The following is a 288,358-nucleotide window of genomic DNA, read 5'->3' on the forward strand; positions in this document are numbered from 1 at the left end:
GAGCTGCCCCATCAAAATTGGCTTTGATCCACTTCGGCTGAGGTGGAGTCCATACTGTGGGTGAGTTAAATTTCTTACTCATTTGCCTAGAATGCCAGGCCCCATGTCTTATTTTGATATTAGGCCATGCTTTTTGTATTTTCATGTCCTCTATGGTGAAAGGGTTTTTCGTTGAATCCATCTGAGAAGCTGCAGCCCACAAAGTTTCCTCCACTGCCTGATCGATTATGCTACACAACCTTCTAACATCCTCAGCCTTGTCTTGGAAAATCCTCTGATTTCTTTCCTTTCATATTTCCCATATCACAAGTGATGGGCATATGTTCCATATGCTTGAGAGAGTTGATTTCTTGTTTTGTCTTGGCCAGCTATCAAACACATCTTTGAGCGAATTTGGCAATGGGCTTTGCCATTGCAATTTACCTTTCACCAAATACCAACATTTGTGCGCTATCTTGCATTTTAACAGGAGGTGGTCAAGATTCTCTTCAACTTCCCCACACATAAAGAACCTGGTCGGTCCTACCAATCCAAGCCTTTTCCTCCTCTCACCAGTTAGAATTCTCCCTTTCAAGGCCAGCCATGCAAACGCCCCTACTTTGGGTAGACAATGCTTATGCCAAATTAAATCATTAGCTATCTTGCAGTCCCCTACCAAGCCTTCCAAAATCCTATACCCTAATTTAACCGGGTAGTTCCCATCTTTTGAACCACACCAAATTACTCTGTCCTCACCTTTTGTGAGGTAAATCTTTCTTTGATCCAAAACTTGTTTTAAAAGTATTTGTTGTTAATTCGATAGCCCTATGTCTGAGAGGTCTTTCCAGCACTAAACTTCTCCTAGGTGACTTTGTTTGCTCACTAAATAGTCACTGACCTTGTCACCCCAAATCCTGCATAAAAGAGATTTTGCTTCAGAAAAATTGGCCATGTGTTTTATAACTGGGTATGCCACCCAAGAATCATCCTAGAATTTAGTTGACTTTCTGTTACCAATATGCCACGAGATATGATCTGTGAGTACTTTCCTGCTGCTCACTATGAAGTTTCAAATTGCAGATCCTCTAGGTGGGTTTTTGATTGTGAAAATTTTGTGATTCTCCATTGTGTCTAGGTATTTGGCCCTCATAACCTTTACCCATAATTGATTTGGGTTAGTATAAATGCTCCAAGAGATTTTAGATCCCAGAGCCTCATTCATAATTTGCCAATTCCTAAGCCCAGCACCACCCTTCACTTTCGAACTGCAAACTTTTTCCCAAGCCAATAGAGGGATCTTATCTTGTTCATTAGCTCCATTCCAAAAGAAATTTCTCATTTTCTGTTTGATCACATTGATGATTTTGCTGGGAATTTTTAGACATGTCATTGAGAAGATGGGTATGGCTGAGACAATTGTTTTTAACATCAAAATTATGCTTGCCAAAGTCAACCATTTACTTTTCCATCCCTCCAATCTATTGAAGCAGCTTTCTACCAAAATTCTCCAAATTGCTGACTTATTAGCACCTCCAAATAAGGGAACACCTAAAAACTTACTTGGTAAAGTTCCCAGCTTCATGCCAAGAATGCTAATAATTTCCCTCTATTTCAAAGGTGGAGTATTGAAGAAAGAAATCTCATATTTGAGCTAGTTCACTTTTTGACCTGACATTTGTTCATATTTATCTATCACTTGTTTTACAACCCAAGCTTCCCTTGTCGAGGCCTCTCCACCTAGGAAATTGTCATCAACAAATTGCAGATGAGTCAGAGGGTCCACCCCTATAGCAATCCTTATACCCTTCCATCGGCCAGCATTACAATCTTTCGAAATCAAACGCCCCAACACTTCTGTCATGATGATGAAAAGGAAAGGGGACAGTGGGTCCCCCTGTCTTAAACCCTTGTTGGAAGAGAAGAAACCCCGAGGGCTCCCATTGATAAGGATGGAGAACCGAGGGGATTTAATACAACTTTCTATCTAGGCTATCCAAATTGGGTCAAAGCCCAATTTCACAAGAACTTTTAAGAGGAAATCTCTATTAACCTCATCATAGGCTTTCCTGATATCCACTTTTATCATAATATTCTCCTTTTTAGTTAGACGGATGGAATGAATTGCCTCATGTGCCAAAATAATACCTTCATAAATCAATCTACCAGGGGTAAAACCACTATGTTCCAGGGAGATAACCTCTTCTAAAATACATTTTAACCTGTTAGCTATCACTTTAGAGATCACTTTATAGATCGTGTTGCACAAAGAGATGGGCCCGAAGTCATGGAAGGTAGATATGTTTTCCTTTTTTGGGATCAGTGCTATGAAAGTATTGTTAAAGTCCTTAAGGATAAAACCACGTGTTCTAGACTCCTCCAATACTTCCTCCATCGACACAGCCCTGAGTAACATTTTGTTATGTTGCTCCTTCACACAAGGGGGTAAGACATCCATAACAAAATGCAACTCTTGGTCTGCCCTTGATTCTCCATTGAAATTACTCGAGAAGAAGTTCATCACCTCACTGTTGATGGAAACCTGGTTGGTTAATATCTCTCCCTCCGTATTGTGTATTGAGAAAATTTTGTTATAATTCCTCCTAACCTTTGTAGAGGTGTGGAAAAATTTGGTATTCATGTCACCTTCCTTTAGCCATGTCTCATGGGATTTTTGTCTCCAAAAGGTTTCTTCTCTTTCTAAGACTTCAGAGTACACCTTATTAAGTTGTTTCTCTCTCAAGAAGGTCGATTCATCCATGCCTTATAAAATAATTTGTTCGTGTAGTGTTTTAAAATCTTCCTCTAGACTCAATTTCTCATTGAAAATATTTTTGAAAGACTCCTTGTTCCACTTTTTGAGTTGTTCTTTTACAAATTGAAGTTTTTTGAGAAACATAAAAGCCTTATTACCTAGATTTTCGGGGGGCGAGTTCCAACATGTCTCCACCAGAGGTCTTAAATCGTTATCCCTTAGCCACATAGCTTCAAATTTGAAAGGGCATCTATCAGGGGCTCTTTCATCCTGAATTCGAATGCCAATGGGGTAGTGGTCTGATCCGGTGAATGGAAAAACATCAACACTACACGTCCATAGATGAGAGGACCAGTCACCAGCTATGAAGAATCTGTCAAGTCTTTCTACTATATTTAAAAATCCACTTCTTATGTTTGTCCAAGTGAATCCCCTAGTTTTGAAGGGGATTTCTATTTACCTGAATCGATGATGAAAGAGCCAAAATCTAAGTTACTCTGCCTCATCCAACCATTGCCACCCATTTTTTCGATGGTCGAATCAAGGCATTGAAGTCTCCACCTATAAGGAAAGGTGTTACAGTGTCCTATCTAAGGCACCCTGAGATATCATTCCACAACTATTTTTTTAAAGAGGGGCTATTTGGGCCATAGACATTGATTAAAAACAATTGCAGCTGAAGTTGCTTCGAGTAAACTCGCACCCACTGCCACCATTGTCCCTGGTTAATACTGTTGACCTCCACTAGGGACTCATTCCATAAAATGGCTAAACCACCTGAGGCTCCTTGAGCCTCAAATAAGACACATTTCCATTTTTTGAGTCTACTATAAAAGGTTTCAAAATCTTCAGACTTAATTTTGGTTTCCTGTAGGCAAATGAGATCCGGGCAAAACTGATCAAGACATCTCTTAATTAATCTAACCTTTTCAGGGGCATTGCAGCCCCTGACATTCCACAAAAGGAACCTCATTTCTTCTGGGAAGAGACCACGTCCCTTCCTGATCTAAGCTTGAGTTTGCTTTGGCCAGCAACATTACCTGCAATCTCCAATCTAACTGTATTGGATTTAGGTCCTCTTTTCTTACTCTCGCCTATCTTTACCTTAGCATTTTGAGCCAAAGTCATTTCTAGAGTTCTCCTATCCGAAACCCCTCCTATAGCAAGAAGTCCCATGTCATCCTCTCCCTCGGATTTTGATGAAATCAGGTCACCTCCACTATCTTTCACCCCTTCAAAGGATGATTCTAGGTTTTGGATGGGAGAGATTTGGATATCCTTAAAGACTGTTTCCTCCATGATTTGATCAATTGTTAGAAGTGTAGAGGGGAGCTTGTCATCATATAAGTGTGTCTTTTCTTGAGGCACCTCATTATGTTCTTTAGGCATATCCTCCATCTAAGTCTCTAGGACTAAAGTCTCTTCCTCATCTGCCATGGAATCAGCTTAAAAAATTTGTGGGGACACATTGATGTCCTCTTCAGTATGGTCAACATTTTGCTTATGATTCTTTGAAGAGGTTAAATCTAGAGCACTTAAACCAGTGATAGGGGCCCAGGTGTTTCTCACTGCATCCATCACCTTACCCTGCAATTGAGGATCACTATATTGGTTTTGAGTCGTTACTGAATATGATCTGACAGTGTTTGTTATGGTTACCAGGTGCTTTGTAGATGACTCAGATGCAAATAGATAGTTAATCGGTCCTTTTCTAAAACAGAGAGATGCTATTGCGTTCAGATCTGACCCATAACTCTTCCTAGAATGTTGTAAAACATCCCAATCCAATGTTTCCCGTTGATGTTCCTAGTCCTTTGATTCTAAAACCCTGATTATATCCTCTGCCAGTCCATCTTGGACTTTAGACTTTCCTTTGTCTTTGATTTTGCAATCCCCTTTAGCGTGGGCAAAGGAGTTGTAATATGAGCATTTTGCCATCCTTTCTTCCAGGACCACCTTCTGCGCCTAGATCCCCGAACCAAATTTGATTTCTATTATGTCTGATAAGTTATGCACTAGATCCCAATCGATGCATATCCGCAAGACCATACTGTAATCTGTGGGATCTATAAACTCGTCAGCTTTTCTAAAGAAACCTAGGTTTTCACCTATTTTTTAAAGGGTTTCTGTGTTTTTGTATTCCTGAGGCAACCCTGGAAATTTAATCCATATTGGTACCCTATTGATGGTTTCTGCATCTGGGTTGAAATTTGGCTTCCATTTGAGAATGCTAAAGCCTTTTCCATCCATAAAGAAAGGTCCATTGTCAAGAATCCAATCCCTATCCATATTAGTAGGGCATATAACCAAGAAAAAGCCATTTTCTAGTGTTTTTAGTTCTACACCCTCCCCCCAAATAGAATCACACCATGCCCTGATTTTTTACAGAGACGACCACGAGCCCCCCCCATTTCAGGAAGAGAGCGTGTGCATTAAGAAAACTGATATTATCACCCCATTAAACATTCGAGATTTCAATGTTCAGGACTCTATTATAGGTTGAGTTAGGGCATACCTCTGACACTTTCGCAGCTTCCCTCGAGGGCTTCTGCTTCCAAAATTTCTCTTGCACCGTCTTGAAATCCACCTTTTGATGGTTGCTTAGTACCTCATACTCTTTGAAACTGTCATTGTTCTTAAACCTGTCGTTACATTTAAAACCACCTGATACCGTCCTCCTTTGTTGCACATTCTTCAGACCCTTCCATGGCCAAGACTAGTCTCGTAACACTGCACGGGTATCTCTGAAATGGCCACGATACCCATTCCTATTCCTTGGCCATTTTCCATTGAAGCCTCCACTGTACCTAAAACCTTCATGGCATCTGAAGCTCTGCCAGGGTCGAACCGCCATTTTTTCCATACGTGTGTGATTCATGTATTTATTGCTTATATGTATATTTTTAATTGATCATGTTTTAATTAAATATGTATTTATTGCTTGTGTTCATATTTTAATTAAATATGTATTTATTGTTTATGTGTATACATGTAGTAATTGCTTGTGTATATTTTTTAATTGATTTTGATATGTATTTATTGCTTATGTGTATATTGCTTAATTGATTCATGTTTTAATTAAATGTTTGCTTGTATATATTTAATCTAAATGTGTATTTTAATTATGTGATTAAGTTATTTGAGAACTATGTGACTAATTTATGTACATGATCTATCTTCAGCATGTATAATTTTTTTAAATGTCTATGTCAAAATAAATATAATACATACACAACACGTATGTCCTGAAATGTACTAAACTGGATGATATACTATATATATTTAATGTCCATGAAACACACGTACTAAACAAGCATGGCACATGAAATAAACAAACTGCACAAAATAAACAAGCATGACATATTGTATATATAGGTCCTGAAATATTTTTCAAAATAAGTCCATGTGATGGAATGTTTAGTAAACTGCATGAAAGACATAACAAATCTATATATATCTAGCTCCTAAAATCAAGAGTACTCCCTAAATTCTAGGCTCATCTTCAAGACACGTGATCGAGAATGAGGAGAATCACAGAGTTGTAAGACAAAATGAAAGTTTGTGAGAACTACAATATATGTAATTATAAATTTTTATTTAACAACTTCTAAATTGTTTTAAAACATTTTACACGTTATTTAAGTAGTTGTACAACTAAAAAACTTGTCGCATATGTACATGAGTAGGCTCTTCTCCTCTTTCCACTAAGTGCTCTGCATCTCCAGGTGCTATAGGGGTTGTCAATGTCTCTACTATCTCATGTTATAGTACACATAGATCTTTGAAAAAATAGAAATTTATTAAATTTATATTTAATATTCAATTAAATATATAAATAAAAAATTTAAAGGTCCTATAAATTTTGCATGTATATCCTAAATTTAGGTGATTTTAAAATGTGTACTTGAAAGTTTATATATATATCGTGTACTTGAGGATCATATCCTGTATAATGCACATCCACGTGCTATACATCAGTATGTCCAAGTGTTGTGGGTCGAGTGGTTGTAATATCGGAAGCAAAAGTACTAGAATTAACAAGATCCTCCAAAGTAAAAGAAGAGCACATATATTTAACATGTCAATGTGCATACACTACATATGTGTATGATTTATATTTATTTAATTATAAAATTATCAAATAAAAACTCAAATTGTTCACCTGAAATGCAGTCAATGTCTGCAGAAAACTAACAAGAGGGTCACCATGATCATGTGGGTCTAAAAAAACCATCCTAATGGTCGTGTCCACCTGTAACAAAATTCAATTTTTACCTTTAATACTTAAGATCTTGATTGAATACATGTATTTTATTTAATATATCTAGATGTACACAATTAAAAATTAATTATATTAGTGTCAACACGTACAATTGATGCTGGAGGAGCACTCACCACAATCGTAGGTGGATAATCTGACGTGGAAGTTGGTGTTGTACTCCCCTTTTAAAAAGTTCATTTAAATATTTGAACGATATGTCAACAAATAAATAATATATATGTATGTATATATGCATATGTGTACACAAATTGTAACATCTAAATTAAACAATTTTAAAATTAAAATAAATTACCCCAATAGACGTGTCGAGATCAAGAGGTGTTGATAGTGCACTAAAACGATCGGAAGATCTAACTGTTGATGTGTGGGCCCCAACCATGGCCTAGAGACATACATGTTTAATGAAGATATATACATGCATTGAATATGTGTGTGTGTGTGTGTGTGTATGTGTGTGTGTGTGTTCAATTTTAACTATAATATTAATTTTTCATTTTAAAAAATAGAATAGATGATCTATATAACTTAACATTTGTACATACATACATACATACATGTTTACCACGTGAATCATGATTTGTCAGATGATCATCGACACATAGGAAATCGACATATGAACCAATATTATCATGATCAACGGATGCTCTGGGTCGTGCGGCTAAAGAGGATGGATCATGATGTGAAATGGAAGCACCTGGAGCATCACGGGGCCCATAGCATAGTCGATGACAACTGGTACAAAAATGGGGTGCTGGTGTACGCAGAATGGTTGTAATGTCAACATCATCCTCACCTCCTAAATCTCCACTAGCATCATGGCCACCTACCAAATCAGATGTCTGCTGACTAAGGCTACTAGTGAGTGTAGTCAATGCACCCAATGTCGAGATAACAAAATGCTGGTAAACATGCATAGGTATGACAGGATCTATGGGAGCCACAAGGGGCTGGTGAGGGGCAGGTTGGTTGGGGTCAGTACGTGCCCCTAACCTATGTTGTGGCATGCCACCACTAACACCCTGAAATTATCTAAAATCAAAGTAATCGGGCTTTAAACCCAAAATAAACTCTGCATACAATTTCCTCTAAAAGTATAGGGGCCACTCTAAGTTTTCATGTGGTAGTTGGTCAAATACCATTGCCATTGTTCCCAAAAATTATCAGTCATTCCCTAATGTGTACATCACCTCATTAATATGCAAGATTTGTTTGTAGGAATGGGTTCACCTGTGACAAGGTCTCAAAAATAAGGAACTAAGTGTGCTTTGGTTATTCTCAAGTCTAAAATCTCCCTATAAGAGAGGTCATTAGAATAGAACTAGCGTCTCACCTCTCTCCATGCTCGATGTGTATCAATCTCCTCATCAATGGATCTAACTACATCAAGAACGTTTGATGCAAAATGCAGCATGTGTCATGACATGAGGGGTGCTCTAAGGATCTCATTAACTCTTTCTTGTATAGATCCAACATTCTCATCAATTATGGGTCGATATCGAGCCTCATCAGAACCAAGAGGTGGAGGCTAACGTGGGCATGGAGGTGGAGATGGAGGTGGTGCACCATGAGCAGGGTCATGTGGGGGGGGTGGAGCCTCTAGTGGATTAAGCAATTCAACTATATGAAACTCATCCATGTGTACAATCTGAGCTCTGCATATATATACATTTAAATACAAACATGAATAAAAAAATTATTTTAAAAAATTAACTTTTGAAATTGAATAAATAATAAAAACATGGATACATATCCATACAAGCTAGAGACAAATTTGATCAAGAACATTCATATATGAAATCAAGAATATGTAAATGATTACATAAGAATCCAATAACACACACACACACACATATATTTCAAACATTTGATCACATGTATGCATTTTTTTTTAAACTTTCAAGCACGTGTATATATACATGTACTAAATTCAATCACTAATTTTTAATATCTAGGACTTTTAAAATTAATCCTAGGATGTACATGCCTTAAGGGGATTGGCCTAACTAGAACATGTGGCTTAAGGGGATCAAACTAAATAGGACAAGTGGCTTAAGGGGATAGGCCTAATTAGGAAATGTCGCTTAAGGGGAATAAGCTTTAAATAGTCCACACATGTGGCTCGAGGGGATCATGGATCTATTTAGGACATATGGATTAAAAGGGGATCATTTGAAATAATTAGTACATGGATTAAGGGGAAATTAACTAATTAGGATCAAACTAAATAGGTCACATGGCTTAAGGGGATGGTCATAATTAGGACATGTGGCTTAAGGGGATGGTCATAATAGTTCCTAAATTATGGCATATTAATAGGACCCAATATGTCATAATATGCCCTATTATGGCATAATAGGACCTATTATGTCATATTAGGTCCTATTAAATGCCATAATAGGACCCATTATGGCATAATAGTCCACCTAATATGACATAATAGGATCTATTATGCCATAATATGTCCTAATAGGTCCTATTATGGCATAATAAGGCCTATTATGACATATTTGGTCCACTTATGAAATTAACTAATTAGGATTAAACTAAATAAATTATTGTTTGGTATATAGGTCCTAAGGGGTATGTTGTACATGCACTAGGATGTTAAAAGGGGTCATATGTGCTCCTAAGGGGTCATGCATGTGTTAGAACACATGTGTGACCCCTTAGGACCACATATGACCTCTTGGGACACTATGTGATTCTATATGGTTGTATTGGGTACTAAGGGATTGTATGTTGTGCACACTGGGATATTAAAAGGGGTCATATGTGCTCCTAAGGGTAAATGCATGTGTTAGAACATGTGTGTGACCCCTTAGGACCACATATGACCTCTTAGGACACTATGTGATCCTATGGGGTCATATGTGCTCTTGAGGGGTCACACATGTGTTATAACACATGCATGACCCCTTAGGACCACATATGACCCCTTGGGACACAATGTGATCCTATATGGTCATATTGGTTCCTAAGGAGTATGTTGTGCACACTAGGATGTTAAAAGGGGTCATATGTGCTCTTACATGCGTGACCCCTTAGGACCACATATGACCCCTTAGGACACAATGTGATCCTATATGGTCATATTGGGTCCTAAGGGGTATGTTGTACACACTAGGATGTTAAAAAGGGTCATATATGCTCTTAAGGGGTCATGCATGTGTTAGAAAACATGTGTGACCCCTTAGGACCACATATGACCCCTTGTGACACAATGTGATCCTATATGGTCATATTGGGTCCTACTTGGGGTATGTTGTAGACACTAGGATGCTAGAAGGGGTCATATGTGCTCTTAAGGGGTCACACATGTGTTAGAACATATGTGTGACCCCTTAGGACCACATATGACCCTTTAGGACACTATGTGATCCTAAGGGGTCACGCATGTGTTAAAACACATTCATGACCCCTTTAGGACACTATGTGATCCTAAGGGGTCACACATGTGTTAAAACACATGCATGACCCCTTAGGACCACATATGACCCCTTAGGATACTGTGATGTTAAAAGGGGTCATATGGGGTCCCAAGGGGTCATGCATGTGTTTAAAACACATGTGTGACCCTCTAGGACCACGTATGACCACTTAGGACACTATGTGAACCTATTTGGTTATATTGGGTCCTAAGGGGTACATTAGGATGTTATAATAGGTCATATGTGGTCCTAAGGGGTCACACATGCGTTAGAACACATGTGTGACCCCTTAGGACCACATATGGACCCTAAGGACAAAATGTGATCCTATGTAGTCATATTGGGTCCTAAGGGGTATGTTGTGCACACTAGGATGTTAAAAGGGGCCATATGTGCTCTTAAGGCCCCTTAGGACCACATATTACCCCTTAGAACACAGTGTGATCAGATACAGTCATATTGGGTCCTATGGGGTATGTTGTGCACAAGTTAGGATGCTAAAAGGGATCATATGTTCTCTTAAGGGGTCACGCATGTGTTAGAACACATGCGTGACCCCTTAGGACCACATATGACCCCTTAGGACACAATGTGATCCTATATGGTCATATTGGGTCCTAAGGGGTGTGTTGTGCACACTAGGATGTTAAAAGGGGTCATATGTTCTCTTATGTGACCCCTTAGGACCACATATGAGCCCTTAGGACACAATGTGATCTTATATGGTCATATTGGGTCCTAAGGGGTACACTAGGATGTTATATTAGGTCATATGTGGTCCTAAGGGGTCACACATGCGTGACCTCTTAGGACCACATATGGCCCCTAAGGACAAAATGTGACCATATATGGTCATATTGGGTCCTAAGGGGTATGTTGTACACACTAGGATGTTTAAAGGGGTCACATGTGCTCCTAAGGGGTCATGCATGTGTTAGAACACATGTGTGACCCCTTAGGACACTATGTGATCCTATGGGGTCATATGTGGTCCCATGGGGTCGTACACGTGTTAGAACACATGTGTGACCCCTTAGGACCACATATGACCCCTTTGGACACTATGTGATCCTATATGGTCATATTGGGTCATATGGGTCATACGTGATACTATACTTTGGTTTTTCAACATTTTCATTTTCATTTTGAAAGGTTTTAGATTTGGTTTATCTACATTTTGGTTTTGGCTCTGGTTTTTTCACAATTATTCAGTTTCGTTTTGTTGTGGTTTTGGTTTTGGTTTTCATTTTGATTTGGTTTTGATTTTTGTTTTGGTTTTGGTTTCGTTTTTTGTTTTCATTTCAAGGTTTTCAACATTTTCATTTTCATTCATCAACCATGAAAAAATTACTTTCATTAAAACCTATATTAACATTTAAAAAAAAAACCTAATCTAATCAATTCAAAAAAATTCTTTTCATAATCAATTAAAAAAAAATCAAACTTAAAAACTAATTTAACTATGAAAAATTGAAAAAAAATACAGAAAGTAAAACTTATTAAAAAGAAATAACAGAGGGCGTACTTGGAAGGCTTGTTGGCGGCTTGCTAGACATCTCTAATTGGGATCCTGTTTGGAAAAAATGAATTGGGACCCCTTTTTTTTTTTAATTATTTTTCGAAATGGGATCTACAACATTTTGGAACGGGATCCTGGGGCCCACAGGATCCCGTTATGTTTTTTTGGCTTGGGACCCCATGCCTAGACGAGGTCTCGTTTTATCTCCTATGTACTCTGCCCGATTTTTACTTTTTTTCTAAGTGTAAAACTTCCACATTAAGTGGACACAACTTCTTGCACTTACCCCATAAGTGGGATTGTCAATCTCTTGGGGAGATTCATAAAGAGACTTGTCACTCACCATAATTTCCTTACGAGTGGGATGAGTGTTGAGAGATGTAGAGGATAATCTAATTGAGGTGAAGTCATCAACACTACTAAATGTAGCATTCACATTGAGATATGGTATTTTAGATGCTTTGGTGGGCTTTGAAGGATTATATCCAAGTCCAAATGAAGCTTCACGTATGTTATTTTCTAAAGGAATCTTAATCCCTTGTTCATTTGCGCCACAACCATTGCCATTATATCCACTCTTAGCTAAAAAGTGAAAAACCAAACCACAAAGGGATGCCATATTGGAAAGAGATGGTGGGGCCTCATAGGTCTCAATGCCATAATTAGATGAACAAGAAGAAGATTGTGAATAATTGTTTGAATTAGAAGCAACCACAAAATTGTTACTTAGTTGTTTAGACAAAGTGGGTTGCTTTTTAGATTCATCCATATCTTTCTCATTTTTAATCTTAGGTTCTCTTGGAGGGACTTTGTATTCTCCTACAAAGGTAGGTGTAAAATCTAAGGACCCCCAATCGTCCTCCAAGAGCACTTGTTCTGGTGAAAAAGTATCTTTAGGAGGAGACGGTGATTTAGTGTGAGTGGAAGAAGAATCAGGAGTGCTCAAGGAAATAGGCATACTTGAAGATGTAAAAGTATTTTTAGAAGATTTGGAAGTAATTGAACAAGAAGGTGAGGTTTGCAATGAAGCTTATAAATTGGTATCAACAAACAAAGTATACATATTATTGTTGTAGATGAACTTAAGTTGCCTATGAAAAGTAGAAGGTACAACTTGCACACAATGAAGCCAAGGTCTTCATAATAGAAGATTGTAGGTAAGCTTATCAGGCGCGACATGAATAGGTGTAGGTAAAATAACATGTGCCACCTTAATAGGCAAGGTTATAGTACATAAAGAAGACCTAGCGACATTATCAAAGCCATAAATAGTAAGATAATCTGATTTAATAAGAGATGTATCAACCTTGATCACATGTAATAGACTAACACTGCAAACATTAAGGCCAAAGCCATTATCAACAAGGGTTCTTCTTATAACATTACCATTGATAAGGACTACAATCATAAGAGGATCGTATTGATGTTGAATCTCATTGGATGCCAACTCATCTTGTGTGAATACAATTTGAGCTTTATATTCGTTCATAGGATCAATCAAAGAAGCCATGTTATTAGGTGTCACTGTTGGTGGGATATTTAAGTTCTTTATAGCATCTTGTAACATTACATGATGTGTAGATGAAGTTTGAATCAAATCCCAAAGAGATATCTTGGCAAGATTAACTTTAAGTTATTCAATGAGATCATACTCCTTGCCAAGAGTTTGCGAGATACAAGGTGTTGGTGGAAGAATAGGTTGAGAAGTAGGAAGTGAAAAAGGAATAATCGGAGGAGGATTAGGTTGCCTATTGTTCCTTGTATTATATGTGTGGGCAACTAAATTATATATCTCTCTGGTAATATGTTTAGCATACTCATAAGGACTCTTAGTGGGATATCCTCCTTACATAGAAATATCTGGTTTGTTAGGAGCGCAAAAGGCATCATCATTGTAACCACCTTGAACCACAAAGAGAGGCTTGTTAAGAGGTTGAGGATTTGGAAAAGGACTATCACCTTGAACCGTGAAGAGGGGTTTATTAGGTGTTTTATTCCCATGTATCATATTGATCGTTGATGGTTTGGGAACATGTGAGGAAGGTATAGTAGAGTTGAAACCATTAGGTGGTTCATAAAAAGGATTAACAACCTTAAACATTTCTTAATGAGTAATATTTTCTTTAGATTGAATGCGAGGGACATCCTCATAGAGGGGATTGTTAATAATAGCGAGCCCTTTTAACCTAAGAGCATTCTCTTGTTCCAAAGTATCCTTACAATGGATATAAATTTTAGGAGAAGGATCAACATCATTCGTATGATAAATACTATTAAAAGAAGTGTTGATAATATTTTCTTGCACAAAAATATTCTCATGAGTAGGATCAATGTTAGGAGAGGGATTACCACTAGTCATTAGTGTTTCATCCCTAGAAGGAAGAGTACTGAAAGAAGGTGTAGTGTTAGTAGGAAAGATAGGCATTATATCATCCTCTATCACCAAAGGATCTACATGAGAGAGGTAATCTCTAGGAGAAGGATCAATATCACTATTCAAAGCTTCATCCTTGGGAGGGAGATCTTTGAAAGAAATATTGACAGTCTTTTCTTGAACTAGGGTATCCTCACGAGTAGAGCCAAGTTGGGGAGAGGAAGATGCTTCATATTTAGAGGAAAAATGATTCAAATGAATAGAAGGTGAGGTTTAAATCATATCACCCTCTTTTATCATGATGTCATATTCTTTGACCAAGGTGCTCTCATAGGGGAGGGACAAATTAAGAGAATAATCAATACCATCGTCTATTGGTTCATCCCAAATAGGGAGATCATTGAGAGAAGTGTTAGAAATACCTCCTTGCACTATGGTGTCCTCATGGGTAGATACAATTTTGGGAGAGGGAATAACATTATTTATTAATGCTTCATCTTTAAAAGGGATAGCATTAATACACATGTTATTGAAATCATCCTCTTGCCTCAAAATGTTCCTAGTAGGATCTTTAAGAGATGGGTGGAGAGTCATGAGAAGGTCTAAGAAACTATCATGATGCAAAGACAAGTCGTCCAAAGGCTAATGTATCACCTTAGAATTTTTTTTTGGTTTAAAAATATTTGAAAATGTCCTATTTTTTAATTAAATGTAATGAAAGAAACAATGCAAGCAAATAAAGTAAACTAAATGTCTAAGCAATGAAGCAATTATGTGATTAACTAAGTGCAAACATAAAAGTGCATGAGCTATATGTTCAAGGAATGAACACACAATGCCTATAACAATATTTTGAGATTTTTATATTTTTGATAGAAAATAAACATGCAATAGCAAGATCTAATAAGAAAATGTAGATCTAAGAATGTTGGATTCATGTTGGGTTTACCAAAATGTGATGGTGAAAAATGAGATTAGATAGTTTAGGGCCTAACCCCACTTTCCTCTATACATTGGAATACGAAAGCTCCCAAGGAAGTGATTCACTTTGACTAACTCTTGTAAAAGAGAGTCAAGAAATACTCTTATGGTTTCTATTGCTTTGCTGCTATGAAAGGGAAATGAGCTAAATGTACAATGATGAAAAACTAAGCTAGAAAGATGAAGGAAATGACTAGGTAAACTGCAATAACAAAGAAATACAAAACTGAACCCGAGACACAAAGTACAAAGCTGAAGGGGAAATTTTGGTATGCACTTGATATCAAAATCTAGGGTTGATTGAGTTAGACTAGGGCGTTGGGTGGTCTGGTCCCCCTTATTGTACTGCGTTAGACTTCTAGAATCTGCTTGTTGAAGCCCTGAGATGCAAAACTGCCAAAGAATGCTAAAAAATGTAGAGGGTGAGGGTGTTGGGTGCTCTGGTTCTAGTATTCGGGGACCTCCTTTTGGATTTGGACCTGTACCTACAAATTATGGCTTTCCCGAAGATCGTAGCTCCATCGGATTTCTGTACCTGCACTTGCAACTTGAAAATTGGTGTTTGGGTGGTGATATAGGGTTTTGCCTTAGTCAAACCCCTTGTTTTGGTGTTTTCCACCTCCACAAATAGCCAATAATGTATTGAAAATGTGTGTGCTAGAATGTCATGTGTTTACAAGATCCTAAATGAGCTAGAATGCAAGAATTAGAGGTCTACCCTATGCTTTGAGTATAAACCCTAAATGAACATAATGTCAAAGGGTAAAAGTAAGGATCTATGTCACACTTGGAGCTAATTCGTACGATTAGACCAGAACCATTCCAGCCAGACCAATGTGGTAGTCACGTGGAGAATGTGTGGCAGTCACGTGGCGATCGTGTGGCAAAGGGGTTCTGACCGGAACCCCTTCGCTATATAAGTTGCAAAAAAAGCCTTTTCCCCTCATTTTGCACTGACTCGCTTAGAGTTTAGCGGTCGAGTAGAAGAAGGGGGCAAAGAATTTAGTGTTAATATATTAATGTTTTAGGTTTTTTTCCATAATTTTGTATAGTTTTTTAGTTTTTTAATGCTTGATAATATAGTAATTTTAATTTTTTTAAATGCTTAATAATATATTAGTTTTAAAATTATTTAATGGTTAAAATCTTTTAATGCTTAATTATTTATAAATGTTGTACACATATATAATTAGATGTTAAAATGTTATCATATGACCCCTTAGTACATACTAGGACCTCTCAAGACACTTATGGGAACTTAATACATCCTAAGACCTTTTAAGACATCATACACCCCCTTAGTACATCCTAGGAGCAATTAAGACATGAACGACCCCTTAATACATCCTAGGACATCTTTTGACCCCTTTTAGCATCCTAACATGTATAACATAAGACCCCATACGACATCACAAGACCCCTTAAGACCCCTTATGTCTGTAATGACCCCTTATGACCTTTAATGACTCCTTGAGACCCCTTTATGACCCCTACTGACCCCATATGATCCCATAGGATCATCTCGTGTCATAAGGGGTCATATGGTGTCATTAGGGGTCATATGGGGTCCTAAGGGGGACCCCATATGACCCCTCTCAACACCATATGACCCCATAGGATCATATAGTGTCCTAAGGGGTCATATGGGGTCCTAAGGGGCCACACGTGTTGTAGCATGTGTGACCCCTTAGGACCCCACATGACCCCTTTTAATGACATAGTAGGTGCAACACAACTCTTAGGACACCATATGACCCCATAGGGTCATATCGTGTCCTAAGGGGTCATATGGGGTCCTAAGGGGTCACACATGTGTGACCCCTTCAGACCCCATATGATGCCTTTTAAAGTACTAGTAGGTACAACATACCTCTTAGGCATAGGGTCATATAGTGTCATACGAGGTCACATGTGTGACCCCTTAGGACCCCATATGACCCCTTTTAAAGTCCTAGTAGGTACAACATACCCCTTAGGACACCATAAGGGGTCATATGAGGTCCCAAGGGGCCACACATGTGTTCTAACATATGTGTGACCCCACATGATCCCTTTTAAAGTCCTTGTAGATACAACATACCTCTTAGGACACCATATGATCTCATAGGGTCATAGAGTGTCCTAAGGGGCCATATGGGGTCGCAAGGGACCCCTTAGGATCCAATATGACCCCTTTTAAAGTACTAGTAGGTACAACATACCTCTTATGACGCCATATGACTCCATGGGGTCATATAGTGTCGTACGGGGTCATTTGGTGTCACACATGTGTTAGAACAAATGTGTGACCCCTTAGGACCCCATGTGACCCCTTTTAAATTCCTAGTAGGTACAACATACCCCTTAGGACACCATATGATCCCATAGGGTCATATAGTGTCCTAAGGGGTCATATGGGGTCCTAAAGGGCCACACATGTGTGACCCCTTAGGACCCCATACGACTCCTTTTAAAGTCCTAGTAGGTACACCATACCTCTTAGGACACCATATGACCCCATAGTGTCCTAAGGGGTCATATGGGGTCCAAAGGGGCCATAGATGTGTTTTAACACATGTGACCCCTTAGGACCCCATATGACCTCTTTTAAAGTCCTAATAGGTACAACATACCTCTTAGGACACCATATGACCCCATAGGTTCATATAGTGTCGTATGGGATCATATGGGATCCTAAGAAGTTACACATATATTAGAACTCATATATCGCCCCTTAAGACTAATCTAAGAAGGGGTGCTAATCTAAGAACAAATTTGTACCACCCATGAAAGGTGTACAATTTACAACAACTACTATTAGAGTGATTAGGATGTGCTAGACATAAGTCTTCTCCCTACAATAGAAAAGGCAAAGACATTAATTCATTTGTTTGGAGGTAAACTTTTAATTAGTGAAATTCAACGATGGGTCATTGTAACACGAACCGTAATTGCAATTGGACCCCTTCTGCTACCCTATTTTATCTGTAGTGGGTTGGAGACAAATTTGTGGGAAGTTCAAATTTGTGTTCCGGAATTTCTGAATAGTTGTGGCAATTGTCGTTAGTTGCTTACAATTTTTTGGTTTGCACTCTGGTTTCTGTATTGTCTTATGGGGTAATGAAAGTCGGACTCCACGAAATATAGGGAGGAAAAGGAATGTTGTGAACAAAGAGAGTGCGAAGAAGACAATAGCAAGTGCAAGCACCTTATTGAAAATGGCGAGGACTGGGTTGGGCACAGAGGCCGTGATAGGTCTCTTGACATCTTCAAAGAAAAAGAAAGACTACAAATTGACGAACAGGCTTCAGGAGGGCAAGCGACCTCTCTATGCCATTGCTTTTAATTTCATCGATTCCTCTTATTTCACCATTTTCGCCACAGCAGGTGGAAATCGGGTATGCCATATTTATCTTTTTATTTTTTGGTTTTTATTGACATTTGTGAGAATAGCTAGGTACAGTTACGGAAATTTGTGATAACATCTAGGTATAGCTAATTACATCTGTGATAGTAGCTAGTTAGAACATTGGAATTTACAGTTTCACGCAGCTGGAAGAAATACGCGAGCGTTTTTCAATTGGGATTGCCATATATATTGCTACCTAGAGGTTGCATTTCTAAAGACAACCTTTACCATATGACTCTATACAGATGTAAATTAATGGATTGCTTTTCTTACACCCCTTTATAATTAAGGACAATACTGTTGTTTGCAAATAGGAAAATGCCAATGTACACATTGGGGACAGATCAACTGGGTTGAAGTAAACGGCTCACATTTTGCTATTTAATTTTCTCTTCTCTTCTCACCTAAACAGCCACAACATGCACGCTGTTTAAATTCTTCTGTTCTTGTGTTTCCCATCATGTTTTCCTTATTCTGTTTCTCAAGGCGGTCCGCTGAGATTCAAAATACTTTAGATGAAAGTATATTAACGTTTTAATTCTAGTGATACTGCAAGATCCTTGGCCTACATTTTACAGAGTAGATGGCAATCGTCTCTTTCGATATCATCTTTGCTCTTTTAACTATGGTCATTTGGATGAAAAAAGACAGAGAAATCGAATTGATGTATTTTTAAGTACTCACTAACAATTCTACATCTCTCTTCACATGAGGGCTATCTTCTTCAAATGGCTAGAATAATACTATTTGTCCTGAAGATGAGTTTCATGGGGCTGACCAAAAAGTTGACGTGGATCTGATTTGAATAGTAAAAGAGATTTCATCTGCAGAAGCCTAACTTATTATCATGCCCCTAGGTTATGGACCAAATTGCCATTTCCTATTTTCCACATCTCTCCTGGTCCTATTTTGTGTGCACGTTTTTCCTCTTCTTTCCCGTAGTGTCTGTATAAGATCCCTTTGAAGCATGCTTAGTCTTCTAAGTATTTGTCAATCGTTAGAGCTTCAAAGTTCCTTGTCCAGGTGTGCTTTCTCCTACAAATTCAAACTTTCTTTTGTTTACATTGTACTTTTGGACTTTTTCATCCTCTCGTGCCTTCCATCCTTTCCCCACTCTTCCTTTGTATTTGTCAGACTTTCAGAGCTGTCTTTATCGGCTTGCTCATTGTTCGACCCCCAATATACTTGTGTTATAAGTCTTGTGATATCACCAACCCCCAAACCTCGACCTACAGAATGAGTCTTGTGATATCTCCGACCTCTGGACCCTGATATTCCCACCTTTGTTATCGTTCTCTTCACAATGCCCCAACATGTGTTATATTGTCATTAATGGTTGGTTTTTGTGCCGTAACTTTCAAAAGTGGGACTTTTTCTTGCCCATAATCGTTGTTCAAATTTGGAGTTGTGGATTTCCATTGTGTCTGATCCTTATTGTTGTGATGGATTTAAAGGAGTGAATGCGTCCATTTAGGGGGGCAACATCTACACTTAACCAAATTCCTTTTAGAATCTGTTTTGAGTACCCTTGTTTGAGCGTGTGGATCTGATGACAAGAACTTGTAGATCTATCAAAGATCAGAGGACAAAATCTCTTTCATTTCAACTGTTAGAGGATGCTACTCCTTTGGTTCGAGTAAGATCTCACTCAGAGGTTGCGTTGGAGCTTCATTTGTTTGTGAATTCAATTGTGTTCGTATTGGTGCTATTTGTTGTTTGTCATGGGTGTGCTCACGGTAGTTTATTGCTCTCATATCTGATAAAGTTACTGTCTTTTTGAATGTATTTTTAGATTCTATTGTAATAAGGAAAGGATTGGAAGTTACATCTGCTATTTGCTGGGTTATTGTTTAGAATGCAATGGTAATAATGTGATGTAAATAGTGGTAGAATTTGAGTTTGATAAGATCTGAATCAAATATTAAAACTCATATTGTTTATCCTAAATACTTAACATTTGAAAACGGTTTAAAATCAGTTCAAAGTCAGATTTGCATAACTATTTTGGAACGGGACATTACAATTATTTAGTTTGTAGTTTGCTAATCTTCACATGAAGTTGCTCTTCTCTTGGCCAGAAAGTATTGATTAGGTGTCTAATAGTCAATTTGATTTTGGTCAAGTTCTATGACCTGACAGGATGGTCTAGTATACTTTTGGCCATAGTATTTGGTTAAAAATATGTAGGGCTGGAAATTCTCAAAGATGTTTAGCTCATCACGATGTTCCCATGAATTCTTCAGTTTGATCCATGACTAGACAATGCAATTGTGTAGATTATTTTGTGAATCCAAGCAGCGGAAGGCATAATGCTTTAGAAATTACATTGTCAATGCACTTATTGTCCATACAATGTCAATCAGTACATTGAAAACAAAATATCTAATGTGACTTGCATAATGCTTTAGAATTTTTAATTGAAAAATATTCTTCTTATGTTTTACATGTAGTTTTGAAATTATGCGTTGCTCTACTGAGTGAATATTTAGTAGGATGCTATGGAAGATGTATCGGATTTAGGAAAGTTTAGTGGCATTGTATAGGGGTGGAGGTGAAGGTTTTGCATTGACTTTCAAGTAATTATGAACGCATGAAACTTTTTATAACCGAGGACACAGCTTGTGTCTGTTGTTGAGATTGACAAGAAAAGGAAAACCCATTCTTTGCAGTGCAAGGATTATGTACCCATTTCCTATGCTAGAATAATTGCAAAGGGCTACTAAGTTTTCTGAACAATACCTGCTGAGTAAATGTAGGAAGTCTTCTTTTGGAGGCCCTTGGGTGATATTTATGTTTTGCTTGTTTAAGTGTGGGTCTGTGCTCATTCTCATAGAGAAAAGCTTATACAAAAAAACATGTTGGTGCACAAAAGTGGGAAGCAACATCAAATTGCCACCCAAGCAAAAAACATAAAACCAGCCGCAACACCAACCAACTACAACACCCAAAAAGAGGAATCAACAAAAACAATAGACAAAAAACCATATTAAGAACCGAGATCAAACACAAAATTGTGGTCGACTTTAACCCTAGGCTCCAAAAATGAGTGATTTTTAGCTCTTACAATGCTACTATTGGAAAGAGAAGGGAGGGTGAAGGCACCTGAAATTTCTGGCCTCCCATCCCTTAGATTATCAACATATAAAATTAGGTCTTCACAAAATAGGGCCATATTCAAGTGCTTATTCATCAATGACTTGGAAATTTGATCGAGTTCAACATTCTCTTCAGTGTGTTGTAGGAGAACATGACTTGATTCCCCAATAGGAGGGTCTAATCCATAGGTTGACCCCAGAACGATCACCTCCTTGTTGGGGATGACCCTACTCAAAATCTAGCAGAAGGCCGCAGTGTCCAAAATGTGAGAGCTCAATTTGGATTTGAAGTCTATAACAACAGAGGCTTGAGTGTGCAGAGCTCTAGTACTCTCTTTGCGTAAAATAGTCTTTATGAAATAGAGGGTCATCACATTTGGGATGTAGAAGGCAATATGGAGGTGGAAATCAAAAACAATTTCGCTGTAAGGAGGGCTCCTACCAGAGGTGCAAGGCTGAAGCAAAAGCTTTTTTGTAAAGACCCCGAATCTGGAACTACACTTTTCTAAACATGAAATACTTATTTATGAATTTAATGAGTATCTTTCACTTCTACTGCTTGTTCCTGGTCTGATGTACTTGCTTAGTTTAATGCTGAAACACAGAAATTGCAATGATAGAATGGCAGAAATAAATATTCAGAGATAGAACCTTCTTGTTAGCAGCATTAATAACACTCCAAAATATTCATGACAGCTGAAACGATTGTTGTAAGATATTATTAATGTTCAGCTTTTGGGATTGCACTAACATCAATATATACAATATTCAGTAGTAATAGATGTTGAAGATATAGCTTCGATAGAGATTATTGGCTCCTTATTTATCTTGTCTAGCATCAGCTCCTTAGCTTCCGTTCCTTCCTTGCCTTGTTTACTGTCGGTGACTCTTCATGTTGCAACGGCTGTCGGTGAAGGTGATGTGGCTGTCGGTGGAGGTGATGAGGCTGTCGGTGAAGGTGAAGAGGCTGTCTGTGCAGAAGTAACTGTCCATGTCTCTACCTCTCCCTTCGTGTGACTCTTCATTGATATTCCGATATGTTATATTTGTCATTCTTCCTTGTCACGACTTCTTCTTCTGCAGCTTTCTTGATCGGCTTCTTCTTCCTTATGATCGTGTCTATCAGATCAGAAATATTGTGTATTTCTTTCTACATACTGGGTTTCAGATATAGGAAGGTTTTGGTTTGTATTCGAGTTGTATCAGCTGAGTTCATTTTTGATTGATTCATAGAGAATCGAACTCAGATTATTATGATTGATAGTATTCTGAGGCTATCATCAATTGTATTATTTTCTGAGATATAATAAAGTTAATTTTGAGTGGGCCGGGTTTTTCACCCTCAGGTGGAGGGTTTTCCCAGGATAAGAGGGCTTGTTTATTTGTGTTTCTTTCTCTATTTTTTGTTCTCAGATTTTCTATATTCTGGTTCAAGTTTTAACATGGTATTAGAGCGGGTCTAGAAGATCGATCCAGAACCAGAATTTTTAGTTTTTTATTTCTTTCAGTTGGTTGCTTAAGTCATTCATTATGGTGAACGGATTGAAAGTAGAAGATAGACTAGATGGTTCGTCAAATTTCTCTTCTTGGAAATTTAGAATTCTGATCACTCTAGAAGAGAATGATCTCGTTGACTATGTCTCGAAAGATGTAGAAGAACCTTCTGCTGGTGCAGAGAAAGTTCAATGGAGAAAGAACAAGACCATGGCTAAGAAAATTCTGATTGATTCTGTTAAGGATCATTTGGTGCCTATCATCTCTAAGTTGGATTTAGCTAAGGAAATGTTTCAGGCTCTAAAGGATCTTTATAAATTCTACAATACTAGTAGAGCTTTAGCCCTTAGATGTCAACTGCTGCATGTGAAAATGTCTAGAAGAGAATCTGTTACTTCTTCTTTCATGAAGATTTCTGAGTTAAAAGATCAGCTCAGTGCAATTGGAGATACTTTTGCTGATAAAGACTTGGTTATGTTAGCTATGAATGGACTTCCCATCTCCTGGGAATCCTTCATTCAAGGCATTAGTGGAAGAGATGATCTTCCTAAATTTGATAGGTTGAGGGCAGATTGCATTTAGGAAGAATGCAAACAAGAAGCAAGAGGTTATGGTCGCAAATCTCATCATGAAGATGATCATGTGCTTGCTGCCCATGCATCTAAGGGGAAAGGAAAGAAAGGTAACTTCAAAAGATTCAGAGACAAGAATGATGAGTCAGCTTCTGTTGCCAAGAAAAAGTGGAAGGACCTTTCTAGAATTCAGTGTTTTAGGTGTGACAAATTTGGTCACTTTGCCAGAGATTGTGTTTCAAAATCTAAGACTCAAGTAGCTGCTGCAACTGTTGAGAATCCTTCTCCTCACAGATAGTCAAGTGAAAATTCTGAAGGATTCTTATTTATTTCTGCACTTTCTAGTAATGTTCCTACTAACTGTGATACTTGGTTGATAGATAGTGGAGCATCTCGTCATATCACTGGTTTTCGTGAGCACCTTTCAAACTTGAAAGAAAAAGACTCTCATCTTCAAGTTATCATTGGTGATGATGCTTGCTATTTTGTGAAAGGTGCTGGTTACACTTCTTTTCAGTTGGACTCCGGTGTTCCTCTTCATTTAAGTGATGTCCTATTTGTTCCTGATATTAAGAGGAATCTGATTTCTATTTCTGCATTAGAAGACAAAGGTTATCATGTTGCTTTTGCTGATGGAAAAGTACTTGCATGGAAGAAGAACTCTAGTATTCAATCAGCTCATGTTATTGGTGTTCGTCATGATAGTCTTTACAAGCTTTCAGCTCATCCTATTTAAGTCTTAACTCATGATTCTTCAAGTTCAAGTGAGTTGTGGCATAAAAGATTTGGTCATTTAAATTTCAAAATTTTGTCTTCAATGGAGAAGGTTGTCATTGGTCTTCCTAAGCTGAATCAAAACCATGAAGGTGTTTGCAAGGGGTGTGCTCTAGGTAAGAACATTAAGAGCACCTTTCATAGTAGTGAAAGTAGAGCAAATAATGCTCTAGAATTAATTCATTTTGATTTATGTGGACCTATGTCAATTGCTTCTCTTAGTGGTTTTTGGTATTATGTCACCTTTATTGATGATTTTTCTCGTAAGTACTGGATTTACTTTCTTAAGTCTAAAGAGTCTGATGAAGTCCTGTCAAGATTTAAAGAGTTCAAAGCTCTTGTTGAAAATCTATCTAGCAAGAAAATAAAAATTCTTAGATCTGATAATGGAGGAGAATATGTTTCTGGTGTTTTTCATAACTTTTGTGTTGAAGCTGGGATTAAGAGGGAGTTTTGTGTCCCTTATAATCCTCAACAAAACGGTGTGGCTGAAAGGAAGAATAGGACAATTGTTGAAGCACCAAAGGCTATGATTCATGACCAAAGTCTTCAAACATTTCTTTGGGTCGAGGCTTGCAAAACAATAGTTCACATTCAGAATCGTAGTCCTCGTCAGATTCTAAACAACTTGACTCCAGAAGAAGCCTTTACAGGTGTCAAACCAGATGTAAGTTATTTCAAAATCTTTGGATGCCTTGTTTATATTCATGTTCCTAAAGAGAAAAGATCTAAATTAGAACCTTTAGGCAAGAAAGGCATCTTTGTTGTTTATAGTGATTCTTCAAAAACATATAGAATCTACATTCCAGGACAAAAACAGACTGAGATCAGCAGGGATGTTTCTTTTGATGAAGATGTAGCTTGCATGAAATTCAAAGAATCTAGCATAGAAGCTGATAAAGAAGATTTTGAGCACCCTCAAGATTTAGACACAACTGATCCGAATCCATTTTTAGACATTCAGAGGGAGTTTACAGATTTAGAAGATCCTGTTGATTCAGCTGATCCAATTGATCCAGTTGACTCTATAGTTACATCAGCAGGTCCCAGTAATAGTTCAGCTAACAAGAAAAGACCTTTGTGGGCTAGACATGCCATGCAAGATGCTGAAAAATATGCAGCCCCTCGTGGTACTTTCAGAGAAAGCAAAAGACCTCATAAGTATGCTGGTTATGTATCTTTTATGAGTCATATCTTGGCATCCGAGCCTTCAGATGTTGAAGAGGCTTTAAATCAGCAAGTGTGGAAGGATGACATGATAGAGGAATATCAATCTATTGTAAAAAATGATGTATGGGACATTGTTCCTAGGCCTAAAAACAAATCAGTGGTTTCTTCTAACTGGCTGTTCAAAATCAAACATGCAGTTGATGGGAGTATAGAAAAGTACAAGGCCAGATTTGTAGCCAGAGGTTTTTCCCAAAAGGAAGGTATAGATTTCGAAGAAACCTTTGCACCTGTAGCACGTTACACCTCTATCAGGACTATCATAGCTGTTGCAGCTGTTAAGGGTTGGAAACTTCATCAAATGAATGTGAAAACAGCCTTCTTGAATGGTAAAATTGAAGAGGAGGTTTACATTGAGCAGCCAGAGGGCTTTATTATTCACAATAGAAACTCTCATGTATGCAGGCTGAAAAAGGCCTTATATTGACTTAAACGAGCTCCTCGTGCTTGGTATGAAAGGATTGATCACGATCTTTTGAGCTTGGGTTTTCTAAAGAATGATGCTGATCCAAACCTATACTTCAAGGTATGTGATGATAAGGTGCTGATTTTAGTACTATATGTTGATGATTTAATCGTCATTGGTAATGATGATCTCATTGACATATGTAAGAAGGATTTAGCTTCAGAATTTGAAATGAAGGATCTTGGTTTGTTGCATTGTTTCCTTGGACTTGAGGTATGGCAGAGACCAAATGAAATTATATTGAGTCAAGGTAAATATGCAGTTGATATTTTGAAAAGATTTGACATGCTAGAGTGCAAGTCTATGGTGACTTCTATGGAAGTAAATCTGAAGAAATTACATGAGGATGCAGCTACTTCAGATTTAGTTGAGCCTGCTATGTATGGACAATTAATTGGCTCCTTAATGTACTTGGTTAACACAAGGCTATGCTATGCAGTTAATACCTTGAGTCAGTTCATGTGTGAACCAAGACATATTCACCTTGTGGCAGCCAAACATATATTGAGATATGTTTGTGGTACAATTGGACTTGGCTTAAGATTTTCTTCGTGTGTAGAGCTGAACTTGTAGGGGTTTTCTGATTCAGACTGGGCAGGCTGTGTGCATGACAAAAAAAGCACTTCAGGTTGTTGTTTTAGTCTAGGTTCAGCTATGATTTCCTGGTGCAGCAGGAAACAATCTTGTGTTGCACAGAGTACAACTGAAGCAAAATATGTTGCAACTTGTGTGGCTGCAAGAGAAGCTGTATGGCTTCGGAAATTACTTGCAGGCTTGTTTGGACAGCCTTTGGAACCTATTGTGATTATGTGTGATAATCAAAGCTATATGAAACTTTTAGTTAATCCAGTATTTCATGATAGAAGCAGACATGTGGATAGTAAATATCATTACTTGAGAGACATGGTTAAGCAAAAAGCAGTTGAACTCAAGTACATTTCTACAGAGGAGCAAACTGCAGACATTCTCATTACGCCACTTTCGAGAGTGAAGTTTTGTTACTTCCGAGAAAAGCTTGATATGATAGAGAATGATGCACTTGCTGAGAGAGTCTAAGTTTCAGTGATACATTGCCTGTGTTTAATGAGTTCTTCTCTGTGAGAGAAGTTCGAGGTGAAATCCCTTGTTTAATGAGTTCTTCTCTGTGAGAGAAGTTCGAGGTGAAATCCCTTGGTTAATGAGTTCTTCTCTACGAGAGAAGTTCGAGGTGAAATCCCTTGATTAATGAGTTCTTCTTTGCGAGAGAAGTTCGAGGTGAAATCCCTTGTTCCACCCTCTGAGAGTAGCTATGGTAGAAGTCATGTGTATGACTTTATGTTTTTTATTTTTTGGTTTTACTCATCCTCTAGGAGTAGCTATTATGAATATTGTTATACTGAGATAACAACCTTATTGAATAAAAACTGTGATGTTTTTTTTGTTGACATTTTTTGAGTTGCAGGTATGTGTACTTGTTATATGTTGATATAATGAAGATCTCTCTCTTGCTAAGAGGGAGTGCTGAAGATATAGCTTCAATAGAGATTATCGGCTCCTTATTTATCTTGTCTAGCATCAACTTCTTAGCTTCCGTTCCTTCCTTGCCTTGTTTACTGTTGGTGACTCTTCATGTTGCAACGGCTGTTGGTGAAGGTGATGAGGCTGTCGGTGGAGGTGATGAGGTTGTCGGTGAAGGTGAAGAGGCTGTCCGTGTAGAAGTAACTGTCCATGCCTCTACCTCTCCCTTCGTGTGACTCTTCATTGATATTCCGATATGTTATATTTGTCATTCTTCCTTGTCACGACTTTTTCTTCTGCAACTTTCGTGATTGGCTTCTTCTTCCTTATGATCGTGTCTGTCAGATCAGAAATATTGTGTATTTCTTTTTGCATACTGGGTTTCAGATATAGGAAGGTTTTGGTTTGTATTCGAGTTGTATCAGCTGAGTTCATTTTTGATTGATTCGTAGAGAATCGAACTCACATTATTATGATTGATAGTATTCTGAGGCTATCATCAATTGTATTCTTTTCTGAGAAATAATAAAGTTAATTCTGAGTGGCTGGGTTTTTCACCCTTAGGTGGAGGGTTTTCTCAGGATAAGAGGGCTTGTTCATTTGTGTTTCTTTCTCTATTTTCTGTTCTTAGATTTTCTATATTCTGGTTCAAGTTTTAACAATAGAGACCACTTACAAGAATGATTTAATGCCACAGACAGCTGTAGACTCCAATTCAACAATGGTAGGGCAAATACAATTTACGCACTTGTTCCTTCCATTGTCTTATTATGCTTTGTGATTTCTGTTCTTCAATTTGATTATCCAGCCCTGTGTATTTGTTGTGACGTTTTCACACATCGCCCCATTGCAAATGGGGACCCTTGCTTTTTTTTGCTTTTTAGGGTTTGTTTTTAGTTTTTTTAGGGTTTTGTCAGTTAGCCTTTGCATTTTGAGTGTCGCCAAGGGGATCACATGGATAGCAAGTCTGGCTTGAGTGAAGTCCTGATCCTGAAATTTGGCTAAGTCTGGAATGTCTTGATCCTGAAATTTGACTAAGTCTGGAAACTGAAAAACCTCCAAAAATTAGATTTTGCAATATAACTCCTGGAGGTCTGAAACCACTCTCAAACATCCTGAAAGTATATATGGAATATAACTTAAAGTATAAGTGACATTTCCTTCTTATACTTAAATGTTATATTCCATAAAAATTATCCTGATAGAGAGTTCAAAAAGTCAAAAAGCGCTCCTGTCCTTCACTGAGGATCCAGAGCGAAAAGCGCTCCTGGCCCTCTCCAAGGGACCAAGGCAAAAGCGCTCCTGTCCCTCTCCAAGGGACCAGGGCGAAAAGACTTATTTGAGCCATTCCTGGCCTTGTTTGGTCAAATTGAAACATCAAAGGCATGGTGAAGGATGAAATGAACATGATAAAGCATCCAGACTTGATCAAAAACGATGAAATGATGAAGTTTTTGCCTAGAAGGTCAAAAGTGCTCCTGTCCCTCACTGGAGGACCAGAGCGCTTTTCTTTATATGCAGAATTTTAGACCTTTCTTGGACATTAACTCTTATTCGTAGCGTGAAGTAAGATGAAATCTTCCCTTGCAAAGGAATTTCGAGGTGAAAAGTGATACAATTTGGCTTAGAGGGCAAAAAGTGCTCCTGTCCTTCACTGAAGGACCGGAGCTTGATTTTCAAATTTGCACTATTTATGCAAGATTAAGGTGATTTTACGATTTGAAGAGGTCAAGGGAAGCATGTTTTGTCCATTGAATATAATTTAAGTGGTCCACAAAGGAGTAAATCAACCCAAGTGACAAAAAGTGCTCCTGTCCCTCACTGAAGGACCATGGCACTTTTTCAAGTTTCTCCTCTTTATTTGATATTTTATGGCAAAACTTGACTTGGATGGGAAGGACGAAGGATGTTTTATGCCTTGGACGCGATTGAAGGTTTAAAAGAACAAAGAAATACACCAAGATGCAAAAAGTGCTCCTGTCCCTCTCCAAGGGACCAGAGCGATTTTCCAAGAAAGTGTAAATTTCTTGCAAAGACAAGGCAAGTTTGTGATTGAAATGAATGGAAGAGGACATGATTAGCCCATTGAAGATAATTTGGGAAGCTAGCAAAGGACGGCTAAGCTTGAAGTTGAAAAAGTGCTCCTGTCTCTCACTGAAGGACCAGAGCGCTTAACATGTTATCTAGCCTTTCTCACCAATTTTGGACAAATTGAGGCCAAGGTGCAAGTTTGAAAAAGTGTTTAAAATGCCTTGAAGTGGAATTGAGATGCGAGAGTTGCAAATTTTGACGACAACTGGCAAAAGTGCTCCCGTCCCTCACCAAGGGACCAGGGCGCAATTTCCAAATATGACCATTTACCTTGCATTTTGAAATGATATTTTTATTACCAAGGCTCAAGATGGAGTGAAATGTGATATTCTACGCCTGGAGGATAATTTGAAGTTGATATGATCAAGAATTCATGCAATGGACTCAAAAGTGCTCCTGTCCCTCACTGAAGGACCAGGGCGCTTTTTATGAAACAACAAATTCCCTCCGAGATTATGCTAAGGCAAAGTTGTGTGAGATGGGAAAGATCTTCTAAAGCATGGTGAACAAAGATTTGACTTCAAAATTTGAGAATCCTAGCCTAAAATACAAAAAGCGCTCCTGTCCTTCACTGGAGGACTAGGGCGAAAATCCTTGGAAAATCAAATTTGCCTTTCAAAAAATGAGTTGAGCATGCATGGAACACGTGAAAGAGATCATTGCTTACTACACAACGAGAATCGACAAATGAAAGATGAAGGATGGAGGACAAAAGTGAAAAAGTGCTCCTGTCCCTCACTGAGGGACCAGGGCGAAAATATCCTAAGGCACATTCCTTCTAGAGATCAAGTGAATTAAACTTAAGACTCCAATCAAAAATGTCATTTTAAAATGCCTAGATGAAGTTTTAAGCAAGGAAAAATGAGCAATGCAAGGCCTAGATTGAAAAAAGCGCTCCTGTCCCTCTCCAAGGGACGAGAGCGAAGTCATTGGCATTCATTATTTTTTGCCATATATCCTCCAAATCGCATTAGATGCCAAAACTGCCAACTTCGAAATATTTGAAATAAATTAATTAAATTGGCATTTAATAAATTAATTTTGAGCCTCAAAAAATCGAATTTCTATTATAAAGGCATTTAAAATTAATTTTTGTGAAATAAAAAATTAAAAGTTGAGCGCACAAGGCATTATTTGCCTTTATTTGACAAGTCGGCCTACTCCTTTTGGGTTTTTATTTATTATTTCACCTTTTATTTGCTAGGTCGGCCTCATGGGTAAGTGGAAGGTGAGCGCTCTATATATTGGAAGGTGTTTTTTCACAATTTAAATCATTCAATCATCCTTTCAAGTGCGAAATTGGAGAGCCATTTGAGGAGCGAAATCCAAAGGAGTGGAGCGAATTTCTACGAAGTGTGGAGAAGCTAGTGGAGGGTGGAGTTCTTTTCCAAGCTAAAGGAGGCACAATTTGTTCAAGAGAAGGCTTTGATCTACACTTTGCCTAGCGAAATTCATCTATTTTTGCATCATTTCTTAGAGTTTAATACTTAAAGGAAGGTATGAAGAATCATTTTTGAAGTTCTTACTCAAGACTTATTGTGATCCCATTGCAATTTTGAAGACCCAAATTCCATTCATGATTAATTTGAAAATGTATAATTCTTGATTTATCATGACTTTTTTCAAGTTAATATCTTAAGTTTTACCTTTGAAAGGTCTTGAATTTCATGCTTTGAGGTTTGATGCTCAAAAGACTAACTTTAATATTTTGTGTAGGCATCAAATGGAGATCCCGGAGTTGGAAAATCAAGCCAGATCAAGGACGGTGCCAGATCAAGGACAGTCTCCTCCAAGAAGATCAAGCAAGGACAAGGGCGACCTCCTCCAGTCTAGCATCGACAAGGATGGCTTTCTTCGATCAAGCAAGGATAAGGGCGACCTCTTCCAGTCCAGTATTTCAAGACGAGGCACATCATCATCCTGCACATCAAGGACACAAGAAGTCAGAGCAAGGGTTCGTTGAAGAAGCAGATAGTTTCAGAAGAGTTAATTAAAGCTAGCTTCTCAACAACATCAAATTGAATATCTACCAAGCAACCAAGTGTCAAATGAGGTGGTATCCTAGTCATCACTCCTCCAGTCAAATTGGTCCACTCAGCATGTCCGGATTCAATGTACCTAACTCATGGAAGGTGGCACAAACTTCGATGTACCTACCTCGGCTATCCATTGGTCGATTTTTCCAGAGAGGACATGTGTCCAAGCAATACAATTATTTCAATGGTCAAGCATTAAATGTTATGTAATGGTTGTAACAAACCCTAATTAGGGTTTTCTTTGTTGAATCTTGGCCATTGATCTCGAATTGATCTTAGCCATCGAATTGTATTGAGGGCACTATATAAGCCCTGGCATTTCATTTGTAAAGGCAGTTGGAAGCAGTAAATAGAGAGTAGTTAGAAGGTGATTAGAATAGCAATTAGAGTAGGGTAGAGAGAGAAGGCAAAGATTGTTGCCAAGATGTTGTTGTAAAAGACTTGTAACTTCATTGAAGAAATGGTGAAATTTATGGGTCGATTCGACAATTTGCATGGTCTTTATACTCCTCATATTTGATTTCGTGTTATTAGATGAGTGCAAGAAATGTGCTTGATTGATGGTGAAATTCGTATATCCATACTACTAGCAGTTTGTTGATTGCAAACTTGCCTTGCGTAGTCAACTGGAATCATTCAGCTTAAACTTAACTTCAATTGTCGCTTCTTCATTGATATGCATCAACCTGATGGTGTCTATGCCTGCAGTGATGATTTGAACATCATAAAGTTTTCCTTCGAAGATCGCACTAACCTTGTGGATATGGTCCTGTGATGTCAAAACAAGACTTAGTTAGAATTCCATCAAAGATCATTCATTGCTCTTACATTCTTAGTGTTAGGATTAGATCCTCTCCTCGCCCTCGTCTTTTTTCCTTTTTTCAAATCAAAGCTAGTAAGAGCCTGTGTTCCAGCAATATTCAAAGCAGATCAGACGTTCAATCATCAAATGTAAGTCCCCTTGTGATTCCAGCAAATCACATCATACCACAGAGAGCTTATCCACACGTAGAGATCCTACATACAAGAACCTTGAAGTCATCTTGATTGATCCTTTTCGCGATATCTTCAGCATTCGGAGACTTTACTCAAGAGAGGATAAGGTACCTTTAGGTATTTTATTCTGTGTTTGATAGTGTACAAAATACACGTTAACAGTATTCCACACCCGAATTTGTCTTGACCAAGGAAGGTCTGCTTCTACGCTTGAGAATTGAGACCCGTATGCAAGTACCAATCACAATAATCCTTCAAGAGGACTCATGGTAGCAAGGCTGAAGCTGTCTCTATAGCTCACGAAGGAGTAATGATACCTTGAGAAATATTATAATTCCTAATCCCTTAGCTTCGCCTAAGTTACTTCTCTCTTTCAGCAAAGCCTCTAGATAATCACCTTGATGCCGTTGATGGAATTGCCAAACATTAGCCGCCGATTTACCAAAACCACAAATCTTATTACTCCTGAAACCTTAATATTTTTCCCCTATTTTAATCGACTTCCTTTCAATAGCCGTGGCAGATATAATTCATGCAAATCGGGCCCCACAGAAAGATACAATAGCACCATCAAATATTGAATAAACCTAACTATAATGAAAATCGCAAATATTAACCACAACTCCAATAATATTTGCAAATCGGCAAAGATAAAGCATTCAACTCTTTATTGTATTGGATTCCTTTATATGTGTGACACCTCAATTTTGCGCATATCTTTATTTCTGCAAGAAATCCTTACAAATTTGTCTCCAATGGAGACTTCACAAATTTGGTCCAGCTGTGAACTTTGTCACGAATCCACTCCCAGGAAGAGTCAGGTTTTCGTCCAGCCCTTCTGACAACTCCTGAAGGTTTTTGTCTCCATAAATCATAAATGGTTTAATCAAATCAAAAGCATGCCCAAAACACCATCATGAAGCTCCTTATAAAGATCTCTAGACAATATCTAGAAGATAAGGCCGACATGAGCATTCAAAATCTTTATTTAATAAAGTGACATTATAATATTTTATTGTTTATTTAATTAAATTAATTAATATTAAGTCATCATTGGATATTTTATTTATTTTTGACAACTTAATAAAAATCAATTTAATTAATTGTCACTTTAAAAATCGGGAACATGACACTGTTGTATTCCATTGCTTGCTGCAAGTTGCAAGACACAAAGAAAATAAAAGACCAGATTGACGATAGCCAAGAACAGATTGCCAGCTAGCGTCGATGTGCTTCAAAAGGAATTCTTCATAATGCCAAGCAAGCGCTATAAGGCTAGCAATGAGATGATTCATTCCAAGTCCTAACATGGTGGTTGTTGCCACCATCTCCCCATCTATTTATGGCAAAATATGCCATTTTTTAAAAATGCCACACAGATCTAAAGATTGGTTTCAGAATAATTATGGTGGGGAGGTGGGGGAGGTAAAGTCGTCCCTCAGTAAGCTGGATATCTTTAATTCATCAAGGAAATCACTCACCTTCACTGCAAGTAAGAGTTTCTCAATGCTTTCATTAGCATGGGAGTCTGCAATTGGATTGTCTTCCTTGAAACAATATTTGAAGGAAGTGCTATTGAAGTGAAAACCAATCAAATGGGATTCCTGCAAGATATTACGTAGCTACCAATCCAGCAATGAATTGCAATTCATACCATGAATGATCAATAATGAGTCGCCTTTGAGCTTAAAATTGTTACACAATTTTATTGTTTGTTTTATTGCCCAGGAAGAAAGAACCCTCTTTGACAAATTGGTCTGAGAGGAATTGAACCACCACTCCAGCCCTCACCTGGCCTTGGTTACCCTACGACTCATCGTCAAAATTAAGTATAAGAAATCTATCCTTACATGGAATCCACAAAGCAACCTTCTGCTTAATTTTGTTCTTGTTTACCCTATTAATATGGAATCCCTTGCTTAATATTTTCATTGGAACTAAAACATTTACCTTCTAGACATTAAAGGCATGCTTGGCTTTCTTAAGGATACTACTTTACCCTTATCAATAGTTTATAGTTTCAGCTTTCTGGTATAATTGCATGCACAGTTATCATATCTGGCCAGATTATGAGTTTTTTGGATGGCTACATTGCCTGATTCTGACCAGATTTTTCAGTAACTATAGAAATTTGATGGATTGTTTTGAAAATTTCGAATTTCAATTTGTTTTGCCTTCCGAGTGAATTGAATTTTTTGTACCTGGTAACTATGGTTAAATGCAAAATTAAACATTGTTTGTCTGTAGTCTCTAGGGTAAGAATCTATAATATCATTTATAAATGTAAATGCTATGCCTGGTTGTTAAACATGAATAGGCAGGATTTGAAACGGTGAAACAATTGTATAAAGTTTTTGAACCCATGAAGCAATTTTTGCTAGAGGCAAAAATTCTGGTTCAAAATGTCTAGGAGTCTGGGCATAGAGCCTGTTATAGGGTCCTTAATAATGCTGAAAAAGAGAGTATGGCCATACCAACCTGACTCTGGAGATGCTGTTGTCTTCATGTCTATCAGTACTATTACTTCAATTGTTTTGTCAATTGAGTTGTATTACTCCCGTAATGGTTCGCCCAAGTTATGTTAGGGCTCATGGGAAATAAGGTAGCCATTGATTTTATAAGGGTGTCTATTTTAGACAGTGAGAATAATTAATTGCTTGTTGGAGCATTGCCATATCTTGTGAAAGAATTTTTTTCTAGATCTCATCCAAGCACTAAACAAATTGTATTAAAAAGAGGTGAGGGGGTCCCTCTTGCCTCATTGTGGGGGCTCTATCGTAAGCCAAATAACAAACACGAAGCTAGAAGCTTAGAAACCCTGGTTTTTTCCTATAAGTTTTCAAAAAAAGGGTTCAGGCTAAATCTCTGTTCTGGAATGTTGAATTTTTTATGTTTATGCCTAAGGATATGCAATGTATTATATGGACCATAAGTGCAAATATTAAAATCCTATGAGTAGGGAAAGGTAGGATTCAAACAATAATTAAACAATTAGTCTCATGAAATAATTTTTACTTGAGGTTTTAAAATTTGGTTTGAAATGTAGAGGATGGCTTTTGGAAAAAGCCCGTGATTGAAAAGTTAACATCTTCAGAGGAGAATAAAGAGTACAAAGTGACAAATTAAGGGGGCAAACACCCTTTGTGAGAAGTAACTTTTATAATGTTTACTGCACTAAGAGTGTCTCCAAGAATTCGATACCTAACAAAGTTGTCCTGGTCTGGGCCTGTCTGTGCTTTTTTGTTGCTTCTGGTTTCCTCCTCTGTCTAGTTGTCCTGTTCTTTTTTGTCTTTCTGTCTCACGTCTTGTGAGATTTAGTTTCGTTTGCCTCTATGGCTGTTATGTAATGGGTTTGGGCCCTTTCCTGCTTTAACTAGTCAAAACAAGCACAACGAATGATGCTTTTTTTAAAATAATGGTGAAATATATTGAGAGCTTAAGGTCTTCCTTTTTCTTTGGCATATTAATATTATTTATGAAAAGTGTCTTGGTGGGCTGTTTTTATGTTTGAAGTTAATAACAAACTTTATATGAATGTGTTTAAATTATTTGTGGCTGATAGCAAACTTAAGAGGGATATTTAAAACATTTGTACCTATTTTGTTTTCCCTGTTACCAGTTGTGCATGTCACAATTGTATTTTAATTTTACTTTGATATCTATAAGGTAAATTTCTCAACAAATATGACTTCATTCTGCAATAACGTTCCTTGGTTTATACTGAAGTCTAGGGTTTCTTTTTCAGGTTACTGTTTATAAGTGTCTTGAAGGAGGGGCCATTGCAGTTTTGGAGGCATATGTTGATGAGGATGTATGGACTAGCCTTTGACATCATAGTCTCTTATTATAATGTTAATTTGCATGAAAGATGGGGATGTAAGTTAACCATATAAAAAATTATTAGGCCTTTTCAATAAAGGTTTGTTTACTCCCGTGCTGCTGTTTTCCTGCAAACAGAAGGAAGAGTCATTTTACACTATAAGCTGGGCTTGCAATGTGAATGGTTCGCCATTATTAGTAGCAGGTGGTAGCAATGGGATAATTCGAGTTATCGATGCTGCAAATGAAAAGATTGACAAGGTATGGACTCTTTCTGAGATAAATTCTGGTCTGCTGCAACTTTTGCTTTGTTGTTTGAATCGTGCCTCTGACTGATAAGCCTTGGAGCAAATGGATGGCGCTTTCAGAGTTTTGTTGGGCATGGAGATTCTGTGAATGAAATTAGGACACAATTACTTAAACCTTCTCTTATTGCATCTGCTAGCAAAGTAAGCAAGCAATCCCGACTTATTGTGAAATTTGAAGATTTTGGTCATGGTTTAATCTTCCTGGGAAATTTACATTTAGAAAAGCTAAGAATTTAAAATCTTGCTAGGATGAATCTGTACGTCTATGGAATGTGCAAACTGGTATATGCATTTTGATATTTGCTGGAGCTGGGGGACATCGAAATGAAGTTCTGAGTGTGGTAAGTGTTAACAACTGATGTAAAGTTATAGCATTGTGACTTGTGTCTCTTTCTAATCAGAAGGTGTTGACTGAAACTTTAATTTGTAATGTCTGTTTTGTTTTATGAGGACATATGTTCTAATAATCTAATCCTATTTATTCATTAGGATTTTCATCCCTCAGATATGTACCGTATCGCAAGTTGTGGCATGGACAATACAGTCAAGATTTGGTCTATGAAAGGTTTGAATTTTTGCAAATCAAGCTTTCAAATTTGTTTCAAACTATTTCCAAGAATGACTTGCATAACATTTGCTTGTACAGTTACATTTCTTTTTCCCTCCACGAATTGTCATAATGTTAGAAGAGCAAAACAACAAATGATATCAATTTTAAGAAATTCCATTATTTCTTTTAAAGATAGATTAGAAAAATTGAAACTCTTATTGGAGATGAGTTGCTCAAGTTATAGCATCTAACTTCTTAGTTATTTTGCCTAGAATCTATTATGTTGCCCTAAACTTCTTTATTTATACATTTATTCAGTGAAATGATTTCAGTGACCTTACTTATCACTACTCAGTCTTTCATGTGTATATATGTCCACCTAGTGCATATATGTTGTATCATCTTTTATTCAGCAACATATTGACATATTTTTATTATAGTAATATAACATCTCATTCCATATTAAATGTTATTAGAGCCTGTAGCTGCCAAGATGAAAAGATATTTCTACTAAACCGTCATTAGTCTTTTGTTCTAATTTTTCTTATTAGAAAAGACATTTCAAAAGAGCTATGTTCCACAACTTTTTTGGTATGGGGTTATAGGACACATTTTTGTGATGGTAATCTAGGAGATCGTTTTTTGGAGTATCTCTATAGATATATGTATGCATAACACATTGTTGTGACCTTTTCACACATCGCTCCATTGCAAATGGGGACCCCCTCTTTCTTGTTTTCCGGTCTTGTTAGTTTAGGGTTTTGACAGTCAAGTGACAATTTTGAGCTTCAAATGTTCGAGTTTCGTCTTTGGATATGGTCATGTTCCCAAGTACCCATGATGCAAATAATGATAAAATCTTTAAGTTTTGATGCCAATAGGATCAAAATGCTGAAAAGGATGTTAAAAATGTTAAAAGTGATTTTAAGTGTCAAATCGCCTCAATCAATATGCCTTAAAATTTGAGCAAAAAATGATGAAAATATTGCTAACTAATGTGTGTGAAAATGTTAAAATCCCTATAGGAGTCGTTTTTCCACTCCTAAGAGGTGAAATGATTCCAAAAATGCACATAGTCCTGATAGACTTTTATTTTCCACCCTTGAAATCTTGAGAAAATTCACAAGGTCCCGATGAAAATAGAATTTCCACTTCATGAATTGATGAAATTGGGTGAGTTTGGACTTGAAAAGCATGAAAATCAATTAAGTCTCGATGGAAAATGTTTTTCCACCAAGCAGTTAAGTGAAAATCAACAAAGTTTCGATGGAGGATGTTTTTCCACCTCATTGTGAGCATCAAATTACCTATTTAATGTTAAGGACAAGTAAAGTTCTGATGGAGGTCGAATTTCCATGCCTGAACTTAGTTTACAAGCAAATGAAGATGTTGTGGAAAGTCTCGATGACTGAAGAATTTCCACTTGGGACTAAACAAAGGAAATTAAGAGTCCCGATGGAGGTCGTTTTTCCACTGGGCTTACAAGGTGAAAATGTACAAGGAAAGTGAAAGTCCTGATGACCCACGATTTTCCACTGGAAGGTAAAGTGACCAAAGTAAGGTGAATGAAGCAAAATCATGTGTCCTGATGAGGATTGGTTTTCCTCTTGAAGAGTAAAAGATTAAATGTTGCAAAAATATCATGGATATAGTGTCTTGATGGAGGTCGATTTTCCACTTGGGGTTGAATTACAAAGATTTGACCAAAACTAAGTTTCCCAATGAGCAGCGATTTTCCACCAAGGGGCATGAGATCAAAATTAAGTGAGGATTTTAAGGACAAATTAGTCCTGATGGAGATTGATTCTACGCCATGTCATTTGGTGGACAAAATGAAAGGAAATGTGGCTGAATTATAGTGTCCTCATGCATATTGTTTTTCCTCACCTTGCTGGTTGAACATTTTATTTGTCCCACATTCGCTTTGTGGTGAAAATAAGAGGTGAAATGCTGAATAAAACACATACCAGCAAGCAATAAAATAATCATGAAGTCACTGATTTGATGTCAAGTGAGCTGGAAGAGATGGAGATTAGAGTCGTCTAAGTCAGCAAGAAGAGAGAAAGGGGTGCGGCATTTGGCTAAGGCATCAATGGTGCCACCATTGAGCGCGTTTTGCAACACATAGAGGGAAGCGACATTACCAGCTGAAGACGCTATTTTCTCAAGGGAAAATCACATCATTTCCAGCCAATGCAAATGCAATGCAAGTCGTATCAGCCACATGAATCACACAAGGAAAGGAATGACATTTAGCTGATAGGACACGATTTTTAGATATTTTTCAGACTTTCACACTCAGAAATCAGACTTAGACAGCTAATTTGGTTGCAATATTATTCATAATTCTGAGTTGAAGGATATTTTCAGACTTGTAAATTATAAATAGACATTTCACAAGTCTGAAAATCAGGTTTCTTTAAGGCAAAATTCCCAGATTTTGATCTAATCCTTTAAATTTTCCAGAATCAGCATTGCATAGTTTCAATTTTCTGATTTTAGAAGGCTAATAACTCTGAAAATCAATTAAAATCAGATCCTAAGTTAACTCTGGAAAATTTCTCTGTTCAAGTTTGTTGACTTCTAGCTTCATACACGTACCCTGTCAAAAGCGGGGATAGCTGCAAGGAAGACCTAGTTGAAGAAAGTACTTGAGGGATACTACCTAGAATCTCAGATATCTTCCAAGTGGAAGAAGGTTTGAGACACCAACATGGAGTACCTGGATAGGAAAAGGATGAAATGATGTATGGAACGAAGAACCAGTTACCCTCTCCCTTGGCAGTCAACATAATGAAGAGTGGAATCTACCACTCAACTGGATTCCCATCAACAATACAATGCAATGAGCTCATGGTTGAGTGTGCCAGGCACTATGACCCACAATCAAGAACAATTCTAACACCTAAGGTGTTGGCACTTGCTTTCCTCACCGAGGATGCAGTAAGAGAAGCGTTTGGGATTCCCAATTACTAGGGGATGCAAACAAGAACTAAGGAGGACACCCAAGCTATGTTTGAGAAAGGACCAGATGCATGTATGACTCTCATTAACAATGAGTGGGTTCTTGAAACAAGGTGTCACAATTCCAAGCTACTGATTTCAAGGAGTTTAGTGATATGATCTTCCTACTCAACAGGATCATGGGAGCACCTCATGGAGCCTTATTTGAGACATGGATGTTTTATTTCATTGAGGAGATATCAGTGTGAACGGTAATGATAAATTGGGCAAAAGTCATAAGTGATAACTTGGATATCTAGTTGAGGAATTTGGAGAGAACGAAGTGTTTCTACATGATTTCTTACTTAGTCTACATGCTAGCAAGACACATCAAATACAAAGGACTAATATGCAAAGGTGAAGTCGGGAACAAGCAAGGACAACATAAGGTGTATGATTGCTATCCGCAACTCCACCTACATGAGAAAGGACAGTATAGAAGGGTGAATGCTACATTCACCATGTACCTCACATGGTTGCTATAGGGTGTACATAAGAGGTTGTCCAAGGAGGCAATGTCATTAGTAGAAAAATATGGTTCATACTTTATCCAATTCCCTACCTTCACATACATAAGAATCCAAGGATTCACCTTCGAACCTTACAAGCTTCCCAAGTATCCTACTGACAAGATGGTGTTGCCTGAGGTAGTGAGGCAGCTATCAGAATTTGATTGCATACAAAAAGAGAAGCATAGGTAGGGTATAAATTTTCCTATCACACTTGGGAAAATGTTGAAGATATGCCCTAGTGTGATAGCGACAGATATAGTTAACGAAGAATTATAATACTTCTATCTTGAAATATACAAGGCGAGGAACCGTTTAGATCCATTCCAGAGGATTTTAGCAGCCAAAGGAGAGAAGTTTACACACAAGGTTGACATCAAGGACTACTAGGCAAATCTTACAAATGAGTTTGGAGTTAGGAGAAAGATGTGGTCTCGAATGTCAGTGGACTTCATGAGGAAGTGTAACTTCTTCTCAATTCCTGATCAGGTAAAAGATGATGGGAAATATATTCATCCTTAATATGTGAAAGAGAAAGACAAGTCGACTCCATCACCTGATTGGTCACAACCTGAAGTAACGGACTTGAACATTTTGATGAGGGAAGTGATGATTGCTCTAGAGAATGGGTAGACAAACAAATCAACAAGCTAAGGAGGCAGAGTAGCACTTTGACCTATGAGAAAATGAAAAGTGAGGAGTCTTCTCTTAATGATGATGAGAGAACTATAAGTGATGTGAGAACAAACAATGATGAAGAGGGTCAAGCTCCTAAGAGAAGAAAGGGTATAGTTGGAGGAACACAAGCAAAGGGTAAGGAGATTGCCAGCCAAGAATCCAGACATGAAGCACAAATCCAACACTCCTCAGTCTACCATGAGTTCCTCATTCGTTAAGGCGAATGACATTTTGGAGGAAGACAATGAACTCGAACAAGGTTTCGATATGAAGATCCTACTAGACAATGATCCGGATGAGCACGCATCGGCACACTCATCACCACATGAAGATGAAGGACAACGACCAAGATCTCCAAGCATTCAGCTTGAGGTCCATTTAGGAGATGATGTGGAGGACCTCAGTAAGAGGAGAGCAGATGAGGAGATAATTTCCGCCTTGAGAGGAATTGATGATGATGATCAGCTCGAGGATGGAATGGAATTTTCTACAGTTACTGATTGATTAATGAATAGTATGGAAAAGAAGAAAGTTGTAGAAATGCAACCCATTGAAGATATAGATGACTTCTTAGCTTGGATTGGTAAGGCTAAAGAAAAGAAGGCAAAGAAGCTCTCTAAAATAACTAGAGATGATTTAGGATCCCAAATTTTGCAAGTGTCTGTCCTCGCAGTTGACAAGCCTAGAGATGATATCACTCCCATGGACTATCAAGTTACAACAATTGATCTTGGACCATCCACAAAACGACAAGAATTTCAAGAGCTGAATGATTCCGCCAAGGTTATTGAGGCACAATTAAACAGAGTTGAAGAGAAGAAGGAAATGTTAGAAATAGAGAATAGGAAACTCAAGGAATACATTGAGGGGTTGTCAAATCCCCCAAGGCATGAGGATCTTACATTTGTTCCACCCATCGCTATTGCTTAAGGGTCACTTAATGATCATGAGGCAATGAGAAATACATATCAGGAGGTTGGAAAATGGATAGAAGATATTTCGAAGCAAGCAGAGGACTTTCTAGTCCAATTTGCCCATGCCTACGATAGGACAACGTTGCTCATTTGTAGGATACAATGCTTGGAGGGAGTATGGGAAGAGTTTCAACTAGTCTAGGACAAGACTATTCCTTGCCTCAAGTTGTTGAAGTGGATTCCTACATCAACATTAATGCAGGAAGGAGTATTTTAGGAGAGAAATGTGTATGATTTCCATGGATGTTATTGTTCTTTGGCAATGAGGAAACCAATGTTTGATCATGCAAGGGATGAGTGCATGGAAATGGAAGGATCAATCTTAGGGATACAATCAAAGATCCTCACTTCAATTGAGGAATTATTGGGACAAGATGTCCACACTTCTAGCAGCTTGAATTTGGAAGGATTGAAAGAGAAAATGAAGTTTGTTTACTTTCAAGGGCTAGAGTCTATTAGGAAGAATCAGCTAGACAATTTAGTTTCCCATATGATCTCCGTCAACAAATTGCAAAAGCATACACTAGATTGGGAGAATCACTTTTATGTTGGCTTAGATGCCTCGGATGTGATTGAATTGCAGCAGGGTGGTTTGCCAAGTGTCACAATGGAAGAACTCAATTTAGTCACGTCTAGATCCGTTGAATATGCAGCCAAAGAAAGGGATAGAGGAAGGAATCTTCTAGAAGACAACTTGCTTGATGACTAGGTGGCATCTCATTGGACCTCATTCCTTGAGCTTTGTGATATGGATAAGATTCCATTTTTTGTTGGAAAATCTAATTAGGGCTGCATTGGCATGATCTTGGCCCTTTGAGACTCTATATAAACCCCTTCTCCTCTCTTTTGTAAAAGAGAGATTTTGAGAATTGTCACTTTGATCTACCAAATTGAACTTGGGTGATTTTTATGAAATCTTGGAGTATTATGTGGTTCTTTAATCCTCAATTTAGTTAAGAATTTTGCTTTAAGTAGTTTAGTTGAATGAAGAAATTGTTGAATGGATCTATATGAAATTTGTTTATCCATACCACTAGCTATTTCCTGATTGTAAATTTGCCTTGTGTGGTCAATTGGAATTTGATCTAAGCTTAACTTTTATTTTTACTTGCTCATTGATATGCATCAAATGGATTGTGTTAGTGTTGTGGGTATAAATTTGAATATTTATTGATTACCTTAGAAGATTGCAGTAAGCTTTGTAGAGTTGTTCCTTGTATGACAAAACCGAGCCTAGTTGAATTTCATAGAGTCATTCACTATCTCTTGCATTCTAGGATTAGAATAGGATTAGAATAGAATTCCTAAACCCTTTCCTTTCGTATTTTATTTCACAATCTTTCTTAGAGATAGGATCAAGTGCTTATCTTGCTAAATCATAAGTCATTTCAAAAAACCATGGCAAATACACTTCTATTCATGAAGAGTTGTTTTGATTAGAACAATTGTGTAAGTCCCTTTGTGCATACAACAAATCACTTTAGCCATTGAGTTACCCACACGTCAAGACCTGACAATACGAACCTTGGAGTCGTCTTGGTTGATCAAACATTTAGCATCCGAGGTGATTTTTATCAAGAGAGGGTAAAGTACCTTTGGTATTTTATTCTGTGTTAGAGGTGTTTGAAAAACACATCAAAACACATAAATATGCATACATACATATATATGTGTATATACATATATAGTCCTCAAAAAATGGCCTCCTAGATTACTTATATATACATATATACATCTATATATGTAATTTAGGGAACTTTTTTTTAGGACTCTATATATGTAGTCTTGGAGACGTTTTTTAGATATACACACACATACATATGTGCACACATTTATGTGCGTAATTCAAAGGAGCATTTTGTGGAGACATATATACATGTACACATTTACATTGTATATACATATAAAGTGTATATATTATAGAGGTATGCGTATACATATTTATATACATGTATATACACATATATATCTATATTATATGCTATGTTGTATGTATATATACATATAATGTAGATATATGTGTAAATATATGCATATGTATTTGTACATGTATATATATGATGTCTGGAAAAATGGTCTTTTGGACAATTGTCCCCAAAATGCATATATATATATATATGCATGCATGTATGTACATGTACATGTATATACATGCATGCATATATATGTATGCATTTTGAGGGCAATTGTCTAGGAGACTATTTTTGAGATATATACATATACATATACATATACATATATATATGTATGTATATGTGTATATATATATGTATATGTATATGCATATACATGTATGTATATGTATATGTATATATAATTATATATTACATATAAATGTATGTATATATATATGTATGTATGTATATACATATAAATATATGTATATATGTAAATATCTGCAAAGTTTTAAAACTTGGACTTGCCATGGACTCGGCAAACCAAAAAATTGGACTCCGACTCAGACTCGTGAAAGACTCGCAAAAGACTCGGCAAGGACTCAGCAAAAAAAAAACCGTAGTTTTTTAAAAAAGAAAAGAAATTAATGCATTTAGAGAAAATAAGAGCCATAATTGAAATGTTACACATCTCATATGATCTCCAAACACTCAATATTTGAAATTTTATCATTCATACTCATAGAATCATACTCATTACTCATAGTTTCAAACTCGAAAATGTATAATAGAAGCATAAGTTTATAAATGTTTACAAAATTACATATAATGATATGTCCAACTCCAAATGTGAAAAACAACAATAAACAAACTAAAGTGAAGACTACATCTTCCTCTTTGCACTTCTCCTAATATAGCTCAATTTTTCAGGCCTTGAGCTAAAATAGTCCTCCATTTCCTCCAATCTTGCTCCTTTTGCTTCTTGTGATGCTCCTCTCTCTATTTCTGCAAGTTCTTCTTCGGTAAGGAGGACATCATCACCATCATTTTGTTCATTCACGGTCCAATCACCATATGGATCAATTTCATCCAAGTCAATGGCCTCATGTGAAACACCCTCCACCTTTCTAACTTGAAGGCGAAGGTTGTATCGAACGAAGACAAGATCATTGAGCATGTGTCAATCTATTTCTCTTCTTTGTGTGAATGCTCTCAAATACACTCCAATTTCGTTCACACCCAGAAGCACTGCATGGCTGAGACAAAACACGAACGACTATCTTTTGAAGATTAGGCATGCCAACGCCATAATTCTCCCACCATAAATCTACAAAAGACATTTAGAAATATTAGAATTGAGAAAAAAATGTAACAATCAAGTTTGTAGTTTTTTTCTTGCAGTATTGAACTAAGTTAATTTTTTACTTGGTTGTTGTTTTCTTCTCCTATCAATTGCTAGTTGTGATGAGAAGAGTCTCCCCTCTGCACTCTTGTAGGTCTTGAACAATGAACATTTCCAAATTCATAAATAGATAGTCAAAGTGTCAAACTCAAACTCAATAATGAACATTTCCAAATACATAAATAAAGATAGAGCAATTGCAAATGTCAAATCTCACCTCCAACTCATCAAGAACCTTGTCTCTCAACTCAACATTAGGTGTCATCTTATCAATGCATGCAATAGCACTTGCCATGACCTCCTCATCAGCCCTAAATGAATTGGAGAAGTAGAACTTTGGGCTCAAGAAGTAGGCGAAGGCATGTATCGGTTGGTGGAGTTGGTTTGTCCACCTACGATCAATGATGCGCCAAAGGATTTCACATTTTCTTGTATTTCCACGATAGTAATGTGAAATGGCGTCTTTGGCCCTATCTATGGCCTCATAAATGAAACCTTATTGGCATGCCCTCTCCATCCACCATACGAAAAACCCTTACCAAAGGTTCTGTCACCTAAAGAAACGAAAACATATTTTAAATTAGTACAAAATTAACCCCTAAAAAATAAAATCAGCAAATAGATTATCTTGTATAAAATTTACTTTTGTGTTCGTTACTTACCGCAGTCAACTCCTCTCCACTTTTGTTGAACCCTTCATAAAAAACAATGCTTACAATCTTCTCTGCTTCAGGTTTTTTGGCATATGCAGACCCCAACCAAGCATCAGACACAAACATTTGCTTAAGATGAGGAATGGCACTAAGGATGCTCTGCAAAGTGATGAAGTGGTTAGCAAATCGTGTCACTCCAAGTCGCACAAGGTCCTTACCATTTGTGTGTTTCCTTTTCAAAGCAAGCACCCAAGTATGGTTGTAGATGAATTTGGTGACACTTCTTGCATCTTCAACCACCTTCTTCACCCATGTAATCTTCCCAACTTCCTCTAGCATCAAGTCCAAGCAATGTGCAACACAAGGCTTCCATGTAATCGTAGGATGCCTCTCCATAAGCATTCTACCTGTAGATACACCTGTAGCTGCGTTGCCCATGATAATTTGGACAACATTTTCAACTCCAACTTCTGGAACCACCCCATCCAATAGATTACACAAAGTCTCTGCATTTTTTATTTCATTTGAGCCATCAACAGACTTTAGGAATACCATTGCACCATTTGAAGCTACCAAGAAGTTGAGAAGAGTCCTATTTCGTCCATCTGTACATCCATTGGATAAAATGCTGCATCCTTTTCTCTTCCAACATCTTTTTTGATCATCAACCACAACTTGTGTATTTCTTATAGATTGCTCTAGCAATGGCCCACTGAAGTCATAACCTGTTGGGGCCTTAAACCCCTTATCCGCAACGGTCAATGCATTTACCAAACCTTCCCAATACACATTGTTTGCTGCATTGAAAGGTATTTTATTTTAAAACCAAAAGTTTGATGCTGCCATCTTTGCTTGTTCATGCTTCTCTCTATTCCATCCTGTACCTTCAAGTGAGGGTTGTGCACTTGGAACATTGTGTGGTACAAAAAAATTAGGGTCTGTTCTAATAGGAGTGGCACTAGCATCACCCTCATTGTCACCAATAGATGAAAGTGATTGACGACCACGAGTGTGACCAATGGGAGCCGAAGTGGACAATGTGAGATTCATTGCAGCTGCCATGGCTTCTTTTGTTTTTTGCCTTTCTTCCTTTTGCATATCATGCTGAGCAAGAAGGGCCTTCATCTCTCTAATAATTGCAGGAGTTGTATTGGGGCATACGTAGACACCAAATCCAGGTATTTGTGCAAGGTGGTATTTTAATCTATTGATTCCACCCGTCATCCATTTTGTACATTCGGTGCAAGTGACTTCCCCCTTTTTGCTTTCAGGAATCCCATATTTCCATGATTTATCTCTTTGTCTTCTTGGCCTTGGGGTTGCCCTTGGAGTTGAACTTGCCATTGCTGATTTAATTTGAAAAAATAAAAAAATCAGCAGGGTTTTGTGGAAAATCAACAAAAAAATTGATAATGAATCATTTGGGAAAAATAACATTCAAAAACAAGAAAAAAATAGAAGGAAAAAATTTAGGAAAAGAAATAGAAATTTTTTTGGTAGCATGTCCCCTTGTTTTCCAAGATTTTTTGGATTTTCAAAACATGGAAATGACAAAAAAAAAAGAGGAAAAATCCTTACCTAGATCTCTTTGGCTGATTTAATCTTCTTTGCTCTCCTCCTTCAAACCCTACAAACCTGATTTCACCAAGAAAGAAAGGCAAATGAATGAAAAAATGCAAAAAAAAGTCACTTTTTAACGTTGCTGGGCGTCATATCCGGGTCGCGCGAGTCCGTGTATTTGACTCACGCAAGTCCATGAGAAAGACTTGCTAGTCTCTCAAAAAGACTCGCCAGGAATTGCCTCGCGAGTCCTTGGCGAGTCGACTCGAGTCCGTGGCGAGTCCACGAGTCTTTAAACTATGAATATATATATATATATATATATATATATATATATATATATACACATACATATACATACATATATGTATATATATGTGTGTATATATATATGTGTATGTGTATATACATATATATATATATATCTATATGTGTATATATCTATATATGTATATACACATATATATTTATATATACACATACTTACATATATGTATATATATGTGTGTATATATATATGTATATATATGTGTATATATACATGTGTATGTGTATATACATACATATATACATATCTATATGTGTATATATCTATATATGTATATACACATATATTTATATATACATATACTTACATATATGTATATATATCTATATATATATATATACATACATATATGTATATATACATATATATATACATACATATACATACATATATGTATATATACACATATATATACATACATATACATACACACACATATATATGTATATATGTATGTAGATACATATTTATATGTATGTTGATACATATATACATATGTATATATGTATGTATATATATATGTATATATCTATACATATATCTATCTATATATCTATCTATACATATATCTATATCTATACATATATCTATCTATACATCTATACACACACACATATATCCAATCTCCTAGAGGTAAGTTTATTCCTGTTGACCAAGTCAACAAGTGGATGAAGTTATAGGTGGTCCAGTTCCTCTTTGGAGCAACGAAACTAGCTACTTAAGGGAGTAGGTGAATGATAATTTGTAACAGCTCCATTATATCCTTCCCGTACCATGTTTACCATCTAATAGGGTTTTCTTGAGCAAAGTAGCTCTATTTGAGCTATATTTTGGTCTGTTGAATATCAGACCTTGAGGATTGGCAAATGCAATCCATTGCTCCTAAAGTCTAGATACATCATCAATGCTATACATTTTCCCAAGGGCCTTCATAAACCTCTCCTTTATCTCATTTCCATCAAAAGGAGGAACTTTGCCAACCCTAGGTGTTGCAAATGTTGTCATTGATGTCAAAAAGGCAATTGCATCCATGTAGATTTGATGATGGAAAGATTAGAGTATGCAAGATACTCTCAAGTTAATATTCCCTATGCTGGCCAAGCATGCTTTGGTGCTTATGTTTGGCTGACATACTTTGATCTTTAAGTTAAGACACAATAAACTCATATATTAATTGCCTATGCTTTTGTAATGCCCCCTTCCTAGGTGACAGACAATTGAGTAGGGATTGGCCTATCATCGGGGTCCCGCAAGTCAATAGGGTGGTTTGGGGAACCCAACTGAGGGTTGTGGAGCTCAACAGGGAGCTTTACGAGTCTTTCAGTTTGGAGTTTTGGGGTGAAACCATGATTAAAATTGAAATATTAAAGTTGGCCTTATGTGAATAGTAAAAAGTGAATATTAACAGAGAAACATAAGAGGAATAGTGAAAAGCGCCCCCCATCCTAGTAACTTAAGTTGTTTTTTAAAAGGGGGTCAAGTTAACAATGAGAAATTAGACCCTCAAGGATGTTTTATGATTTTAAGGCCAAATAGTAACCCCAAAATAGATAAAAAGACATTTTGCCTAGCATTTGGATGCATTCTTACCTCTCCATTTTTAGATCAGCAGCTTGCATGAGGGTTTCAACAGCTTTGGGCTTCCAGGAACGCCAACTTCTGGAAGATTTGGGGGATTTGGACGAAAACCCATCTCTCCAGGTATCAGTTTCCATCAGAATACAGCTTCAGTGTGCATATGGCAGCCTTCTTTGAGGATTTATGAGCAGATCTATCAGTTTGAGGGCAGATTTTCTACAATTGGTTGCAGGGCAGACCTTCTAGAGGTCATTTCTATCTATTTCCAGGTCTATTTTAGTCAGCCGCTACATTTTGGGATGAAGGATTTCAAACCCTAGAGTCTATTTAGGGTTTTACTATTATTTGGAGCTGATTTCTATATTTTTATTGGCTGGAATTTTACATCAGACCTATGAGCACACGTTAATGGTATGTTCATTGCTCTTTTAAGGAAAAATGAAAGTTCTTGATTATCTTCCTTATGTGTTATGCATTTTGTTTTGTTAAATCAGCAATCTCTTTTACACAATATTCAAGAATCTTGCTTAAACTTCAAAACCAATCAAAACGAAAACGAAAACCAGTCAAACCCCATCCAAACATACACTGGCCAAAGACTTATCAGCGAATAAACATTGCACAAAACCTTCTAATTTGGATCAGATTGGGTGAAAATTGGATTGGGGATCTTTGAGATTTGGTGTTGAGAGTTTAAAAAAAAGGTCGTGATGAGATTTTCAATTGAGTGATCATGATAAAAGTAGCAAACTGATATTAATAACAGTGATTATGTCTTGAGAAGGGTAGGACTTGATAAGTGAATAGGTTGCAATTATAGAAGACAAAAAAAGCAGCGATCATCATTATAACTAAAGCAGTGGTCATTAATAAGGCAGCAACTATGATAAGAGAAGTGATATAGAGAACAACAATTATTGATTATGTGAAAGCTGCGATTTATTACACAAAAGGAGCAATTAGAAGATAAGGAATTATAAATTTAGAATGATTAAAGGCAGCACTTGGTACTAAAAGGGAGCGATCATACTAAAGGAGTTGTTATGTTTCAAGAAGGGTGGCCATTGGTAAAAGAAGTGATTAGTAATGAAAGGGTGCCTCCATAGAGAGCAATGCATCCTTTATGAATTGTTGCCTCTCTTCATTGAAGGGATAAGATATAAATAGTGTATGTGGATTGTGGAAAAGTGTGGAGTGGAATAGAAAGGGTTATATCATATGTACACCAGCAGCCTTGTGTGAAGAAAAGAATAAATATATAATCAAGACAGATTTGTGAGAAAGGCATATATAATCATCATCTATTGAAGGAGCAAAATACATGAAGTAGAGAAGAATATTATAAGTAGACTTGTGAAAGGAAGTATATGATTTGAAAATATTGAATTGTCCATCATCCATTGTAGAAGCAACATTTAGAAGGTGGAACTTTGTTTACGAAGTTGGTCCTTCCTAAAGGAGAGATTGGTTTCTCTCTCTAAGTTGGTTCTTAGTAGTTGGTGCCCATATCGTATGCACACCAGCAGCCTTGTGTTAAGAAAAGAATAAATATATAATCAAGACAGATTTATGAGAAAGACATATTGAAGGAGCAAAATACAAGAAGGGAGAGAAGAATATTATAAGCAGATTTGTGAAAGGTGGTATATGAGTTGAAAAGATCGAATTGTCCATCGTCTGTTGTAGAAGCAACATTCAAAAGGTGGAACTTTGTTTTGGAAGTTGATGCTTTCTGAAGGAGAGATTGGTGTCTCTCGCTAAGTTGGTTCTTGGCAGTGGAGTTGGTCCCTACAAATTGTGGGGATTGGTGTCTCCAATAGGTTGGTGCCTACAAAGCTTGTAAAGAGAATTATATAAGCAATATTTTGTCATGGTTTTCTCTCGTAAGGGTTTGCATGTAAATCTTGTGTTCTTCTTGTGTTGCATAATTGTTAGATCTTATATGAATAATATTGTGCAATCGATATTATTGTGGCTGTTATTTTGAAAATGTAAAGGATTGACTTATACTGATTTTACCCCCTCCCTCTTAGTATAATTGTGTGCGCATCATTAAGGGCATACAACTTGGGTTAAGAGCATAGACAACCATATGAAGTGGAGTGTTCATTTTGCTCCACCTTTTTGTCAAAATAGGCTTGATATGTGCTACACAGAATTCCAATTCATGATCCTTGCAATGAAATGCTTGTTTCATTTGGTCAAAGATGCTACAAATATCTCATAATCCTCTCCAAGGCCAAGAGAGTCTATATTATCGTATGCCAGATTACTCCCATAACAAGGAATATAATAGAGCAAATGTATTTGCAAGCAACATTCAAAAACACGTCAAAAAATAAAATAAAATTAATAGTGAATGTTAGATTTTTTCAAAATTATATATTAGAGATAAAATAAACATTCTAAATTTTGTACCTCATAGTGAACCACCAAGCAATGTCAAGTACCTTTTTTTCACCATATTCCCTTCTTTTGACTTTCCCTTAGCTCACTTTTTCCACTCTTCACAAGCTACCATGGATTGTAGAGCCATCTACAGTTCCAAGATCCGTTATAATAAATGAATGAAGTAGATAGCATATTGAGTCAACATTGGTTTGAGAAATTCCTTCTTTGAAAAACCCTAAAGAATGCAAGTAATGTGTGGTAGTTGTATACAAACATCTGTATGTCTCTAGCTTTGGCTATCAATATCTTCACCCAAGCTATCATCCCTATGTGTTCAAAAAAAATTATTGAATGAATGAATAAAACATGGGGTCCAAAAAATAGTTTTAAGTGCTTGCTACCATCAGACTAGTTAACTTACAAACATGACATAAATTAGTCACAATTTGCACAACACAAGGTTCGATCTCTTCAATGGCCTTCCATAAAAGATGAAAATTGATGTTTGTATCCTTGCATTTCTCGGAGCAATTAATAGTTCTAAGAAAATATGAGCCAATTGAACATGTAACAATAATAGTAACGAGTGGTTGATGTTGAAATTTAGCATGTCCATTCATGACAATGGAGCAAACTATCCTTATCCATATTTATGTTATTTTTTCCATCAACAAGTTCACCTTTGGATATTGTTTGTTGTTGAGGAAGGCACACATTTAATGATGTTCTCTAGTGGGCATATGAGAATAAAATTGTGTTTTTTTTTGAACATTTCCTTGAAATATGGAGACCATGCCACATGAAATGGGATGTCATGGTATTAAAAGAGTTTGGCTACAATTTCATTAATGTCCTCATGTGTTTGTATGTTCAACTTTGTAACTGTTTTTCATCCATGACTAGCAGCCTTCCTCTTCCATCTACTACTACGTCTTCCCTCATAACATCTCTGTTGTTTTTTTGTGTAACTAGGATAGGAAAATAAAAAGGATTCGGATTGCCTTAAGGCATCATCCGAATCCTTATAGGGCTGGGCCCTTCTTCATTAAGGAGGCGTGTAAATAGGGTTGGGCCCTATCTCCATCTAATGTACTTATGTAAAAGGGCACATAGGGCTGGGCCCTATCTATGTGCACAAATTAGGATAGGGCTGGGCCCTTTCTCTTCCACACGCTAAGCAAGGTCAAATGTGTGAGATTGTAGCATCTACCTTAGAACCTAGGATAGGGCTGAACCTAAATAAATCATGGAGTGAGATATAGGGCCGACCCTATCTTGCACATATAACGTGGGAAAAGTACAAAGAATTTAGCGCCAAAAGGTGCCTTATTGGGCTCTCCCAATAAGGCACCAATCCTCATATATAAAAGCTACATAGAATGCATCTTGATACAATTATCATATATGCGAATCAGATTTGCAATAACAGTGCGAAATATATCTGCTCTCCTTTGGCGTGAAGATACCTGATCTATGGATGCGACTCTGCTCTGATTGATGCGAACTTAAGTCTATTGTTCATGTTGAAGAAGGCACGGTTATGCTGATTACAAAAAGGTCATTTGAAGCTGAAGATATCTGCACATTTATTCAGCCTGAGATAAGTGTTGTAAGACTGCAATTTTATTCATAATGAATAATCAGATCTAAGGATCTGTTGTTGCTGGGTTTTTCCTCCAAGAGGGAGGTTTTCCCAGGGTAGACTTGTGTTGTGTGCCCTTTCTATTTGTGTGCTTTGATTCTTGTGACTGTGCATTATTATTTCCTGCTCATTATTGTTAATCTGATCACGAAAACTAACATGGTATCAGAGCCTAGGTTTGCATGTGTAGTGATCAGATTTACAGCCTGGACTTCTGTGTGACAGCTAGGGTTTTCAGATGATTACATGCACAGTCAAGGTCCTTCATCTGCATCAATGGATTCCTCATCCTCTTTAGTATCTTAGAACCTTCAAAGGTGATGAATGTCAATTTATTTCAAGGGAGATAGGTAAGTGTTGTAGGTGATTTGAAGCTACCTTAAAACTTACTTTATTTTGATACTTGTTGTCATCCTTATATATTTCTGCTATCACATACCTGCTATCACTTATATATTCGATGTTTTCATGGCTGAATAGTGATAATGTATATATATGGATGTGTATTAGGATCCGAGCATAGGTAAATGTCTTCTATCTATATGTTTGAATCTATGTGTTGAGGGTTTGTAAGGGTTGGTGTTTTGTTTTACTATATCATGTCTCTAAGGTAACCTAATGTCTACTCTTGAAGATAATGTTTTCAGATTATGTCTCTCTGAAGAAAGCATTCATGCATGACCTGAGAAGCCCTACCTCAATCAGATCTTGTAGTCGGACTAATTATGAAAGTCTACCTTTCATCTCTCTCTCTTTTAAGATGCTACGGGTCCACTTCGTAAGTAAGAATGAATCATCAGGTCTGTGAATTCTTTATTTAGATAGGGTTTTAAAGGGAGTCTTGATATCTTTTAATATCTCATTTCATTCTTGGGTTCTAATCATTATGGTTTAATAGAGGAATTGATAATTTATATCTAATGTATATTCCTTGTCTATTGCAAAATGTTTATTTATGATGATACTAACCATGATACACTGGGTGTATCATCCACCCTTTGCGGAGTGCAAGGTGGCAGTTCTCTCTCACCCTCTGCGGAGTGCAAGGTGGTAGTTCTTTCCACCCTCTGTTGAGTGCAAGGTGGCGGTTATTTCTCACCCTCTGCGGAGTGCAAGGTGAGTTCATTGTCTGTGGTGTGCAAGGTGACAGGTTGTTCTTCTCAGTGAAGAAGCTTATGTATCCTCTGCGGTTGTGCATGATTTATGTTGTATGGTTATATATATCTTTGAGTAGTAATTACTGCAGGTGTGCATATGGAAAGGTATCTGTTATCCTTTGCGGATATGCATGATGAAAGATCATGGTGTTACATACAGGTCCCCAGGAAAGTGTAAAGTAATGAAGCGTTGGCTTCATCCTCAGCAGGCATTGCAAGAGAAGATCATGTAAAGGTTCATTGTAATGTAATTGCGTGAGCAAATCACAAATTGTATATTGATTGTACTATTAGGGCTGGGCCCTAATCCTAAACCTTGTAAATGTTCATGCCATGGGTTTGTCCATGAGAATTTGGCTATCTATTTATTTTCCTCCCTAGTTAAGGAGTGTTGTTTTTTTGTGTAACTAGGATAGGAAAATAAAAAGGATTCGGATTGCCTTAAGGCATCATCCGAATCCTTATAGGACTGGGCCCTTCTTCATTAAGGAGGCGTGTAAATAGGGCTGGGCCCTATCTCCATCTAATGTACTTATGTAAAAGGGCACATGGGGCTGGGCCCTATCTATGTGCACAAATTAGGATCGGGCTGGGCCCTTTCTCTTCCACACGCCAAGCAAGGTCAAACGTGTGAGATTGTAGCATCTACCTTAGTGCCCGGGATAGGGCTGAACCTAAATAAATCATGGAGTGAGATATAGGGCCGACCCTATCTTGCACATATAACGTGGGAAAAGTACAAAGACTTTAGCGCCAAAAGGTGCCTTATTGGACCAACCCAATAAGGCACCAATCCTCATATATAAAAGCTACATAGAATGCATCTTGATACAATTATCATATACGTGAGTCAGATCTGCAATAACAGTGCGAAATATATCTGCTCTCCTTTGGTGTGAAGATACTTGATCTATGGATGCGACTCTGCTCTGATTGATGCGAACTTAAGTCTATTGTTCATGCTGAAGAAGGCACGGTTATGCTGATTACAAAAAGGTCTTTTGAAGCTGAAGATATCTGCACATGTATTCAGTTGGAGATAAGTGTTGTAAGACTGCAATTTTATTCATAATGAATAATCAGATCTGAGGATCTGTTGTTGCTGGGTTTTTCTCCAAGAGGGAGGTTTTCCCATGGTAGACTTGTGTTGTGTGCCCTTTCTATTTGTGTGCTTTGATTCACTCTGCATTATTATTTCCTGCTCATTATTGTTAATCTGATCACGAAAACTAACAATCTCTACTAGTTGTAGATAACAATTTTAAATACTTTGGCATAAATGATAGAGGTACATATCTAGCTTTTCCCCCACTCTGCCCCCAAAACATAGCCATTTTAGCCATCTCTTCTAAAATTATTTTTTCACAAATCCTAACCCCATGTCTAGAAAGGCTTAATAAATGGTGCCCAACCTTACCATAAGTCCAGTGGAAATCGATTTGAGATTTATGATAGAACTTATGTCTACTCTCCCTTGAATTTTTTAGAATTTTCTTTGTCCAAAATGGTGATGTATTTGAAATAAGGTTTTAGAGGGTTTGAATGGGTCTTTCCATATTTATTGACAATAGTTGAATGACATGTAAAAGGGGTTCCTACAACATTTTTATTCTTAGATGTTGGGATTAGGTGCCATTCACCTTGCAAATCGTAGACACACTATAATAGTTTTATTTAGTATTGTTGATAAATTATTGTTGCGTCTCCAAGGGACATGGGAAAAGTAGACTTGGACACCCCTATATGTGGTAGTTAAATTATTTATCCTTTCACATGTAATTGTAGTGGGATTTAGTCAAGAGTTACTTTTGTAGAGAAACAAAAGTGGGTAAGGATCACAATGCATAAGAAGGCGTATGAGCATTTTCTACTATTGGAGCTTATAACAGATTTGGTCAATCTTCTCATGGAACACCTAGGATTGGGATCTTGACCAATTCAATCATTATGATAGAATCTATGATGGTTATGACATAGGAAGTGGATGTAATGTGTGTAAGAAGGGTGAGTTACTATTTGGGTTATGTTGACTATTTTGGTGAGGTGTGAGATATCCCATCAAAAATTGGATGCTTAGTTTTGGGTGTGTGCTATTGGCCACTTGTTTTGGAATACCAATCATGGTATCTTATATTCATCTCTCGTGTATATTTGTGCTTTGAGATGGTAGTATCATTAGATAGTTTTGCAGGGTATTTGAGCTATGTTATGTAGTCAATGTTTAGAGGGATAAGCTGATGTATTGTAACTTTATTATTTATACAAGCTCGGGTCTCTTTGGTGTGAATTTTTTTCTTGAAAGGGTTTCCCCATGTAAATCTTTGTGTTATGGTTGGCATCTACTTTGCGGTTGATTTCCATTTCCTCTTATGATTTATCATTGTTATTGAATTTGGCTGCATTAAGAGCAACATGTCTTATTGTATAGCTACACTTTGTTTCAACATTTGGTATTCCGTATTAGAGCCACAATTGACTTGATATACAGTTTTATTATTTTAAATGGTATAGGTTTGTTTATTTATTAAAATTATAACAATAGTAACACTTATAATTGTCAATAAACAAATAATTTGTTTTTTTTTGATCGATAATGGGCCGAGGCCGTAAACTTTATTAATTTTGAAGAAAATAATTACAATATTGTACAAATTCGGTTCGGTGTGGGCACCGGTAGGAAAGAACCGAATGAAGAAAACCCCCGGTCTTGCCCAAGGAAAAATCCTGGAATAATTTACATGTCCTTGGTAGCCAGAAATCTGACTTCTTAAGGGATTACAATAATAATTTGAACAATACATCTTGCTGTCGACAATTTAAACATGACTTCTACATCAAGGATCTGAATTGTAGGTGAATCCTTCAGGTGGTAAGGAACGAGCAGAGAGACCAAGGATTTATTCGAATGCTGACCGAGCTGGGGATGAACGAGCTGGATTCTGAATTTTGCAAACCTTGAGCAATGCTTTCCTACACACTCAAAGTTAGGATAACCATATAACCACATTATACTATGGAAGGAAGGAAGTCGCTTGCATTGGCTCCATCTAATTCTCAGAGACCGGTGCCCTTAAAGTTCCTAGAATAAGGTTGTCTTGCAAAACTGCATTCTACAAAAATGAAAATATAAAACGAACCAGGGCCATTACAGCCGTGGTCAAAAAATCGATGGGGTTAAAGGTGAGCCGCTCAGGGAGAGCAAAACGAGGGGAAGGAACCCAATGTACCCCATCCACATGATCCCAGATGCATGAAGGTGAAATATTAACAGAAGTATCTACAACATCGTACCTATAGCCACTTGAATGCATATGTGTTAATATTTCTGCCTTGCATTATATGAACACACCTGCATCTATGTGTGTATACTTGTGCTGAGATAGATACTTCACTAATAAACCCTATAGCATAAAATTGCATCCTTTCTACGTCCTAAAGTCGATGATATAAATATGTGAAAGCCACTAAAAAAGGTATTGCATATCATAGGAGTTATCTTAAGCGTCTGCATATAATAGTAGTTATCTTGAACGTCTGATTACTATAAACATATAGCTTCAAAAAAGCAAGTCAGTCAATAAACAAATATTTAAATATGCCATAATTTGCAATAAAGAAATACTCATCAATTCATAATTTAGTGATTTGTCAAATTTCAATAAAAGATGGAAACTAAAATCAATATTCAATAATCTTTGTATTGCTTTGTATTGAGAACATAAAAGTCAGCATTTGGTTCAATTTCATTTAAACCACAATGCCACTTCCACTGGCCATGTCATAAATAGAAGATGCCTCATTAATAGAGACTTTGGTAAGTTGTGCAACAATAGCATCTAAGTTGGCAAACTTATGACTTAGAAGCCAATTCTTTGTCATTCCCTTTCTAAAATCAGATTTCTTATGTGACAAGAAATGCAAGTTGGAGTGCACAAAGACCAAATCCTTGTCTTGTTTTGCACCCAATCAGTTGTGTTTAATTGAGTGGATGAAGGAGTACATATTCTACTTTCACTCAGTTGAAGAAGAACTTGCAATTTGTTGAATTTGCATACATTTATAGTGATAAAAAATAAATTATAATATATAGTAGCAAAAGAAAAATGCAAAAGTTAAAAAATAAAAAGATGCATACTTGACATAAAATTTTTATTGCAATAGGTTGTAGGTAAATAGAGCCTTGGCCATGTAGGTATCACCTTTCACGAACACCTTTTTTGTACTTATCTCGAAGAGCGCAAACGTCATCATTCTTTGAAGATATGAAGTGGCCAAGCTCACTTCAAGACAATATTCTATATATCTACATCTAGTAATATTCTTTTGAATGCAGTGTTGTACCCAATAGCATCCTCTTTATCTTTATGTTGTCATCCTCCTTAGCAACGAAAGTATCTCTTTGTTATAATACTTTGGTGGCAAACCAAATGTTAGGAGATGCAACGGTGTGGTCATTTTGTTCCAATAATCAACAATAATATTTTGCACACATTTGAGAAATGCATCTATGTAGTTATCCTCTTTGGCTTTTATTATGGTCTTTATTTTTCAACCATGGAGTCCATGCAATCATAAATTTCACCTAAACATGGTTGATTTGTATCAACATATCTGATAATATTCATAATGGACTTAGTGAAACTTAAAACATATTCCACATGATTTCACCACTCATCATCTAGGATCAATAATGCTTTGACATTTTGGGCTCTCTCCATATGTGATTGTCTCCATACGCTTCAAACAATGTTGATGACCATGGCCTAAATGCTTCTCGCACATTCACAAGTCGTCTTAAAACAAATGCATGTAATGCGAATCGAGTCTCCACAACTTAACATGGTGCAAAAGGTAGAACAAATTATAAATTTGAAAGTAGATGACACATCACCAAGTTGGAGGAGGTCATGGAGATGGCTTGTGACACATGATGATTCGTCACAAACATTTGAATCTCCTCAGCCTACATTTAGATTTCTTTGACCCACTCGATCGTTGTGCCAAGATTTTGCAATATCAAGTTGAAAGAGTAGACGACACATGGTGTTTGAAAAATATGCTCATATATATCCTCCACCATTGAACTAGCTACCTTGCAAGTTTTAGCATGGTTTGTTATGACTTGGACATTGTTTTTAGGCTCTACTGTCTTAATGCATTGTATGAGGAAATTGGCAATGAAAGTTGCATCCTTCACTTACCCTTACATTCAACTGCCTTCAATAACATTGCCCATTTAGGGAACATTATGATGGCATTCACTAGTGGTTTGTTTTTGCAATCCTTCCATCCATCAGAAATGGACACTCCTATTTAGGGCCATGTATTGTTGATTGCTCTCAATAATGCGTCTACATAATCTTTTTCTTGGTCAATAAGGTGGTGGTCACCTATTCATATCTAGGGCTAATGTAATCAATAGGTGCTTTCACCATTGCTATCAACATATCTTGCCAATATGGTGATCTAACAAGGTTGAGAGGAAGCCAATGCAATTAGCAATGCTTTCATATGTGACCTTCCTTTCCTCATTCTTGAAGGCCTTTTTAATGAGAAAGAAAGGGTTTATTCTCTTATTAGGAAGATGATGGTGGCATGAAATGATGTGGGCTAGCTGGTTGTGTTAGACAACTAGGAGGTTCTTACAATCCTTTCTTGGAAAGAGGATGTACTTGTTTTTGTAATCCTTTCTTTGAAAGAGGATGTACTCTCTCCTTTGATTTGTTACTTACCACACCGATGTCCTTTTATTCTTTGATGTATCTCATCATTTGGTTTTTTGCAACTCCTGTTTATTGGACAAACTATTATTCTTGAGTCGATAATAGTGCATAGGTGAGATTTCACTCAACTATACGAATTCTTATACTCATTCCCACTAGGAGGTTTTTACGATCCTTTTTTGGAAAGAGGATGTACTTGTTTTTGCAATCCTTTCTTTGAAAGAACATGTACTCTCTCCTTTGATTTGTTACTTACCATGCCGACGTCCTTTTATTCTTTGATGTATCTCATCATTTGGTTTTGTAACTCCTTTTTATTCAGCCTTGGACAATGAGTCGATAATAGTGTATAGGTGAGATTTCACTCAACTATACGAATTCTTATACTCATTTCCACTAGGAGGTTTTTACGATCCTTTCTTGAAAAGAGGATGTACTTGTTTTTGCAATCCTTTCTTTGAAAGAGGATGTACTCTCTGCTTTGATTTGTTACTTACCATGCCGACGTCCTTTTATTCTTTGATGTATCCCATCATTTGGTTTTTTGCAACTCTTGTTTATTCAACCTTGGACAAACTTTTATTCTTGAGTCGATAATAGTGTATGGGTGAGATTTCACTCAACTATACGAATTCTTACTCTTTCCCACACTAGCAACAATGCCAACAATAAGCACCACCATCAACGAGTTACTCAATAATGGTTGCATGTCATTAAAGCTACAAATTTAAATGAGCACTTTACATGTGGCCCAACTAAACTAGAACTATTAGCTATTTTGCATGAATAACAATAAAAATTCACAAATTTAGAACTCTACATTGTGTTTGCTTAAATAAACAAAAGAAGGGCATTATGAATCCTATATTACTTATAAAAGGTTTAAAAAAATATTTAAATATTGCTTTAATTTTTTTTTTTTTTGAAATAAAATCTAAAAAATATTGAAAAAATTCTTCAAAACTTTAAAAATTACAAGATTTGTTCAACTTTAAAACTCCATAGTTGGCGCTCCCTTTATGGCTTTTAATTAATCACTTTATGAGATTAATATATTTAACTCTTTTTATCCCTTATAACCCCTTTCCTGTAAAGTTATTTAATATAATTAATAATATTAGAGTCAATGTTTGATAGGACTTTAATAAATTAAATTAAATCATTAAACTTCAATTAATGCCAATAACAATTCATGAGACTAATCTTGCCAACTTTTCAGATATAGCCATGATGCCCATTGATCATCATGTCACTTACTACAAATAGTAAGTATGATCCAAATGTCCAAGTGACTTACTAAATCTATTAAGTGTGTATCAAAGAGCCCCGAATGATCTCAAGAAGGCATACCACAAATAAATTGGGACACTGGACTGAAGAAATTGAAATAAGCACCAAAAGGTCAGCTGAAGAGCCATAGAACACCCTCAAAAGGGTCCCCTAATCACCATGTTAGCCTACGGGAACCAAGGTTAATAGGCTAATCATACAAATAGTGCTAATGCTTAAGAAGGGGACATTATAGTCTGCCCTCCTTGAAATTGCTTGTCCCCCAACAATTCACACCTGTACACCATGGTCCAATACCAAGATCCCAAATGAGCTTGTAGAATGCTCCACCATATTTCTGTTGTATCAATTGGATGAGACTGAACTCAACAACTCTGATAATCACTATCAAAATTTGTTGTTGTTTCTCTATCATCCCTATTTGGGGATTTTACAAATTTAAGATTTGTGGTTGGAAGTAGCAAGTTTAAGTTTTGTGGTTAGAGGCAATAAGACAATGATAGATGCAACTAAACTCTAGATCATTGTTGGGTGGCCAAGACCAAAGTTTTTTGAATGAAGACTAGGGTTTTTCTTGAATCACTACAAACTTACATCTTACTTGCTATAGACCATCTTACTTGTCTATTTGTATATTGTGACAAAATACAGGAGAGATATTCTTGATTGCTACAGTACTATTCTCTAGAACATCTAAGTTATTAATGAAATCCAATAAACCAAGATGGAGAAAGGATAGCATCAAATTTATCGAAGATGAGCATCCTATGACTTCCATCATTATGAGGAGTCAGGAGTTTACAATCATATCTATCTTCTGTATGCAGCCTTTTAATCTCATTTCATTCAAATAATCACTTCACTATACTGACAAGTTACCATGACCAAATATTTCAATATAAATGGTCCATTCTTTCTATTAAAAACAATAAAAGAATGTTCATCTGCAATCTAACTGAAAGCAATTGTTTTGAATATCTTATCTGACTAACTGTAAGTCTTCATTGCATTTATATTTACCTTCAGATTTTTAAAGGCTATTCTCTGATCTTTACGACTGGTAAGTTTGGAGAATACTTCCTTCCTACAAGTCACATGCTTTGTTGCTCTGGAATACAAAATTGATCAAGATGCCTCAATTTTTTTTGTGCAACTAGGAAATATATTTTATTAGTTTGTTCTATTTATTTCATTTTTTTTTTCTGTATAACTTTTTCGGTGATATCTTGCATGTACACTGTTGTTTCCTCTTTTATATCTATTACTTCTGCCTCGTTTTCTATCTCATGTTTTTGTTTCCACAAAAAGTGCATTTCAACACGTTTTTTGTAAAATGGGAATAAGAAAAGCAAACAACTACTAGACAGAAATCTGAAAATTAGTTTTACAAATCTGAAATTAAGTTCTTTCATGAAAACACATTCAACCTTAATTGGAGAACACCATAAGGAGGTTAATGAAACAAATCAGCAACATAAGAAATTAGCAAAACACAAGAACACATCATAACATAGAATTAACATGGAGAAGCCCTTGCAGGTAAATGTTCCACCAAAAACAAAGGCCAAGTATGTATTATCTTCCAAATCAAGATTACAATACAACAAATTTCCTTTCTCCTTCCTTTGTCTTCAACTTGACAACCCTCGTGAACTTGTGGAAATTCATGAATCCTTTATTCCAAGGCTCCAATTAATGGAGTTGTTAGAGGAGGGAAACCATCAGATAGTTTCCCACAACAATGGGTGCATTCAAGCCCTTTTGCATAAACCAAATACCTTATCCCTTGGATTGTTCCTTGGAAACAGAAGGTTCATCAAGCTTTGTGCCCAAAATGACTTTTCCTCCAAAACCAACAGTCACCTTCTTGAACACCAATGAACACTACTTTCCAAGTGCTCCCACTCGAGGAGTTAAATAATAGTAATCACAAACAATTAATTTTTGCTGTCAATAAACCCCTTCATCCCTTATGAATGCATTTACAAACTATAGGTGGAAAAATATTGCATCAACAGCACCCATGGTGCCTAGAGACACCTTGACAAGAATGTTGGAACAATAAATGACGTAGGAATTAATTATACGGCTGATGGCACCTTAGTCTTAATATTTTTTTAGTGTAATAGTTACAATGTTTTTTTAAGGCAAAGAGGTGAACTCCATATATTAAAATATATAAAGTAATAGTACATTACAGATCTTCATTATAGTGTCCAAGCCCATAACAAAATGTCTGAAGTTGAACAGATTTCATCCTGATGATGAACATGAATGCCCAAACCAAAAATAGGGGCATAGTCCAAAAGAACTTATACATATATGTAATCTATCTACATTATGTGCAACAGACCCATATTTAGATGATGCATTATACAAAGTGACCCATTACCAAAATATCAGCTTCTAAGTCCACAACTGGGACCAACCAAGTCAAAACTGCCATGAGCTCTCGAGAACAGCGGAGATATTTTCTGCTTGTGTCCTCATATTCATCTCCATCTTCACAAAGAGGCCAAAACATAGAACTATCATGAGCCCTATATTACCCACTCTGTTGTGCACATATGTAACTAAACGGGAAGATGATCTTCAAGCTGTTCAAAACCATATATAGCCAACTTCATACAAAAGACCTCCTTTTGTATATGGAAACAACCACAACCTTGCTGTCAATTAGAAGCAGAGCAGAACAGGGCAACCCACTCTGCCATGAACATATGTTACTGACACAGGGTACAACCTTCAGGGTCATGTCAAAATAGACAAATGATGAAATCTCTGAAAAATTTGTAGGCATTCTCACATTCTTTGCAGACTCCAAAGTGACCTGCAACTGCAATGGTTCAACACAGCCACATATCCAACCAACAATGTTCCAAAAACACATCCTGCTTTGAATAACAAAGACTTTTCACAACTTGCAATTCTTATAATGTCGTCTTCAGGAGAACCAGGCTAGCCACGTCCAGAAAAAGAAAAGAGTTTTCACACAAAGAACCTCAAAAACCAAGAGAAACAAAATAGGGGAGGATGAACCGCCAAAAACCCTATGTAGAACATCATTAGCTAGCCAAAAAGAGGGGACAAAAATATCAAAAACCCTCACTACTTCCCCAAACACATCTAATCTTCCAGAGACATGGAGGGCGAGTTACTTCCCTCCTCACTGACCATCACCTTACTTTCAATGTCACTGAAATCCTCATCACATACCAGAGTAACATTAGACTATTTTAAATCTAATTCAACAGGGGTAGGGTCGTAATACTTAAAGAGAATCTTAAGAGCTTTATACAACTCATTCGAATCGTATAGGCCCTTATCTTCAATTTCATCTTCATGAGATACGAGAGAATTTTGATAGGCCTCGAGATAGTCTGTGCCAATGCTTGAATGCAAATTATTGAAGAGACTCGTAATAGCCAGAGATGATCTGACAAGTTTAACAGGATAAATACCAGCTACCAGACTCATACCCAAGAGGGGGATGAAATTACCTAAAGCTGTTTTGAGATTTTCGACAGAAATGATCTTATCTAGGATGTATTTTTTATGGAATTCCAAGACCATTTCCTCCTATTGGAGGACATCCAAACAATTTGAAAGGAATATGAAACCAGCTTTATATACTGTCAAGTCTGCTTCCACTGACTGAATACACTTTTCACCCCAAACAATTATGAACCACTCCTCTAAAAGTTGTCAGTTGAACTTGAAGACCTCTCTGAGATTTCCCAATCTAAATTGTGTCGAAAATAACTTACCTTCTGGTTGTGGCATCCATAGCCATTTTTTTATTTCTCTCTGCCAGTTTGTGAGTAGCTTTTTCCGCTTCGTTGATCCTGACTATGGCTACATTTTGTAATGCCTTTTTTTAAATTCTTGATCATGAATATTTTATCTTTTCCCTTAACCATTGTTCTTCCTCTACAAGCAATCATATAACCTAACAAAAAGATTGTTCTTTAGTTCAAGCTATACACAGATTTGGAAAAGTTATTCACGTTATAACTTTATATAAGTGAAGTTTTCAACACAGTTATGAATAAGTCATTAGTAGATTGTGTATCAATCACCTGTAAATCACTTCTTAATTCCGTGACCTTTTGGACATATTATGTTTACCATTTCACATATATCCTCAAGTTAGTCAACTTTGTTCACAGTAAAGAATGCACATTTCAATGGATATTTTGTACACATACTTTTTCTCAGATTTGAAAAGACATTCAATGCCTCGAGCATTTGGAATAATGTTATCTTCAATTGCAAAAGTGAGAAGAATAATTACATTCTCGTTCATCTTTTTGTATTCATATATTCTATTTTAGAATTTGCAGTTGAACTTTGACCATGTCCTCAAGTTCATTGTAGGAAAAGATTAATTATATTATATGTTTCCAAGCTGAATAAATTTTCCTGTTTAGTTTATGTTATATTGGCTTCATAAATGTTTGAGGATCAAACGTTATTTAACGTCTTGTACAGAAATAAATTTAGAAAGAGGAGGTCCCTGAGACCAAATTCAAACTTAGCAGAATGTCATGACAATCAGCATGGAATGCACACTTGATGCTAGGGAGTCATAAATATCACTTGATCTTCAGAGAAATATATTTATAAAATTAAAGAATCTTATTCCAAAAATTTGTGATTAAGATGTTTCTCAAAATGATACTCAAACTAGTTTGCAACAAGAGAGAACGATGCATCGCCAAAAAAAAAATCAATTGGGTGTTAGTGTTAAAATAACTAATGTCACTTGTTCATTACATAAACCAAAAAATAGTTCATTATCGAAATTAATTGAAATGTGATGGAAAGTCAGATAGTCAAAAGGTTGGTCAACAAACAATATTAAACAAGAATTTCCGTGAGATACCCTAAGGCTTCATGCAACATACATCAAGGACATGGTATGAGATTTTGCCAAGATCAAGAACTCAATGAAAAGTACAAGAGGGACAAAATATTGATAGGAATAAACTGTATTCTATCAAGAAGAAAATACTGATCAATTGGATCATCAATCGTTACATACAATGAATATGAGCCTGCTTATATAGGTAAGGCTATATGGATATTTGAGCACACAAACATGACATATGGTTCAATAAGAAACAAGGGTAGGTAGGAAATAGGTGTGGTTGGTAGGAGAAACAATAAAATATTCCACATTAGGTGGATCACCCACCGAAGGTGGAATTATCGCTCCACAATAAGTGGATACGATAGAGTAGTAACAAGATCACACCATAAAAGGTGGAAATTCTCCTACACACACTATCCCAATGTGGCACAAACACCCAAGTGTCTCATACCCAAACTACTATGATATGCATGTACCTAAGTAAACTTAAGTAAGGTGTAATAATATTTAACATGAATAATTAATTACACCAACACCCCCCCTTAAGTGCAACTTAGGGGAGTGCACTTAAGTCTACAATGCAACTAAGCAATGCAAGATGGGTCCCGGCTACAAGGCCATGTTAGGTACTGTTGTGCGTATTGCACACACACCCCGTCAGTTGACAGGGGACCCCCCCTAAATTTTGTTTGCCTGTGCAGGAGAAATAAGACCAAGTCTTGTAAAATTCGCCAGTAATGGGTAATTTGCAAAGTTTTTTTTTAAAGGTTTGCAAATTGGCTAAAAGGTCCGAAATTGGCAAAAGGCCTAAAAGGTCCGAAATTGGCAAAAGGCCTAAAAGGTCTGAAATTGGCAAAACACTCCAAAATCCCGAAGTTTGCAAAAGTGCCCAAAATCCCGAAATTCACCATAAAGGGGTGAAAATGTCAGTTTTAAAAACCTCGCAATTGCTCTCAAACCCCCCGAAAATGTGAAAATAAAATAGTAAGGCATTAACTTAAAGTTTGCGGAAGTGCCATTCAGGCCGAATTTCGAAAACATCTAAGTATGAACTTAAAAAAACAAACTTTTCGAACGCCCCTCTTGCTCAAAATTGCCAGGAACAACTAAATTCGTGGAAGGAGTAAAAGCGTTAAAACTTGGGAAATTTTCAAATGACCCTCCATGTGTTAAATTTTAATATTTGTTAAATTAAATTAATTAATTTTTCAAATTGATTTATTGAAATGAAATTGATCGTTCGCAGGTCGCAGGACGTCATTAGAGAACCAGGAGAAAGACCTGAAACGCAAATCGAAGAAGGATCGCAATCAAGGCCAGGCGCTGAAGACTGGAAAAGAAAAAAGATGTGGGAACGCGTTGTAGGAGCGCAAGAGCAACCAAACATTGGGAACTGCGCCACCGGGACCAAAGACCAAAGAACACTCTGAATGCTGCAAGTTTATGCCTTCTCAAGAAAAAGCACACAACTGGATTTAATTCCAGGAACTCAATTTCTAAAAAGCTGAAATTGTTTTATTGTAAAACTGCTTGTAGGCCCCACTTAGATATTTTGAAAGAAAGGGGAAACAAGTCAGTTGTGGACAGTTATGTCCAGCTACCGGATAGACTCAAATTGAAGCCAAATAGTGGCAGGTAGTTGAAATTGTGGTTGAATGGATGAGTGAGAATTTAATGGGCATGGGTTAAGGCTGCTAGTTTCTGGAAGGCAAATCAGGACCCTTGGATGCAGTCCATCCTAGCCTTCGATTCAATATTGTAAATTCTATAAAAGGCAGAGGCCTTTCTTTTGTAAAGGGTTAGATGGTTAGAGATTTTTGTTAGATAGTCAGATAGTTGGTTAGAATTTTGTAGTTAGATTTTAGAAGGTAGAATAGGTTAGATCTTAGTAGTAGCATAGAGATGCCGCAGAAATTGTTGTAATAGGCAGCTGAAATCAATATATAAACATTGATTTGGTGTTTATTGTCTTGTTTTCATCCCGTTTGCATGGTTTCTTTCAGCATTTTAGATAGATCTTTCTGTTTTGGGTGTGCAAGTATTTGATAGATTCAGGCTCATACCATTGAGGATATACTGATTGTGTATCCTTTTGTATGGTTAACCCGAGCCTTCGATTGTGCTTAGTTCAATTGCAGGTGTCCGTCTGAGCTGTGCCAGAATTGGGTGCTTAGCTGTGCGTTTGCAGTCTGAAAATCTTCCAAGTCCCCTAGAAGATTGCACCGTTCCTGCAAGGTTGTGAGCTATTCTGGCCAAGCAGGAATTGGTTATGTTGAACCTGTCTACCCGCATACCCGTGTTGTTAGTTTTAGATCTCCTATCCCTTCCCTTTTGATTTTATTTCGTAGTCTGAGAATCACAACAGACTAGCTTGTTGCAAATCGTAAGTCCCCTTGTGCTCCCAGCAAATCACATCGACCACTCAGTAATCCCGCAGTCAAGACCTGACAATCAAAACCTTGAGGTCGTCCCTGTTGATCAAACAAAAACCAACATTAGGGATTTCCTTATCTCAAGAGAGGATAGGATACTCAGCGAGTACATTCTATTCTACGTTGGCCGGATGGAGTTTGCAGCGATGCGACTTTAGACGCGTCAACAGGTACCCATGTACAAATGCAAATGCATGCAAACCAATGCAATGAAATCTCTCATAAAGTGGGGAAAGAGAGAAAAACCCAATGGGAAAAAACCCTCCCCCAAAAGAGAGATGAAAACCATATACAAAGAACTCTCATAGAAGTATGTGAGGAACAAAACCCCATGTGAGGAAAAAGTCCCCCCCCCCCCCCCCCCATATGAGAGAAGAAGAGAAGCTAGGAAGCCCCCCCTCAATGTAGAATCTGCATCAATGATAGAAGCTCGATGATGTATGAAGAAACTGCTCCACGAACGTCGAACCACGTTCCTCCCCTTAGGAAGAAACAAAACCAAAGGTGTATCCATGAAGTCTCCCCAATCATGAAGGGAAGATGTGGGAAGAATACCCATGATGAATGTAATCTCTGAAAATGCTCAAGTATCCCCATGTCGATGCTGAAAGATACCCCCTCCAAAGGTGGTAAACTGCTCCACACTGCTGAAAAAGGCACTCCAAGATCTAGTGGAGAAGAATGTAGAACAAGTCCGAAAGACTCACATGTCTCCTCTAAACATAAAGAGACCTCCTCAAACTGCTGTACAAAAATATCCACAATCATGTCAACCTCTAAAGAATGATCATGTAGAGAATGCACAAGAGGGTCAGAGTGTTCCCTCGCAACAATCGAAGAAGGATCATCTTCATCAAAGAGAAGATGAATGTCATCAATGATGTCTCTCAAATCTGCAATGTAGGACTCTACAAACAAACCTGCAATGTCTGTCAAGTAGGCATCCCATGAAACTGAAGCTTGAAGACATGAAATATCCTGCTGCACTGAATCACAAGAAGGCAAAACTGTCGCACTAGTTGCATCATCAAGTGCAATAGGTGGTGTGATATCAAGAGGAGGAGATGAAATATAAGGCTCAAGAACGGGGTCACATGTGAGAATCCCCAAGTTCAAGTACCCAAAGTTCTCCTCAAAATCTGAATCATCAACATAGGAAGAATCAATCTCATCAATAGGACCAAAATGTGAAAAATAGTACAACCGAGATGCATGATCAACCACCCCAGTCGCAATGATAGCTCTAGTCTCCAAGTCTCTAATGATAACTGAATCAGGTGTGAACTCCATAGTTTTCCTAGTTGCCCCATGTGTGATTTGATAGATGGAAAGTAGATTGTTTGTCAAATGGGGTACACACAACACATCACTGAAGGAGTTATCCCCAATGGCAATAGATCCTTTCCCAATCACATCCATGTATGTATGATTGCCCGTCAAAATCTGCGGCATGTGGCAAGGCTCAAATGTATAAAACATAGACTGCGAAGATGCCATATGATGAGAAGCCCCTGAATCTAGAAGCCATCTCCCTGAATCATGACTTGTAGTAGCACAAAGAGCTTGTCCCTTTCCTTTATCTGTCCCAAAAGAGTGATCTTTTCTTTTATCCTTAGAAGAAGAAGCCGATGTAGACATTCTAGAAGGTAGGTTGATTTTGTTCTTCTCAAGAAGATTCTTCAACTCATCAATATCCTTCTTGTAACAATGATGTTCATCATGTCCCGACTTCTTGCAATATCCACAAAAAAGATTGTCCTTATATGATTTCCTCTTAGGTGAGAATGGTGAATCACCTTGTTGTGGAGAGGATGATTGTGCTCCATCTTGTTGTGGTTTTGACTTAGGTTGCTTTTGATTCTTGCCTTTCCCTTGATTGCTTTGATTCCCTTTGTTAGCCACCAAAGCTTGTGACTTTGAAGATTTGAGAATCCCCATCTTGGTCAACTTAGATTGCTCAAGTATCAACATCTCCGTGAATGCATCAAGTGAGGGAGAAATGTATGAGGAACCTTGAGCTAACCTATGGGTGTGAAAGCTAGATACAAATACTGCATACTTTGAAGGAAGCTTGTCCAACAAGTTATAAACCAATTGAGCATCCTTTTTGTCAATTCCACAATCCTTTAGCTTTGCTCTTAGCTCAATTGCTTTTGTGACATAATCCTGGATTGTAACAAAATCCTTGGGATCCAAAGTTGTGAGTTCACTATCAAGCTTGTAGCCCTTAATCTCATCAACTTGACCGTACAATTTCTCAAAAATATCCCAAGCCTCTTTAATTGTTGTACACTTCTTAATGTGAAAAATGAGGTCATCTGATACATACTTTCTCAAAGTTCCAAGTGCCATAGCATTCTTAGTGAGCCATTCAAGTTGAGCATTAAGATCAGCCTTAGGATCAGGTGGTGTTGTTATAGTTCCATTTACATAATGAATGAGTCCTTTTTCCATTAGTTTACTCCAAGACTTAATCTTCCATGAAGAATAATTATGAGGAGTTAAAAGTGGAAATTTAGGAGAACCCATAGCACCAAAATGAAAAAAAAACACAAGATAGAGAGAGGCACAATCACACAAGACACCCCCCCAAAGTACTCAATCAAGAAACCCCCCCCAAAATGATGATTTGACACTTTATACTTAGTGCGTATACAATGGGCCACTTGCAAAACAAGGCAAAGTGGACTTTTGATTTCAATTTACAACTTTTCAAAATGAGATAAAAGAGACTTCAACAAATATTGCTAGTGATCTAAACTGAGATCCAAGCGAAATACAAGTACCAAATAGGCCAAAAATGACTAAATACTGAAAGTACAATTTCTACTCAAATCACTGCAAACAAATGGCAGATTATGAAAGTAGACGAAAAATTATGCACTTTAAAAAAAACGGCACTTGAAAAGGAGGTTGTATGACCCCAAACAAAGCCTCTAAAGTTGCAAAATCGGGGATTAGACAGGTACAGTCATAAAGATATGCAATTACTGAAAAATCCGTCCATCGAAATCAAAAAATTCCCCCACCACTGTGAAGAGCACGAAATTCTAGCCCATTTCAAAAAAAATTGCACCAAAAAAGGAGCACAAATGAGCAAGATATGGCCTTCCAAACTTGAACTGCAAAACTGAAAAGCTCAATGAGAGGGGGTTAAAAAATTTCAAAATACTGCTGACATGGCGTTGACGTTAGCAAAATGCGAGCTTAAAATTGACCGCCGTATGCCCGTCATCAAACCGTCGCTCTCTTTCTACAAGCCGTACGGAAAATGCCACGTGGTGCACAGGTGGCACTGCTGACTTGGCGTACAGATGCCTGCTTGTCCTACCATGTGTTTTTACGAAATGTTGACCGCGGGCCAGTGGCCGCCTGCCACGTGGTAGGCGCGGGTCCCGTTGGGTTTAATGCCTGCTGGAGAGTTGGTAGCGGTCGGGGAAAGCATCGCTTCGAGAACAAGGTTGCCGCTGGGGAAAGCCGAAGCCAACGAGGTTGGGCCGGAGCAGCGGCATCGGAAGTGGCTTAGTGGACGGGGCAACCGCTGAGAGCCGGGAGCTATGGTCGGAAGGACCGAGCGTCAGTCACGTCGACGGGAAGATCACTGAAGCAGCGACGTCAGAGGGTGGTAGCAGTTGCCGTCGAGAGTCGGGAGCTGCTGCAGGTGTTGCCGGGAGCTGTTGCAGGGAGCTTTCACGTCGGCGGGAGCCGGTGGAGGTATGGGCCGAGAGGATAGGCGGTCGTCGGGGCCAGAAGGACAGCTGCCGAATGGTGATCACAAACGGAGGATGAGCATGGTCCGAGTGGTGGTACGCCTTGCAAAAAAAACTGCAACAATGTACGGTGGTCGGGTGGGGGTAAAACCCCCCGAAATAACAATATAATTTTTTATTTATTTTATTTTATCATAATAGCCCGATAAAAAATATATTCTGCATACAGTAATAATTTATAAAATATTTTCGGAGAAATTCAAAAACAAATAAAAAAATAAAATCGTACCCTATGCTCAAATTGGGCAAAATTTTTCTTCAAAGCCCAAAATTCACTTTTCACCAAAGTAGGTCAAGTTTATACTCAAAATTCATGGAAATGGCCTTTCGGACTCAACCGTGATGTCCAAATCGTTGTAGGACACCCCCAGAAAATGTAGATCCCCAAATCTGAAAGTGGAAGCCTCCAAAATGACTAATCAAAGAAGCCCTTTAGGCTTTGATACCATGTGAGATTTTGCCAAGATCAAGAGCTCAATGAAAAGTACAAGAGAGAGACAAAATATTGATAGGAATAAACTATATTCTATCAAGAAGAAAATACTGATCAACTGGATCATCAATTGTTACATACAATGAATATGAGCCTGCTTATATAGGCAAGGCTATATGGATATGTGAGCACACAAACATGACATGTGGCTCAATAAGAAACAAGGGTAGGTAGGAAATAGGTGTGGTAGGTAGGAGAAACAATAAAATATTCCACATGAGGTGGATCACCCACCGAAGGTGGAATTATCACTCCACAATAAGTGTATATGATAGAGTAGTAACAAGATCACACCATAAAAGGTGGAAATTCTCCTACACACACTATCCCAATGTGGCACAAACACCCAAGTGTCTCATACCTAAACTACTATGATATGCATGTACCTAAGTAAACTTAAGGAAGGTGTAATAATATCCAACATGAATAATTAATTAAACCAACACATGTCATGTTGATATTACTAATATATATGATATCCAAACATGAGAATAGGTTTCATATTTAGTTATGCTCATAAAACATACAAATAGGGGAGGACTTTTTACAAACTATAATTAAAGTAGCACAGAGAGTGATTTATTGGCAAGAACACCTTTTAGAGATCTATAAGATTATATGTATATTGCAATACCAAAATTTAGAATGATTCTTTGATGATACTCAATGGTTTATGATTGGTAACATCTATGAGGACTCTTGTTTGTAAACTGACATATTCACCAATAAGGGTTTTGTTTTGAAATTTGTGGGCCAATATCTCAATTTCTTACTCAGTTCAACAATGTAGATTATTGGTTAGTGAACATTGTATATTTCAATGATGTTTGAGATTGTTTAGAGTTTTTTTTTGTAAATTGTAAAATGCTTAACATTGTATATTTCAATGATGTTTGAGATTGTTTAGAGTTTTTTTTGTAAATTTTAAAATGCTGACGCTGAATTTTTAAAATACTAATGATGATTTTGGCTTGCAAATTGGCATAGAGTTTTGGACCTATGTTGAGAAGTCATTTACATGGACCGATTTGCCTTCAAAATTCCCCACAAAATATGTGCAATTTCCTGTAAGTGGGTCTTTAACTTTCAAAGCTGCCCTCATGAAGGCTTTCCTTTATTAATGGTTTTATACCAGTTAAGATGCTGTTTGCTTTCAGGTTTTTATTGCTGCAGTTCATTCAAACTATGTGGATTGCAACAGATGGCTTGGGGATTTCATTTTATCAAAGGTTAGCACCACTGTTTATGTTCTCATTCGATTGTTTTTGATTATGCTATTGATCATAGTTGAAAAACTCGCAAAAAATTCACTAAACTTGTGGGCCAGTGAGGCCTGTGAGTTGATTGCTTAAAAAATCGTAGGTGAGTTATTGGTAGAATGACTTGCCAAAAACTTGCAAAATCAGAAGAAAAACTCAGCTGATGCTGCATAAACCGTTTCTCTCCCCCAAAAACCTTATTTTTCACATCATTTTTTTAAGCATTCGAGCATTTGTCATGAATGTTTGTGTGGTCATGATGGGCTTAATTTGGGCTTGGCGGTGGGGGCTCTGCCTCCAGATCCCTGTGCGGGGCACTGCTCCTCTACCCCACTAGGGAGTGTTGCTCCCAGACCTCTTGTTTTACAAAGAAAAAAGTGTTTTGGGCCCCTGTTTTCTGTGGATGAACTTCTTAAAATATTCATATGGATATGTAATTTTTAATCATTCTTTGTGATGTGAATTGAACTTGGTTTTGATCTATAAATGAAGTAAAAACTATTTATGACCTTTGCAAATTCAGTTTTATGCATGTTTTGTAAGCACCTTAGTAGTCTTCTGCTTATAACAACTTTGTAATTTGTTTTTTCTCTAAATAATCTTAGCATAAGCTTTTATTGATATGTATGTTGTACATAAAATTTACCCGGGTTGAATATAATTAGGAATGGAGTTCATAAATGTTATTTATCTGATAATAGTCCACTATAACAGAAATGACTGCACCCCATCTGCATTAGAGTGAGCCATGAGGTATTTCTGTTTTCTTCTACGCAGGTAGACATGACATATTGAAGAGTATATATGCAATACAATATACGTTCTTCTCTACCAAGTGCTGGTTAATTATAAACAATGTAAAAATATATAAATTAAGTTTATAGCTAAAATAAATTCAAAAAATGCATAAAGAATTTTTTTGTCACATCTGTATTGAATATTGTAATTTATGCAAGGCAAATTAGACAAGTAGCCCTCACACACTTGTCTTACCAATAATAGGTTGAAGTAGTTGAAAGGCACAAAATATAGGCCTCAAAGTTCTTGTTTATTGGAAGGATTGGCTTGTTGAGTTTTCCATTGAAGTAGTCTTTATTGTGAGTTCTTTGTTTTCAGAACTCTTTAGCATCCCTGTAATGAACATTGAGGGTAGGGATGTAAGGAATTATAACATGGTTGGGTGGGGATTGGAGAAAGAGATAGTTAAGTTACTGTTCAAGACTATCTTGATTAGAGGCCTAAGGTTTGATCACATAACAGAGAATTCTCATGACTTTGAGAGGCTGATCCTGATGCAAATTGTCATAAATGCTACTGGGACAGATGAAAAGAAACAATGCACATTCTATGCTTACCTTACTAGAGAAAAAGCTAGAAAGTAGTAGGATAGAATGGGTAGAATCCCTTGCGCTCAAATTAATGTGTTTCTTTGGAAGTAATGTAAGTGACTGAAAGGGAATCCTGGGTATTGTAACAATTCAAGAAAAAGACACCAACACTCAATTCAAGCAAGCGAACCAATTCAAGCTAGATAACAGAAAAGAAATAAGCAATTTATGAGATTTAAGTTAATCCTATGTTCTTTCAAGCAACACAGGCAAGCCCGATTCTATTTACAGAAGTTGACTTTTGTTGTGATGTTTTCACATATCGCCCCATTGCAAATGGGGACCCCCACTTTTTGCTTAGATTAGGTGTTTTAGTTTTCTTAGTTTCTTTAGTCATTAACCTTTGCTAATGAGTAAGAGATGTCAGGTCGTAGTCCCGTTGCAAAATCGCTTTAGGTTGTAGGTTGTCATTAATGTCAATATGTTGCAAGGATCAACCTAGGTTGTCAGGATGGGTCGATTTTGAAAAGACTATGTTTTCCTTGCAAATTAAAAGATAGTTCTTCAAACTGATGTTGATCAAATCTAGAGGGCGAAACCATCAAGTTTGAAGGATCAATCGACCATCAAAGTCAAAAAGAAATTTCAACTGCCAACATCTTGCAAGACCCTGCGGATCAACTTAGGTTGATAGGAAAAAACTAAAAATTTCTAAGTATGAGACAGTGCGGATCAACTTAGGTTGTTAGGAAGTCTCTAAGTGTGCCTGCGGATCAACTTAGGTTGATAGGAAAGTTAAATTGCTTAAGTAAATTTCAACCTTCAATGGTGAGAAAGAGGCTGTGAATCAATCTAAGTTGGCAAGAAAGATTGATGGAGAGCATATTAAGAGCATTTCAACCTCAACAAGTATTGAACCTCTTGCGTACCAACTTAAGTTGGAAAGTTTAATTAAACAATTTTAACCTTTAATGATAAGAAAGAAAGGCAAATCAACTTGAGTTAAAAAAGGAAGGCAAATTTCCCAAAAGATGACAAGGCGAATTAACTTAAGTTCATGAGCAAGGTCGATGGGAGAAGGTTTTATCTTCTTAAGTGACTAAGGTATAACTTTTGCAAAATGAGAAGGTTGATTAAACTAAGTCGCTCAGCTAGAAGTTGAGAAGATGTAAGTTGGATGAGATGAAGTTCGCTAGAAGATAAGGGAGGTGAAGTTGCTAAACAAAGCAAGACTAAAACTAGTTTCTTACAAAGATGAAGGTTGAGAATACTTAATTATCAAAGTCGAATCTTTAAAGATGTAAGGTGGCGAATTACTAAGTAGAGGAAAGTTGCGCATCAATCTCAGTTCGTGGGAAAGATAACTAAGGATGATAAAAGGTAAACATCTACTCTTAAGAGATTAAAGATGCAAATCTCACAAAAGCTCAAATAGATTTAAGAAGGTAAAATAAAACCAATTTGAACAACAAGAAATTTGAGAGATGTAAGTTACATGATATGAAGTTTCCTGGAAAGGAAAGAAGGGTGAATTCGCTAAACAAAGGTGTAGACATGGGACTTTTAAGTTGCAAGGATGAAGGTTGGAAATCATCGAGTCAAAATTTGAACCTCTAAGGAAGTGAGTTGGACTATAATAAAGCGAATTTGAAGGTAGTTCAAACCTAGATGGCTGGGAGTTGAATAAAATTATATAAGGGGATTTAAATTTCAACAAAGAAAATTGTTCAATCCACTTGTTACGTCGGCTTCCTAAGGAAGATTAAATGAGTGCGATTTCATTAATATAAAAGCATTAAGATGCTAAGTCGGCTGGCATGGATCATGAAAAGTTGTGACTTTAAACCCCAAATCGTATAAGTAAAAGGAAGAATACCCTTGAATGACATAAATACAAGTGCAGATCATAAATTCGCCCAACAACAATTTTGACTAGCAGCAAATTCGCTCAGCAGATAGGAGTAAGAAAATCACTTAAAGTTGGTAACATTGCATGAAGTAAGGAGTTCGCTGGCCTTAGACACATAAGTTCGCCCTGAATCAGTATCATAGATCCATTCATTATAGCTGGAAAGGAAGAATTACAGACATCAACTCGTGGAAGAAGGAGCCAAAAGGCTGGTCAAAGACCAAAGCCTAAAGGATTTAAGTCTGATCTCTGAGTGTTAGTTTATCCCTCACTCAGAATTTGATAATCATTAAAGAGGGAAAGCTATGAGTCAGATTTTCTGAGTAATAATCAGATTTCAAGGTTACAGCATTCAAATTTTGAAATATAAATTACGTGCACTATCATGATTAATCATTGCGACATAGTAAGGTTGCATTCCACATTGGAGGTTATGTGGATGAGGTATGGTGTGATGTGATCCTAATGGTGATGTGTGCCATGTGTTGTTAAAAATGTCATGCTAGTAGCATATACATAAGCACAATCCATAGTCGGCAAAATACCTTCACCATCAAGGATGGTAAGAAGTTTGAGTTGTTGATGAAGGCAAAAGAATAAGAGGCAATAAATCAAGTGATGTTGAGTAGCAAGGAGTTTCTTAAGTGAGGAAGATAGAGTGCTATATGGTAGTGCCCAAGTTCACATGGGAGAAGTTGTTGTACAACTCAAAGGAGATGGAGATTACAACATTACCAAAGAGTGCGCAAAGATCATCAACAACAAGATGCCAAAGGGATTTTTCCACAAGTACAAAACATCTCACATTGTATTGATCTAATCACAAATCTAGTTTGCCAATTAAGGTAGTGCACAAAATGACCCTAGACATGAGTTTGAAATTCAACATTTAAGTTGAAGAGTTGTTGGAAAGAGGTTTAATCAAAGAAAGTATGAACCCTTGTGAAGTGCCTGTAGTATTTGTGCCAAAGAAGAGAGACAAATGGTGAATATGCATTAGACTCTAGGGCAATAAACAAGATTACCTTCAATAATTGGTTTTTGTTACAACAGATGGATAATCTCATGGATTGTTTAAGTGGAGCTAGATACTTTTCAGATTGACCTTAAGAGTGGTTATCATCAGATCAAGATCAAAGATGAGAAGTGGAGTGTTGCATTCAAGACAAAAAATCGCTTGCATGAGTGGTTGGTGATGTATTTAGGCTTAAAATTGCCCCAAGCATATTCATGGGGCTGATGAACAAAATTTTGAAAGGATTCCTTGGTAAATCTATGGTCGTGCATTTAGATGCTATTTTAGTGTTTATCAAGGCAAATGAAGAACAACATGCACATTTGCAATAGTTTTTGGTTGAGTTGAAGGAGTTGCATATAAACTTGAATAGGTGTATTATGATGTAGAGGAAGTTGTCATTCGTGGGATTTGTCATATTGCAAAAGAAGTTGAGGATGGAACTAGAGAAAGTTTGCAAAAGTGGAGTGGCTCATATTGCAGAGTGCCGTAAAAGTTAGAAGTTTCCATGGGTTGGCAAGCTTCTATAAGTTCATAAGAAACTTCAGTGTTATTTGTGCACTACTATGCAGAGAGGTGGGTATGGATGGATTGTTGCTACAACTAAGAGTTTTGAGTGCTTGAAGAAGAAAGTGACCTAGGAGCCTATGTTGGCACTCTCAAATTTTAGCAATTTTTTTCAAGTTGATTGTTCTAGCAAAACTGCAATTGGTGGATTTCCCAATTAGGAAGGCCAATTGCATTCTTTATTGAGAAATTCGCTGATAATAGGAAAAATTATTTCGTGTATGACCAAGATTTTTATGCCATTGTTTAAACCAAAGAAGCATTAATTTGCAATGAAACACGATTAATTGCGGATTGGCAAAGATGCCGATTTTTTCCCCGAATAAATCGCCTAATAGTCGTTGATTGATTGTCAACGTTTTTTTTAGATTAATCACGATTAATACCGATTAAATGTGACTGAAAATTGTGGAAAATCGTGAGGAAAAAAGGTGCTGAAAACCCTAAAAAACGCACGAAAATAGTAAAAAAAACTGTATAAATGTATATTTTTAAGGTTTCCGAAAACATTTTTGACCTATTTTTTATACAATACTATGCATAGGTCACTCGAAACACAAAGCTGAATCTTCCCTGTGCGCCTTCATTTCCTACACTGTTGAACGAAGCTGGAGACGACTTTCATTCCTCGTGTTTGCTTTTATCGGCTGATTTTATAGGTTTTTAATCTATACAATTTCAATATAGTTTATAATATTATATTTATTAATATAACTTAATTTGTTATATTAAGATTGTTTTATTTATTAATATATGCTTAAATTTCTAATAATGTAAATTTTAAAATGTTATATTTAATTAATTATATATTAAGTACTATTATTTTTAAACAAAATAAATATATTGTGTATTAAAAAATTTATTTTTTTCTTTTTTTAATAAAAAATAAATACATGAATTTATTATTGTTATTTTCGGGACATGAATTTATGTTTTTTAATTTTTTTTTTTTTTCATTTTCTGTTAAATAAATTCTGTAATCTAGATTTGTATAGTGCAGAATTTATTTTATATGTATTATTATTTATTTACAGAATTGAAATTCTGTAAATATATAATAATAATAAATTTTAAATAAAATCTGCAATAAACTTTATTAGTTTCATTATATAGAATTTATTTAATATTTATTCTTATTATTATTTATTTACAGATTTGAAATTACTAAATAAATAATAATAATAATATTAATTGAATTTCGTAGTCTATTTTTTTAAAATAAATTCTGTAATAAAATAATATTGCATAATTTTATTAATATTTTTTATTATTATTTATTTACAGATTTTAAAATTTTAAACAGACTCTCACCCGACAGCTTTATCATCAAGGCCTCCTGCCCTCTAGCATGTCATTGCCTACAGTTGATTTTTTGGAATTTTGTACTTAGTTTAAAGGTTGACTTTCTATAAAGTCGCAAACTATATTGTAATCGACATTTTGACATCTATCACCATCTAGATATTATTTATGTTGTGGTATGTTTTATGCAATTTAATTAGCGATATGAATATAAACAACGAAAAATCTATTTTCTGCAATTCATGTGTTGTAGTGTCTATTTTATTTGTCTACAATATCTCTATGTTATGGAAATGCCCTTAAATATAAAACAAAGTAGTTTTTGATTGTTTTTTTGCAATTTTTTACATTTTTTTGTAAATCCGATTTTTTCCTTATTTTTTCATGCTTATACTTTTGTTTTGCCGATTAATTCCCCAAACGATTAATGCTTCTTTGGTTTAAACTTTGTGGAAATGGAGGCGCTATCTATTGCCCAAGGAATTTGTTTTATACATGGGCCATCAGGGGTTGTGATATATCAACAACCAAGCAAAGTTGATTCATAGACACATAAGTTGGTTAGAGTATTTGTAGGGTTATTCCTTTGTGTTGAAGCTTGGGTCTGGTAAGTCAATCAAGTTTTAGATGCCTTAAGAGGTATTTTTTTTTGTCCACAATGGTTGAAGAATTGCTAGGCATGGAGGAAATGAAGGATTTGTATGCAACAGATCTGAATTTCACAATTGCATGGAAAGCATGAATGGAGCTATGGACTAGAGACGCAGGCCCATTTGCAGATTACTTTGCCTTGGAGGGGTACATGTTTTAGAGACAACAGTCATGTGTCTCATGTAGTCCAATGAGGGAGAACCTCATTAGAGTATTGCACAATAGTGGATTGGTAGGCCACTTCAAAGTTGATAGGACATAGGATATGCTGGTGTAGATGTATCACTAGCCTAATTTGTGCAAAATGTGCATAAGCATGTGGAGAGATGCTAAGCATGCTAAATTTCTAAGGGAGGGACACAATGTTGGGTTTTACAAACCAGTTCCCACTTTAGATATGCCTTGGGGGGAGCTGTCCATGTTCAAGAAATGCATGTTTGTGTCTGTAATCTCCTTCCATCTGGATGACATCTTGGATTTTGGATAGAATCCGTCTCAACAATCCTCTGTTGTTCCTTTCAGATGTTAATTCCCGACTTAGACATTGTACCTGTACAAAGCTAGAAGTTAGCAATCTCGGAAAATAATCCTGATAACAAGTTCTGATTTCCTAATGATTAGACAATTTTAAGAATAGAAATCAGGAAATTTATCCACATTCCTAATGAATAGTAAGTAAATATGACAAGATTAGGGTATGAAACCCTTATGAAAAATCATTAAAATCTTGAATTCTCAGACTTCGCTAAGTCTGAAGACACCTCCTTATACTTAGAAATTTTATCAAAATTAGAGTGCAAAGGAGTATACTGGATCGGGAATTGAACTAGGAAAGGTGTGAAAGGTAGTGTTTTCATACAAAAGTTGTCTGAGGACACATTCTCGAGGTCAACAATAGCTGCCAACAAGTCTGAAGACAACCTGCAACTCTATAAATCAGTCATCAAAATCATGTTGCAATTGCGTGTTATGCAAAATTTGATGAAAAACCAACTTTCCCATGGTGAAAAAAATCAATTCCGGGCATACTTGTGTGGCTGGTAAAATAAAATTTTCTGAGGACAAGTCTGAAAATGGTGGTTTCAGACTTACCAACACCTTGCAAAGTGACCAAAAAAACCATGAAAAGTCAAAGGAATGAGCTCCAAGCAAAATCGCCAAGGTAGATAGATGGCTGGAAATGACGTTTTTCTGAGGACAAGCCTGCAATAATGGCGTCTCAGACCTGCAACAACACTTGAAAGCTCTGAAAATTGACTGAAAACACCCCCAAACAACATTTGGACAAAATTGCCTTAGGTAGAATTTAGCTGGAAATGAAAATATAAGTCTGAAAATGAAGTCCCAGCCAGCAATGGAGGTAAGAAATCTTAGCAATGGAGGCAAATATCAGGTCTGAAAATGTTGATCAGCAATCTCCCAGCTTTGGTGCCATCCAACATGAATAAATTCACCCAAAAATGAAGGCAAATTGCCTCCAAAAAAAAATCGCCCTTCTCCAAAAAAGGCGTCACCTCTAGCAAAATCGTACAAGTCTGAAAAGTTAGCTTTAACACCCTCCAATGTCAGCCAACTAGGGCTGGGAATGAATAAAAATGCACAATGAGAACAATCTTCAGCCCAATGGTGTCAACTTTACACTTCACCAAAATTCGCCAGCTAGAGAAAAAATTGCCCAAGTAAGCACACTCTTGGCAAATATAATAATATTATAATGCTGGTCACCTTCTTTAAACTTGCTTTCACCCTGAGTTTTCACCACACAAGCAATGTGGGATAAAACATTTGTACTTATACTTGCTTGGGGAAAAACGATTTGCTTCTAGAAGGCATAAATCATTAAATGTTCATTGCAAATCATTTATTATTTGTTTTTATTTTTTAAATAATCGTTGACATTTGTAAAAACAATTAAATTTTGGGTCACTTTATTTAAAAGATTTTAAAATTTGGATAAAAAATGACTATCTAGGGGAAAATCGATTTTAACTGGGATAAAAATCCCAATAAAAATCATTAAAAAATCATTAAATACCCCTTTGGGGAAAATCGCCCCATGCTAAGATAAAAATCCTAACAAAAAATTCATTAACTTTGCACAAAATTGTCTCCAAGGGAAAATCAACCCCTATCTGGAATGAAAATTCCAACTCAAACTTGCCCTTAGCACAAAAAATCCTTTGGGGGAAAATCGACCCCTATCTCGATAGTTATTCGGACCTAAAATCATTAAAATCATCACTTGTGGAAATTCGCCGAAGGTCTGGAATCACTATCCGCATTAATATCCATGAAATCTTGTCATAAAAGTCCTGATGGAATATCGATAGGCATCAAGAATCATCATTTAGTCCTCATTAAAGTCATCTGCAGTCCTGGTGGAAAATCGTGGGTTGTCAGGAATAATTTCCACACACAGTCAAATTTTGAGCATCTTGGTGGAAAAGCGCCCCATGTCTAGATAATGAGTGGGGGAAAAATTAGGTCATTCTGGAATCCAGTGGAAACCCACCACCAGTCAAGATTTTGAGTGGGGGAAAATCATGGGTCATCAGGAATGTGGGGGGAAAAGCACCTCCCGTCAAGAATTTTGACCCTTAGAACATGGATTTTCATCTGGAATTTAACAATTTAATCACTCAAAATCACTTGGACACTTAGGATTTTCAATAAAACCCATCGGGACTAAGGCAAATTTACCAAAATTTGAGTGAAACAAAAGGAAACCTATTGGGATAAAGTGCAAAATCAACTTGAATAACTTTCTAGGAGCGAGAAAACAACTCCAAAAGGTCTTGAAACACCTTAGCACTTAAAAATCACCGACAAGGACGTTCAAAAGCACGTTAACGCTCAAAAGGTCTACACAGACAAAACTAGGATCATTAAAATCTCAACTGCACGTGCTTGATCCTATAACTTCAAAAACCCTAAATGACAATTGGGCATGATCAAAATCTGAGACTCGGGCACGGGAAATCAAAGTTGCTGACTATGCTGCCAGAAATCCTAAACTAACCAATGCAAAAAACAGGAAAGAGGGGGTCCCCGTTTGCAATGGGGCGATGTGTGAAAAGGTCACAACATCTGGCAACTCCACGGAAGAAATGTTCCAGAACATTTCAAGAACAAAGCTCAATCCGACTCTTAGAATCTTCAATTATTCCTTGCATAACATAGCAAAAAGTTAGAAAACACATTTGAAAGGATGGAATCCAAAAAATTGTATCAAGATACTTAGCCACTGATTATCTATGTGTGTGCGATTGCGTTCATTACCTTCACAAAATTATTATAAAGTCAGAGGATCCAGTGTGACTACCTATGTGAGTTGTCCATACTCCAAAAGCAACCTAGATAGAGCCTCGTTGCCAGTTAGACGTCTATAGCCTCGGCGAGGTTATCACTGTAATCTCACAAATATTGCTCCACTGTCGGCCAGGCATCTATAGCCTCGATGGAGTTACTCACATGTTCCCATTAGCCAATTTAGATATTTCATTTCTTTTCTTTTTCTTTTTCTTTTTTGGATGATATTTTCTTTTCTGGTACTTTCATATTCTGTCAATTCCTTTGGCTCGTAAGCAATGACGCTTACTAGGGTCCGAGAGTTACAGTGGCACTGAAGCAAGATATAAGTTTTTTCACTAGCCACAACTTCACCTGAAAATCTACAATAACTCAAACAAAATTAATGTGTAAAGATATAATAATCGAATGATGTCAACGTCAAGATACAATAAATGTTTTCCAATCCCGTCAAAATACGGATTCAACCCATGATATACTATACAAAAACAATCTCCACTTCAAAAGAACTTCATGAGGTATTGTTCAAGAAATGAACTGAACAAAACTTGGTGAAACACAGAGTGTGTCTTAACAACAACTCCCACATCACAAGCGGATATCCCTCAGAACTAACACCTAAGCAAGCCGACCTAAAGCTAAAGCAAAGTCGTAAGCAAACCTAAACTAAGGCAAACCGAAAGCAAACCTACTCTAATTATGATACAAGGGGTAGGCTTCAGGAGAAACCTAAGGTTGGAAGTAATGCTTGAGGAATTGTTCGTTGACGGGCAACGAAACATCCTCACCAGTTAAAGTTCTCAGCTTGAATGCATTCTCTCCTAGTATCTCAGTAATTTGATAAGCGCCTTTCCATAGTTTGTCAAATTTGTCATGATCTCCCCTTCTCTTGTGGGCTTTATCCCAATACAACACTAGGTCAGAAATCCTAAAGGCTTTTACCAGTGCTTGTCTGTCAAACCATCTCGTAACTACACCCTGGTGTTTGGCAAAATTCTCTAATGCCATGTCTCTCTTCTCTTCTAAATTCATTAGTTGTGTCAATCTTGTTTGCACTCTGTCTTCACCTTCCATGTAATCTTGGATAAATCTCAATGTTGGAATTCTCAGTTGTACCAGGAAGATAGGCTCTTGGCTATACACTAAAAATATGGGCAAGTCCCCAATGAATTCTTCACTCTTGTTCTATCTGCCCAAAGGGCGAATCTCAATTGTGTGTGCCAATCCTTTGGATTTCTTTCTAGCAACTTCTTGATCACACTCAACAAATTCTTGTTTGTTGACTCGGCTAACCCATTAACCTGAGGATAATAATTCAATGAAAACTTAAGGGTTATACCATATTTAAAAGCCCAATTCAAAATTTTTAATGATGTAAAAGCAGAATCATTATCACAAACAATAGCATGTGGACATCCAAACCTGGTAATGATGTTTTCCTCTAAAAATTTAATCACAACGACAGTTGTACATAACTTCAAAGCTTGAGCTTCTAACCACCGAGTACAGTAATCGGTTGCAGTTGGAATGTACCTGTGTTGTGCGGAGGAAGGTGGATTGATCATACCAATAAAGTCGATACCCCACATAGCGAAAGGTCTGGACTCGATCATGGGCTGCAGCGGCATGGCTGGATTCTTCTCTCGGACAGCAGCTACCTGGCATGTGTTGCATGTCTTCACATGTTCGTAAGTATCTTGAAACAAGGTATGCTAGTAATAACTTGCTCTCAAAATTTGGTGCGCAGTAGCCAAGCTTGCACCATGAACCGTCCCAAATTTGTTGTGAAAATGCTCCATAATCTGTTTCGCTTCATCTTTGCCAACACATCACAAATATATTCCTTGATGATTAGATGGAATCCTACTGGGTGAGGTCTCACCATCAACTTGAACAATTTGACACAAGCTCAGTGCCATCTTCTAAGGACATTTCAAAGATGTTCAAATCATTACCATCAAACATTGATCACCATTCAAGTTAATGCATAAACAATGGACGCGTAACAATTTGAAGTTAAGCTCGTATCATTCCAGTCGACCACACAAGGCACACTTACAATCAGCAAGAGGCTAATGGTATGGACTAAACGGATTCCACGCAAACGCATTCAATAATTTCCTCCACTCAATCTAATCAACATGAAAGTAAATTAAGAAGTAAAGATCATGCAAGTTGTTGAAGTAACAAATCAAATTCACCATAACTTCAATGAAATCAATTGTTCTTTACAACAAGGTTTCGCAACAATCTTTGCCTTCTCCTAATCTAACTTCTATTCTAATTGCTATTCACTATTCTATTCCTCTATTCTCTTGCTATTCTATTCATTAACTATTAACCTTTACAAATGGAGAACTTGAGCGTTTTATAATGCTCTCAATACAATTCAATGGCTGAAATCAATTTGAGATCAATGACCGAGATTTTACAATGAAAACCCTAATTAGGGTTTGTTACAACAAACTCTATTTTGGCCAATGAAATAATTATAACATTTTGACACGTCACCTCTGAAATATTCGACCAATAGATAGGGGTAGGTGCCTCAAAGTTTGTGCCATCATAGACGAGTCAGGTACATTGCATCTAGACATGCTGATGTGGAACTTCTCTGATTGGCGGAGTAGTGTCTGAGATGATGATTAGGACGCCACTTCAACTTGCACTTGTAGACTTGATTCATCATCATGAATGAATGCCATTATCCAGCTTCAACGGTGATGATGATGATCTTCTAACTTTGATTAACTCTTCTGAAACTATCCTTTTGAATGCCTTAATCAAGGAAGTGCAAGGTATAGATTTTGACTTACTCTTAGTTTTGAAGTATTGATGTTGCCTTGGAACAAACTTTTGATGTCACAACTGCTTGTCTCCTTTGGAATTCCTTCTCTGTGACTCCCTTCATGTTGTTGGTGTTGTGGATCATGTCCTTGTGAAGTGAATGCTTCTTGTGTAATCACCTTTTTGTGCTTGTTTATGAAGTTCCCTTTAGGATATCTTCCTTGTATCTTGATCTTGATGTTGAAATTTGCTCCTTGAGAGACTTGTTTCAATCCTCCTTCAATGTGATCCCCTTGATTTCTTTCTTCGTCTCCTGCAAAACAAACTAATGAGCATCAAACACACATGGTATATAACCTCTATATAACCTCCTAATTTGATATAATTTCTAATTTTATGTGGTTTGTAGGTTTGATAAGAGGATTTAGAGAGAGTTTGCTCTCATGAAGGAGCAATTGAAGTGTTTTTCGCTCCTAGAGAGGAGCACTTGAAGTAGGTTTCGCTCCAAGGAAGGAGCACATGAAGTTCGCTCCCATGTTGATGCACATGAAGTTCGCTCCTATTGCCTTGCACATGAAGTTCGCTCTTGAAGCCAAGCACACGAAGTTCACTCTCACCTTGATGCACATGAAGTTCGCTCTCACCTTGATGTTCATGAAGTTCGCTCCAACCTTGATGCACATGAAGTTTGTTCTCGCCTTGATGTTCATGAAGTTCTCTCCATCCTTGATGTTCATGAAGTTCGCTCCAACCTTGATGCTGATGAAGTGATCTTTAAACTTGTCATCGAACTTGCTTTCACTCGTTTCCCTTCATTCTTTGGGTTCTAACATTGAGTCTTTCAACCATTTATTGATGAAAACATGACAAACTAACCTTAGGGAAGGCCTCTGTAGGAATTTCGCTCTGGGAGTGGAGTACATGAAGTTCGCTCCAAGATGGGTGTACATGAAGTAACCCTCTAACTTGCCCTTCATCATCTCAAATTCAAAATTGTTCTCTTCTAAGCATGTTAAGACGCCAAATCAACTCAAGGAAATGATTTATAAGTAGTTTTGTATCTTATCTTGGGCATATGAAGAAAATTCGCTCCAAGGTTCATGCACATGAAGTTCGCTCCTATTGCCTACTTTCACTCACTTTCTCAACTCTTATGCGTCATAGCATGTTCAACATGAGGTCTTAGCATGAATTTCACTCTGAGTCTTGAGCACATGAAGTTCTCTCCACAAGGGGTGCACATGAAGTTCACTCCTATGGTCATACACTTGAAGTGAAGTCCGCTCCAAAGTGGATGCACATGACGTGAAGTCCAAATCAAAGTGGATGCACATGAAGTGAAGTCCAAATCAAAGTGGATGCACATGAAGTTCGCTCCAAAACTCATGCACCTGAAGTGATTGAAACTTGACACTTAGTGTTTTCTTGCTCATTGTCCTTCATTCCATTCATTCAAGCTTGTTGAAACTAGGCTCATGGTGCGTTCTAGGAACAACTTCACGCTCAACTAAGGGCACTTGAAAATGTACTCTTGAGTTGAACCTTATCACTTTATGCCTTAGTTTATGCCTTTATATACTAAAAGACGTCAAAAATCACCTCGAATATGACTTCTCCTTCAACTTGAGGCAACAAGAGTGAAATTCGCTTTGGGAGAGGGGCACTTGAAGTATCCCTAACTAGTAGTCTCTCACTTATTCTTCGTTTGAACTCATGATGGGCTTTACTCCTCATCTGATCTAGACGTTACTGGAGGCTAACAAACTCACTCATTTCACACCTCACACAAGGCTATCCACTTGACTCTTGGCCTCTTAACCAACTATACCCCTCTAATGCAAAGGCTGATAGCTAAGGACTCAAACACTATCCTAGAAGGCAAGAAAACGTTGGGGTCCTGTTGACGTGTATTTTGTACACTATCAAACACAGAATAAAATACCTAAAGGTACCTTATCCTCTCTTGAGTAAAGCCTCTGATTGCTGAAGATATCGCGAAAAAGGATCAATCAGGATGACTCCAAGGTTCTTGTATGTAGGGTCTCTACGTGTGGATAAGCTCTTTGTGGTATGATGTGATTTGCTGGAATCACAAGGGGACTTACACTTGATGCCTGAAGTTCTGATTTGCTTTGAATATTGCTGGACACAGGATTTTACTAGCTTAGATTTGAAAAAAGGAAAAAAGATGAGGGCGAGGAAAGGATCTAATCCTAACACTAAGAATGTAAGAGCAATGAATGATCTTTGATGAAATTCTAACTAAGTCTTGTTTTGACATCATAGGAACATCTCCACAAGGTTAGTGCGATCTTCGAAGGAAAGTTTTATGATGTTCAAATCATCACTGCAGGCATAGACACCATCAGGTTGATGCATATCGATGAAGAAGCGACAATTGAAGTTAAGCTTAAGCTGAATGATTCCCGTTGATTACGCAAGGCAAGTCTGCAATCAACAAACTGCTAGTAGTATGGATGTACGAATTTCACCATCAATCAAGCATATTTCTTCCACTCATCTAATAACATGAAATCAAATATGAGAAGTATAAAGACCATGCAAATTGTCGAATCGACCCATAAATTTCACCATTTCTTCAATGAAGTTACAAGTCTTTTACAACAACATCTTGGCAACAATCTTTGCCTTCTCTCTCTACTCTACTCTAATTGCTATTCCATCTTATTACTTATCTATCTCTTATCTATCTAATGCTTCCAACTATTTTCTAACTCCTAATTTATTGCTAATTGCCTTCACAAAATGAAATGCCAGGGCTTATATAGTGCCCTCAATACAATTCGATGGCTTAGATCAATTCGAGATCAATGGCCAAGATTTTACAATGAAAACCCTAATTAGGGTTTGTTACAACCATTACATAACATTTAATGCTTGACCAATGATAAAATTGTATTGCTTGGACACATGTCCTCTCTAGAAAATTCCACCAATGGATAGCTGGGGTAGGTACATCGGAGTTTGTGCCTCCTTCCATGAGTTAGGTACATTGAATCTGAACATGTTGAGGTGGACCACACTGACTGGAGGAGTGATGATTGGGATGCCACCTCATCTAACACTTGTAACTTGGTAGATATCCAACTTGATGTTGTTGAGAAGCTATCTTTAATTAACTCTTCTGAAATTATCTGCTCCTTCAACGAACCCTTTGCTCTAACTTCTTGTGTCCTTGATGTGCAGGACGATTGTTGTACCTCGCCTTGGAATACTGGATTGGAAGAGGTCACCCTTATCTTGATGATGCTGGATCGAAGAAGGTCGTCCTTGTCGATGCTAGGTTGGAGGAGGTCGCCCTTGTCAATGCTAGGCTGGATCGAAGAAGGTTGTCCTTGTCCTTGCTTGATCGTCCTTGTGCTGGCTTGATTTTCCTTGATGAGAGCCTTCCGACTTGTAGATCCTTCGAGTTTGGGAGTCACCATCTTGATACCTACACAACATTTCAAAATTAGTAATATATCTTGAAATCTAAAAATTAAACTTTAAAAGGAAGATTCAAGATTTTAATTAGGAAATTTCATGATAAATCTTGAGTTATCATTTCCTAATTTAGGATTTTCAAAGCAAAATTTAAATCTTCAAAAATGGTGCCAAGGTGATTACGCCATACCTTCACTTGGGAATTGATTCTAAAAAAAGATGCCAAAAATAGGAGAATTCGCTAGGCAAAATGTAGATCAAGACTCCCTTTAGCAAAATGCGCCCCCTTTAGCTTGGAAAAGAACTCCATCTTCCACTAGCTTCTTCAAGATCTGGAAATTTGCCTTCAAATGTCTTCAAAAATCTGGAAATTATCCTCCAATCTAGCAAGAAATACGCTTCTCCAATGGCCTTCAAGATGAATTTCGCCTTCCTTAGTCTCCACATTTTGTAGAAACTTGCTCCACTCTAGCTAGATTTCGCACTTCTTCTTTGCCCTTCCAAATCGCATTTGAAATGATGAGTGAATGATGGATTAAAATGTTTCAAAATACCCTTCTTATATAGGCGCTCATCTCTTTAATTGCCCATAGGCCGACTTAGAAAATAAGGCAAATAATAAACAAAACTTAAATAAAAAGGAGGCCGACTTTTTAAAAAAAAACAAAACATTAAAATAGTATCCCCAAGCGCTCTCCCTTTTTATTTAATTTAATAATTAATTAATTTAAATGCCTTTGTAGTTAATAATTTCGATTTTTAAAAGGCTAAATTAATTAATTAAATACCTTATGCGCTATTTTTAAATGCCAATCTAATTTTTTAAAATATCTCAAGGTTTCATCGAAATTGGCATTTAATGTGTCATAGATGATATTGGCGCCTAGGCATGGCAAGATAATGGACATCAACAAGATCGCTCTGGTCCCTGGGAGAGGGATAGGAGCGCCCTTACACTTTAGCCTTGCAATTCTTGTTTTTCACGTTCAACACTTCATCCTGGACGTCCAAAATGGCAGTTTACTTGAAACCTTGAGTTTGATCTATTCAATTTTTGGAACGAATGCTCCTTAGAACCATTTTCGCCCTGGTCCCTGGGAGAGGGACAGGAGCGATTTTGCATTTATAAGCTCACTTGTGTTTTGCTAGCTTCGAAAATTATCTTCAACGGATCGATTGCGTCTTCCTTCATGCCTTTGATGTCTCAATTTGTCCAAACAAGGTCAGGAATGACTCCACTAAGCTTTTTCGCTCTGGACCCTTGGTGAGGGACATGAGCGATTCGCCTTGGACCCTTGGAGAGGGACAGGAGCGCTTTTCGCTCTGGAACCTCACTGAAGGTCAGGAGCGAAATTTGACTTTTCGAACTCTCTATCAGGACAAGTATAAGTGACATTTCCTTCTATGTTTCTTCTTTCTTATACTTTAAGTTATATTCCATATATACTTTCAGGATGTTTGAGAGTGGTTTCAGACCTCCAGGAGTTATATTGCAAAATCTATTTTTTTGAGGTTTTTCAGTTTCCAGACTTAGTCAAATTTCAGGATCAGGACATTCCAGACTTAGCCAAATTTCAGGATCAGGACATCACTCAAGCTGGACTCGCTATCCTATTGATCACCTGTGCGACACTCAAAATGCAAAGGCTAACTAACAAAACCCTAAAAACCCAAAAACAAACCCTAAAAAGCAAAAAAAACATGGGTCCCCATTGGCAATGGGGCAATGTGTGAAAACGTCACAACAGGTCCCCATTTGCAATGGGGCAATGTGTGAATACCTCACAACACCACCATTGCATTCGTTCATCACACCTTCATTCATTTTTTCCATTATGAGTCTACTCGCAATCAGAATTTTAAAACCCGATTGCTGTTATGTCTTCACATGAGTTTTTCCGCTTTTTCATACTTGTAGTATACCTTTCAAGATCTGAAATTGGTGAAAAGCCATACTTTTAAAGTATCTTGTTTATAAATCACTCCTTTGAGAGCTTTAGGGCAAGGGTTTGGATTTTTCCCATTTAAAGAGGATAATATGTCTTCTTCTGCAGATCGTGATGTTGCTTTGACACTTCTGGATTTTCATCGCAGTGTTACAAATTCCCGTTCAATGATCAATTTGCCGGCATCATCTTCCCACAAGAAGATGAAGTACAAGTATGACAAATATCAGAACGAGATTTCTCCTTCGCAAGTTTCTTTTTCATTGGAGGAGATTAAAGATACAAAAATCAGACTTGTGGATATGTCAGATTTCCTTAAAAGGGTTGAAAAACCTAAATATCACAATATGCAGCGTTTGTTGGACAGTCACATTCATCTTGTTTCTTCTTTCCTAGTGGCTGCCCTAGAGCCAGAATTTGTTCTTGTGCTGCTAATTTTGATCGGGAAACCAGAACTATTAGAGATGATGATGGAGACGTTGTTATCTGCCTAGACGCTGAAACCATTGAGAAGATTTTCAAAGTACCCACAACTCCTGTTTATGTGGAAATCTCAAAAGAAAGTGCAGTAGAGTACTTTGTACAAAGGGAGAAGGAATGCAAGCGTCATATTAATAAATGGATTCATGAACCCCGGACTTGTCTCACCCGGTGAGCCAAGTTGTATCGCTGTGACTTCAAGGGAGAAATTGGTGACACAATTACTCTCTTAAGTAGGATCATGGGTTTGGAGGATTCCAATATCTTCGAACCATGGATGTATCAATTCATTGTGCTCATTAGGCAATCCCAACACATCTTTTGGGGTGAGATTGTTAGTGATGCTTTGTGTGAACAGCTTGCCAAAGTTCCTACCACTTTGTCCTTCTACATGAATTCATACCTGGTATATATAGCAGCATCACTCAGACATTTCCCTGGTCTTTTTAGCAAGGGTGATCGCTCGTTTGTGCCTGTGTGGTAATATTATGATCAGCTGCCATTGAGACCTAGCAGACTTCATTACAAAAGAGTCCAAGATGCTTTCTTTGGTCACTACATGTGTTTATTTGATAAAACACTGAAGAATAGAAGAGTGTCAGATGCTGCATGGGAAAGAGTGAATGAATACGGTTGTTTATTCCTTCAATTTCCAACTTTTACCTATATGAGAGTTGGATGCTACAACGGGTAGCCATATATGCTTCCAAGATACCCAATCGACAAGATCATCCTTATGGAGTTGGGAAGACAAATCATGGCAGTTCATGCACAACAATCAATTCGACACAAAGCTGGAATGGGGATGTCATCAAGTAACCCATTACAGATTGGTTGATATTCCCTCATGACGTCTAGAAAAGCTAAAGCCATGGAGACTGAAATGCAGGAAATCAAGCTCAAAATGCTACTGTAGTTAAAATAAGGCTACAAAGGTTTAGGAAGGACATGGAAGCTTGAAGGCAACTGTGCGGAGAGACCAAAGTAAGTTCAATGATACATGAGGGAATATGGAGAGTAAGCAGGAGAGAGAAGTCTCAGCTGGAGAGAGGAAAAAGGTAGATGAATTGTGCAAGCAAAAGGCAACAATTACATGTTTTAGCTAGTAAGAGGTCTTTGAATTATTAATGAACATAAACTTGTCACTGCAACAAATTTGGATCCATACATTTGGAGAACACAGTTCTACTACTGAGAGGGGGGGTGAATCAGTAGTAGATGCAATGCTTTTTAACTTTAATGCTAAACTCGAATGCAATTAAAGTTTTTAAATTTCAAAACTGAAATCTGATTGAGAATGTAACTGAAACATGAAAGCAAATCAACCACACAAGAGACAAAGCACAATATTTTACGTGGAAACCTTGGATGGGAAAAGCATGGTGAGAAATGCTGCTAAGATCTACCGTCCTAATCCAGCTTCACAATGAATCTTGATTATAAAATCTTCAAGTGCACCAACCCATCAAACTCCCTGTCTGAGAGCACCAACTCTCATAAACAAAACTTTATCAACCTGAGCACCAACTTAGAATTCTTTTGTCATCAACCAAATGTGTATTTCAAATGTTTGATATATTTGACTTTATACTTAACTTGTCAGAAATACAATTCAGAACATTTCATGTCTGAATGGAATGATAAAAGCCAAATACAAAAATAACTATCATCACCTTTCAGGTGTATCGTTCAGTCCCAAACACTTCAAAACAGCCCGCAAATAAACCTTATGAACTGTATATTATCAACAGCACTTTTCCAATTTGCTTTAATGTCAAATGCACTCAGACTCGCATTCAAAATTCTCCCAACATTACTGCTCAGTCTTCTTTACCATGTGTGCATATTATAACAATTAAATCACAGAAATAATTCATACTATTTGGAAAATGATTCTGCCTTTACACAGCACGGACTTATCTTCATGATTCAACTTGATATGTTCATATTCATTACACAAACCACACACATGTCTATGCATTATATTTAATACCAATGGCTGAAGAAGAGTTTAAACCTTTGAGTAACTTCTTAGTTAGAACGGCCTTCAACCAACTTTTAACACAGCATGGACTTATCTTCTGCTTAACATGTCTATGCGTTATATTCAACCAACTTTTAACACAGCACGGACTTTTAACATGTCTATGCATTATATTTAGTACCAATGGCTGATTCTGCCTTTACACAGCACGGACTTATCTTCACCATTCAACTTGATATGTTCATATTCATTACACAAACCACACACATGTCTATGCATTATATTTAGTACCAATGGCTGTAGAAGAGTTTAAACCTTTGAGTAACTTCTTAGTTAGAACTGCCATCAACCAACTTTTAATCGGTTCAGTTAGAACTGCCTTCAACCACTCTTAATTGGCAAATAAAGTTTGTAATCATAAAACTATGAGACAAAATTTAGCGAAGAAATATTTAGTTCGCTGATTAAAAAAACACTGACTAGTCTTATAAAGCAGTTACAAATTGGTAAATAATAAACATTTATATGAACCTGTTGGTGTTTCCAACTGATGGTTCCAAAATCCTCTATGAGAAGCCAACCTCAATGTTTAAGGCCTTGGATAAGTGGACCAATTGATAGAATAATAACTAGGGATAAGGGACTAGTTATTTTCTCTACACTTTAGGCTTTGTTGGACCTAGGTGAGTATCCCTTTGACAGTACTCTTCTAATCTTAATCCCTTTTAGTACTGCAACAGATATACTCTCAACACATAAAGTAAATCAAAAAAATCTTTAAATTCACTGGATGTGGCTTTTATCCTTAACATATATATTCTGACTCATTGTGAGAGTTGATTTATTCTACTATCTAAAAAACTTAAATTCATGAAACAAAAACTGAATTTAAAGATTGATGAATTTTCTTGATTTCTAGTGCCACAGTTAGCAACATAATTCTATGACCAGTGCCTTGTCCATTGGGCTAGATGAACCATTATTACAATATAAGATATGCAAGCTTTGCAACATCTTCTGCTTTATACAACTAACATCTGATATTAATCATAGCTTGAATAAATTTCCCAATTGTTACTCAACAAGATTTGTTCTCTACAAAATCCCTTTGAATGAATAAAGCATTTTAATCTCCTACTTTAGAAGAAGCTTGTACTCAGATAAATTCAACAATACAGTGCAGAAGTAAAATAAAATATCCTTGTTATATTAATTTTGAACAAGATTTAGGAGCACAAATGAAGAGAACAACTTGGAAATCATTGAAATTTTTTTCAAGATGTTTTTATAACTGCAAAGTACTTTCACTTATCCATTTGCAAAGACACTGTAAAATAGGACATGAAATTGATAATAGTACTATATTGCAAAACCTAGGGACTTTCTGAGTGCAGATTCACTCTTGGTGAAAAAGCTTATACAATGCTTGAATAAATCTTCTAATTTGAACCTAGAGACTCGACACAAGGCCTTGAATATCCTTTTATAGAAAAAACAAGGATGCAACAAGCTTCGGGCCTTTTACAATTCTAAAAAGTGTTAGGTGACCGCCTGATAGAATAAGACAAACAACTTTTTAAATTTCTTGACAGAGACAAACATTCTCCTTCTTTTCTCTGCAGGTGGTAGCTGTTGTAGATGATCTGGGATAATTTTGCAGACCTATTAAATGCACATGGATAGAGTGCAGCTTACCATATTTTTACAAGAGATATGCATTAAATAGAGAAGACGAAAGTCAATGTTCTCATGAAAATGTCATGAATGAGTCATCTTATTAAAATATAATATCCTTTTTCAACTTTACATGTCAAGGAAGCAATAAAATACAAAATTTCAAAAAAGGCGGGAATTTCAAAAATGCAAAAAGAGAGAGAAAAAGGAATTAGAAGGCTCCCAATCCATCTTGCTTGTAGCCTTGAAGTCGTCTGATGTGTTGCTGGTAGTCGTCATCGTCTATCTCTGTTCTAGCTACCTCTATCTTTGTCATTCCATTGTCAAACCTTGACAGTGCATCCATGTAAGACTCCATCTTCTTCAGGATCTGCTTCTCATCTGCAAAGATGTCAACCAGCATTGGATCCAATGTAGCCCTAATCTCTGTCTTCCAATTTGACTTTGGCTTCAGTATCCTTCTCCCTTCAAGACTACTCTTTTCTCTGTCAAATAAAGCTGGCATATGACATGTAGCCAGGCACTGAAAGCTCCTAAGCTTATACTTTATCTTCTGTGTGTACATCCTGTGGATGATGAGAACTTGTTTCATCACTTCAAACCTTGACCTGAACTGTACCATGATATCATGCAGATGGGAGGAAGAGGTCTAATTAGAGCAATCTCCAATACTGCAATTGTCTTACTCATATGAGATAAGAGCAAGCAAGGAACTTCTGCCATCTCAAATGCTTTTCAAAAAACCCTAAGAGATCTGTATGTTTATCCCATGCAGCATCTGCATGATCCAAAATTGCATTGAACTTGGACTTAAGCAATGGTTGAGTCATCTCTATTACTGCCTTCTTCTCCATCCTTGAAACATCCATCTTCAGCATGTCAATCTCATTATTCATTCTTGAAATATCTAGCTTAGCTTGAGCTAGGTCTCTTCTCAATCCCATTCCTTCCTCAGATGAATATTCTGGCAGGGCAGGAGGCTTGTATGTCGGTCCTGAATACAATTGCTCCTCTAGTGACTTGACCCTACTCCTTAGGGTATGACCATGCAAGTGGCGAATCTTGCCACTTGCATGGTCATACCTATGGTCTCAGTAGTAGAAGTATCGGCCACCCTTTAGATAATTAGGCTTCCAAACAATTGATCCATCTCATGACTCAATGTGGGCCTCCTTATGACTGGATGTAAGCACCAGATAACCAATTGATCTAAATGGTCATCAAAAATTGCACTAGAGAGCAATTTGTTCCTCTATTCTGGATCAATGGTCTCCAAATCAATGTCATGCCTTCTTCTCAAGGCATCAAATGCAATTGCAGAGGAGATATCCCACCCCTCAAGGAGAAGTACACCACTCTTCTTCACAACTTGTCTCCCCATTTCAGGAGTCATAATAGCTAATTGTTCCTTAGCAACCCTCAGAAGTTCATCCTTCATCCTTAGTCTTTCATCTTCCCTCAAGCTATCGAGCTTGATACCTTTTCTTCTCTCCATTTCATCCACCATATTTCTTATCATGAACTGTTGAAACTCCTTTGTTTGAATAAAATCATCATCACTCATGAACTGCTCACAAGCATTGAGCCTTATATCTTCACTAAGATCCCCTCCTAGCTTGCAAGCATCAAGGGCTCATTCCTGAGAAGGATCCTGAATTGTAACACCCAACTTGGTGTCAAATCTTTGTGGAGGTAGAGGTGCCTCTCCCTGGAGCTCAAAGCCTTCATGTGATTGGAATGGAATATCTCTGCCCGAAGATAATGTATGCAAAGGAGTCACAACCCTAGGACTCTTTGGAACTTGGTATGGTTGCCCACTTGAAGAGGAAGATGCAACCATTGGTTTTTTTCATTGCACCTTTTGTAAGTAATCTTGGTGGTGGAAGGGGTTCTTGGGATGGTGGTGCTGATGTCTCAACAGTAGCAAAAGTGGATGGTGGTTCATCAGAAGCAGGTGGGGGAGATGATGGAGGGGAAGCATGACCAATTGGGGAACCAATAGATTGGGGAGATCTGGGCTCCTCTTCCACTTGTTGGATTTGGGGCTCAACCACCAACCTTGGCCTCTCATGAGGCAAAGGAATTCTATCCACATTTGGATATGCAGTGAAGATAGCCCTCATTCTTGCTTCTGGTATAAGCAACATCTCCCATGTAGGGAAGTATGAGTCATCTGCTGTTTTCTTCTTATGCTATTGATACTGTATCTTGTACCACCTCTCTTTTATCTTCAAAACATCATTATAATCTGCAGCATTCCTGATGAGATCCTCCTCATCCTCCCATTGATGTTGTTGAAGCTTGGCCTTCCCAAGCTCTTGAGTGAACCACTCAGAATCATAATACCTGTATTTAGCCTAGGGAAGGTTATATTTATTCAACATTGAATCTAGAATATCATAAGCCTTCCTATTTGTAAAGTGATATACTCCCGCAACAACTTGTGATGGGAGCAATGAGCCTTTCTTATGAGCTCCTCCAACTAAGGATTTCTCCTCTTCAACCAATTGATGCATAATTTCTAGGAAAGCAATCTTGTCTGGTACAGTGATAGGCAAGAGCCTAGGAGTAACAGGGCTACCACAAACCCTAATAATTGTATGGTCCTTAAAACTAGAACCATGACCCCCAATTATGAGTAATTCCTAATTCAAAGACAAGGTCTGTAGGCCTCATAAAGTTTTTAACTTCTTTGCTCAAGCCCCATCTCACCTCTCTTTGGAGAATACTCAACAATTTCCTAACAAAGTGATTCTCAAAGGTGAGGTAACTAGATTCCCTTAGATGCACGTCCCAGATATAAGTCCATTCAAGTCCATTCTTGGATTGGAAGTGATTCACCTCTTAAGACAGGACTAACATTAAGGTCAGGGTGCCACACCATAAGACTTGTATACAAGAAAATGTGCATTAATAGAGAATAATACCTGAAATTCGATGAGGGTTTCACCTTGAATTCACCGAGGGCTTTATGGAGACTGTCAGCCACCAAGCTAGCATAATCAAATGGTCTATTTATGTCTCTATCTTGGATATCCATACATATCACAAGCATCCAATTTGGGATCATGCTTCAAGCGTTAGCACCACATACTTGGCACAGAGCATAGTAAGTGTCTGTTAAGTAACCAACAAACAAACTAGTACTATAAGGAGCAACATCCTGAGGTCAATGGTCTTTCATCTCTTTTCAAGTTTGCAGGGCTAAAAGATGCAAGCTTTTCCCTATACAATCTTTCATTGTTCTTGTATTCTCTTTCCAGCTCCTCTGGGTTGATTGGCCAATCCAAATTAGGATTCAACATAAAGACTTCATCAATCACTTCCTTTGTAATTGCTACTAATTTGCCTCCCTCCTTAGCCACAACATCTTTCACATCCGGTCTGTAATTTTGAGCAATAGCTATGAGCAACTCAATATTCACATAGACATTTGGTACTACCAACCTAGCTAGGTTGTAATTCCATATATTTGATACTGGGACACGTTCCTTCTTCTTGTTGTAATCCCTTCTCCAAAGGCTAAATCCCCATGGTGGAATCAAGGCGTCCTTGCCTCCACTAGAATGATCAATTACAAACTCATCTGGCATAGTGCCTGGCATAGACCTTTTCTGTGTCTCTGTAGAACTTGGAAGTTGTGCAATTATTTCCTCTGAGAACTTCCTCTTACCCAGGCTAGAAGATTCGGCCATTCCTTTAGAATTAGGGGTTATGCAAATAAATACAGACATTGGTTAGGGTTTCAAAATAGGACTCAAAATGAGCCTCTCTGCAACTTTGGATAACCAAAACAACTTATGAAATTAGAGCTTACACAGAGAGCACAAGATTTGATAGGACAAATGCAACTGTAACTTGTGCAGAAAACCCTAGAGTATAAACCCTAGTAATGGCATAATTGAATTACAAAAGATATACAGAGCATTTTAGATCAAAGTAAATGCAAAATGAAATTGGAGTGAAGCATATATAATCAAAATTTTGAGCTGCAACGAGAATTTGAGCACATTTACTATGGGCACATATGCAGGTTTGATGGCGGGAACTAGCATTTGAATTTTGTATTTGAACATTGTGGCCCCAACAACAAAATCTTTGTCATGCGGCGACGATAGATACCTTTATTATTTTTTATTCGCCATTGTTTATTAGACCTTTTTGGAGCTACAGAGTTAAGTTCCTCGAGCATCTTCAACTAGCTGTGCAATCGCGTGAAGATTTGGACCGTAGATCTCCTAAAAAGCAATCACTTGTTATTATGACTAGAAGGGAGGTAGATTGGACCCACGCCTTCACCATGCTACGTGGCCTCGGTTATGTCATACATTCATTGGTCCAGGTGTGCACTGTCATCTTCGGTGGGGCCTATATGCCACGTCTGCGGGTGGGTTTGTAGAGTTAGATTGAGTGAGCAACTTCGACTAATTGCGCAACTGCGTGATGATCTAAGCCGTTAGATACAAGAGATATGAACACCCAATACTATAGCTATGAGGCAGACGGATCGGGCCCACAACTCCAATGTGCCACTTAATCTGAAATGTGTCTAAGGCTAATTAGTCCATGTGTGTAGAGTCAGACTTTAGCAGGGCCCATGTGCCATGTGTGCGGGTGGGGCTGCGGAGTTAAGCTGGATGAGCACTTTTGGCTAACTGCACAGTCTCGCAATGATCACAGCTGTTGATCTCAGGGGAGATGCATGACAAGACATAAAGGGCCTAAGGTCATGGTAACTGGCAGGCTAATGCGCGGGGCCGGTCACGACAATGATGAAATAGGCCTAAGTTGTAACTAATGTGACTGGGAACCGTCCATAGCAAGTCAACAATTGATTAGAACAAAAAGAGACAAAGATTTACAAGAAGCCCTAGGGTTTAGGGTTTAAGGGCTTAAGCCATGAGGATATAAACCAAACATTGAGCAGATTTAGGGCAAAATTTTCACATCCCAACAGAACCATTGAACCATTAAATATAATCACAAATTATCGCCAATGCTGAGTATTTATCTTGAAAAGCATTCTCTTGAGAAAACTTTCGGACAATAATACATGAAGGTTAATATCTGATCAAACAACGCAGTGCTATCACGATCCATTATGTGTAATCCAATATACCAGCAAGTAGAAATCAAACTGAGACTGATGCTGTAAGTATTGGTTCTGAGTGTCTGTCTTGAAACACAAGTTTAAATCTATAGCTGTGTCTGACATCAATGACAATGATTTGCTAACAACATTACCCACATTGGTCCATGTGATCAAAGAAAAATGCATTGTTTTCCTTGCCATTAGAGCCTAATTTTGCAATGAATGGGTGATCAGTGATCATAATATTTAATGCTTATGTGCATTATATTTCTTTCAATTGAGGAAACGAACCTAGCATGTTGTTTTCATTAAAGAATACTGGTATACTAAAGTTACCTATTTATTTATAAGAAACAATCTTTTTACAAGATCCTCTGCTTTCGAATCCTTGAAGATAATAATGTTAAAGATATGTTGTTTTGCATGTGCTTCTGTAGTTAGCGGCATTAATTCTTTTATTTTGATGCATATTCCATGTTTGTTCTTGGATTGCTATTGAATCCCATATGTAGAACTTAAATTCTTTATTTCTTTGTGCTTGCAGAGTGTTGACAATGAAGTAGTGTTGTGGGAGCCATCTAGCAAGGAACAAAGTACTAGTGATGTAAGTCTATATTGTTTTGTTGTTGTTATTGAGCGGTTCTTAAATGGTGCCTATAGATATATTAGTTGGATGTTTTCTTTGGAAATTTCTTATAGCTGTTTTGAACTCTTCCGTTTTCTTTCATAAGTGATTGATATTGGGATTGATGCTTTGAGGATTGACCCATAAATAGGGTGGATATTCCACTCATCTAATCAACATAAATATCAAATGTCTCAATCAATCCTTGACTAATTTACTTGTTCTTGAAACAAGCTTGCATAAAAACAGTCCTAAAAGTCCTAACATTGAAGTTGTTAAGAGCAAACAACAGTAAAGGGGAAATGGAATAGTCTTAAGAGAGTATGCTTAGCATGTAAAATGGAGAAAAACAGAAGAATTGACTGGAAGAAATCCAATGTTAGTGAAAATTCAAAAGGAGTGAGTTTTAACTTCCGCTTATCACTATCTCCTTTGGTGGTCACAAGATTTACTGCCTACAAGAGCCCTTCATTGGCACATTATACAATGAATTTATGCCCAATCACCTAAATGGCAATGCCTCTATTCCCTAGCATTATGAATTACAGTTCAACACTTATAAAACCACCTGACTCTTCCAAAATGCATAATTATAATCGCATGCAACTGAAAGGATTCCCATCTACATGTCATGGGGGTATTATGGTTTCATTAGTTACGAGAGAGCTTGGAAAAGAAGCTCAAATGTCTCGGAAGTCCAAGAGACAGGCCAAGGAAATCCAACTCCTCTTCTTAGCTGTGCTCTTAGCTTTTTTCTCTCATGCCTGATATGTTCCCCTGCAGTTGAAACTGCTGCCTGCACTTTTGTTAAGATACTGATTAGTATGGTTGCAGTCCAACTTGTCAGAGATTTGTGTTTTGAATGATTAGAATTCCCTTGGGCATCTGGATCACTGAGTGGATTCTGTTCGTGTCTTCCACTTTTGTGTGTTCCAGAACGTGATAAATGGTCATATAACTTAGAGAATCGGTCTTAAGTCTAGCTTATTAGGGATACTTAAAATAAGTGACTTAGTGAGGTAATAGTCTTTTAAACCAACATAACCAATCCATTCCGGATCAAGGATTGTCCTAAAAAAGTATAATTTAAGTCTTGTTTTGGTCAAATGCTCATAACAACACGATGAATATTCTTTAAGTAGAATATCAGTTGGAATGGTGTATAGCTGTACACCGATGCCCTAATAGTTAGCTTTGCTTTAGTGTGATTTATTTTCATTATCGTGCATTAAGTGATTGCAGTGGCGTGTGGTAATTCTTAATTTTTGACAAAATCTCTGACAAGCTTGTCTTTAATTCTTCATTGCCCTATTTGAAATGTGATGTTATATTTAGGTATCAAATTTCTTGATTATTTTCCTTTTTCTTTGTACTTTGAAGTGTTTATGATTACAAATTATTGATGCATTGGTTTGTATTTGTAATGAAGTCCATAAAAGCTAAATCTGTCATGTATGTTTCTTGTGCAAGTTCTGTAGTTTTATTATAAGTTTTGTATATCAATTCATGAAGCCGAAGTGGTGTTTGATGACTGACATTTTTATAAATATCGACTATCTCGTGATTATCTCCCTCATTATAAATATCCCAAATTTACTTTTGGTCCAGTTTACATCTTAATTGTATTTAAATTAGATTAACTGAGGAGTGTTTGCATGCCCTATTTTGGGGCGGTTGCTTGTGCATTGCCTTAACCAGTAAGCACACATCCTCATCTCTATAGATGTATTTAGTTTGTGCTAATGACAAGTGGATATCGTTGGTTTTGGTGACTTTATCCTTATCGTCCTCTGCGGTTCTCCATTTTCAGTGAAATTTCTGGATCAGTGTTCTTTGTTGCTTGATAATAAGGGTTATGTTATTGATGCTGCAAGTGCGAATCAATTTCATTGTGCTAAACTGTTGCAAAGCATGTGTTACACGCACTTAAGCTAAAGTTAGCATTATAACTGATGTGGCATTATCAATTGAAATAAACTTTGAGCAAGTAGTTATGCTATTATTTGTAAGATATGAATATGTGAAAGTATTTATGGTATTGTCAGTGCCAAATGTTTCAGGGATGTAGTGAAAATAACTATAATCTTGGATACTAATAAAAGGGTTGATTAACTTTGATGGATGCGCTTGTTCTCTCTTTCTCTCCCTGTAATGCTGTTAGCTCAGTTAGACTAGGGATATGATAATAGGATGACACAAGGTCATGTAGCAATGCCATTATGGAGAAAATAATTATAATTTGCAGGATATAAATTTTAATATAGAGTTAATATAATTGTCCATAGAAATAAGATGTGCCCAGATTATTGTGTTTGCAAAATTCATTGTGTCTAATGGCTTTGAAAATAAATATTTTAGTAGAAGCCTTTTTTGTGCACATGGCTATATGATGAAGTCAAATATATACAGGGTGAAGTTATTGACAGCCATATTCTTGCAGGTAAGCCCCAAATTAACTCAGTACACACACACTAATTCTAGAGATTCTAATTTGAAAGATTGGTTCCTTGGGCATTTAACTCTGGCTTTATGTTCACTATTCACCTTCTTGCACTACTCAGGCTGAAACTGGTGTGGTACTTCCAATGTTGACAACAGTAATGAAATTAGTGTACTGCTAGGTCGTTGGACCTATCAATGAGGCTTAGCTGTTCTATAGCCAATGAAAGGAGCAAACCATAAATATAGGCCTTTAGATGAAGATTATATCATTTGTATCAATCTGAATTTGATCAGTGCTTGGATTGGAGGCCCCTTTCTCTATGATGTTTTCAGTTATTCCTTCTAGATTTTTTAAACAATGCCAATAGAACCTCTTTGGACACATCTAAAAAGTTAAACTTTTCTATGTTCTTTGTGAGCTTATCAATTTCATTAACATGCATCAATGCCTTATGGAGCGGCTGCCATGTTGAACTTGGTAAGCCATGGAAGCTTAAAAAATAGACTCCACATCTTCTCCTATATATCCTGACTTAGCTAGTGGGATCCATGATAAGAATGTTGCTTTTCTCTAGCTCCACATCGTGGCCGCTACAAAGTTGTTGTGGAACAAGAGTTTTTGCAACAACATGATTGTTGTAGGATATATATAGCAACTGTGTAACTGTTGTGGAATAGATTTTGCAAAAAATGCAGGCCTTTTGTAGAGTGACTTCATCCTTTGCTGTCTTTACACAGTTTATTGTGTTTGGATCTATTCATAGACGTGTATCAACCTTGCCTTCCTTGTTATTGCACCTTTAGAAGCCTTCATTCAATCTCAACTATCAACTAAACAAGAAAAGAGGAACCATTTTATTTTTTCCTAGTTGTGATTGTAAATCGCCAAAATTTTGGGTGATGCAAGATACTGTGTTGCCCAAGGATGCTCCTACATGAAACCCTCCAATTGAATACAAGAACATGAGTTCCTTCTCATGAAACTTGATTGAAACCTTGTATGGTGTAGCCATAACAACCCAATTTAGTTGTCGATCCATGCTAAGATGAGGTGATGCACGAAGGAAAATCTGTAGACCATGTTTTGTCATTGATATGTGTGTTATTTTCTGTCAGCAGTATCTTGCTGCATGGGTTCTGATCTGAGCTTGTCTCATGAGTTTTTGTGACTACAAGTGGCGTTATTCCAAGTATGCTATCTAGGTGATATTTTTCTGAGCCTTATTTAGAGGTGTTAGGCAACTTCTAGCAGAGCCGTTGAAGATTCCATTTTTTCCAGTGCATTCTCCTTTCGAGTATAAGTAACTGGTAGTTACAATGTCAGATGCCTGAGTGTTTTTTTTGTTTTAAAAAAAGGGGAGTTCAGCTTGCTAACTGAAACACACTCTTGGTGGTAATGATATGCTGTGCGTTGCATTTAAAAAAACAAAACTTATACACAGTTTCACATGCGCAGTATTGGGTGAAGGATGAGATGTTGTCTTTTGTGTAAGTTGTTTTCTTTTGCATTGATGAATGATTGTCTGAATATGTACATACATTTCTCTGATTTTATCTGAATATTCCTAGTCTTACGTTTTCTGCATGTGATGAAAAAAGGAACAGTGAATCGAACTTAATTGTGTGAATGTAGTATTATTGGGTGGTGAGAAGATTTTATGTATTGAGGAGTATTTTTGCAGTGCGCAGGGGTGTTAGAGTCTTGGAAGACAAAAGACAGTTGGGAGTCTATGTCGTGTTGAAGCTCAGAAGTCTTATCTGCTAATGCTGCAATCTTCTTGTGCAGGACTTTTACAGTGAAAGTTTGTTGTGAGTTTATTAAAAAGTCACAAGTGCTTGAATGTTCTCAGTTTGTGCTTACAGGAAATTTTATTATCAGAGTTAACAGAAAAGAATTCATGCAGCTATCTCTGTGCAAAAGTTGGTTTGAAGGTGTCATTCAAGTTTTTGAAAGCCCCTAAAGTTTGTGGATGAATATCACTCCAAGCAAGGAGATTGTATGGCCATTCGTATATTTTGAAGGTCCCTAAAGTTCGAGCTGATTGAATATGTCAAACTGATTAAATGTATTTTCTGTCCTAAGCAGTGTTGCTTGTATTGAATATGTACAATGTTCTGAGTGACATTACTTAGTTTAAGGGGTTTACTCGCTTCTGAGTAAAACTTAGAGCCTGAAAGCACTTTTAAGTTACTGATTTTATACTTTGTATGGTTGGGTGGGAGCTCATTAAGGTTGTAGCCTCTGTGGGGAGTTGGTGCTCATATCGTGAGTTGTAGCTCACTCTTGTATTAGGGTTGGAGCCCATTTTTTTAGTTGATTTTCAGTGCCGTGGTTTTTTAGCTGAAAGGGTTTTCCACAAGATAATTCATGTGTTCTCTTTGTGTCATGTGTTTTGTTTATTTTTTCAAAATCTACAACTTATCTAAGTGATGGAACTTACTCAACAGAATAGTAAATTATAGAAACATGCATTAAAATTCTTTAGAGAAGATGTGGAACAATTCTTACACATTCAAAAATTGCTAGAGGTTAGCAAATAAAGCTACTTCTATTCAATGGAAGAGTAGGATAAATGGCATATAAGTACAAAGCTCAGCAAGGTTGAGAATTAGAATTCTCATGATTGGAAGAGATGGTAACACATACTATGTAATTTGGCTAGACTATAATAGATTTGATACTAGATACTTGGAGTATGCTCATATCTATCACTCACTGGTTGTTCTCCTCTTAAGGGATGCTTATAAGTAACGTGACAAGAAATGGAGATTCTTGCAACCATAAAAGAATGATGCATTTGACTAGTTTGCACACGATTATACAATATTCATCCTCCTTTTCAATGTGAGGGATTTGTTGGCTACCAAAATTGGTGCCTACTATACTAGAGGAATCAATCCTCTTCAAGGATAGGGAAATGTCATCCTAAAGGGGAATTGATCAACTCGTCAATAGAGTGTGAGTGATTTAAGGTCAATTGCTGAGAGTAGATATTCTCTCCTTCACTTTAGGTGTAGCTAGACCTAGGAGGGTGTTTCTAGTGGTATCCTTAATAGGGTTAATCACAACTGAAGCTAGGCAACTTGAAAGTTGAAAGTGCTGCAATAGTATCCAATGTATGCTTGGCCCCAAAAATTGTCACTAGATCAAAGGCTAACCTACTGCACATGATGCCGCAGGATTAGAACTATTACGGCTCAGTATAGAATCATAGATGATTCCCTGTATGAATTGTTGAAGCATGAGATGCATAGAAAGTGAAACTACCTAATTACTTAGCTACTAATATGATATGTTTTCATTTTGAGTGTATGGTTCATTACTACCAAGATTAGTGACTAATCCATTGGGTTACAGAGTCACAATATACCAGGAGAAACAACACTTCGACATCACAATTGAATATGAGTTGTGCATATATATACACCATAGATATGATATCAAACGACCAAACATACTTAGTAATCCGCCACTGAATTGTAGAAATCCATATGGAATAAAGAAGTGACCAGGAAATATAGAGTTGATCAGAAAGAAATATAGAAGTTCGATACAGGACAAGAGGATATGATGGGAGATGCGAGGTTTCATTGTGGGACTAGAGGTTACAACTAGACATGGGAATGGAGGTTTAGAAGTCTATCAAAACTCCGCAGATGGAGCAGTTTGGAAGAAATGTGGGAAAAAGAAATGAAATCAAAGGTTAGGATGAGATGTCAACTTGAACTCTACATAGGAAGAAATGAGTAGGGAAAGCAATGGAACACTTTGTGGAAATCCGATGTGAAAATGTAGGGAGTGGAAGTAGAACTAGAGGAAATTTGGAGGTTCAAAGATGCAAATGAATTTTACAAGGAGGGAAGATGAAAAAGATGCAGGAATCAGATTCAAGGAAGGAATAGAGGTTGTGAGGAAGAAGGGAATAGAAATACGAACAAACTCTAAAAGTCCACAAAGGGGAAGTAAGCAAAAGGAGTAAATGGAGAACTTGGTCAGAGTTTAGTAGAGGAAAACAAAAGAAGTTTGTAAGAACTCTGCAAGTTTGGAAACTAGAGGAAATGGAAGATTGTGGGGATGTAGAGAGGACGAGAGGTAGACATAAAGACAAATGCTTGTTGAAAATCCACAAACTTATGAAGTGAATGAAAATGAAAGGTAGATGGGACTTGATAGACTTACAGGAATTATATATGCTAGATTGGCAGCCAGGACAATAGGTGGGACAACTGGAAGAAGTCTATCAGTCCATATAAACTCTACAACTCTACAACCTTGTAGAAACTATCTAAAGACGAGCAAAAATCTTCCCATTCTTGGAACTTTTTGATTGTTTTTGCAACATCTAGCATCTACTAGGAACATGGGGGATGAAGAGAAACAACAATTAGGCAAACTTGACAAAGGGTGACCACTTGAAGATTTCTTAGATTGCCCATAAATTATGGGGCAAAAACATATACAAATGGGGCTTGAACTCAAGCAATTTGGGTATTGTCAAGTTGAGTGCTAACAAGATTCATTTGAATATAAGGAATACTTTACATAAAAGTTGCAAAACAAGAATCCAAAGTGTAATAGCTCATCTTGAATTGTTGACCTTCCAACTATAGTCTGTTGTGTTTCTTGGTAGTTGGTGTTTTATTATATGGCTGGAGTTGTCCATGTGCATATTTATTGATGTTGCTAGGTGTGTGTACGGAGTTATGTAAAGTCTTGTGTAGTAGTTGCATGATGAGTGATGTATTGATTCATTTGTAGGGGCAAAAATGACAAATGCTTGCATAAGGTCATGTGCGATGGCACACTATGAGACATTGCATGGAGTTATGTCCGGTAGCGTGCGATGACAAGTATGAAATATCAATTGAATTTGGTAGTTGATAAATATGATGTATTATGCTGATTGAAAATCATAACAAAAATTACATGTCGATGCAAGTTGCAACAATTTACAATTCCTTTGCTCCATATATGTTATAGTGATAGTTTGGGGCCTACTCCGTGCAACGGTTGTGGCTAAAGTAGAAGGTAATGACTTTTGTAGAGCAACACCGTTATCTCCCACTATATCCTCAAAACCAATAGCTATTGCTTCTATTGCATCCTCCTTTGCTTCCCTCTCAAAATCAATAATTTCTTCTATAAACATGGGGTGTTTTCATCCTACATGGTTTAGTCACTATATAGATCAATCTTATCTTAAGTTAGTTGGAACTTGAACAATTGTGTCCACATTTTTGTGTGAAGGTGAAGTTTGTATTGCACAAAGATGATACCATTTTAGAACTTTTGCATCAATTTGTTGCACTTCTTCGTGTAAATGGCTTCAAACAAACTCCTATCACTCTTACATCTAGAAACATTACAAGGTTCAAACAAAATCAGAGGACTAGCTTTTGAAGATTTGGGGTATTTCCACTCCAATCTTCCCACAAGTAGTTGCAAAGAAGACATTCAAAAGTTTGCAAGCAATAAAATTAAGTTGTATGCAATAAGTGTAGGTTATAAGTGAAGACTCAATCTTTTCGTTAGACAAAGCTTGGTTGGTTCTCCCTAGGATAGTTAGAGGAAAAGAAAAGAGCCTCACCACCTCCCTAACTTGCTTATAATTTTGTAACTCTTTAATAATCAAGTTCCTTAATTTCATCCTCAATTGTCATCCCCTCAATGCATTTTGAGAGGCCCTCCATAACCTCTCTATTAATATTTGTGATGTCCTTTGAGAAGAAAAAGTTCGGATTGAGATACTGCCCCACTACAAGAATGGTTTGGACTTTTTTGTTTCATCTTGATCGGTGGTCTCTTGAATTGGTTCAAATTTGGCTGTCTCCCTTGTAGTTTTGGACAGCTTCCTCAGCCTTATCAACGACCTCATTGGCCTCATAAATGTAACCCAATAGATATTTGTTCCCATCTACCATGTGCAAAACCGTTAGGCTCATATACCTAGAAACAAATTAAAGTTACAATAAAATACTTAATAAGGTGAAATTAAAGTATACAATTTAAAATGTAAATTGAAGTTTGCAATTGCCTTGATAATCTCTACAACTCTCGCAAATACATTACTAAAAATTGTCTTTGCGACCTTCTCTCAATTAGCTTTCTTTGAATGAGATAAATCCAACCATGCTTGGCCTACAAACATCTACTTAAAAGATGTTATCAAAGGAGAAATGCTTTGCAAGGTGAGAAAGTTGCAAATTGTATTGTAGCTGCTCACACAAGCTCTTTCCCCTTGGTGTGATCTCTCATCAAGTAGAGAACCCAGGGATGATTGTAGATATATTTGGTACACATGGGTTTTTTCACCACTAGTTTCACACAATCAATTTTTCTTATGTTCTTCAAGGTAAGATCAAGGCAACAAGCCATGTAAGGTGTCCAAAAAAGTGTTGGGTGCCTCTTATGAAATATTCTCTTTACTGTCACGCATGTTGTTGTATTATCAGTTACAACATGCATGACTTTTTTAAAGTCTACATCTGACAAAATCTTCTCCAACATAATACATTTTTGTATTTTAATATTTTATCTTATTTGAGATGTCTTGGGACCTGTTGTGAGTTTAGGGTTTTGGCAGCATAGTGGGCAATTTTGAGTCCTCGTGCTTGAGTTTCAGAATTTTGATCATGCCTAATTGTCGTTTAGGGTTTTGAAGTTATAGGATCAAGTGCATAAAAGTTGAGACTTTAAATGATCCTAATTTTGTCTAAGTGTAGACCTTTTGAGCATTAACATGTTTTTGAATGTCCTCGTCGGTGATATCCAAGTGCCTAATTGTTTTAGTACCTTTAAGTGTTGTTTTCTCGCTCCTAGGAAGCTATTCAAGTTGATTTTGCACTTTATCCCGATAGGTTTCCTTTTGTTTCGCTCAAATTTTGGTAAATTTACCTAAGTCCTGATGTGTTTTATTGAAAATTCCAAGTGTCCAGATGATTTTGAGTGATTAAACTGTTAAATTCCTGATGAAAATCCATGTTGTCAAAATCATGATGGGAGGTGAATTTCCACTGGATTCCTGATGGACCTCTTTTTTCCCCCACTTAAAATCCAGACATGGGGCGATTTTCCACCAGAGGCAAAATTTGACTGTGTTGGAAATCCTCTTGATGACCCACATTTTTCCACCAGGACCGCGGATGACTTTGATGATGACAAAATTCACGTTCCTGATGTCAATCGATTTTCCACTAGAGCTTTTCATGACGAGATTTCAAGGATTTTAATGCAGATAGTGATTCCAAACATGAGGCAAATTTCCACCAGTGATGACTTTGATGATTTTGGATTTGGAAACTTATCCAGACAGGGGTCGATTTTCCCCTTGAAGGCTTTTTGTGCAAATGTGATGAAAATTTTGTTAATATGGGGCAATTTTCCCCAAAGGGTCAATTTTGATCCAAATTTTAAAATCTTTTAAATAAATTGACCCAATTTAATTATTTTTGTGATCATTGACGATTATTTAAAAAAACAAAAATAATTAATAAATGATTTGCAATGAACATTAAATGATTTTTACCTTTTAGAAGCAAATCAATTTTCCCCAGGCAAGTATAAGTATCAAAGTTTTATCCCACATTGCTTGTGTGGTGAAAACTTGAGGTGGAAACATGTTTAAAAAGGGAAGGCCAGCAATGTAATAATATTATATTTGCCAAGTGTAAGTGCTAGGTTGCTGATTTGGGCGAATCTCTCCAGCTGGGCGATTTTGGTGAAGTGTCAACTTGACACATTTGGAGCTAGAAATTGATTCTATTGATCATTTTCTGCCTATTCACACTTAGGCAATTTTATTTGATAGCCATCGGAGTGTGCTTGGAGAACATTTTTCAGATCTTGGCGATTTTCTAGTGGTGGCGCCATTTGTATAGGAGGGCGATTTTTTTTAGGGGGGTTTGTTCCTTCATTTTTGGTGTATTTCCTCTATCTTGGGTGGCGCCATGGCTTGGAGTTTTCTGTGATTGCCTTCAGACCTGCACATTTTCACCATTGCTGAAGATTTTTCACCTCCATTGTTGGCTGGGAGTTTGATTTTCAGACTTCATACTTCATTACCAGCAACTTTATACCTTAGGCAATTTTGTTTGAGGGCTGCTTGGAGGACATTTCAGTGCATTTTCAGAGCTTTTTATCACCGTTGCAGGTCTGAGACACCATTGTTGCAGGTTGCCCTCAGAAAATGTTTCTTTTCCAGCCATTCCCCAACTTTGGCAATTTCACTTGGAAGTCATTTTTTTCACCATTTTGGGATCATTTCCAGGGTTTCTTGTCACTTTTCAGGGTGCTGGTAAGTCTGAAACTATCATTTTCAGACTTGTCTTCAGAGAAACTTTCTTTGACCAGCCCTATATTCACACACGGAATTGATTGTTTTCACCATAGGAAGATTGTTTTCATCATTTTTTTGCATTCTAAATGGCTGCAACATGATTTTAATGACTAATTCTAGATGTTGCAGGTTGTCTTCAAACTTATTGGCAGCCGTTAGAGGACTTTGAAAGGTGTTTTCAGACAAATCTTGTGTGAAAATCAGATTTTTTTCACACCTTTCCTAGTTCATTTCCAGATTTGGTATACTCCTTTGAACCTTAATTTTGATGAAATTTCTAAATACAAGGAGGTGTCTTCAGACTTTGTTAAGTCTGAAAATTGGTGATTTTAATAAATTTCATGAGGGTTTTGACCCTATCTTGTCTTATTTTGTTCTCTTTTCAGGATTCGTTTAAAATATGGATAAAAATCCCGATTTCCATACCTTAAAAGTGTCTCAATTGTAAGAAATCAAAACTAATTTAATTCTGAAAATAGCTATCAGGATAAATTTTCCAAAGTTTCTAACTTCCAGCTTTGTACAGGTGCAATGTCGAAATCCGGAATTAGCATTTGGAAGGAACAATATAAGTTAGTTGAGGGTGGATTCTATCCAGAATCCAAGATGTCATCCAGATAGAAGGAGATTACAGACACGAACATGCATTTCCTGAACATGGACCAAATGCGGCAGCGGATGTTTTGGAATTGGAAACCAGATTCCTTCCCCTACTTATGCAAACATTATGAAGAGTGCTATTTATCAGGCCGTCGGATTTCCACAGTCCATACAGTGCAATGAGCTAATCCTGGAATGTGTGCAATGTTATGATCCTTTCTCCCGAATGATCAAGACTCCTAAGGGTGTTACCATTGCTTTCCTAGTTGAGGATGTGATTGCTGAGGTGTTTGGAATTCCACATGGTGCAGATATGAAAGATAGGACAAAGGATGAATATGATGAAAAATACAAGAAGAGGATGGATGCGTGCTAAACTGTAGTAAACAAAGAGTGGATGATCGAACCTAGGGCTCATCATTCCAAGGCTCCCAAGACACTCATGTGCACAAATTTGAAAGAGGAATATAGCGACTTGGTATTCCTACTGAACCAAGTGATGGGAATGTCAGAAGGTGCATTATACCATGGATGGATGTTCTATTTTATCTAGGATTGTCTGAAGTGAACATTGATCAATTGGTCAAAAATCATAAGTGACAATCTGGATTTTCAGCTGAGGAATGTGGAGAGATCTAAATCATTTGCCATGACTTCCTATCTCGTGTATATACTTGCACGATTTGTCACTTACAAAGGATTGATATGCAGAGGTGAAGTTGGGAATGGACTAGGGCAGTACAGAGGTTATGAATGCTATCCACAACTGAACATGTATCAAATTGAAGATTATAAGAGAGTGAATGATGCATTCACCATGTACATCACACGAATGTTGTAGGGTGAAATTCAAAAGAGGTTGTCCAAGGAGGCAACAAAGTTGATTGAGCAGTATGGATCATGGTACATATAGTTTCCCACTTTCACATACCTAAGGATTCATGGATTTCAATCTGAACCTTACAGGCTTCCTAGGTATCCTACAAATAGAATGATATTACTTGAGGTGGTGAGACAACTTCTGGAGTTTGATTCTATCTAGAAGGACAAACATAGAATGGGGATGACATTTCCTATTTCAGTAGGGAAGACATTGGAGGTTTGCCATTCTGCCACTGCAGCTAACACAGTGATTGAAGAACTTGCATTTTATCGCCTTGCGACATACAAGAGAAGAGAAAGGTTTGATCCGCATAAGAAAGTTGGAAGGATCGAGGGAGATAAGTTCGTACATAAGGTAGACGTAGAGGATTATTGGGCCAACCGAATGGACAAGCAAGAAGTGAAAAGAAGAATGTGGTCCAAAATATCTGTGGATTTCATGAGGAAGTGTGAACTTTTCTTCATTCCTGATCAAATATTGGATGAAAAGGATCATAAGCATCCACAGTATGAGAATGAAATGAAGGCGGCGATTCTGTTGCCTAATTGGTTAGAACAAGAAGTGACAGATTTGAGAGTATTGATGAGAGAAGTCTTCAGTTTCTCCCGAGGATGGGTAGACAGTCAGATGAACAAGTTAGTTGACATGGGTGTTATCTTCACATATGAAAAGATGAAATAGGAGGAATCCTCTTCCGAAGATGATTAAAGAACTAACAACGACAAGGATTTATGCGGATGAGGAAAGTCAAGCTCCCAAGCAAAGGAAGAACACACCAGGAGAAGTCAAGGCTAGAGGGAAGAAGATTGAGAATGTTAAGAAGAAGCAGCAAAAGATTATCATTCCTTCACCTCCCCTCAGTGTCTCATCAATCAAAGAAATTGAAGTGCCAGAACAGAATAAGGAGCTTGAACTATGTTCCAACATGGTGATATTACCAGAAAATGTTCTGGATTTGTATGCCACAGCTACATCTGCTCCACGTAATGAAGATGATGATCAACCGGGATCTCCTACTGTCGCTTTGGAGGTTAGTTTGGGGAAGAATGTATATGATTTGACTAAGGATAATCCTGATGATGATGATGATGATGTTATCTCAACATTGAGAGAGCTTGATCGAGAGATGTGTCTCGATGATGGTATGGAGATGGCCGCTATTCCTGATTGGCTGATGAGGAGTATGGAGAAAAGTAAGAAGATGGTAGAGGCACAACCAATTGACGACATTGATGACTACTTAGCCAGGAGCAACAAGGGAAAAGAACCAAAGAAGGCCGAGATTTTGTCACGTATAGCTCGAGATGAAAGAGGAATGCGGATTGCACAGGTAGTTGTTCCTATTGGAGATGTGACGAAGGATGTTGCTACTCCCATGGATTTCCAGATTACTTTAGTTGCCCTTGGTCATACTACAAAGGAGCAGGAATTCTAGGAAGCTGGTGATATTCTCAGGTCGATCGATGCGAGATTGGATAGGGAGATAGTGAAGAAAGAGGAATATAAGGAAGAAAATATCAGACTTAGAGAGTACATTGCAGGGATAAGGCGTGAGAATCCCACCCTTATTTCCCCTATTGCAGTTGATTGTGGACTACATACAGATTATGAGGTAGCGTGAGGTACACTCTCGAAATTGGAGAAATGGTTGAAGATACGAAGAGACGGGAGAATGATTTCCTTACTCATTTTGTCCAATCTTTTGACAGGACAACAACGGTCATATTCAAGATACAGTAACCAGAGGGAGTTTGGGAGGAATTCCGATCTATTCAGGAGAAGACTATTCCATGCCTCAGAGTTTTGAAGAAAATTCCCATGTCCACATTGATTAGGGAGAATATTGTGTATGATGGAGACAAATATGATTTCCATGGCTGGTATTGTTCAGTGGCCATGAAGAAATCTACTTATGAGCACACACAAAAGAATTGTGCAGAGATGGAAGGATCAGTTCATGAGATCCAATCGAAGATCTTTGCCTCAATTGAGGAATTATTGGGGGTGGATGTCAGTGAAGTCAATGGTTTACACTTAGCAGAATTGAGAGACAAGATGAAGTTCATGTACTTCAATCAGTTGGACTCTTTGAAGAAGAGTCAGATGGATGACTTAGTTTCTTTGTTGATTCATGTCCACAATTCGTAGAAGCTTATGCTAGATTGGGAGAACACCTTAGATGCTTGCTCGGATGCGTTAGACGTGATTGATTTACAACAGGATGCCTTACCCAACATTTCCACAGAGGAATAAGATTTTGCACTAGCTAGATTCTTGGATTATGCCGTGAGAGAAAGAGACGCAGGACAAAATCTTCTAGAAGATTCCCTCTTTGATGACTAGGTGTCTTTCTATTGGGCCATATGTTGGTGGCTCTATTTTTGATGTAAACCCTAATTAGGGCAATTCTAGGGCTTTGTTGGCATGATCTTGGCCCTTGATTTTGATTGAATTTTGGCCATCCATTTTGTTTGAGACTTTATATAAACCCCATTGCCTCTCATTTGTAAGAGAGATTTTCGAGAATTGTTGGTAGATGTTGCAGATTTGAATACAAATCATTGTTCGAATTGATGGTGATTTTTGTTTAAGTGTTGTCTTGCATTCAAGGTTCTCAATTCCTCCAAGTTAGATTAGAATTTGCTTTCAAGTGTTGTTAGATTGAATGAAATAATTTGTTGAATATATTTGTGTGGAATCCATTTATCCATATCACTAGCCTCTTGCTGATTGTAAGTGCGCCTTGCATGGTCTACTGGAAATTTATGCAAGTTTAATTTTGATTATTATACGTCCATTGTTATGCATCATCTTGGATGGTATCAATGTTTGATGGTAGTAATTTGAATATCTTTGAAATACACCTCAGATGATTGCACTAAGCTTGTGTCAAAATTTGTTTGACTTAATGGCGAGACCTTGCCTAGTTTGATTCCACTCAATTTTTTTCACTACTTCTTGCATTCTGGGCTTAGAGTAGACTTCCTAACCCTTTTCCTTTTGTCCCTTATATTTAGAAAGTCTTGTTAGAATTGAGTCAAGAGCTTCATTGCCAAATCCTAAGTTATCAGCATACCTATTCCATATTCATGAAAAGCAAAGTTGATTTGAACAATTGTGTAAGTCCCCAAGTGAAAACAGCAATTCACATCGACCATTGAGTTACCCACTCATCAAGACTTGACTGTAGAAACCTTGGAATCATTTTAGTTGATCTTACCCTTAGCATCTGAGGTAATTTTGTTCAAGAGAGGGTAAAGTACTTTGGTATTTTATTCTGATGCTTGCATGTGCATAAAACACACATCAATAGGACCTAAAATAATATCTTACCATTTGGAGTTGCTAGAGAATTGATGGTGTAGTTCCTTCCATATGTTCACCTTGTAAATGTATTTCAATTTTCAATTCAAGGTGCAAGTTATATTCAAGGTTATTTTTCTTTTCAAGTATATGTTAATTCACTATATAATAAATCTGATTATTATATGGTTTGTTGTAGATGGAGAAAGAGCATTTATTAATTTCAATGTTCTTCCCACATTTCACCGATCGATATATATATATATATATATATGCAAATAAAGGAGATCAAGCAATACCTTGACCGGTCATTGCTATTAGACATGACCGATCAAGATATTACTTGATCGTGTCTCTTCAAACCATAATCGAATTAACCGATACCAATCGGTGTGTATGCAATTAACAATAAAACCGATACCAATCGGTGTGTATGCGATTAACAATAAACCCGATACCAATTGGTGTGTATGCAATTAACAATAAACCCGATACCAATTGGTATTCTGTGCATTACGATTTGGAACCGATGTTAATCGGTATTTAGGCATTGGTTAAGAATCCCGATTGTTAATTGGGATTTATATGCCAGGTTATATATATGAATCAAGGGATACGATCACAGCTAGATCATATATCATGCATACTATTATTGATATAAGATAAAACGAAAATAACATATCGAAGAGTAATTATAATAATCATTAGACGAAAGAATGATAATTGAAGTCTTATCATAGTCTATCGATGAGATAAGTGATTGAATGAGAGACTTCATTTATCTCTCATTCAATCATTTATCTTACTGAGGCTATCATGTATCAACACACCCAACTGAAAATATGGTGGTTCTATATTTGTGCTATTGGTCCTTTGCTCTTCCAGAATTGTTTTTGCATTTGTGATTACCTTTTAATTCAATGACTCACTTATGTCTTATGCAGTGGGTGCCCTATGTCCTTTCCTTGCAACTATTTATGTCGTGATGGAATTTTCCCAATATGGGCTCTTAACCACATTATAAGGAAGGTTGTTTTAAAACAAAAAAATTAGCACAAGCTATGAGTTCTTTCTTGTGCTTGTCCTTGTTCCATGTACTTCTGAATGAAGGTTGTGATCTAGATGTGTTATGTAGAGAGAAAAATGACTTGTGATTGGACTTTGCTCAAGCTAGACGAAGTGGATGTCCCACAAATCCATGGACTATTATTGGAGCCTACAATATTTGATATATCAACCTCTATTTCCCACACCATGTTTTGATCCATGATTGGTCTTGTGGCTGTGTTTATCCTCTTCCTCTAAATTTTCTTTGGTTCTTAATTCAAGGGCCACTTTCAGATTTCATTCTACCTTTAGTGCGACATTGAGAAATTGTTTGATGTTGCTGCCAATGATATGTGCAAGCTGGTACTTGAGGCGATTAATGCCTCCACTCATTTTCAACCTATAGTAGTTGCAAATAATAATCCTCATGGTATGCAATGCTTCCAAGTTGTACCCTCTCCTCTAAATGGTTGGCTTCGATTCCTTGTTGAGTGTGCTAATTTGCTGTTTGTGAATTTTGGTTGAGCTGCCCGTGTGCCTGGTTGGTTGAGCTCCCTGTGTGCTTGGTTGAGCAGCTTGAGCTGCTTGGTTATCTATTGAGGTGCTTGTATGTTTGCTGGAGCAGCCTGGGTGCTTGGTTGGGCAAGGTGTGTGTGAACTTCAGCTAGTTGGTTGCTTACATGTCCTTTGATCGATTGCTTAGTCATATCTTATGCCAAGTCACTAACCATGTTTTAGTTGCCATGTCATCATTTGAATATTCTTAAGGGGTTGACTTTTGTTGACATTCTTAAATGTCAGTCTATGCTTTCCTTGTCATACCCATGCTCCACGTTGCTTAGTATGATGACATATAAATGGATTGATGCGATACTTTTGTGGGAATGCAACACACAACAAATGTGTCGGATATTATTTTTTTATCCGAGTATGGTCAAATTTTTTTGAATAAGGATCTAAATGCTTTAAATATATTTCTGAACCGACAAGGGAGTGCTGAGTTATTTGCAGGATGTTTATATTCTTTTAAATCTATGTGAAGGATATTACTGTTTTAAAATTGTGTGCTGAAAAGACATAATTATTAATTCGATGCATCATTTCTTCCTTGCCATTACTTTGAAATTTTGAATAGTGGGACTAAGTTAATTTGTGCGTGGCTATTCTTTCTATCGTGCTGGAGCTAGCAGCGTCGGTTTTCCAAATAGTTATAGATGCTGTGGTGGATATTTATGTGCCTGTGGATTACGACGTGTTTTTATGTTTTGTGCTCTTTTTCAAAGATCATTCGAATTAAAAGCTAATTCGTGATGACTGGTAAGAAAAAAATGGCCCCAGGCTTTAGAATTCTGCTATGTGGGACTGTCCAAGTTGGAAGAACTAAAACCGGAATTAATTTTTCCTATGGTCGTGTGTGGAGTGGAAACATTAGGTAGACATCATGAATCATTAAGTGGTATCGTGGGCAATAATTTTTGGCAGAGGTGTTTTGCGGAGGATCCAAGAAAAGCAAAAGTGTTTGTGTTTCTAATATGGTGCCCCTTGATATTATATGAGTTTGAAAATCGGGGCTGTGTTTTGTTTTTTAAATGCAGGGAGTTATCATGTTTGAGTGTTGAGGTGCTGAAGTTTTAAAAAAAAACACAAACTCAGAAATTGTCGCCTACATGTTTCATAGTGAGTGGAGCCTTTTTTCTAAAATAGAATTCATGGTGTGCATTTTTTTGAAGAAAGACCGTGCAGAAGTTCAAAAATTTACTCCTCGAAAATGCATCAGGCTCTTGTAATTTTGTGAAGATATATTGTAGAAGATTTTGGTGTTGGTGATGTTAATATTTTGGATGTGTAAGGTTTAAAAAGGATAAAATTTTGATATTGATGCTATATCTTTTGAAGTGTTTGAAGTGATTTAAATTCTGAGTTTGGGTGTGTAGAAATTATTTGGGCAGTGTTAACTAATCATAAGAGTCTTTTTGAATCTACCTAGTCTACCCGTTGCTGTTACAAAAAAAGAAGGATTTGGTTGAAGTATTGTTTGAGCTTTGAACAAGATTAAAAGAGCATTATATGAGCAGTATTTTTGAACCTATGTTATAATTTCTATGGCAGAAGATTTATCTGACTCTATCAAATATCTTATGTATTGATGTTTGTGATATTGAAGTTGGTGCTTCAGATTTGTAGGTTCTGTGTGTGAAGTTGGTGCTTCAATTTTGAGAAGTTTAAGGGTTGGTGCCCTATGTGAGTTGAAGCTCACTTTTGTATCCTTGGGTTGGTGCCCATCTTTGTTAATGAAAGCTCTTGATGCCGTGGTGTTTTACCTGAAAGGGTTTTCCATGAGAAATTCTTACGTCTGTGTTTCAGTGGCTGTTTTCTCTAAGTTTTATTGGTTTCATTCTGCAAATTGTTAGAAAAGGTTTTGAAATATTGATTCACTCCCCCGCCCCCCTCTCTCAGTATTTCCTATGTGCTTCTCAATTGGTATCAGAGTAGGTGGCTTCTGTTAAAGTTTAAAAGCTTGAGGGTTGATCCTGTTTGCACACTAAGATGAATGCTCTGGAAGGTCTTGCAACAAATAGAGCTTCTTTGTTTGATGGCTCTAACTACTCCTTTTGGTGTGTCAGAATGCGAGCATACTTGATGTCTCTTAGATTTGATGTCTGGAACAACGTGGTGTTAGGTTATACACCTCAAAATCCACCATCCACTGCTGATGAAAAGATAGCATTTGAAAGCAATGCTAAGGCTATGAATGCTATACTGTGTGGATTGTCAAAATCTGAATTTGTTAAAGTCATGCATTGTGATACTGCTCAAGCCATGTGGGATAAACTCAAGAATGCCTATGAAAGAGATGATAAGGTAAAGAAAGCCAAGCTTCAAAATCACAGGATGCAATTTTAAAGTTTGGAAATGAAAGAAGATGAAAATGTTGCAGCCTATTTTCTAAGGGTAGATGAAGTAGTGAATTCGCTTAAGGTTCTTGGTGAGAAGGTTGAAGATAGTTTGGTTATTCAAAAAATCTTAAGGTCTTTACATTTAAGATTTGATGCAAAGATTTCAGCCATAGAGGAGATGGTTGACCTTGATAAATTGTCTATTGACAAGCTCCATGGTATATTGACTGCATATGAGATGAGGACTAGCACAAAATCTTCAAAAAAGGAGACCACTTTCAAAGCTTCAAAGAAAGGCAAACAAAAAGAGCAAGTTTCAAGTGACAATTTGGATGATGATTTAGACTAAGAAGAAGCTTTGTTCATGAAAAGGTTGAAGAGGGATTTCAAAAAACAAAAGAAGAAGATGTCTCTTAAATGTTTTAACTGTGGAGAGGCTGGACATTTTGCAGCCAAATGTCCATATGAGAACAATGATGACAACAGTTATAAAAAGAAGCTTAAGTTTAACAAAAAGAAGTTCATAGAAAAGGATAAGAAAACATGGAAATTAAAAAATAGTCTATATTCAAAAGAGGAAAGTGATTCATCTGAAGGAAGTTGACAAGGTTGAAGAAAAGGTTTTGAAATACCGATTCAGCCCCCCTCTTAGTATTTCTTGTGTGCTTCTCACTTGATGCTAGTGCAAACCTAACATTCATAAAACAAGAAAAATGCATTTTAGTACCAAAAAACAAAGTTGGATTTTAAAAAGGAGTGCTTTGAATGCTAAATGACTTCACCAATCCAAATGCATTTCAAACATTAAATGAATGGAGTTACATATTGAAGCAAAACAATGTTTTTTAATAACATAAATTGATAAAACCTACACTAGCTAAATAAATAGCATTTTCTTTTTAAAAATAAAATAAATTTAGTGTTTAGCGACATGACATTTGAATTGAATGGTTTGTATTTCAAATGTTAAATGAATAGCTTTACTAATTGAAGCAAAATAATGTTTTTTATACCCTAAATTGATAATCTTACACTAGAAAAATATAATATTTTCATTTCAAAATAAAATAAAATCAGTACTAAATGACATGGAAACTGAATTGAATGGTTTGCAAATATGCTAAAACACCTAAATATAACATTTTGAAAGTGCCTGGAAAAAATAATGAAAAAATTGACATGGAACTCAAAAAATTGCAGAATTTTGTTCCTTGGATCACCTTCAAACTCATTTGATCACTCATTTAGGGTTGCAAATGTAGTGTGTGAAATTTGCAAGGGAGGAAAATATGAGAGAACTAATGGGCTGATTTGCAAAAAGGAATGCCTAATGCAAAATTGTGCTACAATAAAGAAATCCAATATGGGAAGCTAAAGAACCAATAACAATGACTCGTCACAGGCATATATGTTTGAAAGGATTGCATATCATTAAGATGCACCATGTGCAGGAACGATTTTGAGGTTTTTGATAAACTTAAGGATTTCTATAAGTTAGATTTGAATGTTAAAGGTATAAATACTTTGGATGTTATTTGAGCATTGAGAAAAAAAGCGACCACAAAATTCAGTTTTCAAAGAACACAAATATCAGGCCAAGATTGAGTGAAAATTAAAATTTGAAGCTTTTTGTTTATGATTTGTTGGTTATATTGATATATAAGTGGGCACAGTAAACAGTGGTCATTATGTAGCTTGATTAAGGATGAACGGAATGGAATAAGGTGGGAGTTGACAATAAACATGTCTCCAAGTTGGGGTTTCATCCATTTGGGAAATCTTCTTCCTACATGCTGCAAGGTTGGTTTTATTGTGAAGGATCTTGATGCCAATCATACAAAATCTATAGATGCATATATTTCTAATGCATGTGCATTCTTTGTAAAGTTGGTAGCCTTTGTTTTAGTTCAAAGACTTGGCAATAATTTAGTAGGGCAAATTGTGTTCTTGGAGACTTTTGGAGGTTTGCCCCCGCGAAATGGCTTATTATTCTCAATTATCATGAAGCATTTGTAGCATATTTCCTTCTATGTGCAATTTGTTTCATTACAAGTGGTATCAGAGCATGATCTTGGTGGCATTGTGAAGGTAAGAAACAACACAATTCTTTTGATTTTGGAGGTCATTTTGGAAAACGGATAGCTTTCTTATTTTGATGAATTTGTTCCTAATTTTTAAAGGGCTTTTTAAGGCCGTATAAAAGGTACCACTATATAAATTTGAGGGTATTTGAAGCAGATTTAAAGGAGTTATTGCATAATTAAGGTTTCCACAAAATTTGCTCCAAGGGTTGTAAATCAGCAATTTTTTTCTTCAATTCTAGAGGGTTGAACAAGGATGCATTGATTCACTTACAATATTGATTGGGAAACATTTTGGATAATTCAGAAAGTTATTACAAAATTAAGGTTTCCACCAAATTTGCGGCTGTGTAAATTAGCAAATTTGTTGGAGATTTTTTTTTTTAAAGGCAAGATCTAGCTCTTTGTATGTTACAATAAAAAAATCAAATTGATTGGATTTGTTATTTCTAATTTATTGCAAATTTTTTGGGGCTTGCAACAAGATACAAAAATAACATTGTCAAACTTGGAAAATCTCTAGACAATGAGGATGTTGTTATTGAGGAGATTGGTCTCATAGATAATGAATCTATAAAGGAGCAAATTAGGGGAGAAATCAATAGGATGAATGAAGAAATCTTGGCAAATTTGGATGCAAAGATAAAAGGTCTCTTGACGATGATTCGAAAAATAACTTCTCACAAAGGTTCTAGAGATTCCAAACATATGAACCACACAACAAGACTTTGGGAAGAAAATGAGTCTCCTAAGGGGAATGATACTTTTGGGTTTGAATCAAAGCTAGATACGGACCATAACTCAAATAATTCTATAGCTAGGCATTTCACACCAAAGGTGGTTATGAAAAAGTTTGATGGTAATGATCCAACCAAATGGCTTTGCCAGACGGAGCAGTTCTTTGATCTTCATCTTGTTCCATGTAAACCAAAAGTAGACAATGGCATCCTTATACTTAGAACTCGACCAATTCATTTGGTTTTGTTGGCAATGTGAAGAGAAGAAAAAGAAGGGATGCGTTATCACATAGTCTATTTTTTAAGAGGAACTCGCTGTACATCATGTTGATAGTTTTATGTATAACTATGTAATGTCCCTATTAGGAGATAGCCTATTTTCCAATAATTAAACACATCTCATCATACTTATTATATTTTATTATGCATTTGTTAGCTTTTGGGAACAATTAGCATACATCATACAAGGGATAATCAACATATCCAGGTCTAATCCCTAATTAATCCTAATGATCAATCTTCGTGGAGATTGGGAAATCTTTGTTAGGGCGCTAGAAAACTATCCTCCACAAATAGTGCCTTTGTATGATGTAACATATGCCCATTCAACTGCAGGCCTTATCCATTGCCTTTGTATGATGTAGCACATGCCCATTCCAGCACAGGCCTTATCCATTGCCTATGTATGATGTAGCACTTATCCATTCCACCACAGGTCTTATCTACCTTGCGAGGTATTAATACCGCCTTTCCCCAACGCGTAGGCATTAACAGAAAAGCAAGGATTAGGCTATGAGTATACTAACTTTTCATGTATTATGAATCTATATAAAATTAAGTATGACTGTCATACATATTGCAGTCTATGTTAATATTACTATTAAATTCTGCATAAGAGCATTATCAGGCATCATATATTAAGCACATCCCCATGCGTACTGCCCAGAACACGGATGTTACTGCGTGTAACTTAATAACAGTTCCGATCCGATCTGATCGATGGTGATATTATTGGAGGCTTTTGATTCCTTTCCTTTATATCTCTTAATGTGAGGGAGAGGTCACACCTCTTCATCATGTATGCCCTTTGGCAAGAGACACCCTTTCACCATTAGCACTCTTTGAAAGAGTGCGACTCTTCATTATTTCTGCCCTTTGAAAGGGACACAACGTTTCACAATCAGATCTGCACTTCTGATTCCCAAATTACCCCCCTTTAAATGAGTTCTCTTCTCCCTTTTATACCTCATATTTGGGGGAGTCACAACTTATCATTTCATGCTTGTTGACCATTCATTAACTTTAATTAAATTTTAAAATTATATTTAATCATATTCTTTTATATTTCAATTTAATTTTTATTTTTTATTCCTTTGTATATTAATTTTATTATTATTATTTATTGTTAAATTCTATTTCAAAGTGGGGACGATACCAACTACTTCAGCCAACTTACCAAATTAAAGCAAAAAAGTATGGTCAAAGATTATATTGATCAATTCTAAAGTGTCATTAAGGGTGGAGACTGTTTTAGGGGAAAATTTGAAGGAATTATTACTAGGTGGTTTAAAGAAATATGTTCCAAGCAATGATTATGGCAAAGTATGCAAAAGAAAAGTTTATGGTTAATAGAAAGGAGGAATTTCCTAGTAAAGAAGATTGGAGGACATCTGAACAAAATGAAATTGTGATGGAAACTACAAGAAATGACATAAATGTGCTTAGAAGAAATTATTCTACATTGAGGGTACCTAGGAGGAAGAAATAGGTGAAGAAGTGTGTAGTGGTGGTAGAAGACTTAGAAGTTGTCCAACCAACAATCTTTTGTCATGCACTACTAGGTAGTACCAAACCACACACTCTTAAGGTAAGGGGTTTCCTAAAACAATAGAAGGTAATAATATTGATTGACTCAAGGAGTACACAACTTTATCAACAAGAAATTGACAAAACAAGTAAATTGTTTTGTTTGCTTGACCCTAGGATTTCAAGTTATGATTGCAAATGGTGGTATAGTCAATTGTTTAGGGAAACACCTTAGTATTAACCTCACCATCATAGATCCTGTGTTTGCCATATCCATGGCTTCAGTATACATTGTTTTGGGAGTCCAATGGCTCACTACTTTGGGTACAATAGAGATGAATTTATAAGAGCTATTGATGCATTTCCACTTAGAGGATAGTAAATTTGAGCTAAGAGGATTGCATGTAAAAATTCTAGAGATGGTAAGCTCATGCCAAATGCAAACCATGACTAAACAAGATGTGTGTGGTTAGAGGCGTGACTCAATTATTATCATTGGAAGTGCAACCGAAGATTCCCACATCACCTAGTTTGCATGTAGTTACATTTCTGAGGCATATGCCAAAAAGATGACTTCCTAAAAGTGATCATTGTCAATCCCTTCAACTACCAAAGAACCTACCACCCTCCATCATGTATCCTTTACAAGCACACAATAAGGTGAGATTAGTTAATGACCATATTCATCACTAGCAAAAACCATGATAGTCATCCTTGAAACACAAGGCATTGAATTACAAGTGGGAACCCAATTTGTATAGGCCTTTGAAAGGTTTATGGAAGACATACAATTAGTATAGAAGTTGGAGCTACTAAAGTTTACAAAGCGACATCTAGTCTTCCATGTCTCTAGCTTGGTGAAGTCTAATGAACATAAAGTTTCATCCCAAATAGTGTTACTAGAGATAGATGAAGAAGCAAGAGCCATTTTGGATCCATAGTTGGGACCCTAGACGATCAAAGAATACCTCATCTAGTGTAAGAATTGGCTGATCAAAGATGTCACGTGGGAAGATGAAGATTTTGTGCAAAAGCATCTACACTTGATCAACAATGAGGACAATGCTTCTCTGAAGAGGGAGGCTTGCTATGCCCTTAATCCTATAGTGTTCATAGGTTCTGAGTAGTCGGCTTGTGGCTACCTTACTCTTAATTAAGTTATAGGATCATAATTGATCATTATTATATTCTTAGTTAAATATTTAGGTTGTCTTGGATGTTATAGCTAGGTATCTAAGTTGGTTTTGGTGAGTGATATCTAGGGCATAATTAGGGTATATATAAGAGCTTGTGATTAGTTTAAACCTTATTATCATCATATTGCAAATTTTGTTCTTCTTGAAGATTTTTAGAGGTTTACCCTCTTGAAGTGGCTTATTTTTCTTAATTATCATAAAGTATTTGCAACATATTTCCTCTTTTGTGCAATTTGTTTCATTACACTCTCTATTGGTTTTGTTTGCTCTCAAATCTTTTATTCAACCTCTCTTCTACCTTGATTGCAAATTAATATGCTTCCTCTAACGTTGTTAACCTTACCAAACTCAGGTTTTCATGAATATTCCCTCTTAACCTATTGATATATCTTGCAATCTCGTCTTTGCTTTCTTCATTATATCCACTCCTAATGATCATCCTGTAAAGTTCTTTAGTGTCTTCTTTTATGGTCCTACTCTTTGGCATAGATTTTGTAGTCTCTTCAACAATTCCAACTTACAATCAATAGGTATAAATTGTTAAACTTTACAACCATCCTATCCCATTTTGTTATCTTTCCTTTTCGTCTCCTATTTCTTCTAATTGTACTTTTCATCAAACTTGTCCTTTCAATTTAGTTTTGCAAATCTAACCCTTCTAGGATCTACAATTTCCTCATACTCAAAATATTCATCCAATCGATCAATTCTTTAGGGTTCAAATCAGTATAATCATTAGAAAACTCAATTCTAGGTCTCTTACCAATTTTAGAAATAGCTTTTAACATTTTTTATTTTATCTATTTCTTCTTCTTGCAGGTTTTCTAGATTTTACTTACCAATTTATGCATCTCCTCTTTCATTCTCATTAATTCTAGGGTTTAGATCTCTTTTTCTATTGTCTTCTACAATGTTCAATCAGACTTTCGTCGCCGTCATCATTTCAATTGTTCCTTCATTCTTCCGGCAATGTTAGCAACACCTTGAACTCTTCATAGTGGCATCTCTCTTGGGATCTGCTATGATCTGCCTCAAGTTAGCAATTGGTTTGCAATCACTCCTTACAATTGTCTTCTAATTGGCAATTTGTTTTTGAGCCTCTTGTAGGTTGCCTTGATTTGGTGAGCTGTTCACATGTAGAATTTTCAAGATACCAACTCTCTTTCTGTCTGTAGGATTCCAAACTTACACTTTGATAACATGATGTAGTCATGGATAAAGGGTCCAACTAAGGACTGCCCAACCATGCAATGAAATGAAACAACTCACAATTACACAACAAAAAACTAAATGACACAACAAGACCATGATATGATCTCTATTGATTTATGGTCTATAATGAATCACAATCTATTGCATTGGGGTTTGAATGTTCTAGGCCTCAACCATTTGATTACAAATGTGTAGTTAAATTTTTTGAATGATATTATGATACAATTCCATATCCTTTCTCTATCTCTTGCTCTCTCAATTGCCTTAATGCTACTTCCAAATGATTTTGAACAATGTTTATATATCAGCCTTAAGTCTTGTGAATGATCTTAGTCGACCATAAGGTGGCAAAAAGCCCAAGTCCTTGATGAACTGTGTAGTTGGCCAAATATCTAGGAAGAATCTCCTAGATTGAATATTGTGATGTAAAACATGATGCAGTGAATACCAAAAGCACTTTTGTGTCCAATGTACCATGTGATGTGTTCTTTTGTTGTCGCAAACTTCGAAAAGCTATTGCAACTTATGAGTAGTGAAACTCAGTGTTAGTTTGCCAAGCTCGATGAAGTTCAAAAACCAATTTATGCCTTTGGTGATCAAATTCTTTTGAAAAGTGAATGTGATGTTGAAGGTTCATTGTATAACATATATTTCAAACCGCAAGGTGATATATGCAATTGCGGTGAAGTGTAGAGATTGATTGATGACTAGAAAGCTGCAAACAAACAAAGTGAAATCAAAATATCTTTGGTTGATGCAAGATTGCTCATACACCTCGGGATGCTCTTACATCAACTGTCCACTAACTAATCGGCTTGGCCTATGTCAAAGTGCGCCTTTCAATCCTTGTAGAAGTCTTGTAGCCATTTAATTCTATATAATTAATCCACTCAACTCCATTAAATCTAGTCTCCTCTAAAATATACATTTTTTGAAGGCATTCATGTGGTCCTCATCTTCTGGTCATTAAATGGGAAGAATTCTACCATGTCTTTTCACACATAGTGGTGTTCAATTTCTCCCACCTTTTTTGAGTGATGGGGTGAAATTATACAACTATAGGATGGGGTCTTGTTGATGGTGTTTTTACGCACTATGCAACACAATAAAATACTAAGTATTCTATACTCTCTTGAACAAAGACTCCCAAATGCTAAGCTGCGTGATCAAGTGGGACGACTCCAAGGTTCTCGAATGTCAGGTCTTGACGTGCTCTTGGATAGACTCAGTTGTATATGATGTGATATTGCTGGGATCACAAGGTGGACTTACGTTGAATGCTTGAGTGCTCGAATGATGCTGGAACGTAGGATTTCACTTGATTAAAAAAAGGAAAAAAGGATGAGGGTTTGAGGAAGCTATTCTAACACTAAGAATGTAAGAGCAAAGGACAATCTTTGATGAAACTCCAACTAAGGTTTGCTTTGACATGCTATGAACATCTCCACAAGGCTAGTGCGATCTTCTAGGGCTAGCTTTATGATTTTCAAATCATCACCCCAAGCATAGATACCATCTAGTTGATGCATATGAATGAAGAAGCGATAATTGAAGTTAAGCATTGGCTAAGATGGATCCAGTTGACTACGCAGGGCAACTTTACCATCGGCAAGGTGTTAGTAGTATGGATATAAGAATTTCACCATTGATCATACACAAAGTTCTTCCATTCATCTAAATAACATGAAAATCAATTGAGAAGTAGAGACCATGCAAATTGTTAAATCAACATATCAATTTCACCATATCTTCAATGAAATTTACATGCTTCTTACAACAATGTCTTAGCAACAATCTTTGCCTTATCTTTCTACTCTACTCTAATTATCTGCTTGCTACTTATTGATCAACTACTGTCTATTCGCTATTCTATTGAACTATTGTCTATCAACCTTACAAATGAAGAAGTGGAGCCTTATATAGTGCTCTCATTACAATTCAGTGGCTCAGATTGATTCACAATCAATGGCCAAGATCGAAAGATAGAAACCCTAATTAGGGTTTGTGACACCCATTGCAAAGCATCTAATGCTTGACCAATGACAAAATTACATTTGATGGGACACATGTCCTTTGAAAATTTGACCAATAAATGGTTACAGTAGGTACATCGAACTTTGTGTCCACATGTGGTAGTTATCTTCTTTGTAGATGAGTTAAGTACATTGAATCTGGACGCCTTATCTTGATTGGATGTGATGACTGGGTACCACCTTAGCTTCGACCTTTGTAACTCATCGCAAGTTGCAATTGTAAATGAATGAGGCATATCTCTTGATACTCAACATGTCCAAGCTCCTGATGTGATAATGACTTTTCTCAAATTGATCTTCTAACTTTGATTAACTCTTCTTGATCACTTGCATTCTTGAGCTTTCACCTGGCTATATTGACAATGATTCTTGGATTTCCGAAGGAAATTCAAGATTGTGAAAAATTTCCATCCTTGAATGCTTGATGTTGATTGCTATTCCTTGCCTTGATGTTGCTTTTCCATTATTCCTCATGCTGATTGCTTGCATCAGATCTTGTCATTGCTTTAGACGAACCCTGTTCTTGCCTAGGATGCCTTGTGTTCTTGTCTTGGATGGACCTTGTTTTTGTCTAGAACGGATCATGTTCTCATTACACCTGGAGTCTCCTTGTATTCCCCTTGATGTATATGACTCCTATTCCTGCCTTGAATGAGCTTGCGACTTGATGATCCCATTAGCTGCCTTATAGAGACTTGAAGTGCAATGCCCTCCTTGATGAGAGTTTGTCGTTCTGGAGTCATCCTTCACCTATAAGAGTTGTTCAAATTAGTTCTGTGAAGTGATATTTGCCTGTAAAGTGAAATTGACAGCCTAGGATATGCACTTTAACTCTAGAGTGATAACCTTTGAAAGAATAAGTTCAAACCCTAGGTCGCATCTCTAACCCTAGCCAAACATGATATGATCATCCTAAAAGATAATAATTAGTTCTTTCACTCTTAAAGATGATCAAAATGGACTAAATAAATACTTCAAAGATGAAATTTGACGAATGACAGGGCATAGCAGCAATACTTTCACTCTTAAAGATGATCAAAATGGACTAAATAAATACTTCAAAGATGAAATTTGACGAGTGACAGGGCATAGCAGCAATAGAATTAGGTCTGATATGACAAAATGAATCTATCTCAGACCTACGAACTAATTTAAAATGGGCTGGTAATCGATTATTTAGACAAAACTGTCTTTCTTCAAGAATTCGCGGATGCCAAATCGGGGATCATTGGAGTATTGATATAAAAGTGGCGATTCAAACTTTGTTTCTAATTGATGATCAGTTCTCTGAGACTTAATTCATTATTGCCTGATTATCTCAATATTGCTGCCTTCGTTAATGACTTTGGCTGACCAAATGGAGTTGATCTGCCACACAGAAGTTCAACGGCTATTGCCAATCAAAGTTGCACTTCAAATGAATAATATGTGGATGTGTGTATTTGGTGCAGCCTGGACCAAGTATTGCAAATGTGAAATAATGATGAAGTCGCTGTCTTCCAGATGCAAATTCGCTGATAAGTCTTGATGTATTTGCTGCACAGCTAAATCATCTAAGCTGTGAAACGATATCAGCATAAGTGCCCTTTGTTTTTTGAAATTGCTGTCAAGAGACATTATAATGCAACATCTGATCAGAGGAGGATCGCTGCACCTTAATTTACTGTCAAAATCATATTGCAAGCATTACTGGAAAATTTGCCTCAGTCCAATTGCTATCCAAATGAGATCGCCGGCCTTCAAAATCTGATCAAAATAACCATCGCCTGAGATAAGACTCAAATTGCCACCCTTAAAGGACAAATTTGCTGGAGAGTGAAGGCAGTTTGCTGATGTAGCATGGGCAAATTTTTTGATAAAGTTGAGCTCGCTGCTCTTGTCAAAGGCAATATCGATCTATGTATTGATCAAATGAAATGATCAATACAAGTTTATAGTTGTTTGGGAGATGCGATACCTCATCGCAGGCATCCTGGCAGATTTCATTTAATGTTTGTGTTCAAAATTATGAACACCTTTGTTGCACTCATTTAATGTTTGACAACTATCTATTTCAAATTTTTAAATGAGAAACCTCTTCTTCAAAATCGTGGTATCTTGAAAACACAAATCCATTTTATTTTGCCTCTCACATTAAATGCTTCTCATTCGATTCATAAAGGCAAAATATCATTCATTAAATGTGTTGCAATTTATTTCAATGAAAGGCTTCGACTTTTGCAACTCAATTTATTAAATGAACAGCCTTGCAATCCTTTTGTAAATGCAATGCACACACATTAAATGCCCTATAATCATCATTTATAGCCTATGCTTAGAACTTTAAAAACTCAAATTAATTGAGAGCAATCGGCTATATCTGATTAAGTGACTTGTATAGATTGAATTAGATTGAAGTCATCAATTTTAAATGTCTTCCTTTCACCTTGCATTAATTGTTTGAAATCACCCTTGAGTCTTAAAGTTAAAACTCATAGTAAATGCGGTTTGTGCAGATAGAATGTTGGCAAGATAATTTTGGTCTTGAAAAGGCGCCACCTATTCATGCCACACGCTATGTAGACTCACCAAATTAATGATATGCCTTTCATGCACATTGGGCAAACTAATATCTCCTTGTCCTTCATGCCTCATCACAAATTGCATCGTTTTTTGAAACTCAAGGCATTATCCTCTTTTCTTCATCTTAAATTGAACTTAGCTTGATTAGAGAAAACGATCTAGTTGTAGATCATCACAGTCAAAGGACGATATGTGTTTGGTCAAAGGACAAGGCGTTCTAGCCTAGAATTAGTGGCGTTCTAGTCCAGAACGGATAGCTTTCTATCCTAGAATGACTGGTGTTCTAGCCTAGAACGAGTGGTGTTCTAGTCTAGAACAGCTTGATAATGCAATTGTGTAAATGTTCTAAGTCAAAAGATAGGGTGGTTCTAGCTTTGAACAAGTAGTGATCTAGCTTGGAACGATTGATGTTCTAGTCTAAAACGGAAGGTGTTCTAGCCTAGAACGGGTAGTGATCTAGCCTAGAACGACAAACTCACTTTCATGCCTTAGCCAAATTTTCTTGATTTCCAATTTTGATTAGAGCGAGCAAAGATGTGAACCATTCACTTCCTAAGCCTTGAAAACTGACTGACCTCACTAGAGAGACTTGACTTGATTGGCTCTTGACCAGCTACACTTCTTCAAATTCAAAGAAGGAAAGTTGTGTGTGGGTGCGGGGAAGTGGAGTGGATGTTTGGTTCCCATTCACAAGTTGTCCCCCTTTTAGGAAACAATGGAAAAGTTTAGAGAACGTGTCACCAAGGAACACTGCAAATATTAGGAAAATTGGAAAAGAAAAATATAAACCTAGGCTATATTACTATAGGGAAAAAGAAAATAACAATAAGGTTTCAATAAGAAACAATGTAATAACAATTTGGAAAATAACAATAAAATGTTTTCAGCAAAAAAATAGGAAGTTTTTGAATAAAAAAAAACCTATCGTGATGCTGTGGACCGTTACTGCCCCTAGGGTTTCAAGGCTTAGGCTCTGCCATGGACAAGCTTCTTCTTCATGGCATGGTGAGCCTTTGCTCAATCTGAATAGGCGTTCTTTGTATGCTAAGGTAGTCACCTGGGGAGGCAAAGAGTTGTCGGGAGTAAGAGTAAGGAAGCCGAAGCTGTTCTTCTCGAATAGGGCTTCTCAAGTGCATAGGTTTGGAGCGGGCAAATCTTTGTGGCTAGAGCATGCTAGCTGTGGAAATCCCCTGATGGGTGGTGGCTCAGTTTCAGGTGAGGGGGGCTCTAGATGGGAGGAAAGGGTTTTCTCTAGGCGTTGAGAGACCCGATCAACAAGACTTTCAAATGGTGAGAATTGTTAGTCCAGGTCGGTCTCAGGGAGGGTTGGTTTTGCTCAAGCCTTCTCTCCCCATGCAACATCTGTGACCCTTGATGCGGAGGCTGAAAAAGAGATTGAGCTCAATGAAAGAGTTTTTTGGGGCTAGGTCTGATTGGTCGTTTTAGAGGTCTTTGGCCAAGCTTATGTGAGCTTCATAACTGGATTTTTGTCAACTGGGAACCCATTTTGAAGGGCTGTGTTCAAATCTAGCCAAATGCTTGAGGGTTTTTTGTGGTGGTTTTTGAAGCAGTGGAGGATAGGGATAAGGTTCTCTGCAATAATCAACGGTGTTAGGATGATAATCATTTGCTCATGTTGAAGCCCTTGCATTCGGCTTTCAACCCGACTACTAAATCTTTTGATCGAGTTCCCATTTGGGTCAGGCTTCCTAGCTTTCCTTTGCATCTATGGTTTGACTCTTGTCTTGAGGCTATTGGGAACTCTTTAGGTAGTTCTTTGATGGTGGATGAGGGTTCTTCCAATCTTCTACATTCTACATATGCTCGGCTTCTTGTTGAGATGGATGTCACTAAGGATTGCCCATAAGTGATTTCGATGAAAACAACAAAAGGTTGTTGGATGCAGTCTTTGGACTATGAAGGAATCCCCTTCAGATGTAGGAGCTGTTTTCCAATTGGGCACATTGCAGCTCAATGCTCAAAGCGCAGAGTAGAAAAAGCTGCTTCTTGGTTGAAAGATGTGGATCTTGTTCATTATTCTGTGGAGAAAAAGGATGTGAGTCAGAAGGGTGATCCCCAATCTTGAGGGAAGAAGACAATTGTAATAAGGATCTAACTGAATCGAACCTTGACTTGAATGGAGTCAAAGATGGATTTGCAATTGAGAAGGGGCATGCAGCGGTTTCAACGCCGTTGGAATGTTTGGAGGGAGAAAGTATTATGCCTTCTCTTAGTGATGAGGTGGAGCCCAAAGAGGTAGAAGGAGTTGCTCCGCCAGTAATGCAGGAACAGGATGAGGGATGGAAGGAGGTGAAAAGGAAGAAAGGCAAGAGACATTTGAAGGAGGAGCCAGGACATGCTCCTCAGATCACACGTTAAGGACAAACAAAACTGTGCTGTAATTTTCCAACCCGTTAATGGGTCTTCACTTTTTTGATTTGATTGTTTTGGGGAGGTGGCTCCTTGTGTGGAGCCTCACCTGGTTCGGGCCAGTCCAAAATCCCGGCTGATTTAATAAAATCTAATCTTATTACCGACCAAAAAAAGAAAAAATGAAGTTTTGAAATAAATTTATATTTTTTTACAGACATGAAAATAACTTATCTTGAATGATGATTCTCCTTAATGCAAGGCTATGTGATCCTTATAGCACCTATTAAACATGCCTTCACAATCCTTAAATCCTAAAAGTTAAAAACAAAACTAGCAACCTGGAGCAATGACAAAAAATGAGTTTTGGTAATTTGTAATGATATGTAGGAATGTTTGTGTTTTGTGTTTGTATGTCACTTTTTAGGTTTTATTTTCAACTTATAGTTTTTGTTTATTATTTATTTTCAGATTTTACTTTTTTAAAATTTATTTTTATTTAAAAGTAGGGTGTGTCCCAAATGCCTTGGGTATGTTCCTGGGTTGCACAATATGCACCAGCCTGGGGGTACAGGGGGCCGGACCCATTGAAGTAAGGTACAGGGACTGAGTACTATGTATCATAGGTCTGAAATAATGTAAAATCAAAGGTATAGCTTTAATTTTTTTCATTGATTACACAAATCAAGTAAATCATTTTATACCAATAGAATCTACAAGGTGTATGGATATTGCATGGTTATAAAAGTTGATTCTACAAGATATATGGAATTTCCATATTTATGATAATTGAATTCACAGGATATACTGACATAGATTGTTGGTGGCAGGGAGTTGTGGACATCCTGCAGAGGTATCCAGTGCCGGAATGTGATATTTGGTTTATCAAATTCTCATGTGATTTCCATTACAATTCAATTGCAGTTGGTAAGGTTTTCCCATCTCTAGGGCTGTCAAATGCCAAGCATGTTTTAATTTCGTTCATACTTTTTGGGCTTTTGTTATACTTGGGTTTTCTTTGAAGAAAGAATTATTAGTCTCTTCTTTGCAAGGGAAGCTTGAAGTGCTAATCTTAATTCATTGTTCTCTTGAAATTTCAAAAAATAGATTGATGAATTTGTACAATTTCCTAGCCTAAAAGCATTAGCGATCTTTTTATAGAAATTTACATAAATGCATATAATTTGCAAGTTTTTGTGGATAATTCCATGCATTTTATTACAATGCAGAATATGAAATTTTATTTCTTAGTTTATGAAATGTAAACGTTTGTCAGCTGTCCTTAGTTTTAAAGACTTTCCAGTGAAAATTTTCCCTGCTTTGTTGTGCTATTTCAACTTTTAACAATATTCTTACCAAAGGGGCTCAAAACTATACCATCTCATATTATGATGATAGGTCTTTCTCAGTAGTAAGCCCAATTGTTTAATAAGTTAAATTCAATGGGATGCAATTTCCCCAGAACTTGGGAGCGAAAATTCATATTTATATTTTCTTTTTCATACTTTCAGGAGTATTGTCATAGAAATTAGTAATTCAAGCTTAAAGAGTTAAGATGGCTTCATATTGCTTTTCATTAAACCTGTCTTATTGAATACTTATAACGTTTTGCTTTTAGATTTAATTGTACTTTTTCAGTGTTTTCCATTATTTCTGTCCTTTTAATGCAGTGTTTTCTTGTATCACCTGTTTAAATTTGAGTTGACTACTTGGCACATTTTTTCGTATCAGGCAACAGGGAAGGAAAGATTTATGTCTGGGAATTACAGTCAAGCCCTCCTAATTTGATAGCTAGGTAAAATTTTCAAGTCCTATAAATTTATTTGTATCAAATCATGAATGTACTTCTGGTAAAACTAAAGATCTTTTTTGACATATTAATAGATAAACGGAGGATATAGCTGATTTATGTTGGTGTTGTTTGTAATTTATTAAACAGGTTATCACATAATCAGTGCAAATCTCCTATTAGACAGACTGCTATTTCTTATGATGGAAGGTTTGCTGCTCTACTGAATTCTTAAAAGGGGATTGGCAAACCTATTTGTTGATTTTCCTTTTCTTGCATTAGCTATAATTGTTTACCTTATTCTTTGCATAAATTTTGTTTGGATTTTTGTTGTGTACCAATAGACATAATTAATCTTCAAATTAGCAGTGAACTAATTATTGCCTATTTGCTTTTGTGAGCACAGTATCATCCTTTGCTGCTGTGAAGATGGTAGCATATGGCGCTGGGATGTAGTTCAGTAAAGTGTCCAATTTTCTGGACAAAAATATATCATTACAGGTTGTGCGTGAGATTTTGACAAAAATCGATTAATTTTCTGGTTGATGCCATGAGGAATCCTAATGGTGTTCGCAATTTTGAATCTTTATTTCTTTTGCAAACGATAAATTCAATATGTTTATATAACTTTTTGGTCTTTCTTTGACTATAAAAGAAATAAATAATATTGAAATCTTTATAGAGTTGAGCCAGACTGACTGTTAAGGGGTGCTCACTGTGTTGAAGTCTTGAGTTGGATCACTGGTGAGCTGGCCTAAGACATTGCCTAGATAGAATTTGAGCCGGTATACATGTAGCCTTGACAATAATTAGAATCTATATGGTAAGAGCTAAAGATCCAGTTGTGAGACATGGATATATTATGTGGAAAGTCTTCACTACAAGTAAATGAAATTGCCTCTACTTTTTCTCAAAATTTCCCTATGAATTATCTTACATGTAAATGAAATTGCCTTTACTTTTTCTCAAAATTTCCCTATGAATTATCTTACATTGACTGTGTTTACTACATTTTATTATGTTGTGTAAAATATCAATGCATGTGTATCTACAATTCTGTATGATTTATTAATCATTCAGATACAAATGTATAAATTTAAAATGGCAACAAACATGTGGCTTCAGTTAGGTCTTCTTATTCCAGTAAAGTAGATAGTATATTCATGAATATCTTGTTTCCTAAGAGCAGAATGTTTTGACTTCATAAAGATGCTGCTGATATTCCATTCTGTATCTTATTGGTTGACCATGGCAACAAAGCAAAATATTACATCATGAAGATGAGTTCGTTCAAGGGAGGCTTTAGGCTTGAACACACTAGTTCATATGAAGATGGTCCTAATGGATACCACTCCTTAATTCATCTGATGAAATGAGATTCACGGATTCCAGTGAGAAAGTCAAGATAAACCCAAGGGTTTTGACATGAAATGCTTTCTACGAAATAGGATTCATTTGTGTTGTTTTAGAGATGGAGAATGCTAGTAACTTGTGAATAGGACCCAACATGCCATCATACAGGGAAAGCATACATGTTTTTCCTTTTCTCCTAATCTGTTTGTGACATGGTGGTAAATGATTTGATCTATGGATTTCCAAAAGCATAGGAAGTCATTTTGTTCCTTCTTTTCCAATGCTAGCTTCGTTTATCATTATTGTGGTTGTAATCACCTTGAAATCAGGGTCATATTCATGGTTTTATTCATGATTGATCTATACTTGTTCAGATCCACACATTTTATGAAGTATAATATTTTGAAGACAAGCAAAATTAAAATTTTAATTGTTGATGCTTAGATATATTCTAAGTATCGACACCTTGCAAAGAACGTCAGCATAGGAAGTCCCGCAGTGGGATATTGAAAGGCAATACGAATTCCAGAATTTAAAGGCTGATTCCTTGTCCTATTGTAGTGCTAAGCCTAAATCTGTCAGGAAAAGGGGAATAGAACATGAAACTAGAAAACAGAGTAAAAAGTGATACACTAGAATAAAATAGCTTTTCACTTCTTTGGAGATTGCAAGCACAAGTTACAATAGCCCACAAGATCAAAATATATAGTTGCAACATTATAAATGACAAGAAAACAATATTTGCACAATTATGTCTGCAAAAGATTAACAGGATTCCAAACACAAACTATGACCATTTAAACATACAAATGAGAAAGCCAGAGAAGAGAACTCATGATCACAAGTTTTCAGAAATCATGGGCCTGCAATATTCATTAATTTTGAGTGAGCTCATTATATATATAGAGGAGAAGTAGATACGAAAATCATGGGAAATCATATGCCCACCAACTTGGTTTGTTGAATTCTTGCTTGAGGAATATGAAATATGGAGGCATAAGTGAAGCCCCCCATCATAATTATTTTTGTAGAGGTTGGGTGTTTTAATTCACAATCTCCATGATATTATAGCACTTGTAGGAGCCTTGAAGTTTTTTAATATGTTTGAATGCTTAGTAGTGGTTGATCTTGAGAGATTGACAACTATAAAGATTTAAAATCCTTGCCTTCTAATTTAACACTAAGCTTTTAGTATCCAACACAGGCTCCATTGATTTACACCTGCTGCCTTTTGATTTAACAAACTAAAGCTTATAATAATTATTGTAGGCTCTATAGAAACACACACCCCTATAACAATTTTTCTTGGTTGTGGCTTTGTTTCTCTTATTTTAACTCCTTATTCGCCCCTTCACTTACCATGTCATAAGCTTACTCCAATAGTAGTCTATCTCTTCAACACTTCTCTCAAGCACATTGCAAAGTCTCCTAGGACTGTTGGATATACTAGGTCTATGATGGTTGAATGTCCAAGAGCTGCAGTCTACATTTATCTTACAGACAGGGATCATTGATCTCTTCAGATCAACCCTCTTAGAAGTCATAACCTTCCTCTCTGCCTTTCTCTTCCAAGTCTCTAGGATGTGGCTATATGTCTATTTAAGCTTCATTGTTTTGTTTTAACACTTGGATTCACCTTTATAACACATGCCAATACACTTGACTGCAGTTTGTCTGCTTCTACCAAGGCAAAGCTTTAGTTATGTACGCCCCAATTATTTTTTGGTTTAATGGAACAATGGCATGGTGTCATGAAGTTTATGAGGACCCTTGTTATGCCCTCCTTTGGCCAATAGTGCCATGTTGCTTTAACTACTCTTCTAAATAGCTTGGAAAGCCACATGGCCCATTGTATATAGCGATATATAGTCACTGAATGTTTTAGCAAAGGTCATTGTCTCTTGTACTTGCATTCCTAAGAAATTGAGCTTCATCCAATATTACTCTTGACCACTCTATCTCCATCCAGGTTGGGTTTATCTAACTTGTAAACCAAGTGTACAAGTCAACAAAATAACATCGAATTCATTAAGTTCTTTCGATTTCCTCCAATGGTAAAAAATTGTTGATGCTCATATATGTTCAAAATATTAGTGCTTCACAAAGAATATCAACATGGAAGTCTTGCAAATGGAGGGCCTTGAGGTATATGATGACCTTTGCAGTTGAAAGGTTGGATCTATCTAGTATTGTAGTGTTATGCCTAAATTTGATGGGAAAGGGGGAAAGAACAAACGAACACAAAAGAAATTAAAAGGTGATACACCAAAATAGAAGAGCTTTATACTTGTTTATAGATTGTAAGCACATAATTGAATAGTTGATAGGATCAAAATAGTCACATTAATTAAGGTCATTTTGAACATACAAAGAAAAACCAAGACAGAGAACTCTTGCACACAAGGTTTCAAAAAACATGAGTCTGCAAGGGTCCCCCCTTTTTTGAATTAGCTCATTATAAATATAGAAGAGAAGCAACATAGAATAAAATATGGGGAAATGAAATGCTCACCAATTTGACCTAAGTTCTCGTCTAAGAAGACTTTTGAGATATAGAGCCATAAATGTGATCACCCCCTCATAATTGCTGCTTTAGAGGTCACATGTTTTAATTAGTCTTTGTGGTGTTTTTGTGCTTGCAAGAATCTTTCAAGTCTTTTAATATGTTTTGAGTGCTTAGCAATTATTGATCTTGAGAGATCGACAATTTTTAAATTTTTTGAAACCCTTGCATTCTAATTTTACGTTGAGCTTTTAATATCCAACACGGTCTCCATTGATTTACACATTACATAGATAAAAGCAAAAAATGTAGAGAATAAAAGAGGAGGAGATTAAATGCCCACAACTTGACTTATTGAATTCTTTTATGAGAAGGAATTTGAATATGAAGCCATAAATGTAGTCCCCTTGTCATAGTTGTCATTGCAAAGGTCAAGTGTATTAATTCAAAATCTTTGTGGTGTTTTGGCACTGACAATAATGTTCTAATATGTTCAAGTGCTTAACAACCATTGACCTCGAGAGATTGACTACTTTCTAAGAAGATATAAAACCCTCACATTTTGATTTAATGCCAAGCTTTTAATATCTAATGTCAACTCCATTGATTTATACATATAGGATCTTGATTTACCAAGGAAAAAGGTTACATACATAATTGTAGGATCTATAAAATCGCACACTTGTAATAATTTTTGTCAATTGTAGGTTTGTTTTTATTATTTGCACCCTCCTCCCCTTGCCATGTCATAAGCTTCCTCCAATAGGACTCTATCTCCTCGACACGTCTCTCAAGCACATTCAAAGTCTTGAGGGCCATTGGATATACCAAATATATGGTGGTTGAGTGTCCAAAGGGTGCAACTTTATTTCTTTTACACACAAGGGTAATTGATCTCTTAAGATCAATGCTTTCTTTAAGTTCATAACCTTCTTTTCTACCTCTCTTTAAATTTTGGAAGTCGTTGCATAGTTGTGTGGGATCAATTGTTTTGTTATATTGCACATCTATTCACCTTTATAGCACACATCAATACACTTGAAACTTAACTATTACTACTAATGTGAAGCTTTAGTTATGCATAATTTATGTGTCTTTTTTATTTAATTAGACAATGGCATTGCTTGACAACGTTTATAGGGACCCTTGTTGTGCCCTCCTTTAGCCAATACACTATATTGATTTACAACTCTGCTAAATATCTTGAAAAGCCACAAGGGCCAAGTCTATGGTGGTTGATATTTAAGTGAAGTCCAAGGCCTCATTAATCCCTCCATTCCTACAAAATTTAGCTTTATCTATGATTATTCTTGGTCATTCATCTCTTAAACCAAGAGTTTAAGTCAACAAAACAACATCAAACTCATTTCAAACTTCCTGCAATTGCCAAAAAGGGAGTGCATTTTGTACATGGCTTGATTTTATATAGTAGTGAAAATTTTGTAATACATTAACTATGTAAGTTTATATGCCTTCTGTTGGGTCCCAAAATCATTGCTTCACAATCCTCAACTTCTCATTTAGGGCCAATGATTTGTCATTAAAAAGGTAAACTAGGGATTCATCAATAGACTTAGGATGGTCAAAAGCGAATTGATGAGCGTGGGCAATCTTTCTTGCACTTTGAAATTAGCTAGATCCAAGAGGGTATTTCTAGGGGTATCTTTGATATGTTTGTACATCAAGTAAAATGTAACATGACTACACCAATCAACAACTATATCCAATTAATGCTTGATTGCTATTATTTGTCACCAAGTGAAGACAAACTAGTGTAAAACCTCTTATATAATTGATAAAACACCTCACACATCCACCTATAGATGACATTTGTATTTTAATCCCGCTAGGTGATTTCATTTATTGCTTCATACATAATGGTAAGGTGAAGACACGTGTGACATGATACATTGATGACTTATTTATTTGGGTTTGCTTAATATTAGGCCATGATTTTTAATATCAAATCATGAACATGCATATTCTAATCTAAATCTAATCTCTTGCTACTTCTAACATAGATGGAAAGTGTTTAAATGATGGGAATTTGATCTTTGATTAATGTGGATTGGTGCTTACTTCACTGGGCAACAAAGTCACTAACAACGAAGAGAAAAAAGATACCATCAAGAAAAATATCAATAGGACTAGATTTTTACATGACAATCAACGACTACATCATATGTAATGAACATACCTAATAATCCATCTTAGAACTACAATAACCCATATACAAGAAAATAAAATCCATTACAATCTTTTACCCTTTATCTAACCACTATTGCAATCACACCAACAATTGTTGTGAGATAATATGCATATTGTGACTATACATTTCTCTACATCATTACAAATTGTCAAGGAGATGTTTTTTAATAAACCATACCTACGATGTACAAGATGTACTTTAGCATTTGCAACTTAGAGTGACAATGTTTGATGGCCTAAAACCAACTAGAGACACTTGTGCACCAAAAAATTTGTTGAGTGCAACCTTTTCAACAATAAGTGTACTCAAATTTAGAGTACTTGGCCTTTTGTGCCTTGAATCCACGTGGGAATCTGACCCAAATTTGGAGAATCAAATTTGCCCACTGCATCTATGGTAATCTGTATGATTGATGACATGGAGTTGGTGTGAGGACTATTAAGAGTTGAAATTTTAACCACCATACTTATGAAATCATGGTCATGTTTTTTTTTCTTCACATCACTAGAAGCACGTGAATTTGTGCTCGTGAGATGAACAATTGTTTTTGGGTGGGATAACCCCTTAGGTGTAGCTGTGGCATCATAATGAGTTAATAATGGTGTTCTGGTTTATGCAAGGAAATAGGTAAGATGGATTGTGCAAATATGGGAATTTAGGGGATTGGGGGTAGAAGATACCTCGTGGCCCATGCCATTGTTGGGGAGTTGAGGGTGCCAGGAAATTCATCCCTTTAGGCATGCACACAATATAAAATTTGAGAGCACATAAAATCATATGTAATATAAATTGATGAAATATCGTACATATTTATAGGATTCACACATCTTAATTTAGAGTAAACAAATTCTCTATAAAATATGAGTTGTTTGTAACAATTAAACAACTTGTGTCGGATCATGGGGCTCCAAAAAGTGGCACTGGCGAAAAAAATGTGTTTTAAACTTTGCCAAACACGCCAAATTCCGCTTTTAATTTTTATATTGGTTGGGCAAAATTTGAGTTTGGTTTGTTAATACCAAACCAAAACGAATATCCATTAATAACAAATATTAACATATATTCGTTATTAACAGATATCAGTTTTGTGACATAATTGTTTGTAGATTCATAAATTGTGCCTCGTGCATTTATGACACTTATGCATGGCACCCAGTGCATTTATGACAAGGTTGATGATCGAGATTTTATCATTTTGACATCATGGCCTTTAAAGACAAAGTGTTGCCAATCCCCCTAAAGCTCTGATTGGAATTATCTCTGGATGGACGATAGCACAACACACAAATGTCTTTGCGGCGTGCAAACATCTGGATAATTCTTGAATCCAGAATGGCATATTCAACATCATCCTTTCGATGACGTGTGTCCCTTGGCTTGGGTGCATTCGAAATGGTCACTCGTGCCCATTTTTCAGTCTTGAAAGTCCATTCTCTTACTCATGTTGCTTCTTCTTGGCTGCTAGGTCTCTAGGAATCTGTGAACTCTCTAGTGTTGCTCTCATCGCCTTGATCTCTCCATTACACTCTTGGAACTCTTGCAACAACAATCTTGCCTTGAGCTTTGTCATGCTCTTATCTCAAGAGAGGGGTTTGGCTAAAACACTTTGTCTTCTCTCTTATCTCATGCATGCTTAATATTGCATTATCATATCTAGCAAATCTTTAAATGCATCCATTGTCTAGCTGCATTTAGTTTATTTATCTATATATCTCATGAAATAGGGGTTTTCCTCCATTAAGTGGGGTTTGTTTCTATCATTTCATCATTGTATCTTATGTAATAGGGGTTTTCCTCCATTAAGTGAGGTTTGTTTCTATTATGTTTATCTTTTTATCTATTCTATCAATTTGGCCGTTCCTGGCAGTGGAAACACCAAAACGGGGGTTTGACTAAGGCAAACCCCTATACAACCCCAACATTTTCTCTCATCTCAATGTGTGTAGGTGGTGAACAAGTTTTGCATTGCTAAGAGCAGATTCTATAGCACTTTTGCATATTTTTGGGTCTCTATCCGTACAGATGACAGTGCAGTGCATAGACGTCCTCGTGGCACATTGGTGTCCTGAACCCAAGACCGTCCTAGCTTTGTGGTATAATTTGTTTTCTATTTATATGCTTTTCTTATAGTTAGAATTTCATTACTCTATTATGTATTTTAATATTCAGTAGCTTTAATATATTAGTTTAGTTGTTTTATTCATGTTATTTTTATCCCCTGGCTCACTTGAGCATTAGTAAAGCGAGGTAGTGTGGTGCAGTCACCTGTTAGGAGGGACCTCAAAGAGATCAATCCGGAGCGGGCAACAAGAGTAAACATAACGGAAACAATAGGATATGATGGAGAGAATGCAAAACTAAATGAATTAGATCATGAAAACTGATTACAAATAACCGGTAACATTCGGGTTACAAGATTCGACTCACTGGCCTGCTACATACATGCTCAGTTACAAAATTGGTCAACTCCGGACCTCTAAATCTTAAGACCCATCTTCTAACTTCTTTGGAATGAATTCTAATGCTCAATTACAATGATTTATATGATCCAGGGAGATGCGGTCGACTCAAAAGGGATCAAATGTCGAAGAACAAGATCAAACATGTAAAACCAACAGGTCAACCTCCGCCAAAGAGATTCCTTTGGAAAATCCAAAGGAAGAAGTGCGGATCAAAGAGAAGGTTGACCACACACCAACGAACATTGGAATCCACGAACTGAGGCTCCGCAAGATACAAAAAGGGTTCACAAGATTCACCAATAGCAAATAGGTCCAAGCGGTTCCGGTGCCAGGAAACTATCTTGGAATTTGGAATCGATAACTTGCCGGTAAATAATCCAAATGCTCTGTGGTTTAGGAATAAGGAAGATGATTATGTCCTCAAGCAAAATCCAACTCGCAAGATCCGGCGAGCCAATGCAAGAAAATGTAGAAATAAATGTTTAAATTGCAAAACAAAAAACAAACAGAAAATAAATGTTTTTGGTTGATGCAAGATTGCCAAGAACTGGGGATGCTCCTACATCATAGTGTGAGGGTAGATTTGTTCCTCAATATTTGTCATCTTGAGAGTAGTAAATCCCTTCCTCTATATTTTGGTGAACCTGACGTGAATGTCTTATGTCGGATCTCTTTCTCCTAGATTTTGATGCATTCAATAAGGCATTCTCCAAGGATGACTTCAATATGCTAGATGAGAACTTGGATGACTTTCTAGAAATGTCTCTTCCTAGTGATGGAGATGTTAAAGATGATCTATCCCCAACCTTTTCTTCCTCCAAGAACGAGGAGTCTGTGAATGTCATTGTTGTCTCCATTGCCCCATGAAGGCCTAAGAGACCATGCATTTACGTGATTGCAACCGGTCCTTCTCCTAAGAAAGTTAAATCCATTGGTGGGAAACCATTTTAAGGTAGATGCTCCTAATTTGTATACTAAGTTCATGCAATCTAAGCAGTCTTCCCTTAATGTTGTTGCTCATACATATAATACAAGAAGGAATAAACATCCCAATTAGTCAAGTTTACCTTTACCATCATCTCAACCAAGTCTTCCTCAAGCACCTCAACCCCTAACTAAGCACCCTGGCGATTAGGATCTTATCGAGAAACTTAGAGTTACTCCTGCTAAGATCTCACTATGGGATTTGCTTCAAATTTCTCTGATGTATCAAAGTATGCTATAGGAGGCTTTGCAAAAGATTTTGTTTCGTTCTTCTACAAGATCGACAGATGTGAACGCGTTGATGGACCATATTTGTGCGGATTTATCGAATTTTGTTTTATCCTCATGAACTCCTACCTCCTAAAGTAAGGGGCTTGGTTGATCCTTTGATGATAATTGTTCATGTTAATGGTGTTGGCATTAGACAAACTCTTATTGACATGGGGTCGACACTTAATGTTTGTAGATTAGATTTATTACCAAAGATTAAAGTGGATCCAAATTCACTTGCATCATCTTCTTTATTTATTTGTGGCTTTGATAATATGGGAAAGACCGCTATGGGCACTATCATTCTGCCCCTAAAGGTTGGACTTGTTACTATCACAACCTTAGTACATGTGATGCTAGCGCCTTTATCTTACAACCTTCTTTTGGGAAGACCTTGGCTTCATCCTTTGGGATTTGTTTCTTTTACCCTTCATGGGTCAATAAAGTTTGTTGCAAATAATCAGGTGGTCACAATCAAGTCTGACCTTGATGCCATGTACCTATGTCAAATGGCAATAGTAGGTCAGACTTCGACTACGCCTTCATTTAAAAATTATACTTCAACATTATCTTCTCTGGTAATAAATTCTGCTTCTGTGACATCTCCTAAGCGAGATCTGGAATACCGATGAAGAGTTAAAGAAAAAGTCACCTAAAAAGTAGGATCCTCCAAAGGCAAACCTCCCAAAAGTACAAAGCCTTGAGTCTACCTTGGTTAATTCTCCCTCTACCAAACCATCTTCTCCACCTAAAGTGAACGTATGATTGGGGTTCATTAGAATTAATGGATTATGATGTTGGTGAATATAAGGTCGACCCCATCCATCTAAGGTTTCCTAAAATTTCATTCGCCTTGGTCATGAAGGATGATTATGCATCTATAAAGCCAAGTGATACTTATCATGTTGATCATCTATTCTACACCAAACCCCCAACCTCTAGAGATCTTCATGACATCTATTGTCTAGGGTATAATCTTGTCTCAAAGCTTGGTTATGATGGTAGAGGTCGTGGACCTAATGGACAAGGTATTCAGATTCCTTTGGAACCTGAACCCCACCATCATAACACTGGGCTTGGATATCGACCTTCATCTTGTAAAGAAAAACCACGGTTAAATTTTAATATAATTTTTGTGGATGTTATCCTTCTTAAGCTTGTACATCTTGAACATCTTGATACTGCTGCATCACTCGATGAAACTCCTTTGGACCTCTTCCCTTCCGAGGAAGCTTTGAAAGAATTCTTAGGTGTGTATTCAGAATTACCTTCTTATCATCATAAGCGAAGATTCCCATATTGTTTGAATGATCAAGCATACTTTAGGGAGTCTGTTATGAGTGTTTATGAAAAGTATCCCTTATCTCATGATGAGGGAAATGTACCTTTGTCTCATCCTGAAGACCATAGTACGCTCCTTAAGGGAGACACTATTGATGTTATCATGGATACTAAGGATTGTAGTAAGGTTATCAAAATCAAGAAATGTTTATCTCCTGAGGAATCTAAGGTACATTTGGATCTCCTACATCAGTATCCTGATGTTTTTGTTTGGTCGTATGAGGACATTCAAGGGATGGATGAATCCATTGTGATTCACAATATTGTGTTGAGTCCCAATGCCAAGCCTATAAAACAAAAGATTCGAAAGATGAATCCCAAGATAGATTTGTTAGTCAAGATAGTGACAGAGAAGCTTTTAAAGACTGGCTTTATCCTTTATATCGACTACTCTCCTTGGATCTCAAATATTGTTTCGGTAGACAAGGTTGATGGACGAATCCAAATATCAATTGATTTTTGGGATTTAAATAAGGATTCTCTTAAAGATGACTTTCCCCTCCTAAATATAGATATGATCGTCGATTCAACTATAGGCCATGCCTTATTGTCCTTCATGGATGGTTTTTTGGGTTATAATCAAATCCGTATAAACCCCGAAGATCAATACAAGATAACTTTTATAATCCCGGGGGTACGTTTTTCTATGTGGTCATGCCATTTGGATTGAAGAATGCAGGGACAACCTATTAATGAGCAATGACCCTTATCTTTCATGATTTCATTCATAAGATCCTAGAAGATTATATTGACGATATTCTAGTGAAATTAATTACTTGCCAGGATCATGCAAAAAATATTCGACAATTCAAAAGGCTTCGCTTATATAAGATGAGACTTAACCCCCTTAAATGTGTTCTTGGTGTGGACGTTGGAAAGCTTCTATATTTTATTGTTTCTCATCGAGGAATTAAAATAGATACAAACAAAATTGATGTGATTGTTAACATGGCTCCACCTAAGAACATCTCTCAACTTCATAGTTTGCAAGGGAAGATCCAAGCCATTCGTAGATTTGTTTCTCAATTGGTCAATCATACCCTTCAATTCACGTGTTTGTTGAAGAAAGGTGTGCAATTTAAATGGGATCAAGATTGTTAAGAAGCCTTTGATTCTATTAAAGAATATCTGGCTAACCCACCTATCTTGATGCCAGTTGTGTTGGATAGACCCTTTCTAATGTATATCTTTGCCTCGTCTAATGCTCTAGCTGCTTTACTAGCTCGGTATAATGATGATGGATGAGAAAGAACCGTGTATTACATCAACCGTGTTCTTGTAGAATACGAAACTCGATATTCTACGATGGAAAGACAATTCTTAGCTCTAATTTTTGCAACATAGAAGTGACAACGTTATCTCCTTCATGCAAAAACTCAAGTAATTGTTAAGAGAGCTATTCTTAAACATCTTTTCTCCAAAGATGATATTGCTAGAAGATTAGCTAAATGGATAATGTTACTTTCTGCATTCCACCTGAAATTTGTGACTCAGAAATCAATCCAAGGGTGGGTGGGCTACTGCCAACCAGTTGACCGAAGCCCGTTCTCCTAAATCATTTCCTACTTTAAACCTTTTCCTAGATGAAGACTTGTTAGTAAATACTCACAAGTCCATATGGGATATGTACTTTGATGGATGGAGATGTCAAACTGGTTCAGGAGCAGGTGTAATATTTATCTCACTTGAAGGAAAACTAGTACCTCTCCTTTTGATTAGACTTTCATTGCACCAATAATATAGTTGAATATGAAGCCCTTATTGTTGGCTTGTGTGCTGTGAATTTAGCTGAAATAAAGCATATTCACATTCATGGAGACTCTGAGCTTATTGTGAGTCACATCACAAGAGCATACAGTCTAAGTTATCCCAATATAGGGATTTAGTCATGGCTCTTCTTCAACACTTTTCTTCTTATACCATCGATAGCATACCTCAGAGAGAAAATTGTCATGCAGATGGAATGGCAAGCACTGCTTCCCTTTCAAGTTCAGACTATGGTCAAGACAAGTATCATTTTACAGTGCGTGTTATCCACTCTTCAGTTGTCTCTGGTCAACTTGATTATGATGATTTCATGTGTGCCCACATAGACTCAAAATAATAGTTTTTGCATATATATAATTATCTTAAGAACAAAAGTTTTCGTGATGACACTAGCAAAACTACGTGCGTTCAAATCCGAAAACTTGTCGCTCACTACATCTTATTGTTTGCAGATCTTATAATGGTCTTCTCCTTCGTTGTCTTAATAAGGCTAAAATACGTCTTGCCCTTCAAGAAGCCCACTTAGGCTTAGGAGAAGGTCATTTTGGAGGTAAATCTTTAGTTCATAAATTAATTCATATGGGGTATTATTGGTAGATGATGGAACATGATTCCTTTGCCTTTTCAAGAAGTGCCCTCAATGTCAACAACATGGAAATTTGATTTGAGCTCCTATGCAGGAGCTTCGGGATCAAGATTCTCCGTGGCTGTTTCAAACTTGGGGACTGGATATCATTGGTAAGATATCTCCCCCTTCTTCTAAAAGACATACTTTCATCATAACTACTACACATTACTTTACGAATTGGGTCAAAGTTGTACCGTTAAGATCCACTACCACTGAAGCAATTTGTGACTTTCTAGTGGATAATATTATTTCTCATTTTGACCTACCTTGCACCCTTGTGTCCGATAATGGTACATCATTCAAGAACAAAGAGGTGAAGCAGTTTGTCAAAAAATTCACATTAAACATAAATTATCTACACCATATTATCCTCAATCCAACAGTCAAGCGAAAGCATCTAACAAGATTATTGAATAGATCTTATGCAAAACTATTAACAAGAATGGGAAAGATTGACACACTCAGTTAGTATATGCATTATGGGATTATCACATGAGTGTTTGTACGACTACAGGAACAACTTCTTACAACCTTGTGTATGACGCAGATGCAATTATGCCCCTAGATTTTCTCTTAAAGGGCTTCTTGATGACGATTCTTATCAAACTCTTTGCCTCAATCAACTTGAATTGTTGGATGAGCACAATTTAAAGGCCCTCCAACATCTTCATGCTTATCATAAGTCTTTGTCGAAACAATGTAATCAGAATGTCCTTCTTAGAACCTTTAAAGTAGGTGATCTGATTCTTTATGAGAATCTGAGAAATGTAAATGCCCCACTTGACCAAAAAGGGAAGTTTAGCCCTAATTGGCTAGGTCCTTACATAGTTACTTTTGTATTTATTTCTGGCACTTATAAGCTATCAGAGACATATGGTACACTGCTCAAAGAGCCTATGAATTTCATCCATCTACGCCAATATTATGCATAAGAATCCTATGTGTCATGAGAAATGACATTTATTCATCAACACGATTCTTTACATGTGTGTTATGAAGTACTTATATGTGTGTGTTCTCCTCATAAGAAATGTGACATAAATACAAACCATTTTTCTACACATTCATCTACATCTATGTATCATATTAGATCATCATTGCATTTAATCAAACATGTATCAAATATATGTAAATTAAATCATGATAAGCATCTAATCTAATCATACATCACATGAGCATATATAGTGAACATGAAGTAAAAGAGCAAACATCCATAAAGACACAAAATATAGTCAAATCAGGAGTGTCCTCTATATGAATGTCGAGTCTTAGTGTACATGTGTCACATCACTACAAAAATAATGTGATGACAGTATACGTGTCTATGAAACTACATCTGTACATGTATATATCAAAAGAATGCTATACATCACTATCAGAAAGATGAATCGATATAATCTCAAAAATGTATCCTCAAGACCCTCTAGGGGCATGAGTCCCTGAACCTGCTAGTGCTGGGGGATCCTGGTCTCGACGTGATGGCTGCCGAATTGAGGTGGAATGTGATCTAGCTATTGTAGTGCTCCGTGAGCGAAGGCATCTTAGATCTCCGTGCAACTCTGCCATCATCTCCCTCTAGGTCATTAGATCCTCCCTAAGGGTGTCCTCCCGCTACCTCGTTGCATCTAGGTCTAGCATCAGCTAGCGCACTCAAGAGTGATCAAGGTCACCAGCTGCGCCCTATTGGGTGACGTTGACCTGTCTCTGGAGGACATCATCCCGACTCTGTGGGGTGTCACGTTCTCTCTTAGTACTCTTAGCCCTCGTCACTGCCTGGTCTCGCTCCATGAGAAAATTCTAAACCTAAGCCAAGGCCTAGTCCCTTTTCCCCGTCATCATGGCCAACCGTGTAATGCTCTGCAATAGTTCTGCTTGACCCTCCTCAAATGTTGTCCGTAGCCATGCTACAGGTTCGAACAGATCTGCATGTCTCCCAGCTGACTGCCGGGGCCGATATGCATCTAGGACAGATCCTCAAACGTTTACTGCATGGACGATCTCTGCAAGGTCCTGGTGGATAAAATCCAACCACAAATAGAATATCAAGATCGATATTAACATCATATCTATCAAAAGTGTATCTCTATATCTATATCACATGCAAAAAAAATTCACAGATATACCTGGATCGCCCCTCTGTCAGTCAGGATATTGTGGAGGCTCTCTGCTTGTCTCTCTCGCCTTTGTTGTAGCTACTAGCGGTGGCCCCTTCATGGCTATAGGTGAGTCCAGTAGTGAAGGAGGTCGTGGTCCTGTGGGTGGCCTCATTGGGCTCAGGATCGTTGTAAGTTGCCTCTGCCTAGGCTTGTCCTTCTACTGCTCCTCTTGCTCATCCCCATCTCTACTCAAGGCCCCAAAATCACCCTTTGGAGGATCTGGAGGGAAGATTGGGTGAGGGCCCTATGTACTCCACTAGCTGGTGAAGTCCTCTATGACCCCTAGCCGTAGTGGATAGGCATGTGCCTGCAAAATGTCCAAAGACATCGCATAGGGAAATTCAATAGGCCTGACACATGTAATGTGATCGAACATCCAAACCTGAAGAAGAGTGCACACGATCAGGCTCTGGAACTCGTGGTGCACATACCTGCTCAAATCATGGTATAAGTGGGCAAGCATGCTTTGGCCCCACACATACTGTTAAATTTTCTACATTGTAGAATACAGATCTAGCTAAGAAGTAAGAAACAAAACTTTCATAAAATAGATAAGGAAAAAAAAAACCTCCAAAAATGAAATTATATTAATTCATTGTGCAAGTTACAATTGTAAAATGTAGATTTATACAAATAAAGAACTCTCATAAGAGCTGAATTCATGGAGTAGATGAGGGTAATTTCAGAAAAGCCAGAGTTAAAACTGAGACCTCCCTTCGTTAGCTTAGATCTAATTCTGTTGCATTGCTGTCCTAACAAGCATGCAACTGCAGTCTCAGCAGTCTCACCATAAATCACTGCAAAAACAAAGAGTTTGGTAGTTGCGCTAACAGTCTTAGTTGGAAGTTAACATGACTCCAACACATACACAGTGCCCCGCACCTCCATCTCTATAATAAGTGGCACGAATCTTGTGGTGAGCTCAGATCCACATCATCTGTACACAGATTCACTCTCGGTGCCATCGTGGCAATCATGACCAGACAACTAAGATGAATGGCTACTCGCCCCTACATGAGCACCCATAAGTAGATACGGTCGGTCACATGTATGGTCCAGCCTAATGCCCATGGTTGGTACTTGGCCAGCTCGTGTGCGAAAGCTTCTATAAGGGACACTCGCTAACCTTGGATGGGCAGCCACATTATCTGGTAAACATCAAGCAATGTGACAGTCATCTCGCTGGTGGGTATAAGGTGGAATGACATCGTGTTGACATCCCATCTCTCCATCAGTGCTCGTAGCATCGACGCATGGAATCAAAACTCTCCCATGTGGTAGACCCACCAAAGTCCTACCTATCGTAACTGTGCCCACTCTGCTATCATCATCTCATCTTCTCAGACTTGCAGTGTCGAAAGTAGATGACTTCTCATACCTCTGGCAGTCCCTGCATAAAAGAAACAGTAAATTTTTCTCCGAGCAAGTAATACACAGTAAATTTTTCGCTATAACATTTTTTGTTTTCTACTAGACGCTAGCATGCCTTTTGGACGCTAGCGCGTGGACGTCCTGGTACACTAGTGTGGTTCTAGGACACCAGCATGGATTTCATCTTAGGACGAACGCACAGATCCTGGACACAGGCGGAACATGAGGATGTCTGCATTGCTCCAGATCTTAATTTAGATATAAAATCACTAAAAATCAGCTAAATAGTATGTTTTGTGGCATACGTGGTCCGACTCCTTTCCCTTCTCTATCTTGATGCGCAGTTCCTTGATCCTAGTCACCCTCAAATCTCGTCTGCGAGGCATTTTTTCTATATCTCTAATGAAATCTCAAGGAAATGCCTGCCATGAATAGTGATAATTGTTAGTTTAATTCAGCAGAGAAAACATATAAAGAATACAAAACAGTTGAAAGCAAATTAAGACAGACACACAGAATGACACAGCTATTTACGTGGTTCACCATTATTGGCTACATCCACTAGAAAGCAGGGAAATCTTATCTATTAACCAATGATCAATTACATGGCCTGTACTCATCTATTTATACAATGATATTCAGCTATCAAGTGAAGAATCCCAGAAGATGAATGGTCATGTGACCGTTGGACTTCATATTCCTAACAATCTCCCCCTTGAAGGCTAACGGGTCAAGCCATGCACAACGACATCCCTGCATTTCCATTTCAAATCTCAAATTTTAACCAGGCCTGTCAATGATTTTAATTTCACCAAATTTTGTTCGAGAACACTGCGAATTGATCTTCTCCAAATTTTGTCTGACTCAGTAAAATCTAATAGCTGAACATCTTCAAAATTGACTATGTTGTCTTCAAACACACTTATCTGCAACTCTGTTCCACATTGAAGCTTCTCATATGCGGGTTGCAACCATTGACTGACATGAGCATTAGTAGGCACATCACTTTGATACTGCACATTTGTAGGAACCCCAGGCAACTTGATGCTCCTAAACCATCCAGGTATGACAGAGGAAATACATCCTCCTTGAGGCTCCCCTTCTCTTTCCTTTTCACGGTAGAGAAACCTGAATTCTTCCATACCAGAAGGGCCATTTTCTGCGTCTTCTTCTCCTTTCACAGTTTGCTCTGTTTGTTTGCTGGGAAGACAGTACAAATTCTCCAGTTTCTCTACGTCAGGAAGCATGATGGTATAATTTGCAGAGACGGGCAAAGGCCAGGTTGCATCACCAATCAAGCTATGCAGTAAGATCCCGATCTTCTTAAAAACCGCAGTAGAATTAATGGTGAATTGGCCATCGTGCCGACACCTTTCACCATGTCTTGGGTTCTGGTAATTTTGATCTTCTTCCTTTGACATTCCTGAATCTGTTCTGGAGCCCCTGCCACTTGATGCCATGACTTCTCTCTCGCCTCCTCTGACAAGGAAGCCCTTCTGGACTCTTCCACCATAGTAAGATCCTCTGAAACCTCCCAGATAACTACTATTACGGCCTCCACGTCCCATATGAGACGTTAGAAAGAAACTGCCAAAAGTCTGTGTGCCAAATTTACACTGCGCTTGTACAGTGACGGGATTAACACTCTTGCAAAGCTCCTTCTCGTTAAAGAAATCTTGCACACAAGCTGACCGTTCTCTATCATCACGCCACCTCCATTTGGGCATTAAAACACGAGGCTGCTCCTGCCCAAACTGGCGTCGAATCCTATATAGGGGATGTGAATCGTCGAGCCACTTAATATCTCGGTATGACTCCCGTACCACATTTGCCTCCACAAAGGTTTTTGTACCTTGCTCCTCTGCTCGGGTTTGAGGGAATGGCAGTCTGCTTGCCGCCCATCTCATAATCCGGGCGCATTCTGGCAAGACATTCTCTGTATGTTGCGACTCTACCACTAGAGTGGACTGCTCCTCCTGGTTATTGGGGACAATCATCCGAGTAATGATAGCACCATTGGCATCCTTCTCAGCCGCCATATCTCCCGCAAACTTGGCATGGGCCCCGACATCATCTTTGGCCACAACACTGCATGTCTGGTTCAACTCCTGACCAAAGAGTTCATCTCCATCAATAATCTTGAGATGCTTCACATGGCCCAACACGGTGCCCATGCTGTAAGCAGCCTCTACAACAGCATCGTTTGGAATTCCATCCGCCTTTGCCAACTCCACACTATCCTTAGCACCTTCTGAAGCTTCAATTACTCTCAGGCATTGCTTCCCTACTAACTGACCCCAATTTGTATCCCCCTCATCTTGTGAGACAAACTCCTCATCAAATTGAATCTGGGTCTCGACAGGCCATCTATCTTCAGCAGTTTGGGGACAATCACCATTCTCTTGAAATTCTTCGATTTCACTATTAATCTTATCGTCTTTCAAGTCCAAATTCTCCTCATCTTTCTAGCCATCCCACCAATGTACACGACGTTTCATTTTAGCCTTCACTTGCACAATTTTACTCTCCACCGAGTCTAAATTTGCAAGAAATTCCTCAATGACTGAATCAGTGTCTTCATCATTTGGTTGCCTTTCAGCCTTCTTGAAAGACCAACAATTTCTTTTGATGTGGCCTCGCTTGCCACAATACCAGCAACCAGTTTCTCTAACTTCTAACTTTTGCATCTTCTCGAGAATTTTCAATCCTCTATCTATCTACCTTTCCATCTCTGCTCAACTTGACTTCACCTAAGCTCTGATACCAATTGTTAGTTTAATTCAGCAGAGAAAACATATAAAGAATACAAAACAGTTGAAAGCAAATTAAGACAGACACACAGAATGACACAGCTATTTACGTGGTTCACCATTATTGGCTACATCCACTAGAAAGCAGGGAAATCTTATCTATTAACCAATGATCAATTAAATGGCCTATACTCATCTATTTATACAATGATATTCAGCTATCAAGTGAAGAATCCCAGAAGATGAATGGTCATGTGACCGTTGGACTTCATATTCCTAACAATAATGACCCTTCTAGGGACCCACTCGTCAAGTATATAGGCATATTTTTGTCCAAAATTTTGAAAATTTTCTTTTGTGGCAGTTCTAGCTTGTCTTCCTGTTTTCTCCACCTCATTGGGGAAAAACACGAGGGGGAATATACTCAGTCTTTATCAGGTTTTCCATTTCCAACTCATACTAACGCTTCTTAAGCATTCTTCTCATCTAAGTACTCATACTAACGCTTCTTAAGCATTCTTCTCATCTAAGTAGTTTCTTGCATTTTTGAACTAATGATTTGGATCTGTTTTGTAGTCTTTGGATTGTCGTGCTAAACACTGTAGTTTTCGACAAGTATAAGGGGCATGGTTTGTATGTGCCTGGTCGACCTCTACAACCTCTACAAGTATCTTTTTTATTAAATAGTTACTGCATTTATTGCATTAGATTATCTTAGCAAATTCATCTTTCTGGACTACTATAGTGCACTTGATCCCTTGAATTGATAAGTTCATTAAAGTGGGGGAAATATGTATTGTGATAAATTGTGCCACGTGCATTATTGACACTTATGCATGGCACCTAGTGCATATATGACAAGGTTCATGATCAAGATTTAATCATTTTGACATCATGGCCTCTAAATTCAAAGTGTTTCCAATCCCCCTAAAGCTCCGATTGGAATTATCTTTGGATGGACGACAATACAACGCGCAGACGTTTGCGTGGTGCACAAACGTTCTGATGATTCCTGAATCCATAATAGCATATTTGATTTCAGCCTTTCGACGACGCATGTCCCTTGGCTTGGACGCATCCGAAACAGTCACTCGTACCCATTTTTCAATCTTAAAAGTCCATTCTCTTACTCATGTTGCTTCTTCTTGGTTGTTGGGTCTTTGGGTTATCTCAAAAAATCTGTAAACTCTTTAGTGTTTCTTTCATTGCCTTGAACTCTCCATTACACTCTTGGAACTCTCACAACAACAATCTTGCCTTGAGCTTTGTCATGCTCTTATCTCAAGAGAGGGGTTTGGCTAAAACGCTCTGTCTTCTCTCTTATCTCATGCATGCTTAGTATTGGATTATCATATCTAGTAAATCTTTAAATGCACCTATTGTCTAGTTGCATTTAGTTTATTTATCTGTATATGTCATTCAATAGAGGTTTTCCTCCATTAAGCGAGGTTTGTTTCTATTTCTCTATCATTTCATCATTGTATCTTATGTAATAGGGGAAATATGTATTGTGATAAATTGTGCCCTGTGCATTATTGACACTTATGCATGGCACCTAGTGCATTTATGACAAGGTTCATGATCAAGATTTAATCATTTTGACATCATGGCCTCTAAATTCAAAGTGTTTCCAATCCCCCTAAAGCTCCGATTGGAATTATCTTTGGATGGACGACAATACAATGCACAGACGTTTGCGTGGTGCACAAACATTTCGATGATTCCTGAATCCATAATAGCATATTTGATGTTAGCCTTTTGACGACGCATGTCCCTTGGCTTGGATGCATCCGAAACAGTCACTCGTACCCATTTTTCAATCTTAAAAGTCCATTCTCTTGCTCATGTTGCTTCTTCTTGGTTGTTGGGTCTTTGGGTTATCTCAAAAAATCTGTAAACTCTTTGGTGTTTCTTTCATTGCCTTGAACTCTCCATTACATTCTTGGAACTCTCACAACAACAATCTTGCCTTGAGCTTTGTCATGCTCTTATCTCAAGAGAGGGGTTTGGCTAAAACGCTCTGTCTTCTCTCTTATCTCATGCATGCTTAGTATTGCATTATCATATCTAGTAAATCTTTAAATGCACCTATTGTCTAGTTGCATTTAGTTTATTTATCTGTATATGTCATTCAATATAGGTTTTCCTCCATTAAGCGAGGTTTGTTTCTATTTCTCTATCATTTCATCATTGTATCTTATGTAATAGGGGTTTTCCTCCATTAAGCAAGGTTTGTTTCTATTAAAATTATCTTTTTATCTATTTTATTGATTTGGCTGTCCATGGCGGTGGAAACACCAAATCGGGTGTTTGATTGAGGAAAACCCCTTTTCAACCCTAATATTTTCCCTTGTCTTAGTGTGTGTAGGTGGTGAATTTTTTTTGTGCTGCTAAGAACAGATTCTGGAGCACTTATGTATATTTTTAGGTCCTTGTCTGTACAGACAATGCGGTGTACAAACGTCCTCACGACGCGCTAGCGTCCTGAACCCAAGACCAATCTAGCTCTGTGGTATAATTTGTTTTCTGTTTATATACTTCTCTTATAGTTAGAATTTCATTATTCTGTTATGTATTTTAATATTTAGTAGCTTTAATATATTAGTTTAGTTGTTGTTCTATTCATGTTATTTTTATCCCCTAGCTCACCTGAGTGCTAGTAAAGTGAGGTAGCGCGAGTGTAGATTTTTTCCTCAATATTTTTCATCTTTAGGGTAGTAAATCCCTTCCTCTACATTGTTGTAATATCACATTTTCCAAAATGGATATCCGTTTTTCTTAGAATAAAAACATACTTTAGTAAAATGGGCATAACATTTGTGTTTCTTACCAAAATTTTGATTTTTTACTAGCATTGGAAAGGTGATTTAGAGACCTATCAAAAGGATGAAGTAATTTTATTAGAGTATATAACAAAAATTAATTATAATAATTTGGAGTTAATCCTTCATTTTTAAAACTTAAAATACTCACAAATTTTGCATATAAAGTAGTTTTTTTTTTTCATTTTTTTGCTCCCAAAAGAATTAAAACATCTAAAAAGTAGTAAATAATGAAACATTTTTATTTTTAATACTAATACGACTAAAACATTTACATAAATAATCATAGAAGGTTGCCTTGTTGTCTTTGATCCTATACACACCTTTGTCAAAGTTGACATAGGATAAAATGTCCTTTTATACCTCTCTATCACTGTCTCTATTTAGTTAGGTGTAGTGTCATAAAATTGTGCCTTCTGCAATTTTAACCACATTCGAAGTCCTCACTTTAGCGACGACATCCTCCTTTCTGATCATGACATCTTTCTGCATGTTCACCCCATTGACCCCTTCTTGTTTGAGCCCTGAGATAGCCTCAGGACCCTGTCTGGGCACCAAGATAGGGGCAGGGGTGTGGCGCCCCTATCCCACCCTCTTAGGGTGGCCCCAAGATAGGTCCCCCCGACCCTATCTGCACTTTGGGGTCCCAAATCTCCCCGATGTTGACCTTTGGTGAGATGAATTAATCTTCTAAGGCATGTATAAAAGGGAGTTGGTTTTCTCATTTGCAAGGGAGGCGAAATTCAGGCAAAGGGATCATAAGCAAGCATAGGAAAAGATATACATGATCAAACATTCAAGCATTCAAGTCTTCTTCATTAATCCATGGGAGTAATATTACAACATTCATTTGCAAGCATGTGCGTGTGTTAGGGTTTTGTCATGTTACATGCCATTTCATGCAACACTTGTGATTACATTCAAGAAGAAAAGAAATCACCATCAAGTTGCAGATCTACAAGGTATACATTTCCATCGTTTACATTCAAACATTTGCAATTAATTTCTTTCAAGGTCGATTCCTCAACCGGGGTTTGACTAAGGCAAACCCCTATCCACAACCCTTCTCTCTCTCTCTCTCTCTCTCTCTCTCTCTCTCTCTCTCTCTCTCTCTCTCTCTCTCTCTCTCTCTCTCTTTTCTGTGTGTAGGTTTCAGGTGTGCAACTGTAATTGTAGGTTTGGGATTCATTTGAAGAGACAAAAGAACACTTTTCATTTCACAAATTTTGTGGAGGACCATGTACACTGTTGCCACGATCTCGACAACTTTTTTCCAAATTTGCAGGGCAAATCCGTATCAGTCTAATTAGCTTAGATCCGAAGTGCTCCTCATTTCACTCAGTCTCTCTCTTTGTTCCACATAGTCAACAAGTCAACTTTCCTAATTACAAAAGAGGGCAAAACACGCTTCAACCCTTGCAATCCACTCGAAATTCACATCCTTGCTTCTCTTGGATTTGGATCTAGTGGATTCAACCCCTCTTTTGAATGCAAAGTTCCTTTAAGTGAAAATCATCCTAGTGACTTCATTTCTCTCTCCTAGGTGGGGAGTCACTAGGGTTCAATTTCCACTTTACATTTTGGTGAACCCAACGTGTTACACATTAATTTTGATTTCTCATTATTAGATCTGATTAATTGCAATTTGAATTTCAAATTTTCATTTTCAAGTTTGATCTATTTGCAAATTTTAGAGGTTAATTGCATTAAAAAAAACCCTACTTTTTCATTTTGAGAAAATTAAGCTTGTGAAGTGTAAAATTTGAATTACTTGTTTCAGATCTGATTTCTATTTCAAAATTGCAATTCAAATCTGTCTCTTTATTTTGAAAATTTAGTGGTTAAATCATAAAACCCTAATTTTAAGATTCTTCCATTTTCGACCTTTGACTGCAAGTTTGACCAATCTAGACATCTCCAAATCAGTTGCTTTTTTGGATTCCGCATTAAAATCATAATTTCTATCATCCTTGAAAATTTCAAAAAAAGTTGGTCGGACTGTGTGCACTTTCGCCATGGTCCTCGACTTTTTTCCCAAAATTTTGGGAGACGGAATTGACTATATTTTTCTACTCAATTCCATAAAATCAGCGTACTCTATCAATTTTAACACTCTCTAAGGTTTAAACATAAAGTCAAAATTCATCACATTCAAATCTTACATTAATTTTCATAAAAGGGTCTTAATTTTAGATTTGCTTTTCCAACAACTTCAAATTTTAATTAAGAGACATTCAATGACAATTAGTTAATTGGATTTACTTGCTCTTTCACATATGATTAGATTGCTTTTTGCATATATTTACTACAATCATGTGTCAGATAAGAGTTTCTTTCATTTCCTGTTGCTTCTCTTTATTCATAGCACTTGGTCATATTGTGTTATTAGGATTTCCAGATAATTTTCTTTTTGATTAGATACCAAAGCTTTCATGTATCATTTATGTTGCATTATGGTGATGTTGCTAACAAAATGCATTTCTTATGTTAATCACCTTAAAGCTTTCGTAGATCCTAAACCTAGAGATCCTAACCTTTGTACCTCCCCTAGGGTATCTTGTGTGGATGAGATGAGAACTAATGCTTTAACCAATGATCTCTCTAAAAAAGAGAAAGCATTGGAAAGTACAATGAATCCATCTTCTTCTTCTACACATACCCTTGAGCAAGGGGGGCAAAATCAAAACATCAACATTCCCATATCTTTAGATCCTCCTTATTCTCCTAAGTCCTATCTTTAACATCAAAGTCTATGTAGGGAGGATGATATCATGCATTTTATTCATGACCTTTCCCCTCACATAGAAATAACTAAAAATGAGCTTTTAGATGATGAAGATGTTCCTTCCCAATCTTCCAAAAAGGATAATCTTGATAAAGGAAAGGAGATTGTCATTTCACATGATACTCCTCCTTCATCTACAAATCCTTTTCTTCCCCCTTACACATCAGATTTCAAAGAAATTCATGATTGTGTTCCTCCATCTAGTCAATTGCAACATTCTTATAGTCGTGGCTTTCATATAATTACAAAACAAGGTTTTAAAGGACAAGGAATTGGGAAATTTGAGCATGGAATTCGTGTCCCTATAAATTCTCCTACACAAACTACTACAAGAGGCCTAGGAAATGATGCTCCTTTTTCTATGGATGAATTCCTTAGGCTTCACAACTTTAAAGATTACCTTAAAAGACAACAAATCAAGAGAGCCTGTAAGAATGCTTCTTCTTCAAAACATCCTTTTTGTTCATTTCATCAAACCCATGACCATAATGCTGACGATTGCCCTAACTTTAAAAAATCTATTCAAGATGACATAGATAGTGGCAAAATTAGAATTATGGGTAATCAACCTTCCTCTCCTAAAAAACCCTCTCCTTTATGTCAAGATGATATCTACCTCCCTGACAAATTAGCTACAAGAATCTATTGGAGATTGAAATACGACAAGAACATTTCCTTTCCTCCTCAAAATAGAAACAATAATCTAAAGCAAGTGAAAGGTATTGAATATTGCATTTTTTATAATTCATATTCACATTCTCTTGGAAAATCTTATGCATTTAATAAATTTGTTCAACTGCAATATGATCTTGCACACATTTGTCTCACAACAGATCTAGTTGTATTTCTTGGTAAAAACATAGTGCCTTAGCACTTCTTTTCCCTTCATGTTTCTCTTCACCCTATGTCATAACTAGCCCATTTAACGGGGGCTCTTTATCATTTGTGGTGGTTTTATTTAAATTTTACATACTTTGGGGTAGCAACATGAAGTCTATTTTCCTTCTTTCTATACATTTATCTCTATCTTTGTGCATTATTCATTATTATATCTCTTTTATTGCATAGGGTTATTCTTATGTGAGCATATAATTGTTCTTTGGGTTTCCTCTTTGCTTGGAAAGGGGTATCTTTAATGAGTAGTAAACTTATTCTCTTTCCTTCATTCTCTTGGAAAACTTACCTCTTCTATGGTTTCAATTATTCGCAAGTATGATATGCCCCTTAGCATGGAATGATCTCTTGAGAAGTATGTATCCCTTCCTTGAAAGGATTTGTTCCACTAGGAAGGCATACCACTTGAAAATAATTACCATCAGAAAATGTGTAATGTTTCTCCTTGTTCTCCTCACTTGGGGGGCAAGGATTTTCACTCCTTTCTCTTTCTTTATTTCTCATTTATCATTATTTTCTTTAGGGGCTGCATTTTTCATATGTGACTATCATTTCTTACAATGGTATGCTTTTTTTTTTTTGATCGGTAATTGGCCGAAGCTTGAATAGCTTTTGATTGGAGCTATGAACCAGTGGGGACACAGTAGGGGGCCCCATCCCCATTACATATCTTTGAATTATTATTATTATTCTGTTTGATTAGATTGACCCCAAGACCTTCCCCATCCTATGGAAGGCCAAAAGTCACAACTTAGAATTCCACTTCAGATGTCCCTATTGGGAATTGAACTTGAGTCTCCACAGTGAGAACCCAGTGTTTTAACCAGTTAAGCTCAACCCCTTGGACTACAATGGTATGCTTTTATGATTAATCCCCCTTGGGGAATATGTGATTCTTTTTCTCTCTTCCTTTTGAAGATTACCACTTCTTGAGGCATGTATTTTACATGTACTAATGTCTTTTCTTGCATGTGTTCATGTAAGTTCATTGCAAATTTTCTTATGTTTAATCTCTCTCTAGTAGATTGTGTAGGCTCTTCTCATTGTCCCTTAGCTTGAGGGGCAATGATCCCTTTCTCTAGGGATCCACTTTGCCCTATTAAGTGGATGGTGTGAGTTTTATTACTTCATGTCATTCCTTGTGTGGAATTATTATTTTTCACTCAAGGGTTCTCTCTTATACAAGAGGTGTAAGTCCTTGACTACAACCTCTTTCACACTTGGTAATGCACATCTATGATAAATTCACCCATCCCTTTGCGGGCTAAAAGTGAGTCATCCCTTATCAAGAATCCCTTTCACCTATAAATAGGAGAAAGGATTGTATTCTTGTTCTAGAAGATGCTATATTTGTTTAAGACAACTCCTCTTAGGGGTAGATGTCTTTTGAACAAATATCCCTTCTCCTCCAAGGATCTCCTTTACACTTACGACAAGATATCTCTTTTCAACTATCTTATCTTTTCTTGAACAATATTCCCTCTCTTGCATAGATTTATGATATTGTTGCATAATGGATATCTTCTTGGTGTCGAAGGTAGGTATCCTTGTTCTACTTTCCTTAAGATATCAACATTAACCCATGTTGACATCTTAAGGGGGGGGGACCCACACTGCTCCTTTGTACTATACTTATCTCATGCATTATACAGTGGGACATTCTTGGAACCAGAGGGTGACCTTTTAGAGCAAGGTGTCATCACTTTTCTTGTACAGTGGGACATTCTTGGAACTAGAGGGAAGCCTCTTAGAGAAAGATGTCGTTACTTTTTTCTTGTACAGTGGGTCATTCTCGGAACCAGAGCACAGACTCTTAGAGAGAGATGTCATCACTTTTTCCTTGTACAGTGGGTCATTCTCAGAACCAGAGTACAGACTCTTAGAGCGAGGTGATGCTGCTTTTTTTCTTGTACGGTGGGTCATTCTCGGAACCAGGGTACAGACTCTTAGAGCGATATGATGCCACTTTTTCTTATGCATGGTTCTTATTCTCGGAACTAGAGCACATACTCTTAGAGAGAGATATCACACCTTTCTTGACACTTGTACTATACATTCTATACAGGTTGTAGCATACTTGGGCACAGACTCCTATGAGGCGCTCCAAACCTCACTTGAACACACACGCGCTTAATGTTGGGTGGAACTAACGGTGTTCCCACTCTCCTCCCTTACATGGATCACCAAGACAGGCTCTAGGGGCTATATTTCCATGTCCTTCTCTCCATGGATCACCTAGTTTTAGGGGCGAGATGTCCATGGTTTCTCTCTTGTTCGCCTTTCTTCTCATGGATCACCAAAGTGTGTATTCATGTACTCTCTCTCCTTCCTCTCATGAACCCATAGTTTTGCTATTGATGGTTCATGGATGATGCCAACTTTTCTCTTTTATATGATCACTTGTGTTTATGTGATGGCATTGGTCTTTGTGTTCTGATTAGTTGTTGAGACATCTGATTATTGAGGTCTCTTCGGCTAGTTGGTTTGTCATCTTGTGTTTGTCGCATGTCTTTTGTGCTTTGTTTTTGTTTTGTGTGTCTTGTTCCTTTTTGTTTTGTGTTCTCTTGCATATGTTTGAGTGAGTTAAGATCTTAGGATTGGGGGCTTTTGTTCATCAAGATTAGTGACGTCTTATAATCCTTCTGGTATTTCTCTGCATCTCTCATCTTCATCTCCATTTCTCCTACTTTACCAACAATAGTGGCGTAAGCCATACTCCTGCTAAAGTGGGGGCTAAATGTAGTGTCATAAAATTGCGCCTCCTTCAATTTTAACCACATTCAAAGTCCTCACTTTGGCAACGATATCCTCCTTTCTGACTAGGACCTCTTTCTTCATGTTCACCTCGTTGACCCCTTCCTATTTGAGCCCTAAGATAGCCTCAGGACCCTTTTCGGGCCCCAAGATAGGGCAGGATAGGGGTGTGGCACCCCTCTCTCTCCTAGGATAGGGGTGTGGCAACCCTGTCCCACCCTCTTAGGGTGGCCCCAAGATAGGTCCCCCCGACCCTATCTGCACTTCGGGATCCCAAATCTCCCTGATGTCAGCCTTTGGTGAGATGAATTAATCTTCTAAGGAATGTATAAAAGGGAGTTGGTTTTCTCATTTGCATGGGAGGCAAAATTCAGGTGAAGGGATCATAAGCAAGCATAGGCAAAGATATACATGATCAAGCATTCAAGCATTCAAGTCTTCTTCATTTATCCATGGGAGCAATATTACAACATTCATTTGCAAGCATGTGTGTGTGTGTGTTAGGGTTTTATCATGTTACATTCTATTTCATGCAACCCTTGTGATTACATTCAAGAAGCAAAGCAATCATTATCAACAAGTTGCAGATCTACAAGGTATACATTTCCATTGTTTACATTCAAGCATTTGCAATTACTTTCTTTCAAGGTTGATTCCTCAACTAGGGTTTGAATAAGGAAAACCCCTATCCACAAACATTCTCCCTCTCTTTTCTATGTGTAGGTTGCAGGTGCGCAATTGGAATTGTAGGTTTGGGCTTCATTTGCAGAGACAAAAGAACCCTTTTCGTTTCACGGATTTTGTGGAGGACCATGTACATTGTCGCCGCAGTTTCGACGACTTTTCTCCAAATTTGCAGGGCAGATCCATATCAATTTAATTAGCTCAGATCTGAAGTTACAACGTGATCCCAAACCGGTAGCTCCTCATTTTACTCAATCTCTCTCTTTCTTCCACATAGTCAACAAGTCAACTTTCTTATTTACAAAAGAGGGAAAAATGCACTTCAACCCTTGCAATCCACTTGGTATTCACATCCTTGCTTCTCTTGGATTTGGATCTAGTAAAAATTCAACCCCTCTTTTGAATGTAAAGTTCCTCCAAGTGAAAATCATCCTAGTGACTTCCTTTCTCTCTCCTAGGAGGGGAGTCACTAGGGTTCAATTTTCCACTTTACATTAGGTATATCTCAATCTCTCTCCCTATACTTATATCTCCCTTTCAAATACATCTCTCTCCCTTTCCCTTACTCTACTTCTGTATATATCTTTCATCTATCTCTTCCTTCTCTACTTAACTCACTCCTTTTCTCATCCCATCTAGATCTTTTCCAAGTTCATCTATCTTTACATATATCTCCCTCTTTCTATTCCTATCTCTCCCTCTCCCACTCTATCCTTATCACTCCCTATTTCTCTATCTCTCTAATATTATCTCTTCTCTATTTTTATCTCCCTCCTCTACCTTCCTCTACCTATACCTATTTATTACTTGTCTCTATCACCTTCTTTCTCTCCCACTCTTGCCCCCTCTATCTCTATCTCCCTATAGATCTATCTTCGTGTATATCTATATCTCATTATCTCTTATTCACTCTATCTCTCCCTCCATTTGTATTAATCTCTCTATCAATTTCTATCCATATCTATCTCTACCTCCATCTTCACATCTCTATCTCTTTCCATATCCATCTCTCTTTATATAACTCCCTCTATCAATATATCTCTTCCTCTATACATGATTAATATACCTCTCCCTATCTTCCTCTATCACCCTCTCTATGTATCTTTTGCTACCTTTATCTCTTTATATACTCCCTCTCTATATATCTCTAGCTCTCTCCCTCTATCCTTCTCTATACACGCCCCCCCCCCCCCTCTCTCTCTCTATCTATCTATCTATCTATCTATCTATCTATCTATCTATCTATATCTATCTATCTATCTATCTATCTATAATATATTTTTCTCTCTTTATTAGTCTATCATACTATCTACATCTGTCTATGTTGAATGCTTGGACAACTAAGAGGGACGAGGGTGAATCAATTATCAATCAAACCTTTTAATTCTTTCACACATCTAGAATAACCAACCTATTATTTATTTAACCCGAGCAGTTGTAAACATGAAAGCACACATATACTCAACAAAATCATACACACAAAACACCAGATATGATTTGGAAAAATTAAGAAGGGAAAAACCACATATAATGTTAGTTCTCAATATATAACACCTATTAGGGTGACACTAGTTAAGGTGATTTTTACAAAGGTGGCTCACTGCAAGAGAGATTAAGAAAATCCACCACTGTGATACAACTACCACAAATAACAATGTTAGAACAGTCTTCGGTGCCTAACAACACATTACACACCTTCGCACAACTTCTCACATCAATCATCGGTCATATTTAGCTTTTTCAATCTCACAATCTTCCATTACTTCATACATTTTGATCATCCTTTACTTATACTATCCTCTTGACTACATAACCTTCCAAGTCGGCCAAATATAATTTGAAATAGGTTTGCACTAAGAATTCTAGTGGTGGAAAGGAATGAGAAGTTGACCACACCACAACACACTTCATCGATCAAATCAATATGCTACACAACGCTACATAAATGCCATTAAACAGTCTCTAATTCTGAATCGGACCGAACCTAAAATAATATTTCTTAACTTAGCAAAAGAATGGAACCAAGATACACATGAATCGAAGAAATCAACACCATATCCAGAATATGGAGAAATACAGATCACAACCAACACAATCACTTACCAATCAACACTGAACATCATTCAAAACACGACTTCTAGAGCACCAAAACAGTTCGGGAAACATATTATGGATCGCCAACTCAGAAAACCACATGTTGACATCAATGAAAACCATGACAAACATATCAACACCATCAACATCACATTTGCAACAATATCCCCCTTTGTCATTGATGGCAACATCCATCAACAACAAACAAAAAAACTTGCATATTGTATCTTTGCAACTCTGCATCATCATTTACTCTACATCTCTCCCCATTTGACATCAAGGACAACTTGTTTTTAGTTTGCCCCCCCAAAGAGGAAACCCCCAAGAATTAGTCCAGACAAGAGTGATCATGCAATTTACTGGACTAATGCACATCCAAATGCACATAAATTCAAACTAGGAGGGGGTAAGACCCATAACTTCTGCTAGAGTTACTCAAATGTATCTTTACACAACACCTTGGTGAAGATATTTGCAATCTGCTCTTTTGTAGGTACATACTCAAGCCTTGCTTCATTATCCAACACTTTTTCCCTCAAGAAGTGATACCAAATAGATATATGATTTATTCTGGAATGTTGTACCGGATTCTTAGAAATGTTTATTGCACTAGTGTTATCACGCATAATTGAGATGGATTCATCAAACAACACACCAATATTCTTCAAAGTCTATTTCATCCAAAGTACTTGCATGAAACATGAAGATGCTGCAATATATTCATTTTTAACTGTGGATAGGGAAACAAAATCCTTCTTTTTACTTGACCAAGCAACTAATAGAGAGCTAAGGAGAAATGCTTAGCCACTTATACTTTTTCTATCATCAACACTTCCTGCCCAATCTGCATCTATATAAGTTGTCAAAGTAAAATCTGAATCTTTGGGATACCATAATCCAAATTCTTCTATTCCCTTTAAATATTTGATTTTTTTCTTCTACTGCAACAACATGTGATTCTTTGGGTTCTTGCTGAAATCTAGCTACTAAACAAACAACATACATGATATCTGGTCTAGTTGCAGTCAAATATAATAGTCCTCCAATCATTGATATGTACTTACTTGCATTAGCTTTAGGATATTTATCATCTTTTGTTAACTTGCATCTGGTTGTCATAGGTGTACATATTGGTTTAGAATTCTCCAACCCAAACTTCTTCAATAATTCTTTCACATATTTAGACTGAGAAATGAAAATTTATTTCCTATTTTGATTCACTTGCAATCCTTGAAAGAAATTACTCACCGATCATTGACATCTCAAATTACTTATGCATCTCACTAGCAAACCTTCTGCACATACCACCATTTCCTCTAAATGTTATGCCATCAATATATACTACAACAATTAAAATTTTACCTGAATCAACTTTGAAATAAAGATTACTATTAGTAGATCCCTTTTGAAAACCTTGACCAATCAAATAATTGTCTAGCCTTCCATACCAAGCTGTAGGAGCTTGTTTTAATCCATACAAATCCTTCTTCAACTTGCAAACAATATTTGGATCATATATCAACTTAAATCCTTTTGGTTGTTCAATATAAACTTCTTCTTTTAGCTCTCCATTCAAAAATATTGATTTTACATCCATATGATAAACTTTGAAATCCTTGAAAGTTGCAAAAGCCAAGAACATCCTAATAGCTTCCATCTGAGCAATTAGAGAAAATGTTTCCTCAAAGTTAATTCCTTCAACTTGAGTGTAACCTTTGCAAACCAACCTTGTTTTGTTTCTTACAACCTTCCCATCTTCATCCAACTTGTTCCGGAACACCCACTTTGTTCCAATTACCTTTTTATCTGTCGGTCTGTGTACGAGTTCCCATGTTTGATTTTTCTCAATCTGGTCTAGCTCTTCTCTTATTGCGTTTATCCAATTTTGATCATTGTAAGCTTCTTCTACTGACTTCGGTTCAGTCTTAGAAAGTAAACATAACAAAACTTGTTCTTGAGCTGCCTTCTGTTAGCATTACATTATGTGTTGGCATTGATGTCAAATCCTCTGGTCCGGATGTGGTATGATGAGTAGGAGTGTTTGAATTAGGTATATTGTGTGCTTGGTAGTTTCTCAGTTTCACCGGATGAGTTTGGTATCTCGAAAGTTGTTTCTCAGTGTTATTTTTAGGTTTGGATTGTTCTGAAGCTCGAGGCATTGGACCAGACATTAAGGTTGTATAACGTGTAGGTGCATTTTGTGTCTGGCTTTGGCAATGTATGTTCGATGAGGAATGGTCTGATATGGTCCACTTCTCATTCCTTACCACCACCGAAATGTTTAGTGGAGACCTATCCTAGATCTTTGTCTTAGCCAACATTGAGAAGTATGATTTCAGAGATAGTATATATAGGAGTTTGATTTGATTAATTGATATGTGGCTTTTTGTGTTGAAGACACGTGAGATTGAAATAATCCAGTAGCTGTGTGAGTATAGTGTTGTAGATTGTTACCGAAAGTAGTTCTGGCAATGCAAACTATGTTTTTGTGGTGGATTCTCTTTATCTTTCTTTCTTCTTTGATAGTGAACCTTTCAGGGTAGTAAGCCCACTTGCAGTGAGAAAATCGATAGTGAGCCTTTCAGGGTAGTGATCCCACCAACAGTGAGCACCTTGGCAGTGAGCCACCCTTTGTAAAAATCACGTTAATCGATGTCACCTTAACTGGTGTTTATATATTGATAATTAGCATTCCTCATGGTTTTTCCCTGCTTAGGTTTTCCATGTAAATTTTGGTGTTTCTTGTGGCTGTTTTGATTCTTGCATGTGCTTTCAAGTTCTATTAATTCCATTTATTATTCTGAATCTGTGCATTAAGGTTAAAAGCAAAATTTCATAGTCAATTGATTCACCCCCCCTCTCAGTTGTACGAATATTCAACAAATTCTTGTAATAATTCCTCTGTTCTTGTTACCATTAATCTGATCCTCAAAGTGATTCCTCTATACATACCTTGGGGTATTTGATGTAATTTCTAGAGCCTACTGAGTTTAATTTTTCTATTCTTATTTATTTTCTTCTTCTCTTATTCTATTAGTGAACTCATTAGATTCACATCCTATTAATTTATCAGTCTTTAGAAATGTCTTCATCAAACTTCACATTTGCACTTTCAACAATTTTGTTTAGTCTTTTATTGTAACACAGGTTTGCCTTGCTCCTTGTAGCGTATCCTAGGAATATGCCTTCATCTGCTTTGCTGTCAAATTTTCCAAGATTATCCCCATCTCTCTAGATATAACATCTTCTTCCAAATACCTTGAAATACTTCCATGCCATAGTTTATATGATGTCTTCCCATATCTCTTTCGAAATAGAACTCTATTGAGGGTATATATTGTTGTGTGTATAGCTTGTTTCCAATAAACTTCTAGTAGTCCTAATCCTTTGATAATTGTTCTAGCTGCCTCTTGCATATTTCTATTCATTCTTTCCACTACACCATTCTGCTGTGGTGTCCTTGGGGCAGATAACTGTCTTCTAGCTCCATGTTTCTCATAGAAATTGTTAAAATCGTTAGAAATAAATTTTCCTCCTCTATCAGATCTCAAAAATTTGATTCTTCTATCAAATTCATTTTCAACTCTTGCCTTGAATATCTTGAATTTTTCTTATGTCTCTGATTTTTTCTCTTTTAAAAATCCAAGCCATGTCATTCTATAATGATCATCAATTAAGAGCATGAAATATCTCTCACCTTATATAATCCTTACTCTAGTAGGACCACATAAATCTGTGTGCACCAAGTCCATCAGTCTAGTAGAAGATTGTTCCTTTCCTCTAAATGTTCCTTTTGTCTGCTTTCCGTCTTGACATTCTTTACAAATATTGTTATTCGGTTTGGCCAGCCTTGATAAATCTCTTATTGCACTAGTCGAACTAAACTTTACCAAAACATCAAAGTACACAAATCCAAGCAATCAACATCATATCTAGAAGATGGAGAAAATCAGATGACAACCAAAACAATCAATTGTAACCAATCATCACTGGACATCATTTAGAACATGACTTTCAAAGCACAAAAATAGTTCAGGAAACATATTTCGGATCATCAACTCAAAAAATCACATATTGACATCAATGACAACCATGACTAACATATCAACACCATGAACATCACATTTGCAACACTCTATCTATCCATATTCTTCTTCCTTTATCTCTCTCTATCTCTTCCTTTTTGTATCTCACTCTATGTACCCCTCTCTATCCATACCTCTCTATCTCTCTATATATTTATCTCTATATTTACCTCTCGCTTTCTATATATCTATTCATCTCTCTCTCCCTTTATCTTCATTTCTATCTTTGTCTTCCTCCCTCCTTTTCTATCTCTAGATATGTCTCCCTCTTTCTATCCATCCTTGTCTTTCCATCTTTCTCCCTCTCTCTTCATAGACCTTAATATCTATATCTATATTTGTGTCTCTATCTCTTTTCTAGGTGTGTTTATCTCTCTCTATTTCTCATTCTATCTCTTCCTCTCTTTATCTCTTCATCTCTCTTCACCCTTATATGTCTCATTTGTATCTTTATCTTTATACATCTCTCTCTCTCTCTCTCTCTCTCTATATATATATATATATATCTCTCTCTCTCTCTCTCTCTCTCTCTCTCTCTCTCTCTTCTACCTCTCTTTATCCCTCTCCTCTCTATTTATTTGTATCTCCCTCTCTATATCTATTTTCATCTATATAGATCTCTCTCCCTATTGTTAATGGATCTTGATTATCTTTTTAATTTAGATGTTTTTGTGTTAGCTATATTTGTATCTTAGTTCTTTATGAGGTTTGTGGATTATCTTTTCCCTCTAACTTTTAGAGAGAGAGAGAGAGAGAGAGAGAGAGAGAGAGAGAGAGAGAGATTTGGGGGTAATTAGGGGGTAGGAGGAGAGGGGGGAGGTGGAGAGAGAGATAGAGAGAGGGAGAGATGGGGAGAGAGGTGGAGAGATAAATAAAGAGAGAGAGATGGTAATTAAGAGGAGGGGAAAGAGGATAGAGGGAAGTATCAACAAAGGAAGAGGCGAAGTGGAAGGTTGAATGAGATAGAGAGTTGGGGGTAATTAGGGGGTAGGAGGAGAGGGGAGAGGGAAAGTATCAACAAAGGGAAAGAAGGAGAGATGAGGAGAAAGGTGAAAAGAGAGACATTGAGTAATTAGGGGGAGGGGGAGAGGGGAGATGTGTGTGAGAGATAGGATTATTAGGGGGAAAGAGAATGAGAGAGAGAGTAATTAGGGGAAGGGGTAGAGGGGGGAGAGGGGAAGAGAGGCAAGTATCAAGAAAGGCAGAGGAGAGATGCAGAGAGAAGTGAAGAGAGAGATATAGAGAGGGTAATCAGGGGGGAAAGGATATATATATATATATATATATATATATATATATATATATATATATATATATATATATATATATATATATATATATATATAGAGAGAGAGAGAGAGAGAGAGAGAGAGAGAGAGAGAGAGAGAGAGAGAGAGAGAGAGAGAGAGAGAGAGAGAGAGAGAGAGAGAGAGAGAGAGAGAGAGAGAGAGAGAGAGAGGTTATTAGGGGGCAGGAGGAGAGGGGGAGGGGAAACTATAAAAAACAAGAGAGAGGGAGAGATGGGGAGAGAGGTTCAAAGAGAGAGGTCCAGAGGGGAGGTAATGAGAGAGAGTCTGAGAGAGAGAGGAGGGGTAAGTATACACAAAGGAAGAGAGGGTAGATATGGGGGGAGATCCCCTTAATTACCCTCTCTCTCTATCTCTTTGTTGATACTTCCCTCTCCCCCCTCCCCCTTCTCCTAATTACCCTCTCTATCTCTCTCTTTAGCTCTCTCCACATCTCTCCTTCTCTCCCTTTGTTGATACTTTCTCCCTCCCTCTTCTCCCATCCACTAATTACCCCAAACTCTCTCTCCCATTCTCTCTTTCCCCCAATTACCCCCCTCTCTCTCTCTCACCTCTCACCTCTCTCCCCATATTCCTTTATAGATACTTCCCTCTGCCCCCTCTCCCCCTCATCCCTCATTATTCTCTCTCTCTCTCTATATATATCTCTTCATCCTTCTCCCCATCCCTCCTCTCTCTTTGTTGATACTTCCCCTGTCCCCCTATCCTCCTACCCCATAATTACCCCCAACTCTCTCTCTCTCTCTAGAGAGAGAGACAAGTCTATATTTTAGGTGAGAGAGAGAGACAAAGAGAGTGATGAAGAGGTAGAAATATAAGTGTAGATCTTGAGAGAGATATATGGAATAAGGGATTCAACAAGAGTTAGAGAGATAGGTCTAGAGAGAGATGTATAAATATGGTTAAAAAGAGAGGGAGGGAGCATTAGACGAGTGGATTGATAGATTTAGATCATAAGAGTGAGAGGTAGAGAAAACAACAAAGAAAGATGTTCATGGTTTACCAAAATTTATTGCAATCCTTAGAAAAATTCCTAATTTTTAAAATTATTAATTACTCATTTAATGCTTCAATTATTTTGAGAAGATTGTTACAAAGAAAAATCATGAAAGAGGGAATTCATATGCAAAAGTTGTGATAATGTTTCAAAAACGAAGGATAAATTTAAATTGATTATATATTTTTTAATATATAATATATAAAAACTACCTATTCCATAGCCTAGAGCTCTGAATCATCTTTCCGACGCTTGTAAAAAATAAAAATTTCAATAAGAAACATAAAAGTTATACCCATTTTACTAAAATGTGTTTTTGCAAACTTTTCAAAATGGATATCCGTTTTGGTTTCCATAAAACATGACATCACAATAATGATGTCAGGAAACAAATATCTGTTTTTTCTGATATAATTTTTCTCTCCATTTTTCCCCCAAGTTTGCTTTGGGATTTGGCATGGATTTGCCAAACTTGGAAAGTGAACACAAAAAACATGTTTACAACTTTTCCTTGGTTTTCCAGATTTTGCCCATGTGGCTGCCAACTTTTTTTTAACCCAAATCGATGAAATGAAAATATTTTTTATAGAGAAATTGTCAGCTTTCTACCAATATAAATTTTATGTTATTTTGAATTAAGAAATAATTATTATTGATTTTTTACATTGATTATGTCTAAAGTCCTGATTGATAGGTTGATTGAAAAACATCTATAACTTTAACATGGTTAAACATTTTTCAAATCCAAAAAATGATGCACATTCTATGCTTTGTCTATTATAGGAATAAAAAAAATTTGAATTTCATGGATTTTTGACCAAGTTATGGTTCGTAGAAAAACTCGTTTTTTTATTTTTAAAAAGTTCTAATAAAAAATTTGCAATTAATTATTTACTTGCCAAAAATTACAAAAAAAAATATAACACATCCGGACGTGTGCTCTCTACTTATATTGAAAATTTGAAAAAAAAAAATGTTTTGTTTGTACTTATGTTCCGCAGACATAGACCTGCTTTTTATTTTTTCCTTGAAATTTTAGTACTACTGCATTGAAATATCAATTTTCACCAAATAGATTTAGATTTTTCCAAAAAAGAAACTAGTAGCTTAGAAAGTAGGTTCATTTTTCTACAAGTTTTGTTTTTACATATTTTCCAAATTATGTTAATAACATATTCAAATTTTTATGTCAAGTTGCCTAACTTTGATTTCCTAAATTTTCATTGCCACTTAAGGGCCTAGTTTGGACCCCCATGATCTTGCACACACCCACAACTAATATGATATAATAGTTCACATAATCTAAAAAACCTATAACCAATAATGTGACCATGTAACAAATATACCAATACACTCTTAATGAAAAACCTAATAAGTTTCGTCATTACAACAATATGAACACACACAAACACTTTTTGAATGAACATGGACATAACAATGTCATAGTACAAACAAAAAATAAGATCTACCTTGTCACTAAATTTTACAAATTTGAATCGATTGAGTGGATTTATCATTATGTCAACAACTTGTTCATTTGTGGAACAATATTGAAGATAGACAACACTGTGGGTTGTATGCTCCTAAATGTAATGATGATAAATTTTGAATATGTTTGGTGTAGGTACATGATAAACTAGATTCTTAACCATCGTGAAAACACTTTGATTGTCACAAAGATTATGTGTTGGTTCATGTTGATCTAAGTGAAGATCATAGAGAACTTGATGTAACCAAACAAATTCACAAGTTGCACTATATGTTGCTTTTGTAGATGGTAGTTCAATAGTGTTTTGTAGTTTTCTTTACCAACAAATAGCTTCATAACCAAGTGAGAACACATATCCAATACTCAATTGACAATAATCAATGGAACTTGCCCAATCTGAATCTGTATAAATGTTCAAGTGAAAGTCATATGTGTTGATACGATGTACCAAAGTTAGGGGTACCTTTGATATATTTCAAAACTTGTTTTGTTGCAAGCAAGTGTTCTGTCTTTGTATTGGAGATGAATTGAGATAGCTAGCTAATTTCAAAACATAGGTCTGGCTTGGTAGTAGTAAGATAGATCAAACTACTAACCAATTGTTTTTAAATGGTCTCATCAACTTGAGAGGAATCTAAATGGGTTGACAACTTTAACCTAACTTCCATAGGTGTAGCAAGAGGATTACAATAAAGCATTTGAAACTTCTCCAAAAGTGTTTTGGCATACTTGTCTTGAGAAATGAAAACCGTACAATTGTCCTACCAAAATTCTACACCCAAACAATAATGGAGCACAACATCTATCATTTCAAATGCAAAACAAAGATCATGCTTGAATTTTTGGAGAAACTGAGATCCACTACATGTGATGACTAGGTCATTCAAATATATAATGAGAATAACAATGTCCTCATTATAAAGTTGTACATAGCGATTACGATTTGAAGGACTTCCGCTAAATCCAAAATTTCTAAGATGAGTGTCAATATTAAATTACCAAGCTCTAGGAGCTTTCTTTAATCCATACAAGGACTTGATTAACCTACAAATAAGATGCTCCTTCCCAACTACTTGAAACCCTTGTAGTTGGACCATGTAGAATTCTTCATTTAAGTCACCATTCAAGATTGCAATTTTGACATCCTTTTATTATAATGGCCACCCAAACTAAGCTACAAGAGAAGAAATAAGAGAGAGGCATACCGTTTTGGTTGTAGAGGCAAATGTCTCCTCATGGTTTATGCCTTCTTGTTGAGCATATCCTTTGGCACCAAGTCGAGCTTTGAACTTGTCAATGGACCCATCTAATTTGTATTTTTCCTTGTACACCCATTTTCAACCAATGGGCTTCTTTCCACGAGGCGATTTACACTACTTACATGTGTTGTTCTTTGTTAAATCATCAAATTCCGCATTCATGGAAGTTTCCCATTCTAGTTTACAAAAGGCTTCTTCAAATCGGGTTGGTTCAAACTCCTATGAGATTAAGGAAAAATTGGAAATATTATATAACTTTGGCTTTCCCTTTTGTAGCTTGTCACGTTCAAGCATCTCTTTGTTTATCTTCTTTCACATTCTTAATGGTCTTATGAAACCACTTTAGACGAGATTTGGGTATCTATTGTTGATTGTCAAAAGGTTGACTTGGAGAATAATTCACTATATCGCAAAGGATATTTTGCATACACCAATATGGTCTATCCTCTTTCTTGTCATCTTTAGACTTTGAATGTCACCTACTTGATGAATTATCATTTGTACTTACAAACTCTTTCTTGATAAGAAATTCACTGTCTGGAACCTGAATTGGGTTACCATCATCTGCAAAGTAAGGTGTCTTTTCCTGAGCAATTACATCTATATTAACAATTAATATTTTAGTATTTGCATTAGTTAAGTGACATGCTTTTGATTTTTCACTATAGCCAACAAAATGAAATTCTAACTTTTGCATCTAGTTTATGTATATTGTTTTGTTTAACTTGTTTAGAAGCAATACAACCAAAAATAAGAAAATATCAATAGTAGGCTTATGACCACTCTAGACTTCTTTAGGAGTAGTATTTTGCATAGACTTACAAGAGCATCAATTGAGAATGTGTACAACAGTTTGTATTGTTTTTGGTCTAGTAACGGTATGATGCATTCTTACTATGCATCATACACTGAGCCATTTCAACAATTGTCCTATTTTTACATTCGACCACTTCTTTTGGCTGTAGAGTGTATGGTGTGCTATACTATTGATGGATTCCCTCTTGCTTTCAAAATTTGGTGAATACCATTGAGGTAAATTCTGCACCATTGTCTAAACTCAGTTTTCATATTCCTGCTTATTTGTTTTTCAACCAAAGATTTAAACATCTTGAGAAACGAAAAGATTCATATTTCTATTTCATGAAATGCATCCACATTTTTCTTGAATAATCATATGCAATTAGTAATAAATATCTAGCTTCACATATGGATGTAGTTCTAGCAGAACCCTATTTATCCATGTGAACAAGATCTATTAGATCTTGTTCTCTTCGAGATTGCTCCTTTGCAAAAGGAAATCGACTTTGCTTTCCTAGTTGACAACCTTCACATTCATGTTGTTGATTATGTATTGTAGGAAGACCATGGACCATACTATCCTTGGTTAACTTAGCTAGATATTGATAATTTAGATGACCATATCTCTTATGCCAAAGTACATCACTATGATCTTTTTCTGCTAAGGCATATGAGTTGGATGTACCTATGTCCACAAGTTTGTACAAACCATTTTAACCAATTCCAAGGGCTATCAAATTGTTGTTGTCGATGTTAGTGACTTCACATCTATTACTCTTAAAACTTACTAAGAGATTTGGATTCTTAGCAGTTTCATTGATAGATAACAGGTTCTTATCCATATATGATCCATATCTCACATATTTGAAAGTGTATGTAGCATTAATATTTAATGTTACACATACATCACCATGTTCTTGAAAAAATTATGTGGCACCATGTTGTTGAACAAAGTATGTGGTACATATCTCACATATTTGAACAAACTGGAAAATAAGCATACCATTTTTTTCGACATGTGTAGTGTCTTGATTCTCCTGAGTCAAAGTACCACTCCATGGAATTATGCAAACCTTCTTTTTATGTGATGAATTTAAACTCCTCATTGCTTCCATTAGGCTCTTCGGTAGCAACATTAGCTTCTTTTCTAGGTTGAATATTGTAACACATTGCCAAAGAACCTCAGAGGATCCAACCTAACTAACTCAACTAAGAAGAGGTTTTTTCCAACCTAACTAGCTCCACTAAGAAGAGATTTTTTTTTGAAACATCATAAAGTGTATTCTAATGCAATATTTAATTCGAGATAACATTATGAACTCAAATACACAAGTAGAAAGAAAGGAAACCAAACCATCCTCTAAGGTTCCTTAATGTTGCTACTTAACAACTCAAATAATCATAAAAGAAATCTATATAACATAATCACCAAATTATCCATTTATTATGAGATGAGTATTAACAAGGAAGTTACTATATTATGAAAGATTCATTTTCATTTAATTTCACTATAATAAGAAACTAATTGCATTCATTTAATCTTTAAGTCTAAGTTCATTTTAGGACCCAAATCCAAATGTTCCTATAATTCTTTTGAACAATAAATGACCAACACATGCTTAATCCAAACTATACAATTACATCATTACCAACTAGCTATCATAAATCCTACCATCATTTCACATAGATTACATCATAATTACATTATTGTTTACATCACCCACCTTGTAGGCATGTCCAAAATTAAAATTACATTTAATAACCAAATAACATAGCAATAATATAAAGAATATATGAATATATATCTAATCTACATAGCGAATAATATCCAAGAGAAGCATCTTGAGTGAGAAGCAAAGCCAACCATGCAACGAATAAGTCCAAAACACTCGATGAAAGTAGGCAACTACCACCCGACCATATGGAACCTGGAGACTCACCCCCTATGCTAGGAGATAAACATATGGACCACATTCACACAAGAAAGGGGTAAATGAATACATGGTGACTACCTACATCCATAAGATAATACAACAAGAAGCAAGGAACACCAAGATGCAGAACATAACAAGGTCAACTCCAAAGGACTTACAAATCAAAACACAAGAGTACGAAACTAGTGCTCACAAGGGAAGAAAGTCATCACATAGCTTGGTATGGGTTGTCCTAGTAGATATCCATAGACCCCGACCCCCATACTGAGTTATCTTGGTAGTCCCTCTTAACCCTCGACCCCCATACAAGACTCATGTGGAACCAACATACCTTTCATGAAGATGAGGTAGTTGATATTGCCATTCCAGACCTTCCAAATCTCATCCCGAGCCTAAATAAGCACTCCAGGCCATGAGGGGAATTTCCATTATCTTGATTAATGTGAAATTCTACCCAAATCCATATGTTCATTAATTAAGGTTATCACTTATTAGAAAAACTCTCCTAATGGGTTGTCCTGACAATCACTTAGGATCCCAACCCCATGGAGAACCACTCTCCCATATGAAACTATGCCTACCTAAATCCAAAATAAAACATAATATGAAACATGGATCATCATAAAATGAATATTATAATATGATTCAATTGGGTCTCTCAACAAAGATCTAAAATAACATTACATCCATAAAGAATCATTACCAATATCTCAACAATGGAGCTCAATCCAACAAAGGAATATAATGAGATAACACCAAAATATATTTAAGCCACCATGGACATCCATAAAGAAATCCAATACAACAATCTGATCATAATCTTATTGACAAACATGACCTAAAACCAAAACTCAGCCTCTGGGAGACACCCAAAACCCAAAATCCCTAAAATGATTCAAACCCCAACACTTGTGAACTTTCAAGCCTGATTTGTGACCTATTAAGCCTAAATTTCATCTTTGTAAGCCTTAATTGCACCTTTGTAGGCCAGTTTTGTGCCCTTGTGCAAAAACTAGGGTTTTTAGAAAACCCAAACTTTAACCAATCAATAGGCATAAAAGTGATTCAATTTCAAAATATAATCAAGACCCATTTGAGAAGTATGAGTATAATATCCATAAAATCATTTAAATAGGAAAAATAGAAACATAAATATGGTACAATAATTCAGTTTCCAAAACTGCTTGTTTAAAACTATGCAATGGTGAAGGGAAAATCACTTTTTCATTCAATCGAACAAATAGACATACAAAATCATTTTCAGAATTGAATATAGCATTAACATACACATAAAAAACCTTTTCAATAATTACTTTCATTTTTATTTCAAATAAACAAGAGAAAAGCGTAGAAATCCTACCTCAAATAGAAGCAATTGGGTATGAAATTGAAGAAGACAAAGTTGCAGAAAACTCCAGCCAAAGAAATCCAACTCCCAATCAACTCTTGCAATCCAAAAGCCTTCCAAAATCCAATCCAATACATTTCCTCAATCCTCAAATCCTCCCTGACAAATCACCTCAAAGACCTAATTCAAATCCTCCACAAAAACTCTCCAAAATTTCTAGCCAATACCCTTTGAAATTTACAGCCCATTTCCTCTGCGAAAAAAAATCTCTTCCAAAACAAAAACAATAAAAAAACCTCTCAACCATCTCATGGGAAAAACCAACTCCCAACTCCCAAAATGATTAATTAAAATTAATAAACCTTAACTCCCACACAACCAATAAAAACTCAAGAAATAATAATACATAAAACACTATTCCAAAGTTTAGTTGGTGGAATTAGGGTTTCCCACCAAACACAAATTCAAAATACAAAAAATACAATTGCAAATATAAATAAACTTCCTTAAAAATAGCGACCACAAGAAATGCATCCAAAAATATTAATAAAAAGGGAAATAATATATTGTACACATAAGTATAAGATCCTACAAAATATATACATATAATATTAATAACAATACCAACCATATGATTAATATCTATAAATAACAATTAATACAAAGGACAAGGACAAATAATCACTTGCACATAGACATACATACACAACTAGGGTTATCAGATATCACCTTGATGACATTCTGATTAGGTAAACACATGACTAGGATCATTGCCCTTATGTAGAGCAAAGGTTATAGATTAGGTCAATTGGGGCAAATATGCTATCTCCCACAACTACCATTGAGATTATTTAGGCACACTCAGACCTATGAAACCAGGTGGAGTTGATGCCCCGTACCTGCAACCCTACATCACAAATGCACACATATACAAATATAATATATACAATATGTACACCCACATTGATGAAGGGGAATTGTGACATCATATGTCTCTCCTAAGAGAGGGTGATAAGACATCATCCCCTCGCACCACAATCAAGAACAAACACATAATATATGAATCAATATCTCAATACACTTCAACTATCATGATCAATCACATCTCATAATCTAACTAAATCCATTAGTACATGGGTTAACAACCATAAAATAATATGCATCACCTAACATAACTTATTCATAACGAAACATAATCATAATCCATTATAACATGAATATTATCATGGCATATATCTAACTCTAACATCATAATAGAGTCTAATAAAGATAAACCATCATAGAATGTAGCATTACCAAAACCACATATAAAACCAAAGAAATCATCATGAGTCCATCCAAAAAAAATTAATGTCTAAACATAGAAGGGGTATCGCACATAAAAATAACTTCAATAATTATCCAGAATGTAGAATCAAAATCATCAAAGTAATCATAATGAATATACCAATATCAAAGTGAATATGAATATAAATAATGAAATGAGAAGTAAGGAGCATCAAGAACATGAACAAATCCATAAGTATCTATCACATCCTATCATAAAGGATGAATCAGGGAGAGGTACTACAAATATTTTGGGGGTTATGCCAGCAAATATTGCCATGATGTCCATATTTTTCACAAATGTAACAAACCACACTTGGTTAAAATGATTTACTTGTTATATCTTATAGACTTCTGATAGAGCTTCAACTCTTCAACTCCTAAATACCATTACATTCTGCTGTTTTCCACAGCCTCTTACAGCTCTATGGAGCTGAACTCAATAGGAAGTAAGTAGTAGTTTGCATTACATTCTATTTATAATCATAGTGAGGGAATTAATATTGATATCTTATTCTACATAGTAGTTGTGAAGATAAGGTAACAATAAATAAAAGAGAAATATTTAGAATGTTGATTGGGAAAGACATCTAGAATGCAATGGAAGCTTTTTCTTTAAAAGGTTGACAATTTCCTAATATTTAGTAATTGAAATTATATCTACCAACAACCAAGCCGCTTCGAATGAAAGAGATGATAGTACATGCTAGTGTGAACATCATCTATAACAATAGGTTCTAGATCTACAAATACAATCCGAGGAACATGTTTGCTACAAAAGCGTATTGACAACATCATCTCCTTTGATGAACTAATCGCTAGGCATCAACTCGCCATTCCTTATCACTCCCTACGCCACGATAATATTTCTCCAACTTGATTCACTTATTAGTAAAATAAACTCATTGTGAAGCACTAATCTAGTTCCTACAACAACTCCATAGAATATACACCTTATCTTAGGAATCCACATGTTATGCTTATATCCCACTCTGATACAAAATTAAATTTGAGAGAACATAAAATCATATGTAATATAATTTGATTAAATGTCATACATATTTATAGGATCCACACATCATAATTAAGCGGAAACAAATTCTCTAAATATATGAGTTGTTTGTAATAAATCAACAAATGTAAAATTAACATAATATAATAGTTCACATAATTTAATAAATCTACAATTGAATATGTGAATGTGTAAGAAATATACCAACACATAAGAATAATTTTGAACTCACAATTTTATTACGTTGAAGGCGTATTACACTCACATAATAGATGCAAAAATATGTGTTAATAAAAACTAGAAGCATTAAATTTGACGTGTCTGTAACACTTAAATGCATAAAAAAACAAAAAAATATTTTATTTATTTTCTCCTCTCAATTACCACTCACTTTGAGTTTAACTATTAATCAATTTTATCTATCTCCATCATATTAATATCACCAATCTAATATTCTAATAATAATATAAAGATACGATAATATAATAAAAAATAATAATTTTAATGTTTTTCTTGCTATTTATTTTCTCATCTAATTCTATCTATCTCCATCATATTAATAGTTAACTTTGTTAATTTTGTCAATAAAAAATTATAATAATAATATAAAGATATGATAATATAATAATAAGAATTAATTTTAATAAAAAAAAATGTTGACAAGTTTTGGATGCAGAAATATGTGTTAATACAAATTAGAAGCATTAAATTTGGCTTGTGACACTTAAATGCATAAAAAATTAACAAATATTTTATTTATTTTCTCCTCTCAACTACCACTTACTCAAGTTTAACTATTAATCAATTATATCTATCTTTATCATACTAATAGTCAACTTTGTCAATATGATATTATAATAATAATATAAAAATATGAAAATATATTAATAATTAATATATTTTATTTTTTTAATTAATAATAATATAATATAATAATAAAATAATAAAAGAATAATAATATCATCATAAAGATTATTATTCTTACTATTATATTATTATTAATATTAGTATTATATTATCGATTGAAAAAATATTAGTGTTATATTATTATATAATTCTTGTTATTACATTGGTTTTATTATTATACTATTCTTATTATTATACTAATAATATTAAATTATTATATGATTAAAAAGTAATTTGAAACAAAAATATGCTAAAAATAAAAGATTTTTATAAAAAAAATAAATTCAAAAATATGAATTAAAATTGAAAGGACTTTTATAATATCTTAGAAACATATGAAGGCAGATATCAAAACAAAGTGAACATTAACCTAATTGAAATTTTAAATCTATCCCTAATTATAAGTTAACTTTAACAACGATCATACGTGAACAATAACTTTTTTTTTTCTTTGATCGGTAATTGGCCGAAGCCTGAATAGCTTTTGACTGGAGCTATGAACCAGTGGGGACACAGTAGGGGGCCCCATCCCCATTACATATCTTTGAATTATTATTATTATTCTGTTTGATTAGATTGACTCCAAGACCTTCCCCATCCTATGGAAGGCCAAGAGTCACAACTTAGAATTCCACTTCAGATGTCCCTATTGGGAATTGAACTTGGGTCTCCACAGTGAGAACCCAGTGTTTTAACCAGTTAAGCTCAACCCCTTGTTGGCAATATAGCATTATAACAGACATTGAGAAGATTGTTGATGATTATGGATATAACTGATTAAGGATGTTTACTGTCTTGATATTATTATTTTTTCATTGATGTCAAGAAATTTATTTTCTAACTCAGTATGATGTTGCCATATCTTGAGAAGTATGATTTGAAGAATATAAAGATGTCGGTAAAAGACACAGAAAGAATATGACGAATAAGGGGATGAATAAGGTATTCAATGGGCAACTATTACCGAGTCAGACAATGATGAGATCATGATGTTTAGATTGTTTTAACATCATACAGATGTTGTAAATTGTAAAGGTTAATACTATACTATGTTTTCAAGCAAAGAATCTAGTCAGTAAACCCTAAGGTTATCGCTATCGATTAATGAAGGCGGAATGTCTACCGAGTGAAGTTTAGTATTTACCGAGTTGTAACCGAGCTATAACAGAATGCAATAAATGGTTACATGCGTTATTTAATGAAGGAAGCTGATGAGCTGGAATTGATTGAATGATTGGTATGTCGTAAATATAGTTTGTTAATGAATCTATGACAAAGGAAAGTCGGCATAAAGATCTACAGCGTAGATTGAACCGCAATACCCTGGCATAAGTTCCAAGAAATATATGCAAGTTCCTAGGCGGGGTAAAACGTTTTCAGATCGAAAGATGCATTGAACCTGGACAAGATTGAAGATCTGATGGCTATGATTGATCATGGGAAATGTGATCAAGGAGATTAAGCGGTTAGCTAATTTTTTATAAATAGGGAACTATTGATAAACAATGTATGTGGGCAAGTGTATGCACATGGATGCTACATAGTGATTACCAAGCACAGAAGCTTGAAGACCTATTTGAATAACAGAGTATAGAAGCCCAGCAGATGGACAAGATTAGTTCTATGTCTATATTGTATTGAACAAATAAGAATCTTCTTTAGCATTTTAGATGTGAAGTTGCAGATAGATTTTTATTACTGTTATTTTTTGAAAGTGACAGAAAATCTCTTAACCGAGTGGACTTAACAGTCTTATTTGTAAAACCCTCTAGCAAGGTGACATTCTGATTGAGTGTTTGAAATCCTTTAACAAGGTCACTTCTAACAAGGTGAAAATCCTAACAGATCTGAGGGAAATCCCTTAATCGGGTCACATCTAGCAATGTGTTTGTAATCTTTAACAGGATTTGCTTTTAACCGAGCATACTCTAGAAGAGTATATTTCTTAGTGGGTCCGAAATCCCACAGTGGTTTTTCCCTATTTGGGTTTCCACATTAAATCCGGTGTTATGAGGTTTATGATGTTTCTATGCTTTTGAGTTTGCATGTTTTACAGTTATTGTTATATTACTAAATTATATGTTTTTTTTTTTTGATCGATAAGAGGCCGAGGCCAAAATTTTTTATTAATTATTTTGAAATTTACATTCCTCCACTCGTGCAGGCACCGGTAGGAAAGAGTGGAGACGAGAAAACCTCTGGCCTTGCCCGGGACCATAGTCCAGCTAGTCCTAACTTAATACAAAAATTCCAAATTTAGATACAACACCACCCTGGGCCAGGGTGATTAGGAGGGGTGTTTCTATTTTACCCCTCCCTTACAAGCCCTAGTTTACAAATTTAAGGTTTTGAATTTTAGAAATCATTTGTCCCTTCAACTCCTCCTGCATGGCTCTAAAGATATTCTTCGATTGTAAATACTATCCTTTAATAGCTCAAAAAATACCTTTTTGGCCTGCATGGTTAGTAATTAAAACACTAGGCAGATATGTTAGTATCGATCAATCCTTTATCATAAATGAAATTTTAACTGTCCATCTAGAGAGATTCTTTAGTAAATTATTCTGTGAAACCTATCCTCACAAAATATGCATAAGAGATGTAAAACTCGAAACTAAGTGATTAGCCAAGACTTCATTAGATAAGGGATCTCCAGCTTACCAACTCTTGTTAATGCTCCTAGATGTGCTCCTTGAGAAGGATGAGATCCAGGCTACAATAACAATAATAGGTAAGTGGGATTCAGTCATTCTCCCTTCCCTATCCCCATTATTTCTAGCAAAGAGGATGACAGAGTATGATTACACCCTACAGTATATAAATTTCTGTCCAGACCCCGAGTTCTGCATGTTAGCTTCCCTTAAACCATAATCTTAAGATATGACAGGCTAGTAGTGCTAGAAATACTCACATAGATACACATTCTAAAATATATATCATCAGAGTAAGTAAATACTAGTAAATGCATATGATCGAGTGCTTTGCTAATGTCTGAAGTAAATGTACAATTTACTGGGTATGCAGAGCAAAATTCTACAATATGACTATATATACATTTGACTTAAAGAATCAATGTACACTACTATATTGCCTCATTCAATGTTAACTATAGGTAAAATCCTATTTTACTAGATTTGGTAAACAACTTTAAAAAACTAGAATAATCAAACATTTTAGTGGAGAAATTATCTCCTGCCAAAGGGACCCTGATCTATTATCCGGAGTGATACCCTATTAAGACTGAAGATAAGAATGTAAGAATGCGAAGGCTGCAAACTAAGAGAGGGAAAGAACAACAAATTTTCCTCACTTAATGTAAATATAGTTATATAGGTTGATGTTTAAGAATAATCTTGAAAGATAACCAAGAGTATATATATATATATATATATATATATATATATATAAGAATATATATATTTATATATATATATAAATACGTATACATATGTTTATATGTGTACCTATGTATATATATATGAATATGCCAATATATGATTTTATGACTATAAATGAGTATAAATATGTTTATATATATATATATATACATATATATATATACATATACATATATATATATACATATATATATATATACATATATATACATATATATACATATATATATATATACATATATATACATATATATACATATATGTATATATACATATATATACATATATATATATATATATATATATATATATATATATATATATATATATATATATATATATATATGAAAATATGTTTGTATATATATGGGTATATATATATATATATGGGTATATATATATATATGGGTATATATATATATATATATATATATATATATATATATATATATATATAGAGGTATGAAGATATGTATGTGTATATATCTATAGAACGAGATTGTGCTAATGAGGGCCTTAGGATGACTACTGGAAACTGAGACTACCATTACTCGTATCAAAGCACAAAAACCCTTATAAAAGCAGCCTCAAAGCATAATTGACACTTCCCCCCTTTTAGCCTAGAAACATAAGAAAGACTCAGGAAAGTAGATTTCTTTCAGAAAAAAACAGAGATTAAAAGATCCATATTTTGCCTTTATATAAACACCTACTTTATAGTACTTATGGATAAGTAGCTTCATGTCTTCGTAAATCAAAAAATAGCCAAGGTAAAAAACCATCTCAAGTCTAAATGGAAAGTTTGAAAGATTATCTATGCAACATTCCTTTTCAAAAAATGATAAAAAGGTTGTTAAGCGTAATGTCTCTGAGTATTCTTTAACTTCTTAAAACAAAAAAGATTATATCTGATAACGTGACCTCATCCTTAAAGAATGCCATTCCAGGGGCCTTTATCCTTTCCTGCTCGGCTTGTGGGGAGGATGAGGCCCGAAGCCCTCTGGTGCTTCTGCTGAGAGGGCAACAGGGGAATGACGGAGAGGCATGTGATCAGGGATGACTGTGATATTTTCCGCCTCCAGATAATTCTGCAACCACTTCTCCCGTGGGGGTTTCTTGACTTGGAGAATCCAAGAGAGAAATAGGAAATTCCTACTTCTGACAGAGCGTTGAGCTTCGAAAGCCATTGGGTCTTCAATAAACAGAATAGGGAAGCGAGGAACTTGGTTATTTTTCTTGATTAGGACATCATAGTCCCGTGGCTTGGGAGTTGTGAGTTCTTCATCTATATTAACCATAACCCATTCCAATTCACCAAGAATGTCTTTAATGAAGACCTTTTTACATAATTTCGCCACCGTATCCCTATCCCTCTCAAAATGCATTTCCAGGGCTAGAAACATTGCGGCAATATCTGAGTTGGCTCTAGTTCGATCCTCGTTCATAATGAAATCCCTCCCAAGAAATTTCATTACCACTCCAGAAATCAAAGGGTTCTATTGGACAAGAATACCTCTCAGCCTTTCATCCTTAATCTCATTGATGAAGGCCATTTGACGTTTCAACCCCAAAAGTCTGAGCGTCATATCCATTGTTGCTTAGCAGGAAGAAACTTAGCATTCCAAAATAGGACTCGCACTCTTAAAGCTGAATAATGAGCAATTACTAAATAGTAAATATCAAACATGGAGTGTGAATTTCAAGGCGTAAGATCATTAATATTAACCTTGTAGCCATCAAGCATAGGGTACCTCAACTGTCCCATCACTACGGAGACATAAACTCAACTTTCACAATTAGCTGTCAAAAGGCATTGATCGAGAAAGGAAGCTGATGTGTAATGTCCAACAATAATGTTTCATATGGCCATTGAAGCTCTCCAGCTAAAGGGGTTCGGACAATGGAAAATATAGCTACAGATACCTAGAAAGGCTTAAATCTTAGAGGAAGACTATCCTTACATCAATAATGTTAGCTTTATATCCATGCCACATATACTTAGATGAGATGTGAAATCATGTTTATAAACCTATACTTATTTAATGTAAGGATTAGTCTTCTTCTAATCCTCAAGCTTATCTAGGCATGACATCGTGGCAATAACTAAATTTAGGTATAGCCCAGAAAGAAGGGAAAATGATACCAATTACATCACAAAGTATCCGTATGATTTGGAGCCTATCTGAGTGAGGTTAAAGGAGAAATTCCTAGAGGATTAATTAAATAATTGAATATTTAAACAATGGCTCTGAGGGTCTTGAATAAGCGGTTTGAAGGATTTGAGCAATTAGGGATGACTCTAAATCTAAAGATAGACTTGCTGGGATCCGAACCTATCTTAGACATAAATAAGTTTGAAATATATGTTTATATATATATAAGTTTATATCTTAATAAATATGAATATATATATATATATATATAACTTATACATGAAAATATATTTATATATATATGTGAATATATATATATATATATAAATATATCTATCTTCAAGGATAGGTATATATATATATATATAGATATATATATATACATATATATATATAGATATATATATATACATACATATATATATATATATATATATATATGTACATACATATACATATATATATATATATATATGTATATGTATGTATATATATATATATATATATATATATATATATATATATATATATATATATATATAAGAAGAAATATATGTGTGAATGTATGTAGATACATACATTCGTGCATGCATACATCCATACATACATACATATAATTGTATATATATATATCTATATATATGTATTTATGTATGAGTGTGTGTATGTATTTGTATCTATGTATATACACACACACACGTATATATCTAAACATGTATATATATACTATATATATTCATACATCCATATATATATATTAGAGAAAGTTTTGAGGTCGTCCCAAATCTCTTTATAGATCTGAATATGGAAATGAAAACTATCTAGATATGCCTAGATATGTCTATAAAATTAATGATTATCTGAACTGCAAGGTTCAAGGGATGGTATGAATATGGAGCTAAACCGAGGTGACTAAGATCCAGACACACGGATGTGAGGGAATGAAGACAGATCTTGTCTTAGGTTGGCATAGACATGAACTTTATGCCATCAGCCCCCATGTTGGCAAGCTCATCTGCCCTTTTATTACCTTCCCTATAGATGTGATTAACTGTAAACCTATCAAAACTTTTGCATAGGTCCATAGCCTTTGATAGCAAGGTATTAAGTTTCCAATTGGGCATGCTACCTTTTCTTAGAGCATTGACAACTATAGCCGAATCTCCCTCAATATCTAAGCATTTAGCTTCAAGTTTCCTGCATAAAAGCAAGCCTTCCACTAGGGCCAACAATTCTACCCAGTTGTTTGTATTGATGCCAGCCGAAGAGGCAAGGGATGCTACTTCCTTACCTTCCTAGTTATGAACAACGCATCCTATCCCCGCTTGCCCTGGGTTGCCCCGGGCAGCCCCATCAAAGTTTAACTTCAGCCACCCTTCACCAGGGGGTTGCCATCTGCATGTTGCTCTAGATCAGAGGCTGGCTGGAGGGCCTTCTCCTACAAAGGGAGGAAAGGACAAGCCCTTCCATAATTTTTTAAGCCTTTCATCCCAATAAGATATAGAAGCATTTTTAAGTGAACCTGAGGTGAGTCTATTGTTCACAAGCTCAGTGACAGTTGACTCTATCTTATTGATGATTCTTAGGACATCTAGTTTTTCATTCTTAAAGATGTGCCTATTTCTTTCTTTCTAAAGTTCCCACATTATGGATGATGGGAGAGCTCTCCATAAACCTTCAAAGAGACAACCACGCCTAAGGAGAGGCCAAGCCATAAGCATCCCTAAGATGGTGTTGGGGAAGGCTGCAGACCATTCAAGTTTATTGGTGAACTAGGTCCAACATTGATGAGAAAAGGGACAGTTAAGGAGTATATGATTGGTATCCTCCTCCTCTGCTTCACATAGGGGACATCTACTAGGACCCTCATAGCCCATACACTTAAATTTGTCCGCAGTGAGGAGTTTGCTTTGGATTGCTAGCCAGGAAGAAATGCATGCCTTAGGCAGACAATTTCTATCCCAGTAGAGATGCAATGGAAGTTCTATCTTAGGTCTTAAAACTGCTTTGGATATGTGAGAGTACCCATCCTTGGAATTGTATTCTCCTTTTAAGGAGCCTTCCCAAACGAGATTGTCCTCATCATGACTTAGGACAAAGTTCCTAGAATTGAGAATTGACAAAAGTTTATGCTTGTCCCTCTCCGAGATGGCATCATCATCCCTTTCGATCCACTACCAACCAACCCCTTCCTTTGAAGGGGAGAGATAACTTTTTAACAGGGGGCCTCTTTTTGCTTCAAGAAGGGCCCAGGTAATCCCAAAGTCATGGATGTTTTCAATGCCTTTATACCCTCCCCAAGAATTTGACCAGAAGAGGGCTTTGTCCCCAAACCCCAGGTTCCAAGTTAACCTATCCGAGATGATCTTCCTACAATCAAGCATAAAATTCCAAAGGCATGAACCTTTGGGAGGGTTGGGCTCCCTGAAGATTTGGGTTAGATCATCTCCATTAAGGTACTTGAGGTTAAGTAATCTTGCCCATTTGAGGTGTGGAAATCTGAATAATCTCCAAACCAGCTTTGCCCCCAACACTCTACCTTGATCTCAAAGGTTTTTGATGCCAATACCACCGTCCTCTTTGGGTGTACATATCTTGTCCTAGGAAATGAGTGAGATTTTGTGGTTGCTATCAGTTCCTTGCCAAAAGAAAGTTCTAAGATGCTTATTGATCTCAGCAAGTTTGGAAGAAGACAACCATTGAAGGGAAAGCTAGAAAATGGGCATAGCTGATAAGACTGATCTAACCAAGGTGGCCCTACCAGCCGAGGAGAGCCATTTCCTTTTCCATGTGCTAATTCTAGACTTGATCTTATCCACTAAGTTGTCCCATAAATTGGAGGGTCTCCTACCTCTGTCAAGGGGAATGCCTAGATATTTGCAAGGAAGGGATCCTATACTAATTTCCAAAACTTTGCAGATTTCTTTTCCTAAAAGGGGGTCTATGTTGAACAAAAAGATGACAAATTTAGCTAGATTAACCTCTTGACCCGAGGCTATCATGTAGGAATTGAGAATGTCTTTAAAGGCACGAGCCTCCCCCTTGTCACCTTGCCCAAAAAGCATTGTGTCGTCAACGAATTGCTAGTGGGTGAAGGAGGGGAGGCCACTAGTGATGGGAATACCATGGATCTTCCCCTTCTCTTTGGCCATTGAAATAGATCTGCCTAGGGCTTCAGCCATAATAATAAAAAGGAAGGGAGACATAGGATCACCCTGCCTGAGCCCCCTCAAACTACTAAAGAAGCCTTCCGGGGAGCCATTAACTAGAACCAAGAATCTAGGGGTGGATATGCATTTGAAGATAAGATTGATCCAGGTTTTGGAAAAGCCAAAGGCCTCCAAGCATTTGCAGAGGAAGCACCAATCAACTTTATCACAAGCTTTACTTATGTCCAATTTGATTAGCATGCTTGGTGATTTGTTAAGCTGAACTGAGTGAATGGCTTCCTAGGCAATAATCACCCCATCATAGATTGATCTATCCATTACGAAGCCAGTTTGTTCCTCGCTAATAATTAAGGGAAGGAGATTTTGGAGTCTGGCTGCTAAGATTTTAGTTAAAAGTTTATATAGAGTGTTGCAGAGAGCAATTGGTCTGAAGTCATTGAAGCTCTCTGGGTTTTCTTTTTTTGGGATGAGGGCGAGGAAGGTATTATTGACTTCTTTAATAATCTTTCCCGAATTCCTTACCCCCTCCAAGGCCTCCGTGATTTCTGTTCCCATAAAACCCCAACATTTTTGAAAAAAGCTAGTGGGGAAGCCATCTGAGCCCGGAGCTTTATTTGGATTCATCTTGAAGAGGGCATATTTAACCTCCTCCACTAAGAATTTCTTTAAAAGGGTTTGGTTGTGGTCATTGGTAATAAGTTTCAGGATATTCCTAATGATATCGAGTTGGCCCTTAAGGTTGGAGCCTTCAAGATTGTTTAAGATATTCTCATAGAACTTAACTGCTTCAGATGCAACCTTATTTGGTTCAGACAGAATGGATCCTTGGCTATTCATGATCTTATAAATTTGGTTGACCCCTCTCCTTTCCTTGGTGCTATTGTGGAAGAACTTGGTGTTCCGGTCCCCATCATTCAACCAAGTCTCCTTGGATTTTTGTTTCCAGAAAATCTCTTCGTAGGATAGTATCTTTTCATACTCTGAGAGTAGGGCCTTCTCCTTAAGGAAAAGATGCTCATCCATCCCCTTCTCAAGTATCTTAGTGTTAACCATATTGAGATCATTCTTTATTAGGGTTTTTTTGTCAAAGATGTTACCAAAATTGGTCCTATTCCACTCTAAGAGCTTCCTTTTTATAAGCTTTAACTTACTAGCAACAATAAACATCTTCGAACCTGAGAAAATGGAGCTACTCCACCATTTCTCTAGTAAGTTTAGAAAGTTGTCATCTCTAAACCACATATTCTCAAATTTGAAGGGGCATTTTTTAGGGGCATTGTCGGATGATAAGTTTAATTGGAGTGGGAAATGGTCTGATCCAGATAAAGGGAGAGGCTCGACCTTCAAGGAGTAATTTAGCTCTGAGAGCCCTCCATGGATAAAGAACCTATCAAGTTTCTCTGCTATATTACAGAAACCAGATCTTCTATTGTTCCAGGTAAAGGCATTCACTGCCATCTGGATTTCCAGCAGGGAATTCCTATTGATCCAGAGATTGAAATCTACAGCTGAAGGGGGAAGCTTGCTACTTCCTCCTCTCTTATCTGATGCTTTAGTGATGGCATTGAAATCTCCACCAATGATACTAAGGTCATTTGGGAAGCTTTTAAGAAAGGTCTCAAGTTCCTTCCACACCTTCACCTTATCCTTGTTCTGGATGGGGCCATAAACGTTAATTAGTTTGAATCTAAGGTTATTTTTGTAGCTTACTAGCTCTCCTCCTATCCAATTCTGCTGAATCTCTAATGGTGTGAATGAAAGGGTTCTAGAATCCCAAATGATAGCTAAGCCCCCTAAAGCACCTATGGCCGGGGAATGTTTTAGTTGTCTAACCCCTAGTTTTTGCTCAAAGAGGGAAATCTCAAATGCGTTCATTTTTGTTTCTTGAATTAACATTAAGTCAAGTTTAGAATCAGAGATACAACGCTTTAAGATGCATTGTTTGTTAGGGGCATTCAATCCCCTAACATTCCATGTTATGATTTTCATGGCTCTGTGGGGAGGAACTTCCCCTCCCCTACATTAAAAAGAGTAGATATTTTGGATTAACCTCTAGCCTCTCCATCCTTCAGTCTTAATTCAGCAAGGGATCTTCTGCCCCTTCTTTTACTAAATTTAGCACAATCCGGAGAGTCTTTGCTTTTAACAGAACAGAGAATGCCAAGGGTGTTAGGTTGCTGATTTTCCAAGTTCTCTAAGGCTATGAAGAGTTCATCTGTTTCTAAGTTAACTCTAGTAATATTTACTAGATTATTAACGAGGAAATCCCTTTGTCTTTCCAATTCCTCATCGTCACAGATTTCATCAACCAATTGATCCATGAGGTCGTTTACTACTTCTTCCCCTATATAATTGGCAATGATGTCCACTTCCTTAGACACTTGGTCACTCTCAGAAACTATAGTTGTAACAGGGTTAGCCCATGGCGAAGAAGGGCAAGCCTCCTCCCCTAGAGGGGTCTTAAGATTTGAGACTAGGGAGAATTGTTGATACTGCCGAGAAGCCTTTTCTAGATCTTGGGGAGAATTATCCTTTTCTTTTGATAGCGATAGGGTGATGAGATTCCGCAGAGGGGAAGTTTTTGAGGAGTTCACTCTCTCTAGTGGGGTAAGAGAGCAGAATGGTAACATATTTGTCATACCAGGTTGTTCTTTCTGGGGGAGCCCCTCACAAATTTCCCCTTCTTCCAAGTTACCAACCCCGAGAGAGGTCTAGGGGGGATAACAGAGGGAAGTGGTTGGGGCGGAGAACATAGGGTCTTGATTGGGGATCTCTGATGACACAGAGTTGAGGCAGGGTGATTAGTGCTAGAATTATTAAAACCCTTAATGGAGAAACCCCCTCCATCCACAAATCTGATTGGAGCTATTCTCGACTCAGAGATTGATTTAGGGAAAGTGTTTTTAAAGGGAGTCTTCCTTGGTCTTTCAATTTCGAAAGGACCGTTGTAGAAGGGTAATTCAAAGGATAAACATAGATTATCATAACATAGTGTTACTGGTTCGATGTTTTTAATGTTCATATTCATGTTAACAATCAGAAGATGGTTAAAGAAGCTTAAGGCTGACTTTTTAACTCCTACAAATTTACCTATTTTGTTCCCTAAAATTCTTAAAAAATCATTGTTTCGTAATTCAACCAGAATTTTTTCGAGTGATATAGCTCTATTGACCATGCATGAATTTAATTGCGAAGGATGAAAGAGGGTTTTCCATCGCCAATAGTCAAACCCTAAGCCCATGAACTCTGATAAACCCTTATTTAGCAATGAATTTCTTAAATTTTGATTACTGCATTGAATAGCTAAGAACTGATCAAGAAGGATGTCAATTTTTACCTGGTTATTGAGAGAAGACACCACCCAGTTAGCAATTTGTTCAGTCGGGATCCCCCAACCTTTCCATCGTGCAAAAAAAATTCTATCATTGCAATGCATTTGATACATGTCCACTATTTGGGAATCAATATCAATGATTATCCCATTGGGGCTGGCATTGGGTGATTTGCCAGCGGACATTTTAGTAACGGAAGCGGAGGGCTTGTTTGTCCGGTTAGGTTTTACAGAACCTTCCTTCCACCCAAGGTTGGGATTTCGTTTAAGACAATTTGATTGCACTTCTACCTTGTTATTTCGACACCTTACCAACTGCCAATTTCGATCCCTACCTTGGATCGAAGGAAGGGGAGCCCTAGTTGGATCAACCAGTGAGTATTTTGTTTTTGCAAAGAAAGCTTCTTGCTTGATGATTCGAGATTTTACTCTGCTCAGTTCGTTTGCCCTAGCATCACTAGCCAGAACTGCAAAATGATTTCCATAGCCTTGATAAACACCTCACAGTGGAAAGGGATGTTCGCAGAGAGAAAAAAACTTGATTATGCTTTTCGCACGCAGAGCCATCTCAATTTCTTCCGACAAAATAATGATCTTATTACTAAAGTATATGTTATCGAGGTTGAATCTGATGTTTTTATGGAAGATTAAGTTTGTATGATTCACCCCCCCCTCTCATCTTGTTGGCTATTGGATCTGTACTTACATTAAGTATCAGAACTGTCACCCCTTGGACTACGTAAACAATAACTTTAATTGAATCACATAATAAAAATTAAAAGTCAATAAAAAATAATTATCAATGTTTAATTTTAAAAATAATTATTAAAATATAATTATTAATACCATCTTATATAATTAATAGGGGAAAAAAATGGCAACATGGGGGAAGCTAGCCCAATGATGACCAAGGTGGAATGGTAGACATGATCGACATGTGGATCTGGGTAGAAGGATCAATGACGATAATGTGTCTGCATGGAAGTCGTCAAACTAGGTTTGGGAGGAACATAAGAGTTTTGGACCTGAAAAACTCTTTAGAAGCAAGGGGAATTTTGTTGCACGGTAGGCTCCTAGAGGTTGCAGGGGTTTGTAAAGACCTAAATTAGGATACAAAAGATTGCTCGATATACCAGAGACAAACACCAAGATTGTCTTTGTAAAAGAATGGAGGATGGAGAAAACTCAGAACACAAAAGATACTAGCAAGGTATGCATTCAAATTGCTAAAAATAGATTAGTTTCTCTCTCTTCAGATACACTGAAATGGAATGAAACGGTCAATTGTATCAAAGAAACAACATTTTTTATTAAGTGGGTAGGGGAATGGTCGACTTATTGCTGCATTAGGAAATGGTGTGATGAAACCTAGGGTTTTAAATGTGAAATGAAAACCCTACCCATTGGTTTTTATTTAGTCATAGATGAAAATGCTAAGTTGAAAACCTAGGTTTTTAATAATGGGTCATTCTTCATGGGAGGCATAGGGTTTTCTTATTAAGGATCAAGAACCAAACTTTAACCCAATCACTACCACCATTGATGAAGTTCTAGTTTGGTTAAGACTATATAATTTGCCTAGGGAGAATTGGGATCTAGAAACCCCCAAAAAGATAGGGAATAAATTAGGAAATTTCATTAAAGCAAACCAAGCTATAGAGATAAGACTTCAATATGTATGTAATAATATGCATTAATTGGAAGCCTATCCCTCCTCTACCCAAAGTGGTGGAAATAAGGAAAAAAATTGGGTATTGGTGCCAATTAATTGAAGTTGAAAAGGTTGTAAAATATTGAAAACAATGCAAAGTGGTAGGGCAATTCAGTTACAGCTAAAAGGTTGAAAAATAGAATTTTTGAGGTAAAAAAAAGAGGAGTTTAATTAACAAAAGAAAATGATATTAATAAAGAGGTGGTTAGGTTTTTTCGAGGACTTACTTATGAAGGATGGATCAAGGGATGGATCTTTGGTTGATGATAAGCTGGAAGTAGTGCCTAATCTCATTACAGAACAACAAAACTCACTCCTGCAAAAACAAATTTTGTTGGAGGAAGTAAAAAGGGTAATTTTGTCTATGGAAGGGGATAAAGCTCCTGAACCAAATGATTTTCCAACATTATTCTTTCAAACCTTTTGGGATGTTATTGCCACATAATTGTGGGAGGTGGTGGAGGAATCCAGGTTGAAGCATACATATCAAGGGACTTTAATAACACTCTAATCGCTCTAATTCCAAAAAAAGAGCAAGTACAAACCTTTGATGACTTTAGACTAATCTCACTATGCAACATAAAATATAAGGTCATAGAAAAGGTGATGAATTAGAGAATGAAAATAATCTTAAAAGGCATAATATCTCAAGAACATAGTGGATTTGTTCCACAAAGATCAATTGTTGAAGGAATCATTATTGTGTTAGGTCCCCGAGACAACTGAGAGGGGGGAGGGGTGAATCAATTGTCTAATAAATTCAAACCAAAAACTTATTAAAACTTAATGCTTAATACCGGTAAACCAGTTAAGTATGCCGGTAGACAGTGTTAACAGTAAATTGTTATACCAGTAAGAATTAATGCATGAAACATAAACACAAAGTCATCCACAACACATGACACCAATATTTGTATGTGGAAACCCTGTAAGGGGAAAAACCACGATGGGAAACCTTACCCACAATCAGATGATACTACTGCAGATAGTAAGTGTACAAAGAGGGGTCTGCACATGCAGAAAGGCCAATAGCCTAGAGCTCACTGCTCAATCACAAATGGGAGTCACACTGACTACAGTTGGATGGTTAAATCCAATAAGAATGTACTGTACAAAATCGCATCTTCATATGCTGAATTCAGTACCGGTGTAATGCTGATATGCTTCTACAAAAACCTAACTTCACCTTTAGATGATGTCTTCGTGTATACCTCTACTTGATCTCGCATATATCTTCACTCAAATCTTTTTCACATTCCACACTTGATCTTACAAATAAGATCTTACATTTATACCATACCCTAAGACCAATTTTAGTAGGTCGGCTCTACAAGATATTACGATAAAACATTTTACAAATAATATAATATCTGATGCAATAACCGATAAAACATGTTAGCTTAATGCATTTACAACAATAATAAATCATCTCCATAGCGTGCCATGCTGATCTGGAAAAGATAAACCTACCGGTGTAACCCTAGATAACCTAGACCTATTTGCCGGTAAAAGCAAATATGCAAATAAGAATATATCAATGATTATTACTTCAAAATAAAGTGTCCACATGATGTCTTCGACATTACCAAGTGTCTTCCATGTCATTCCAAGTACCGGTGAACAATATATCCTGCCGGTGAACCATATACCAGTAACTGTTGCACAGTTTACTGTTTGCCGGTGAATGTTGCTGGATCTCCAAAGTAGGTGTATTTAGTAGGTGTTGACATCAATGACAAAACCATACCAAAATACCAACATATTGCCTATGAAGCAATTCACACTATTAGAAAGGCCAAGTAGATGGAATGATGATCAAAATTGATATAAGGAAAGCATACGATCAAGTGGATAGGAAGTTATTTCTTTTAGTTATGGAGAGATTTAGATTCTATAAAGAATGAATTGCATGAGTGAAGAGCTACATCACAACTCCTAGAATCTTAATCTTAGTGAATGACAACCCACAAGGTTTTTTTCAATCTACTAGAGGATTGAGACAAGGGGACCCCCTCTCCCCTTTCCTCTTCACCAATTTGGTAGAAATTTTAGGGAGATCCATCTCCAAAATGAGGCAAGAGGGAAAATGACAAGGGGTGAAAATCGCACTTGGTATGGAGGCCACCACTCATCAATAATTTGTTGATGATAATTTTCTTTTTGGGCTGGAATATTTGAGGGATGCTAGATGCATGCAAAAAACTCTAGATAATTACTATTGTTTTGTAGTAGAAGGTGAATTGGCATAAGTCAAAAATCCTATTTTTTAACACAAACTTGAATAGATATAGAGAAATCCCAAGAATCTTGGAAATTAAATCAAGGAAACTTCCAAGAAGGTTCTTAGACATCCCAATTTTCCTAGATTCTTGCAAATTGAATGTGTGGAACAAGATAGTTCATAGCTATATGGGGAATCTAGAGGGTTGGAAGAGTAAGTAGTTGATGATGGTGGGGCACCTTATCATGCTTGAGATTGTTGTTTCTTCCATACCAATCTTCTCTATGATGTGTTTGAAATTTCCAACTGAGATTTTGAAAATGATTGAACAATTAATGAGGAAGTTTTTGTTGGATATTGTTTGTCATTTTTGATGCTAGGATATGTTGTTTTCATTGATGTCAACATATTCTTGTATATTGTTCCGGTGATTGAAGATTGGGAAGATCTTATGATCCGGTCTGTAGTGTTGATTTGTTGATCAATGTTTGGCAGATCTCACTATATTCCGGTGTGATGAGATCTTATGATGAGTTTTTGGGATATTGCTAGGGATGGTCTTGTGTATCTTCATTTTAGATGGCTCATGATTTTGTGCTCTGCAAGTTATCTTTCTTCATGACAGTTGCTGATTGGTTGTGTTCTTAAGCTTTCAGACGTTGACCGATGAAGATTTGATAAGTGGTGTTGGTGCAGTTATTCCTGATGATTCTAACATGCTTGCTAGTGTTTCTTAGTCATGTCCTATTTATTTTGATGATCCGCATTGATTATTGTGCAATTTTTTGGTGGTTTCTATCAATCGGTGATGATTTTCGTGTTATGCGGTTTTCCTGGTGGTGTAGTGTGTTGCAGTTGATCTTGGTGTGATTTTCGGTGGTGTTGTGCGTTTGGGAATTTGAATTAGAACCATGTTATGCTATCTAAATAATTACATTGGTCCGGTGGTCGATCTTTGTATCGTGTGTTGTAATTTTGTAATTGAGGTTTGAGGGTTTAGTCGACCTTGTTATCAAGGTTGATGATTTGTATATATAGGTGATATATTCATGTAATTTAGGTGTTGATGTAGCGTGTGCATTATCAGAGATAGGTTTATGTGTGAACAAGTGATTCATCCTTCAGTGTTGTGATTGAGGAGAGATTAGTGTTGCAGAGCATACATTTATGCTTAACCGGAATTGTAATCAGACATTTGGAGATGTTATTCTTTCAGTTCATTTCTTCCAAATTGTAGTGTGAATCTTGTTGTAAGTCAACGAGACTTCCTTGAGGGTTGTAGCATTCCGAGCCATTATCTTTTGAGTAGTGAGCTCTAGGTAGTGTGCTTGAATGCATGTGCATTCCCAATTGTAATATGTTCACATACTATTGTAGAGTATCATCTTATTGTGGGTAGGTTCCCACCGCGGTTTTTCCCTTAACCGTGTTTTCCACGTAAAAATCTTGGTGTTGTGTGTTGTGCTTTCAATTTGCTTATCTATGTTATTACTGCAGTTTATCAGATCTGTGTTTTGTGATTAGGTTTGATGTTCCGGTGAAGACTGATTCACCCCCCCCTCAATCTTCCTTCTTGGCTGCTGCAAACAATTGGTATTAGATTAAGGTCCTTTGGTAGAAGCTTAATCACTTGAGGAGATCCAGGATGGAAACTCAAGGTGTTATCTTTAAGAAGGACAATTTGATATTTGATATATGCTATATGGAAGGACCAGATGGAAGTACACCTGAAATGTCTTGGTGAAGATTACTAGAAGATTACAAAGAATGCCTACACTGTTCCTCCCAGTGGACCGACTACTCTTGATGAGATCAAGGAAGGTGAACATAATATTAGAGAAAAGGAAGCATTGTTTAGTGCCTCGATTGATTCTGAGATGACAAATGTGTTGGGACTTCAGACCGCACATGAAATTTGGGTAAAGCTTGAGATTCTGTATGAAGGTGATAAACATGTGAAGGTTGCTAAGTTGCAGAGTTTAAATAAAAATATGAGATGTTAAAGATGGGAGATGGTGAGAACATACATTCTTACATGGATAAGGTGAATGATCTTGTCCTAAGTATCAAATGTGCCAGTGGAACCATTGAGGAAGATGAAATTGTTGCTAAGGTGTTGAGATCTTTGTCTCCTACTTATAAACATAAGGTTGTTGTTATTGATGAGATCCAGAGTGTAACTACAGTAACAAGAGATATGCTACTTGGAAAGCTTGTTGCATTTGAGCTGAGTGAGTTTGGAGAATCATATGGAAAGTCTGAGACTGCATTTAGAGCATCTGCATTTCTATCCGGTAAGTAGAAATATGATCTCGATGAGTGCAGAATATCTAGATATGAGAGAGAGAGAGAGAGAGAGAGAGAGAGAGAGAGAGAGAGCTGGATGAACTTGGAGCACTAATTGCCCGGAGATTGCCTAAAGGTGCTGGTAAGTATGATGAAAATTTTCCTTTGAAATGTTTCTCTTGTAATAAGATATGACATTTTTGTTCTAGATTCCTGAAGAGAATGGCTAAATATGATAGACACGATAAGTTTGATAAGCATGATAGGAATGACAGATATGACAAGCATGAGAAGTATGATAAGCCGTAGAAGCCTAACTGGAAGTATAGAAATCAAAAGAACTTTTATTATGCCACTGATGAAGGTATTATAGATGAAGAATCAGAAGGAGATGAAATTATGTTCCTTGTCATTAAGGAAGATGGACCTATACATGTTGATTCCACTAGTTGTGTTATTGAGGAGAAAACTTTAGTTGCAAAAGTTGAGGAGAAAGATGGATGGGTAATTGATAGTGGTTGTTCACATCATATGACCAGGGATAAAAGAAAATTTGTGAGCATGGAAAGATATGATGGTGAAATAGTTAGATTTGGAGATGACAAAGCCTGTGTGATCTATGGGAGAGGTTCTATTTCTTTTGATGGTAAGCATAACATTGATGATGTCTTGTATGTTGAAGGTTTGAAGCATAATCTTTTGAGTGTTAGATAGATGGTTGCTAAAGGTTATGATCTATAATTCAAGGATGGAAAATGCAAGATCTTAAATGCCTTCGGTATAGAAATTGCATTTGGAACTAAGACTAAAGGTAACATTTTTCATTTGAATGTTGGTGAGAAAAGTTGTATGATTGCTCAGGTTGATAAAAGTTGGTTGTGGCATAGGAGAATGTGTCATGTAAATTTTGATTCAATGATCAAGATCAGTTCTACACAAGCTGTTAGAGATCTGCCTAAGATTGTTAAGCCTGCTAATCTGTTATGTAAGGAATGTCAATTGGGTAAGCAAACAAGGATTTATTTCAGAGGCAATTAATATACATCAGATGGACTGCTAGATATTGTGCATACTGACCTATGTGGACCTACAAATATTAGAAGTGTGCAAGGTGATAGATAGTTTATGCTACTAATTGATGCTTATTCTAGGATGATGCGGGTTGTCATTTTGAAGGAGAAATCATAAGCATTGGACAAATTCAAGATATTCAAAGAAAAGGTTGAGAATGAGTCTAGATTGAAGGTGAAGTATTTGAGATCTGATAGAGGTGGATAATTTTGTTTCAGTGAGTTCAATTCATTATGTAAGAAGCATGGGATTAGAAGACAATTATCTGCTCCTAGAACCCCTCAATAGAATGGAGTTGTTGAGAGGAAGAACAAAATTGTCTTGGATGCTGCAAGGACTATGCTGATTGAAGGGAATGTTCTAAAGGTCTACTGGAGAGAAGCTATTAGCACTCGTGTTTACACATTCAACAAAGTTCACATCAAAAGTGATACTGGTAAGATCCCTTATGAGCTTTGGTTTGGTCATGTTCCTACTGTGAGATATTTCAAATTATTTGGTAGCAAATGTTATATCAAGAGAGATGAGGATATAGGAAAGTTTGATGCTAGAAGTGATGAATTAATTTTCTTGGAATATTCTACAAAAAGCAAAGCCTATCGGTGCTACAACAAGAGACATAAAGATAATGGAGAGTGCAAATGTGAAGGTGGATGAGAACCTTGGAAAAGAGATCAAAGCATGTGGTTATGATGATGGACAACATATTATTTTAGCTCCTATTTAGATTGAAGAGCCTAAGCATAATTATTCGGTAGAGACAATTAACCCAGATGTTGTGGTTGTTGGTGAAGGCGTGCAAGAACCTTATAATAAGAACAATTAGAAGACTCCGAAGTATGTAAGACTGAATCATTTTGAAAATCAGATTATTGGTGATAAGAATAAAGGTGTAATGACTAGAAGAAGGTTAGTTGCTGAAGAAGTATGTTTATTTCTAAAGTGGAACCTAAAGATGTTGTTGAAGCCTATAAAGATGAAAATTGGATGAGAGCTATGGAAGAAGAACTAGATCAGATTGAAAAGAGTAATAGTTGGGAACTTGTGCCTAGGCCTAAGGATAAGAATGTTATTGGTACTAAATGGGTGTTTAGAAACAAATTGAATGAAGCCGAAGAAGTTGTCAGAAATAAAGCTAGACTAGTTTGCAAAGGACACTCTTAGAAAGAAGGAATTGATTATGAAGAGACTTTTTCTCTGGTTGCCAGATTTGAAGTTGTTAGACTGCTACTTATTTATGCTTCTTATAAAGATTTCAAGGTATATCAGATGGATGTAAAATCTTCCTTTTTGAATGGTGATCTTGAGGAAGAAGTTTACATTAAGCAACCTGATGGATTTTCACTGTCAGATGATGGAGACATGGTATGTAGATTGATGAAATCTCTCTATGGACTGAAATAAGCCCCTAGATCCTTGTATGACAGACTAGATAAATATTTGTCAAAATTGGGATTTAGTAAAGGTGATGCTGACAGTAATCTGTACTTTAAGATAGAAAATGATAACATCCTGATTGTTGAAGTCTTTGTTGATGATATTATCTTTGGAGTTGATGACAACTTGACTATGAAGTTTGTCAGTGATATGCAGAAAGAATTTGAGACGTCTATGATAGGAGAGATGAATTTTGTCTTAGGTTTGCATATTTCACAGACTGAAAAAGGTATATTCATATCTCAAACTAAGTATGTGAAAGAATTGTTGAAGAAGTTTGGGTTAGATGACTCCAAACCTGTTCGAACTCCTATGGTGACTAGTTTTAAATTGTCTAAAAATGATGAATTTCCTAAAGCTAATCAGAGTTTGTATAGATCTATGGTTGGTGGATTGCTATACCTTACTCATACTAGACCGGATATTATGCATGATGTGTGGATAGCTTCTAGATATCAAGCTGGTCCGAAAGAGAGTCATGTCACTATTGTGAAGAGGATATTGAGATACTTGAAGGGAACTATGGATTATGGTTTGTGGTATCTAAGGAATGATGATTTCATACTATGTGCCTACAATGATGCAGATTCGGTTGATGATGTTGATGACTAGAAGAGAACTATTGAAGGAGCATTATTTTTGGGTAAGAAGTTAGTTTCATGGGCTAGAAAGAAACAAGATTTAGTGTCCTTATCTACTGTTGAAGCTAAGTACATTGTTGCTGCTAGTAATTGCACTCAGGTAGTTTGGATGAAGCAAATGTTGAAGGATATCATATTTATCTATGATGAGCTTACTATTATATGTTGTGATAATTTCAGTGTTATTAACATGTTAAAGAATCCGGTGCAACATTCAAATACTAAGCACGTGTCAATAAAATATCACTACTTGAGAGAACAAGTTAGTGAAGAGAAGGTGAAGTTGGAGTATGTATTTACAAACGAACAAATCGCTGATATTTTCACTAAGCCTTTGCCTACAGATACATTTTTCTATTTGAGAGACAAGTTAAGGGTATCCACCCCTCCAAATGAGAACTAGATGCATTAAGTTGCAACAATCTGGTGGACTACACAATCTTATCTTTTTATCCAGATTGGTGAGTTGGTGTTGCTCCTCTACTGGAGTAGTCTGTTGTTTGGGGAGAGAGATTCATGTTTTATATTCTAAGGGGGAGAGTATGTTTGATTTTTTATTTTGATATCTTTGGCATTGTTGTCAAAGGGGGAGAGAGATCATGTGAAAAATTGTTTTATATGTCTTGATCTTAGGGGGAGTTTGTTCGAGATATTTTCTTTCTTTGCATTGATTATTTTTCACATTCATATATTGCTATCAATACCAAAGGGAGAGATTCTTGGAAATTATTGGTAATTGTTTCTACTAGGATATGTTGTTGTCATTGATGTCAACATATTCTTGTGTATTGTTCTGGTGATTGTAGATTGGAAAGATCTTATGATCTAGTTTGTAGTGTTGGTTTGTTGATCAATGTTTTGCAGAGCTCGGTATATTCCAGTGTGATGAGATCTTGTGCTGAGTTTTTGGGATATTGCTAGGGATGGTCTTGTGTATCTTCATTTCATATGGATTGTGATTTGGTGATCTGCAAGTTATCTTTCTTTGTGAGAGTTGTTGATTGGTTGTGTTCTTGAGCTTTCAGACGTTGACCGATGAAGATCTGGTAAGTGGTGTTGGTGTAGTTGCTCCTGATTATTCTAATATGCTTGCTGGTGTTTCTTAGTTATGTCATATTTTTTTTGATGATCCACATTAATCGTTGTGCAAATTTTTGGTGGTTTCTATCAACCAGTGATAATTTTCATGTTATGCGGCTTTCTTGGTTGTGTAGCGTGTTGCGGTTGATCTTGGCATGAATTCCAGTGGTGTTGCACATTTGGGAATTTGAATTAGGACCATGTTATGCTATGTAAATCATTATATTGGTCCGGTGGTCAATCTTTTTATCGTGTGTTGTAATTTTGTAATTGAGGGTTGAGGGTTTAGCCGACCTTGTTATTGTGTGGGGGAAAAAGCGAGACTAGGTCAACATACCCTAATCCTACTCTTTGACACACATTACGGAATACGAAAGAGCCTAGAGATATCGCACGATTGGCTACTTCTTTTGGTGAAAGAGAGAGCCATGGGATATCTATTAGGATTCCTATTCCCTTGTTGAAATTGTAAGATCAAGTAATGCAAGTTCAAACCCTAATCCCAAAATGCAAGTATGAACCAATAACAAGATTGCAGAATTGAGATTAAACAATGAACAACTGTAAATGTAAGGATAAAATAAGAATGCAGATATGTACCCAGAGTCAAAATCGGACTGAAAATATTCGGGACGGGGGTGCGGGCGCCACTGTCCTGAAAACTGCACCGGAAACCACTGTTCTGCACTCTGAAACACTGTCTGGAAACTGTCTGCAAACTGTCTGTCCGGAGGACCAGGGCGCCCAGCGCCTCTGTCCCAGGGACCAGGGCGCCCAACGCCCCTGTCCTGGCAGGACCAAGGCGCCCAGTGCCCCTGTCCCGGTCTCCTGCTCTGCAATTTCACACAGAGTGCTATTCCAACTTTCTCTCTCCGGATCTGTATCCTACGGCGTCGTCCGAATCCCGAAACCTGCAATAATATCTGAAAAGGGGGAGGGGTGGCTATATAGGGTTTTGCCTTAATCAAACCCCCGCTTCGGTGATTTCCACCTCCACGAATAGCCAAGTTGTTTTGTAAAATATATTGTGTGTGCAGACCTAGTGTGTGTGCAAGGTCCAAAAATGCAAGAAAGCAAACTAGAGCAACCTAGAAAGTAAACCCTAATTGCTTGTAAATGATAATGCAAATGCTCTAAATCAAGATGCAATGTGATCTAAAGCATGAATAAATGATGTATTGAAGATTATGCAAAGACATGAAAACAATACGAAATCATACCCAGCCCTCAAGGGAGGAGTACAAGCCAATCTTCAGTCGGTAATCTCCTATTTTTCTTCAATGTCTTCCAAGCCCTAAGTGGATGAATGAATTTGATAGATGCTTGATAGAATGATGTTGAATGTTGTTGAAGTCCTCAAAGATCTTCTCTTTCGCTGCATATGAAGTTCCTGAAAACAAAAATCGAATCCTTTCAAATGAGGAAAGAGAGCTTTTATGTATGAAACCCTAGGTCGTAAATTCGTATTTTGGCCGACCTAGAGATTGAATATCCCACCAATTTCTTGGGGTTAAGCTTTATTTTATGATTGGATCGCGCTCCTAAAATTTTGAGAAAAATGTCCGGGACCATGTGCACCGGGCGCCACGGTCCCGACAACTTTTCACCAAATTTTCAGGGCCATCGGATATGATGATTTTAGAGAGAATCCCGAAGTTACAGGTGATTTCGAGATGTTTTGACCCCGAAACCAAGCCCCCAAGTTCGGAATAGGACTTAATTAGGGTTTTTGATTAAGTGATGTATTGAAGGAATAAAATGCGAAGGGCGCGCTTTAGTGAAAGGGCCCAACTTTGTGATGTAGAGAATGATGAAATGGAACCTTAGACCTAATTAATTTGATTAATTAAGTGCTTAAGGAGAAATGCAATGCAGAATGCCAAATGCACTAAGGCGGGTGCTAAACTAGGTGTGAAATTGTACCACCCTAGCGAGTGCGTACAATTTACGATGCTACATTTAGCCCCCACTTTAGCGGTCATATGAGTACTACGTGCATATGCAAGCTAAATTATAGAAAAGTAAACATCATTTGAAAAAAGGATATATCCATAAGATGTCGGACGAAGCCCCCAGTGGTATCTACAGTACACAGTTAGGAACCGCACCCTACAAAACAAACGTTAGATCACAAAATCACCTAATGCTTACTAGGGAAAGTGATGAAATCTATGAGTAGCTATATGCCCCCCCCTGTTTCGACTTGCTTATTAGGGAGGTGAAACAGGGTAGCATGTTTACTTGCGACAAATTGTGTAAGAGAGTGTTGATGAGGGGTGTTCGCGAAATAGGCTTCATCAGAGCACTTTTTGGAACATCCCGAGAGTAGGAGAAGGAAAATACGATTCCAACGCAACAAACGGCTCAAAAATCGCATCTCCCAAACCCAAGTTATGATAAAATGAATGATAGAGGGAAATTAGGGTTTCAAAAAGTAAGAATAAACAAACAAGAGTATATACTTCGAAAGTGACACTTGTATTCGTCACTTTGTCGATTTCAGGATACTATTCAGTGTAGCGGAGCCCACCTAGCCATCATCATGCCTTCACGACAACCGGAGCGTCCTACGAGGATTGAGAGCCTGCGCCAAGCCGTGATCGACGACGAGCCACTGGACGAGGTGAGTTGACTGAACGTTTGACTTTTGATTTTTCACATGTTTGACTTTTTCGTGATCGTATGCGGGCCTCGAAGGCTGACCAGGGCCCACCCAGGGCGCCATGGTCCCTGAGGGGCGCCCTGGTCCCCCCAGGGCGCCATGGTCCCTGACAGGGGCGCCATGGTCCCTGAAAGGGCGCCATGGTCCCCATCAGGGCGCCATGGTCCCCAATCAGGGCCTGGCGAGAGGTTACAAGGCTAGCATACAATGTACAACAGTTTGCAATTGTGATTTTGATGATCGAGTACTGATTATCGTCATGTTTTCGTTTGCAGGGTCTCCCGTACATGAGAGAGCACACAGTGGGACATATTCTTCGCACTTTGCGAGATCAGATTCCACGGCTGACTCAGTCAGAGAGAGACACTCTATCTATTGTAGGATTGTGGTACGTGATTCTGATGCCGGCCATTCGATTTCATCCTGCGATGCTGATGGCCTTGATGGAGCGATGGGATCCTGACACATGTACTTTTCACCTTCCAGTAGGAGAGCTGACGGTCACACTTGAGGATGTCTACCGTATACTTCGTCTTCCTATCAGAGGAGTGACAGTTACATACACGACCGATCGGTCAGCGGAGGATCATCAGAGAGAGTAGGTGTATTGCATAGGGAGAGTCATGCCGAGCGAGATGAGAGGTCGCATCATGGTCAGCTGGCTCCTGCATCCTACAGGGGAGGTACCACTTCTGAGACGCCTTATGATAGCCATCAAAGCACTAGCCGTCTACCCTAATGGGCGAGGCACGCACATGCATGGGGGTCTCACATGGTGTATCAGAGCGATGGAGAGACATAGGAGAGTTTATGCATGGGGTCGGAGTATGCTTGCACATCTCTATCACGACCTTGAGGAGTATGTATTCGGACAGGGGTTCAGTTTGATGACATGCACACTTCTGCAGGTGTGGATTTTAGAGCACTTCACATGCACCAGGCCCAACGGCTTCCCACTGAGTACAGCGAGTGAGCGACCTAGGGTGTTTGCTTATCCACTTACCCGCGAGTGGAGATTTGGCGATTTGTTATATTGGAGAGTGATTGTTGACAGACTGATAGCCGAGATGATAGTGTGGAGACCTTACCTACTGATGCACAGATGGGATGGTATGGAGAGACAGTTAGCATGTCTATAGAAGAACCGCCTACTGCGAGGACGATATGCACACATCATAGTCCCTTTCTACTTTGACCGAGTACGGAGGCAGTTCGAACTAGAGCAGTGTGTTCCAGCCGATGTGCCCATCTATACTCGACACTCACGGGTCCTTCCCAGACCTGGAGCAGTAGCGAGACTGATGGTAGATGATATTGAGACGACAGACTTAGAGGGATCTGATCAGGATGTAGTCACCGACTATTCTGCAGAGCCTGGAGCACAGCGTAGATATGTTTCATGGTTCATGAGATCATATCCAGGTCCTATCTTTCCACCAGATCATCCGACAGGCTATCTAGGCCCATGGAGACATGGAGACTGAGACGAGGACGAGGGATCCAGGTCAGAGGAGCCAGAGGAGGGAGAGGGTCATGAGGAGGTGAGAGATCCTGATCCACCTACAGGCGATCAATCCAGTGATGAGGAGGAGGAGGATAGAGATGATGAGGAGGAGTCGGATGCAGCTCCCCACCATTCAGGAGACGATACCATAGATCTGGATCCACCTCTTATTCCCCAACAGGGGGAACAGGAGGCGATACGGAGACCTGTCACCAGTACCGTCCAGCCTACACCCATCATGGATAGAGTATGCGAGCGAGGGGAGCCTAGCAGTGCCCAGGCACAAATACTACCATATCATGATCCCTACTGGCACGAGGGAGATCCAATTATAGTAGGTTTATATTGATTGATTAATGTTTTGATGATATAGAATGGTACTAACAAAAATCTGTTCTACTGCCACAGCTAATGTGCAGGAATGGCGTTCCTTGATTCAGCAGGCAATGACAGACATTTCCATGATAGCACAGATCCCCAGTTCCTCACAGATTGCCTATAGGCCTCAGGGGAATGCGGGTCGGCATGAGGATTTGTTTTTCCCATTCTGAGTACAGGTAGATATATGGAGGGAGAGAGAGAGAGTCCTATCAGAGGACCTTCAGCAGGCGCGGCAGAGAGAGAGAGTCCTATCAGAGGACCTCCAGCAGGCGCGGCGAGATCTAGCAGCGGCTCAGACCGAGGCTACCACCTATCGCGCGATCCTTATGGATAGGGATCGTAGGAGTTCCTCTCGGAGTCACTCACGATCTGTATCATGCTACACACCCATGGGTCCACCTTCACGGCCAAATCAGGAGGGAGTGTCCAGTCGACACTCTCCAGCCACTAGCCCTAGGGATAGGAGATGATTTTATGATGTAAAAGAGAGGTCACATTTTGGATATACAGTGACCTGTTTTTGTATACGATCCACATATATATATGTATATATACATGCTTCTCTTTGTCTCAAATGTGTTATCTTTAATGCTTAAAACAATGTATATTTTGTTTTGATTAAATCTAATACATTTGGTAAATGTACATGTATGTTCATAATTTAATTTCCATGTGATTGACTTCTCAATGCTCCATGATTAAATTGATACATGTGTGACTTAATTAAAATGTTTAATCAAGTACTACATTGATGATAAGGAAGAAATATGCATTAAGCCTAAGAATCATATAACTAATGTGATTTAATTCTGAACTTAAACACAACATGATATGATTCTACTTAATACATAAAGACATTGTATAATATGCTAGCATAATGAGAAATGTAAACCTTTTACAATTTACATTAATGAATTCGAGACAAACTATAAAGTAAGGAGACACGCTTGTCAGGAACGAAGCAATATAGATTAAACAACATAACATTTAATTCTATTTTGCTTTAATTAAGAGATACTACCATATTATCCAATGTTGAAGAATTGAAAAAGAAGATAGATGAAGAATGAAGAATTAAGCATAATATCTACGCAAGTGCATAGCATTTATAGGTTCTTTAAGAGGCGTACCGTCTACATCCGCTATTTTGTAAGCACCTGATCCATAATCCTCAATAATGATGTATGGTCCAAGCCAATTAGGACTGAATTTTCCCTTTTCTGCAGGCAAGGCATTCACATTGCGCTGATTCTCATAAAGGACTAAGTCACCTACTGAGAAGGAACGTTGAATAACCTTGTCATTATAGCTTCGTTGTAGAGTTTTGTGATACGCTTGAATATGCTCAAGAGCGTTTATGCGCTGTTCATCAAGCATCTCAAGCTGTTGAAGTCGTTGTTCCCTATAAGAGTCATCATCTACTATACCTTTGAGAGAAACCCTAAGTGATGGAATCTCTAATTCTAAGGGCATAATAGCATCAACACCATAAACAAGATTATAAGGAGTAGTTCCCGTAGCAATTCGTACACTCGTTCGGTAGGCCCAAAGAGCATAGATCACCTAGTTACTCCAATCCTTACCATGCTTATTCACGGTTTTATGAAGAATTTGTTCAATTATCTTATTGGATGATTCGGCTTGGCCATTTGATTGAGGATAATATGGTGTAGAAAATCGATGTTTGATATGATACTTCTCAAGGAATTTCTTCACATCCTTGTTTTTAAACGATGTCCCATTATCTGAGATAATAGTGGAAGGTATCCCAAATCGAGAAATGATGTTTTCTAGAAGAAATTGACAAATCACTTCAGCAGTAGTAGAGCGAAGAGGAATAGCTTCTACCCTCTTCGTAAAGTAATCTATTGCAGTTATAATGAAGGTGTGTCCTTGAGATGAAGGAGGAGAAATTTTTCCAATAAGATCCAAACCCCATGCGGAGAAAGGCCAAGAAGCTACTTGAGAACGAAGTTCTTGGGCAGGAGCATGAATTAGATTATTGTGTTGTTGACATTGATGACATTTTTTAACAAATGAAAAGGAATCCTTCTGCATAGTTTGCCAATAGTATCCCATACGAAGCAACCTATGAACTAGGGATTTGCCCCCAAAATGCCCCCCACAGGCACCTGAATGTGCCTCTTCAAGAGCAACGGGGATTTCCGACTTGTTAAGACAACGAAGGAGAAGACCATCATAACCCCTTCGATAAAGGACATTAGAAAGGATGATATATCTAGCAGACAGCTTGCGGATTCTAGCCCTAGTGTTCCTATTAGCGGAATCAGGAAAGGTACCATCGGTCAAATATCTTACGATATGCGAGAACCATTCATCTGAGTCTACAAAGTCACAACATGTTATCAAGCTAGAATCATCTTCAATAGCCGGAGAAATAAGATTGTGAATAACGAAATTAAGATCGACCATAGGGTCCTCTAAAGATACTAGAGAAGCCACACATGCCATTGCATCCGCATGTCGATTATCTTTTCGAGGAACGGGTTCCATGGTATAAGAATCGAAATTTTGTAATAAAGAGATAGCAAGATCTTTATATTGTGATAATTTGTCTTGTTTTGCTTGATATATTCTTGTTACTTGTCTTATAATCAATTGTGAATCTCCATAGATATGTATGTGTTTTATATTCAGAGCTAAGGCTGCTTTTATTCCCACTATAAGAGCCTCATACTCAGCAATGTTATTGGTACACAGGAAATTTAGACGATTTGATAAAGGAATGGACTTCTTTGTAGGAGAAATCAGAACAACACCTGCCCCCGATCCCGTACGACACTTAGAGCCATCAAAGTATAACTCCCAAGTTTCATCTTTCTCTATAGAAAGAATGAAGTCATCAGGAAAGGACTCAGGGTTAGGGAAGGAGAAAGGCGAAGGGGCCTCAACTAAGTGATCGGTCAACGCTTGTCCTTTAATTGCTCTTTGGGAAACAAACTTAAGGTCAAATTCAGTTAACATCATAACCCACTTAGCTAGACGTCTTGATTAATCAGTTTTAGAGAAAAGATGCTTCAAAGGATCAAACTTAACCATGACATGGACTTCTGAATTTAAAAGATAATGTCTCAATTTCTGAGTCGCAAACACCACGGCCAAGCATTGTCTTTCTATCGCAGAATATCGGGTCTCATAATCGAGTAAGGTACGACTTATGTAATAAACCGGACATTCCTTACCATCTTTATCATGTTGTGCCAACAATGCTGCAAGAGCATGAGAGGAAGCAGCTGTATACAGAAGGAAGGGTTTAGAAGGTTCGGCAGGTTGAAGAATAGGAGGACTAGCCAAATACACTTTTAAATCTTCAAATGCTTGCTGACAATCCTCATTCCATTGAAAAGTGATATCCTTTTTAAGAAGTTGAGTAAAAGGAAAGGTATGATCCGCAAGTTGAGACACGAACCTACGAATAGCTTGAATCTTTCCTTGTAAGCTTTTAAGTTGAGACACATTTCGAGGAGGTGGCATGTTAACAATAGCATCTATTTTCTTAGTATCCACCTCAATCCCACGATGCGAAACTATGAACCCTAATAGTTTTCCACTATCCACACCAAAAACACATTTTCGGGGATTCAAGCGCATGTGATATTTACGAATTCTTTCAAAGATTTGATGAAGGACTTTAACATGATCCATGTGAAGAAAGGATTTGGCCAAATTATCATCAACATAATCCTCTAAAATCTTATGCATATAATCATGAAAGATAAGGGTCATCGCTCGTTGATAAGTTGCACCGGCGTTTTTAAGTCCAAAAGGCATCATTATCCAACAAAACGTACCCCAAGGAGTGGTGAAAGCAGTTTTGAATTGATCTTGAGGGTTTATGAAAATTTGATTATAGCCTGAAAAACCGTCCATGAAGGATAACAAGGCATGTCCTGCCGTAGAATCAACTATCATGTCAATGTTTGGAAGAGGGAAATCATCTTTTAAAGAAGCCTTATTTAGATCCCGAAAGTCGGTACACATCCTTATTTTGTTATCTGGTTTAGCCATAGCGACAATATTTGAAATCCATGGGGAATAGTCAATAGGGCGGATAAATCCAGCCTCCAATAGTTTTTCAATCTCAGCTTTAACAAGCAGAGCCACCTTAGGATTCATTTTTTGAATCTTTTGTTTCACGGGCTTAGCATCAGGAACTAAGACAATATTATGAGTAACGATCTTAGGATCTATACCAGGCATGTCAGAATATGCCCAAGCAAAGATCTCACGGAATTCATGCAATAGTTCTTCATATTGTTTCTATTCCTCTTCATCCAAACATTTCCCAATTTTAATAACTTTCTCTTTGTTGCAAGGATCCATCTTAACATCAGTGGTGTCACTTATGAGAAGATTACTTTGTTGAAGAGTATCCTTTAACTGAGGGAATTCTTTCACAATCTCATCATTATCAATCTCTTTTCCAAAATAAGCTTTGGTGTTCAAACAATAAGGGAGTCCCCTATTGTGATGATAACGAGGAAGAGTGTCATAAGCTCCCAAGAACTCAGCTAAAGCATCATCCGTAGGGAAGATATCCAAAGCATAGGCACACGAAGGATCCCCATCAATATACTCAGGATGTTGTATTGATAAAGATGTAGAGATAGCATTAACACTAATGCATGGTCTTTTAGAAGCTTTAGTACGTCTGCAGGGATTAAAGCCAAGTCCAAAGGCATAATTGTGAAAATTAGTCTCTAGAGGAACTCTTATCCCTTGTTCATGAGCACCACAACCTTTTCCATGATACCCATGCTTAGCAAAAATGTGAAAACCACGACCATAACGATCAGCCATTTCAGGAAGAGAAGGTGGTTTTTCATAAGACAAAGAATCAAACTCTTCATAATTATAGATGTGAGGAGAAGAAGTTTGAGAAGCAGTGACAAAATTATTACTCATAGATTCAGGTAAGGTTGATTGATTTTTAGTTTCTTCTTTCTTTTCAACTTTATGATTTTTAGCTTCTTCCTTCTTTTCAATTTTAATTTCTCTAGAAGGAACCTTATATTCACCTACAAAGGTAGGGTTAAAATCAAGAGATCCCCAATCATCCTCTGCAAGAACCTTCTCAGGATCAAAATCCTTTTTATGTGTAGTTTCAAGTCGAGAAGGATCCTCTTTAGGAGCTCTAGACTCATCCAAAGAATTTTGATCATCAAAGAGCGAAGACTCATCGATAGGTATCTTGTTTAAAGAGTCATCACTAGACGAGGATGGCTTAGAAGAACCTCCTTTGGAAGTAGATGTTTGTAGACAAGCTTGAAAATTAGTATCACCCATCAAAGTGTATGTCTTATTGTTATAAACAAATTTAACTTGTCTATGCAACGTAGGGGGGACAGCTTGCATGCTGTGAATCCAGGGCCTCCCTAATAACAAGTTATATGTTAAATTTCCCGACATAACATGGATAGGAGTAGGCAAAGTAATAGGTCCCACTGTGAGAGGTAAGGTGATGATACCTAATGAAGTCTTAGCCACATTGTCAAAGCCACGAATGGGACGAGAGTCAGGCTCCATAAGAGACGTATCCACATTCATCTTATGCAATAGATTAATGCTACACACATTAAGGCCAAAGCCATTATCTACTAGTGTTCGTCTTATAGCAGTGTCTTTCATGACAACCACAATCATCAAGGGATCATATTGTTGTTGAATTTCACTAGTAGGCAACTCATCTTGAGAAAACACAATTTGAGCTTTAGGATTCATCACAGAGTTAACAAAAGATGCTATATTACTAGACGTATTTGGTGGAGGAACATTCAAATCTTTCAAGGCATCTTGTAACATTCCATGATGAGCGGAAGAAGTTTGAATCAAATCCCAAAGGGATATCTTAGCAGGGGTAGCTTTAAGTTGTTCTATGAGATCATATTCCTTACCCATAACTTGTGAAATACGGGGAGCTTGAGGAAGAATTGGTTGAGGATTAGGAAGGGAAACTGGAATAACAGGAGGAGGATTAGGTTGCCTATTATTTCTATTATGATAAGTATGGGCAACCGCATGATAACTCTCTCTAGTTATTTGTTTAGCATAATTGTAAGGACTTATAGGTTTTCTTCCTTGTATAGTGATGATTGGTTTATTCGGGGTACGAAAGGAATCATGATCATACCTCCCTTGGACAGTAAGGAGGGGTGATTTAGGAATTTGAAAGGTAGGAGAAGGATAAGCACCTTGGACTTCAAAGAGAGGCTTATTATGTTCATTCAAGTTTATCATGTTAACCAATTTAGAGGTCTTGTTTTTGTTTATAGGTTTCGACAAAGCCACAAAGTCATCAAGAGCATCATCCAACAAAGCATGATCATATCGGTTAAAAGGTTTGTCTTTTGATTCAAAAGGAGACATCTCCTCATAGAGGGGATTATTAAAAACAACCATGTTACTAGATTCAAGGGAAGAGTTGATAGGAATGTATCCTTGAGAGGAATCATTCGACTTATCTTTCTCATCACACCTAAATGGCATAGTAACAAGGTTTATGAGTTTTTGGTAAAATGAAGGTTTAGCATCCTTAGGGTTTAAAAACTCAGCTAAAGCTTCATCTAATTCATCATGGCTATACTCATAATAATCATCAAAAGCATGAACATTTTGTAAATAAAAATCTGACATTTTGAAAAGATTGCATAAAATTTAAACACACAATGCAAAGAAACACACTCTTTTTTTTTTTCTTTTTCTCTTTTAATGAAAATGAAATGAAAACACACTAAATATAGATCTAGATCTAACAAATGTAATGCAAGAGGAAGCAATGATAGATTCACGTCAGGTTCACCAAAATGTGTGGGGGAAACAGCGAGACTAGGTCAACATACCCTAATCCTACTCTTTGACACACATTACGGAATACGAAAGAGCCTAGAGATATCGCACGATTGGCTACTTCTTTTGGTGAAAGAGAGAGCCACGGGATATCTATTAGGATTCCTATTCCCTTGTTGAAATTGTAAGATCAAGTAATGCAAGTTCAAACCCTAATCCCAAAATGCAAGTATGAACCAATAACAAGATTGCAGAATTGAGATTAAACAATGAACAGCTGTAAATGTAAGGATAAACTAAGAATGCAGATATGTACCCGGAGTCAAAATCGGACTGAAAATATTCGGGACGGGGGCGCAGGCGCCACTGTCCTAAAAACTGCACCGGAAACCACTGTTCTGCACTCTGAAACACTGTCTGGAAACTGTCTGCAAACTGTCTGTCCGGAGGACCAGGGCGCCCAGCGCCTCTGTCCCAGGGACCAGGGCGCCCAGCGCCTCTGTCCCAGGGACCAGGGCACCCAGCGCCCCTGTCCTGGCAGGACCAGGGCGCCCAGCGCCCCTGTCGCGGTCTCCTGCTCTGCAATTTCACACAGTGCTGTTCCAACTTTCTCTCTCCGGATCTATATCCTGCGGCGTCGTCCGAATCCCGAAACCTGCAATAATATCTGAAAAGGGGGAGGGGCGGCTATATAGGGTTTTGCCTTAGTCAAACCCTCGCTTTGGTGATTTCCACCTCCACGAATAGCCAAGTTGTTTTGTAAAATATATTGTGTGTGCAGACCTAGTGTGTGTGCAAGGTCCAAAAATGCAAGAAAGCAAACTAGAGCAACCTAGAAAGTAAACCCTAATTGCTTGTAAATGATAATGCAAATGCTCTAAATCAAGATGCAATGTGATCTAAAGCATGAATAAACGATGTATTGAAGCTTATGCAAAGACATGAAAACAATACGAAATCATACCCAACCCTCAAGGGAGGAGTACAAGCCAATCTTCAGTCGGTAATCTCCTATTGTTCTTCAATGTCTTCCAAGCCCTAAGTGGATGAATGAATTTGATAGATGCTTGATAGAATGATGTTGAATGTTGTTGAAGTCCTCAAAGATCTGCTCTTTCGCTACATATGAAGTTCCTGAAAACAAAAATCGGATCCTTTCAAATGAGGAAAGAGAGCTTTTATGTATGAAACCCTAGGTCGTAAATTCGTATTTTGGCCGACCTAGAGATTGAATATCCCGCCAATTTCTTGGGGTTAAGATTTATTTTATGATTGGATCGCGCTCCTAAAATTTCGAGAAAAATGTCCGGGACCATGTGCACCGGGCACCACGGTCCCGACAACTTTTCACCAAATTTTCAGGGCCGTCGGATATGATGATTTTAGAGAGAATCTCGAAGTTACAGGTGATTTCGAGATGTTTTGACCCCGAAACCAAGCCCCCAAGTTCGGAATAGGACTTAATTAGGGTTTTTGATTAAGTGATGTATTGAAGGAATAAAATGCGAAGGGCGCGCTTTAGTGAAAGGGCCCAACTTTGTGATGTAGAGAATGATGAAATGGAACCTTAGACCTAATTAATTTGATTAATTAAGTGCTTAAGGAGAAATGCAATGCAGAATGCCAAATGCACTAAGGCAGGTGCTAAACTAGGTGTGAAATTGTACCACCCTAGCGAGTGCGTACAATTTACGACGCTACAGTTATCAAGGTTGATGATTTGTATATATAGGTGATATATTCATGTAATTTAGGTGTTTATGTAGTGTCTGCATTATCAGAGAGAAGTTTATGTGTGAACAAGTGATTCATCCTTCAGTGTTGTGATTGAGGAGAGATTGGTGTTGCAAAGCAGACATATGTGCTTAATTGGAACTGTAATCAGGCATTTGGAGATGTTATTCTTTCAGTTCATTTTTTCTAAATTGTAGTCTGAATCTTGTTGTAAGTCAGTGAGACTTCCTTGAGGGTTGTATCCTCCCAGGCTATTATCTTTTGAGCAGTGAGCTCTAGGTAGTGTGCTTGAATGCATGTGCATTTCCCATTGTAATATTTTCACATACTACTGCAGAGTATCATCTTATTGTGGGTAGGTTCCCACCGTGGTTTTTCCCTTAACCGGGTTTTCCACGTCAAAATCTTGGTGTTGTGTGTTGTGCTTTCAATTTGCTTATCTTTGTTATTACTGCAATTTATCATATCTGTGTTTTATGATTAAGTCTGATGTTCCGGCGAAGACTGATTGACTGATTCACCCCCACTCCCCCTCTTAGCTTTCCTTATTGGTTGCTGCTAATAGTTTTCTTAGAATAGGAAACAAGAACAAGACAAAATCCCATCCTTGGCATGGGAGAAAGTATTTAGACCAAAATTGGTAGGGGGCAGGTATGAGGAATTGGAGTATTATGAATGAAGTGATGGGAGCAAAGATAGTGTGGGGTATGTATACTAACCCAAATTGGAAATAGATTAAAATCTTGAGGAACAAATATCTTAATTCTCAGTAAAGGGGGCGAATCTTCACCATCTAGAATCCCCCTGATGGTTATGTGATCTTGAACTTCTTAATTTTATGTCAACATGTCATTTTCTATCATGTTACATGGAAATTAGGTAATGAATGATTCTTAGTGTGACTCTTGGGAAGGACATAAAGATCCAAGGGAGGAGCTTAATGTCAGAGAAGTAAGGAAAATTTTGGAAAACAATTGGAGCAAGAAAGTGTGCAATTATGTGGAATGTTTTTTGGAAAATGGTGTAGAAAAGTGGAAGTGTAGAGATGTGCAGATATTGCATCTTAATGATTAATAAGAAGTGTGCTTCAAGATAATTTTGGGAGGAAGAAATATATTTTTTGATAGGGAAAAATGTTGAAGTAGTATGGTGTGGTACTAAATGTGGGCAATATTCAGTGAAAGTTTGATACAAGTTGTTGGAATATGATCTTGATGATAATGGGTGGCCGATCAAATTATGTCAGGATAGATGTTTCCTCCCTAAATCGGGAACCTTTGTGTGGTTGGCTTTAAAAGAGAGAATTTTGATAGGTGAAAGATTAATTAAACTAGGATTTCATGGCCCTTTCAGGTCTATGCTTTGCAAATATGCGGAGGAAACTCTTGATCAGTTGGTTTTGAATTGTGAATTCACCATAAATTGTTGGATTCTTTCTATAGAAGCTCAACTAGCAAATCCCCTTACCATACACAATGAGTAATTTATTGTAAAGTTGGAATATAGTGGAGGACAAGTTATTTTATTCTAGTATTTGGTATGTTGCTCCATTGGTTATTATTTGGGAAGTGTGGGAGGAATGAAATAAGTGACTCTTTCAAGGCAAGGAAGAAAAAATGCAACATATGTTGGTCCATTTGGAGTTTGTGATCTCTAAAGCATTGAATGCAACAATGTATAATCATAACTTCAAAAAATACCCTTTTAGTATGATAGACAAAGTAATTCAATTGCAATAGCCTCTACTCAAGTTTCAACTCTTTAATGGCCTTCTTGGGTTAATCCAACTCAATAATTCGATGTATAAGTTGTTTGGAAAAGGCCAAAGAAAGGGCGGATTAAGATAAATTTTAATGAGCCATCAAAAGGAAATGTTGGCCCTCTAGGTGCAGGTTGCATGGCAAGGGACGAAGATGGTAACATCCTTGCAATCAATGTCCAAAAATTGAAAGAAGGAACCAACAATGAGGCGGAAGCTCAAGCGGCTATTCTTTCAATTAATCTAGCTTCTTACCTCTCAGCTTATAAGCTTCAACTTGAGGGCAACTCCCAAGTGATAGTAAATACAATTACAAAGGGTGAAGCCAAAAATTGGAAAATAAACAAGTTCATAAAGGTCATAACATCCAAAATCAATCAACTCCAAGATTTTTAAGTCTCCCATATCAAGCGGGAAGGAAATGGGGAGGTGGATAAATTGTCGAACTAGGGGTATATTAATAGAGATGTCAATTTGATAAAATTGTGGGATGAATTTAGAGGGTTGCAACTGGCTAGTGAAGTTGGGAAAGATTAAAGAAGTGACTGATGGGACAAGAGTCTATCCATGCATGTGAAGAGATGTACAGAGTTTGTAGAATGGTGGATAACAACTACTTGTAGTATGCAACTGTTGGGAGTTCTACGAGGACAATAGAAGGATTGATAGTAAGAGGTGGCAATGCATGCAAAGCATATGAAGTGGTCCACGTCATGCTGCCTTTGCTTTAAATGTTTGTGTACAAGAGTTTTTGAAGCAGTTGTTCTTAGAAGACGGTGAAGGAAGAATGAGTATGGTGTTGCAGTGAGAGTTGGAGTTTGGCAAGAATTCTCAGAGCAAAAATGGAGGCCAATTTCTCTCTTTTAAAAGATAATCAACAACTTGTCATAATGCATTGGCTTCTACCAGGCTAAAATTAATACATCTCAACATATGCCACCTGTCATTGCGATGCCACTTATCGTTGCCCTAAGGCCGACTCCCGCTGCCATCCAACCTCATGTTTGTTCCCCTGGTGAGGCTGTTGTCCTGCCTGTGTGTGCCGTGAATGGGGGCTCTGCAGGGGTTTTTGTCTCTCGACTACAGTCTTCCGCATGGGCCTTACCCTCTTCAGGGGTGGGTGTTGTGTCTGGTCCGCCTCTTGGGGGTACCCTTGCTGGTATGAAGTTGAAGGTTGATCATATGGTTGAACCTTGTAGGTCCAAGATTGATCGTGTACTTGTTGCTAATTCAGAGGACAGTGATCCGGTGCATCCGACGCCCTCTGTTGCAGATCGGGTTACTTGTGGCTTGGGGCCTATGGCTATTACCATGTGCAAACCCTTGGCTTTCAGGGTGTCTGTTGATACTAAAAAGGAGATCATCCACAACTCCTCTGTGTTTGAATCTCATGGTTTGATTTGCAAGTTTCGGGGCTTTTGGCCAAGCCTTCCTCAGTCGCACACTTGGATTTCCCAAAGCTGGGAACCAATCTTAAAGGGTTCAGTTAACATTTTTCCTTTAGCAAAGGGTTTTTTCATTCCTAAATTTGAACATGCAGAGGATAGATCAAATTTTTTATGTAATAATCCTTTCAGCTGGGAGGACAAATTTATTTTGATGGTTAAACCCTGGTTCTCAGATTTTAGCCCATCTACTGATTCATTTAATGAGATTCCTATCTGAGTTAGGCTCCCTAACCTTCCCCTTCATCTATGGATGAACTCTCTGCTAGATGAAGTGGGGGAGACTTTAGGCGAATTCCTAATGATTCATAAGGATTCTTACCATATTTATCATTCTACTTATGCTCAGATTTTGGTTAACACTGATGTTTCTAAAGGGCTCCGAGTTGAGATAGAGATTGAATCTTCCTTGGGATCTTGGGTCCAACCGCTTGACTTTGAGGGTATCCCCTTTGTATGTCAAAAGTGCTTCTAGACTAGGCATGTTGCTGCACGGTGTGAAACAGAAAAAAAGAAAAAAAGATCTATTTCTTGGTGGAAGGGTGCCTCCTTTGAACACTATTTTGTTCAAAAGAAAAGCTTCTCCCAGGTGGTTGCGCAGGTTCCTCAGGCTGATGGTATTGTGCCTCTGGCTGCTGCCTCTGATTCAGGTGTTGCTTTGCCTTAGGAGTGTGTGGATGCTTGTGGTGGCATCTCGACTAGTCGTTGTAAGGATTTTGGATCTTCTTCTTTGGTGGAAGACCTTCCCGCTTCCCAGATTGTTGCTGGGTCTTTGTCTGATTCTCAGATTTTTGTTGTCCCTGCCTCTCCGGATGCTGGCTTTGTTCCTCCTGGTGATGGGAGGTCCTCTATTCTATATCCATATTCTTGGCAAAAGGTTGTTGCTAGGGTTGAGGAGAGATGGATTACCATTAAAAGTAAGAAATCTAAATTGTCCCAGTCCTCTTTTGATATGACCCTTCGATCCCACAAGGGTAGGTCAAATTCTTGATCTGTCCTGCTTGGGTTGGGGCTGCTGTTTTTTGTAGCCCATTGGTTTTTGTTGGGGGTCCTTTTTGTGTTGTACCCCATCTTTTTTATGGTTGTGCCAAGTCTCATTTGTGTTCTATTTCTTAGAGTGGACTTTCAAGCTTATCTTTCGGTTTGGGTTGCAGGTCCTTCCAAAACTTGTTTTGTATAGGGTTTCAGGTCCCTTCAAAACTTGTTTTCCCTTAATAGAAAACAACTTGCCTTAATGGGAAAGATTTCAAAAGAAAGGATGATAAACATCTTCAAGATAGAGGACCCGCATATTTTGAGGATTGTTGACAAGTTTTGGGGGAAGGAATACATGAAATCTAAGTTTATATGTTGCATGAACGTGGACATGGCCTCTATGTCTTTTTCTTGGTACCTAGAGTTGGGAAACAAGGAGGATGTGAAATGGGTAATGCGAGAATGTGTTAGGGAAGAATGAAAGTTTGAGATGGAGACTCTAATGGCAATGTCATGACTGGGTGAAGGCTTCATAACCAAGAGTGGGGAATGGTTTTAGGATGCAAATGTTATGCTTCCATTAAGGCCTATTTTGGTATTGGGAGTGGATAGTGATAGAGAACACTGTCAGGTGGATGCTCAAGGAAGATAGAATCTCATCAAAGAGTACCTCTACAACAATTAAAAAATGGAGCAGGCTTCAGATAGAGTGGTGTCCAAGAAGGCAAAACAAAAATATGTCTTTAGCAAGGAAGACTATTGGATCAGTTGTGAGATGTTGAGGGACAAGGAGATGAAGCAATACGATTTTTGTAAGAAGCAATAATATTTTGTTGCATATGACGATTGATCTTGCAGGAAGATAGGATAATATTTTTGGGTTAATTGTTTATGGTTATGATATTGCGATAGACACTTATGTTGTCTTTTGGTTGGGTCTGTAGTTGGGAATCCATTTTTGGAAGGGGAAGATGATATTTTATTAAAAATTGCTTGTCGAATTCCAAGCATAAGTTATATGAGCACTATGTAACTTCTTAATATTATTAATGTAATATATAGACTATTACTGGTAAAAAAAATCTTATATAATATTATTTATTATAAATATAAAATAATATAATATAATAAATATTAAGATAATATAATATTATATAACTCAAAACATAGTAAACAATTATATATTATATAATTATATTTGATGGTATGATGAATCAATAAGGACCCATACAACTACTAAGAGGGGGGTGAATCAGTAGATAGAAAATTGACTAAACTTTCACCAGACTCAAAAACAATCTCTCAAGTCAAAGTCTGAACTAACTGGTTCAAACACTGAACTACAAACTTCAATATCACTATCAAGTATACTGGTTGACTGTCATAACAAAATAACAATATAGCAACTCTAAAACTCTCAAACCATTTATCCAAAACATCAAAATACTTTACTAACAATAGTAAAAGCACATTTCAAATTACTACCGATCATCTTATCATAACTAAGTGAATTTAACAACTAAGCGAATTAACCATATCAAACATAACCACAAAAACCATTCACCACTTGACACAATGATTTTTGACGTGGAAACGCAAATGGGAAAAACCACGGTGGGGATGGATACCCCCAAGTATTCTGAACTCTTCTAAAGTTTGCCTTGTTAGGAGCCAAGCTTGTTAAAGGTTTTACAAAAAGTCTTGTTAGGAACATATCCTATTAGGGACCACCCGGTTAAGGGATTGACTATAATGCCCTATTAGAAGCAATGCCCTATTAGGAGTAACCTCGATAGAGGATTTGAAATGCAAGCTAATGGATCATCTGGTTAGAGAATTCAGATAGCACCAAGTCTGTTAAAGCTTACCTGGTTAAGGGATTTGACTGTTGTAATTGTTAGAGAACAATGAGGGTTTGTTGATTTGGTAAATAGAACTACTCTTCTTGATCAGATCCTTTTCATGCTTCTATATGCCTTCACACATACTGTAGATACACCTTTTGGTTTGGCAATCAATCAGACTAACACCTAACCAAAATTTCCAACACTACAACAAAACAACTCATCGACCTTATAAGCAAAATAATAGATCGGTAACACATCACAAACCTAAGATCTCATAGAGATTACAAACAAATCGGTTCAAGTATGACCATTAGATTACATAGAAATCATTGCACATTGTTCAAGACAACCTCAATCTCTCCTTGATCACTACTTCATCGGTTCCAGTAACTCATCACGCGGTTTCCTCTCCATGCAATGTACTCGCTCATTCCCACGATAAAATTGTTATCTCTACATGCCAAAAACCATTTGAAACTCTTCACATACAATATGCATACATGACATAATCATTACTGCTCATCATTTGATCATAAACCAATACACCTGATTCACCAAGCTCCATCGGTTAGGGTTTGGCACATCAACAGGTAGGGTTACAGGTTGATCTCACTGCTTCTTAAGTAATACTGGTTTCCTTCACTAGCTCACCTACTGGTTGCTCATAACAACATCATTACCAGTTATAATTGACATCAATGACAACATAATAGTTCATCAATGCAATCTTCATGCAAATGCCAAAAATCTCCCCCTTTGGCATTGATGGCAATACAAATATCAATACCCTTGATTGTGATGATTGAGAGTACTGCACATACACAGGTATAGGAATCTTGGTTTACATTTTACCATGTACTCTCCTTTAGTAGAGTCTCCATGTCTTTAGTTGGTAACTGGCTATAGATCTTCTCTCTATCAATCATGCAGTTCTTCTCCCCATAATCATATAGCTCTTCTCCCCCTTTGACAACAATGCCAAAGTGAAAGTAAAACATGCAGTGCCATAATTCAATATTCTGCATCAACAATATGTAACTTGATGCTCCCCTTGTGGAATAGCTCCACTCTACGCCAATCGTACTTCAAGATTCTTCAATTAGCTCCGGGACTGATGTAATCCATATCTTTCTCAATTGACCTCATGTAGGGGCACAACCCCTAGCTAGCCTCTAAGATACTCAAAAGTAGTCTTAGGCAGAGGTTTAGTAAAGATATCCGCTAGCTGCTCCTTAGTAGATACATGCTGCAATAATATATCTTTACTCTGCACTTTCTCCCTCAAGAAATTATATTTTAACTCAATATGCTTGGTTATAGCATGCAACACCGGGTTCTTTGAGATATTTATTGCACTAGTGTTATCACATAAAATCTTTACAGGTTTTGTAATCTTCAGCTTGAATCCTTCAAGATTGTGTTTCATCTAGATTGCCTGGGTACAATTCATTTACGCTACAAAATATTTAGCTTTAGCAGTGGATTGTGATATACAACTCTGCTTCTTGTTGCTCCAAGATACAAGTCTCCCACCAAGAAAGAATGCACCACCGGTTGTTCTCTTCTTGTCATCAACATTTCCTGCCAAGTCTGCATCTATATAAAAATTCAAATCAAAGTTACCTGCATATGGATGCCATAATCCATAATCAACAGTACCTTTCAAATATATGAATATCCTTTTAGTTGCAATCATGCGTGTCTCCTTTGGTTTCTTCTAAAATCTGGCAACTAAACCAACTGCATGAGCAATATCTGGTCTATTGTGAACAAGATAATGTAGTTTCCCTATCATTGATCTGTACTCCTTTTCATCAACAGATGTGGCATAATCCTCCTTAGACATTTTACAACTTGTAACCATTGGTGTCCCAACTAGTTTACAGTCACTCATTCCAAATGTCTTCAATACCTCTTTCACATATTTAAATTGTGTGATAAAAATACCACTCTTCATCTACTGAATTTGCAAACCTATGAAGAATGTTATCACTCCTACTAGAGACATTTCAAATTCACTTTTCATCTTATTTGCAAATTCATCACTCATGTCATCATTGCCTTCAAATATGATATCATCCACAAACACTTCACTAACCAGTATCTTATCTCCTTCAGTCTTGAGATATATATTGTTGTCTTCACTGGTTCTCTGAAAACCTATCTTCATCAGGTGTGAATGTAGTCTTTCATACCATGCTCTTGGTGCTTTCTTCAAACCATATAGTTCCTTGTGAAGTTTACACACCATATCCTTTGCATCAGTCAAAGCATACCCATCTGGCTGCTCAATGTATACTTCCTCTTCCAGTATTCCATTTAGAAATGCTGACTTCACATCCATCTGATATACTTTGAATCCCCTATATGCTACAAATGAAAGTAGAGTCCTAACACTTTTCAATATAGCAATTGATGTAAATGTATCACCATAGTCTTCTCCTTCTTCATGTGCATAACCTTTGCATACCAATCTAGCTTTGTTTCTAACTACTACTCCATCTTTATTCAGTTTATTCATGAATACCCATTTAGTGCCTATCACATTTTTATTCACCGGTTTGGGTATTAGGGTCCATGTATTGTTCTTCTCAATCTGGTCAAGATCCTCTTCCATAGATTTGATCCAGTGATCATCTCCAAATGCAACCTTAGCAGTTCTAGGCTCAATAGTGGAGATCATGCAAGAATTCTCTCTAATTCTTCTTCTGGTTAACACTCCAGCATCTTTATCTCCAATAATCTAGTCAGGATTATGATTGAGTCTCACATACCTTGGAATGACATGATCATTATCTACAGGTTCTTCTTCCTCACTATCATCATCTTCTTCTTAATCGACCTGTTTTGATTGAATTGGTACTACATCATTCACTTCACCAGCTTTTGGCTTCACTGAGTTTGGTTCCAAAATCAAAATGTAAGGGTCATCTTCCTTTTTCTCCTCACTGGTTTCTCCTAAAACTTCAGGACACTCATCCACTCAGACATCAACACTTTCAATGATTTTTGTGTCTGGTTGTTGTAATATTTGTAGGCCTTACTCTTGGTGGAGTAACCAAGAAATATGCCTTCATCACTCTTAGCATCAAACTTGCTAACATAGTCACCTCTCTTGATAAAACATTTACTACCAAAAATCTTAAAATAACTGACATTAGGTGATCTACCATACCAGTATTCATAAGGAGTTTTATCCTTACCTCTCTTTACCAATATCCGGTTCATAGTATTGATAGTTGTGTTGACAACTTCTCTCCAGAAAGTTTTTGCTACTCCTTGTATTTGCATCATTCTAGCACCTTCAACAAATTATCGATTGTTCCTCTCTGCAATACCACTCTGCTATGGTGTTCTCGATGCAGAAAGTTGTCTCTTAATTCCATTGTATTCACAATATCTAGTGAATTCCTCTGAAGTAAATTCACCTCCTTGATCAGTCCTCAGACACTTTATCTTCTTATCACTTTCCTTTTCAGCTAAGGCCTTGAATGCCTTGAACTTACTAAAGGATTCTATTTTGTCCTTCAAGAATGTGACCCACATCATTCTTGAGCAATCATCAGTGAAGATCATAAAATATCTATCAACTTGAATACTTTTAGTCCTTATTGGTCCACAAAGATTTGTATGAACCAAATCTAACAAATGTTCTGCTGAGAAAGATTTGCTCTTAAAAGTTGAGCATTTCATCTTTCCTAACTGACACTCCTTACATATAGCATTCATCGGTTTGTCCAACTAAGGAAAACCTCTTACCGACTTGGACTTACTGACTTTGACAATATTATCAAAGTTTATATGACAAAATCTTCGATGCCAAAGCCAACTATCATCTACTTTAGCAATTAAACAGTTGTTGACTTTATGATTCAGGTGAAACAAGTTACCTTTTGTCTGCTTGCTGGTTGCAATCTATTCACCTTTTCTCCCATAGATTTTGCACATTCCATTCTTAAATTCCAATGGATAACCTTTGTCATTGAGTTGAGCTACACTCAAAAGATTGTGCTTTAATCCTTCAACCCAGTAGACATCATCTGCACTGCTCTTTCCATTAATAGAAATGGTTCCCTTTCCTTTTACCATACAGGGTGAGTCATTTCCAAATCTCATAAATCCTCCATCAAATTCCTTCAAAGTAATAAATTTACTTCTGTCACCGGTCATGTGGTGTGAACAACCACTATCTATGATCCAATCATCAGAACTATCCATGCGAGAAACTAATGCCTTTTGATCAGATGTCTCCTCTTTGATGGCAACAAAGACAATGTCTTCATTAGCATCTCCCTTAGATTCCTCATCAGTGATACGACCATCAACTACAATGAGACAATCTCTTTTTCCTTTCCTTTGTACTTATTGTACTTCTCACGCTTATGCTCATTTTCACCATTAGGATAGTTAGCTGCAATGTGTCCAATCTTGTTACATGCAAAACATTTCAAAGGTAATTTACCTCTATACTTACCAGTACCTCTGGGTAACCACTTGGCCAACAATGCTTCAAGCTTGATCAAACTATCTTCATCATCAACTTCTCTATTGGATCTAGACTCATAACTGTGACTAACATATCTGCTTTTCCTCACATGTGGGTTAGAAACTAAAGCTCTAAATGTAGATTCGGATTTCTGAGCACTACCATCATAACCATTTAATTCAAATGCAGTAAGTTTACCAATGATGGAGTCAACAATTACCTTAGTTTTATCAATAGACTTTAGCTCCTAAATGGTTGCAACTCAGATAGTGTCGACCAGTAGAAGGTTTCTCAACACTTTACTAACCACTGTGGCATCCTCCACTTTACCATCAACACTCTTGATCTCACCAACTATCACCATGATCCTCTGACCATATTGTTGAATATTTTCACCTTCAGCCATTTGCATGTCATCAAATTTACCTCTCAGACTCTCTTCTTTGGCAATATTCACATGCTCATCACCACTATAGATCTCCTCAAGTCTCTTCCACACATAATAAGCAATCTCCAGACTATGGACATCAACATACTCTGAATCAGAAAAAGAACTGATAATGGCCTCCAATGCTTGATTATTTTCTTATTGCTCTTTCTTTTGATCATCAAACATAGTCCCACTAGTTGCAACATATTGTGTAACAACATGCTCCCAATATTGACTTCCTAGACTCTTGATATAGATTTTCATTCTATCACTCCATATTCGGTAGTTTTTCCTATTAAACTTCAGACCTTCTTTCTTCACCATTTTCTTCTAGATATTTACCTCAAGTTGTTAGAATTAGACACTAGATGACCTGAAATGCTTTCATACCAATTGATGGTATGATGAATCAATAAGGATCCAAACAACTACTGAGAGCAGGGGGGGTGAATCAATAGATATAAAATTGACTAAACTTTCACCAAACTCAAAAACGATCTCTCAAGTCAAACTCTGAACTAACTGGTTCAAACACTGAACTACAAACTTCAATATCACTGTCAAGTATACCGGTTGACTGTCATAACAGAATAACAGTATAATAACTCTGAAACTCTCAAAACATTTATCCAAAACATCAAAATACTTTACTAACAATAGTAAAAACATATTTAAGATTACTGTCAGTCATCTTATCATAACTAAGTGAATTTAATAGTTAAACAAATTAACCATATCAAACATAACCACAAAAACCAATCACCACTTGACACAATGATTTTTTATGTGGAAACCCAAATGGGAAAAACTACTGTGGGGATGTGTTGACGACTGTTTTGACACACTCGCCAACAGTCAGGTAGACAATGTGAACACTCACCACCTCTCCTGAAAAGAAATAAGTTATGGGGAACTAATCACTTCAAGGTCTCTAAAGTTGGGTCTCGACGGTGATGGGTAGCCCAATAGTTGATATGGTTGTACCTGTTAAGGGCCTTGCTGGTTAAAACTAAATCTAACTAATAATTAATAACTTAACTTCCTTTTTTTTGTGTATTTTATGGTTTTAAGATTCTTTTGGAAATAAATTGCAAGAGATAAGGAAACAAGAAAATAACAATGAAACTAATTCAATGACAACTTAACGAATTACTTAATCAGTACCCTGCAATCCAAATATCATCAAATATTATCTAAATCAACATTCAACAACGGACCTCTAGTAAACCTACAAAGTCAATAAACTTACAGAGTCATGGAAAGAATATCACCACAATATTGCCTATAAAGCAATAACAGGAAGATCAGAAAACGTTGCTAATTTCAGACAATAGACATTAATGGATTACAAAGAACAAACTCGTAGAACATATGCATAGATTAGGAAATCTATAAGCGGCTTCTTGTATTAAATTCAAAGAATGTATAACAAAAATAACTCAAGTTCATAACAATCTACAAAATAATCTAAGATTTCTAAGTGGGCCTCAAATCATCAATTTGTGGACCCTTACAAATGAATCAAACTCCTAAATTTATAGAGTTTTTTGCCCTACTTTGTAGGAAATAAACCTAATCTAAATTAAGAACTTAAAAGCTACGAGTCACAGTTAACTTGCAATTTTTTGCCTCTAGACTCCAGTTAACTACTATGAAACAGAGGTTAGGTGAGCACTACGAAGAGCATGCTGTATGAAATGGACTTTCATAGTCATGCAAATTTTTATTCAAAAGTGGAACATGAGTTGGAGTTGCAGTCGGAGTACCAGTGGAGAAGTCATGCAAAATCTCCCCTCAAAAGTCCTGCTATTTTTAGTAACTATGTGTTTATCTTCTACTTTTTTTTATAGGATTTACAATTATTAATGATGCATGCAACTACCCCAGCACTAGGATCAACAACATGCTTGATTATGAGTTTATACTTTTTCAAAATTTCCTCTGCATTCTCTCTTTTCTTCTCCAACTCCCCTATTGTTTATGTTGCCTCTTAAAATTGTGTAATTAAGTAAGTATATATATCCATTAGTGTGACATTGAACTGATCCAGATGTCCCAAATTTTGGGCCTCGTATGCATCCCACTGACTCAGTAATTTCTCTTCCTCAATAACCCATGTGTCAGTTATCCCTAATCCAAAAACTCCAAGTAAATGCTTTACAAAATCCTCATATTTTAAAACTACCTTGAGGAGAGGAACTCAGATGTCTGCCACATCCTTCACATACTGCTGAAGCATCTCGATGTTCAGTTCCAAAATCTATGTGTAAGACTGCAGGTTCTTACAAATATCACCACCCAAGAGGTCTTCCTCTATTATGACCTCCTCTCCTAGGTGTAAAAATTTACTTAATATCTGGAATTGTTTACTAAACACATTGAGTTTCCTCTCCCATTTCTGAGAGCAAGAAGCTAATTCTCCTCCTACCTGTACTACCTCCTTGTACTCCTTCATAGTATTTTGCAAAATAATCTAATTTTCAAAGCATTTATTTGGGCCCATGACTTTGTTGTAGCAGACACTTGTCTTACCTCCATTAATGCTTTTACCTCTCCTTCCTTCTAGGAGTGATGAGGGTGAAGATAGATTATCATTTCAACAAGTATCTAAAGGCTTACCCATTTCTACCAGTAGTTGCTTGTACTGCTCCAGCTATGCTTTGAGATCTACATGAGAGGTATGCTCTTTCTCTATTTGTCCCCTGACGACACTTGTAGCTAGTTCCAAAGTATCCAACTCCCCCCACTTTGTTTGCTTACCCAGTTTTACCTGAGATACATGGTACTTCAGGGAGGTTTGACCTTCTATTTGTAGTGGAACTGCCACATCTGCAACCACTTCAGTGGAACCTGTTCTCGACAGATAATGCACCATTTTAGGTTTCTTAACCTTCCTTGGTTCCTCCATGATTGCCTGTTGTAGTGTAACCTTAGGTAACACTGCTTTCCTCTTCTTCCTCTCGAAGGTGAAATCCAACCATTGTGGCACATCTTTATCCTTATCACCTTCATGAGGTACTATGTCAGCGGTCACGTTGTGCACATCCGACTGTTCCTTTGCTTCATTCTTCTCTTTTGCTTCTGTATGTTTAGGATCTTGAGGTGAAGCTGATAACTTAATGATGAACGAATAGTACCAAACTAGTATTGAGAAGGGGGGGTGAATCAGTACAGGAAAAAACTCAACTTTAAACTGGTTTGTCAACTAACACTTATGCACTGACAGATAAACAACAACACCGGTCCTTCAATAGAGTTCAACCAGCAGAACCCAGTGTAACTAAGACGAGAAAAGACTGGTTGACACTTATCTTCTCATATAATCTAACTCTTCATTCCCATTTCACTCTAATGCATGAACAGGCAATCTACCATCAAAGATGTACATATTACAACAAGATCAACATGCATCACCACTTAATCAGAAAAAAAATCATAACATCACACATGACACACATATTTTTCACGTGGAAACCCAACTGGGAAAAACCACGGTGGGGATGAATACCCACAAGCTTGTTTTTGAACTCTTTGGAAGTCCGCTTTGTTGGGAGCCTTGTCTGGTTAAAGACAAATACAATAGGTTCTATTAGGAACTGATCCTGTTAGGGATCACCCAGTTAAGGGATGGCTACAATACCTGGTTAAGGGTTAAACCCTATTAAGGGTACCTTGTTAGAGGATTTCAAGAACTCAATAACTAAAGGATATCAATGACTCAGTAGCTTCGAGTTACCTTGTTAGAGGATTTTCAACAAGCCGGTTAAGGCTACTCTGTTAGGGGATTTCACAACTATTGAAGTAGTTAAAGATCAACAGGTATATCAATGACCTGATAATAACACTCAATGCCAATGCAGATCCAATTAAGCTCCTCTTCACCTTTTGCACTTACACTTTGCAGATATGACTTCTCTCCTCTGGTCTTGCAAGAATCACGTATCTCTTCTCTTAGATACACACACACAACTTTTACCAACAAAACTCTGAAAGGATCACAACATCGACCTTATAGAAAATAGTTAGGTCAGAAGCATAAACCCTAAACCCTAAACCTAATAGGTTAAGGAATTCAAACGGTTCAATCCTGACCGTTGATCATACTGTATTGAATGCAATAGTCTTGATCCAATCTCAAGACATTCTCCATCATTCATTTTCCACCGATTTCATGGCGGCTGATAACCCATCACACGTTATCACTGTTTACAAACTTCGCACATTCCCGAGCTAGATAGGAACACTCTTCTTTATGTAAGATGCTTCACGCGCACAAGGCTTACGTGGAAAAATTATTTGTTCTTCATTACCATGCTAACTTCATCATATAAAGATCACTGATTGAGTCACACAGGCTTAAGATACTCCAACCGGAAATCCTGAAGTGGAAACTACCTACCAACCGGTAGTCATCCAATGCTTCCATGTGCCGGTTCCCATGACTACATGCCGGTTCACCTTGACATGCTGGTTCACCTTGAACAAATATATCACTTTACTTTGGCATATATACTGGTTCTCTCTTCATATCACATATTGACATCAATGACAACATACAATATCATTATGTCCTCATACCGGTTCACATAATGCCAACAATCTCCCCCTTTGGCATTGATGGCAATATACAAAGATGTCTTTCTGCAAACTCATCTTCTCCCCAAATTCTATATCTTCTCCATCTTCTCCGCACACTTCTTCTCCCCCTTTGACAACAATGCCAAAGTGGAGGCACAAACATCCCTATTCCATTATGCTGCTCCCCCTGAGGAGTAGCATCTTTCAACACATCAATAAAAAAAAATGACTGTGCAGTACCTGACTGATGTGGAGCATATGCTTTTAGTTCACCTCCTGAAGGGGTAGTACCCCTAATTCACCTCTTAAGTATGTAAATGTAGTCTTTGGGAGAGACTTGGTGAATATGTCTGCTAACTGCTCCTTACTGGAAACATGCTTCAATTCAATCTATTTGTTCTGAACCTTTTCCCTCAAGAAATGATACTTAAGCTCAAAGTGCTTGGTTCTAGAATGTAAAACTGGATTCTTGGAGATATTAATTGCACTAGTATTGTCACAAAATATGCTTACCGGTTCAAATACAAGAATTTTGAAGCCATTCAATACATGCTTCATCCAAATTATCTGAGTGCAGTTCATGAAATCTGCAACATACTCTGCTTCCACTGTAGACTGAGAGATACAACTCTGCTTCTTACTCATCCAGGAAACCAGTCTACCACCAAGGAAGAATGCACCATCGGTTGTGCTCTTCCAGTCATCTACATTACTAGCCCAATCAGCATCTGTGAACACTCTCAAGTTGAAATCCTTACTATATGGATACCACAATCCATAGTCAACAGTTCCCTTCAGATACCTAAGAATCCGCTTGACTGCAACCAAGTGGGATTCCCTTGGAAGTTTTTGGAACCTTACAGTAATGCCAACTGCATGTGCAATATCCAGTCTGCTATGCACGACACAATGCAATTTACCAATCATTGATCGGTATTCCTTCTCATCAACCAATACTGAGTCATCCTCTTTGGATAGTTTACAACCGGTCACCATCGGTGTACCAACCGATTTGCTATCTTCCATGCCAAAGGTCTTCAACACCTCTTTGACATAATTGGACTGAGTGATAAAGATTCCATCTCTTATCTGCTAGATTTACAGTCGAATGAAGAACTTAATCTTCCCTATGAGTGACATCTTAAACTCTTTCTTCATCTCATCTGCAAACTCATGAATCATCTTGTCATCTCCACCAAAGATAATGTCATCAACAAATACTTCACAGATCAGGATTTGATCTCCTTCAGACTTCAAGTAGATATTGTTATCTTCACTTGTTCTCTTAAATCCAATCTTCACAAGATGGGAATGCAGGCATTCATACCATGCTCTAGGTGCCTTCTTTAGACCATATAAGGCTTTATGTAACCTACACACCATGTCACTGTCTTCAGATAGGGAAAACCCATCTGGTTGCTCTATATACACCTCCTCTTCAAGTACACCATTTAGAAATGCAGATTTTGCATCCATTTGATATACTTTGAAGCCTTTAAAGGCTGCATATGATAGAAGCATACGAACTCCTTCCAATGTGGCTACAGGAGCAAAGGTTTCACCATAGTCTTCTCCTTCTTCTTGGGCATATCCTTTGCACACAAGTCTGGCTTTGTTTCTAATCACTGTACCATCCTCATTCAGCTTGTTTTTGAACACCCATTCGGTGCCAATGACATTTTTATGTTCCAGTCTGGGTACCAAGGACCATGTACCATTTTTCTCTACCTGGTCAAGTTCCTCTTCCATTGCCTTGATCCAGTCTTCATATTTATGATCCTCTTGGAATGACTTAGGCTCAAATTTAGAGATCAAACATGAGTTTTCTCTGATCTTTCTTCTTGTAAGGATTTCTGCATCCTTATCTCCTATGATCTACTTAGGATCATGATTCAGCTTGACATACCGAGGAATAGTCTTGATTGGTTCTTCTTGCTTTTCCTCTTCATCCTCATCTTCATCAGTATCAACATTCACCGGTTCAGGAACACTGTTACTGGTACTTGGTTGATTGACAACTGGTTCCCAAAAGGTTGCAACCGGTTCATTTACAATTTGCTCACTGCCTGTTTCTTTCGGTTTCTCAGAGGTTTCATCAATTCTCACATTGATAATTTCCATAATTCTCTGAGTCCTATTGTTGAAACACTTGAGAGCTTTACTCTTGGTGGAATATCTTAGGAATATTCCCTCATCACATTTAGCTTCAAACTTGCCCTGATGTTCACTCCTCTTGATGTAACATTTGCTACCAAAAACCCTACAGTAGCTGTAGTCACATAAATCTGTCCACTTAATTAAATGAATACTTAGTATTTATTTGATTATTTAACCATCAATTAATGAATTAATTAAATTAATATTTAATTAATTCATCTTAACCCTCTTCTCCTATTAATTAAATAAATTATTCAATTTATTTGATTTAATTCACTTAACCAAATTCAGACCATTAATTAAATAAATAAATCATATTTATTTAATTAAATCTTCTCTCACATTTAAATAAATTAATATTTATTTAAATTCCCCCAAAATCCCACCTCTCACATTTAAATAAATTAACATTTATTTAAATCACCTTTATCCTCCACCCACTTGTATTTTCCTACAAATGCAAGTTGCACAATTATTTTAAATAAATAATTTATTTAAAATCACCTTTATCCTCCACCCACTTGTATTTTCTACAAAAGCAAGTTGCACAACTATTTTAAATAAATTATTTATTTAAAATCCTATTTATCCTCACCCACTTGAAACCTTTAATGGTTTCCCTTAAAGTATTCAAACTTGATGGCTTCCTTCTATAGTCTTCTTAAGACTTTAATGGTTTTCCTTAAAGTCTTCAAGCCTTTAATGGTTTCCCTCAAAGTCTTCAAGCATTTTAATGCTTTATCTTCATTTTTCTCATTTAAATAAATTAATATTTATTTGAATATTTATCCAAATGCAAATTACACCATTTAATTAAAATAAATGATTTTATTTTAATTGAAAATACCAAAATTTCTCCCACTTGCATTTTCCTACAAAATCCACTTGCATGCCTAAACCCCTTCTAGAATTTTCTAATCACTTCTAAATAACCTAACCCCTTCTCTAAACTTTGTCACATTCCTAAGCAAAAGGGAAGTCACTTCTCAAACCCTCAAAGTCTTTGATAACCATTGAAGGCTTTCAACCTTCAACCACTAAATGGCTCAAAGTCTTTGATAACCATTGAAGGCTTTCAACCTTCAACCACTTAATCCCCAAAGTCTCCAATAACCATTAATGGTTACCTCAAACCCTCCCACATGGTTAAAACATTTGTTTTGACTCAACCTCTACCCAACCCAAAGGTCTCATCAGGCCATTAATGCTTTGACCATGATTATCTCTTAAACATTTGCACAAAGGTTTATCCTTGGATTAACTCTTAATCCAGTGGGTAATCTTAATTTGGACTTGACCCTTAGCCTCTAGATAACCATGAGGTCTTCTCAGGCCTTTAATGCCTCCAACCTCTTCTCTCAACCCAATCCTATGTTGACACTTGTGACCATTTTATTGGTGCCAATTGTCAACATGGATCCCCAACTTTCAAACTTGGCCCTTGATTAAACCATTCAATCTTAACCCTTCATTTCCCCATTTCTTCTATAAATAGAACCCTTCTCCTCAAGCAAAAAAGGAAGCATTAGAGTATTGTTGTTATACTGGCATTAGCATAGAGCTTTCTCATAGAATCACTATCTACACTTGCATAGCATTTGCTTATCATATTCAACTATCTTGAATCTTTATATGGCATCCATGGCTAGTGCTAAAAGCTGAGAGCTACACTCATTTGGGACTTGGAGAGGAGAGGAATAAGGGAGGAGCAACTATGAGCATCTTGATTAGCTATTTTATTTTATGTTTATATGCTTTCTATTTCATGCTTAATATCTCTCTTGATATGCCTGTTTAGGATAATCTTTTGTTGCTAACACTAACGTTTGTTTCTTGTGCTCTTGTGTGTGTTGCCATCAAACAGATTTTCTAATCCTTTTTGCAGAGCATCAGTAGCTAACCACAGGTGTCTTACCGGTCCAATACTCATAAGGAGTTTTATCCTTACCTTTCTTGATGAGTACCCGATTCATTGTGTAGACTACAGTGCTCACCGCTTCTCTCCAAAAGGTGTGAGCTACCTTTCCTTGAATCAACACGGTTCTATTTGCTTCAACCATAATTCGATTATTCCTCTCTGCTAGGCCATTCTGTTGTGGAGTCCGGGGGGCAGATAATTGCCTCTTGATGCCATGTTCTTCACAATACTTATTGAATTCACCAGAAGCGAATTCCCCTCCTTGATAAGTTCTCAGGCACTTGATCCTTTTACCGCTTTCCTTCTCCACTAATGCTCTAAAAGATTTAAACTTTACAAAGGCTTCAGACTTGTCTTTCAATAATGTGACCCACATCATTCTTGAGCAGTCATCAGTGAGAATCATGAAGTACCTATCACCCTGCACACTCCTAGTTTTCATAGGACCACACAAATCAGTATGCACAAGATCAAGCAAGTTGTCAACAGTGAAAGATTTACCTTTAAAGGTTGAGGAAGACATTTTCCCTAATTGACACTCTCTGCACAAGGTATTATTTGGTTTTCTTAGCATTGACAACCCTCTAACTGCCTTGATCTTACCGGCCTTTACAATGTTATCAAAGTTTACATGGTAGAGTCTCCTATGCCATATCCAGCTATCATCAAACTTAGCCATAAGACATGTACTTATATTTGCATTCAGATGAAATAGGTTGCCTTTGGTCTGCATGTCGGTGGCCACCAATTCACCATCTTTTCCTTTGATTCTGCAAACTCCATTCTTGAATTCCAGAGTGAGGCCACTATCATTCAGCTGGGCAACACTCAGAAGGTTGTGTCTGAGACCATCAACCCAGTACACATTGTTAGCACTACTCTTTCCATTCAGAGAGAAGGACCCTCTGCCTTTGACCATGCATGGTGCATTATTGCCAAAATGAACCACACCACCATCATACTCCTCCAGGGATAGGAACTTGCTCTGGTCACCAGTCATATGGTGAGAACAACCACTGTCAATGATCCACTCATTGGAATTATCAAACCGGGAGACAAGAGCCTTCTTGTCTAACACTTCTTCCTTGACAGCCACAAACACAATATCTTCATTTTCTTCATCCTCCGATTCTTCATTTGTGACACCTTCATCAATTGCCACAAAGCAGTTTCTCTGGTTTCCTCCTTTGAATTTCCTGAACCTTTCCAGTTTGTCCTTGTTATCGCCATTAGGACAATTTATAACAATATGTCCTATCTGGTTACAAGAAAAGCATTTCAAAGGTAGCTTACCTTTGTATTTACTGGTTCCTTTAGGAAGCTTCTTGGCAAGGAGAGCTTCAAATGCCATCATAATCTCCTCATCATCCATTTCTCTGCTCTATCTTGGTTCACCATTGGTGCTAGCTTCTTTTCCTTTTCTGGATGGAATAACAGAAGCTTTAAAAGCCGATTCAGTCTTTTGAACACTGCCATCAAAACTATTTAGCTCATAGGCTATCAACTTTTCTATGATGGAGTCCAAGGATACCTTAGTCTTGTCTATTGATCTCAGCTCCTAAATAGCGGCAACCCTTATTGCATAGACCGGCAATAGGGATCTTGGGAATTTGCTTACCACAGTGGAGTCTTCTATTTTACCACCTGCACTCTTGATATCTCCAACAATGGTTTTGATTCTTATTCCATACTATTGAATGGTCTCACCTTCAACCATCTGCATATCTTAAAACTTCCCTCTCAAGCTTTCTTCCTTAGCTTGTTTTACATGTTCATCACCGCCATAGATATTTTCAAGAGCATCCCATACCTCTTTGGGATTTACCTTGTCTTGAACATCAATAAACTCAATGTCAGATAGAATACTAATAAGGGCTTCCATGACTTGCCCATTTTCTTGTATCTCTCTCTTTTGGTCATTGGTGAGAGTACCAGTAGGGGCAACATAGACATTCTCAACATAGCTCCAGTGTTGAGCACCCATGCTTTTGATGAATATCTTCATCCTATATTTCCATATACCGAAATTTTCCTTGTTAAACTTTGGACCTTCCCTCTTCATCATTACAACAAGATCTTTCCCTCAAGCAGTTAAGCTTATAACATAGAGGACCCGGAGGACGCTCTGATACCAATTGATAACTTAATGATGAACGAATAGTACCAAACTAGTACTAAGAGGGGGGGGTGAATCAGTACAGGCAAAAACTCAACCTTAAACTAGTTTGTCAACTAACACTTATGAACTGACAGACAAACAACAGTACCAGTCCTTCAACAGAGTTCAACCGACAGAACCCAGCGTAACTAAGACGAGCAAAGACCAATTGACACTTATCTTCTCATATAATCTAACTTTTCATTCCCATTTCACTCTAATGCATGAATAGGCAATCTACCATCAAAGATGTACATATTACAGCAAGATCAACATGCATCATGACTTAATCGGAAAACAATCATAACATCACACATGACAGACATATTTTTCACATGGAAACCCAATTGGGAAAAACCACAGCGGGGATGAATACCCACAAGCTTGTTTTTGAACTCTTTGGAAGTCCGCTCTGTTAGAAGCCTTTTCCGGTTAAAGACAGATACAATAGGTTATGTTAGGAACCGATCCTATTAGGGATCACCCAGTTAAGGGATGGCTACAATACCCAGTTAAGGGTTAAACCCTGTTAAGGGTACCTTGTTAGAGGATTTCAAGAACTCAATAGCTAAAGGATATCAATGACTCAGTAGCTTTGAGTTACCTTGTTAGAGGATTTTCAACAAGCCGGTTAAGGCTACCCTATTAGGGGATTTCACAACTATTGAAGTAGTTAAAGATCAATAGGTATATCAATGACTTGGTAATAGCACTCAATGCCAATGCAGATCCGCTTAAGCTCCTCTTCACCTTCTGTGCACTTACACTCTGCAGATATGACTTCTCTCCTCTGGTCTGGCAAGAATCACATATCTCTTCTCTTAGATACACACACACAACTTTTGCCAACAAAACTCTGAAAGGATCACAACATCGACCTTATAGAAAATAGTTAGGTCGGAAGCATAAACCCTAAACCTAATAGGTTAAGGAATTCAAATGGTTCAATCCTGACCGTTGATCATATTGTATTGAATGCAACAGTCTTGATCCAATCTTAAGACATTCTCCATCATTCATTTTCCACCGATTTCATGGTGGCTGATAACCCATCACATGTTATCACCGTTTACAGACTTCGCACATTCCTGAGGTAGATAGGAACACTCTTCTTTATGCAAGATCCTTCACGCGCACAAGGCTTATGTGACAACACTATCCGTTCTTCGTTATCATGCTAACTTCATCACATAAAGATCACCGTTTGAGTCACACAGGCTTAAGATACTCCAACCAGAAATCCTGAAGTGGAAACTACCTACCAATTGGTAGTCATCCAATGCTTCCATGTGCCAGTTTGCATGACTACATGACGGTTCACCTTGACATGCCAGTTCACCTTGAACAAATATATCGCTTTACTTTGGCATATATACCGATTCTCACATATGTCGGTTCTCTCTTCATATCACATATTGACATCAATGACAATGTACAATATCATTATGTCCTCATACAGGTTCACATAATGCCAACAAAAGCAACTTGGTGGGCCAGACTAGTTTGGAGAGCAATGTTAACATTCAGTTAGTGTTGCTTGTGCAACTCTCCCAACTTATCACTGACCTCTTCTCCAAATGTCGTTCCCTCCTTATCTGTTTCTCCCATACCTTGTCCGACAGCTATATCTTTAAGGAAGTCTTCTTGGTCTTGAGGGGTTAAAACTAATCTTTCATTCACTAAATCCTCTGCCTCACTTCAATCTTTCTCCCCTCCAAGTGACTGATGTTCCCTAGGCTTTTCTTGTTCCTGATCAGAATTTGATTCAATATTTTAGACAATTACGGTCTCAGTGGTAGGCCTAAATGCCTGTGTCCTGGGTGGCATTATGGTTGTATCAACTGGTGGTAGCATGTGAGGAGTAGTAATTGGGACCTATGCTGCAACCGTTGAGGGAGGCTAAGTGGGTGCATCCTCATTTGTTTCTCTTTGTTCTTTTTCTTCCTAAACGCCTTCCCCTGGAGTTTGCCCAATTTTTGTTCTCCTAGGATGAACCTTTGATAGTGGTACAACACATAGCCCATCTGTCACTCCAAGATCCACAACCTTCTTCAACAATTCAGATTTTCTTATTTGCACGTGAAGCTTTTCCATTAATTCATCAGTGCTTTCTTCTGGCGTAGTTGCTTCATCCGGGTCAGTTGATGTATTTTTCCTTGAGCCCGATCTTGTCTTGCAAGCATATTCCTTATAACCCCTTGATTGGGGGACACCTAAGGTGAACTCTCTCTGCTTCCCCTTTGAAGCACTTGGCCTAAATCTCAACTTGATTCTCCATGTTCTAGTTCTAGTTATTACTGCTTGGGTTACTTGGTCTATCTTCACATCTTCATGCATTGACCACCTTACAAGAGAAAGGGCCCTTTTATCAATTCCATGTTCTTTATACATAGTGTCCAGTAATTCTCCATCATCCCTCAGGTCTTTGGGGAGATTGGTTTCTATTTCAAAATCGCTAATTTGAGGCACCTAGAGCTTGTAATAATTATTTTCCCTTACCTCAAAATTGTCCTGGAGGTTTGCCCAAAAATCCTCCAGTCTGGGCTTGTGCCCCTCGTATGCCTTAGGCATAGCTTGTTAAGTTTTCTGTAAGGATCATAGTATTCCCTAGCACAATCAAATTCTTTCCAGTTTAAATCTTGGAGCTCCTACTCCGTGCCACCTAGATTTTTGAACAAGAAAAGTATCCAATTGAAACTGAAAAGTCTATCCCTGTCTTATGTTTTGATGATAATAGGGATTAAAGGCTGAGCAATTATCTGACATACTCCAACAAAATAATTTGTTTGTTGCAATATCTTGGCAGCAGCATCGGGTTCCTTGTAAACCCACTGACCCTTATGTATGTGGAACGTTGGTTTTGAATAAATCAGCACACCCATTCTTGGATGATTGCCATAGCTTCAGGGCTTATTATGTACCCTGTATCACCTTTTATTTTAATGATCATAGGGAAGAGGAAGGCATCATTGATTCTTTTGAAGTGTGCCTTTTCGTTATTTAGAGGGAGTTGGGAATAACATTCCCAAACTTTCTTTTGGCCTTCCTCATCTCCTAGTTGGCCCTCTACCTGTAACCCTGGGAACTTACCTTTTCGGGCAGCCACCCAGATGACATAAGAGGTAAAAAAGGACTTCTTAGTTCGGTGCACCTCCTTCATCTCTTTACATATATTGTATGAGAGGATTTGGGCCCAATCAAAATATTGCTTCCCTATGAGGATGGTAGTCATAAACTAGAACATCCGAGGATGGAAATGCTTGCAACCAGGCTTTCCAAAGGCCTTGCTCAACATAATATTTAAATCCCTCTATGGCTCCCTGAAATCTTCCCTTAATATATCTATGGCCTTTAGCCCTGTTTTTCTTTCCTCTTCTATTCAATTTTCATTCATGTGCCTCTTGTTTGAGGTCACATTATTATTCCTCATTCCTAGGGCTTCTTCTTCGATGGTAAGGAGTACTTCATCCCTTGTAGGGATGCCAAACACAAATCCTAACATCTCTAGGGATAAATCAATCACCATCCTACCTTGTGTATCTGTACTTTTCCTGGTATCCACATCATAGAATTGTACGATTGTCATGATGAATTTGGGGGCCTGGACTGATCGCGGGAATAAAGTAGCCTCCACTAGCCCTGATCTTTTGATTCTTCTTAATGGGGACTCTGGCCTTGGTCTCTCCACTTGTGTTCTGATATCCTGAATCTCGATATGCCCTATCTCAGTGTCGATCACCCATTTGATCTGATCATCTAGCTTTGACAGATACACTTGTCCCTAGTATTGGTACTTCATTGTTATAGGAAGTTTATTTATTTCTTTGCCTCCCTTGCTGGAAGTTGGGTCCATCTAGTCAATTTAAGTTGCAAGAAACAACCAAGCATTAATCCATCGTATAAAACATTAAAAACATCTTCCACCTCGGGACTTTGGGATTCTGGGGTATTCTCTTATTAGACAAATGACCTCGGAACTTCAGGATGGGTAAACTGGATAGAGTTCAGAACTCCGAGGTTCCAGTCTTGATAGATAAGGTTAACTTCGAGACCTCGGAGTTCCAGGATCCCGGGGTAGACTGACAAGACACCCAAAAAAAGATATTTCGGAACTTCGGGGATCCGGGGTTCCGAGGTTTAAACACAGTGACCCCAAAAGGAGAGACTTGGGGACCTCGGGGTTCCAGGATCCTAGGGTCTGGGGCATTTCCCCTTATAAAGTAAGATAATCTAGAACTTTGGGGTTCCAAGGTTGTTGGGAAGACACGACCTAACCTGGAACTCCAGGGGTCTGGGGTGGAAAACCTAGGGCACGCGGAAAACAAAAACAAGATGAAAAAACCAAAAAGGAAAAAATAAGAAACTCACAAAAAGATCTAAACTAGAAATCAACAAGAAAAAGAAATAAATTCACTAACCTGGTGAGGAAAAAACATGGAAGATCATAGAAGAAAACCCAACAAGACAAAAGTGCCAAGTCGAGAGGTTGCAGTTAAGAGCTCCGGAAAGTCGAATGCACAAATGAGCTTTTAAAATCTCATTCTCCTTATTTATACCCCCCCAAACTTCATCTGTACGATCACCTTAAACAGGACCTCAAGATTCCGGGCTTTCAGGGTGAATCACAAAAACACGCAAATAAGAAAAAGACCTTGGGACTCGGGGGTTCCTGGATTCTGAGGTAAACAAAACATAAAAGACCTTGGGACTCCAGGGTTCCAGAGTTCTGAGGTAAACAGGAACAAAACGACCTCAAAACTCCAAGGTTCTAGGGTCTTTAAACTAGACAACCTTGGGACTCTGAAGTTTCGAGGAAAATAGGACAAAACAACACACGAATAAGTTGAGACTTCAACAAAAAGGAAATGACAAGGCACAACTTCATAACTTTGGGGATCTGAGGTTCCGGGGTTGTGCACCAACAAAAAACAAAGGAGACCTACCTCGGGACTCCGGGGTCCCGAGGTAGGGCAAATTGAAAACAAAAAAAGGAGACCTCGGGACTTTAGGGTTCTGAGGTTCCAGGGTTGTGCACCAACAAAAAAACAAAGGAGACCTACCTCGAGACTCTGAGGTCCGGGGTAGCGCAAAGCAAAAACAAACAAAGCAGACCTTGGGACTTTGGGGTTCTGAGGTTTCTAGGAAAAACTAAAAACAAAACAACAGAGAGCAAAAGAGGGACCCATATTTTCAACACAAGGAAACTAATGGGGGTTAGGTATGTAGGGCATAACAAATGGTGACTTTCTGGGAAAAATGACTCTAGGCAATTTAGAACTTCAAAATCTCTGGTTAACCCATCGCCTAAGGCTACTATCATTCAAAAGGATGTATAAAAGCAACAACATGAGTGAATCAATGAACAACAAACAAGTCTAGAATTGAATAGGATTAACTCTTAAGTGTGTGCGCATGATTTATCACTCCACCATTCTTAATAATGAAGATAAATAGAGGAAACTGGGCCCAATATACATAGGTGAAGTCAACCAATATGTTCCGTGTAAGGTCGTCCTAGGCATAGCTCTGCTGCCAGCCAGACATTCATCGCGCCGACAGAGATACCTCTGGTTCCCGTCAAGCAGTGCTCCAGTGCCAGTCAGGCATCCATAGCCCTGGTGGAGGTTACTTGAAATGCCCAAAGTTAGTTGCTTAAGACGATCATTTCTTTTCTTTTCCTTTCCCTTTTTGAAAACATCATGGAATATAGAAGGACTATTTCTTTAGTAACCTTTTAAGAAACTTTTCAAACATTGAAGTCCAATTACTGGGTTGGGAACCACAGTGGATAACATGAAACATTCTAACTTTTGATTTTTCACTTGGAAACAAGTTCATCTGATATCTTACAAAACTTTTTGGTGTATCTTAATGTGATGGTAGTGCTAATTTATCAAGCTAGCCTTTTCCAATTGAGGGTCAAAAACTCAAATCATATTTAAACCGTTATATATCACCTTGAACGAGTGTAGACAAAGGTTTCAAAATTAACCAAATGATAATGAAGTTGTAAATAGCAAAGAGTCAAAGTCTCTCAAAATTTGGCAACTTGTTATCCAAAGGACACCTTCCTTTGAGAATCTTTGAGAATAAATATATATATCCCAACACAACAAAATGAAAATGAATGAAATTAAACAAGACAAACAAAAATGAAAGGGAAACATGCATGCAACAAAGCCAAAACACAACAAACTGCAAAACCCAAACAAGCAACAAAGCAAACAAAACAAAAATAACTAATATACTATATACAATAGGTCAAGCTTCACTAGGGATTAATCGAAGTAGTGCTTGAGGCACTGACTATTGATAGGAAATCGTACAAGTTCTCCAGTCAAAGAGCTTAACCTAAAGGTATTTTCTCCTAAAATTTTGGCTATTTGGTAAGGACCTAACCACAACCTTTCAAACTTGTGGTGATCACCTTTCTTCTCCTTGGTCTTATCCCATAATAGAAGTAGGTGAGAGATCTGAAAGGCTTTCACCTTGGCTCTTTTGTCAAACCATCGCTTAACAATGGCTTGGTGCTTGGCGAAGTGTTGTAGGGTATTAATCTTTTTTTCATCAAGTTTTAACAAATTTAGGAGGCGAACCTTTACCTGATCCTGAATCTCAATTTCTTTCATTAACTAGAGGACATGTATTTGTAAGTTGATTGCGAAGACAGGAGTTTGGCCATAAACAAGGTAATATGAAGAAGTTCCCAGGGCGACTTTTACTCTAGTTCGATCAGCCCATAAGGCGTATCTCAACTGATTGTGCCAATCCCTGGGATTCTTCTCGAGTAGCTTTTTAATGACATCTAGGATGTTCTTGTTCGTGGATTCAACTACTCCGTTACCTTGTAGATAGTAATTGGAGGAGAATTTCAATATTACCTTATATTCGTACGACCATTGCATCAACTGTGCAGAAGTAAAAGAAGGGTCGTTGTCACATACCGGAGCAAATGACATACCAAACCTAGTGATGATGTGTTCTTCAATGAATTTTAAGACTACCCCCAAAGTAGCATTTCGACACGCAATTGCTTCCGTCCATCGAGTGCAGTAATCCGTTGCTGTAAGAATGAACTTATGTCCTACAGACGAGTTAGGATTAATGAAACCTATGAAATCCAGTGTCCATTGGACAAAAGGTCTTACCTCGAACACTGGCTGGAGAGGCATGGTGAGATTCCTCTCTTTGGAAGCTGCGATTTGACTTGTATGACAATGACGAATGTGCTCATGAGTATCCTTAAAAATACTAGGCCAGTAATATCCGGCCTTCAAAATTTGATGTGTAAAGGCATTCGCCGACCCATGACTTGTCCCATACTTCCTGTGGAACTCCTCGATCATGTTACGGGCTTCTTGATGATCAAGACATCGAAGGTAAATAACTTTGTAATTCTTTTTGTAAAGTGTCGAATCCTTGATCATATAGTTGGAACTTTTGAGCCTTAAAGCTTGTCTTTGCATGGCTGTCAACCCCTCAGGACACTTATTATTCAACAATATAAAAACTAAATCCGTGTACCATGGGTTTTGAGTGAATGATTGCAATGTATACTGTTGGCATTGGATTTGAGGGATGTAAATTGCCATAGCTTGAGACAAACCTTGGCCTTTGACTACATCGGATGCATCTCCAAATCAAACTCTTGTAAAATTTCCATCTATTTCCCTCGACGTTCTCCCAGCTCTGACTGTATAAGTAGTGACTTCACCACTTGATCAGGTACAATCACATAGATTTTACTCTTCAGGATGTAATGCTTGAATTTCTTGACTGCTCTTACCAATGCAAAAGCCTATTTTTCAAGAGCAGAATATCTCACCTCAACACTCTTGAAAGGGGAACTCATAAATGCAATGGGTTTCTCATCTCCTGCTTGCCTCTGTGTCAAAATAACCACCCTTGAGTGTAATGAAGAAAAAGAATATATGTAAAACAACAGAGTATAGTCCGGACTAGTTAATACAGGAGCTTCAACGATGGATTTCTTGATCTGGGTGAAAGCCTCTTTTGCTTCAGTAGTCCATTCGATCTTAGAATCCTTCTTCATCATTTCATTTAACGACTTGACTATCCCTGCAAACCCAGTGATAAATTTTCTGACAAAATTGATCTTCCCAAAGAAAGACCTCATCTCCTTTTTACTGCCAGACATTTGTAATTTTAGCAACACTTCTACTCAATTTGGGTCTATAGATATCCATCCCCCTTTCAAAAATTACATGACTGAGGAGCTTTCCTTGAGCCACTCCAAATACACAATTCTTGGGGTTAAGGAAAATCTCATATCTTCAACATCTCTCTAGAACTTTTTGAAAGTGGTCTGGGTGATCTTCTCTGACCCTGGAAAATATAATCAAGTCATCCCTATATATAATAATACAGTTGCCGATCAGATCTTTGAAAGTTGTATCCATTGCTCTTTGGAATGTTACTCCAACATTAATTAACCCAAATGACATCCTTTGGCATGCATATGTTCCCCACTTCGTCATAAATGTGGTTTTCATGCGATATTCATAGTTTACCAAAACTTGGTTATATCCAGAATAACCATCTAAGAATGACATCATCAGTGAACCATTGACAACTTGTAATACCTCATCTAAGGAAGGAAGTGGGTAATTATCCTTTTCAAATGCCTTATTGAGGTTGCAAAAATTGACACAAAGCCGAATTTCCCCATTCTTTTTCCCTACTGGCACCAAATTGGCAACCCAAGTAGAGTGACGTACCGAGAAAATAATCCTAACAGACAAAAGCTTTTGAACTTCCTTGAAAATCAAGGGTTCTATCAATAAATTAACCGGTCGTTGCTTCTATTTGAACGAATTTATATTGGGTTTCAAGGGCATCCCCATGTTATTACATCAATGAACTCTTTCAAGATTTGTAGAATTTTCTCTCTTTCAGTTTGAGTACAAATCTTCGCAATATACACTATCTTCTCTTGGCCTTCTGGACCAATATTATGTGGTTCGTATTTCCTGGCATTTGAATCTGTTGTTAATCTCTCTTTTACCTTGGGATCAGAATCAAAAAGCCTCTCTAGGGTGACCATACCTTTAGGAATAACATTTGTAGGTAAATTCATAATTTTTTTGTCATCCCCTTCATCAAGATCATCCGATCTATCTTTCTCATCAATGATTTGTTCTTCAAAAGCCCCTGAATTGGCAAGAAAGACTAGAATGTGGGTATCATCCTCAAAAACTTGAAAGTGTTTGATGTTATCTGACACAGCAAGTGTGCAGACCAACTCTACGGAAAACTTCTTCAAAGGATATTTGCTCACTGGTTCTAGGTACTTGCTACTACAACCAATGCATCTGATATCCCATTTACTTTCCTAGGTACCAGCTGAATATTGAAAGCATTAAAATCCTCAACCAACCCCGATACTCTATTCCTATATGCTGCTAACCTTTTGTCGTGACATGCATATTGGCTTCTTACTTGTTTAACCACCAATTCAGAATCTCCCTGTACTCTTAAGCATTTAGCTCCCTTCTTATGAGCGAAGAGTAGTCCTCTAATTAGGGCCTCATACTTCGTCATATTATTAGTGCAAGTGAATTGGAGTCGGTAGGAGGCTAGAAAGGTTTTCCCTTTTGGACTTGTTAAGTCTACGCTTGCTCCACTGCCTTGCTTGGAAGACCCATCAAAATTTAAAAACCATATTTCATCTTTTAGTTTCTTGACATTCTTCGTCTTGGGGTCAGTGATCAGATTAGCTTCCGGAAGTGATTGTCATCTCTCAGTTTCAAGGTCTTGCAATACATGAGGTTGTTCAATTACCGGTTGTAAGATTACTTCAAGGGTGCTAGGAGTAGTCTGTTATGCTAGAGGTTGTTCTTGAGATTGAGTTTCTTCATTCTTCTATTTAGGTGGGATATCCTTATTCTCTTGTTTGGCAATCTCAACCATGAAGATCTCCTTGTTGCATTGTTCCAGCTGGGAAGTTTCATTTATAAGATCCATTGTTTGGGGTATTACTCCCTCGCAACTTGGAATTTGAATTTCTTCCATGTTGATGATATGATCAGCATCTTTGCATGGGACTAGGCTCATCAACTTTGTAATCTTGTTCTAACATGGGATACATGACATCTCTGAGTGCTCGTCATGATATATTCGACACCATTTTGGAAGTAGCAAATCTTGTATTTTCCTAGTATCTCCCAGCAAATACATCCCTTTTTTTACTGTTATAGCGAAGCCTTTGACCTGCTCTCTATATGCATTCATATCATCTTGATGTAATTGGGGAAGGGTAGGTGTAGAGAAAGTGAGGATTTCATTTACTCTATAGACTCCTGGACTCACTTCAACATATGCCACCTCATTGGGAGCTCCATAATCTGTGACCAACTTCTTCAACTTGGGTTCACTATCAATTCGAATCTGGTTGATCACCCCCTTCCACGAAAGCCATAAGTATGTAAAACAGGTTGAGAAATATCCTCCCAAAGTTTTTGACCAATCCCTACTAAGGAGCATTCCATATGCATCTGGAATATCCACCACTTGAATTTCTATGTAACGAGATATGTGGGGATCAATGCCCAACTGGATGTATACATCTTTTAATTCTCCAATTACATTGACCTTAGTCTTGTCTAGTTGTACCACTTGTTGGCATTATAACAGACAAGAAGATGGTTGGCATTCCAATTACAATGATAGATTGTTGGCATTATAACAGACAAGAAGATGGTTGGCATTCCAATTACAATGAGAGATTGTTGGCATTTCAATAAGGATATTGAGAAGGTTGTTGATGACTATAGATATAACTGATTAAGGATGATTACTGTCTTAATATTATTATTTTGTCATTGATGTCAAGAAATTGATTTTGTAATTCAGTATGATGTTGCCATATCTTAAGAAGTATGATTTAATGAGTATAAAGATGTCGGTAAAAGACACAGAAAGAATATGATGAATAAGGGGATAAGTTATTCAATGGGCAACTATTACCGAGTTAGACAATGATGAGATCATGATGTTTAGATTGTTTTGATATCCTACATATGCTATTGTTTGAAAGGTTAATACTATACTATGTTACCGAGCAAAGAACCTAGTCGGTAAACCCTAAGGAACCCAGTCGGTAAACCCTAAGGTTATCACTATCGGTTAATGAAGGCAGAATGTCTACCGAGTGAAGTTTAGTATTTATCGAGTTACAACCGAGCTATAACAGAATGCATTAAATGTTTACATGTGATATTTAATGAAGGAAGCTGATGAGCTAGAGCGAATTAAATGATTGGTAAGACGTGTATGAAGATTGTTAAAGAATCTATGGTAAAGAAAGATCGACAGGAAGATATACAACTCAGATTAAACCGCAATACCCTAACACAAGTTCCAAGGTGAAAATGCAAGTTCCAAGGCAGGGTAAAATGTTTTCAGATCGAAGAATACATTGAACCTGGACAAGATTGAAGATCTAATGGCTATGATTGATCATTGGAAATGTGATCAAGGAGATTAAGCCGTTAAGAAGATTGTTTATAAATAGGAAACTGTTGATAAACAATGTATGCGGGCAAGTGTATGCACAGGGATGCTACATAGTGATTACCAAGCACAGAAGCTTGAAGACCTGTTAGAATAATAGTATAGATGCCCAACAGATAGACAAGATTAGTTCTATGTCTAAATTGTATTGAACAAATAGGAATCTGCTTTAGCATTTTTAGATGTGAAGTTGCAAACATATTTTTATTACTGTTATTTTGAGAAGTAGCAGAAAATCTCTTAACCGAGTGGACTTAACAGTCTTATATGTAAATCCTCTAGCAAGGTGACATTCTTATTGAGTGTTTGAAATCCTTAACAGTCTTATATGTAAATCCTCTAGCAAGGTGACATTCTTATTGAGTGTTTGAAATCCTTTAACAAGGTCACTTCTAACAAAGTGAAGATCCTAACAGATCTGAGGGAAATCCCTTAACCGGGTCACATCTAGCAATGTGTTTGTAATCTTTAACAGGATTTGCTTTTAACTGAGCATACTCTAGAAGAGTATATTTCTTAGTGGGTCCGAAATCCCAAAGTGGTTTTTCCCTATTTGGGTTTCCATGTTAAATCTGGTGTTATGAGGTTTATATTGTTCATATGCTTTGAGTTTGCATGTTTGACAATTTTGGTTATATGACTGATATATATGTTATCGAGGTTGAATCTGATGTTTTTATTGATGATTAAGTTTGTATGATTCACCCCCCACCCTCTCATCTTGTTGGTTGTTGGATCTGTACTTACATTAAGTATCAGAACTATCAATTGGTATCAGAGCTTTGGACTCCGAAAGAAAAGTTTAAAGGCACTTGAGTTAAAGATCCAAAGATGTATAAGAGGGATGCACCGAAGCTGAACAAGTCAAGTTTCTCTACATGACAGAAAAGGATGAAGCTGCATTTATTTGGAATTGGAGAATATGCTGTATACTATCTGGAGAATGATTTTATCACATCGAGCACCTATCCATTGACAATGGAAGAGATAAAGACAAAGCAAGAACATATTCAAGCAATGATTGAAATAACATTTGCATTGACCGACTCGGAGTTTAATGATCTAGAAGGCTGCAATGATACAAAGGCAATGTGGACTAAGCTCATATTTGTATATGGAGGAGATGAACATGTTCAAAGAGCAAAAGTGGATAGTCTAAGAGGACAACTTGAATCTATGAGGATGAATGAAGGTGAGAACATAACCCAGTACAATACAAGACTAAAGGAGATTGTAAATCAAATCAAAGGAGTAGGAGGAACTATTGAAGAAAAGGATGTAACAAGTAAGTTGTTAAGAACCCTTCTACCTGCCTATGCAATCCAAGTCTCTGCAATCAATGAATTGAGGTCTGTACCCAATATGCCAGTTTCTTTAGATGCTACTACTGGTAAGCTACATGCATTTGAGTTAAGTAACTTTGATAACAATGGGTCATTGGTAAATAAAATTGAATCTGCATTAAGTTCTTTTCATATTGATGAAACTGATGATTACAATGATAGAAAGCATAATTACTCTGAAGGGAATCACAGTGGAGCAAGTGAAAGATTTCGCAAAAACATGGAGGAGGTACACAAACTGTATGAGGAAATTAGAAAGCAAGAAGAGTTTGAAGCACTATTAGCCAGAAGGCTACCGAGAGGAAAAGGTAAGTATAAAGGAAAGCTACCTTTAAAATGTTTCAATTGTGATAAGATTGGACATATGGCTTCTAACTGTCCTAACAAAGAATCTAGTGAAAAGAGAGATTACCGAGATGACAAATAGAAGGATAATCATTACAGAGGATACCGAGACTTCAGGAGAAGAGATAAAAAGACACGCCTAATAGCTGATGAGGAATCTAATGATGATAAATCAGATGAAACTGATACAGAGGAAGTTGTTTATGTGGCTATCAAAGATGGATCAGATGAAGAAAGGTATGAAGAAAAGCTTTAATATCTCATATAAATACTAATGATTCTTGGATCATAGATAGTGGCTGCTCACATCACATGACAAGTGATAAACACAAGTTTATTGAATTAGATGATTATGATGGAGGCTATGTAAGATTTGGTAATGATGCACCATGTCCGGTAAGAGGTAAAGGATCCATAACACTTCTTGATAATGCTAAATGTAATGATGTTTATTGGGTTGAAGGTTTGAAATAAAATTTGTTGAGTGTAGCACAGCTAAACAACACAGGTTACCGAATAGAGTTTGAAAAAGGAATTGTCAAAGTTCATGACAAGCATGGAAAGTTAGCCGCTACCGGGACACAAACAAGAGGTAATACATTTCATCTTGACTCAACTCGGAATAAATGTCTATATGCAAGGATAGATGATATCTGGCTATGGCATAAAAGGTTTTGTCATGTTAATTTTGATAATCTCATAAAAATAAGTAAGAAGCACCGAATAAGAGGTCTATCGAGTCTTGAAAAACCTGAGAATGTTATGTGCCGAGGATGCCAGATGGGTAAGATGACAAGATCAAGCTTTACAAGTAAGTCCTACACTTCTAAGGGAATTTTAGATCTCGTGCATACTGATCTTTGTGGTCCTATGAAAGTTCAGAGTTATTATGGTGATAAATATTTCATATTATTTGTGGATGATTACTCAAGGATGATGTCAGTAATGTTTTTAAAAGAAAAATAAGAAGCTTTTCAAATGTTTAAATGGTACAAGGCTAGAGTTGAAAATAAAATAGGAAAACAATTGAAATGTCTCAGATCAGATAGAGGAGGAGAGTTTACATCTGATGAGTTCAACTTATTTTGCAATGATCATGGTATAAAAAGACAAGTCTCTGCACCGAGAACTCCACAACAGAATGAGATAGCTGAGAGAAGGAACAAATCTATTGTGGATTGTGCCATAACCTTGATGATTGAAAAGAAAGTTCCACAAACATTTTGGAGAGAAGCAATAAGCACAGCTGTGTACACCTTGAACCGAGTTTAATTGAAGAAAGGTACTTTGAAGACACCTTATGAAATCTAGTATGACAAGAAACCTAATGTAAGTTATTTTAAAATCTTTGGGAGTAGATGCTATGTTCATAAAGATAATAGAAATAGCAAGTTTGATCAGAAAAGTGAAGAAGGAATGTTTCTAGGTTATTCTTCTAGAAGCAAAGCATTTAAATGTCTGATCAAATCATCTAACAAAATAGTAGAAAGTGCAAATGTGAAAATTGATGAATTTGCAAAAAGAAATGATGAAGGAAACTCCAAAGAACTAGAAGATTATGAAGGATTTGTCTATGTGCAACCGAGAAGTCCTATCGAGATAACTGTTGAAGAAAATGAAGGAAATATCCAGTTACTGAGTGATGAAAAAGATCATACAGAGCCTACCGAGCCTGTATTAGCCAAGTATGTCAGAAGACATCATGCACCAAGTCAGATTATAGGAGATAAGGATGATCCAGTGATGACAAGAAACAAACTGAGACAGAACACATGTTTGATATCTGAATTTGAACTGAGAAAAGTGAAAGAGGTATTTAACAGTGAAGAATAGATAAATGCTATGACAGAAGAGATTGATCAAATCAAGAAGAATGACACATGGACACTGGTCCCAAGACCGAAGGATAAAAATGTAATCGGTACAAAGTGGATCTTCAAAAACAAGCTAAATGAAAAGGGTGAGGTCATTCGGAATAAAACAAGACTAGTTTGCAAAGGTTATGCCCAAGAAGAAGGAATTGATTATAGTGAGACTTTTGCACCTGTGGCAAGACTTGAAGGAGTAAGAACATTGTTAGCATATGCTGCTTACAAGAATTTCAAGGTATATCAAATGGATGTCAAATCTGCATTTCTGAATGGTATATTAGAAGAAGAAGTTTTCATTGAACAACCTGAAGGATTTGTTGAAGGAGAAAATAATGATCAGGTATGTAAATTGAACAAAGCTTTATATGGTCTGAAACAAGCACCAAGAGCATGGTATAAGAGATTGCACTCTTGTTTAATTAAGATTGGTTTTATAAGAACAAGTGAGAACAACAATATGTACATGAAGAATGATGAAAATGGAATACTGATCTCAACCATAATTGTTGATGATATTATCTTTAGTGGAAATGACTCTCTATGCAAGAACTTTGGAAATAAAATGAGTAAAGAATTTGAGATGTCATTAATTGGTGAGATATAATATTTTATAGGTCTGCAGATACTGCAAATGAAAGATGAGATTTTCATTACCCAATCCAAGTACATAAAGGAAATCTTGAAGAAATTTGGAATGGAGGATTCAAAACCAGTAAGTACTCCTATGACTACCAACTGTAAACTATCAAAGAATGATGAATATGCATCTGTTGATGAGACACTTTACCGATCTATGATTGGAAAGTTGCAATATGTTGTTCACAGCAGGCCAGATATAGCACATGCAATAGGTATTGTTGCATGATTTTCTGTAGATCCTAAGGAAACACACATGACGACAATCAAAAGAATTTTTAGATACTTAAAAGGCACTGAAGATTATGGCTTAGTATATCAGAAAGGAAATAAGTTTGATTTAAAAGTTTATACTGATGCTGATTGGGCAGGCAACATTGATGACAGGAAAAGCACAAGTGGAGGAGCTTTCTTTTTAGGAGAAAGACTAGTGAGTTGGCTTAGCAAGAAACAAGGATGTGTTTCTCAGTCAACAACAGAAGTTGAATATGTTGCTGCAGCACTGAATTGCACCAATATAGCATGGATCAAACAATTGTTGGAAGGTATAAATGAGCAAGTTACCGAGCCAATAACTATATTTTATGATAACACTAGTGCCATTAACATTTCAAAGAATCCTGTTATGCACTCTAAGACAAAGCACATCTCTATCAAATATCATTATCTTAGAGAAGAAGTTCAAGAGAAGAAAATGGTGTTGGAATATGTTAGTGCAAAGGAGAAAATAGCAGATATCTTCACCAAGCCACTGCTAAAGGACACTTTTGAATATCTCAGAAGTCAGTTAGGGGTCCTACCCCTATCTTCCATTCACTGACCGAGTTCGGTGAAAGCATCAATTTGATGACTCTACAGAATATCTTTTTAGGAGTTGATGCTGATTTACACACTTTAGGAGGTTTTCTAAAGGTGTGCAGGAAATAATACAGAAAACAATAAATAGGGAACATGAATTGAAGACAAATGCTCTGACCGCGACTCAATTGATACACAATAGCAGGAAATAACTTCTTACAGAAACAAATTATGTTTTAGTTCTTTTCTTTTTGGCATTGTTTTTAAAGGGGGGGAATACCTATGCAAGGGGAGAATACCTATGAAAGGGGGAGAATACATAAGAAGAGAAGACTATAGATTGGAAAGAAGACTGAGAAAATAGGAGAAGTCTAATGTATGGGGAAGAGCATTTCAACATTTCAGAATCACAGCAATCCGAATTTATTAAGGTCAAATCAATTGGTTTTTGCCATCAATGCCAAAGGGGGAGATTGTTGGCATTATAACAGACAAGAAGATGGTTGGCATTCCAATTACAATGAGAGATTGTTGGCATTTCAATAAGGATATTGAGAAGGTTGTTGATGACTATGGATATAACTGATTAAGGATGATTACTGTCTTAATATTATTATTTTGTCATTGATGTCAAGAAATTGATTTTGTAATTCAGTATGATGTTGCCATATTTTAAGAAGTATGATTTAATGAGTATAAAGATGTCGGTAAAAGACACAGAAAGAACATGATGAATAAGGGGATAAGTTATTCAATGGGGAACTATTACCGAGTTAGACAATGATGAGATCATGATGTTTAGATTGTTTTGATATCCTACATATGCTATTGTTTGAAAGGTTAATACTATACTATGTTACTGAGCAAAGAACCTAGTCGGTAAACCCTAAGGAACCTAGTCGGTAAACCCTAAGGTTATCGCTATCGGTTAATGAAGGAAAAATGTCTACCGAGTGAAGTTTAGTATTTACCGAGTTACAACCGAGCTATAATAGAATGCATTACATGTTTACATGTGATATTTAATGAAGGAAGCTGATGAGCTGGAGTGAATTAAATGATTGGTAAGACGTGTATGAAGATTGTTAAAGAATCTATGGTAAAGAAAGATCGGCAGGAAGATCTACAACTTAGATTAAACCGCAATACCCTAACACAAGTTCCAAGGTGAAAATGCAAGTTCTAAGGCGGGGTAAAACATTTTCAGATTGAAGATCTAATGGCTATGATTGATCATGGGAAATGTGATCAAGGAGATTAAGTGGTTAAGAAGATTGTTTATAAATAGGAAATTGTTGATAAACAATGTATGTGGGCAAGTGTATGCACAGGGATGCTACATAGTGATTACCGAGCACAGAAGCTTGAAGACCTGTTAGAATAACAATATAGATGCCCAACAGATAGACAAGATTAGTTCTATATCTAAATTGTATTGAACAAATAGGAATCTACTTTAGCATTTTTAGATGTGAAGTTGCAGACATATTTGTATTACTGTTATTTTGAGAAGTAGCAGAAAATCCGGTGTTATGAGGTTTATATTGTTCATATGCTTTGAGTTTGCATGTTTGACAGTTTTGGTTATATGACTGATATATATGTTACCGAGGTTGAATTTGATGTTTTTATTGATGATTAAGTTTGTATGATTCACCTCCCACCCTCTCATCTTGTTGGCTTTTGGATCTGTACTTACATTAAGTATCAAAACTATCACCACTTTACTATTTGCACGCACTAGGTTGAGGCCGAGCTTCCGACATATAGAGTAGGGCATTACATTTCTGGAAGCACCTGTATCTACTAAACAGTTGTGCAGATTATTTCCACATATCCCCAAACTAAGTAAAAATGGTGGGTTTTCAATTGCATCGCTACTGACATTGGCATTGAATTCATTCAGGTCAGCCATATTAACCTCGTTTCTCTACGACTCTAACAGTTCCAACTTCCTAAGGAGAGCCTTCTTTTGTTCAGGGCAATATCTCAGTACTTCCATTAGGGACATAGTGGTGTTAGTCCTTTCCATCTCCTTGGTAACATCAAATGATCCTTTCAAAACATATTCTTTCCCTTGAGTTTGTCTAGGGCGTTCTCCTTGAAAATCCTAAGGAGGGTGAGGACTGTGGCTTGTGTTCGCATCGGGAGGTACAAATATACCCTTTGGGGGAGGTGGCTCTATTAATGGAGCCTTTCCTTGAATCCTAAGATTGTAATTATTTTTGGTTTGAAAGGCTTGAGCATCATAGACACACGGTTCACCTTCAGCTTCAACTTGAAACTCCTTGCATAGGAACGTGTCAACCAAAATTGTGGTATTAACTTTCTCTGATTCATCATTAGAGAAATCCTTTGGTTGAGAATCAACTTGAGTGATCCTTATGATCTTTTCAAACTGGGCACAATTAACCTTGGAATGTGCTGTTGTATCATGCAACCTACACCAATTAGTCAGTAAATTCATATCAGCAAGGTTAACACTTTGAGTGTTATTTGGGTTATCTCGTGTGTCAGGATGATCATGGTTCACCCCACTGTTTTTTGGACCTCTGTTCCATTGCCTATTGTAAGGTTTGTTGTTATACCTTTGGTTTTGGTTCTGGTTGTTGTAGTTTCGTTGATTATTGTATGGTTTGGATTGGTTATACCCTCCTAGGAGATTCATCTTCAACTGACTCAAATCTGAAGTAACTTGTGAGATCATTTTCTTTAATGCTTCTACTTCAGTGGATATATGAAATCCTTGACTCTCAAGCGTCATAATTTGATGTTGGCTTGATGTGTGAGTATTACCAAATTGTTGATTCACCGCTTGCACTTGACCAACATATTGTATTTGAGTGGGAGTAGCATTGGTATTATTCTGCCAAGTCAAAGATTGGGCAGAAAATTGTTGCCTATCCTGAGGTTGGGAAGCATAGATTAGCACCGGGTTCATTGTTGGGGCTCCTACAGGTAAAGGTGAGGGTACCCTAGGGAGTTGGTTATAGTTCCCTTGATTCACTCCTATGGGTAAATTGTATCCAATCCCCCCTGGTGTTTGGTTCAACTCATAATTCATGCTGATCGCCAATGCATAGACCTTTGCCAAGGTGTCCCTTTAATCTTGAGGAACACTCTTTTTGATAAACATAGCGGTCCATGGGTCAATAGCTCTTAGATACGAGTCAATCACTATGTTGGGTGCTACTTGGTAAGGAGCTTGTAACCTCTTGAATACCCTTTGAAAGATAGTATTAAAAGTTGTTAAAGTTCATCCGATAACTTCTTAAGAGAGGCGAATTGATGGTACAGTGTTCCGGGGTCTACATACACTCGGAATTGATCAATGAAAAATTTCTCCAAAACATCCCAGCCAGTGATAGAATTTTCCGGTATGATTAAATACCAATTATATTCATTCTCCCCAATTGAATATGGGAAGAGTCTACATACTACATCTTGGTGTTCAATGTTGTTACGAACAACTGCATCTTTAAATGCTTCAATATGCTCATCAGTCGTCCTGCCCCCCAAATAATAGAATTTGCTGCCAAATTTATCTGGGTTTCTGGGTAGGTCATGTCTACCCCTTGGTATAGTTCCTAGTGGTGTGTGGTCTTGGTTAAAGTAGGCCATTGAAGGTGGTGACGATGGATGTTGAGTCACAAAAGGTGCAACGATAGGTTGAGGACTAGGGATCAGTTGATCTTCTACGTTGAGTATGGAAGACTGCACTGGTGAGGCTGTTAAGGGTTGTCTCTTAGCTTTATTTCTCTTTTTCCTAGTGGCAGGCCCTAACTCTACCAAGTCAGATGGTGAAGAACTGCTCCTAAGGACTCTGTGGAATCTCTTGGGAGAGAAAGATGATATACGATCCAACTTAATACCTCAATTTTTTGGTTATGGAGGTGGTTGTGGGTTTTCTTGTGGAAGAAGTTGCCTCTGTGCCTCCACTTCTATACGTATAGCCTTTTGTCTTTAGTTGTCAAGAACTTGTCGTGCTCGCAACCAATCACTATAATTCCTTGTACTGTCCCAAGCAAGATCGTATAGCTGGGTAACAATGTCATCTTGGTTATAGTTGAGGTTGGGTTGGGTGAATTGTAAAAGTCCATCTCCTGGAAGCACCATATGTGGTTAATCAATAAAGGGGACTAGTATGTGGCCCTTTGCCTAGTGCCAGTTTCTGTTGATGATTGTTTTGACATACTCACCAACAGTCAGGTAGACAATGTGAACACTCACCACCTCTCCTGAAAAACAATAAGTTCTGGGGAACTAATCACTTCAAGGTCTCTATAGTCAGGTCTCGACGGTGATGGGAAGCCCAATGTTTGATGTGATTGTACCTATTAAGGGGCCTGCTGGTTAAAACTAAATCCCACTAATCGTTAATAACATAACTTCCTTTTTTTTTGTACTTTATGGTTTTAAGATTCTTTTGGAAATAAATTGCAAGAGATAAGGAAACAAGAAAATAACAACAAAACTAATTCAATGAAAACTTAACGAACTACTTAATCAGTACCTTGCAATCCAAATATCATCAAATATTATCTAAATCAGCATTCAACAACGGACCTCCAGTAAACCTGCAAAGTCAGTAACCTTACAGACTCATGGAAAGAATATCACAACAATATTGCCTATCACAGTAATTATCATACACCACTTATGTGCATAGCATGAGTCATAAACCAATAAACAGAAGATAAGAACATGTTGCTAATTTTAGACAATAGACATTAATGGATCACAAAGAAAAAAATTGTAGAACATATGCATAGATTCAGGCAATACATAAGATGCTTCTTGTATTAACTTCAAAGAATATATAACAAAAATAACTCAAGTTCATAACAATCTGCAAAATAATCTAAAATTTCCAAGTGGGCCTCAAATCATCAATTTGTGGACCCTTACAAATGAATCAAACTCCTCAATTTATATATTTTTCTGCCCTACTTTCTAGAAAATAAATTTAATCTAAATTAAGAACTTAAAAGCTAGGAGTCGTAGTTAACTTGCAAGTTTCTGCCTCTAGACTCCAGTTAACTGCTACGAAATGGAGGTTAGGTGAGCACTACGAAGAGCATGCTATATGAATTGGACTTTTCTAGTCATGCAAATTTTTATTCAAAACTGGAATATGAGTTGGAGCTGCAGTCGAAGTACCAGTGGAGAAGTCATGCAAAATCTCGCCTCAAAAGTCCTTCTATTTTTAGTAACTATGTGTTTATCTTCTACTTCTTTTTATAGGATTTATAATTATTAATGATGCATGCAACTAACCCATCAGGAGGATCAACAACATCCTTAATTCTGAATTTATACTTTTTCAAAATTTCCTCTGCATTCTCTCTTTTCTACTCTAACTCCCCTATTGTTTTTGCTGCCTCTTGACATTGTGTAATTAAGTAAGTATATCTATCCATCAGTGTGACATTGAACTGAGCCGGAGGTCCCAAATGTTGGGCCTCATATGCATCTGACTGACTCAGTACTTGCTCTTCCTCCATAACCCTTGTGTTAGTTATCCCTAATCCAAAAACTCTAAGTAAATGCTTTACAAAATCCTCATATTTTAAAACTACCTTGAGGAGAGGAACTCGGATGTCTGCCACATCCTTCACATACTGTTGAAGCATCTCAATCTTCAGTTCCAAAATGTATCTGTAAGAATGCAGGTTCTCATAACTATCACCACCCAAGAGGTCTTCCTCTATTATTACTTCCTCTCCTAGGTGCAAAACTTTACTTAATATTCAGAATTGTTTACTAAACACATTGAGATTCTGCTCCCATTGCTAAGAGCAAGAAGCTAATGCTCCTCCTACCTGTACTGCCTCCTTGTACTTCTTCATAGTATTTTGTAAAAATAATCTAATTTTTGAGGCATTTATTTGGGTCGATGACTTCTCTATAGCAGACACCTATCTTACCTCCATTAATGCTTTTACCTCTCCCTCTGGGAGTGATGAGGTTGAAGGTAGATTATCATTTCTGCAAGTATCTAAAGGCTTACCCATTTCTACCAGCAGTTGCTTGTACTGCTCCAGCTATGCTTTGATCTCTACATGAGAGGTATGTTCTTTCTCTATTCATCCCCTGATGATGCTGGTAGCTAGTTCCAAAGTAACCAACTCCCCCCACTTTGTTTTCTTACCCAGTTTTACGTGAGATAATTGGTACTTCAGGGAGGTTTGACCTTCTTTTTGTAGTGGAACTGCCACATCCACAACCACTTCACCGAAACTTGTTCTCAACATATAATGCACCATTTTAGGTTTCTTAACCTTCCTTGGTTCCTCTGTGATTTCCTGTTGTAGTGTAACCTTAGGTAACATTGCTTTCCTCTTCTTCCTCTCGAAGGTGAAATCCAACCATTTTGGCACAACTTTATCCTTATCACCTTCGTGAGGTACTATGTCGGTGGTCACGATGTGCACATTTGACTATTCCTCTGCTTCATCCTTCTCTTCCGCTTCTGTATATTTAGGATCTTGAGGCGAAGCAACTTGGCGGGCCAAATTAGTTTGGAGAGCAATGTTAACATTTAGCTGTTGTTGCTTGTGCAACTCTCCCAACTTACCACTGACCTCTTCTCCAAATATCCTTCCCTCATCTGTTTCTCCCATACCTTGTCTGGCAGCTATATCTTTAAGGAGGTCTTCTTGGTCTTGAGGGGTTAAAACTAATCTTTCATTCAACAAATCCTCTGCCTCACTTTGTTCTTTCTCCCCTCCAAGTGATTGTTGTTCCCTAAGTTGTTCCTCTTCCTGATCAGAATTTGATTCAATATTTTAGATAATTACAGTCTCAGTGGTAGGCCTAAATGCCTGTGTCCTGGGTGGCACTGTGGTTGTATCAATTGGTGGTGGCATGGGAGGAGTAGTAACCAAGACCTGTGCTGCAACTATTGAGGGAGGCCGAGTCGGTGCATTCTCATTTGTTTCTCTTTGTTCTTCTTCTTCCCGAACGCCTTCCCTTGGAGTTTGCCCAATTGTTGTTCTCGCAAGAAGAAAAACTTTGCTAGTAGTACAACACCCAGCCCATGTGTCACTCCAAGATCCACAACCTTCTTCAACAATTCAGATTTTCTCATTTGCACGTGAAGTTTCTCCATTAATTCATCAGTGCTTTCTTCAGGCCCAGCTGCAACATCTAGGTCAGTTCACGTATTTTTCCTTGAGCTCGATCTTGTCTTGCAAGCATATTCCTTATAATCCATTGATTGGGGCACACCTGAGGTGGACTCCTTTTGCTTCCCTTTTGAAGCACTTGGCCTAACTCTCAAGCTAAGCCACTATCTAGTTTTATTTATTACTACTTGGGTTACTTGGTCTATCTTCACATCTTCATGCGCTGATCACCTTATAGGAGAAAGGGCCCTTTTATCAATTCCCTGTTCTTTATACATAGTGTCTAGTAATTCTCCATCATCCCTCAGGTTTTTGGGGAGATTTGTTTCTATTTTAAAATCTCTAATTTGAGGCACCGATAGTCTGTAATAATTATTTTCCCTTACCTCAAAACTGTCCTGGAGGTTTGCCCAAAAATCCTCTAGTTTGGGCTTGTGCCCCTCATATGCCTTAGGCATACATTGTTTGAGTTTTCCGTAAGGATCATAGTATTCCCTAGCATAATCAAATCATTTCAAGTTTAAATCTTGGAGCTCTTGCTCTGCCATCTTTGCCACCTGGATTTTTGAACAAGAAAAGTATTCAATTGAAACTAAAAGGTCTATCCCTGTCTTATGTTTTGATGATAATAGGGATTTAAGGTCGAGCAATTGTCTGACATACTCTAACAAAATGATGTGGTCATTGCAATATCTTGGCAGTAGCATTGGGTTCCCTGTAAATCCACTGACCCTTATGTATGTGGAACGTTGGTTTTGAATAAAGTAGCACGCCCCTTCTTGGATGATTGCCATAGCTTCAAGGCTTATTTTGTACCCTGTATCACCTGTTAGTTTAATGATCATAGGGAAGAGGAAGACATCATTGATTCTTTTGAAGTGTGCCTTTTCGTTATTTAAAGGGAGTTGGAAATAATATTCCCAAACTTTCTTCTGGCCTTCCTCATCTCCTAGTTGGCCCTCTACCTGTAACCCTAGGAACTTACTTGCTCGGGCAACCACCCAGATGACATAAGAGGTAAAAAAGAACTTCTTGGTTTGGTGCACCTCCTTCATCTGTTTACATATATTGTCTGAGAGGATTTGGGCCCAATCAAACTATTGCTTCCCTATGAGGATGGTAGTCATAAACTAGAACATCCAAGGATGGAAATGCTTGTAATGAGGCTTGCCAAAGGCCTTGCTCAACATAATATTTAAATCCCTCTGTGGCTCCCTGAAACTTGCCCTTAATATATATGTGGCCTTTAGCCATATTTTTCTTTCCTCTTCTAGCCAGTTTTCATTCATATGCTTCTTGTTTGAGGTCACATTATTTTTCCACATTCCCAGGGCTTCTTCTTCAGTGGTAAGGAGTACTTCATCCCTTGTAGGGATTCCAAACACAAATTGTAACATGTCTAGGGAAAAATCAATCACCGTCCTATCCTGTGTATCTGTATATTTCCTGGTATCCGCATCATAGAATTGTGTGATTGTCATGATGAATTCGGGGGCCTGGACTGACTGCGGGAAGATAGTAGCCTCCAATAGGCTTGATCTTTTGATTCTTCTTAATGGGGCCTCTGGCCTTGGTCTCTCCACTTGTGTTCTGATATCCTCAATCTCTATATGCCCTATCTCAGTGTCGGTCACCCATTTGATCTAATCATCTATCTTTGACAGATACACTTGTCCCTAGTTATGGTACTTAATTGTTATAGGAATTTTATCTATTTCTTTGCCTCTCTTGATGGAAGTTGGGTCCATCTAGTCACTTTAACTTGCAAGAAAGAACCAAGCATTAATCCATCGTATAAAACATTAAAAACATCTTCCACCTCAGGACTTCGGGGTTCCGGGGTAGGTAATTCCCTTATTAGACAAATGACCTTGGAACTCTAAGGTTCTGGAGTTTTGGGATGGGTAAACTGGATAGAGTCCGGAACTCCAGGGTTTTAGGGTTTCGAGCTTGATAGATGAGGTTAACTTCGTGATCTCAGAGTTTCGAGATCCCGGGGTAGATCGAAAAGACACCCAAAAAAAGATGTTCCGAAGATTCGGGGTTCTGGGGTTTAAACACAGTGACCCCAAAAGGATGGACTTCGGGACCTCGAGGTTTCAGGATCCTGGGGTCTAGGGTATTTCCCTTTATAAAGTAAGATAATCCAGAACTTCGGGGTTCCAGGGTTGATGGGAAGACACGACCTAACCCGAAACTTAGGGGGTCCGGGGTGGAAAACCTAGGGCACGCGAAAAACCAAAACAAGACGAAAAAACCAAAAAGGAAAAAACAAGAAACTCACAAAATGATCTAATATAGAAATCAACAAGAAAAAGAAAGAAATTCACCAACCTGGAGAGGAAAAAACACGGAAGATCATGGAAGAAAACACGACAAGATGAAAGCGTGAAGTCGGGAGGTTGCAGTTAAGAGCTCTAGAAAGTCGAATGCACAAATGAGCTTAGAAAAGCTCATTCTTTTTATTTATACCCCCTCAAAATTCATCTGTATGATCGTCTTAAATAGGACCTCGGGACTCTGGGGTTCTAGGGTCGCAAGCAAAATAACACCAAAATCCACCTTGGGACTATGGGGTTCCGAGGTGAATCACAAAAACATGCAAATAAGCAAAAGACCTCGGGACTCTAGGGTTCCGAGGTTCCGAGGTAAACAAAACATAAAAGACCTTGGGACTCTGAGGTTCCGGAGTTTCGAGGTAAACAGGAACAAAATGACCTCGGAACTCTAGGGTTTCGGGGTTCTGGGGTCTTTAAACAAGACAACCTCGGGACTTCAGGACTCTAAAGTTCCGAGGAAAACATGTCAAAATAGCACCTGAAGAACTCGGGACTTCAGGACCCTGAAGTTTCGAGGCTTCAAGAAAAAGGAAAAGACAAGGCACAACTTCAGAACTTCGGGGATCCGAGGTTCTGGGGTTGTGCACCAACAAACAAACAAAGGAGGCCTACCTCAGGAGTCTGGGGTTCCAGGGTAGGGCAAAGTAAAAACAAACAAAGGAGACCTTGGGAGTCTGGGGTTTCAAGGTTCTGAGGTTTCCAGGCAAAACTAAAAATAAAACAACAGAAAGCAAAAGAGGGACCCATACTTTCAACACAAGGAAACTAATGGGGGTAGGTATTCAGGGCATAACAGGATGAATACCCACAAGTATTCTAAACTCTTTTGATGTTATCCCTGTTAGGATCCAAGCTTGTTAAAGCTTTTACAAAAATTCATGTTAGGAATAGATCCTATTAGGGACCACCCGGTTAAGGGATTGACTATAATGCCCTATTAGAAGCAATACCTTGTTATGAGTAACCTTGGTAGAGGATTTGAAATCTAATCTAATGGATCACCTGGTTAGAGGATTTAGATAGCACTAAGCCTGTTAAAGCTTACCAGGTTAAGGGATTTGGTTGTTGTAATTGTTAGAGAACATCAAAGGTTTGTTGATTTGGTAAATAGCACTAATCTTCTTGATTAGATCCTTTTCATGCTTCTATCTGTCTTCACACATACTGCAGATACACTTTCTGGTTTGCCAATCAATCACACTAACACTTAACCAAAATTGCCAACACTACAACAAAACAACTCATCGATCTTATAAGGAAAACAACAGGTCGGTAACACATCATAAACCTAAGATGTCATAGAGATTACAAACAAATCGGTTCAAGTATGACCGTTATATTACATAACAATCATTGCACATTGTTCAAGACAAGCTCGACCGCTCCTTTATCACCGCTTCATCGGTTCTAGTAATTCATCATGCATTTTCCTCTCCATGCAATGTACTCGCTCATTCCCAAGATAAAATCATTATCTCTATGCACCAAAAACCATTTGAACCTCTTCACATACAATATGCATACATGGCATAATCATTACCGCTCATCATTTGATCATAAACCAATACAACAGATTCACCAAGCTCCATCGCTTAGGGTTTGGCACATCAACAGGTAGGGTTACCGATTGATCTCATTGCTTCTTAAGTAATATCGGTTTCCTTCACTAGCTCACCTACCGGTTGCAAAACAACATCATTACTGGTTATAATTGACATCAATGACAACATAATAGCTCATCAATGCAATCATCATGCAAATGCCAACAATATTATGGTCCATTCAGGATTACTGTCCACTTAGGGTCATGGTTGGGTACACCCCAATTAGGGTTAGCATTAGTGTTTGGTTTATCATTCTTGGATAAATATTTAGGATTACCATCAAAGTTTATTTTATAATTAGGGTTAAGTAAGCATTATCTTCTAAATAGGGTTCACTTCAGATTAGATCCAGGATCCAATGAGGCTTACAATTCAATTAGGGATTAGTTAGGGTTCATTTAGAAATATATAGTGGGTGAGGTTAAGGTTAGGGTTCTACAATAAAACTTTAGGTTAGGGTTATGTTTATAGTTATGGTTTTGTTAAGTATTAGGGTTCAATGTATATATATTGAGTTTATAGTTATGATAAAATAATAATAAATAATGATATAATAATAAGAAGAATATAATACCATTATAATAATCATATAATAATATATAATAGTATATTAATAATATTATTATAATAAAATAATAATATTATGTCGAAGGGGTTGAGTTTAGTGTTTTCATTGTGGAGACTCAAGTTCATTTTTTGAAGGGACATGAAAAGTACAATTCTAAGTCATGTCTCAAAAGTAGACTTCTAAGTAGTGACTCCTAGTCTTCTATAGGTATTTAATTTATTAATTTATTGTTATAATTATTAATATGATACTATATTATTTATTATAGTTATATTTTTATATTATTAAATTACATAACCTAACCCTAACCTACCCATAATAATATTATTTTTATATTTTTATGCAAGTTGTGTATTTAAATATTAATCTTTTAAAAAAGAAAAGATTAAATTTAAATAATTGAAATTAATAATATCTATGTTGATATAAATTGTTGTTCTTAGTATTATATTATTAAATCACATAATCTAATTCTAACCTAACTACAATAATATTGTTGATTTATATTTTTATATGGTTCATATATTTAGATTTTCATATTTAAAAAATAAAATATTTAGAAGGAAGGGGATGTAGGGATAAAAAATAAGAGTTGTGATGATGCTTCCATAACCTCCCAAAATTAGGACTTTCTACAAATCTCCTATGTGATATGGTGTTGGGAAATGACAGGTTGATCCATGGTCTCCTGCCTCAGGTTCTTTGTCTCCTCTGATCCATAGATCTTAGAATCATATAGAGCTCTCTTAAACAACGACAGGTGCTAGGGCTGACACAATTAGGGTTGCGAGCAATGTGGGTCTTAATGGCATGGAGAAACTATCATCCTCCTTTGTAGACAATCTTGGATGCGAAAAGTCCCAAAATGGATTGAAGGTGTTGGGTCCGAGGTCACGATGGATGGGGAACAACAAAACCCCTGTGAAGGATAGGGAACTCCATTCAGCACCATAGTCTCTCCAATCTACCAAAACCCCTCTCAAAATTCACTTTAAGGATGATATTTTATATGAGGTAGATGAGAAGGTAGTTTTCTTGCTAATCATGGTCTAATTGGGAGATTTTGTGGGTTGTGGTTGAGTTTAGCAGAGCTACACAAATTCATTTCTAATAATTGGAGCCCCATTCTAGAAGGTGATTTTTATATCTACCCTTGTGCGTGGGGTTTTTTCATTGTGGTGTTTGATAAATTGGAGAATCGCCACTCCAAAATTTGTGATTACCAATGGGATTGTGAGGAACATATGCTAATGTTAAAACCATGACACCCCACTTTCAATCTGATATCAAAATCTTTCTCTATAATATATTAACTTGGGTAAGGCTTCTAAACCTTCCTCCACAATTTTTTTTGACTCCTACTTCAAAGAAATTGGCAACTCACTTAGGAAGCTTCTATGGGTTGATGAGGGATCCTCCAATTTTTTTCACACAACATATGCTCTCATTTTGGTGGACATTAAAACATAACTAAAGATCTTTTTGTTGAGATATCACTCAACTCAAAAAATGGATGTTGGACTCAAGTTATAGGCTACAAAGGTATTCCCTTTTAATGTTGCAGATGCTTCAATATTGGGCATGTTTCTACTCATGTGCCAAACGGAGAAACAATAACATAAGGATGTAAAGATAATTGAGGTGGATCCTAAAGCACCCAACAATGGTGGTGGTGACCTGGCTTCTCCTAGTAAGGCATTATCTCCATTAAGGACTTGGTAGTTGACTCTTCTCAAGGAAGTGATAGTGAAAAGTCCACCTAGTTTCCAAATAAAATATTGACTAAGCAGATTGAACGCTTGAGAAAGGTGTCTTCGGGTGAAAGGAATGTGTCTACAAGGTTGGTTGATGGACTCTTACAAAAGCATGAGGAGTGCCTCAATGTTGTAACCTCAAGAGAAAAATGGATATTAGTTAAAAGAAAGAAGAAAAATGAAGCTAATTTCAACATACAACTTCACTCCCACTCTAAAGATAGAGTTATTTCCTAAATTTGTTATTGTTTAGGCATGTCCCCATTTTGGACTAGGAGACTCGTTGTTGGCTTCAATCACCTATTTATGGGCGAGGTCTTCTTTGTTGAGTTTTGGGGTATTTGGCTTTGTATGTTTGGAGGTGGTTTTATGTTCATTTGACTATCTGCTTTTGTGTTGTGCCTATTAATGGGCTTTGGTGGCTTACAACCATGATTTGATGTAAAAACTCTTTCATTTAAATTAATATAAATGGGTGTAATCCTTAAGTTTCTATTTACTTACCAAAAAAATATAGTAAAAGATTTAGATTAAATTTAAATTATATTATAATTACGCCAAGGGCGTATTATACTCTCATATGGATGCAAAAACGTCCGTCAAGAAAAACTACAAGCATTTAATTTGACTTGTTTGTGACACTTAAATGCATGAAAAGCAAATAAATATTTTATTATTATTATTATTATTATTATTTATTTTTACCTCCCATACACTCAATTTTAAACTAATTTTAATTATTTAATACTAATTATATCTTCACTTCCACCTTCCAACAACACTCAAAGTTTAACTGATCAATCAATTTGTGTATCCCCATCATGCAATCAATTAACTTCGTAATTATCTTTATGGGGGATTGAAAGTGTCCCTACATAAAGTCCACTTTTTTTCTCAAGGATGAGGATAAGAAGGAATATAAAATAAATATATAATAATTATTATTTGGTAATATAAAAATAATAATATATTAAAACATAATATTATTATTTTTGCTTGGTAATGGGCTGAAGCCGAATCGCATTTGATTGGAGCTATGAACCAGTGAGACAACATTTTTGAGGGGCCTCATGCTCATATTTGCTTGGAAATAACACCCTTATATCTCCTTGTGTCGTCATGTCTTCCACACTCAGGCATAACCTTATCTCTCCATTGCCTATGTGTGGGACACATGGGCCTCGAGTGGACTCGAACCCAAGACCTCCCATGTAAGAGGCTCGTAGCTAACAGCTATGTTGTGGGGTCATCCCCATATTAAAACATAATAATACAATTATATCTTAATAATAATTTATTATTAATTACAATATCATAATATAATAATGATTTAATTAATTACAATATAATAATTTTTTTAAGTAAAATAATAAACAAATATAATATATTTCAGCATACTTTACCTTTCTCTAAGGATAGGTATGCTAGTTAATACATAATATTATTATTATGAATAAATTAAACTTAATATCTTTTAGTGTGCTTTATATAGATTAGACTTAAGATATATATGCTAGTTTTTTATATTTATCGCATAAGAGATTATCTTCCACTTACATAGGAAAAAACCTACCTAAAAATTCATTTTTACTTATTCATGAGTAGAGATGCTAGCAAACCAACAAACCAACATGTGCCAGTGGTAGGTTGTGAAGATTTTTCATAGTACCTAAGATTGATATTCTTGGACCCTCATCTCTACCTCAAGGGGCTTTGAATTCCTTGACAACAGTATATCCCCTTTTCTTCAACATCTTGAAACCAATTCCTTTGGTGTCTTTTACAAAAACTGAAAAAGGAATTTCGCGAAGGGGGTTAACAATGTTGTCACTTATTTCCATTTGAGCAACTTTTGTTTAATTTGTTTAGCAACTTTTCACACTTCAACTACAAATCAATCATCAATTCTTCCTTAACAACCTATTCTTCATTAAGTTTTTACATAGCTTGGATGCATACTTTTTCTTCTCACCTAATCCTTTGATGAAAGGGTTTCAAAATTGGGAAAGATTTTTCTCCATTTCTATAGTTTGGTACATGACAAGACTATGGTTGTTTAACAATCATTGATTCTCTTTGAACTTGACATATCAATTTTCCTTCAAAAGCAACTGTAGACCACTCATTTCGAGAAGCAAAACAAAAGCCTACATCTTGGAGATAGCCAAAATACTTGAAATTATTTACAACGATCAAAGATATTTTCTTCAAAAAAGTCAACTCTAGTGTTCTTGTTGGCCTAGAGTTATGATGACAATATGGGATCTAGTATAGCTAATGTTTCTTTCCCATATTAAAGGTTGACGAAACACAATATCAAATAAATATAGTGGTACCATGTCATAGAGCACTTCATCCTGCAATCTGCTTGATTGTGTGACAAAAATAGAATTGTCGTGTAACTCATATATGTCTTCACCCAACCATATATGCATGGTTGAGGGTGAGATGTCATTGGAAGATTCAACCTTATTACATCTTCTTAATCATGTTATTCTAGATGCCATTATCCTCAAAAAAAAGAAGAAGAAAGAAAGAAGATGGTCCCTTCACCAATAGCTATCAATGAAAAAGACAATTCAATACTCCCATCTATGGGAGAGGTTCACATTGTGGTGACAATGGTGTAGGGATAAATATCTATAATTTGTTCCCCTTCTTATGCAACATGGTCAGTGATGTCAGTGCTGATGCAAGGGCTTGTCAAGGAGTTAATGTCAAAGGCGCAATTGGTGTCTACACCTCAACCAATAGTGCTCATATCGCACAGCATTCTTTTTTCAAATGCTAGTGCACTAATAGACGTCACATTGCCCACTGGTGTGCTCACTGGTATGCTCTCAAGGACTATTATCAAGAAAATGTTTATTCAAAGGAAGACACCAAAGGTGTTGGCCAACTTCATATTGGCAAATGTGATGCCATCAAAGGTGTTGGCCAACTTCATATTGGCAAATTTGATGCCATCATAATCAAGAGTAGTTCCTTTCTTTCCTTAACTCATAAATTTTTCTTCAAATTTTGACAGTCCCATAGTCTTCTCCATCATGGTCAAGAGTAGTCTTTTCTTTCCTCGACACTGTTGACTTCTCTTCAATTTTGACAGCAAGACCTAGTCTTCTTTTAATGTCCTAATCTTCAAGAAATCCATTTCTCTTATTCTCAGCATGCCAACTCTTTCTGACAAGGCATGAAATCTATTCTCAACTTTGGCACAAGTGGTATCAGAGCAGGTTTATCTGAATCATTGTTGCCGGGAGAAAAAGGAAGGATCGTTCAAGGATTACAAGTCGCTGTCATTGGTAGACAGTTCGCTGATCACAGAGGAGTTTACAGATCCGTGGCAGGGAAGAATTATGTCAGAAAATCACCATTTATTCAGAAAGACAGTTGATCGTTTTAGATTTTTTTGAAAACAATTTTCCAAGGAGGAGATTGCTCAGATGAGGACACATTGCAAAGAAGATCGTTGATAAGAGCAGCGTTGAATGAGATACAACCATCTGAACAAAGTGTCATTGATTGACCAAAGGAAAATCGCTGCAGCTGAAGATATTGGGTTTACCAGACAAGTGTGTAGTAAGAGGAAAATAAAAAAGAGCCAAAGGTATTTGAAGATTGTTGTTTAAGAATTGATCGCTGTAAGTCTGTTGCAGACTGTGAAAATAAAAAGGAGATTGCTAAGATCGCAGAATCATTGTGATGCCATTGCATTGCTGACAACGAAGAAGCCAAAAACGGATCGCATAAGGAGTTCACTGGGTTTGCAAATTGAGAAGGTTGCTATTTGAGAGAGATCGCTATCCAAACTGGTAAAACTGTTTTATGCAACCTGTAATCAGTTTTTTTTTCAGATCTATGAGCATATAGTATTTTTCTTTTGAAGAGGTCTGGTTTTGTTTAAAGTATGGCATCAGGCATATGTCAACAACCTGTAATTCCAATATTTTCTGGTAAAAAATATGATAATTGGGCTTTTAGAATGAAGTTGACATTTGATGTTTGTGAGTTATCGGACATAGTTATAAATGGTTATACAAAACCACAAGATGAGTCTACTTTGAGTTCAAATGAAAAAGCTTGATGAAAATAGACAAAAGAGTAGAAAGGCTTTGCAGATGATTGGACAAGCATTGAATGATTCAGTTGTTGGAAGGATCAACTTAGCCACTACAGCCAAGCAAGCATGGGATATTCTAGAGACGACATATCAAGGTACTAGTAAGGTAAAAATTGTCAAATTACAAGCACTTTGAAAAGAATTTGAAAATTTGCAAATGAAAGATTCTGAATCAATAGATCAATTTACATATCGTGTTACGGATTTGGTCAATCAAATAAGGTAGAATGTTGATGAGCTAACAGATCAAAATGTTGTAGAGAAAGTTTTAAGAAGTTTGCCATAGAAATTTGATGCTTTTGTTGTGGTAATTGACGAATCTAAGGATTCAACTACATATTCTATGGATGAGTTGGTTGGTTCTTTGAAAAATTATGAAGACAGGTGGAACAAAAATGACAACACATCATTGGAGTATGCATTTAAAACACAAATGACATTTGGCAGAGGTAGAGGAAGAGGAAATCCTGGATTTAGAGGAAGAGGAAGAGGGAGGGGAAGAAACAATTTTCAAAGAGAAGAAAGAAAGAGTCTAGATCCAGGTGGAAGAAGAAATCAAAATTTCAGCTTGTTGGTTCCCAAAAGAATAGATACCCAAACCCTAAGGATTTAGCCACGTTCCTATCAACGGGTTCAAGGATGAACTTGGCCAACAAACAAGATTCAGTCGCTAGGACTGCAATCTTCTACACTTTTGTCTCTGCAAGACTAGGGCGGATAGACCTTAATAGTGCCTAATGATTTTTAGACCTACTCATAGGTTGACATTGTTATATAAAGCAAATATCTCAATAAAAATATACCAAGGAAAGGAAGATAAACCTCCAGCTTTGGCTACAACCTTGGTTTATACCTTATACGCTTGCATTGAGATTGGCTATCTAAGCTAAAACTACTTCTATTGTAGAAATAGAAAAGGTGAAATAAGAATGCAAAAGACAACAAGAGATAAAAGGTATAATAAGAATGGTTCTAAGATCTTAACTTGATCGGTACCTATCTAGGGTAAATAGAGTCCAATCCACAAAATATCAACACTTAGAATAAAACATATTCATTAAGCACATTAACATATTATGACTTGCACAATTTATTTTAAAAACCACAACAAAATGACCAATATTTTCTATCAAACACATATTGCAGTAGTTCGGAAAATAAAATTTAACTCTTTCTTTAAAAGAGACCCACATTCAACTACGTATTCCTATTGGAGGAAGACAAACTCATACATCATTGACATAAAAGTTCATACAACACATGGACAAAGTATAATGCAATCAGAAAATGATCTTCATTTCATTGATCATCAAAATATTAGTTTGCATTTCAAGTAGACATTTGTAGTAAGGAAATGTTCACCCTTCTCTGTATTAATTTTGGCAGGTATTACATACTTCATGGAATTTTCAGAATCAGAACCTCGTCACAATGGCCCTGAATTCCCTTTTATAGCACCAAGGGAGCAAAACAAGCTTCAGACTGATGTGTCACTTGCAAAAACCCTAACTACTACATTTATAAAAACTCTATCAAATAGATCAAAATCTTTTACGTATAGATCTTCAAAACTCATTTATTTCAGCTATCTGCAAGGATGTCAAGTGGAGCCTGGAGCCGCACCTCTGATGAAATCTATCAGCTCTGCACCTCAAAGTTAGATCTGATGCACCTTGATTGGCAGGAAGTGGTTGGGAATTTATATCAGATCGCTAAAAATACCAATCTGCAGGGGGAAAACAAAAAGGAGGATACCAAAAAGATATACAATCCCACCTACTCCTCTTCCTCGGGCATGTCCTCCTCCAGGGAGAAATATTTATTATGCCAGATGTCAACATCATTTGTTGGCCAAGCAAATATTTCAGGCCCTGTGGTTTATTCATTGCTTCTCTTACCCTTGGAGAAGGCATGGTTGCAGTCTCCAATGAAAATTTATGGTAAAGAGAATCTGCATAAATTTTTTTATCAATAATCATGTGGTAGGGATTGTCTTGGTTAGGCTCGTTGGCTAATGCATCTAGGACCTTATTAACTATAGCTATAAAATCCTCTCTCCATCTGGTGAGATCTTTCATCTATCAAAATTGGGGGAATGTCCCACTTTTGCAGGCCTCGGAATGATCTGATCTTCTCTGTTAGAGCCTTCCTCTCTTCCTCCACATGGGGGAGTTCTTTAATCAATAAATTGAAATTCTTCCACGTGGTCCTCACAATTTGGGGTGCCTTGAGGTCATTTTTTATTGCTAAAAGAGTTTCTTTTAATTGTTTACCCTTAGGAAACCAAGTATTTCGGATTGGCTAAAAAAATGAAAGAATGTCATCAATCTGGTCACATAATTGTGACACCAAAGAATAAGAGGCGTAGACCTCATCCAAATGGCCTAGGACCCTGTCTGAAATCTGCAATATTGTAGATTTCCTTATGTCCAAATATTTTATTTCAGCCTCTTCCTTCGCCTTTTGCAACTCTTCCTTCATCTTCTCAATCTCTTCTAGCTTGGGACCCACTACAGATGTTGAATTCCTTGCAGCCAAGTCAGCCCTTCACTTGGCATTTTCAATTAATAATTGTCTATGATCAACATTCAAAGCCACATGTAAGGCTTTGAGCATCTCATGTTGCATTTCCTGCTCTTTTGCAACCAATTTGGCAAAATGTGCAACATGCATTGACATAGTAGCTGCCTCTGATGCAGTTGTATCAGCAAGGGTCCTCACCATTGCATCTCATGTCTTATGCTCCATACACCTCAAAAATACAGGCTTGTCTATGCTGGGAGCCTTGGAACATACAACAAAGGTTGTTATACTTGGGTTGACTCCAGACCCATGCTCTCCAAACTCTTGTGCATAGATGGGGTCCTCTTGCTTCATCAGGTGATCAAGAACAAAAATCTTCTCGAGGTCCCATCCTGGTACCAAGAGAATGCCACTCTTCTTAACTAACTCCCTTCCTTCCTCAGGAGTGCACTTAATGCTATTCATATTAAAAAAAAGATTTCTTCTTTAGATAAATTCTTAACCTTTTCCCTTCACTAGAAGGATTTAAATTCATCAGAATTAACAAAATTATCATCAAATAGGAAAATTTTAGAGGCATTTACCCTCTCATCCGTGACTTCATCTTTACATATCACACTTGGGATGATTGCCCTATCCAAATCAACTAATACCTCTGTAGCTTCATCTTCTCCGAAGGAATCATGAGGAGGGGAAGGTGGTGGCACAGTAGTATCTATTTCTTCTGTTGTAATGTTAGCAAAGTCAAAGATCTTTGCTTTTCCCTTTTCCACCTTCCTTATTATCCTGGGATCTGGTTGTCCTGTTGCTCGAGTCTCTTGTTGAGAAGTACCTTGAGAGGATTCACCTATCAAAACTTCCTTTCCCTTATACCTTACTGAGGGGTCAAATGGGGGCCTTTCTTCCTCCACCCTACTAGGTTGTATGGCCTTCCTTCGGGCCAACTCATCTTCAATCAATTTATTGAAACTTCTGACCTTGCAGGACATCCTAGCAAAGTCATTGAGAATGTTGGCACAAAATCCATGGAATTCAGGGTCCTCATCTTTCCTCTCCCTCTCTAACTTACTCGAGTAATTCCATTTTCTTCTCCTTTGGAGTGCCTCTGAGGGGTATGCATTCCTAATCAGATCTTCTCTTTCATTAAAATGATGGGTGAAACCCCTCCCCTTAATTTATTTGTTCTAACATCATTTATATAGCCCTCAGGGTCATAATGCCTTTCTTGACCCACTTTGAGTCTGTAATTATTGACAAGGAATTCTTGCACTTTATCAAGGGTATCACACCTTACATTGAATACATTATATTTTATCATCCGAGGAAGATGTTGCCCCTTCACCCTCAATTTATTTGTTCTAACATCGTTTATATGGCCCTTAGGGTCATAATGCCTTGCTTGATCCACTTTGAGTTTGTAATTATTGACAAGTAATTCAATGAATGCCGGCCTAGGTGTGACTGTAATGGGCAACATGTGAGGAGCTTGGTTGCATCCATATTAATGTACAATTATAGTATTTAAAATAAGAAATCCCCAAAATTATGGGTGAAGGCACCCTCAAGATATTCTATATTGTCAGCTCTGGCACTTCTAACCCTTAAAACCTGTACTATGTCTTTTGGGAGTCTGGTTAATTTGACTCCCACCATCATCAAAATTCTCAAGACAAAGCAATCAAAGAATGCACAATAATCTGAATATTTTGATCCCTTATCCCATGTTTGGGTCCATGTTTGCACTAGCCAGCTCTTATGTGTGTTTTGATCAAAAAGGTTCACTTTCAAGGACTCCTCCCACCTAATCATGTTCTGATAAAGAATTAGGTGGCACAATAATGAATAATGCTTGAATTTCAAACCTTCCTTAAGGCTCCTTGCATTGATCAAGCATTCATGTAATCTCTCTTGAATAATATCAGCAAAATCATACAATTCGTTTGTGTCTGCATGCTATATTTTTATTGTCATCATCATAAAATCAACTAGCATCACTATCAATCAACAATTTTCTCCCAAAATCTAGCAGAGAGCATAGTAAGTCTTCGTGAAGTAATCTTCAAAGAGGGTTAAATTAAGAGGTTCCACCTTTGAATCCATAAGATAACTCTTTCCACCTTTGTACAATCTTTTTAAAAAATGAGGCAGGACCTTGTGCTTGTAGAAATCACTGTTGGTATAGTATTCCTTCTTTAGCCTCTCCTTGTTTATGCCTTTAAGAGCACTTTTATCTAAATTGAAACATTCTACTATAGCATCCTTAGATATGTCAACTAATACATGGTCATGTGCCCTCTTAACTGTCATGATCTGATGATGGTAATTTTTAGCCAATTCTCTAATCAACATTGACTCCACAAATATATTGGGGACCACCAACTTCCCCAAATTCAACCTCCATGGGTTTTAGACTGGGATAGACTTATCTTTGTTTCCATAAAAAAAAAGTAAAATATATCTCATCCCCTGTCATTAGTGTGGGCATCCCTGCATCCAGATTCATGATCATTAAATGCAGACTTCATGCCCTCCTACATTGTTGAGCCATGAAATAATTCAAGGAGGTCTTGGTGGAGGTTCCTTCCCTCCCTTTTTTTTCTTTGTTCCATTTCTTCAATTTTCTCCTCTACTTCTTTTGAAATTTCTTCAGAAATTTTTGATTGAGCCAAGGGGACTGAAGCCTCTGCAGATTGCTCAGATTGAGCAGGAGCTTGCTCCCCTTCTGCAGGAGTCTGCTTTCTTTTCTTAGGATCCCAGGGTGTGGCTTTCTTTGAAGAGGCTTTCCTCTTCTTAGGCTTTGAGGCCTCTCCTTTTGGGTTTTTTTCTTTAGTGGGTGGATTCTTAGTAGATAAAGCCTCCACAAATGGATTTTGGGCAGAGGGCTTTGAGGCTGCTTTCCTCCTCTTTTGAGTGGGCTTCTTGGATTTTAGAGGAGGGATAGGCTCATATGATGACTCCTCTTCAGTAGTAACTCTAGTCACATAAATCTGTCCATTTTAATTAAATGAATATTTGCTATTTATTTGATTAATAAACCCACTAGCCATCAGTTAATTAAATTAACATTTAATTAATTCATCTTCAAACATTCTCCTATTAATTAAATAAATTATTGAATTTATTTTAATTAATTCATTAAACCAAATTCATAATCAATTAAATAAATAAATCCTATTTATTTAATCCCCCCAACTTGCATTCTCCTACAAATGCAAGTTGCAACCACAAGTTGAAATAAATTTATTTTATTTTAATTTAAATCCTATTTTCCCTCACACACCAAATCCACTTGCACTCCTAAATCCCCTTCTAGACCCTTCTAACCACTTTCTAATCATTCCTAATTAGCCTAACCCATCCCCTAAATATTGTTACATTCCTAAGCAACTTGAAGTCACTTCTCAAAGTTCCAAAGTCTTTGAAAAGCATTAAATGCTGACCATTAATGGTTAACTCAACTCACCCACATGGTTAGAGACTTTACCTCTAAACTTAACCCATGTGTCTCCTCAAGCATTTATTTCTTTGACCATGGTTATCCTCACTAACTCTTGCACAAGAGCTTATCCATTGGATAAAGACATTATTTATTGGATAATGGCTTTATTCTTTCAACTCAACATTAACCTTACCTCCCAAGTTAACCCTCAAGTCATGTCAAGCATTTAATGCTTATTCCCTCTCCTCTCAACCCATCTCTTGTTGACATTTGTCATCCTGGGATTGGGTTGAAAGTCCTCACATGGATCATTAGCCCTTCAATCCTGACCCTTGTTGAGATCACTCAATCTCAACCATCCATTGCTCCATTTTACCTATAAATAGAGCTCATTTCTTCACAATTGAGATCCTGAAAACTTGTATGCATTTAACCTATAGTCATTTTTAGAGAGAAATTTAGCATAATCATTTATATTGTCATTTTGGACTAAAATAAATCTTAGTTCATTTCATAATATCTCATATTTGGCTTGTTTTACACTTGCATAGCATAGTTTAAAGCATTTTTCAATCTTAAATCTCCATAAGACATCCATAGTGCAAAAAGTTGTTGAGAGCTACACTCATTTGGAAACTTGGAGAGGAGAGGAACAAGGGAGGAGGAGCTACAAGCATGGTGGAATGGCATTTGGAGATGCCTTGTTGCATTTGTTGTCTTAGTTAAATGCTTTATTTTGCTTATAGTGTCTCTCTTGGTATGCATGTTTAGGATAGTCTTTAATTTGTGATTTCTAACACTAACATCTAACAATCGGTTTCTTGTTTCCTATTTTGTGTTTGTTTATCCTAACAACCATTCCTTTTTGCAGAGCATCATTTGGTGAACCTGACGTGAATCCAACACAAGATTTCTCTACAAAACTGCTAACTTTTTTGGTTTAAATTGACACACAGGTTGTGCTTTAGCACTTTCGAACACATTTTAGCGCCTGCAAAAGTTCATGATTTAGCGCTTTTGTTCACCAGAATAGCGCTATTGTCTGGAAAATAGCGCTATTGTCTGGGAAATAGCGCTATTGTCCATCATTTAGCGCTTTTGTATTTAATGTGGCTCTCTTGTTATTAATTTAGCATATTCGTGTGCTCTGTTTGATAGAATTTTATTCTGTCCGGTAGAGTATTTTAGCACTTTTGCTTCTAGTATAGCACATTAGTCACTTTTTTAGCGCATATGTCGGTTAAGTAGCGCTTTCATGTTAAATAGCGCTTCTATGTTTACACAGAGTGGCGCTATTGTAACAGAGAGTTGCAATTTTTTTATTGTAACCGAAAGTCAAAACCTAGGCTTGTAGAAACCCACCAATACCTCATTTTTTATTTTTGACTAATTGTTTGTTTGTTCATGCATGATTGGAGGAGTTAGATTAGAAAGCATTGAATTCTTTCTTTCACTTTGTTTTCAAAGTTGGATTAAAACAAATTCATTGTCTCTTTTGGCTTAAAAATTGCACCTCACATTTTCATTTTGGATCATAAAAAGAATCACATATTTAGTTTTGGTTTGTAAAAAAGAACCCCACTTGCAAGTTAAAAAGAACCACAAACTTCACATCAAATTTTATTTGCAAGTTAGGAACAATCTTTATCTTGGTGCATAAAATCAACAACACAACTTTCATTTCTTGCATCAACTTAAGGAAATTCACAATCAACATTTCATTTTGGGCAAACTAAAAAGAACAAGCCATTTTTCCTTCAAGTTCCAAAAATGATTTTATTTCAAGCAAAAACGTGTTTTTTTTAAATTTCAGTTGACCAGGATTTCAAGTTCCTAGTTTACAAAACACTTTGCCTTTGTAGTTAAAAAGAACACCATGATTGTTGGAGCAACATCTCTAAATAGTTAGATCACATTGCAATGAAAATCAGTTAAAAAGAACAAGTGTTTTTTGTGATTGGCACACTTGTGCAAAGTTGGCCAAGTGGTCCTACTTCTAACACACACTATCCTCTCCCTTGGCTTTCGTGGTCCTAGGTGAAAGAGAAAAGTGTTAGTAACACTCAAATTTAATATTTTTAAGAGAGGCCTGCCAAGAGACACAACACGCTTGGGAACGACCTCGCGCGGTAAATCCTTCGAGCCGCTATAGAAATTAAGTGTGAGTGAAAGTTGTAGCCTTGGGTATAGTTGTTCCTATAGTGTAACTTTCCGAAAGGACAAATGTGCCTCACCACAAGTTATAAGGCTCTTAGGTAAGTCACTGTAGAATGAACTTATGTCCAAAAACATCAAAAATTACTAAACACCTTTTTTATGTAGAAACCCACCTGTTCTATTGATTGAGGATATTTGTGATAAATTCAGTGCAAGAGCATAGATGGTTTTTCTCCCAAGATACTCACCATACATATTTCCTTGAGTAGAAACATAGCTTTTTGAAAAGCTACTTGTAGCTTGATAAAAGTGGTGACTCCCCTATCATAGGGATCATCTATTTTTTATGCTCGCGCAAGACTTAGTATATCACATCCTTACCTGCCACAACGGGATTCATAAGGTATGTAGTACCAAAGTTGAAGAAATGTCAAGATGTGGGCTGAAATTATTGCAACTGGCCATTTGACCTTAGGGATAAAGTGTGTTTGAAGTGTCTTCGTTTTGTGTCAAGACCAGTGATAAACTGAGCTGACTTCAGGATTTTTGGAAAAACATACTCAAAAACATTTTGTAAAAGGGTCAAAAAGTTCAAAGATTGGGTTGATTTAGACCCACACCTATTTGTGCCTTTTGAGGCAACATTATTGTGTTTGTGTGCTTGCTATATTTTCTTGTCAAAGAAAATCAAAACCAATTTAAAAATAAGTATTCATCCAACACCAATTTTCAAAACCAAACATTTGGAAAAAATCAAAACAAAATGCAAACAAGATATCAAACTATATGACCATCCTTCACATTTTGAGAAAGAGGAATCTTCATCAACATATCAATTTGAAGCAAAGACCATTAAACTCAAAGGCTTTCATCAAAAGAAGGAGATTTTTCTATCTCAATAGACAAATCTTTGTCTCACACAGAGCCTTCTTGCGTCATATGCGTCTATATCTTCAAAGAAAATCCAACGAGTTTGATCAAGAATCTTTGAATAGAAGAGCTTTTACTCAATATAGAGCTTTGAGTTATCATAAAAACAAGGAAGGCAAAATCAATCCTGCCTTCTTTCCAGACATTTGCATCACATATAACATAGCTCGGGAAGAACCACCAACCCCCAAGACAGAAGAGGAAGAATTTGTCCCATTTGTAACACAGTGTTTTTATTGAAGTTTAAACATTCCATCCATTCTCACATTTATAAATCATCAATCCATTTCAAAATATAAAAAACATAAAAAGGTCTTGTCCTAAGTTCTTTTTAGTAATTGCTTGAATAAAAAACAACACATCAATTTTTAGAGTGTCTCTACATCTAGGATAAACTCATCCTAAGAGGCATTTTTACGCAGGTTAAAACTAGTGCATCCTCTCATTACTAGATAGCTTGGTATGTAACACATCTCGGACCTCTCTATACCTTATCATATCCAACATTGTCAACAAACACAACAAGCAATTCATAGAAGGACTTTGGTAACATCAAACCTTTAAGTGCTAGAGATCCATATGCAAAACACTTCACCAAACATTTATCTCTCATCTCATCATCAACTCATAATAATTTTCAACAAACTTCAACAACAACTTTCAAACAAAATGGCTCAAACTAGATCAAGGTCTAAACAACAAGAAATTGAAGAGGAAGAGGAGGAAAATCTCAATGAGTTCCAAGAAGCCCTTGGAGGAAATGAAAATGAGGAAAATCCTAGTACACCCACTCCTGAAGCAATCGAAAGGGCACAACACAACCCCCTCTTCAATCGACTTTTCGATGAGATCCTCAGGAACAATGTTGATGCTCACTTTTTAAGACTTGCCCAAGAGGGAGCCAAACTACCCTCTGATTTTGATATGGAACAATTAGGGCAAGCATCAGAACACCAGAGTCGTAATGAGGATATAAGAGGTCAAGATCACATCAGATAT

General features: G+C 37.1%; 1 protein-coding gene and 1 long non-coding RNA gene across 2 annotated transcripts; one reads left to right on the forward strand and one right to left on the reverse strand.

Annotated features, from left to right (window-relative positions):
• Positions 1-18,227: 18,227 nt before the first annotated feature.
• LOC131050578 (polycomb group protein FIE1) lies at positions 18,228-139,561 on the forward strand. Its single transcript, XM_057984774.2, has 13 exons — positions 18,228-18,692; positions 36,697-36,762; positions 36,909-37,031; positions 37,139-37,219; positions 37,327-37,419; positions 37,568-37,643; positions 74,967-75,046; positions 75,137-75,208; positions 103,271-103,330; positions 137,687-137,783; positions 138,588-138,651; positions 138,796-138,855; positions 139,052-139,561. The coding sequence occupies exons 1-13, from the start codon at positions 18,513-18,515 to the stop codon at positions 139,107-139,109; spliced, it is 1,110 nt and encodes a 369-aa protein (XP_057840757.2). The 5' UTR covers positions 18,228-18,512; the 3' UTR covers positions 139,110-139,561.
• A 13,830-nt stretch (positions 139,562-153,391) lies between these two features.
• LOC131050577 (uncharacterized) lies at positions 153,392-155,911 on the reverse strand. Its single transcript, XR_009106977.2, has 2 exons — positions 154,286-155,911; positions 153,392-154,172 (listed from the first exon to the last, which is right to left on the reverse strand). It is a non-coding gene; the product is annotated as an uncharacterized LOC131050577 (long non-coding RNA).
• Between the last annotated feature and the right edge of the window lie 132,447 nt (positions 155,912-288,358).

Source organism: Cryptomeria japonica, chromosome 4 (assembly GCF_030272615.1).
Source record: "Cryptomeria japonica chromosome 4, Sugi_1.0, whole genome shotgun sequence".
In the NCBI taxonomy this organism is placed as follows: Eukaryota; Viridiplantae; Streptophyta; class Pinopsida; order Cupressales; family Cupressaceae; genus Cryptomeria; species Cryptomeria japonica.

Coding starts and splice junctions, on each gene's coding strand:
- LOC131050578 (XM_057984774.2), top strand. CDS start 18,513: ATGGCGAGGACTGGGTTGGGCACAGAGGCCGTGATAGGTCTCTTGACA. Junction 18,693..36,696: donor CCACAGCAGGTGGAAATCGG/GTATGCCATATT, acceptor TTTCTTTTTCAG/GTTACTGTTTATAAGTGTCT. Junction 37,420..37,567: donor GAAATGAAGTTCTGAGTGTG/GTAAGTGTTAAC, acceptor TTTATTCATTAG/GATTTTCATCCCTCAGATAT.